General features: G+C 41.0%; 6 protein-coding genes and 4 long non-coding RNA genes across 13 annotated transcripts; 5 read left to right on the top strand and 5 right to left on the bottom strand.

Annotated features, from left to right (window-relative positions):
* The first annotated feature begins 23,540 nt into the window (after window positions 1-23,540).
* Window positions 23,541-32,520, top strand: LOC117524243 (serine/threonine-protein kinase Nek2-like). Its single transcript, XM_034186017.1, has 8 exons — window positions 23,541-23,719; window positions 23,835-24,072; window positions 25,903-25,985; window positions 26,075-26,201; window positions 28,625-28,832; window positions 30,194-30,212; window positions 31,714-31,912; window positions 32,479-32,520. Exons 1-8 carry the CDS (start codon window positions 23,541-23,543, stop codon window positions 32,518-32,520), a joined length of 1,095 nt encoding a protein of 364 aa, XP_034041908.1.
* An 8,154-nt stretch (window positions 32,521-40,674) lies between these two features.
* LOC117524242 (bile salt export pump-like) lies at window positions 40,675-46,791 on the bottom strand (the record flags this gene model as incomplete). The annotated part of the gene is made up of 10 exons (XM_034186016.1): window positions 40,675-40,932; window positions 42,495-42,641; window positions 44,648-44,854; window positions 44,937-45,134; window positions 45,222-45,378; window positions 45,473-45,714; window positions 45,826-46,029; window positions 46,125-46,286; window positions 46,398-46,502; window positions 46,606-46,791. Coding segments are annotated over 10 exons (1,809 nt in total), but the record flags the coding sequence as incomplete, so codon positions are not given.
* A 101-nt stretch (window positions 46,792-46,892) lies between these two features.
* On the bottom strand, window positions 46,893-64,880 carry LOC117524891 (bile salt export pump-like). The gene is made up of 15 exons (XM_034186712.1): window positions 64,872-64,880; window positions 64,731-64,776; window positions 64,377-64,618; window positions 57,017-57,101; window positions 56,745-56,878; window positions 56,486-56,657; window positions 55,254-55,378; window positions 53,884-54,058; window positions 53,679-53,792; window positions 51,373-51,483; window positions 51,168-51,293; window positions 48,455-48,658; window positions 48,188-48,358; window positions 47,878-48,067; window positions 46,893-47,144 (listed from the first exon to the last, which is right to left on the bottom strand). The coding sequence occupies exons 3-15, from the start codon at window positions 64,586-64,588 to the stop codon at window positions 47,059-47,061; spliced, it is 1,905 nt and encodes a 634-aa protein (XP_034042603.1). The 5' UTR covers window positions 64,589-64,618; window positions 64,731-64,776; window positions 64,872-64,880; the 3' UTR covers window positions 46,893-47,058.
* Window positions 64,881-81,174: 16,294 nt separating this feature from the next.
* On the top strand, window positions 81,175-141,232 carry LOC117524512 (retinol dehydrogenase 7-like). The gene is made up of 5 exons (XM_034186316.1): window positions 81,175-81,407; window positions 89,841-90,153; window positions 138,947-139,205; window positions 139,294-139,457; window positions 140,874-141,232. Exons 2-5 carry the CDS (start codon window positions 89,844-89,846, stop codon window positions 141,095-141,097), a joined length of 957 nt encoding a protein of 318 aa, XP_034042207.1. The 5' UTR covers window positions 81,175-81,407; window positions 89,841-89,843; the 3' UTR covers window positions 141,098-141,232.
* LOC117524513 lies at window positions 102,435-104,339 on the top strand. The gene is made up of 2 exons (XR_004564785.1): window positions 102,435-102,576; window positions 103,981-104,339. It is a non-coding gene; the product is annotated as an uncharacterized LOC117524513 (long non-coding RNA).
* Window positions 125,065-126,546, bottom strand: LOC117524514. The gene is made up of 3 exons (XR_004564786.1): window positions 126,388-126,546; window positions 125,840-125,911; window positions 125,065-125,095 (listed from the first exon to the last, which is right to left on the bottom strand). It is a non-coding gene; the product is annotated as an uncharacterized LOC117524514 (long non-coding RNA).
* Window positions 141,233-156,507: 15,275 nt separating the features above from the next.
* LOC117524241 (retinol dehydrogenase 7-like) lies at window positions 156,508-160,732 on the top strand. The gene is made up of 4 exons (XM_034186014.1): window positions 156,508-156,564; window positions 157,575-157,828; window positions 160,392-160,555; window positions 160,644-160,732. Exons 1-4 carry the CDS (start codon window positions 156,508-156,510, stop codon window positions 160,730-160,732), a joined length of 564 nt encoding a protein of 187 aa, XP_034041905.1.
* A 175-nt stretch (window positions 160,733-160,907) lies between these two features.
* Window positions 160,908-161,145, bottom strand: LOC117525422. Its single transcript, XR_004565044.1, has 2 exons — window positions 161,021-161,145; window positions 160,908-160,967 (listed from the first exon to the last, which is right to left on the bottom strand). It is a non-coding gene; the product is annotated as an uncharacterized LOC117525422 (long non-coding RNA).
* A 185-nt stretch (window positions 161,146-161,330) lies between these two features.
* Window positions 161,331-272,541, bottom strand: lrp2a (low density lipoprotein receptor-related protein 2a). Of its 4 annotated transcripts, XM_034187279.1 has the most exons (81): window positions 272,415-272,541; window positions 258,135-258,242; window positions 257,878-258,000; window positions 248,483-248,599; window positions 247,947-248,057; window positions 247,718-247,831; window positions 247,520-247,636; window positions 246,212-246,355; window positions 242,314-242,433; window positions 240,666-240,794; window positions 240,123-240,292; window positions 233,414-233,637; window positions 232,824-233,030; window positions 232,482-232,684; window positions 231,460-231,600; window positions 231,036-231,239; window positions 228,930-229,122; window positions 227,989-228,114; window positions 227,673-227,803; window positions 226,197-226,334; window positions 225,815-226,096; window positions 225,467-225,706; window positions 222,994-223,113; window positions 222,771-222,887; window positions 221,908-222,288; window positions 221,534-221,548; window positions 220,106-220,354; window positions 219,297-219,508; window positions 218,063-218,247; window positions 216,996-217,224; window positions 216,690-216,867; window positions 216,403-216,531; window positions 215,512-215,678; window positions 215,223-215,366; window positions 212,599-212,708; window positions 210,442-210,619; window positions 210,108-210,321; window positions 209,777-210,016; window positions 209,018-209,206; window positions 206,733-207,659; window positions 206,481-206,646; window positions 206,249-206,407; window positions 205,861-206,150; window positions 205,559-205,759; window positions 205,412-205,438; window positions 205,272-205,307; window positions 204,945-205,187; window positions 204,729-204,854; window positions 203,434-203,553; window positions 202,780-202,911; window positions 200,642-200,843; window positions 200,246-200,541; window positions 197,039-197,705; window positions 193,221-193,391; window positions 192,911-193,134; window positions 192,572-192,749; window positions 191,006-191,202; window positions 190,678-190,923; window positions 186,983-187,111; window positions 184,616-184,735; window positions 183,053-183,169; window positions 182,601-182,717; window positions 182,345-182,482; window positions 180,577-180,699; window positions 180,334-180,462; window positions 180,089-180,220; window positions 177,422-177,553; window positions 175,263-175,406; window positions 175,016-175,181; window positions 174,810-174,938; window positions 173,988-174,208; window positions 173,714-173,893; window positions 172,214-172,333; window positions 171,953-172,043; window positions 168,301-168,368; window positions 165,054-165,171; window positions 164,849-164,969; window positions 164,509-164,619; window positions 163,328-163,444; window positions 162,780-162,851; window positions 161,331-162,037 (listed from the first exon to the last, which is right to left on the bottom strand). In XM_034187279.1, exons 1-81 carry the CDS (start codon window positions 272,482-272,484, stop codon window positions 161,867-161,869), a joined length of 14,043 nt encoding a protein of 4,680 aa, XP_034043170.1. In that variant the 5' UTR covers window positions 272,485-272,541; the 3' UTR covers window positions 161,331-161,866. The 4 variants fall into 4 exon arrangements, with proteins under 4 accessions (XP_034043170.1, XP_034043171.1, XP_034043172.1 ...); XM_034187280.1 differs by lacking the exon at window positions 205,272-205,307; XM_034187281.1 differs by lacking the exons at window positions 205,272-205,307; window positions 205,412-205,438.
* LOC117525423 lies at window positions 188,200-193,897 on the top strand. The gene is made up of 3 exons (XR_004565045.1): window positions 188,200-188,781; window positions 191,441-191,453; window positions 193,887-193,897. It is a non-coding gene; the product is annotated as an uncharacterized LOC117525423 (long non-coding RNA).
* Window positions 272,542-288,358: the final 15,817 nt, after the last annotated feature.

Here is a 288,358-nt window from a genome sequence, read left to right as displayed (position 1 = left end):
TGGACAACTTTCATCTTACCAAAGGAAAATTCTAAGAAATGTCTAAGAATTCGAGGATTCTAAGATTTTTTTTTTTTTTTTTTTTAAGAATAAAGTCACTAGCAGCTAGTTTTAGCCTTAGGCTGCTTTGTAGATACGGGTCCAGTTTGTCAGTTCTCTGCATTACTCACTTTTCAGTCTCCACAAAACCTGCTCAAATCATATTATCTAGTTGATTTTGAGAAAAATTATTCTCCCATCCCTGTTATTACCCAAAAAAACACAGTATAACTGCAGTTTTCCACACTGTGCACCTTGTAAATCTTTGACATTTTATTGCAAAATCTGATGTGTTTCAGTCTGCTGCAGTCTGTCATTTAAAGTGAGTCATGATGAAATAACTGACAGACAGTTGTCACATTTGTCTCATAAAGAATGAAACAGACAACTTGATAAATGTCTGAGTAACTTTTTTGTCTTTGTCACCCACAGGATCATGTGACATGGATTGGTGTGCACCTGTGACTGCATCGACCTTCACTTCCCAAACATGATTCTGCTTCTATCTTCTTAATTTAAAATGGTTATCATAGAATTAAATATGTATTGTTGTAATAAAATGTATTTTGTGAATCATGAAAGTTTTCAAACATGTTGTCTCCTCCCATAATAACATAATGATCAGCATCGACATGAAACTGTCACAGTGGTGAAGTCATAATGAAATATTTATTAATTTTCTCTACCCACTTATTCCAAGATGAGAAGTTAAAATAATATTATTCTGATGATTATGATAGAGATTATATCTACCATGTTGGTTGGGAATGCCTTGTAATGCCGAAAGAAGAGTTACAGGACTTGGCTGAGGATAGTGAAATGTGGGATGAGCTGCTTTGTCTGCAGACACCATGACACAGATACAGTAATAGGCAGAACATTTTCTGCCTATTACTGTATCTGTGTCCGTCTCACGGTGTTGTGTTGTAGTTAGATAATAATTATTGTTATTGTTCCTTTACTGTCATAATTAAAACAACATAATTTATGTTATGATGTGTAGTTAGTTTGTCATTTACAAGACAACAAATGGTGATGTCATCTGGGTTTCCAGCTGGAAGTTCTGAGGTTTCTTCATTGTATGAGCTAAAATATTTGTTTTTAAAACAGACTAGTTTCATTCACTGGAAATACAACACCCGATGGATTATCAATACAGGTGCTGGTGATATAATTAGAATATGAAAAAGTTTATTTCAGTAATTCCATGTGACGTTCACAGGGATTGATCAGTTTACTGCTCTGATTATATTCAATCATTCTTATACTTATATTTGTTTCCTCTTTTGACAGTTCTGTGTCAATATATACATGGTTTAGTCATGTAATACAGTGATACAGCAGCCACCACAGTGCACCAGCGGTTTTTTTTTTTTGTTTGTTTTTTTTTGTTTTGTTTTTTGTCCTGCACACTCCTGTGAAATTTTAGCCTTTGTGCCAGCGAACAGTTTGTGCCAGCACTTTTTCCCAGTGAACTTTTGGCATTTAATTGTAGCAGGTTACTGAGAGAAGTCCATGCATTCAAAAATGAATCCATTGGGAGATTTTGTTCCATCTGCCTCAGGTAGCATTTTTGAAGCATTCAACGTCAACATGGACTTCCTCATCAAGTACCCCTAATAAGAGTGGGAGGATGACACATCATTCCAGTTATCACAGCAGGTCCTGGATAACATTGCTGCTGTCAATGAATCTACTGAGCAAGGAGTTGCACTTATCCAGGATTACAATCAGATTCTAACGAAGGATGAAGCAGCGACAAAAGCTGCTGCAAGTTGTGAAATGCGGGTGTCCCGTTGGCCTCTCCACTTGCTGGGGTCCTCAACACTGAAGCACCTGTGCCGGATCATGCTCCAAAAAACACTGCACCAGGTCAAAATCTCATAATTTAAGTTCCTTCACAATATAAGTGGTATTCCTCCTGGGGTTGAGGGTGCACACAGATCACAGCCAACAGGGACCCACCTATACACCTATGTCAGCCTGCATGGGAAGTGACCCAAACCACAAAGAGGAAGCTCTGGACAGTGCTGTGGCACACCCAGCCCTACCAGCACCCCCAGGCAACCATCAGCCACCCTCCAATGAGAGTGTCCCAAGCACTGAAGCATGATCATAAAAGCACAGCTCAGATGGGTGGGTCATGTGATGTGCATGGATGACCAGTGGAGGCCCAAAATGGTATTTTATAATCAACTGAAGTGGCATCGCAAACAGAGGGACACACATGTTGAGATACAAGCATAACAGGAACTCGAAAAAGTGCTGACTGGAACCACGAAACATGCAAACTGTGGCATCAGATCAATCTGAGCAGAGGTTTATATGCCTCAGTGCAGCTGAATCCTTCGAGGAACAGAGATGCAAGGATGCCAAGGAAAGTGCGAACACTGAAAAGTTGTAATTACCAACCCAGTCTCACGGGAGTTTGTGGCGCCATTACAAAAAGTACATTAATCTATGGGGCACAAATTCATTTTGTGACAGGAGCACAAAATGTGGGGTGATTGGGGGGGGGGGGGGGTAGACACTTTTGCTAGGGTTAGAGTTAGAGTTAGGAGAAGGGTAGGATTATAATAGCAAATTAATAAAACATTGTCAATAAGAATCAGGCGCTTTCATGACAGGGGCACGAATAGAAAGTGAGACTGGGCAGGAATTACCCACAAGCTCAAAATTGCGAAAGGCCAGTCACTGGGGACAAGGGATATTTCTGTCTGATTGTTGGCTTTTTTCTTTCCAGGTCCTTCTGCTGATTTATGCCAACTATGTCAGTGAAAGTTGACCTAAAACTGCTGTTAGGGAATTAATTTTAGCAAAGATAAGGGATTTGATTTTCAACCCAATTTCAACCAAATATGGCACACACACTTAGGTGGATCCCAGACTTGCCCCAACAAGGTGAGGAAAGCCAAGATCATTTGGGTGAAGGTCAATGTCACTGGGGTCAATGTCCCATTGCTATAATCATGACTGTCTTCATGCCCATGGGTACTATTATATTAATATGGCAAAAGTTACTACAATGTACTTTTATTCTGATTTGTTTATTGAACATCTTTCTGAAAACTTATATTTAGAACATGACCAGTTGATGAAATGATAACAGACGTGGCCAAACAAAAGAAGGATTTAGGCATAAATGAAGCACATGTGATCTTTATTCTTTCGGCTTTTCATTGACGAGTAAAGCAGTAGCTTTGCATGCAGTTCATTTACACACGACAAGCATTTATTCATATGAATGATGGGAGCTGTTAAATTCTATGTATCAAAACATTCTTTGTTGTATGTATAAAGTACAGTGTATGCACTGAACGTTTTAATTACATGCAAAAATATACTTGATGTAATTATACTTTTACAACTTGGAACAACAGATAGTTGTGAAAGGTACCGATAAAATGTAAACAGAAAACAGGCAGTGTGTGCTGCCACCGTCTTGAGAATAGTCAATAAGCTTTTATCCAGCTGTGATATTTATTGAGATACAATCTGAGCAGTAAACTGACCACAGTTTGCAAAGCATATGAATATAGAAAAGAGAGAAATCAATGATCATCTTTTTATCCAAATAACTTGCTGGAAGAAAAATTAATAATGTGCCATTAAAAGCATCATGAAAATGTTTGTGGTGTAGATAGTATGATTTTGGAACATCATCAAAAATTCAACACAGGGCTTTGTCTCATTTAGAAAAATTACACTGAACGTGTGATAAGGCTATTAAAAACAGATTTAAAATCCTACAAGGGACAATGCCTGGTCATTGTGTAAAAAGCATTAAAGATGAAAGCCTGGAATCAACATTGTCTAGTTGTGACAAAAACTACAACTGTGTGTGCTGCACTTGTTAATCTTGGAGGTAACATATTTTTCAGAGTAGTTCAGCTGCAATCTAATATTCACAATGTTACATTTACCATTTGATCTTGACTTTTGCATGCCATGTGCTTCTGTGAGTTTTCTGTTTCTTAACATATGTACAACTATACGCATGCGTTGTCTGTCATATATGACCATAAATGGAATAAAAGGAAAACATCCATCTTGGATTCTTTGTTTTGGGATGATTGTCATATTGTAACACTCTAAGTGGAGATATTACGTGAACAGCACATTGCATTCACAGGATATCTACAGAGTTATCTAAGACAGAGACTTAATAAGACCAGCCCATAAATTGTGACTGCAACAAATCAAGCAATTAGCCCATTTCAAGACAAATTTTCACAATACCACACTTTATTATTGTAATGGCACATTGGTGAAATGCAAAAAAGGACTGTAGAAAATATAGTAATAGCCATATACGTACATATATATATGTATGTGTATACACACACACACACACACACACCATGGTGGATTAGTGGTTAACACTGTTGCCTCACAGTAACAAGCTCATTTGATTGATTCCCACTTGTGGCCTTTCTGGGTGGAGTTTGCATCTTCTTCCTGTGTTTATGTGGATTTCCTCCGCTTGCTCCCGCTTCAGCCACATCCGAGACATGCAGGTTACGTCTCTCTAATTCTTAGTTTTTTTTTCTTTTTACATGCTGGGCAATACCACTTTTTAGATGTGGGTAGACGTTTCAACTCTAAACATTTAGGATGGAACCACTGATCACAACCAACCTTACATCACCATCTGTGGAATTACAAATACAGTATGTTGCAGAGGTTACAGAAGTTGTTGGTTCTGGTACATCAGTGCTGAGAGATCGATCAATTTGTCTTGTTAAAAGCTCAGGAACTACATTTCTCTTCCAAAAGAGTGACAACAACTCAACCATTTTGGTAATGTAATTGTCATCCCTGTTATCTCTTGTTATGACACAGTCAACAGGGGTCCACACTATAAAGTCAGCAAATGCAGCATCACAAATGAAAATCTGTAACTGTACTGGTCATTCAGGCAGAAATCACAATCACTAAGCATCTCACCAACTGAGTGTTCATGGTGCTTGAACGGGCACTTGATCTCTAGAACGCCCGTGCCACAGCACTGACAGTTTACAAGGCCATCTGGAGAGGCACCAAGGAACGGATGTTGCTTGGAAATAACCAGACCCGATTTCCTAACCAAACCTTGAGAGTGCTTACCTGGCATTTTCAAATGCACCTGCCCACTTGGTACTGTGCTTGGGGTCTGTTTTGAGCCAGTATAGAGCTAAGAATAGAGTCTGAAGGCATCTTCTTTGTGTTTACTTCCCCATTGTACTGCTTCCGTTTTCAATTGACTGAACTGTGGAATGCAAATTCTCTTCAACAGAGAAACAGAAGGACTCATCAAATCAGTCTTGCAGCACTGTCCTGCTACAGATGCGGTTATGCAACTGGCTCTCTGTTCGTGCCATGTTGCTGAGGATGATTGATGGCGTGTCACTTCTTCCACATATGCCAATTCAGCATCAGTTACTTTCAAATTAGTGGACATGGAATCACAAAGATTCAGTAACTTCCATCCACAGAAATTGTCGTATGAAGGCTCATATAGTTGTCGTAAAGGTTGTGGCAAGCAACCAAGGGACAGAGTTGGACCAACATCCGCATACTCACTGAACGCACACAAAACAAGAACATTTTCATCTAAGCTGGCCAGGGACTGTACAAATGCGTACTGCTTTTGGCCATCTGCAGGTTCCATGACTGTTGTACTTTGCCTTGTGGACTTCTGTAGTCTCATTTCTGCCTCCGCTTTATAAAATTTGACATCGCTTATCTCTGCTGCCGTCACATTTTTGACAAAACACTGATTCCACTCACATGGCAAATCAGTGCATGCCAACCTGGTGTACCCCAGATGCTCAACAGCTTCAAGCTTGAAGAGCAAGACTCCAACATGACAGCAGGTTTCTCCCAGCCCAGCCATGCAGTCACAATGGGCAGTTACAATTTGGCCACTTCTCTCTGTTATCACTTAGGGCTGGTGTGGGTCCTCAGTGACGTGCCAGGAAGGCTTGATGTTGGCCTTGAACAAAACGTTGCTGTTCCATAAGACAACATGATACACCGTCTGTACCCACCAGCAACAAAGAATATATGCACTTCCAGTGCTCTGTAATTTTCCATTGCTTCTTGTGAGTACAGCCCTGCAAACACAAGAGAAATCAGCTGTGAGCATAATGAAAGACATTTCTAACATATATGCAAACTGAAGTACAGTAGTGTTCAGAATAATAGTAGTGCTAGTGACTAAAAAGATTAATCCAGGTTTTGAGTATATTTCTTATTGTTACATGGGAAACAAGGTACCAGTAGATTCAGTAGATTCTCACAAATCCAACAAGACCAAGCATTCATGATATGCACACTCTTAAGGCTATGAAATTGGGCTATTAGTAAAAAAAAAAAAAGTAGAAAAGGGGTGTTCACAATAATAGTAGCATCTGCTGTTGATGCTACAAACTCAAAACTATTATGTTCAAACTGCTTTTTTAGCAATCCTGTGAATCACTAAACTAGTATTTAGTTGTATAACCAGAGTTTTTTATGATTTCTTCACATCTGCGAGGCATTAATTTTGTTGGTTTGGAACCAAGATTTTGCTCATTTACTAGTGTGCTTGGGTTCATTGCCTTGTTGAAACACCCATTTCAAGGGCATGTCCTCTTCAGCATAAGGCAACATGATCTCTTCAAGTATTTTGACATATCCAAACTGATCAATGATACCTGGTATGCGATATATAGGCCCAACACCATAGTAGGAGAAACATGCCCATATCATGATGCTTGCACCACCATGCTTCACTGTCTTCACTGTGACCTGTGGCTCACAAACTGTCTACGGCCCTTCTTGGACCCAAACAATTTACTCTCATCAGTCCACAAAATATTCCTCCATTTCTCTTTAGGCCAGTTGATGTGTTCTTTGGCAAATTGTAACCTCTTCTGCACGTCTTTTATTTAACAGAGGGACTTTGCGGAGATTCTTGCAAATAAATTAGCTTCACACAAGCATCTTCTAACTGTCACAGCACTTACAGGTAACTCCAGACTGTCTTTGATCATCCTGGAGCTGATCAATGGATGAGCCTTTGCCATTCTGGTTATTCTTCTATCCATTTTGATGGTTGTTTTCTGTTTTCTTCCACACGTCTCTGTTTTTTTTTGTCCATTTTAAAGCACTGGAGATCATTGTAGATGAACAGCCTCTAATTTTTTGCACCTGCGTATAAGTTTTCCCCTCTCCAATCACTTTTTAATCAAAGTACGCTGTTCTTCTGAACAATGTCTTGAACGTCCCATTTTCCTCAGGCTTTCAAAGAGAAAAGCATGTTCAACAGGTGCTGGCTTCATCCTTAAAAGGGGAGACCTGATTCACACCTGTTTGTTCCACAAAATTGACGAACTCACTGACTGAATGTCACACTACTATTATTGTGAACACCCCCTTTTCTACTTTTTTTACTAATAGCCCAATTTCATAGCCTTAAGAGTGTGCATATCATGAATGCTTGGGCTTGTTAGATTTGTGAGAATCTACTGAATCTACTGGCACCTTGTTTCCCATGTAACAATAAGAAATAAACTCAAAACCTGGATTAATCTTTTTAGTCACATAGCACTACTATTATTCTGAACACTACTGTATATGAGCAAGTTTTGAATCCCTCCAATTTTTTCAGGAATTACATTTGGAAAATAACATTTGACAAGAGTTCATATAATTTTCATATATTTTAAATGATCTTTTATGGTGTGTGTGAAGTTAATGAACATACTGCCTATTTTATGAATTTTGAAAATACATGCAAAAAAGTGCCATTCTTTTCAGACATTATGAACTGTATTTTCATGGATTGTAGGAGTTATGCAAACTGACGAAAAAAAAATTGGCCCTATCACCGGTAAAGGTCCTAATCTGCAAAAATCAATTCTCTCAACTTCCTTCTATATCAAACTGAATAATAGACCAAAAAAAAAAAAACCTGTTATACAAATAATGGATGGTAAGGAGTCCAATAACTTTTCTTCATCCAATATTTCTTTATGTGGATGACTTGCCATCCATCATTATGTTCTCCACCCCCTCCCAAATTAAGCAAACAAAAGAGTCAAGTAAATTAGATCAATTTATTTTGTTGTGAACAGCATACGATTGATTCTGATGTGATGAATGCTTCTAAAATGTCAGTAGCGTGCTTGTCTACCTTCTTCATCTTCAAGCGCTTCTGGGATCGGGTCACTGGGGCAACAGCTCCAGTAGCGGAGCCCAAACGTCCCTTTCCCTTGAAAGGGCAGTTAAGTTTGAAGTGTTCATTTGTTTCTTTCTTTCTGAAGACATCTTCTGTGATTTGGAAATGTTCATGTACCCATCCCTTGACTTGTCAAAAAAAAAAAAAAAATGCTACATGATGATAAAGAGTCCAATTAGTTGTGCAACCTATTACTTTAGGTTGGATTTTTATTTCATTTACAGTGTATCCAGAAAGTATTCACAGTGAGTCAGTTTTTCCACATTTTGTCATGTTACAGCCTTATTCCAAAATGGGGTAAATTCATTTTTTCACCTCAAAATTCTACTCACAACACCCCAAACTGGACTCCAATTAAGCTGTAGAAACATCTCAGGGATGATCAGTGGAAACAGGATGTGCCTGAGCTCAATTTTGAGCTTCATGGCAAAGGCTGTGAATACTTATGTACACGTGGTTTCTTAGAGTTTTAATTTTTAATAAATTTGCAAAAATCTCAAACAAACATTTTTCACATTGTCATTATGGGGTTCTGTGTGTAGAATTTTGAGGAAAAACTTAATTTCCTCCATTCTGGAATAAGACTGTAACATAACAAAATGTGGAAAAAGTGCAGTGCTGTGAATACTTTCCAGGTGCACTGTATACTCATGTTGTTCGGATTTGTTTTAGTTTGATTTTAAATGGGATTGCTTTAAAAAAAAAAATAACCTAGAAAAATTCAGAAAAATTTAAAATTTAAATGTGTACATGCCACAGTGTGTGTCAGCTTTCTATATTCACTATCATTTTTTTTATTATTTTTAGTAATTGGTATTTCATGTTTATTGCTTTTATCAAACTTGTCTTTCAATGGCTGCATATTTCATTGTGTTTTTTGTCTTTAGTAGTGATTGTCCTTAACTCTTAAACACATGCTGCATCTCCTGTCTGTGGGAGCTGAATAACTGCTTTTAGGAGGTGAGGATGGACCGGTGGTCTCCATCACTGGTTGTCAATCAGGCATCTTAGCGGTTCTGTACTGTGATGGATGCAGCGACACATGGCAGCGTGACCTGACTTTACAGTGAGGTTAACATACGTTGAATAAATGACTTCCAGCAGCTCAGTGTGTTGGATTACATTCAGTGGACTACTGCAGTCAGGGATTGTTGACCATCTGCTTGACACACTTGTAGATTTTACCATTCCCAATTTAGACAATGCCAATAACACAAATAAAACTTGTTCTTGGTCTGTCTGGTCCTGTGGCCTCCAGAAGACACAAGAGTGTGTTAAGCAGATTCAAACACCGTTTTCTAGGAATTCTAACTTGCTTTTCAGTTGGGAAACAAACAGCTTTGTCCAGGCACACTGAGGAGTGACGGTCCGTTGACTGTTAGGTTCAAACTCTTCATGTTGACAGTGCAGAGTAGTGCCCAGTCCACATCAGGAGCAGCCAGTGTCCATGCACAGTCACAACTTTTCCAGAGAGACTTTTCCGTGGATTGTCAGATACAGTTTAGAACAAACTGCGGCACATAATCATTACTCTCTGCAGCACACATCAGTGGAACAGTAAATCAGGTTGGTATTGAGCTCCGAGCGTGCAGCAGTGAGAAATGTCTGCACATCGTACGAGGTCTGTCAATAAAGTATAGGCCCTTTTTATTTTTTTCAAAAACTATATGGATTTCATTCATATGTTTTTACGTCAGACATGCTTGAACCCTCGTGCGCATGCGTGAGTTTTTCCACGCCTGTCGGTGACGTCATTCGCCTGTGAGCACTCCTTGTGGGAGGAGTCGTCCAGCCCCTCGTCGGAATTCCTTTGTCTGAGAAGTTGCTGAGAGACTGGCGCTTTGTTTGATCAAAATTTTTTCTAAACCTGTGAGACACATCGAAGTGGACACGGTTCGAAAAATTAAGCTGGTTTTCGGTGAAAATTTTAACGGCTGATGAGAGATTTTGAGGTGATACTGTCGCTTTAAGGACTTCCCACGGAGCGAGACGTCGTGCAGCGGTCCCAGGCGCTGTCGTCAGCCTGTTTCAAGCTGAAAACCTCCACATTTCAGGCTCTATTGATCCAGGACGTCGTGAGAGAACAGAGAAGTTTCAGAAGAAGTCGGTTTCAGCATTTTATCCGGATATTCCACTGTTAAAGGAGATTTTTTTTAATGAAAGCATGTCTGACGTAAAAACATATGAATGAAATCCATATAGATTTTGAAAAAAATAAAAAGGACCTATACTTTATTGACAGCCCTCATATACCACAAAACTGAACTCATCATTTTTAAACCAAACAAAAATCAGTTTGAAACAATATTCACTAACTCAAATGAACTGTTTGGTGATCATTAAGTTCTTATTAGTGAATAGTTTCTAAAATTTAAATTAAAACAGCTTTTTAAAATGAACACTCAGTGGTTACATGACATGTAATGACATGTGTTGTACTGAGCAAAATGCAATAAATATTGCATGTTTTTGCACTTTCAGAAAAATGCAGCTGAAAACCTATTAGAGAAAAGACTGTGGAACACGTACCTTCAGGGATTTACTGCTGTAATGCTGATTTCCACTGTGGTTGTGCAGATCATTACTGATCAAAGTAAGGTTCAATACTGCAAGTGGCTCATTTATTGATCATCTTTTTTATTTCCCATTTTTTAAAGGTTGCATAAAAAGGCTGATCTGAATTTATATACCTGCCTTACTTTGTTGGCACAGTTTTGTTTGGGGGAAATTATACACGTGAACAGATGAATGCTATATTCAATTTGTGCTCTTTATCACATCTAAATCCTACACACTATAGCTTTAAATCTCTCTCTCTAAAATTATTGTCATTATGCTGAATGATATATTCTTATGTATTTATTGAGTTACTTAGTTTAAGGGTTTGTGTCATTAGCCATCTTTTTGGGACCAGAGCAAAGATGCCCATCCCATTTTTAAAAATTGCTCATCAGCCCATATGGCTCCAACTTCTGATGACTTGTGAACATACAGACAATGAGGCACGCTGTAGTTCTCTGTGTGATGGAATAAGACAGTTCAGCATCTAAATATGCGCGGTGCATGTCGTGCATATTGGGTAGTCAAAATTCACGACTACCCAAAACACACAATAATGCGTGAGAGCAAGTAAATTTGACGTTTTTAAAAGATTTTTGCCCAAAACGGGTTACAACATAGGTGGGAAGTGGAAGAAAGAACTTGCAGCCCTAGCTTATGCACTCACACTAGAAAATGCCCCGTCGTACAAGGGTGATTCTTTAGCTACGGGCACTATTGGCCTTGTAAATGTAATTTCCACCACACCATTGCCTTACAATATAAAGCACCTTGGGGCAACTGTTTGTTGTGATTGGCGCTATATACATGTGCTCTGATGTCACTGTTTATCTCCATAGAAACTACCCAAACAATCTTTCATACAAACTGTTTTAAGGGACATTAGAGTGTTGTGGTGGAAATTACGGCAATAGTGTGGGACAACTACATTTTGTTTAAAAAATCACAGTTGTACGACATTGAATACCCCAATTATGTTTTGATTATTTTACTGATATTTTATTCAGAGATATTTTAAAACATTAGAAAAAACATTTCTTTACCATTCATTTTTATCATTGAAGATCAAAAGTCTGGGTGTGGGACAAGCACAAAACGGCAATATTTGCATATAATGATGCTGAAAAAAGGTGAAAAAGTCACCATAGACTACTAGAACAAATTTCTTAACACACTTTCATTGTAAGATAACTATAAAAGTGTGAAATTTGCCCTTTTTTCTGTTTTTCATACAATATGATCAAAGGACATAATAAGTGCCTGTAGTCTAAGAATCACCCACAAACTAAAGAAGACAAACAGAAAGCCATTAAGAAAGACTGAAAATCTTTCCTGACATGTGAAGTTGACAGTTGGCAATTCCCGATCTGTTATGACTATCAGATGGTTGGGAAAAGGAGATACTGGCAGCAACCCAGTGGCCCTCTTCATGTATGTAGACATTAATGTGTATCTCAGATGGAAAGACGGCCAAAACTTGCACAACCATGCAGCACACAGGGTATACAGACAGAGACCTGTCTCTTTCTATATATAAAATATAATAATTAGAACTTACTAATTTAGTTCACTCAGCACATCTTTTGGGATCTTGCAACTCTGTTATAAAAGTGTGTAGGACATACGGAGAATCAGAAATACAATGCGCGGTGCCTTGTTTGCACTCATGGACTGTACAAATTTGTTTAATTCCATTTTTTCAGCCCACAGATACCGACAACTGGCCATGGAACAATGTGGACATTGTTGTAAAGCTTGCTGCTTTAAAACTTTACTTTAAAATGCTACTTTATCTTTAAGGACAAAATATCAATGGGTCACACATGCAAGTAACACAATTTTGTTTACTAAACCGGGTAATAGCAAACTTTGACCAAGGAGTTCACAAGGTCAAAGCACATAAGTGTTGATAATACTGATTTGGGTTATTATTGTTGGCACCCACTTAGAAACCCACTTAGAAATCTAATTTTCATCTTAGGTGCATGTCCACTCTGAGAGACATAATCTAAAAAAAAAAAAAAAAAAAAATCCGGAAATCACAATGTATGATTTTTTAATAATTTATTTGTATGTTACTGCTGCAAATAAGTATTTGAACACCTGCCAACCAGCAAGAATTCTGGCTCACACAGACCTGTTAATTTTTCTTTAAGAAGCCCTCTTATTCTGCACTCTTACCTGTATTAATTGCACCTGTTTGAACTTGTTACCTGTATAAAAGACACCTGTTCACACACTCAATCAATCACACTCCGACCTGTCCACCATAGCCAAGACCAAAGAGCTGTCTAAGGACACCATGGACAAAACTGTAGACCTGCACAAGGCTGGGATGGACTACAGGACAACAGGCAAGCAGCTTGGTAGAAGACAACAACTGTTATGATTATTTATTAGAAAGTGGAAGAAACACAAGATGACTGTCAGTCTCCCTCGGTCTGGGATTCCATGCAAATCTCACTTTGTGGGGTAAGGATGATTCTGAGAAAGCTCAGAACTACACAGGAGGACCTGGTCAATGACCTGAAGAGAGCTGGGACCACAGTCACAAAGATTCAAATCAAATCAAATCAAATCAATTTTATTTATATAGTGCCAAATCACAACAAACAGTCACCCCAAGGCACTTTATATTGTAAGGCAAAAGCCATACAATAATTACAGAAAAACCCCAATGGTCAAAACGACCCCCTATGAGCAAGCACTTGGCGACAGTGGGAATGAAAACTCCCTTTTAACAGGAAGAAACCTCCAGCAGAACCAGGCTCAGGGAGGGGCAGTCTTCTGCTGGGACTGGTTGGGGCTGAGGGGAGAGAATCAGGAAAAAGACATGCTGTGGAAGAGAGCAGAGATCAATCACCAATGATTAAAAGCAGAGAGGTGCATACAGAGCAAAAGGCTCTGCCTCCCATTCTACTCTTACAAACCCTAGGAACTACAAGTAAGCCTGCAGTCTGAGAGTGAAGCGCTCTATTGGGGTGATATGGTACTATGAGGTCCCTAAGATAAGCTGGGACCTGATTATTCAAAACCTTATAAGTAAGAAGAAAAATTTTAAATTCTATTCTGGAATTAACAGGGAGCCAGTTAAGAGAAGCCAATATAGGTGAAATATGCTCTCTCCTTCTAGTCCCTGTCAGTACTCTAACTGCAGCATTTTGAATTAACTGAAGGCTTTTCAGGGAACTTTTAGGACAACCTGATAATAATGAATTACAATAGTCCAGCTGAGAAGAAATAAATGCATGAATTAGCTTTTCAGCATCACTCTGAGACAAGACCTTTCTAATTTTAGAGATATTGCGCAAATGCAAAAAAGCAGTCCTACATATTTGCTTAATATGCACATTGAAGGACATATCCTGATCAAAATGACTCCAAGATTTCTCACAGTATTACTGGAGGTCAGGGTAATCAAATCAAATCAAATCAATTTTATTTATATAGCGCCAAATCACAACAAACAGTTGCCCCAAGGCGCTTTAAATTGTAAGGCAAAAGCCATACAATAATTACGGAAAAACCCCAACGGTCAAAACGACCCCCCTATGAGCAAGCACTTGGAAACAGTGGGAAGGAAACCTCCCTTTTAACAGGAAGAAACCTCCAGCAGAACCAGGCTCAGGGAGGGGCAGTCTTCTGGTGGGACTGGTTGGGGCTGAGGGGAGAGAATCAGGAAAAAGACATGCTGTGGAAGACAGCAGAGATCAATCACCAATGATTAAAAGCAGAGTGGTGCATACAGAGCAAAAAGGGGTGAATAAAAAGAAACACTGGGTGCATCATGGGAAACCATGCCATCCAGAGTAAGGATCTGGTTAGACACCATGTTTCTAAGATTTGTGGGGCCAAGTACAATAACTTCAGTTTTATCTGAATTTAAAAGCAGGAAATTAGAGGTCATCCATGTCTTTATGTCTGAAAGACATTCCTGCAGTTTAACTAATTTGTGTGATTACATTAGTAACACATGATGCTGTCATGGTTTAAAATCCTGCAGGGCAGCAAGGTCCCCCCTGCTCAAGCCAGCACATGTCCAGGCCCGTTTGAAGTTCACCAGTGACCATCTGGATGATGCAGAGCAGGCATGGGAGAAGGTCATGTGGTCAGATGAGACCAGAATAGAGCTTTTTGGAATCAGCTCCACTTACCATGTTTTGAGGATGAGAACAACCCCAAGAAAACCATCCCAACCGTGAAGCATGGGGGTGGAAACATCATACTCTGGGGGTGTTGTTCTGCAAAGGGGACAGGACAACTGCACCGTATTGAAGGGAGGATGGATGGGAACATGTATTGCAAGATTTTGGCAAACAACCTCCTTTACTCAGTAAGTGCATTGAAGATGGGTCATGGCTGGGTCTTCCAGCATGACAATGACCCCAAACACACAGCCAGGGCAACTAAGGAGGGGCTCCGTAAGAAGCATTTCAAGGTCCTGGAGTGGCCTGGCCAGTCTGCAGACCTGAACTCACTAGAAAATCTTTGGAAGGAGCTGAAACTCCAAACCTGAAAGATTTGGAGAAGATCTGTATGGAGGAGTGGACCAAAATCCCTGCTGCAGTGTGTGCAAACCTGGTGGAAAAACTACAGGAAACGTTTGGCCTCTGTAACTGCAAACAAAGGCTACTGTACCAAATATTAACATTGATTTTCACAGGTGTTGAAATACTTATTTGCAGCAGTAATATACAAATAAATTATTTAAAAAATCATACATTATGATTTCCGGATTTTTTTATTTTTTTTTTTAGATTATGTCTCTCACAGTGGACATGCACCTAAGATGAAAATTTCAGACCCCTCCATGATTTCTAAGTGGGAGAACTTGCAAAATCATAGGGTGTTCAAATACTTATTTTCCACACTGTATATACACCAGGGCTCTCCCTAGAAATTTAGAGCATGATGATGCCATTGGTCAGGCACGCACTGGGGGCTACCCACCCACCCACCACCACCTTTCTTAAGGGAGAAACGTGAGCATTATGCCTTTTTCAAGTACTAGTGGAAGCCATTTCCTGCGACTTTAATTTTACATCTTATCTAAAAATACAAACTAAGGCCTTGTCCACACAAAATCAGATCAGATATGTTGTGGCACTACATCGTTCCCACCGAAAACTGAGAAGAAAACGTGGAGCGTGCACATAACCGGTGTAAGGAGCTAATCATAGCAGCAGAAGGTAGAACTTTACAAAGCGGCACACTGAGTAAAATGAAGAAAAAAGGGTCCAGACTGATCATCTGAAATAATCCTGTTGTGTATTTAAAGAGAAGCAGTGTGTTTGTGTATTTTTAAAAACACACGGCACTGTGTTGATCCACTGGCTGTTGTCCATCTCACAGATGAAGCTAAAGGATCCACACTTTAACTGAAACAAGTTTAACTATTCAAAAAATACCTTTATTTGGATTTGATTGAGTTTTCATCTGTTCATCAACAGAGTTCACTGCAAGTTTATTTGCAGCTTTTGTAGAAAAGCTGAACTCCACAACACAGCCCATGCTGCCTTCACGTGCATGCACAAGCTGACTGAGGATGTCACTGACCGCCGGCGCATACGGTCCCGAAAAGCTCCAAAACTCGTAACAAGACCAAGAAATAATTACCTGGGAAAACACTAAATTTGAAAATCTGCATGACAGCACTAAAACCCAACATGACGGGCCAGCACCATTGTGCCATTGCTTAGGGAACCCTGTACATGCACGGGACATCAACCATGCTGAAGGAGGCATTGTGATCAGATCTGTGTGTGACTGCTTGCTTTCAGGGTTTTTTTTTTTAAAGAAACATTAAATACAACATGGAAATTTGAAACAAATTAGGATGTTTCCAGGCCTTTAAAGGTTTGGCATCCCAGCAGCCCATGAAGACATCCTTTTACATGTATGGCCAAACCCTGTGTGGGTGGAGACAGCACAGCAGCATCGGACCGTCCACCCTAATGCAGTTAACAAAGCTGTTAATTGTTCTGCTGCTGGGAAACTATCATACAGAATGTGCAGCATCACTCATGATTTACTGGACATTAAAATAACTGATCTGTCGTCCCACTTGTTGCTGTCAAAGGGCTGCGCTGCTTTCAGTCTTCAGCTGTATGCTGTATCATTACATTAACTTGCTAGCATTATATGGAAAATTAAAGCATGTATTTTACACACACACACACACACATATATATATGTTAATTGTTAATATGTTAATATGTTAATTATATATATATATATATATATATATATATATATATATATATATATATATATATATATATATATATATATATATATATATATATATATATATATATATATATAAAGTAAAGGCTGTTATGGCTTTCACCTTGGATTTCCAACATTTCAACCTTGAGAAAATAACTTTTCACTTTCTTGACTCTGATTAATTGTGGGTTAACTTTGAGGTATACAGTTAACTAATAACAGCACCTTTCTTTATTTAAGGATTCATAACCATTATTACAAATTTCAAGAAGGATTGAATGCACACTTTTTAAAGTAATAGACAGTTACAAATATCTGGATCTTATTAATAAGGAAAAGGCACCCACATGGATCCAGTTCCGATGTCCCATAAGTCATTGACATCAGCTACGTGCAAAATCCCAAAAAATCCAAAATGCCTCACGCACTATTACTATTCATCGGCTTCAGTAATTTGTAATTAGTATCTCTGGATCCTTGCCCTGCAAAATTATTATTTAATAACTTCAAACGTGATCCTATAGGTTAACCAGAAGTCCAAAAGGTGAAAAGGTTTTCCAAGGTTTCCATTTTTAGAAATCCAAGATGGCCACCATAACAACCTTTGGAAAATAAATGGAAACATTATTTATTTATTTATTTATTTATTTGGATTCCTCTAAGCTTACTAAATATGAATGGTTACCAAATCTCCAAAAAGCTTTAACAAAATAACACAAGGAACAACCTGACTATTTCTTCAGTAAGTATCTTCTTTCTTCTTTTCTCCTTCTTTTGCCTGGTTCCATTCAGGGTGGTGCAGCAGCTCATACATCTCCATCTCACCCTGATTTCTACATCTTCCTCTGTACCACCATGTCCTCCCTCACTACATCATAAATCGCCTCCAAAACCTTCATCTTCATCTGCTGTCTTCCAGCTTCATCCTCAGCATCCTTGTCTACCCAACATCCTTCCTCTGCACATCACAAAATCTTCCTAGTCTTGGCTCTCTCACCTTGTCTATGAAACGGTTCCAGCTGCACTTTTTCTTTGCTATGCTCATTCCTAACCCTGTGATCCTCATCACTAGCACGAAAAGCTGCAACAACTTCAGCTCTGCCCCTGCAGCTCTGACTCATGAATTATGGAAGGGGAAGCAAGTATAATGAGAACAAATGAGGTCCCAGGACAGAAACTTGGGGTACGCTACTGGACAAAATAACAGACTTAAATGTACACAGTAAAATCACCAGTGTAAAACTAACACTGGCAGTGTTGAATTAACACTGCCTGTGTACATAGGTCCTGTTCTAGTCAGCAGGACCTATGTAGGACCATATGTATGCTGGAAGTGTTAATTTAACACTGTCAGTGTTAGTTTTACACTGGTGAATTTACTGTATGGGTGCCTTGGACCCAGTTTTGGCTCCCAAGCTCAAGTAACATACAGTCTCAATCATGATTTTGCATCCACTGACTCCAGAACCTAATTAATATGCAAATCAGATCAGTGCTGCCATGGTAATCTTCCTCCCTGCTCGGACTACATGTGCAATTTTTGGTTAGTTTGAGCACAAGAAGTTTATGATATAATTGCAAATGTTCAGATAGATGGATGGACGGCACATTTTTCCCCCTGCCAATATTTTGTTCTGGTGTCCAGGAATAATAAACTGGATTACAGCCAGAAACCAAAGAGCTGTTGTTTTTTTATTTATTTTTTTTCAAGTGAATGCATAATTTTTTTTATTTTATTCTTTTATTCCCATATTTACTTGTTTTGTGTCACACTTGCTTTGGTAAATGTAAACGTATATTTCCCATGCTAATAGGTCATTTGTTAAAATTGAATTGAATGAGAATCGTATTGATTTGGGGTTTTTTTTAAGTGAACGCATAATTTTTATTTTATTGTTTTAATCCCATGTTTACTTGTTTTGTGTCACACTTGCTTTGGTAAATGCCAATAGGCCAATAGGCCATTTTTTTAATTGAATTGAATTGAATTAAATGAGAATCGTATTGATTTGAGGAGGTTTTGGTGTTGTGGAGCTGTCCACGGTGCTGACCTGCTGTTTCTGCCCTCGTGCACAGAAGCGCACAGAGGTCCTCCAGTCTCACGGTTGGATTCACTAACATCTCAAAAAACTAGTGCAAAAGTGCGTGGACAGGAAACCGTTTTGTGCTTTGGGGTGCAGACAGATTTGCGGGTGATTTACTGAGAGTAAATGTGCAGCTCGTGACGGCTGGAATGTGACGTAGAAAGCATCATGTGAATGAATGAAATGAAATAAGCTCGTATGTTAAGTTACTGCGCGCAGGTGCCGCGCACCTCTTCATCCACATGTATACTATAGATGGAACACAACTCAGTCCTTGAACAGCAGTAATATAATATATTTACGATCACGCAGGGGCGTGATCCAAACCAAGGGCGCTTGGTTTTAGTGCGCCCTGCCACATTTCTCCACGCTGTGTGGAGCTGCGTCAGGAAGGACATGCAGGCATGCAGATCCACGCTGGATCCGCTGTGGCAACCCCGAGTGGGGGATAAAACAAAATAAAGGAGCTCTTGGCACGGTGGATTAGTGGTTAGCACCGTTTCCTCATAGCATGGGTTCGAGTCCCACCTGTGGCCTTTCTGTGTGGAGTTTGTGTGGGCTTCCTCCCACATTTAAAGACACACTCTAAGAAATAAAATGTTGAATTTAATTGATAAAGTTAAGGTAACTTTTTCCACATAACTTTGTCAATTAAGTGCAACACAATATTGGGATTTAAGTAATAATGTTTCATTTGATTTAATTAATGTCAATGACAATGTTGTTTTGCACTTAATTAACAATGTTATGTGGAAAAAGTTACCTTAACTTTATCAATTAAATTCAACATTTTATGCCTAAGAGTGTATGTTTCATTTCTAAGAGTGCATGCAGGTTTGGTGAACTGGAAACTTTATAACTGTCCAGGTCTCCCTTGCAAAAGAGGTATCGATCTGGGAATAACCTGGTTAAATAAATATTTAATTATTTGTCCGATGTTTGATGTATTTTAAAAACTGATCACACTTGGTGCTGTTCCGCGTGCTGCAGGTTCCTGTAATCCGGACAAAACCTTCTTTCAACTAATTTCTTAGAGCAGGAGTTGACTTGCAGTATGTGTCATGCGCTTCATTACGCACGACCTGTGAGACAAAACTGTGTTCACACGCTGGCAAAGAAAGACAGACAGACAAAGAGACAGACAGAAAATCAGCTGCTGATGGCGTCTCTCGTTTGCGAGTTTGAAACTTTGGCCTTCACTGACTACCCTTGACCCCAGCCCGGCTAAAATAGGGCGAAATGGGGGTAAATAATCACGAAATGGGGTCAATAAACGTTAATGTCATGAAATGTATACTTTAAAATAGCCCACCCGAACCCTCGAAAGGCCATAAAAATCTATCACGCTATAATACTCCTTTAAGTACACAAGAAAGTGCTAATTAACAGGGTGCCCGATGATCCAGAGTTCATTTTATCATAACTGAGTGCGTTAGGAAATGTACCGTTATTTTAGGCCCCATTTCGCTCCATTTCGTTACATTTGTCCATTTCCTGTTAAATGTCTAAAAGGTGGACCCCCCCCCCCCCACCCCCTGAAGAAAGAAAAAAGACCGCCGCCCCCCCCCCCCCCCCCCCTCCCCGCGCGCGCATATCAGAGCGTGTGTGGCACATCATGACTGTGCGTAAAGGACGCAGAGTTTGAACATGCTCATCACTGGCTATTAAAACAAACAAAAAAACATATACTCGTAAAACATATTGTTTGTTGTAAAAACTGTTATTGTGTTCTCAATTTTTTTGGTAAAACATTTTTACACTTCCAAATGAGTCATTTAAAAAGCTGTGAAATCACTTAAAAAATACTTGATGATCTTGGTTAATATAAGTAAAAATGTTAAATATATGAGTCTTTTCCAAATATTCTGAATGAAATTTACCAAACAAATTAAGTATATTTTTAAAAATATAATTTGTTAAGCAAATGCTAATTTATTTAAATGAAATAAACTCAAATAATAAATTTAAGATAAAATTAACTGTTAAATTTTTAGGCATTTCATTTGATATATTCAACTCAAACTATCATTTGAATGTGTTTCAGAGATTTTATTAAGTCACTATAACTGTTTCTTACTGTGATAAATACAAAGTCACTGAATTACTTTTTAGAATATAATAGCCATGTTTACACCAGGTTTAATCCATATTAAATCAGGACACAGGTCATGAGAACTTGATGTCGAATAACTGCAACGTTAGAACGCAGGCCACGTGACCTTGACTTAGAACACCTCAAACGTCATCAGTGGTCAGTTGGTGGAAAGAGCACTTAAAGCTTCTGATCAGAGCAAAGAGCTGGTCACAACTTCTGATCAGAGCAAAGAGCTGGTCACAACTTCAGGACAGAGCAAAGAGCTGGTCACAACTTCTGATCAGAGCAAAGAGCTGGTCACAACTTCTGATCAGAGCAAAGAGCTGGTCACAACTTCAGGACAGAACAAAGAGCTGGTCACAACTTCTGATCAGAGCAAAGAGCTGGTCACAACTTCAGGACAGAGCAAAGAGCTGGTCGCAACTTCAGGACAGAGCAAAGAGCTGGTCACAACTTCTGATCAAAGCAAAGAGCTGGTCACAACTTCTGATCAGAGCAAAGAGCTGGTCACAACTTCAGGACAGAGCAAAGAGCTGGTCACAACTTCTGATCAGAGCAAAGAGCTGGTCACAACTTCAGGACAGAGCAAAGAGCTGGTCACAACTTCTGATCAGAGCAAAGAGCTGGTCACAACTTCAGGACAGAAGTCAGCAAGCAGAAGCAAGTCAGAACTTCTGGTCAGAGTCACAGGATGTCTTCAGTCAAAGACTTTAAAGTGTTGTCTACAGTTGGATCAGGTGCTTTTGGAACATGCCAGAAAATTCGGAGAAAGTCTGATGGAAAAGTAAGTAAATCTAAGTAAATTCAATCTAAGTAAATCTAATGATTTTCTACTAAGGGCTTTCACTAACGGTTTTCAACTGAAACATATCTGTGATAACAATCAGAAAACTGCTAAAATACTGTTTTTTCTAGTCTTAATACAGATCAAACTATCTTCACATGAAAGTGTGAAAATGTTTATGGTCAAACTTGAGTGATCATGTTGATTTTGGGACGTTTTATTGGAGGTGGAGCTGTTCACGGTGCTGAGCTGCTGTTTCAGCCCCAAAGACATGCAGGTTAGGTGGAATGGAAACTTTAAAAATTGTCCAAGTCTCCCTTGTAAAAAAAAAAAAAAAAAAAAAGATCTCGATCTCAGTGGAACTAACCTGGTTAAATAAACAAAATGCAATGAAATCAGCACATAAGTAAAGTTACTGGACACAGGTGCAAAGCACCTCTTTGTCCAGATCTAATATACAAGAAAGACAACCTGAACTGCAGTTTGCACAAGTTTTTAAAGACATAAACCTTTAGTACATCAGGCCCAGAATGTGTGGTTTCAAGCATTTTTGTTCGTGCCCCTGTCACGAGAAGCGCCCCATTTTCGTGAGGGTATAACAAACTAATATATTAATTTACTTTTCGTGATGCCTTCACAGACTGCTGTGAGAATGAGTTGTAAAAATGCCACTTTATATAAATGTTTAATGATGGTGTTTTCTATGTATTCTGTGTTCCATGATTAGAGAAAGCAGGTATAGAAAATGAATGAATGAATAAATGTGGTGGTTTGCATGTTCTTCTACGAGTATTTGGCACACTAAGTTGGTTCCACTCCTCCAGCCAATGCAAAGGAGTCGGTATCGGGTTATTTGGTCATGTGACTTTTCGTCAGGATTCTGACATTTTGCTGAATGGCTGAGACACGCCGCTCTCTGATTGGCTGCAGCCTTTGTTTAGAACGTAGCACTGGTACCACAGTCTCTGGAGGAGTGGAACCAACTTACATTTTCAGCGGTTACGCCACAGCCAATCACAGAGCATGGCGTGATAGCCAATAGCGGTCGACGTATCAGATGGACCAATCACAGCCATGTTTTCAAAAACACGCTACCAGTCTCTTTGTATAAGAGGCTGTGGTACCAGTGTTGTTGGCAGACATGCATAGACACACACCAAATTGCATACATTAAGGAAATCTATTAAATGGACATTACATGCTATTTTGTACATTTGAAAAATGAAATCCTTAGTGTGCAATGTGAGTAGATCAGGTTGCACATTTGTTTGCAGGTGGTATGGAGTTTGCATACATTTGTAAGCACTCAAACCTTGAGTACATCATGCCCGATGTGGTCACCTGTAAACATATGAAGCTATGACAAGATTTTCCCTTTCTAATATTTTATACTAAAGTTTAATCATTCATCAAAATTAACAATGAAATAGTTGATTGTGGGAACTGACGCATATGGTTGTGACAAATTCTATGTATTTAAGATTTGTTTTTAATGAAGCCCATTGGTATGTGCAGATCCTGGCATGGAAGGTGGTGGACACCAAGAACATGAGCAAGCATCTCAAGGACAGGCTCATCCAGGAAATCAGCCTCCTGAAGGAGCTCGACCACCCAAATATAGTAAAGTACGTTGATCACTTCATAAAGAAGAAGAAGGTTTACGTTGTGATGGAGTATTGTGAGGGTGGTGATCTGGCCCACGCCATCAAGCGCTGCATCAAAAAAAGGTAAAAACATCATCCTTAATTCGTCTTCACTTTGCAGTATTTCTGCATGTAGTTTTATGTCTGTGCTTTGTAGAAATCTCTGTTGTATTAACTGGTTGTCTGTTCATCCCAACAGTCTTCTCCTCCCTGAGAAATTCATTCGTCAGGTTTTGAGACAGCTCACCTCAGCCCTGGAACACTGCCACAGACGCCCCGATGGCAGTGTCATTCTCCATCAGGACATTAAGCCAGCTAACGTTTTTGTCGACTCCGATTTAAACGTGAAGCTGGGTGATTTTGGACTAGCGGACATCCTCTCCAGTAGGAACGAGTACTTGAAAATACAGTCTGGGACGCCTCTCTACATGTGTCCAGTAAGTCCAGTTTCTTGTTCGTTTCTTTTTGAAGTACCTTCTTGTCAGGAGAAATTTCAGAGAATTACAAGTACGGGTCAGTGCAGAGCACAAAGAGATCGTCCTCAGTAACAGCAGTCGTTTCTGTACCATCACAGGTTTTTTCACACCCCTGTCATGAAAAGTGCCCCATTTTCGTGACGTTTTTTTTTTCATTTTGCTATTTATAATCCCCCCTTCTCTTAACTCTAATGATAGCGTTAATGCCATCCCTCCCCTAAACCTAACCATAACCCCCCCATACCCCACTGCCACCCCACATTTCATGCCCCGTCACAAAATGAAATCATGCCCATCGTGAAAAACGCCCCACACTTTTTGCCACCATGAACTGCCAAGAGACTGGTTTGATGATCTACACTTTTAAGTGTGGTTGTAGGTGGGGAAGCTTCAGGTTGAGTCCCCTAATTGAGAGAGTACCAACATGACGAGTCAAAAAAAAAAAATCAGTCACATGACTCATGGTGCCATCTTGGGGCCAAAATAGTGCTCGCTGTTAATACGTCTGCAGGAAATCCAGCCTTTTTTTTTTCTTTTTTTTTAATTTGATGAAAATGTCGGGCTGTTGCGCATTTGGAGGCACAAATAGACACAACAAGGGCTTCAAGATGTACAGATTCCCTTCAGATCCAAACAGAAGAAAAATTTGGGAAAATAAAGTCAGCCGTGTGGGATGGAAGCGACTTTATTGTTAAAATTTTGCAAGGTAAATTTATTGTTCAGTCCCATGTACAGTAAAACTCACCTAAACCATCATCATATAAACCGGAGCTTTGCAGTCACCAGACCAAAAAAGTTCCAAAGTTTTTGTATTGTTTTCCATGTAATAAACACTGTATATATTGGATTTTGTAGAACAGATTTTTCACTCACATCGGATAAAATTTCCCGTCTGATCGCAATGTATTTACATTAAAAACCCTGAGTAGTCTGGATGTGCAAAGTAACAGGTACAAATTAAATTTCAGTGTGCTGACACTCACCGATTTGAGGAAAACGGCACTGGAATCATTTTCGTGATTTAAAGCTTGACCATTTATTTATTTCACACCGTGCTGAGACTCAGACCAACAGCCTGACCTGTTAAATCAGACACAAAAGGCTGTGCTTCGTATGCCATCATATTTTAATAGTTTTTTGCAGTGCACACATTGATTATATTTCAGAATCACGTACATTTGGCAGAAAAATCCGCATATTTACAAAACAAAGCTGGAAAATGATGAAATTGTACAACTTACCTTTGAATTGGAGGTGATGATTGTAGAAGGAAAAGCTTGTTGAGGATCAAATTAATTCATAATAAAGCATAATCCAGCAACAGAGAACTTTAAAACTGTCACACACGTCATTACATGACACATAGTTACAGAGCTGCAGCTGCATAAATCAGGCATTAAATTAATTAAATAAATCATCATTAATTGTATATTTATGTAAATTTGATAGCTTAACTATTTTTATATTTATTTTCATAGTACCTGTACTTGGATGTGTTGTAGTATGTGGTTAAATGAATAAAATAAATCTTGAGAACATAAAAGGTTCATTCAGTAGTTCAGCGCAGTTGGAACTGAAATGTTCTGAGTTGATGCTATTCTCTCACTTAAGGGAGTCTTTCTTCAGGTTCTTTCCCCACTCGAGTTAGTGAGGTCTGGCCAAGAGGTCAGGCTGAGTGCTCCTAATTTCTGGGATTACTCTTTCCAAAATGACAAAATTCTATGAAGCATAACAACACAAACTGTCATGTTATAAATGCAGAATATAAACTTCTTTCCTTTGTTTTTACAGGAAAAACTCAACAAGACCTTTTATCATGAAAAGTCTGATATCTGGGCACTGGGATGTCTCCTTTATGAGCTGTGTGCTTTAAAGTAAGTATTGAAACTCATAACTAAGCTGATTGTATCAAATTTGTTTCCAGCAAAATGAAATACTTTTTTGTTGAATTTCTCCTCTTCAGGCCTCTGTTTGCTGGTAAAGGAGGAAAACGTCTTATCAAGAGAGTCAACCGCGGGAAGGTCAAAAGAATTCCATCCCAGTATTCAGATGAGCTGAACTCTCTGATTGGAGACATGCTGCAAGTATTGGTAAGATACACTGTTATTTAGTGTGCTGTCATTCAAAACATTCACTTCTGCCAATTTTACACGAGGCTGCAACGGCATGTTCTATCTTGATCTTGTGGATTTGACGAGGGGTTCAAATGCTGATTCATCAAACTTAGTCCATGAGCCAAGCAGGTTTTCGGTACCACTTAAGGAGATGAAACGACACTTAGAATCCAGCCTCAGTGTACCATGGCCTACACAAAAATGTATAACCATCCCAGAGTGGTAGTTATAGCCAGTTAGAGGTCAATGAAGAATGACACAGAGGTCAAAATGTAAAAATACTCATCTTGTTAAAAACTATACTACATTATTTGTCTGATCATAATGATTCCAAAAAGGTAATGTTTGAACTATCTATGACTGAATGTTCTGGAGTTATGGGGTAAAAACAGCACAAATTTTGAGTTTGTACAGGGGTCAAAAGTTATTGTTGCTCCAATTTCAGTAAAAAAAAAAAAAAAAAATGCAAATTATTGTTTGGGTTAATAGGGTTTTAAAAAGCAATAGTTTGCACCATGTGGACTATCTTGCTTAGTTATCAAGTTCCAGGGTAACATACGAGGTCTGTCCATAAAGTATAGGTCCTTTTTATTTTTTCAAAAACTATATGGATTTCATTCATATGTTTTTACGTCAGACATGCTTGAACCCTCGTGTGCATGCGTGAGTTTTTCCACGCCTGTCGGTGACGTCATTCGCCTGTGAGCACTCCTTGTGGGAGGAGTCGTCCAGCCCCTAGTCAGAATTCCTTTGTCTGAGAAGTTGCTTAGAGACTGGCGCTTTGTTTGATCAAAATTTTTTCTAAAGAGATTTTGAGGTGATACTGTCGCTTTAAGAACTTCCAACGGTGCGAGACGTCGTGCAGCGCTCTCAGGCGCCGTCGTCAGCCTGTTTCAAGCTGAAAACCTCCATATTTCAGGCTCTATTGAACCAGGACGTCGTGAGAGAACAGAGAAGTTTCAGAAGAAGTCGGTTTCAGCATTTTATCTGGATATTCCACTGTTAAAGGAGATTTTTTTAATGAAAGACGTGCGGACGGATTGCAGCGTCGGCTCGCAGCTGCTGCGATGCTCCGCCACAGGAAAAACACCTCCGTTGGAAGCCTTAAGGACAAGTTGGAACATGTCCAGCTGTTAAACAATTTCTCATTTGCTCACTCCACTGAAAGCCATCAAAAGCCGCCTGGATTTTACAAATGGTTATCAACACGGAGGTGTTTTTCCTGTGCCGCCGCACCGCGCCGGCTGCGTCCCGACGCGCGGACCCGTGCGCACGTCTTTCATTAAAAAAATCGAACCGTGTCCACTTCGATGTGCCTCACAGGTTTAGAAAAAATTTTGATCAAATAAAGCGCCAGTCTCTCAGTAACTTCTCAGACAAAGGAATTCCGACGAGGGGTTGGACGACTCCTCCCACAAGGAGTGCTCACAGGCGAATGACATCACCGACAGGCGTGGAAAAACTCACGCATGCGCACGAGGGTTCAAGCATGTCTGACGTAAAAACATATGAATGAAATCCATATAGTTTTTGAAAAAAATAAAAAGGACCGTTACTTTGACAGACCTCGTATGTCACATGTCATCGAATCCAATGGACGTCGACCTTGTTTGACATTTTCTTTAGAGACTAAAACATTCAACACAATCAAAACTACTTCATGTATTAATCCTTTTATTTCAACCAATAACCTGCTTCATTTTTTTTTACTGAAATTGGAGCAACTTTAACTTTTGACCCCTTTACAAACTGAAAATTACCTTTGTCACCGTTTGAGTTGTTTTTACCCCATAACTCCAGAACATTCAGTCATAGATAGTTCAAACTATACCTTTCTGGAATAATTTTGATCAGATAAATAATGTAGTATAGTTTTCAACAGGATTAAAACATTTTTACATTTTGACCTCTGTGTAATTCTTCATTGACCCCCAGCTGGCTACAGCTATCACCCTGGGATGGTTATCATACATTTTTGTGTAAGACACGGTACACTAAGACTGGATTCTAAGAGTTGTTTTGGCACCTTACATGGTACCGATTAGGTCAAAATTGATGACTAGCTCATAGACTAACTGTAACAATGTTTGTGGTTGGGAAAAAATTCAGACATTCTCAGTCCATAAGGGAAGCTCATCGCAATTATGTGGCTGAATCAAAGACGTCATCATTCAGTCAACATCTTGGCAAGATCCATATTAAAATCTGTGCACTTTAGTAGTGCGCTCTGATCTGGTTTATTTTAACCTGCGACATGTGATCAAGGTGACCTTTGAGATCTGGAGAACTCATGCTGCTTTAAAAATTCAAGCTTCCACCCATTAAAAGTATTGTTCTGACTTATCTGTGATGTGTTGTTCGATCATATTCCTCATGAAAAAAAAAATGTCTCTTTCTAGGACTTTCTGAGGCCGTCCACTGAAGAGATCCTCCACAGCAGCCTGCTCACTCAGCAGAAGAAGAGAGCTGGTGACTCTGCTCATCATCTCCCTGCACCTACAACAGCTGCAGACGTCAGTCCCAGGGAGCCACAAGACACTCCAAAAAAAGCACAGAAGCGGAGACTGGACGTTGAGCAGCATCAGCCAAGAAAGAAGAAGCGAAAAAGTAGGTGTTCTCCCTAAAAACCAGGGCTCATATCCACAAAGCATCTCAAAGCTCTCTCAAAGAGCTCTTAACTTAGCCTAAAGTTTCCCAGCAAAGAATCGTAGCCTAAGAGTGAGCCAGCAGGTGTCTGAGAGCAAGTCTGAGCAAAGAGGGGACAGAAACTCCTGTCTTTGTGAGGAGGTGGGGTTGACCCCGTTGCTAGATACGATGCAGTCCTCTAAGAGCTGTGATTGGTTGTCAGGGAAAGGAGAAATAAAAACAGAAATGCCCTCCTAGTCATGAATGAACAGTAAAATCAACCGATCAGTTTATCTGAACTGGATGAAGACGTGTAATTGTGAGAATTATGAATTGTTACACAGCTTGAAAATGTTTGAATGTATGTCATCCACATGCCAAATATTTATATATTAAAAGCCTGCATAAGTGCAAGAGTTTATTTAGTAAGTCCTTTGTAAGTACAGAATATAATTCGAAATATGTTAAAAATACATGCATGACACAAGAAGGTGAAAACACTTATTTCATTCAGGTCCATTTAAGAATCAAATGACAAAACAGAAGTAATAATAAAAGAAAATAATATTAATAATACCGATAATAGTAATAATAAAAGTAATGATATTAGCAGTGTGTATATGATAACAAAAACCTAAACAATTCATAAATACATTAAGACAGTAAATTAACATAAAATAATTATGTAGATCAAGCCGGTTGCATGTTACTGACACACTGTGATCCTTCATATGGAGAATATCTCTCCTTCCTCTGTCTTTTCTGCCATCTCTTCTGCTTCAGACACTCTTAGCCTTCTTAAAAGTCCTCCTCCCTCCTCTTAGCAGTTTGGCGCCTCAGGAGCTCTCTTAAGGCCTAAGGTGCTTTGTGGACAACTTTCATCTTACCAAAGGAAAATTCTAAGAAATGTCTAAGAATTCGAGGAATTCTAAGATTTTTTTTTTTTTTTTTTTTTTAAGAATAAAGTCACTAGCAGCTAGTTTTAGCCTTAGGCTGCTTTGTAGATACGGGTCCAGTTTGTCAGTTCTCTGCATTACTCACTTTTTCAGTCTCCACAAAACCTGCTCAAATCATATTATCTAGTTGATTTTGAGAAAAATTATTCTCCCATCCCTGTTTATTACCCAAAAAACACAGTATAACTGCAGTTTTCCACACTGTGCACCTTGTAAATCTTTGACATTTTATTGCAAAATCTGATGTGTTTCAGTCTGCTGCAGTCTGTCATTTAAAGTGAGTCATGATGAAATAACTGACAGACAGTTGTCACATTTGTCTCATAAAGAATGAAACAGACAACTTGATAAATGTCTGAGTAACTTTTTTGTCTTTGTCACCCACAGGATCATGTGACATGGATTGGTGTGCACCTGTGACCGCATCGACCTTCACTTCCCAAACATGATTCTGCTTCTATCTTCTTAATTTAAAATGGTTATCATAGAATTAAATATGTATTGTTGTAATAAAATGTATTTTGTGAATCATGAAAGTTTTCAAACATGTTGTCTCCTCCCATAATAACATAATGATCAGCATCGACATGAAACTGTCACAGTGGTGAAGTCATAATGAAATATTTATTAATTTTCTCTACCCACTTATTCCAAGATGAGAAGTTAAAATAATATTATTCTGATGATTATGATAGAGATTATATCTACCATGTTGGTTGGGAATGCCTTGTAATGCCGAAAGAAGAGTTACAGGACTTGGCTGAGGATAGTGAAATGTGGGATGAGCTGCTTTGTCTGCAGACACCATGACACAGATACTGTATCTGTGTCCGTCTCACGGTGTTGTGTTGTAGTTAGATAATAATTATTGTTATTGTTCCTTTACTGTCATAATTAAAACAACATAATTTATGTTATGATGTGTAGTTAGTTTGTCATTTACAAGACAACAAATGGTGATGTCATCTGGGTTTCCAGCTGGAAGTTCTGAGGTTTCTTCATTGTATGAGCTAAAATATTTGTTTTTAAAACAGACTAGTTTCATTCACTGGAAATACAACACCCGATGGATTATCAATACAGGTGCTGGTGATATAATTAGAATATGAAAAAGTTTATTTCAGTAATTCCATGTGACGTTCACAGGGATTGATCAGTTTACTGCTCTGATTATATATTCAATCATTCTTATACTTATATTTGTTTCCTCTTTTGACAGTTCTGTGTCAATATATACATGGTTTAGTCATGTAATACAGTGATACAGCAGCCACCACAGTGCACCAGCGGTTTTTTTTTTTGTTTGTTTTTTTTTGTTTTGTTTTTTGTCCTGCACACTCCTGTGAAATTTTAGCCTTTGTGCCAGCGAACAGTTTGTGCCAGCACTTTTTCCCAGTGAACTTTTGGCATTTAATTGTAGCAGGTTACTGAGAGAAGTCCATGCATTCAAAAATGAATCCATTGGGAGATTTTGTTCCATCTGCCTCAGGTAGCATTTTTGAAGCATTCAACGTCAACATGGACTTCCTCATCAAGTACCCCTAATAAGAGTGGGAGGATGACACATCATTCCAGTTATCACAGCAGGTCCTGGATAACATTGCTGCTGTCAATGAATCTACTGAGCAAGGAGTTGCACTTATCCAGGATTACAATCAGATTCTAACGAAGGATGAAGCAGCGACAAAAGCTGCTGCAAGTTGTGAAATGCGGGTGTCCCGTTGGACCTCTCCACTTGCTGGGGTCCTCAACACTGAAGCACCTGTGCCGGATCATGCTCCAAAAAACACTGCACCAGGTCAAAATCTCATAATTTAAGTTCCTTCACAATATAAGTGGTATTCCTCCTGGGGTTGAGGTGCACACAGATCACAGCCAACAGGGACCCACCTATACACCTATGTCAGCTGCATGGGAAGTGACCCAAACCACAAAGAGGAAGCTCTGGACAGTGCTGTGGCACACCAGCCCTACCAGCACCCCCAGCCAACCATCAGCCAACCCTCCAATGAGAGTGTCCCAAGCACTGAAAGCATGATCATAAAAGCACAGCTCAGATGGGTGGGTCATGTGATGTGCATGGATGACCAGTGGAGGCCCAAAATGGTATTTTATAATCAACTGAAGTGGCATCGCAAACAGAGGGACACACATGTTGAGATACAAGCATAACAGGAACTCGAAAAAGTGCTGACTGGAACCACGAAACATGCAAACTGTGGCATCAGATCAATCTGAGCAGAGGTTTATATGCCTCAGTGCAGCTGAATCCTTCGAGGAACAGAGATGCAAGGATGCCAAGGAAAAGTGCGAACACTGAAAAGTTGTAATTACCAACCCAGTCTCACGGGAGTTTGTGGCGCCATTACAAAAAGTACATTAATCTATGGGGGCACAAATTCATTTTGTGACAGGAGCACAAAATGTGGGGTGATTGGGGGGGGGGGGGGGTAGACACTTTTGCTATGGTTAGAGTTAGAGTTAGGAGAAGGGTAGGATTATAATAGCAAAATTAATAAAACATTGTCAATAAGAATCAGGCGCTTTTCATGACAGGGGCACGAATAGAAAAGTGAGACTGGGCAGGAATTACCCAACAAGCTCAAAATTGCGAAAGGCCAGTCACTGGGGACAAGGATATTTCTGTCTGATTGTTGGCTTTTTCTTTCCAGGTCCTTCTGCTGATTTATGCCAACTATGTCAGTGAAAGTTGACCTAAAACTGCTGTTAGGGAATTAATTTTAGCAAAGATCAAGGGATTTGATTTTCAACCCAATTTCAACCAAATATGGCACACACACTTAGGTGGATCCCAGACTTGCCCCAACAAGGTGAGGAAAAGCCAAGATCATTTGGGTGAAGGTCAAAGTCACTGGGGTCAAATGTCCCATTGCTATAATCATGACTGTCTTCATGCCCATGGGTACTATTATATTAATATGGCAAAAGTTACTACAATGTACTTTTATTCTGATTTGTTTATTGAACATCTTTCTGAAAACTTATATTTAGAACATGACCAGTTGATGAAATGATAACAGACGTGGCCAAACAAAAGAAGGATTTAGGCATAAATGAAGCACATGTGATCTTTATTCTTTCGGCTTTTCATTGACGAGTTAAAGCAGTAGCTTTGCATGCAGTTCATTTACACACGACAAGCATTTATTCATATGAATGATGGGAGCTGTTAAATTCTATGTAATCAAAACATTCTTTGTTGTATGTATAAAGTACAGTGTATGCACTGAACGTTTTAATTACATGCAAAAATATACTTGATGTAATTATACTTTTACAACTTGGAACAACAGATAGTTGTGAAAGGTACCGATAAAATGTAAACAGAAAACAGGCAGTGTGTGCTGCCACCGTCTTGAGAATAGTCAATAAGCTTTTATCCAGCTGTGATATTTATTGAGATACAATCTGAGCAGTAAACTGACCACAGTTTGCAAAGCATATGAATATAGAAAAGAGAGAAATCAATGATCATCTTTTTATCCAAATAACTTGCTGGAAGAAAAATTAATAATGTGCCATTAAAAGCATCATGAAAATGTTTGTGGTGTAGATAGTATGATTTTGGAACATCATCAAAAATTCAACACAGGGCTTTGTCTCATTTAGAAAAATTACACTGAACGTGTGATAAGGCTATTAAAAACAGATTTAAAATCCTACAAGGGACAATGCCTGGTCATTGTGTAAAAAGCATTAAAGATGAAAGCCTGGAATCAACATTGTCTAGTTGTGACAAAACTACAACTGTGTGTGCTGCACTTGTTAATCTTGGAGGTAACATATTTTTCAGAGTAGTTCAGCTGCATCTAATATTCACAATGTTACATTTACCATTTGATCTTGACTTTTTGCATGCCATGTGCTTCTGTGAGTTTTCTGTTTCTTAACATATGTACAACTATACGCATGCGTTGTCTGTCATATATGACCATAAATGGAATAAAAGGAAAACATCCATCTTGGATTCTTTGTTTTGGGATGATTGTCATATTGTAACACTCTAAGTGGAGATATTACGTGAACAGCACATTGCATTCACAGGATATCTACAGAGTTATCTAAGACAGAGACTTAATAAGACCAGCCCATAAATTGTGACTGCAACAAATCAAGCAATTAGCCCATTTCAAGACAAATTTTCACAATACCACACTTTATTATTGTAATGGCACATTGGTGAAATGCAAAAAAGGACTGTAGAAAATATAGTAATAGCCATATACGTACATATATATATGTATGTGTATACACACACACACACACACACACACACCATGGTGGATTAGTGGTTAACACTGTTGCCTCACAGTAACAAGCTCATTTGATTGATTCCCACTTGTGGCCTTTCTGGGTGGAGTTTGCATCTTCTTCCTGTGTTTATGTGGATTTCCTCCGCTTGCTCCCGCTTCAGCCACATCCGAGACATGCAGGTTACGTCTCTCTAATTCTTAGTTTTTTTTTCTTTTTACATGCTGGGCAATACCACTTTTTAGATGTGGGTAGACGTTTCAACTCTAAACATTTAGGATGGAACCACTGATCACAACCAACCTTACATCACCATCTGTGGAATTACAAATACAGTATGTTGCAGAGGTTACAGAAGTTGTTGGTTCTGGTACATCAGTGCTGAGAGATCGATCAATTTGTCTTGTTAAAAGCTCAGGGACTACATTTCTCTTCCAAAAGAGTGACAACAACTCAACCATTTTGGTAATGTAATTGTCATCCCTGTTATCTCTTGTTATGACACAGTCAACAGGGGTCCACACTATAAAGTCAGCAAATGCAGCATCACAAATGAAAATCTGTAACTGTACTGGTCATTCAGGCAGAAATCACAATCACTAAGCATCTCACCAACTGAGTGTTCATGGTGCTTGAACGGGCACTTGATCTCTAGAACGCCCGTGCCACAGCACTGACAGTTTACAAGGCCATCTGGAGAGGCACCAAGGAACGGATGTTGCTTGGAAATAACCAGACCCGATTTCCTAACCAAACCTTGAGAGTGCTTACCTGGCATTTTCAAATGCACCTGCCCACTTGGTACTGTGCTTGGGGTCTGTTTTGAGCCAGTATAGAGCTAAGAATAGAGTCTGAAGGCATCTTCTTTGTGTTTACTTCCCCATTGTACTGCTTCCGTTTTCAATTGACTGAACTGTGGAATGCAAATTCTCTTCAACAGAGAAACAGAAGGACTCATCAAATCAGTCTTGCAGCACTGTCCTGCTACAGATGCGGTTATGCAACTGGCTCTCTGTTCGTGCCATGTTGCTGAGGATGATTGATGGCGTGTCACTTCTTCCACATATGCCAATTCAGCATCAGTTACTTTCAAATTAGTGGACATGGAATCACAAAGATCCAGTAACTTCCATCCACAGAAATTGTCGTATGAAGGCTCATATAGTTGTCGTAAAGGTTGTGGCAAGCAACCAAGGGACAGAGTTGGACCAACATCCGCATACTCACTGAACGCACACAAAACAAGAACATTTTCATCTAAGCTGGCCAGGGACTGTACAAATGCGTACTGCTTTTGGCCATCTGCAGGTTCCATGACTGTTGTACTTTGCCTTGTGGACTTCTGTAGTCTCATTTCTGCCTCCGCTTTATAAAATTTGACATCGCTTATCTCTGCTGCCGTCACATTTTTGACAAAACACTGATTCCACTCACATGGCAAATCAGTGCATGCCAACCTGGTGTACCCCAGATGCTCAACAGCTTCAAGCTTGAAGAGCAAGACTCCAACATGACAGCAGGTTTCTCCCAGCCCAGCCATGCAGTCACAATGGGCAGTTACAATTTGGCCACTTCTCTCTGTTATCACTTAGGGCTGGTGTGGGTCCTCAGTGACGTGCCAGGAAGGCTTGATGTTGGCCTTGAACAAAACGTTGCTGTTCCATAAGACAACATGATACACCGTCTGTACCCAACCAGCAACAAAGAATATATGCACTTCCAGTGCTCTGTAATTTTCCATTGCTTCTTGTGAGTACAGCCCTGCAAACACAAGAGAAATCAGCTGTGAGCATAATGAAAGACATTTCTAACATATATGCAAACTGAAGTACAGTAGTGTTCAGAATAATAGTAGTGCTATGTGACTAAAAAGATTAATCCAGGTTTTGAGTATATTTCTTATTGTTACATGGGAAACAAGGTACCAGTAGATTCAGTAGATTCTCACAAATCCAACAAGACCAAGCATTCATGATATGCACACTCTTAAGGCTATGAAATTGGGCTATTAGTAAAAAAAAAAAAAGTAGAAAAGGGGGTGTTCACAATAATAGTAGCATCTGCTGTTGATGCTACAAACTCAAAACTATTATGTTCAAACTGCTTTTTTAGCAATCCTGTGAATCACTAAACTAGTATTTAGTTGTATAACCAGAGTTTTTTATGATTTCTTCACATCTGCGAGGCATTAATTTTGTTGGTTTGGAACCAAGATTTTGCTCATTTACTAGTGTGCTTGGGTTCATTGCCTTGTTGAAACACCCATTTCAAGGGCATGTCCTCTTCAGCATAAGGCAACATGATCTCTTCAAGTATTTTGACATATCCAAACTGATCAATGATACCTGGTATGCGATATATAGGCCCAACACCATAGTAGGAGAAACATGCCCATATCATGATGCTTGCACCACCATGCTTCACTGTCTTCACTGTGACCTGTGGCTCACAAACTGTCTACGGCCCTTCTTGGACCCAAACAATTTTACTCTCATCAGTCCACAAAATATTCCTCCATTTCTCTTTAGGCCAGTTGATGTGTTCTTTGGCAAATTGTAACCTCTTCTGCACGTCTTTTATTTAACAGAGGGACTTTGCGGAGATTCTTGCAAATAAATTAGCTTCACACAAGCATCTTCTAACTGTCACAGCACTTACAGGTAACTCCAGACTGTCTTTGATCATCCTGGAGCTGATCAATGGATGAGCCTTTGCCATTCTGGTTATTCTTCTATCCATTTTGATGGTTGTTTTCTGTTTTCTTCCACACGTCTCTGTTTTTTTTTGTCCATTTTAAAGCACTGGAGATCATTGTAGATGAACAGCCTCTAATTTTTTGCACCTGCGTATAAGTTTTCCCCTCTCCAATCAACTTTTTAATCAAAGTACGCTGTTCTTCTGAACAATGTCTTGAACGTCCCATTTTCCTCAGGCTTTCAAAGAGAAAAGCATGTTCAACAGGTGCTGGCTTCATCCTTAAATAGGGGAGACCTGATTCACACCTGTTTGTTCCACAAAATTGACGAACTCACTGACTGAATGTCACACTACTATTATTGTGAACACCCCCTTTTCTACTTTTTTTACTAATAGCCCAATTTCATAGCCTTAAGAGTGTGCATATCATGAATGCTTGGGCTTGTTAGATTTGTGAGAATCTACTGAATCTACTGGCACCTTGTTTCCCATGTAACAATAAGAAATAAACTCAAAACCTGGATTAATCTTTTTAGTCACATAGCACTACTATTATTCTGAACACTACTGTATATGAGCAAGTTTTTGAATCCCTCCAATTTTTTCAGGAATTACATTTGGAAAATAACATTTGACAAGAGTTCATATAATTTTCATATATTTTAAATGATCTTTTATGGTGTGTGTGAAGTTAATGAACATACTGCCTATTTTATGAATTTTGAAAATAAACATGCAAAAAAGTGCCATTCTTTTCAGACATTATGAACTGTATTTTCATGGATTGTAGAGAGTTATGCAAACTGACGAAAAAAAAAATTGGCCCTATCACCGGTAAAGGTCCTAAATCTGCAAAAATCAAATTCTCTCAACTTCCTTCTATATCAAACTGAATAATAGACCAAAAAAAAAAAAACCTGTTATACAAATAATGGATGGTAAGGAGTCCAATATAACTTTTCTTCATCCAATATTTCTTTATGTTGGATGACTTGCCATCCATCAATTATGTTCTCCACCCCCCTCCCAAATTAAGCAAACAACAAAGAGTCAAGTAAATTAGATCAATTTATTTTGTTGTGAACAGCATACGATTGATTCTGATGTGATGAATGCTTCTAAAATGTCAGTAGCGTGCTTGTCTACCTTCTTAATGTTTTTGGTATCCTTGGAGTTCAATACGAGTATTTCCACCAGTTCCTCCTCTGTGAACTCAGCAAACCTCGCTGGCAGACGATTTTCTGCTGTTGTTGACATGTTTGTTGCCATTTTTTCAACCAGCGTCTGTCAGCTAGTTCTTGACCTTCGTATGCCATGCTCTGATTGGCAAGCTGTTGGCAGTAAGCTCTAACGCTATTGGTCAGTGGGACCCGATCCAATATAACTTTTGGTCCTAGCCTTTTTGGATGGATCCAACATAACTTTCTGGTGTCAAGCACGCCAAAATACAGGTAAATGTTGGACAGAAAGGCTAATCTGTGATTGGCTATTGCAGTCTGAGTGGGGAACATATATGTATATTGTGCAAGGCTTGGATGTGCAACTGGCCTGCATGTAAACAGTCTAGATTCACGGAGTTGTTTCATATTCCTGAACATTCATAAAGCATAGACTAATTCACAAAAATAAGCTAACAATTGATACAATTATTAATAGATTCTTATCTATAAAAAGAATATTCACAAGGACTCTTGATCAAGTACGTGTAGGCGTCTTTGTAATCAATCTCTGGCCCTTGTTTAGGATCATCGAACCAGTCGTCTGCAATGATCTTGTATGGACATTTTTGGATTCCTGCCAACTCCAGCTTCTTTCTGTATATCTATTCAGTGCCTCAGATGGCAAATTCTCTTCATACTGATATACGACATTATCAAAAAACAAACTTGGAAGTAGAGAGACAACGAACTTGCAGACTTCTCCATAAGGAACTTTTTTTTCTTCTATATCTCTTTGGCCTTGTGTTTTGTTCGTTTGTTTGTTGACAAAGTTTTGGGGGGAAAAAAACCTGCAGACGTGCTCACGTTCACGTTTCCCCCAAAACAAAGATGGCGTCTAGGAATTACGTCACGTGTGACGTCGCGTCCACCTGAACATGTTGAAGGATGAGGAGTTCAAAACTTCACGAATGGCCCCTTGCAGCAAAGAGAAAGTCCCTTGTCTGAAGATGCAAAGGTAACAAATCACAAGCGACAAAGTCTAACTGATGCAGACGAGGAGATGCGTTTTTTTTTTTCCCCTATCGGCTAATTTGGTGACCACATACGCCAGAAGTCCTGCAAAGTCAAAATCTTCTCTATTTTAAGCACATAATCTAATAAAAACAAATAAAGCTTCTCTTGTCATTGCTGGACTCCATTAGTATCCTTCAAGTTTATCAGTACGTAATTAAGTAAAGAAAGGAGGAAAGAAAGAAAAGCTGAAAATTGCTTGTTTTAATCAGACCTGGCAACATATGAACAACACTGAGCACAATGACTATTCGAATCGTATCACTGCCATCTACAGGATACATGAAGAATTACACCAGCTCATACTTTTAGATGGGCTAGTGGTACGTATTTAGCAAAAACTGCTAACTTTTATATATTTTGTTCGTTTTAAGTAAAGTGATAGTTATATTGCTGACAGAAATAATTTTAAAAGAAAGTCACTCAGTATTTTGTTCTTCCATAACTTTGGACATATATTCTTATATTATCATACAAATTGGTTCATTCACATTTATTCAGAACATATTCTGTAAGAATAATAATCTATATAGCCTGCAATTAAAATTTAGAGGATGAGCAATGATCCACATTTTCTTCTTCTTACTTTCCACTATAATTTTTAATAGTATCTAACTGCAAATCATGGATAACAAATTCTGCGTGTTCTTGGTATTTAGTGTTCAGTCAGAATATGTGGTAGTATTCAAAGAGTAATAAATATGTTTGTGCATAACAAACATTACTACATTGTTAAACATTACAACACGTTAAAAATATGCAATAAAAGACTGTTAATACCTAGATTTTCCAATAATTTTTTTTTATTATTTTAGTGTATGGCAATTATTGTTCAACAATAATAATGACATAGGCACAGAAATGTTCTAAACCATATATTCACAAAAGGAACAAATAATAGTACAGTAAATGTGCATTTAACAATGCTACCAGTTACACAGTGAATAACCTGGTGGAAATTTTTGGATGGCCTCAAGGGTAAACAAGGAGGGCAGCACGGTGGATTAGTGGTTATCACTGTTGCTTCACAGCAAGGTGGTCATGGGATCGATTCCCATCTGTGGCTTTTCTGTGTGGAGATAGGTGAATTGGAAACTTTATAATTGTCCAGGTCTCCCTGGGAAAAGAGATTGCAATCTCAACGGGACTAACCTGGTAAAATAAAGGTTAACTTAAATTAAAGGAGGAGCACAAAGGAATCGGTGAGCAGGTGACACAATATGTGGTCTAGTACAGAGAATTTGAAGCACTCCATTCCTACAAACCTCGTCCCACCCACAACAAATGACAGCACAGTCCTGACAGATGACCTGGTGGACAGGTTACTTTAATAAGCTGTATAAGGCTGATCCTCCTGGAGGAATTCTGGACATCCCCAGTGCTGGTGTCGCCGACTGAACAGTCCCTCCTAAAATCGGTCCGCCCTGCCTTCACTGTGCATGCGTCTGAGACTGACTGACTCTCTACACCCAAAGCGATCAAAGGGAATAATGTGATTATTAACCATCCGATGACAAATTAAATCCTCTTAAATCATTCTACAGACAGTTTTAAAATGTAGAATTTTTGGACAGTCTTGGAGAGCTGCATCAATGCTTCAGTTTTTTTTTTTGTTTTTGTTTTTTTTAAACACCAACAAAGCAAAATTACAGTCAAAATTTCAATGACATCACACTAACAATCAAAAATGTCACTTTTATATGCCACTCAGTGATGTGCAAACACTTAACTAACAGGAGCACCTGTTGTTACCAGTTTATAATAAGCACCTTTTATGGCCATAAGTTCTTCATGTGTGCCTTGTTCTATGACAACACCATTTGACATCACTGCTATAATGTCAGCAGTCTGGATCGTAGAGAGTCTATGAGCAATAACGATGCAGGTTCGTCCTTTTCTTGCTTCATCCAGAGCAGACTGGACAGTCTGGGGGAAGAAAAAAAAACAAAACAAAACATTGACAAGTCTTAATTTTTTAAGGCAGAGATAGATATAGGTAGGGATAGAGTGATAGAGATAGATAGAGAAAGATAACCGTAACCCCCATTACAGGAGATTAAACTGCTACATCACCTTATGTATGTATAATATAACACATTTTATAGGATAGTATATTTCTTCACAGAAATTTTTTTTTTTTACTATTATTTCAATCTGTTTACGCATTTACTGTAGATTATTAACTGTATGTACATCTTAATTTTTATTTTTTGCTTGTGTAACACTTGCTTTAACAATGGAAACATATGTTTCCTATGTCAATAAAGCTTCATTGAAATGAAATATAGCAATCAAGCTAGAGGTAGAGAGAGGTCCAGAAAGGTGGAGGGATTTCGATATAGAGAGGTGCAAAGGGATTTCGAGATGGAGCGGTATAGCGGCATTTCGAGATGGAGAGGTGTAGAGGGATTTCGGGATGAGAGGTATAGGGATTTCAAGATACAGATATAGTGATAGATTGAAGAGAGAGAGAGATCAACATCGAGGTAGAGATAGAGAGAGATCGAGGTAGAGATAGATAGACAGACAGACAGACATAACATAGCTGGAGGTCGGAATCTCTGACTTTCTGAGGGTTTTGGGAGCAGCATTATAGCAACAGAGCAGGGGTCCGTCATAGTGCCATGCAGTTCTGTTATAAATAGTGACATTACGTTAAACCTCTATAAATACACATCCCTACTCTTACTTATGGAAATGGTTTGAAAAAAAATGGAATGAAATAATCCTGAATCAGTTATAAGACCAAATCTGACAGTATAATGTGATTCTCTTAGTTTTTATGTTTATGCTAACAGCTTAGCTAGTGAGTCTCGGATGGGGAGGCATTCACTGTTCCTAGGGTCCACTTGTCCTAACTTCTTTATATTATTTGACAGTGTATATTACAATCCTAAACTGTTTTTAGATAGCTAACAAACCAGATCCAGTTTTGTTCAATTTACAAAAATAAAACACGATTCTATTGACATACACCATTAATTGTACCATTTCTATAAATCTGTTGAATTGAAAATCAACAAATAATGGTAACTCACTGTTTTTTAAGGGTCACACTTCTGTAACATTACTTAACCTACTTTAGTGCAACATATAGGCTACCACACATGTAAGAACAACTTCAACATGCTCTCATTATTGGGACTAGTGTATCCTTGGACTGGTGGGCAGTTCCTGTCTCGGATGTTGTTGGCTCACATATGAAACTGTTCAAAAATGAATGTAAATGACAATGTGTGCTGCTCTACCTTTATTACCGATACCCAGCCAATATTTATTAAAAAGTTTATCCTTGCAGTTATTACTTCAAGTTGTGTATGTTTAATTACATGTTGATAACCTCACATTATAACATTTTACATTCCATTTCACTTTTGTTCAAAAGTATTTCTAGCACCTTATTTTGCATTAAACCACACTGAGGGGTGTAGTTTGATGAGGTTTAGTTTGTGATTATTGTGTAGAAGATTTTGTGCAGAATTTTCTACCTTTTCACTCTCTGTGTCCAGAGCAGATGTAGCCTCATCTAGCAGCAGGATTTTGGGGTTCCTGACAATGGCTCGAGCAATGGCAATGCGTTGTTTTTGCCCTCGTGACAGCTGGGAGCCCTGAGCACCAACCTGAGTCTCATATTTCTGTGAAACATACAGAGCGATTTGGGGGAAAAAAAGGCCAAGATCAGGAAAATTACATTCAAGTGGTTCCTATTTGTATCCATTAGAAGATAAACAGACTATACATCTGTACTGCTTTACCATCTGATGTAGATGCTGAAAGTGCTTCACAAAATGATGTCCAACATTTCTCCATTCACAGACCGATGTCAGTGTGTTGCCATGCAAGGAACTCAACTGCACACCAGGAAAAATTTGAGGATTAAAGACCTTACCCAGGGGGCCTTAGTGATTTTCTGGTCTGACAGGGAATCAAACCGAGGTTTATAAAATCACCTCTCTAATCTCTAGACCAGGGGTGGGCAATGCGGGCAAAGAGACTGCAGGTTTTCCTTGTAACCAATCACCTCAGCAGGTTGGTTTACTGATGAGCTTCTCCCCTGAACTTAAACAACAGATCATCAATGAAATCATCTGCTGAGGTGATCAGTGGGTGGGAAGGAAACCCTGCACTATCTTGGCCCTTCCTGGCACACTATTACCCATCCCTGAGCTAGACCATCACCTCCCCAAGAAAACTGACTGGTGTCGGTGCTCCAGACTCAGCAGGGTGAAGCTGGTAAGATTCTACAACTCCCCTTGTATAAGAAGTCAGTCTGACGCTGGGTTACGTCCCCAGTCAAGACTGGTTGCCATTTACAGCTGAGTGGACTGGGACAATCCACAGTAAGTGTCTTATCCAAGAACACAGAAAGCCATGAGGGGCAATCAAAGGCAGGTTTATGTAGGGTAGCTCAACTTTGACCCCACTGTGTGTCACTGCAACTTGATCCCTCTGTACAGAATCCGTAAGATCTGGGTTTGGATCTAGATTATACAATTCTGTTAATACGTCTTTATCACTGAGGGAAAAGGGCATTCTTCACATTTTAGTCTAGCTCTCTAGTGATATCCGCCATATGATACGATACATAATTATGATTATTTGTACAATGTTCAATCGCTTAGTCCAATCAAGGTTCACAAGCCTATGTGTGTGTTGTACAATGTTAGCACAAGTTTGTCCTCCTACAATGAAATTCAAATATAAATATCCATTCTTGTCCATTTTCAACTTATCTTTTTATTTATTTTCATTTAACGTCCGATGATTAACTTGAAAAATTTACACTGCATAAAATGTTATGGCTCAGTCCTAGATCAGCTAGATCTGGACTTTTTCTCTAAAGGATATTTTACCAGTCAGAGATGGTGCCACCTTAAACAACTTGGCCTTGATCTCTGGAGATAGGCTAACTCTTCTACTGTCTTGCATACCGTTGTGATTCCACCACACCACCACATCTGGACCAGAGTCTGTATTGGAGAATGTTCTAGAGGTTTCTTTACCACAGAGAGAAATGGCTATGGGTGGCATGCTGGATTAGTGGTTAGCACTGGTGCCTCACAGCAAGAAGGTCGTGGATCGATTCCCGGCCTTTCTGTGTGGGTTTCCTCCGGGCACTCCGGTTTCCTCCCACAATCAAAGACATGCTTAGTTAGGGTCTGCTCCTTTCTCTGTCCCTGACCAAATCAGCGTCTACATCTGGATTGGGTCCCCGGGCGCTGGGCTCTGGCTGCCCACTGCCCCTAGTGGTTAGATTGTGTCTGACTGTAATTAGGATGGGTTAAATGCAGGGGACACATTTTGTTGTATGTATGACAAAGACTATTCTTTATCATCATGTGACAGCTTGATTTATAGCCACAGATCTATACCAAAAAAAAAAAAGTCTGAAAAACCTAAAATTAAAATTGTGGTGAAAAGATGCAGTTCAGGTCATTCACCAAGAACGACACCTTTCCAAAGCTATTGCTACTAATGTACTTGTTTTTAAAATTCAGAGTGACTGGGTGAGTGTCTTAAAACCACATTCATTTGTTTATAACTTATAACTTCAGTTATGTAAGTGCAACAGCTGCATCAGAGAGATAGAGAGATAGATGTACATATTTAAGCCATGTTTCCTTTTTTCCATTGTACTCACATCTGGTAGGGTCATCACAAAGTCGTGCAGGTAGGCTTTCTTGGCAGCCTCAATAATCTCGCCCATGCTGATGACGCGTGTATTATCACCGTACTGTATGTTCTGAGCAATGCTGCAGTCAAACAGAACTGGCTCTTGGAATACGATACCAATCTGAGCTCTCAGAAATGGCACATTGACTGCACAAGATGAGTAGCCATCAATCATCTGAAAATAAAACATCTCATACCTTAAGGCAGGGTTGGTGTATCATTTTAGATTAAGAAGAACATCAAGCTAGCCTCCTCACCACTACTCCTTCATCTGGGTCGTAGAATCTCTCCAACAGCTGCACACTGGTACTTTTACCACAACCGCTGCTACCAACAAAGGCCAAAGTCTGGCCCGGTTTCACAGACACCATCAGGCCTTTCAGCACCTGTGTGTCTGGTCGCGTTGGGTACGTGAATTTGCAGTTGTTGAACTCTATTTCTCCTTTGAAGTTATCCTAAAGATGGATGAATGTAGGACTCAGTAATATTTTATTGTGGACAATGCAATTGTCTTCACTATCTAGATGTTTAATTTTACCAACCCATTTGTCTCCATCTGTGTGGCTTAAGCTAATTTTAGGAATTCTGTCCAACAAATTAAAAAACTGAGCCGCAGCAGTCTTCGCTTTGGCGTAATCTGATGTGAAGGAGGATACTCTTCCAAGTGCCGTTCCACTAATTACAACAGCTGAAATCACTCTAGATGAACACCAAAAGCAGTAAAGTTGAGTTAAAAACAGAAGATGAATACAGGTAAATGGATTTTTTGGTTCCGACAAGGAAAATCGCCTACCTGAAAACCAACATGTATTGTAGCCCCTCAGAGGCGACCAAATAGCCTCCATATTGAAATGAAGCAGCATATGCCATGAAGATTACACACTGGGCAATGCCAAAGCAGATTCCGTATATGTTGGCTGTCTTTTTGGCTGATTTATATGAATGCTCCAGTTTCTCTTCATATAAGTTCACAAATGTACTCTCTTTGACCAACCCTGCGATGGTCCTGATGTTGGTGAGAGCTTCGCTGGACACCTGCAGGAGACAGTAGACTTTGACAGTATAATTAATACATACCATGAGCTTTATGCAAATCCAGACACATTTTGTGGGTTCTTACTCAAACTTGACTGTAGTGGAGCTTACCTGACCTGCTGCCTCCATGGCCTTTGTATCTTCACTTGCAAAACCTGTCAGTTTTTCAGCTTGGAGCATCCCAGCCAGTCCGATGAGCGGCAGGAAACACATAATAACCAGTGTTAACTTCCAACTGAAGTAGAAGGCAATGATGAAAGATACTCCAATGCTGGTCAGCGAGTTGACAATCATGCCGATCTGAGAGCCTGTTGCCTGCAGAAATCAGAAAAGCCCACATGCACCCAAATGAAGTAATGCTCAGATACAATAATGAAGCAATCCTGTAAAGTTCGTAGTCTATTTCTTACCCCCTGGACCATGGATGCATCTGTAGCCAGTCTTGTTGTCAGAGCTCCAGGGCTGTTTCTGGGCTCATCAAACCAGGCCATCTCCTGTCTCAACATGGCCTGGAAGCCCAGTTTCCTCAGACGGCAAGTCAACAGCTCCCCAGACTTGGCAAAAGAATATCCCTGCAACATTAGCTAAGAATTAATATTCACCACATGTACAACATAGCAAATTCTGCCCAGATCAGTGAAATTGACAGAGATTTACATTAAGTTTCTGACGTGGATACAAACCTGAAGGAAGTGCGAAAAGAAACTACACACTGCCAGGAGGCAAAACAGAACACATATCCCATCAATCTGCCTCCTCTGCTCGTTCAGGTCAGGAATGGCAAATGTCTGCAAATGCAAAGATCATTTACTTTCAACAACTTAAATCCTTTTTATAAAACACAGCCTAAATCCTTGAGACAAGACTGGAAAAGATAAAGGTTCATCTCACCCCTAGAATTTGGCTGAAGAGGACTGCATAGATAGGACTGACAGAGCCATTGACGGCAGCTCCCAGTGCGCCCAGGAGCATGTAGGGCCATTCTGGTTGGTTGTACTTAAGGATACGTGCTAATGGGGCAGGCTCTACGTGTTCATCTGGATCATCTTTAGATTTCTTCTGGGAAATGTAACAGCATTAGAGTTCTTTAACAGGATAATTACTGAGTAAACAATGAAACCATTCTGCAGAAAACTGACTACAATACATTTTCTGTCATCATCTCCTGGTCCACCATGACTTTGAGACTGCCAGTTAGAGCATCGGGAACAAAGTCATTTGATAATTCGCTTTGAGATCGCAGTCGACCATAGCTGGGATGTATAATGAGAGTATCAGTTTAGCTTTATGGTGATAATATCATTTTGCAATATCAAACAAAAGCAACATGGCTGCCAGCTGGATTTACCTTTTACTAGATCTGTAGCTTCCACAGCTAAAATCGCTCACTTTAAAATCCTGATCCACTTCCTCAGAGTCACTGAAGGCATCTGGCAGGGAATGCAATATAGATAATAGATGTACTGAATGTGTATGTGTTCCTTTTCATAATCAGTCAAAAACAAACCTAGATTTTAGCTCTCCAGCATTGTCTTTGTTTGAACTGGTGAAGACATAGAAGAAGACATACTTTTTTGGACTTTAGACAAAGTTGTTGCTGGTCTATAACACAAATGTTTTCTGCATCATCACAATCACATCCCACCTGCCGGGCATTTTTAGAAAAATACACCCAAGTACAATTATGTTTGGTATTCACAGAAGGAAGGCACCAGGCATGAAATCCATATCTATGTTGGGTGAAAATTAGGACTGAGCTCCCGTTTGTACAAGATAGAAGATAAGACCTCGTCTATGCATTTTCAGTAAATTCTTTAATCCTTACCATGCCTGTTGACCTATAGATGGGTGACAAATCAAAGGAAAAACCTATCTTCTCATTCATAGGACATAAGGGGGTGGGGGGTTACTGAGCAGTTTGATGATTCTGAAAATTTATATGAATCATTTTCTATTGACTTCACCATCAGATCTCACCCCAGTTGAACACCTACTGAAAATTGTGGACAACTGTGTTAGACAGGATATCCTACCACCATTACAAAAGCACAAAATAGGGGCATATCTATTGGATGGGGCACCAACACCCTACTAAGACAGTTTATGTTGATTTTTCAACAGCTTGCTGAAAAAGATGTGTAAAATTATGCTTTTAAATCCCACCTTTTGCTGCTTTGGATGTGTCCTGGTTCTGAAGAGTAACCAGGGTAAAGTAGACACCTTGCCTTGCCATAAGGTCAGTGTGAGTTCCTTTCTCCACAGCCTGACCATGGTCAAAACCAATGATGACATCTGCATTTCTAATTGTGGAAAGACGGTGCGCTATAGAGATTGTTGTCCTGCCCATGCGTAACTGTAGAGATATTAGTCAGCACAGTGTCATTCCAAAAAGACATTGGGTCAATGAAGTTAATGGTTAAACATATGTTGTGTCATGATTAATCATTCAGTGTACTGATAGAGATTGGCACACCTTGTCTAGTGCTTCCTGCACAACAGCTTCACTCTCATTGTCTAAGGCAGATGTTGCCATATCAAGAAGTAGAATCTTTGGGTTTCGAATCAGAGCTCGTGCAATAGCTATCCTCTGTTTCTGACCTCCACTCATCTGACCTCCACCTTCTCCAACTAGAGTGTCAAATTTCTAAACAAACAAAAATCAGCAAATATTTTTATTTAATGATTATTGATTTGTTTTAGTGTGAAATTGCTTATATTATCATTCAGTACATAAAGGTACCTGTGGCAGATCCATGATAAAATTATAGGCATTAGCCTCTTTTGTTGCCTTGATAACGTCTTCCATGGTTACCCCTGGTCGGCCATAGCGAATGTTCTCTACGATGCTTGTAGCAAACAGCGCTGGCTCCTGCTCCACAACACCAATAAGAGAGCGGAGCCACTGGATGTTCAAACTCCGGATGTCATGGCCATCCAAAGTCACCTAAGGATTATATATGACAAGACACCATGGGTTTGGCTTTCTAACAGTATCACATGTAATGTAGAACGCATCCAGAAAGTATTCACAGCACTGTGCTTTTTCCATAGTTTTATGTTTCAGCCTTATTCCAAAATGGATGAAATCCTCAAAATTCTACACATAATACCCCATAATAACAATGAAAAGAGTTTTGAGATTTTTGCAAATGTATGAAAAATAAAAAACAAAATAAAATAAAACAAGAAATCACATGTACATACGTATTCACAGCCTTTGCCATGAAGCTCAATACTGACCTCAGGTGCATCCTGTTTCTTTCAGGGTCTGACGGTGGGGTTGGGTTTCTGCTTTGTTTTTGGTCAGTTTTGTTATCTTCCTTTTGTTCATGTATTGCTTTTCTTTATGTGCCTTTTCTTGTTAGGGTTTGTCTACTGCTATTTCTCACTCTGTCTCTGGCCATGCCGTGTTTCTGGTCCTTTCCATGCAAACCTGTTCTGGATTTGCTGATTGACTCCTGGGGGTATATATGCTCACTGCTTGTGTTTGTTCCTTGCCAGACTGATGCGCCCTGTGCCTTCTATCCAGCTCTCGGTTTTGTGTTTTCTTGTCCTGCCTGCTTCAGTGTGTTTTCGACCTCCTGCCCATCTGTTCCAACCTCGCCTAAACCTGATGATCATTATACTGCTGCTGTCTATTTTGGACTGCCTTCCCCTGTACCACTGCTTTCCTCACTAAAGCCGTTTTTAAACCAAAGCTGTCTGTGTGAGCCTCGCATTTCTGTCCTACCTTACCAGCCTGTCAGTGTCCACTGATCATCCTTGAGATGTTTCTACAGATTAACTGGAGTCCACCTGGGGTAAATTCAGTTGATTGGACATGATTTGGAAAGGCACACACCTGTCTACATATAAGGTCCCACAGTTGACAGTGCATGTCAGAGCACAAACCAAGCATGAAGTCAAAGGAACTATCTGTAGACCTCCGGGATGGGAGTGTCTCGAGGCACAAATCTGGGGAAGGGTACAGAACATTTCTGCTGCTTTGAAGGTCTCAATGAGCACAGTAGCCTCCATTATCTGTAAATGGAAGCAGTTCCAATCCACCAGAACACTTCCTAGAGCTGGTTACCCGTCTACACTGAGCGACTGGGAAAGAAGGGCCTTAGTTAGGGAGGTGACCAAGAACCCAAGGGTCACTCTATCAGAGCTCCAGCATTCCTCTGTGGAGAGAGGGGAACCTTCCAGAAGAACAACCTTTTCTGCAGCATCAGGCCTGTATGGTAGAGTGGTCAGACGGAAGTCACTCCTTAGTAAAAGGCATATGGTAGCCCACCTGGAGATTGCAAAAAGGCATCTGAAGGACTTTCAGACCATGAGAAACTAAATTCTCTGGTCTGATGAGACAAAGATGGAACTCTTTGTCTCTTTTCCTCATGTTTGGAGGAAGCCAGGCACCATCCCTACAGTGAAGCATGGTGGTGGCAGCATCATGCTGTGGGGAAGTTTTCAGCAGCAGCAACTGGGAGACTAGTCAGGACTGAGGGAAAGATGAATGCAGCAATTTACAGAGACATCCTGGATGAAAACCTGCTGAGTGCTCTTGTCCTCAGAATGGGGCGACGGTTCATCTTTCAGCGGGACAAAGACCCTAAGCACACAGCCAAGATATCAAAGGAGTGGCTTCAGGACAAGTCTGTGAATGTCCTTGAGTGGCCCAGCCAGAGAACAGACCTGAATCCAATTGAACATCTCTGGAAAGATGTGAAAATGGCTGTGCACCGACGCTCCCCATCAAACCTGATGGAGCTTGAGAGGTGCTGGAAAGAGGAATGGACAAAACTGCAGAAAGACAGGTGTGCCAAGCTTGTGGCATCATAGTCAAGATGACTTGAGGCTGTAATTGCTGCCAAAGGTGTATCAAAAAATGTATCGAGCAAAAGGTGTAAATACTTATGTACACTCTAAAAAAAATTAACCATTGGCTCAGTGAGAGAAAGTGATAACAATTTGCACAGATTTTTTTCAAGTTATTTCAACTTAAATTATTTCAACTTAACTAGAGAGGTCTTATAGCATTAACTCAGTTGAAAGTTAAAATAACTTTTAAAAGTCTATTTTTCTCGATGAGACAGCACATGTGATTATGTGCTTATGTATATGTGATTTCTTAGTTTTTTATTTTTAAGAAATTTGTACAAAGGTGTACCGAATGAGGAGGCCAGTCAGAGTAAGTCCTTTGTATAATACAAGATTTTACCCAGTGATTATGATAATGTCATTATGTGCTTATGTATATGTGATTTCTTAGTTTTTTATTTTTAATAAATTTGAAAAAAATTAAATCAAACATTTTTAATGTCATTATGGGGTGTTGTGAGTAGAATTTTGAGGGGAAAAAATTAATTTCTTCCATTTTGGAATAAGGGTGTAACAACAAAATGTGGAAAGAGTGAAGTGTTGTGAATACTTTCTGGGTGCACTGTATCTGTGGTTCTGGTCATGATTGTTACCTTTCCCTCATTGGGGTCATAAAACCTTTGGATGAGCTGGATGGTTGTGCTCTTTCCAGAGCCACTTGGACCAACACAAGCTGTGGTTTCTCCTGCTTTGATCTGCATACTCAGATTATTTAAAATCTGAAAATATAGTTTGATCCATCATAAATATTTTGTAAACTGTGAAACAGATTTAAAGAAGTGATAAATGAAAGGTTACCTTGACTTCACTGCGAGATGGATAGGAGAATGTGACATTGTGGAATTCAATATCGCCTCTTACGCTGTCTAATTTATCACCCTCTTCTGAGAAACAATTGATTTCTGGTTCCTGCACAGATAACAGCAAAAATATCGGCTTTGGTTCAGATCTTTTTTGTTATACCTACTGTATGCACATCATACAGTATCTGCTTAGTTTTGTATTTGTACTTACACCCACTGGTCACTTCATTCAATACAACTACAGTAAAGCAAATTTTTAACTAGCCATTCACATGGTAGACACGATCAAGAGGATTTGCTGAAGCATCAGAAGGGAGAAGAAAAGGATTTAATCAACTTTGAATGAGGCCTAGCTATTCTGACAGTCATGATTGGGGTATGGTCTGGGTCTTACGCATGTATAGTGCCTTGAGGTGACTTATGATTTGATACTGTTTTTAAAAAATTGAATTGAAATTAAAAATCCTTTGTTGGCTGCGTGGTCACCATCCAGGATCCAGGTCGGTTCCATAGTGTAATCGTTGTGACAACACACAGCAGAAATTAGAACGTTATGGAATACAGGGGAAATGGGTGAGTCTGCCTCTAGATGTCTTGACATTGCTTGTGGCGTCCCCCAGGGGTCAGTGTTGGGCCCCACATTATTTAATTTGTATATTATTGATGTTTTTAGTGTTTCTAAACTGGTAAAATGCATATTGTTTGCAGATGAGGCCAACAAATTCTATAGCAAAGACAGTTTTGAACAACTCATAAATACAGTGAACAATGAACTAAGCAAAATTAAAAGATGGAAAGTAACAAATTGTCTTTAAATTTAAATAAAACAAAAGCAATGGTGTTTGGAAATTATAAATTATATGGTTGAGATAGATGGAGTCCAAATTGAAAATGTCTTGGAAATAATATTTTTAGGCTTAACAATAGACCATAAGTTAAGTTGGAAAGCACACAGACATATCAACCAAAGTCTCCAAAAGTCTTGCAATAATTAAACATATTTCTGATCACAATGTACAACATATTTTGTATTGTTCTCTCATTCTTCCATACCTGACCTACTGTGTAGAAGTATGGGGCAATAATTATAAATAATAAATTCAATCAATATTCTTACTACAAAAAAGGGCCATACGAACTATTCACAAGACTGGATATCTTGAACATACAAATCCTCTTTTTCTTGAATCAAAACTATTAAAACTTCATGATCTTGTAAAATTATACAATGTACAATTCATGTTCAAAGTATTTCATCACATATTACCAATCAATATTCAAAACATGTTTTCTCATAGAGATCAGTGGTACAGTTTAAGAGGATTTGGGAACTTCATAGTTCCAAAGGTGACAATGACCAGGAGAAGGTTTTCTATGTCTGTATGCGATGTTAAGTTGTGGAACAGTCTGGGGCTTGAACTAAAGCAATGTCAAAGCATTTATCAGGTTAAAATTTATTTATAAACAAAATATCTGGTCACAATATAGAGACAGTGTGGATTGACTGTATTATGTTGTTTGTGTCAAATTAGATGTCACTTACCCTTATGGTATTCCGTTTATCATTGTTGGTATCAGATCATCACTGTTACTTACCCTAGTGGTATTTCCATTACCATTGTTTGTATTGAGAAAGAAAAAAAAAAACAACAACAACATTTTTACCTGTGGTAAGGTCTGTATATAAGATACAAGTTGTTATGTATGTGTGATTTTGCACATGTGCGTAAGATTCTGACTGGTTGTTTATGACTTAATAAGGAAGTGACTTTTTTTGTGAGTGTATTATTTTCTAACTTGGGGTGGGGTTTAATAAGTTTTACTTCTCCCCACTCCATTTTGAGCATCGATGTAATATTGCTATTGTTGTGTTGTCTGATTTAAGTTCAGATTTAAGTCAATTTTGGACTTAACTCTTTCTGTTACAGTTTTGTCTGGCCTGCACTTGGCACTTGCTTGGAATAAAAGCACTAACTAACTAACTAAATGACTAACTCCCAGAGCTGATCTGACCTGGTGACAGAAGTCTGAGAAGAAATGCTAGACTAGTTAGATCAGGTAGAAAGCCAGCAGGAACGCAAATAACTATTAAAACTAAGTGTATGCAGGACAGCATCTCTAATAACACCTTATGTCAAACCTTGAAGCAGATGGACCAGGTGTTAATCCTGGTGTTAACTGGTGTCTTATTTCCACAAAGAATAATTGCAGTACTGAAGCCAAAACTGGACAAACAGTACTAAGGTGTACCGAATGAGGAGGCCAGTCAGAGTAAGTCCTTTGTATAATACAAGATTTTACCCGGTCAATGGTATCAAAGATCGTCTCTGCTGCAGCACGACCAGAAGCAAAGGCCTCAAGGCATGGCGAGGCCTGACCAAGGTGCATGGCTGCTATGAGCACACCAAAAAATACCTGCCGACAAGCACAACAGTGTCATGGCAAAAATATATGTCAACGCATGTTCAAATATTTAGTGATGTGAAATCAATTTCACTTTGCATACCTGGATAAGACTACCAGGAGACAACTCCTGGCTGTCAATGACCAATTTAGATCCAAACCAAAAGGCCAAAGCATAACAGAGGAAAATAATGCACCAAAGGTATCCTTGAAACACTCCGATTATTGTTCCCTTCTTCACACCCCAGCTCTGAGCTTCCACCAGGTTTCTGTTATACCTATTTCAAGAACAATAACTGAATTATACTCAACAAAAATATAAATGCAACACTTTTGGTTTTGCTCCCATTTTGTATGAGATGAACTCAAAGATCTAAAACTTTTTCCACATACACAATATCACCATTTCCCTCAAATATTGTTCACAAACCAGTCTAAATCTGTGATAGTGAGCACTTCTCCTTTGCTGAGATAATCCATCCCACTTCACAGATGTGCCATATCAAGATGCTGATTAGACACCATGATTAGTGCACAGGTGTGCCTTAGACTGCCCACAATAAAAGGCCACTCTGAAAGGTGCAGTTTTATCACACAGCACAATGCCACAGATGTCGCAAGATTTGAGGGAGCATGCAATTGGCATGCTGACAGCAGGAATGTCAACCAGAGCTGTTGCTCGTGTATTGAATGTTCATGTCTCCACCATAAGCCATCTCCAAAGGCATTTCAGAGAATTTGGCAGTACATCCAACCAGCCTCACAAGCGCAGACCACGTGTAACCACACCAGCCCAGGACCTCCACATCCAGCATGTTCACCTGCAAGATCGTCTGAGACCAGCCACTCGGACAGCTGCTGAAACAATCGGTTTGCATAACCAAAGAATTTCTGCACAAACTGTCAGAAACCGTCTCAGGGAAGCTCATCTGCATGCTCGTCGTCCTCATCGGGGTCTCGACCTGACTCCAGTTCGTCGTCGTAACCGACTTGAGTGGGCAAATGCTCACATTTGCTGGCGTTTGGCACGTTGCAGAGGTGTTCTCTTCACGGATGATGCAAAGGAGATGTGTTGCACTGCATGAGGCAAATGGTAGTCACACCAGATACTGACTGGTATCCCCCCCCCCCCCATGAAACAAAACTGCACCTTTCAGAGTGGCCTTTTATTGTGGACAGTCTAAGGCACACCTGTGCACTAATCATGGTGTCTAATCAGCATCTTGATATGGCACATCTGTGAGGTGGGATGGATTATCTCAGCAAAGGAGAAGTGCTCACTATCACAGATTTAGACTGGTTTGTGAACAATATTTGAGGGAAATGGTGATATTGTGTATGTGGAAAAAGTTTTAGATCTTTGAGTTCATCTCATACAAAATGGGAGCAAAACCAAAAGTGTTGCGTTTATATTTTTGTTGAGTGTATGTTCAGTGGCTGCTCCTTTGCATCTGAAAGAATTTTAAAAAATACCTCTGGACTTCTTTTTCCTCCCCTCCAAATGCTGCTACCGTCCTGATGGCCGACAGGACCTCGTCAGCCACGGCTCCCGCCTTTGCATAGGCCTTCAACTCTTGTCCCGTCAGCCTGGCCACAGCCTTTAGCAACAATGAAGAAAAAAAATACAGTAAAACTTAACTAACAGTACACATTCACTTAAAATCGGCTCATAAAATCCTGTTGTGTGATTCACACACACACACACACACACACACACACACACACACACACACACACACACACACACACACACACACACACACACACACACACACACACACACACACAGTAGTGTGCACAGTTTAGCTAATCAGCTAACGGAGCAATGCTAACTTTAACACAAAAATCATACGTGTGTTCCTGTTGATCCCTTATGCACTAATCAAAAAACTGAAATTGAGACATTGCATGAAGCCAGCAAGCATCAATGTAAGGAGATGGAGAAGCAGCTGGTCAAGTCAGAGTAAACAGTAAAATTAAATTATTAAATATTATTTTCAAGTGTATTTTTATTCTTTAATATTTCTTATTAATGTAATGCTTTCTGTACTGTGAATACTCTTATGTTGAATGTAAACTGCTGTTAAATTAATTTGTACATTTAATTGTTTATGTATATCTCAATCATCATCTGATCTTGGCATTCAAAACCTTCTGGGAACCTTCATGTTTACCATACAAGATATTAAAATTTCATCTCTTTTGGTCAATTTGTCATAGTTTTAGAGCCGGGGGGGTGAAAATCAAGCCAAAGCTAAATTTATATACCAGATTTTTCTGGAGTATAAGTCGCATTTTGGCAGACACTGTGACTTTTACTCCGGGGTGACATATACCAAAATATTCATGCATTTGCTACTACTATGACTAATAATAATAATAATAATAACTACTTATATACAACTTCCCAGGAGTAAAAGAAAATATATTCCAATAATAATAAAAGAATGAATGACAATCATAAAAGTACACTACAGTAATGCAAAAAAAATCCCAAATAAAGGGCTAATAATAAAGAAAAATGGGCAACTTATCATCTGGTGCAACTTATACTTCAGAAAATACTGTAATAAAAGGTAGCAGTTAACCCTTTACTAGTTTAGTACTACCACAGCTAATTTTTCAATCAGCAGATTAGTGCTTATACGAGTACACATTACTTTTTTGTTAGCTGTGCCCATCACTGTTCAAACAGGGTGTCTCACCATAGCCATGAGTGCAGCAGCTATGCCGATCAGCGGGCTTGCACCAATGACCACCAAAGTCAACTTCCACCCACCGATGAATCCAACCATGAAGCCAAACACAAATGTAGAAAGCTTCTCAATAAAGACAGACACCTGATCAGCAATCGCACTGTTGATCTTATTGATGTCACTGTGAAGGAACAGCACATCACAAACATGCTGTAAAACCCTGCATGCACCGATAACAGTCTAATCAAGAGATTAAAATTCAACTCACTCAGATATTCTTGTGTTGAGCTCCCCGACAGAATTGCAGTCAAACCATCCGATCTCCATGCACATTACATTCCGGAAAAAAGTCTTTCGGATCTTCTGAATCTGTATTGCAGCTGCTATGACCCAGCAGACAATCTAGATTTTGAACAGCCAGTGTTTGTATTGCAATATATATATATATATATATATATATATATATATATATATATATATATATATATACATACACACACACACACACACACACACACACACAAATGGATTGATACTTACCTGAAGGTAACTAACGCAGAGAACTCCTAATCCAATTCCAATATAGTAATATGCAAATAGGGTCATCTGAGCTTCAATATTGATCCTGCAAAATTGGGGGGCAGGTGGGGTGGTAAGAATAGTTCCTTGTGATGTAACTACAACCACATGAACAAATAGAACTTTGCCTAAAACAAATCAAGTACGTATATAATATTCTTCTTCTTTGTCTTTCGGCTGTTCCCGTTAGGGGTCGCCACAGCAGATCAATCGTTTCCATCTCACCCTGTCCTCTGTATCTTCCTCTGTCACACCAACCACCTGCATGTCCTCTCTCAGCACATCCATGAACCTCCTCTTTGGTCTCCCTCTTATCCTCCTGCCTGGTGGCTCCATCCTCAGCATCCTTCTCCCTATATACCCTGGGTCCCTCCTCTGCACATGTCCAAACCATCTCAATCTCGCCTCTCTGACTTTGTCTCCAAAGCGTCCCACCAGAGCTGTCCCTCTGATATGTTCATTCCTAATCTTGTCCATTCTTGTCACTCCCAAAGAGAATCTCAACATCTTCAGCTCTGCCACCTCCAGCTCTGCCTCCTGTCTTTTTGTTAGTGCCACTGTCTCTAAACCGTACAACATAGCTGGTCTCACTACTGTTTTGTAAACTTTCCCCTTCACTCTTGCTGATATTCTTCGGTCACAAATCACTCCTGCCACCTTTCTCCACCCACTCCACCCTGCCTGCACTCTCTTCTTCACCTCTCTACCACACTCTCCATTACTTTGAACAGTTGACCCCAAATATTTAAACTCATCTACTTTCACCACTTCTACTCCTTGTAACTGCACTATTCCACTGGGCTCCCTCTCGTTCACACACATGTACTCAGTCTTGCTTCTACTGACTTTCATTCCCCTTCTCTCCAAAGCAGGGGTGGGCAACGAGGGCCGAGACACTGCAGGTTTTCCTTGCAACCAATCACCTCAGCAGGTGGGTTGCTGATGAGCTTCTACCTTGAACATAAACACCTGGTCGTCTTGAAATTACCTGCTGAAACACCTGATCATTAATGAAATCACCTGCTGAGGTGACTGGTAGCAAGGAAAACCTGCAGTGCTTTGGCCCTTCATGGCACATGATTGCCCACCCCTGCTCCAAAGCATATCTCCACTTCTCCAGACTAGACTCAACTTGCTCTCTACTCTCACTACAGATCACAATGTCATCTGCAAACATCATAGTCCATGGGGACTCCTGTCTGATCTCATCTGTCAACCTGTCCATCACCACTGCAAACAAGAAAGGACTCAGAGCTGATCCTTGGTGTAATCCCACCTCCACCTTGAATGAGTCTGTCATTCCGATGCGTATCTCACCGCTGTCACACTGTTCTTGTACATGTCCTGCACTACCCTAACATACTTCTCTGCCACTCCAGACTTCCTCATACAATGCCACAACTCTTCTCTTGGCACCCTATCATAAGCTTTTTCTAAGACCACAAACACACAATGTAACTCTTTCTGTCCTTCTCTGTACTTTTCCAACATTATTCTCAGAGCAAACATTGCATCTGTAGTGCTCTTTCTCGGCATGAAACCATATTGCTGCTCACAGATCTTCACCTGTTTTCTAAGCCTAGCTTCTACTACTCTTTCCCATAACTTCATGCTGTGGCTGATCAGCTTTATGCCTCTGTAGTTACTGCAGCTCTGCACATCACCCTTGTTCTTGAAAATAGGAACCAGCACACTTCGTCTCCACTCCTCAGGCATCCTCTCACTTTCCAAGATTTTATTAAACAATCTGGTTAGAACTGCCATCTCTCCTAGACATTTCCATGCCTCCATTGGAATGTCATCTGGACCAACTGCCTTTCCACTCTTCATCCTCTTCATAGCAGCCCTCACTTCTTCCTTGGTAATCTCTTGTACTTCCTGATTTACTCTCACCACATCATCCAGCCTTTTCTCTCGCTCATTTTCTTTATTCATCAACTCTTCAAAATATTCCCTCCACCTTCTCAGCACACACTCCTCACTTGTCAGCACATTACCGTATGCATCTTTTACCACCTTAACCTGCTGCACATCCTTTCCAGCTCTGTCCCTTTGTCTGGCCAATCGGTACAAGTCCTTTTCTCCTTCCTTACTATTCAACTTCTTGTACAGCTCGCAATATGCCTTTTCCTTTGCTTTTGCCACTTCTCTTCTCGCCTTACGCCACATCTCCTTGTACTCCTATCTACTTTCTTCATCTCTCCAACTATCCCAAAACTTTTTCGCCAACCTCTTTCTCCTTATGCTTTCCTGGACCTCTTCATTCCACCACCAAGTCTCCTTGTCTTCTTTCCACTGTCCAGATGTCATACCCAGTACTGCCCTAGCTGTCTCCCTCACCACATCTGCAGTACTTTTCCAGTTGTCCAAAATTGCTTCCCCTCCAACTAGTGCTTCTCTCACCTGCTCACTAAATTTCACACAACAGTCTTCCTCCTTCAGCTTCCACCATCTGATCCTTTGTTGAGCTCTCACTCTCTTCTTCTTCTTTACCTCTAAAGTCATCCTACAAACAACCATCCTATGCTGTCTAGTGACACTCTCTCCTGCTACCACCTTACAGTCTGTGATTTATTTTAGCTTGCATCTCCTATAAAGAATGTAGTCCACCTGTGTGCACCTTCCTCCACTCTTATGTTACCCTGTGCTCCTCCCTTTTCTTAAAGTAGGTATTCACCACAGCCATTTCCACCCTTTTTGCAAAATCAACTACCATCTGTCCTTCCCCATTCCTATCCTTGATACCATATCTACCCATTACTTCACCTCTGTTCCCTTCACCAACATGCCCATTGAAGTCTGCTCCTATCACCACTCTTTCATGCTTGGGCACACTCTCCACCACCTCATCTAATACACTCCAGAAATCTTCTTTCTCCTTCATCTCACAGCCTACCTGTGGGGCATATGCACTGATGATATTCATCTTCACCCCTTCAATTTCCAACTTCACACTCATCACCCTGTCAGACACTCGCTTAACCTCCAACACACTTTTAACATACTCTTCCTTTAAAATGACCCCAACACCATTTCTCTTCCTGTCCTCACCATGGTACAACAACTTGTACCCACCGCCGATGCTCCTGCTCTTACTTCCCTTCCACTTGGTCTCTTGCACACACAATATGTCTACCTTTCTCCTCTCCATCATATCAGCCAGCTCTCTCCCTTTACCAGTCATACTACCAACATTCAAAGTCCCCACTCTCATTTCCACCCTTCTAGTTTTCCTCTTCTCCTGCTGTTCATGGCAATGTTTTCCTCCTCTTCTTCGTCGTCTTCACCCAGCCACATGGGTTGTGCAGCCAGTACATTCTGAGTGCCGGTCCCAAGCCCGGATAAATGAGGAGGGTTGCGTCAGGAAGGGCATCCGGCGTAAAACAAGCCAACCCAACTATGCAGACTCAAGTACGTATATAATATGGGCACACAAATATTTTTGTTGTAAGTTTTGCTTTGCTGGTAACTCAAGGTATCATTAAGCAAGACCCTTAATATATGTGTACAGCTGAGCGCCATGCACTGCAGCAAGCTGGCATCACTGTGCGAGTGTGTATGTGTCTGAATGGGTGAGTGTGAGGCATCAGTGTAAAGCGCAGTAAACAACTACATCAGATGAACGGCATGATAGAAATGCAGCCCGTGCGTGTGTGTGTATATATATATACATACATACATACACACACACACACGTGTGCATTTTCCAAAGTAATCCCTTGCCCATGTGGTTATATCAGCTATTGATGAGTGATGATTCTCGATCCACTACTGTCTGCGGGATCGGCAGTCGCAAGCTTTTCATCTTAGGCTTGTGCCCTTGCTTTTTATGCACTGAAATTCCACCAGATTCCTTGATTCATTTTAGAATTAGTATTATTAGGCTCCCCGTGACCCCATCCCGGATAAGCAGTTGAAGATGTATGTATTAGTGGGCTCCACCCCTAAATATAATGGCATGCATTCCAGGACAAACCGAGTTTTTTTTTTGTTTGTTTTTTTTTTTTTTTGCTGAAATTGTAAATATTTGTCCTTCACTAAAAAAGTCTGATGGATTTGCATGATTTTACCATGTACATTGGTCACATGTGATCAGAATGTGTGTAAATAATTTTATTATGTTTTTGATTCATGTGAAAAAGAAAGGGACCAACAATTCACTGTTGTAATATTAAAAATTGTACGTATTCTTTATTGTATGAGGCAGTGTTATGGAGATTTTGGACAGAATCTTTGATCACCAGACGAGAGTCTAAGCATTTTAGCTGTGCTCAATTGTTCAAAAATATTTCCTTAAAGGTGTCCAGAAAAGTCAAAGGAAAATCAAAGTCCTAAAGCAACAATTTTTTGTAAGCCAGCAAAGGAAGCAAAATTCAGTCATCAAAAAATACTGGATCATCTTCGATATTTACACTGGTTTGCCGTCATCTTAAGTACTGTGAAAAGGGCCATTTCTCCACCCAAAAGGGCCGTCTTTTCTAAATATAGCAAATGTTACACCAATAAAAACAGCTATAGATGATATCATTTTTGAAAGGTACCCAGGTTTGGTGAGCTCACTCTTCTAGAATGTACCCAGGTCTTGAGAGTTCAAGGCTGGGTCATGGAAATTCACCCTTTTTTAAAAAGCCCACGCTATCATAATTTTCCACTGGTATGCTTTATTTAATTGTTACATCAATGGCAAGCCCAACAATTGCATGACATTTTGAAAAAGCCAATTACTAAAAAAAAAAAACATACCTTGCGTTGTTCAAATATATTAATGGAATATATTCCAGAATAGGGTAAACCTTCTCATCTGAAAATCTGTAGTAGTCCCACGTCCTATCTTACTTCTTTCTTAGATCCTTTTCCTTCCTTTATGATAAGACAGTATCTGGGGCAATGTCTACTAAGATTTATAGTTATGTTCCAATATGTTGCCCAAGGACATTCTGGGGCAACCAGGGATCATCCAAGACCAACTCTACAGTTGTGGCAGCACGATGGCATCACAGCAAGAAAGTTATGGATTTGAGTCCCACCTGCGGCCTTTCTGTGTGGAGTTTGCATGTTTTCCCCATGTTTTCGTGCGTTTCTTCCACATTTAAAGACATGCAGGTCGGCGAGATGAAGAAAGTAGACAGGAGTACAAGGAGATGCGGCATAAAGCGAAAAGAGAAGTGGCAAAAGTGAAGGAAAAGGCATATTGTGAGCTGTACAAGAAGTTGAATAGTAAGGAAGAAGAAAAGGACTTGTACTGATTGGGCAGACAAACGGACAGACCAGGAAAGGATGTACAGCAGGTTAAGGTGGTAAAAGATGCACATGGCAATGTTTTGACAAGTGAGGAGTGTGTGTTGAGAAGGTGGAGGGAATATTTTGAGGAGCTGATGAATGAAGAAAATGAGCGAGAGAAAAGGCTGGAGATGTTGTGAGAGTAAGTCATGAAGTACAAGAGATTAGTAAGGAAGAAGTGAGGGCTCCTATGAAGAGGATGAAGAGTGGAAAGGCAGTTGGTCCAGATGACATTCCAGTGGAGGCATGGAAATGTCTAGAAGAGATGGCGGTGGAGTTTCTAACCAGATTGTTTCATAAAATCTTGGAAAGTGATAGGATGCCTGAGGAGTGGAGATGAAGTGTGCTGTTCCTATTTTCAAGAACAAGGTTGATGTGTAGAGCTGCAGTAACTATAGAGGCATAAAGTTGATCAGCCACAGCATGAAGTTATGGGAAAGAGTAGTAGAAGCTAGGCTTAGAAAACAGGTGAAGATCTGTGAGCAGCAATATGGTTTCATGCCGAGAAAGAGCACTACAGATGCAATGTTTGCTCTGAGAATAGTGTTGGAGAAGTACAGAGAAGGCCAGAAAGAGTTACATTGTGTGTTTGTGGACCTAGAAAAAACTTATGATAGGGTGCCAAGAGAAGAGCTGTGGTATTGTATGAGGAAGTCTGGAGTGTCAGAGAAGTATGTTAGGGTAGTGCAGGACATGTACAAGGATAGTGTGACAGCGGTGAGATGCACAGTAGCAATGACAGACTCATTTAATGTGGAGGTGGGATTACACCAAGGATCAGCTCTGAGTCCTTTCTTGTTCACAATGGTGATGGACAGGTTGACAGATGAGATCAGACAGGAGTCCCCATGGACTATGATGTTTGCAGATGACATTGTGATCTGTAGTAAGAGTAGAGAGCAAGTTGAGTCTAGTCTGGAGAGGTGGAGTTATGCTCTGGAGAGCAGGGGAATGAAAGTCAGTAGGAGCAAGACTGAGTACATGTGTTTGAATGGGAGGGAGCCCAGTGGAATAGTGCAGTTACAAGGAGTAGAAGTGGTGAAAGTAGATGAGTTTAAATACTTGGGGTCAAATGTTCAAAGTAATGGAGAGTGTAGTAAAGAGGTGAAGAAGAGAGTGCAGGCAGGGTGGAGTGGGTGGAGAAAGGTGGCAGGAGTGATTTGTGACCGAAGAATATCAGCAAGAGTGAAGGGGAAAGTTTACAAGACAGTAGTGAGACCAGCTGTGTTGTACGGTTTAGAGACGATGGAACTAACAAAAAGACAGGAGGCAGAGCTGGAGGTGGCAGAGCTGAAGATGCTGAGATTCTCTTTGGGAGTGACAAGAATGGACAAGATTAGGAATGGAATGAACATATCAGAGGGACAGCTCAGGTGGGATAATTTGGAGACAAAGTCAGAGAGGCAAAATTGAGATGGCTTGGACATGTGCAGAGGAGGGACCCAAGGCATATAGGGAGAAGGATGCTGAGGATGGAGCCACCAGGCAGGAGGAGAAGAGGGAGGCCAAAGAGGAGGCTTATGGATGTGCTGAGGGAGGACATGCAGGTGGTTGGTGTGACAGAGGAAGATACAGAGGACAGGGTGAGATGGAAACAATTGATCTGCTGTGGCGACCCCTAACGGGAACAGCTGAGAGAAAAAGAAAAGGTTAGGTGAATTGGAAATTTTATAACTGTCCAAGTCTCCCTTGAAAAAGAGGTCTCGATCTCAATGGGACAAACCTGGTTAAATTAAAAATGCACAACGCATTCCCTCATTGGTGCCGATACTGCCCCAACATAGGCTGTATCTTCATCTTTTTGAACAGCCCTTTTATTAAGCTTTGTGAAAACAGAGTCACTCTTCTTTGTATAATCATGCTAACAATTCAGCAAATGAAACAAAAACTCTTTGGAGACGACAGGTGCAGTCAAAGATCTCAGACCTCCAGGAATAATTTCTTACTTTGAAACATCACAGTACCTCAGATAATCAGATGATCCTCGAAACTATATAATCAGTTGTACCCCAAGAGATTAGTTAGTAACTTCAGGACTCACCCGCAGTTGACGGTCCTGTTTTCAGCGGTTACGTACACAGATCCATTGGCCCAGAAAATGATGTTGTTGGTGCAGTTTTTATTGGGGTCTTTGAGCTCTTGGCTCTGCAGCTCATAAGCCACAAAAGTGTCAGTCATCATGCCGTAAACCAAAAGCATGAGAGGCGACGCTGCACCGTGGATGAGGGCACATAAACTCCCCACCACCATCATCACATTGTCTTTCCAGGTCGCATACCGAAACTGTCAATTAATATACAATTACATTTAATTTAATGGTTGAAAACAACAAAACACAGTGTGTGTTTGTAAATCAATTTATTCTGCATAATAAGAGCAAAACTACGGTATTTACCAGCTGAAAGTATCCAACACTGAGTGTTTTCTCTTTTGTCTTATCTCTGTAAGACATGTAACAAGGCACAAACCAGCAAATCAACTGAGAACACAAAGTCATTATAGATATAAAGAAAAACGTTTTGCGCTACAAACTTACCCATTTTTAATATCTGCAGAAAAAGAGAATATTTAGAACTGTATGTAAATCTTATTTTTCAGTGCAAAAATGCACGTAAGTGTCAGATTTCTACACTGATTTTTCAAAAATCAAGTCACTCACTTCCATCAACTGTATCCGGCATCGTAAATTTGACGGAGCCCTTCATGTTTGTTGGTCTGACTCAAGCTGATCTGTCCTCGCTTAGCACATCTGAATTTAAAAATAAAAACAAAGTTAACATTTGGATAATTACGTCCGCCGAGGACATAATAAAATCATCGATGTTTATTTATTTGTCTGTCTGTCTGTTAGCAGGATTACGTCAAAACTACTGCACGGATTAGGACTAAATTTTCACCACAGATAAATATTAGGCCATGAAAGACTCCATTAAATTTTGGAGGTGATCTGGATATGGATTCTGGATCAAAATTTCACTTTATATAGGCTTTTACAGATTATGTCAAAACTACTTCATGGATTTTTAACAAATTTGCACCACATATACATTTTAGAGCATGGAAGACTCCACTGAATTTTGGAAGTGATCCAGAGTGGGCTTGGTGGATGTCAGAAATCTTGGATTGCTCTTGTTACTTATTTGAGATAGTGTAATGTATTAGGATGTATTTTCCACGTAAGGTCAGCAGAACCTGTATTTTCTGTGATGATTTTGATTTTACAAAAAAAAAAAGATGTTTGATTTAAGATGAGCACATCAAGGTTTAGTCTCACAAAGCTTAATTTGTAACAAAAAGTTTGTATGATACTTTAAAATTTCATTTATTCATCCATTCACCCACTTGTTTGTTTATTCATGGTTACTAAGGCCAGTTAATGGTATTAATTGACCATAAAGGCCTAACATGAAAACGCTATATGCCAAAGTGTTATTTTTATTTCATTTTTCTGGTATAAACTAATTGAAAGAGTAATGGAACTACACCAAAATGACTTGTTCAAGATACACTCATAAGTCCCTTTTGGTCATACTATTTTAGTCTATTCAAAAAGAGGAAATATGCCAGTGACATTCAGATGTAAACAGTTTATCATCTTATACAAAACTTAAAATTAGTCATATAATTAAGTCCTTACACATCAGCTATTAGGGAGAAATTTTAATTACGTTATACTTCAAAAGATTAGAACAATTTAAGCAAAAAGTATAGGCTACCTGAAGTAGGCACTCCACAAACAGCATTGAATCCCAGAGAGAATTCCTATCTGACTCTCAGGTAAACTCTACCTCTCTTTTGGCCTATTAGATGCAGCTGCATTACACGGTTATCAATTCTGTCACTAACGTGACCTTTACTACACTGTTTTTGTGTAACCCAAGATAACATCACTGAAATCAATGGTCATTGTTGCCTCCATAGATCTTTGTGTGGTCAATATAGACCGTGCTATTTGTGCTGCCAACTTTGTCAAAATTCTTTGTTAATATTAAGTCTCTCTCTAGTCGTAAATGTGTTTGTTATCATACGTGATTGTAAAATGGGTTTAATGACCGCAAAGCCGTTGGTCACGACAAGTGTCATTAAATTGATTTCAGCCTAACCTGTTAATCATTAGCGGTGTTTTTTTCACATCGTTATTGTCTCCACATGTTGACAGTTGATGTGCACCATGTTTAGTAGTTTTCATTTTTAAATCATAGATTTTAATGGGAAGCTATTATATACATTTACTGCTGCTAATAGGCAGGACACCCATATCGCTGACAAAAAGTTAGTTTATTACCTATGACCTCTGAACATGGAGGGAGTGTATATAAAGATGGCTGAAATTCCACAATGGTCAATGCAATATTTTTGTTAATCTCCTTGAATTAAACCTAAACATCCACATTACAAGTATATCTTGATTGTTTCATTTCAGTTCCATGGTAGTGGTATACTGAAACAAAATTGCAAAACTGTCTCACTGTCCAACTGCTTATGAAACTGACTGTATTTATAGCCTAAATGATTTTTGCCTACTATTTTTTTTCCACTACACAATGCGATGTGTAGTGCTTATGTGGGCATGTTGGTTGAAAAATGAGGTTGGGTGCTGACCTCGTGCATTGATATCAATAGCTCTAACGTTTGTTCCTATGCAGACTGCACTGCATTCAAAGAGCTCAACACTTGGATATGCCTTACATAAGTGGGTTCACAACACACATGGACCCTGCACACATATTGTCTCTAGTCACCTGAAGTGATATAAAGCAATGCTGTTTATGATAATAAATGATTGTCTACCACCTTTTTTCCATAGTATGGTGGATGCTGCACGCAATGCCAGTAGTCAGGCAGCTTTACACGCCTTGACGTGCACCATGATGGTGATTTGGAAGCAAACACAATGGTGATTTGAAAGCAAACATTAAATGAAATAAGAGTAACCCCTAATGGACAAATACACAAAACCTCACTTTGCTGCTGCACTACTTCACCTCAGGAAGCTTTGGTGGCACTCAGAGGTGGCGTTAATCTATTAATTCAACATAAATCCCTTCAGTACCATAGCACAGTGTGCCGGACACATTTCAGTTTAAAGGGAAGGACAGGTGTAACTGAAGAGGATGATACTATGTTCAGACTACAATATAATAATACAATAAATACAGTAAATCCAACCCCCCATGACTCTTAATTGGAATATCAAGTCCATGAATTAATTAATGGAATTCAACCCCCTTGCATCCACCTTTACACTGGTATTTACTGCTGCTGAAATATCCATGTGTACCACAAAGGAATTTGCACCCCCTGCGAATTGTGTCTGTCATCAAGAAAGACAATAAAACAGGCAGACTGGGACAAATTGTTATAGTGATTGAGTCAATACTTGTGGGGTTAATGCCCGCTGGGACAAATAAATCCCAAAGGAATTTGCTCCTGCTTTACAGCTGCTATTAGTCACAGGCAATTGATAAAGCTATAGGAAGGTGGGGTTCTAGTCTGACACACATTGTGATGAATTCTACCTGCACTGATAACCTGCAAATACAGCTGACTTGACATCAGATATTATATCCATTTTATCTCAAATACACTCATCTTCAACCACTTTCCCACTCATGTTATCTTGAAAAACAAACATTTTATCAGTGTGTCATTTAAGGAAAACGCATCACACAATGATGCAAGTTTATGTTTTGAAAACCTTGAAAAACAAAATAAATATATTACCAGCAATGAAATAAGCTGTAATTTTGTGATATGCTACAGAAATAAATGTACTTTACAACAGCTAGATTTGAACACAGTAAATTTTACGTTTTGTCTGGTTGAAATTGAGAAGGCCTTCAATTTAGAAAACTTTTCTAGACTAATCGAAGGCTCCATAGCTTTGATTCATATTTGTGGCTAAGTGCCACAGTCTAATTGAGCAAGACACCAAACCACTAAAACCCTGCTCAACCTCGAGAACATGACAAACAACAATCTGCACTTTATTGTACATCGAGTCCACATGGTCCTTTGATGGAAACTGATAATCTTTGAACTCTTTTTAAGTATATCAATTCTAAATTGTCAGATGCTCCAAATGTGTTATTTTGTAACATGAAACCTGTGATTGCCCTATCCTGGTTGATAATTACGGTCCATCTCATTTACATCTAAACCAGTTTTGAAAATCATCACTTTTGCAATCAGTTACATACGCTTCCTGTTATGAGCGACAGTTCTCTTATCGTGTTGAGAAAAATTCTCAGAAATCTGACGGGCAGAACCAGGGTTCTGACAACTTCCGACCATCACCTCCCAACTTTCATTGAGAGGTGATGGTCTAGTGGTTAAGCGTTGGGCTTGAGACCAGAGGATCCTCAGTTCAAGCCCCAGCCTGGCCGGAAAATCACTCAGGACCCTTGGGCAAGGTCCTTAATCCCCAAGTTGCTCCCGGTGTGTAGTGACCACCTTGCATGGCAGCACCCTGACATTGATGGGTAAATGTGAGGCATCACTGTAAAGCGCTTTGAGCGTCTGATGCAGATGGAAAAGCGCTACTTTGGCCATGGCAAAAGTCAGCGGTTTGTGTTCGACAAAAGTTGTAATCCAATGCCCCTCCAGTAGCCTATGGACATGTCAGACAGCAAGATGCAGGGTGAGCAACTCCCGGTCGAATGTGTTGTATTTGCACTCGTTGGGACATAACTGCCGACTGAAGAACGCGATTGGCTGCCATGCCCCGTTTACCCACTACTCATGTACTGCGCCCACAGCGTAGTCTGTGTAGCAGAACACGTTTGCATGACCATAATAACACTGGCCAACACAATTTTTCTTGCATGGAGTTTTTCAATGGATTTTGGGTCATTTGGGGGCAATGAATCCGAATCTGGTGTTAGTTTTTGCCAATCACATCACAATTTTTGAGATATGAAAACATATTTCTCAAAATCAAGCACTGAATTAAAAGTTGCAGTCTCGCACACCTCTTCTACACCATAAACGATATTACAACTCGTGTACATTTCGCAAACCTGGTGTAAAAACTATGCTTTTGTGCATGATTCATGGCGTTAAACTTGTGAATGAATGAGTAACTTTTGTGTAATCCATCAATACGGAACATGCAGATTGCAAAGAAACATGATGTGATGGAGGAAACCTGAGCTCAGATTCAGCACCCCAAAATTACCCTAAATCAGTTCTCAAAGTCCATGCATGGAAAAAAAATAAATAAAATTGTTGAGCAGTGTAATCACACAACTGTTCTCTCGAGTTTACATGCACTTTAGTAAACCGATAATCAGAAAAACCTGGTTTACATCATTTCAGTTCATAAAGCCCCTTTCACATCAGGCCAATGTCAAGTTGCGCAATATGGCACACAGACTACGCCGAGTTTATGCAGCCCTACGTGGCAATATGCTGAGGGATGCAAAGGGGTCCGCAAAAAGGACATAAAAAACTAAACATGTTTAATTTTGACATTTACACATTTAATTTTTTTCACATATTTCGGATGCAGTGCTCTACGCAAGTCTACACAACACTCCGCTACTGTATGTAAGTCTATGCAACACTGCATTACTGTACACCATGTCACCGCAATTGTACACAACCCTACGCCAGTCCGGTGAAAAATCCTTTTAGGGTTTTTTTTTTTTTTTTTTTAAATCAGTACATACCTGAATTGCTACATTTTATTCATCCTGCTGAACTTTGCTGGCAGTGAAGCTTCAAAACCATGGAAGAAGAGGCAGGCCGAGCTTCCACGCCCACTATAACTCCTCATGGACGAAGCACCAGCGAGAAGACATGTCCACGTCCACCATAATTCCTCATGGATGGATCGCGCACACGCGATCGCCAGCTGCAGCTCTGCCTTCTCAAGTTCTCTCACAGTTGTGGCATGTTAAATAAAGTCCATAAACTCCTGGAAATAATGTATTCTGACTTTTTCCAAGCATTCTGTAAAGACAGCATCATGGAGCCAAGCTTCTCCCTTCTGCGTGCAACTTATGCAACCATTCCTGTATACTAGAGATACAGCACAATGCAACTCTACGCAGGCCTGGTGTGCAAGTTGGATTTCTTTGGAAGTGGAGAAAAGAGAACGAGCAGCTCATGAAGAAAAAGTACAAACTTTATAGAGAAAAGACTGCTCTCGCTCTCTCTCTCCAAGAAATTAGCTGTTTAGAATGCTGAAACGTGCAAATGTAAAAGAACAAAACTAAATCTGATTCATGGTATACATGCTTAGAGGGCCATTGTTGGGTCAGCGGCTGAAGTTTCATCTCTTGAACACCAGATGGCACACCCACCCCAAGGACATGCACCATTTTGAGGACGGCGCATTTCCACATTTCCAAAAACCACCAATAAATAAATAAAAGCACGTAATTTATTCATATTTGGAGTCAGTGTGGATAAATCGTTGTGGCCTTCTTCCCGGCTCCCTCATTACGGCGCATCTCATTGAGACTTGCCTCTGTTCAGACCCCCCCCCCCGCAGCCAGCAGAGCAGCAAGCAGCACTTGTGGAAATGTTTCAGCACACACACACATCCTGGATCAGGATGTATTGGAAATTTACAATCCGTGAATTATGTAGGTATCAGAACCTGATACCAATATTGGATCGGATTGGCCCCATCTGGAAATTAAATAAGCATGGGGATTTTTTTTATCAAGTCTAAAGGAGCTGGGAGGAAGGGGAGCATGATCGGCTCAGGTTGCCAATTTAGAGATGAACTCAAAGTCATCTAAGAACTCCGAATATGGGCCTGGGGGTGTTATGTGTCGGACGCAGCCCGGAGAACCGACCAGCGTTTGAAGGACCCAGTATAAAATAAGCAGAGCACGGTACAAAGGATAACAGAGTTTAATAAACATAACAGTGATGTGACAAATATAAAAGTGCGCGGTCTGGCGTGGTGGATTGCGGTGCGCTCCCAGCAGCGCCAACGGTCCGGAGCCAGAACCAAGCCGGACCCAAGGACCCCGCCGACACCCCCCAGGTGGCCGCGACAAACCGAGTCTGTGAAAGAAGGAATCATTATGTGAGTCCACACTCAACACACAGAGAGAACGCTCAAAGGTGCACAAACAGCAAACACTTCCTGGCTTAATTACTAATCAGCTTCCCACCCTGCAGGCATAGAACACCCTGTTCACAAAACTCCACTGCAGAGGAAGCTGATTACACGACCAACATACAGCTCAATATAATAAGGTGTGAGGGACACCACATTTACTGACTGTATAAATGTTAGTCACAAAATCTAACGTACCTCAGGAAGTGTGCTGACGAGCGTGAGACCTCACCCCCTCCTCTTTCACAGACCATGCATCAAATCTGGACGTTCTCTGCATCCACTGATGATGAGATGGCTCCCGAGACGACGATCTCACCCGTCTGGTCACAAGGTCGAGTCTCTGGCAAATACACACTGTGTACTCCAGTCTTAAATGCCACCATGTTCCAATCCATGTAGATGCACCACAGCTGTGAGTCCTGATGAGCCGCAGGTGATCAGCCTCAGGTGATCAGGGTGAGGTCCTGATAAACTCAGCTACACAGCCACTCGGTCCCAAATGCAAGCCACCTGGAAGGAAAAACAAAAGGACAAAAGACAAACAAAAAGGCAGCCAGGCCCCCCCAGCCATACAACAGGGGGCTTATATATGGTGACAAAATAATGGTTGATTTTTATTCTTCTGACCTTGACTATACATAGTACCCTGGGCAAAGCAAAGAGTCAAATGTTCAAACTAATTATATTTTAGCCACCCAAGAGCCAGCAAACTAAACCCATATTTGTGAATTAAAGCAACACCACCTAGGTTTCAGCCTGGTTTTACATGAACCAATCATATCTAGATGGTGTGCTATAGTGAAATCATTTATCAACAGTGATTTGGGGGACAGTGACCTTATGTTAATGAAACCCAAATTAAGAACCTCACTAGGGTTGACATTTTGACTGCTGGAATTCGGTTATGGTTCCAAAGTAATATATATTAAGATGCCTAAGATTAGTTTTGGGTTTGTGAAGTTCCACATGGGTTGAAGGTAGTAGACATGGAATATTTGACAATGCAGAAACAGCCAGTGAGGCACCCTCAATTTTACTGTTGTCCAGTGTAGTAACGGCAACTAAATTTGAAAAACATGTCCCTCTATGCTCTTTATGCGTACATCTGCAGACACAGGCCACAGTGTCAACTTGAAAAATTTCCCTTCTTGGAGTATAGACTAGGCTGTCACCATAGTTGATTTCCTGCGCTAATTTCTCCACTAGGCTAATGGATTCTACAGCCACATTAATAGTAGAGCCCACAGGCTCTGTAGTGACATGCTCTGTGGCCTGCTGTAGAGTCCTAATGTTGCCCTCTCTGTAGAACTCTGTGTTCTCAGATAAGATGGTGACGCCTTCCCCAGTAGTGTAAAAGCCATCCGGCATCAGCAAGACATGGCAAACTCAGAAAAAGGGCCAGTTATCAATAAAACCAAAACCTTGCTGTCTACAAAAATGTCCAGCCATCTATTCAACAACATTAGCCTGCTAAACACCTCAGCAATTGCCCTGAGAGGGGAGGGAACCAAAGACTATTAATTGATGCCGACACATCTTTCTGATGAGGTAACAAGCCCTCACTGTGTCCATTGTTGAGACCTCAGATTGTTGCATCCTAATAGCTTTGGCTCCAGCATGAATAACTATGTGGCTATATTTACCCACTAAACAAATTGATTTGAATTGAAAACATCTTAGAAACATTGTGGTTTGGTTGGTAAAATGTTTTGATTTTTGAACACATTAAAATGTAGACTCTTTGAAACATTTTGAGAACTCTTTGGGAAATGTTTTTTTTTTTTGCCAGTGTTTCCTAAATGTTTTGTGGCAACATACCCAGAACATTTTGGAAAAACCTTTTGAACACATTAAAGTGTAAACTCTCTGAAACATTTTGAAGATGCTTTGGAAAATGTTTTGTGGGAATGTTCCCAAAATGTCAAGTGGCCCTCACTGTTGTAAGGTTTGACCAGCAGTTTTCCCCACTTGAACGGACAGCTTGCTTTGGAAGATAGAACTGAAGTCACTCAATGACCAAAATTTTGCTTTTTGTTTTGTTTTGAAAACATCAAGGGCAAGCACAGATGAAAAACCTTTAAATACAAAAACAAATAGAAAGTCAAATAAAATGTAATCCAATGAAACCATAATACTTAATTTTTAAACTACTAAAAATGTATCAAATCAGTTTTATAAATAAAACTGATTTGATAAATCACAACAACAGGCCATACAATAATTACAGAAAAACCCCAACGGTCAAAACGACCCCCTGCGAGCAAGCACTTGGCGACAGTGGGAAGGAAAAACTCCCTTTTAACAGGAAGAATCCTCCAGCAGAACCAGGCTCAGGGAGGGGCAGTCTTCTGCTGGGACTGGTTGGGGCTGAGGGGAGAGAATCAGGAAAAAGACATGCTGTGGAGGGGAGCAGAAATCAATCACTAATGATTAAATGCAGAATGGTGCATACAGAGCAAAAAGAGAAAGAAACAGTGCATCATGGGTACCCCCCCAGCAGTCTAAGTCTATAGCAGCATAACTAAGGGATGGTTCAGGGTCACCTGATCCAGCCCTAACTATAAGCTTTAGCAAAAAGGAAAGTTTTAAGCCTAATCTTAGAAGTAGAGAGGGTGTCTGTCTCCCTGATCCGAATTGGGAGCTGGTTCCACAGGAGAGGAGCCTGAAAGCTGAAGGCTCTGCCTCCCATTCTACTCTTACAAACCCTAGGAACTACAAGTAAGCCTGCAGTCTGAGAGCGAAGCGCTCTATTGGGGTGATATGCTACTATGAAGTCCCTAAGATAAGATGGGACCTGATTATTCAAAACCTTATAAGTAAGAAGAAGAATTTTAAATTCTATTCTGGAATTAACAGGAAGCCAATGAAGAGAGGCCAATATGGGTGAAATATGCTCTCTCCTAGTCCCCGTCAGTACTCTAGCTGCAGCATTTTGATTTAACTGAAGGCTTTTCAGGGAACTTTTAGGACAACCTGATAATAATGAATTACAATAGTCCAGCCTAGAGGAAATAAATGCATGAATTAGTTTTTCAGCATCACTCTGAGACAAGACCTTTCTAATTTTAGAGATATTGCGCAAATGCAAAAAAGCAGTCCTACATATTGGCTTAATATGCGCATTGAAGGACATATCCTGATCAAAAATGACTCCAAGATTTCCCACAGTATTACTAGAGGTCAGGGTAATGCCATCCAGAGTAAGGATCTGGTTAGACACCATGTTTTTAAGATTTGTGGGGCCAAGTACAATAACTTTAGTTTTATCTGAATTTAAAAGCAGGAAATTAGAGGTCATCCATGTCTTTATGTCTGTAAGACATTCCTGCAGTTTAACTAATTGGTGTGTGTCCTCTGGCTTCATGGATAGATAAAGCTGGGTATCATCTGCGTAACAATGAAAATTTAAGCAATGCTTTCTAATAATACTGCCCAAGGGAAGCATGTATAAAGTGAATAAAATTGGTCCTAGCACAGAACCTTGTGGAACTCCATTATTAACCTTAGTCTGTGAAGAAGACTCCCCATTTACATGAACAAATTGTAATCTATTAGATAAATATGATTCAAACCACCGCAGCGCAGTGCCTTTAATACCTACGGCATGCTCTAATCTCTGTAATAAAATTTTATGGTCAACAGTATCAAAAGCAGCACTGAGGTCTAACAGGACAAGCACAGAGATGAGTCCACTGTCTGAGGCCATAAGAAGATCATTTGTAACCTTCACTAATGCTGTTTCTGTACTATGATGAATTCTAAAACCTGACTGAAACTCTTCAAATAGACCATTCCTCTGCAGATGATCAGTTAGCTGTTTTACAACTACCCTTTCAAGAATTTTTGAGAGAAAAGGAAAATTTCTCTTAAAAAGTAAGTCCCTTCAGCTGCTCCCTTGTGTCAGGCTGCGAGGATGCACGGCACAAGAAGTGGGTGGACTCAACATGCAGAATCCCACACCAGGCCTTAGAGTAAAAGAATTAGTAATCTTTCATTCGGGCCAAGGTACGGTACACAGGTAATCAGTCAGCGGAGCAACTGTACAGGCAGGGCTAGGCAAAGACAGTCATGAACAAGCAGGGTCCAAAGGCATGAGCAAACAGTTAACAGGGCTGAGGCAAAAAGAGCACGATCAAAAATACAGAGCAGGATCGAGAAAGACAGCAAGACAAAACAGGACTGAAACGAGCTGATAAGTGCACGGAGGCAACTGGCAAAAGGAGTGTTGGCTGGGAACAGTTTAAATAAGCAGGTGGTGGTTAGGTAGCAAGAAACGTGTTTGAGAACATTGTAGAAAGGGGGTGTGGCCAGAGGACAAAGACAGTGCAAGGTGCAAGATAGTGAGGAAGGGAATACACAAAGTGGAGTGATGAAAGACACAGAGGTGACTAAGTGCAAGAGCATGAGTGGATGAAAACACTAAGCAGACAGAGTGACAAAGACATAAGGGCAGGTGCAGGGGTGTGAAGAGAAAACACAAACAAATGGAATGAAGAATAATGAGGACAAAAATAAATCAAAAACCTAGGACAGAATAAAATACACATGCGAAAAGGAATGAACTAAGCATAACATATGAACAGAAAAGTGAACCATCAGAAAATAAATACTAAAACAAAACTAGGATGGAACTGACCAAGACTAAGGTATGCAACTAAAGAAAACAAAGTGGCTAAACAAACTATAAGTAAAACAGAGACTACAACCCCTGGCAAAAACTATGGAATCACCGGCCTCGGAGGATGTTCATTCAGTTGTTTAATTTTGTAGAAAAAAAGAAGATCACAGACATGACACAAAACTAAAGTCATTTCAAATGGCAACTTTCTTGCTTTAAGAAACACTATAAGAAATCAAGAAAAAAAAGATTGTGGCAGTCAGTAACGGTTACTTTTTTAGACCAAGCAGAGGAAAAAAATATGGAATCACTCAATTCTGAGGAAAGAATTATGGAATCACCCTGTAAATTTTCATCCCCAAAACTAACACCTGCATCATATCAGATCTGCTCGTTAGTGTGCATCTAAAAAGGAGTGAACACACCTTGGAGAGCTGTTGCACCAAGTGGACTGACATGAATCATGGCTCCAACACGAGAGATGTCAATTGAAACAAAGGAGAGGATTATCAAACTCTTAAAAGAGAGTAAATCATCACGCAGTGTTGCAAAAGATGTTGGTTGTTCACAGTCAGCTGTGTCTAAACTCTGGACCAAATACAAACAACATGGGAAGGTTGTTAAAGGCAAACATACTGGAAGACCAAGGAAGACATCAAAGCGTCAAGACAGAAACTTAAGCAATATGTCTCAAAAATCGAAAAAATGTACAACAAAACAAATGAGGAACGAATGGGAGGAAACTGGAGTCAACGTCTGTGACCGAACTGTAAGAAACCGCCTAAAGGAAATGGGATTTACATACAGAAAAGCTAAATGAAAGCCATCATTAACACCTAAACAGAAAAAAACAAGGTTACAATGGGCTAAGGAAAAGCAATTGTGGACTGTGGATGACTGGATGAATCTCGAATCTGCATTGGGCAAGGTGATGATGCTGGAACTTTTGTTTGGTGCCTTTCCAATGAGATTTATAAAGATGACTGCCTGAAGAGAACATGTAAATTTCCACAGTCATTGATGATATGGGGCTGCATGTCAGGTAAAGGCACTGGGGAGATGGCTGTCTTACATCATCATAAATGCACAAGTTTATGTTGATATTTTGGACAATTGAAAGGATGTTTGGGGATGATGAAATCATTTTTCAAGATGATAATGCATCTTGCCATAGAGCAAAAACTGTAAAAACATTCCTTGCAAAAAGACACATAGGGTCAATGTCAATGAGCAGATCTGATTTGATGCAGGTGTTAATTTGGGGGATGAAAATTTACAGGGTGATTCCATAATTTTTTCCTCAGAATTGAGTGATTCCATATTTTTTTTTCCTCTGCTTGGTCTAAAAAAAGAACCGGTTATTGACTGCCACAATCTTTTTTCTTGATTTCTTATAGTGTTTCTTAAAGCCAGAAAGTTGCCATTTGAAATTACTTTAGTTTTGTGTCATGTCTGTGATCTGCTTTTTTTCTACAAAATTAAACAACTGAATGAACATCCTCTGAGGCCGGTGATTCCATAATTTTTGCCAGGGGTTGTAAATGATTAACAGAAAATAAAACCTGATACTACAGTATAACAGATAATACCACATATGAAAAAGAACAAAATAAGCAAGGGATTAAACTAATAATAACACAATGAAAACACAGACTAGCTAAATAATAAGTAATAAAGATACAAAAGTGGCAAAGCAAAACAAAACAGAGAATAAACAAATGACAAAAATAAAACTCTTAAATCAAGGCTGGGGCAGACGGTGGGCAAATGAAGTTGGGGGGGGGGGGGTAATATAACCCAGAACAGGGCTGAAACCTGGCACCTTGTTTTCACTCAGGGTCACCACAGCAGATCCAAGGTGGCCTGCATGTTGATTTGGCACATGTTTTACACCGGATGCCCTTCCTGACGCAACTCCACATGACATGGAGAAATGGACAGGGGTGGGGTTTGACCCAGGGACCTTCCGCACTGAAACCAAATGCATTAACCACTTGGCCACCACCCATTCCTCAAAGATTTATTTTTAAAATAAGTGGAAAATTCCCACATTTAAACTACCCCCCCTCCAAAAAAAAAAAAAAAAAAAAAATAAATAAATAAATCTTAAAGCACTGTTCAATAAGGACTTGTAACTTCGGCAGGTTTGAAGTTCGGTAAATACACAATATCACATTACTTTAACCTTAAACTTTTTTGATAAACTACATTTTCAACTATACTTTAACCCTCATGATATTAAATGTTGCATTTTAAATTGCATTTCAATCACATGATTTTGTAACATCACATTTTAATCTAAATTTAATCAAATTTTCCAAATGCAGCAACAAAGACACATATCACAAATGAACTCTCACCAACTCTTCCTTGCTTGAAACAAGCTTTAATCCTGTAGTCTCCTTTTCCCAAGTCGAGACTCTCCAACCATTTCTCTCACACACAGCTTCCTCCCCTGATCATTCCCACCTGGTGCAATTAACCAGCTGTCTTCAGTCTGGGAGACACACCCACACCTGAAACTCTCAGGCAGAAAGGACGTGGCGTGCAGCTCAGCTCAACACAAAATGTTTTGAGGCAATGTACCAACATTTTGGTGAAATGTTTTGAAAACATTAAAGTGCAGACACTCTGAAACATTTGGAAAATGTTTTGAGGCAATATACACAGAATATTTTGGGGAAACATTTTGAAAACTAGACACTCCAAAACATTTGGAAAATGTTTTGAGGCAATATACACAGAACATTTTGGGGAAACATTTTGAAAACATTAAAGTGTAGACTCTCCAAAAAAACCTTGAAAATGTTTTGTGGCAACGTTTCCAAAATATTTTGTGCCAATACACCCAACATGTTTTGTAAACCTTTCTAGAACCTTCCTAGAGCAATACTTCAATAATAAAATCTCACTGGATTATTGATATATGCCTTTATTACTGCCATTTAGATAAATCTTTACAATAAAATGCCCGATCTGCACTTGCATGCATTGTATTATTTCAGAATCAGACTAGCTTTTATTCACCAAGTATCCACAGAAGGCAAGAATTTGACATCGGTTTGAGCTGCACTCTCTCTGTATTAGCATGTATAAATGTACACTAAATACTGAATAATTCACAGTAATAAAATGTGCAAGAAAATAACATGTGCAATAAGAGAAAAAGAAAAGGATGTGTGAGACAGACAACAGACTGAAGTTAAACTGTACATGAGGTAGATGAATTAAAGAGTTTTTTTGGCAGGTTAAGTTGTTCATCGGTGTAATGGCGTGTGGAAAGAAACTGTTCCTGTGTCTGGTTGTTTTGACATACAGAGCTCCGTAATATCGATCAGAGGGGAGGAGTTTAAACAGTGTGTGTCCAGGGTGTGAGGGGTCTGCAGAGATGTTACCAGCTCTCTTCCTAGTCCTGGACCGGTATAAGTCCTGGGCAGAGGGCAGGATGGGTCCAATGATTTTTTTTTTTCTGCAGATCTGACAGTTCATTGAAGTTTGTGTCAGGGCAGAGGGAAACCAAAGAGATGGAGATGCACAGGACAGACTGGATGATGGATGTGTAGAAGATGATGAGCAACACGGATATTAGTTTGTCTATATATTCTTCCTCAGTACGGTGAGGTTCTGCAGGAGTGAGTGAGGGTGTCATTGCTGCCATGTTATTCAATTTTTACAATAATTTTCCAGCAGCTGGCAACTCTTTGTTGCCATGTACACTAACAAAGTAATAATAATAAAATTTAAAATGAGGCTTATTATAATTAACTGGTTTATTTAATGGAGAAAAAGAATAATTCGAGTTCACTGGTATGGGAATGCTAGTAACATTTCAGTTTAGATTTTCTTTTGATCCACAGATGAAGTACAAAAATTAGGGAGAAAAAAAAGGCAAACACTACATTAACAAATTTCTGACATATCATTAGCTAATCTGCAAAAGATTTAGATAAGTATTTACACATTTAGCCTACTATTTACAAACATAAAACTAAATATGTAACTAAATGTTGAGACAAATATGCACCTTAATAAAAGAGGTAATTGTTCCTTCCTGAAAGACAGATTAATATACCGTCTAATGACAGACATTTAGCATGTAAGGGCATGTTTATTCAAGTTTGCAATTCATGGAGTTTTTGTATAAGAGTTACAGTGTAGCTTGCGGTCTTTTGATGTCATTTTCAATTGCAATTTCAGGGGCACTTCTATACAAGAGCAATCAGAGATATCTGACATCCACCAATCTGGATCACCTCCAAACTTCAGTGGAGTCTTCCATGCCCTAATATCTATCAGTGGTGCAAATTTGGTGAGAATCCATGAAGTAGTTTTGACATAATGGTTCAAAACCTACATAAAGTGAAATCTTGATTCAGAATCCGGATCACCTGCAAAATTTAATGGAGTCTTCCATGCCCTAATATGTATCTGTGGTAAAAACTTCGTCAAAATCCGTGCAGTAGGTTTGATGTAATCTTGCTAGCAGACAGGCAGACGGATAAACACCAATGATTTTATTGCATTCTTGGCGGACGTAAATATTAAAAATAATAGCATTTTTTTAAATGGCTGTTTATGCAAAAAAGAAAAAAATTGGTGGGGGGGGGGCGTACTGAAGTCAGCGTAGAGCCGCCGCTGCCAACTAAAAACGTAGCAGCAGCAGTGATGCAGTTGACGACTTGATTTACAATTACAGGAAAGATAAAAATATGAATGGTTTGACGCCCCCCCCCGCCCAAAAAAAGAGTTTTCATCTTATTTGTATTTTGACTCTTGAGCTGTGACACTTGAAATTTCTCCTGTGGGTGTAAATAAAGTTCATCCCATCTTATCCTGTCATAATCGTAATTAAATTCACATTTATTTAAGAGCATAACTGTCTTGACCAGAAAGAGTTTAGCACTAGATATTTTTTTTCCAAGTTTTGCACCTTTTATGTGTACAGAACACACGCGTATGAAGGGAGTTGTAAGATGGCGACTCCGCGGCTCTATCTCGGTTCAGAAAGGACGGTCTTCGTTTCCTGTTTCTTTGCATCCTTCCGTCCCGTCTTTAGAAGGAGGGATTACGAGAAGGAAGGAAGGACTACGAGAAAAAAAAACAAAAAAAAAAAAAACGGTGAATGGTAATCTTTTGTTGTTGTAATCCAGCCCGCGCCCTCGGCAGTCTCCAGAGTCCATCAGATGGCTCGACTTCACTTTAGTTCTGTTGTCTGTACAAACATCCAGCGTTAGAAAAAAAAATATCCTGGGGGCAGGGCGGAGGACGTTAATGTGTAACTCGACCTTCACCACTTTCTCACATAGTCCTCCTCTTTCTGTAAAATCACCTCGGGAGTCAGACGCAGTCTGCCGTAGTAATCTCAAAAACCGCACGTAAGTAATAATTGTTTGCTTTGTTTTTGCTGTGACGTACGTGGCATTAAGGCTGCGTACCAAACTGGTGATTTACACTAACTTTTCGAACAGTTTAGGAATCACAGCTTGTGTTTGATCACATTATGTCATTCCCGAAAATGTGTCTGTCACTATTAATATTAAAAGTGGCATTTCCATCAGTTTTAACTCATGGCCACTAAAGAAATTATCATAAGCCAAAGTAAACTCAGAGAGCAAATTTTCTCGTCCTCCCACGCACGCGCTTGTTTCGGGGGGGGACGACAAAAAAAGAGGTTCCGCTGACTTGGCAGCAGAAACATCAACGTGTCTCTGAATTATTCATTTTATTTCATCTTCCAGAGCTCAGAATCAGATGTCAGTTGTACAATGGATGAAGAATATTCCTATTTTTCACTTCGTCAGTTAATGTTGATTATGATCAAAGATCTCTTTGATGAATAAGCTTTTCCTTAATTTGCTCATGTGGCAAAGCCTTTGGCCAAACATCGATGTAGGCTGATACAAATATTCTGTATCGGATACATCGGGGCATGATACATAAACAGACATGTAATAAGATATTTATCACCTATTACAACAAAAATAAAGAATAATCAGACACATGAATCATGTAGAATGAATAATGCAGGTAAATCATGTAAATTTTGGAATGTTCTTATGTCTCTCTATGAAGTCACGAGTGTCCTCTTCATTGATGTCTCACAACGTCAGTATGAGACTCAAGTTGTAAAATTCTACCTGCTAGGGAGGATAAAACTCTCTCACCTTGATCAGGCATCTTGGTTGAATGAAATGATCTGGACCCTGTATCAGGATCCTGCACTTGTCACCAGGGTAACACAAAATGGGTGTGTGTCATTGGTGGGGCAGAGAAACGGGTGTGTGTGTGTGTGTGTGTGTGTGTGTGTGTGTGTGTGTGTGTGTGTGTGTGTGTGTGTGTGTGTGTGTGTGTGTGTGTGTGAGATACAAAGCCTGGTATTTTCAAAGTCTTTTTTTGTATCGCCCTGATTTTATTGCCACAGTTTCCAGGGCAGTAAAATTGATAGGAAAAGTGTATGATTGATCAGCCTCTTTTTTTTTTGTATCTCATGAGGGCTGGTTTATGAGTATAGGGCAGATTTTTGTTGTAATATGTGATGAACCGTAATTTAAAATTGCTTGGGTGTATGAATGTCATGAGATGAAGATACTTTAAATAGACTGACACAATTTGTTAATGATAAACTATTGTAGGCTTTAATGGTACATACATGTGGGTTTATTAAAGGTATCCGTGAAAATATCATTGCAATGTAGAATATCAAGAAAAGAAACATGTATTGTCAAGACAGATTTATTGAATGATTAATGTTAATTTACAACAACAGTAAATATGTTTTTGTCGCCTCACCATCTCATTTACATCCTTCAAACTTTTTTTCAGTAAAATAGTTCTGGGGAGCATTAGCATGGCTAATACCGTTCAGCTTCTGGGGGGTTTTGCCCCCATACCTCCACCAGGGCCTTCTTGACCCTCCACCATTTTAAGCATTTTTCTTTATACCAGAATAGCTTTTATTCACCAAGTATCAATAGAATACAAGGAATTTGACTTTGATTTACTTACCTACCATCCCTGGTTCTCAAGACCAGGCACCTAAGTGGCTCTACTCTACTCTTTTCTACTCTCCTATTTTCCTTTTCCTTTTTAGATATACCTTTGTATACTGGCATAGTTCCACCTTAGAATTGGAATATAATATATAAGATATACCTTACTGAATTTTCATGAGGTAGATGAATTATTTTTTTACAGGTTAAATTGTTCATCAGTGTGATTACCTCCCACATGCCTGAAAGCTCCTCACCATGTCATATAGGTCCTTCAGACTTTTTAATTAAAACCCTTTGGCTTCTGTATTGGAATAGGCAGGGACACCGGTGATGGCAACAAAGTCAAATAAATTTGAATCAATCAGAGAAATAAATTGGCAGGAAACATGGCCTAGAATAAAATATTCTTAATTCTGTATGTTATTTTCACACTTGTGCGAATATTCTGCCTGTGATTTAAAGAATATTGCAGATTCTCTATCAATTTTGATGTTGTCACAAACGACAGAAATATGAGTGGTGAGCCAAGTGGCCAATTTCAATCAATCAACATTATCTATCTGTCTATACAGCAAGATGCGTCTGTGTGTATGTGGCTCGCATATCTCTCCGACTGTTTGTCAGATCGGTATCAACTTTCGGATATGGCTTGCACATGGTACGATGATATGCATCCTTTTGTATCAAAATTTTGGGGATTAATTTTCAAAACTTTTATTTTGAAGTCATCATTATTGACACCGCCACCTTTACAAAGATCGTCAATAAAGATGAGATGCCTATCTCTAACCCGTTCATCTGCGACATAAACATTTTATTTACTGTTGTTGTAAATTGCATTGCTCATTCTCAAGAATACAGAAGCCTATATTATACAAATAATGAATGTTTATGAGTTCAATGGTACGAATATTTCATGAGGTGAAAGCTGGAACATACCATTCAACGAGGCGAAGCTGAGTTGAACGATATGTTCCAGCTTTCACCGAATTAAATTTTCATTCCATTGAAAGAATGTAAAAACATTTATTATTTGTTTTATATAACGGCTAAAATAGATCGTTGTTATTTGATATTTTATTAATTTATAAACAACAGAAAAGGGACTTACATTTTGGTGTTTCACTGCTGCTAAAGTCCACATTTTAACATGTAGTCCAGTGATGTTGTGCACTGACTTCAGACTTCCATAAAAAAAAAAAAAAACTTTGTATAATTCCTCAGTCCATCCAAAAATCACATCAGCGTTTCATGTGAACAGCTCTTCATGCATCCAGACGGCTTACAGCAGAGTGGATTTTGTGTGTGTATGTTACAAGAATTAGCAGCGTCAGTTAGTTCAATCAAATCATCATGTCATTGTCCCCCACATGCGCACACACACACGCAACTGGGTCGGTCGACTGTGTACATCCTCAGTGCAGCGAAAAAAAAAAATCACGTCTGAAATGAGTCTAGGTTTTCATTCTTTCTTCCTGTTGACAGCCTCCAGACAGCACAGTGGATTTGTTTTGTGTCTGTGTGTGTGTATATGTCTTACAAGAATTAGCAGCGTCACTTAGCTCAATCAAATTATGTCTCGGGAGAGTCGTTGTCCCCCATGCACGAGCGCACACACGCAACCTGGTCGGCGCTTGTGCATGCGTGTACTACCAAAAAAGACTGTGTACATCCTCAGTGCAGCGAGAAAAAAAAATCACATCAGAACTTAGTCCAGCTTTTCATTCCAACTTCCTGCCAACAGCCTCCAGACAGCACAGCAGATTTGTTTCGTGTGTGCGCGCGTGTTGTGTGGGCACGCATGCATTTGTGTGCATGAGCACATGTGAAAGCACGTACATGCGCGATCACGTGTGCATAGAGTGCAATGGTACCAAACGTATGGAATCAAATTTGCACTCTAAATGCAATGCTACACAATTGGGATGAATTAATCCATGTCATGTGACATAGTGTAGCAGATAACTGAAACAATCCTTCACATGGTGATACAAGCACCAGATTTGGCATGAAGGTTCTTCATAAATCAGTGTTTGAGAAAAAAGTGCTGGCCATGTGAAAATCCAATATGACAGCCAGGTAGGGGTCAATGAAGAATGACACAGGGTCAAAATTTAAAAATGCTCCAATCATATTGAAAGCTATACCAAATTATGTGTCTGATCACAAAGATTCCAAAAAGGTATAGTTTGGACTATCTATGACTGAATGTTATGGCGTTATGGATTCTATGGCATATGACGTATGTTGGCATATGACGTATGTTACCCTGTAACGTGACAACTAAGCATGACACATGGTGCAAACTATTTCTTTTTAAACCCCTATTAACTCAACCAATAATTTGCATCACATTTTACAAAAATTGGAGCAGCTTTAACTTTTGACCCCTGTACAAACTGAAACTGAACTTTGTCACCATTTTTGCTGTTTTTACATCATAACTCCATAACATTCAATCATAGATAGTCCAAACTATACCTTTTTGGAATAGTTATGATCAGACAAATAATGTGTTATACTTTTCAATATAATTGGAGCATTTTTAAATTTTGACCCCTGTGTAATTCTTCATTGGCCCCTACCTGGCCACCATATTGGATTTTCAAGTGGCCAGCACGTTTTTCTCAAACACTGATTTATGAAGAACATTCATGCCAAATCTGATGCTTGTATGACCAAGTGAACAATTCTGTCCAAAAGTCATACTTATCTGCTCCACTAACATACAAAGCACTAATCAAATTACAAGGACCCACTCAGCTGTTATATAAAAAGTGAAATGTTTATCCACAATCTAGATCACCTCCAAAATGTAATGGAGTTTTCTGTGGCCTAATATGTATCTGTGGTGAAAATTTCGTCAAAATCCGTGCAGTAGTTTTAACATAGTCCTGTTAACAGAAGGACAGACAGACAAATAAATAAATGGTAAATGGACTTCATTTATATAGTGCTTTTCCATCTGCATCAGATGCTCAAAGCGCTTTACAATTATGCCTCACATTCACCCAATAGTGCTTTTCCATCTGCATCAGACATGGGGTAAACCGCGTTATAGCGAGGGACCACTGTATCTCCTGTTTAGAGATTTTTACATGAAATTGACACTTGACATGATAGTTTAAACTGAATAGAATACTACATAGTCAAGCCAAAAACATTTTTATATTCATCAGTTTCTTAATTAACTAAATATTAGCATAATAATAGTAAGGCTATATGTTATTTGGTAAGAATGTATATTGATTATCTAATGGAAGTAATGTACATTTTCAACAGAATTAATTACATACAGAGTGATATGCAAAGATCATTGAAAGCATGCCCTTCCACATGGCACATGTCTTCCACGCCACGTGTTTTGACTGAGCACGTCCATTTAGTTGGGGCCTTAAAAACCACCTTGGCATCATTCAGTTTCTTTCAAAATTTGTAAGTTATTAGTTGAAATGATAAAGAAAGATCCTATATACCTTTGTTTGAATCCTATATATGCAAAATAGGTTTGTTTGATCAAAGATGTGCCAGTTCTTCAACCCACTCAGCCATTAGGAAAGCCTTGACAGATTTGGAAAATTTGAAAACAAGGCTGTAGGTTGGGATTTCCCCTATGACATCACCAAAGGGTTTCCTGAAATTCCTATTTATAACATCACCAGACTCGTTTTTGTAAGCACATCTCCCCACGTGACCATTCAGCACTGCACGGTTATCAGAGGAGAAAACAAGCTACCGTGAATGCGAGGTTTGTCTCATACCTAATTTATGTTGTTTAAAAACGCGAAAGTACTTTTTATCCAATTAATCGTACTCAATAACTAAAATAATCGCTAACTGCAGCCCTAGAGTATTGGCATTTGCTCATAATGTGAACATGATGAAGAAACTGTAATTTCTACTTTCGACAGATGCCAAAGAACTTTTTATGATGTTGCAGCTTAATTACTCTCTGTGATGTGGCACAAATTATTCATGTTGACCTAATACAAAAACCATTTTAAATAGCTTATCTTTAAAACATGTTCATGTTGCCATTTGTGGAAAAGATTTAAAGCTCTCACATTTCTCACAGTTGAGAAATTTCTTATCATCCTCTCTTCTAAACAGTAGAACATCTGGGTTACCTTCTGCCACATACTGTATATCCAGTGTGTGAATGCAGCATAAGTTACAAACAGAATAGGCCTGCCCATCCTGTAAAAATGCTTCAAAAGTAGCCTCATTCCACTGGAAAACTGCAAACCTCGCAACACTGTATATCAAGTCTTAAGGGTGGAACAATACATTAGCTGTTGTGATAATCATATTGTGGGGCCTGTATCGAATCATATTGCTTTTTAAAATGTGTATCCTCATACCATGTAAAGTCAACAGCAATGCAATACTGCAGACATGGGGTGATTACATTAAAATTGTCATGATTACATTTAAAAAAAAAAAGTTCAGTTCTACAATTACAGTTGGAAAGATGGATTACAATTAAATTATGATTACTAATTACTAATGAAAGAATAAAGTAAATCTTTACATAAATATGTTTATTGACAGACATGCATCAACTTCTTGTTGTCTTTCCCAAACAGCCTTTCATGCAAACATGCATCCAGTGACACTGAACAGATGCCCCACTGAAGCAGAGGTAGCTGGAACTTGTAAATATCCTAATGCCAGAATAGATTTGAAAAAATTAAACGTTTAATTTTTTTCATGGATTTTTGGCGTAGAGCACTGGATGCAGAAAGGAAGAAGTTTTCACGCAATTTCAAGCAACATTACGGTACTTAACGTGACTGGATGACACACCCACACAATATCACGCTACCCTGTGCCAATTTATGATTCTTGCTGTGCTCCATTGTTGCCGAGCTATAAAACACGCAGGATTGTTGTCACACTTTTTAATACGGTAACTATACCGCTCAAAGAGCACATGTGAACTAAAAGAAAAAAAATGCTCATTACAGCCTGGCTGCAGCTCGTCCGCACTCAGCTATTCAAGTTCTCTCACAATTGTGTTAAATAAAGTCCATTAACTCCTGCTCACAGCCCAATCGCCAGCAAGATGTCCACATCCAGTATAACATCTCCACATCCACTCATGTACGGTTCACACGCTTGTGCATGATTACCGGCTGTAGCTCGGCCGTCACAGGAAGAATGATAAACTATAACAGAAATCAGATTGCACACCTGCAGCGCTGCACAGTAAAAATGATAAACCAGAAGAGAAATCAAATAAGATAAATCAGTAATAAAGTCTATTAACTCCTGGAAATAATGTATTCTGACTTTTTCCAGTTTATCAACTCCATCTGCGTGTCCAGGCGGTCTGCTCTCCAGTCTGCTGTCCCCCCTGCTGCGTGCAACTGACGCAGACATTCCTGCGTCATTAGACAGCATATGCAACTTGAAGCAGGCCCTTCATGTGAAGGGGGCTAACGAAATTCTGTTTGTACACATCTGCCGTTTGTCTTGGCTATTGATAAAACAATTTTAAAAAATGTTCCATCAGTTCATAGTCAAAGCAGTTATGGGGGATACTTGGAGGGGCATTTGTTGCATTCTTCTGGAACAGGTGTTAATGCTCATGAATGTCAGGTGTGGTTGTAAGTTAGAGGCTACATGCATTCCTATTAGGATGATAATAAGCGTTTGCAATTGGACTGCCATACAGTATTGTGTAACCAGTGAAATGTCACACAATCTCCTTGCATATTGTTGGTACTAATGGAAAGGAAATCTTCTGAACAAATTTGTTGTTGAACTATTTAAGAATCAGTTTTATTTCAGAGTAATCTTGACATTATTCTCACAATTACGATTTTTCCTCCAAAGATTACAGTTAAATTATGATTACAATGATCTATTTTTGTTAAAATTACATGAAAAATGTAATGATTATAATAGAGTATAATAACAGATTGTGATTACCCCATGTCTGCATTATGCATCGTAATATGCATCGAATTGTGATAAGTGTACCGTGATATGCGTCATATCATGGAATGAGTTTATCGTTCCACCCCAACAGGCTATATGTGCACAGACAGACAGTGTGTGCTTAGCTTGTACTGGGGTTAAACCATTGCTGCTGTTACACTTTGGATAAGGAAGGAAGGTATTGTCCGTCTAAATTAATCCACTGCCAAATAACTCAAGTTGTTAAAACTTTAAAAAAAAAAGAAAAAAAGATTTTACATGGGTGCAGCAGATCAATACAGGGATGCATCCCCTAATATAAGGAGCCTGGCAGCGTCCATGCCACTAACCCTGGCCTGTGCTATCACACAGCTCAAACCGTTTGACTGAGACATTACGACTCTTACACTTTATTTGCATAGGCATAACCGCTGGGTGTTAACCTGGTTATCCACTGTGTTCCAGATTACAAATAGTATTTGCCTACCAAATGCAGTGGGAGAGTGAAAACAGCCATTGACAATGAAAGCACACACTATGCAAAGCTGCTGTCTGTTGTCACCTCAACAGAAGACCTTTCCTTATAGTCACAAACAGCGAAATGTGCAACCCACAAAAAGTGCTGTCAAAAAACTGCCCGCACCTCTTCTTTCATATACCTGCCCAGTGCTATTTTACCCATACAGCCTGGTCTCTGGTGGCCTATCGACCACTTGGTTTATTTGACCACCCACAATTCTAGAACTGTAGAAAAATGATCAGATACCATTGAAACATATCTAATGATCATTTATATACTTTGAAGCCTGTTTGGCAGCTCCAGTAGGTGTGGATCAGTGTTGTAAAGATGTAGCACAAGTAGAATGTAACATATTGCAATGATTTCTTCTTCAGAAAATGTTCCTGTATATTCTGGGACTGGCTGCTCTTTGGTTTGTGTATCGCTGGTACAAAGAAATCCAGAGAGTGCCCAACAAGCAAGATAAATATGTCTTCATCACGGGCTGTGACACTGGCTTTGGTAATGTCTTGGCAAGACACTTGGACAAGTTGGGCTTCCATGTGATTGCAGGCTGCTACACTGAGAAAGGAGAGGATGAGCTCAAAAAGCTCTCCGACAGCATAAAAACACTTCACGTGGATGTCGCTGACTCTGCAAGTGTCAAAAAAGCAGCAGCTCTCATTAAGACTTTGGTCGGACACAAAGGTGAGTGGTTCTAAACCTCAGCAAGGAGGCACTTTCAGATTGTCTTGTGCCTTATTCTTATCCCAGTTCCATGTCAACTGATGGTCCAGTCCCAATACTCTCCCTTTGCCAGGTCACTTTTCCTATGAAAAGGCAAAGGGAGAGCATTGGGATTACACTGAAATGTCTTTGGGCTTTCACCTTTCAGTCTAGTCTTGCACCTCCTTCCAACTCAACCCTTTTTTCCCCTTCATGTCTTCCTTTACTCTGTCCATACACCTCAGCATCCCCCTATTGCTCTTCCCCCACTTTCATTCTCACCACTTTTTTTACCAACATACAGTATTCATTGTCTTTTTTCAACAAATGACCAAAAAGGACAGTAGGTCCTTTGTAACCAGAAAAGAGCTAAACATTCCTGCAATAAACACGCCCCTCTGAACATCTGTGTCAGCTTTTAAAACTGGCAGTGTGCCCACAAATTGTGTAGTAATTAAATATTAGTGATGTGTGCAAACAACCTCAGAGCAAGCCACTGGCGTCCTCAAAACTCAGGCAGCTGCGTGCTGCATCATGCAGAGTAGTCGGCCACATGGGCGAAATGTTGTAGCCCGGGGTGGGCAGTCATGTGCCATGAAGGGCCGAAACACTGCATGTTTTCCTTTCTAACAATCACTTCAGCAGGTGATTTCATTAAAGATCAGGTGTTTATGTTCAGGGGAGAAGCTCATCAGCAACTCACCTGTTGAGATGAGTGGTTGCAAGGAAAACCTGCACTGTCTCGTCCCTCATTGCCCACGCCTGTTGTAGCCGATACTCCTTCACAATGCAAGTGATACTCCTCATCCTTTCTGTCTTAGTAACCACTCGTTTGATACAAAGTCATTCCAGGAGTATCCAAGGATCCTCCGAAGAGACCTAGTGCCAAAGACATCCAGTCGTCGCCTTAGGTCACTGGTTCGCATCCAAGTCTCATAACAATACAGCAAGACAGGCAGCATTAGGATCCTAAAGACTTAGACCTTCATTCACCTGCATAGATATCAGCATCACAAAACACCTCTGTTTAGTGCCCTCATGACTCCACAAGCTCTTCCCACGCACCTCTTGATCTCAAAGGCCGAGGACCCAGAGACATGTATGTCACTGCTGTGATAAGTAAATGTCTAAGTAAAGTAAAGATAAGTAAAGTTCAGCTCTTTCACCACATACGATCCTAATGGCTAAATACAAGAAGTCATTAAAAGCCTGAATTTTAGTCTTGATCCAGGATCTCAAACCAAGATATTGTGAGACATTACGCAGCTTCTGAAGTGCTGCCATCAGAGTATCCATTCCACAAAGATCACAGCATCGTCTGCAAAGTCAAGGTCTGTAAACTTTTCCTCACCAACAAAAGTGCCCAAGTCTCCACTACACTACCCAACACCAAGTCCTTTCAAGCACTGAACCTTGCAGAAGCCAGAACACACCCCTGACAAATGCCAGCTTTCAATGGGGAAAAACTCAGAGTCTCTGCCTCCAGGCCGCACAGCACTTAAAGTATCTGTGTATAGGCTAGCTCTGATGTCTAGTAACTTCTTGGGAGCCCACAAATGTTCAGGATGTCCCAGAGAGCAGTCTGATCAACAGAATCAAATGCTTTGGGGAAAAAAAAATGACATACAGTGCATCCACAAAGTATACAGCGCTTCACTTTTTTCCACATTTTGTTGTTACAGCCTTATTCCAAAATGGAGTAAATTAATCCCCCCTTAAAAAAAAAAAATTCTAGTCACAACACCCCATAATGACAACATGAAAGAAGTTTGTTTTATTTTTGCAAATTTATCAAAAATAAAAAAGGAACCACATGAACATAAGTATTCACACACTTTGCTCAATGCTTTCTTGATGCACCTTTGGCAGCAATTACAGCCTCAAGACTTCACAAGCTTGGCGCATTTGTCCTTGGGCAGTTTTGCCCATTCCTCTTTGCAGCACCTCTCAAGCTCTATCAGGTTGGATGGGGAGCATCAGTGCACGGCCATTTTCAAACATCTTCAGAGATGTTCAATCAGATTCAGGTCTGAAGCCACTCCTTTGATATCTTGACTGTGTGCTTAGGGTCATTGTCCTGCTGAAGGCTGAACCGTCGCCTCAGTCTGAGGTAAAGAGCAGTCCGGAGCAGGTTTTCATCCAAAATGTCTCTGTACATTGCTGCATTATCTTTCCCTCAATCCTGACTAGTCTCCCAGTTCCTGCCACTGAAAAACATCCCCACAGCATGATGCTGCCACCACTATGCTTCACTGTAGGGATAGTGCCTAGTTTCCTCCAAACATGACGCCTAGCATTCACACCAAAGAGTTCAATGTTTGTCTCAGACCAGAGAGTTTTGTTTTTCATGGTCTGAGAGTCCTGCAAGTGCCTTTTAGCAAATTCCAGGTGGGCTGCCATGTGCCTTTTACTAAGGAGTAGCTTCCGTCTGGCCACTCTACCTTACAGGCCAGATTGGCGGAATGCTGCTGAACCTTCTTCTGGAAGGTTCTCTCTCCACAGAGGAATGCTGCCGCTCTGACAGAGTGACCATCGGGTTCTTGGTCACCTCCCTGACTCTTCTCCCCCGCTCGCTTAGTTTAGATGGGCAGCCAACTCCAGGAAGAGTACTGGGGGATCTGAACTTCTTCCATTTATGGATGATGGAGGACACCTGTGCTCATTGGGACCTTCAAAGCAGCAGAAGTGTTTCTGTACCTGTCAGAGTTGAACCTGCTGAAAGGAGTCAACCCAAATTTATCACAGAAAATGACTACACAGAAACACTGAATTTCTTTCCTGCACAGGAGAGAGTGGACGACGAGCCCTCACTCCGTCACTCACCAGTCAGCTCCACCCCCCGGCTTTTTATTGAAGCAAAAACAAATACAGGCAGATGCAGAAAAATTACACAAACACATCTTGGAGTTACACAGTCTGCACTCACATAGATATGACATTATTATTCTAAAAGACAAAACAGGACCAGCTTGAGCTGGTGTGAACAGGGTGCACCGTTCCTACTCAAGTATACATTACCGTATCCCAGAGCATATTGGTGTAATGGTTAACATCTACCTGGGGGGAATCAAACTTTGCTTTAAGGCAAAGGACTACATCACTCAGTGGCAGCACCTTGGACGAGGGATTGTCACAGGGTGCACAGTCTCTCCAGTCCTGTTTGGCATGGGCATGAACCTCATAATCAAGGCAGGGGAAAAGAAACCAGAGGCCCAATAATGGATTCTGGGATTCGCCCAGCAGCTAGCAGAGATTACATGGATGACCTTACAATCACTACATCTTCCCATGTCCAGGCTCGGTGGGTCTTAGTAAAGCTTGAAGAGCTGGCAACATGGGCCAAAATGACATTCAAGCCAAAGAAATCCAGGAGTTTGATAGTCAGAAAGGGGAAAATCACCTTCAAATACAATCTGGCTATTCAAGGGGAGACCATTCCTACCATCAAAGATAACCCTATCAAGTATCTTGGGAAATGGTATGATAAGTCATTAAAGGACCATAATAATGTCCATACCACTGAGAAGCAAGCACAGTTGTGGCTGGAGAAAAGAGATGCATGTGGACTACCAGGGAAATTTAAAGCATGGCTATATCAACGTGGCCTGCTCCCTAGACTGATGTGGTACCTACCTACCTATGACGCCCTACTAACTGCTGTAGAGGGGGTTGAGCGGAAGATCAACTCCCATCTGAGAAAGTGGTTAGGTATTTCACCTAGCTTTACATCAATGGGGCTGTACATCAGGTCAGGGCAATTGCAATTACCCCTTTCTTCCCTGGTAGAGGAGTTTCAAGTAGCCAAATGCAAAGTGGCCATGATTTACAAAGAATCCAGAGACAGCAAGGTCAGAGAAGCAGGAATAAAAACAAGGATAGGACGTAAGTGGGAGGCCTCTGCCTCTCTGGCCTTAGCGGAAGGAAATCTGATGCTCAAAGATATCATTGGAGCACCTTGCATTGGACAACAGGGTTTGGGAATGTCCCACTTTCAAACTTGGGGGAAAGCCAATCCAGCATAAAAAGAGTCATGATCCAGGCGGAAGTAAGGGACCTGGAAGAGGAGCGAAGGACAGCAAAAGCAGTTGAGCTTGGTTTCCAAGGCGCTTGGACGCGGTGGGATCTCCCCAAGCGGAAAGTGTCATGGAAGGAGCTCTGGAGGCTGGAGCCATACCGAATCTCCTTTATGTTGAGGTCCATTTATGACGCTTCCGTCCCCTGTCAACCTCCATAGGTGGGGGTTGAGACATGACCCACTATGTAAGCTTTGTGGGCAGAAAGGAACAATGGCTCACATTCTGTCAGGGTGTCGTACAGTTCTCACCCAGGGCAGGTATAGATGGCGCCACGACAAAGTGTTAACAGTCCTTGCTGACATTTTGGAGCAGGAGAAAACAAGAAAACGTCAATACAAGGGGAAGGCAGCCCCAGCTATAGCTGTTGTTAAGGAGGGGTCAAAGCTATCAGGGCCTAGTATGTCCAGCTCCAGCTTATTGCAGTCTGCCCAGGCATGGGAGCCTAGGGTAGACTTAAAGAAAAGACTTCAGTTTCCGGATTTTGTCCACACAACCTTGAGACCAGATGCAATCCTTTACTCTGTTACAGGAAAGAAAATCATCCTGGTGGTGCTTACTGTGAAATGGGAGGAGGGGTGTGAAGAGGCATATGAAAGGAAATCTGAACGTTATAGAGAGCTGGTGCAGGATTGCAGGGACAAAGGCTGGCAGACGTGGTTGTACCTTGTTGAGGTGGGATGCAGGGGATTCCCAGCCCAGTCAGTTTGGAAACTGTTGACAGCTGTTGGACTAAGAGGAGCAGAGAGGGGTAAGGCAGTGAGAAGACTCAGAGAGGCAGCAGAGAAAGCCTCCTGTTGGATTTGGAATAGGAGGGAGAAGTTGAGCTGGCAGCCAGGAGGGAGTGAGTAGTGGCTGGCCACCACTGCTGACCTGCCAACAGGAGAGTGTTATGGTTAAGGGTTGAAACACTTGATTATTGGTAACCATCTGATGACACAACCTCCTTGCTGAGAGCTCCGGTCATTGTAAGATGACTCGAAGAGTTGCATCTTTGTTATCGCTGTTATGTGCTTCGTCTTGTGGCCTGTTCTTAATGTTTCACACACACAGGTACGGAACAGGATTTCCTCGTGTTCTGTTCACAAGGAATTAGATGCATCTGCTTCTCTTATTTCAAGCTTGTAGTCCATCTACTTCTCATCCTGGCTTGTGTTGATAGGATTTTCCTCATTTTTAGCTGGTTTCTCGTCTGCTTCAGGACCCTGGATGGGCTTGGGTGTCTTGTCCAACTTTATCTTTGTTCTCTGATCACACTCTGGTCACCCTCTCTTGGGCTGTTGTCTTGACTGTATGGAGGGACAGATGTGCCTCCAGCCATTGCTGGACCTATATAGGCCGTCAGCCGACACCTTTATACATTGTCTCCTTCGTCCGTTTCAGTGTCTTTTAGATATCTTTGCCTTTAGCAGTGGGATAGATGCACCCAAGATGACCTCTCTGCAACTTTTACTGCAGTGGGGGTGGTTAGCAGCACTTTGAATGGACCTTCCCACTTTGGAGATGACCAGTTCTTTCTCTTAATGGCCTTTATCAGCACCCAATCGCCAACCTGGATCGGATTCTCAGCGTCCTGCACAGAAACAGGAGACTCTGGCAGCTTGTTAGAGTGTATAATATTCTTGTGGGACAACACTCGTCTCATATAATCAACTAATCCCTCACTTTCACTCTCAGGCCCCGTTATTACTTGTAAGTTTTGTAACCTGTAGAGCCTGCCGTACAGAATTTCAAATGGCGTAAGCCCAGTTTCTTAGCTGGGCGTTATATGAATGTATCTGTGTAGGCTCTCAGTTGTCCAGGTGGTTTCCATAGTAGAGAAGCTTGAATCTTTGACTGGACTGGGTTGCTTGACGCAAGGCGTTTCGCTTCAAATCGCAGAAGCTTCCTAAGCTAAAATTCTTGCTCCGGTAGTCTGACTTCTGTCTTGACTCTTGTAGAGAAGAATAAAACAGAAGCCACAAAAGCTGGAGTTTTAAACCTAACCAGTCCCCTCCTACCGAGAGGCCGACTGCTATAGGCTGGTGACTAAACAATAGCTCTAATTAGCACCTGTTGTGCTCTAGTAAGCACCCTCCTAATGACAGGGCAGCTGTCCCTCCTAATGATGGGACGGAAGCCTCTCCTGATGGCTCCCTTTACGATTCTCCTGATGACGTGAATGACTCATTACCATGAACAAAAGACTGAAACTGCTTTGACCTGAGTACCCCATTGTAAACAGGGGACAAAGCGTGTCTCAGACCCCCTCCCCGGTTAAGGCTGGGTTTCAACCGGTTCACATAGAATGCCTCTTTGACCCCTCTCTCAAACCATTTCTTCTCTCTGGCTAAGATTTTAACTTCCTTGTCCTCAAACGTGTGGTTAGTGTCTTTAAGGTGGAGATGAACTGCAGACTGAGGTCCATTTGCGCCCTCTCTGCGGTGCTGGTATAGCCTTTTGTGTAAAGGTTGCTTAGTCTCACCTATGTAGTATTCATTACAGTTTTCCTGACATCTGATAGAATACACTACATTGCTCTGTTTGTAACTAGGGATCCTGTCCTTAGGGTGAACTAATTTCTGTCTCAAGGTGTTAACCGGTTTAAAGTAAACTGGGATTTTGTGCTGTCTGAAGATCCTCTGTAGTTTTCCCCTACTCCTGCTAAATAAGGGAGAGACACTCTTCTTGTCTCCGTCTCCTGTCTATCTGGTCTCTGTTTTCTGGGACGTCTGCACTTTGTCCAGGGACCATTGTGGGTACCCACATATTGTGAGGGCTTTCCATACAAGTTGTTGTTCTTTAGCCCTTCCCTCTGCAGTTGTGGGCACCTGTAGGGCTCTGTGTTGAAGAGTCCTGATCACCCCGAGCTTGTGTTCAAGGGGGTGGTTTGAGCCAAAGAGCAGATATTGGTCAGTGTGAGTGGGTTTTCTGTAAACCCCTGTCTGGAGCTGCTGTTTCTCTCAATTGTAATATCACAGTCCAAGAAGGCTAAATGGTTGTTTCTGGCATCCTCACGTGTGAACTTGATATTGGAATCCACCGAGTTGATGTGTTCTGTATAGTCTTCAACCTCCTGTTGCTTGATTTTAACCCATGTGTCATCGACATATCTGAACCAGAGACTGGGAGAAATGCCTGTGAAAGACGTCAGGGTTGTCTTCTCCACTTGCTCCATGTACAGATCGGCCACAATGGGGGATACCGGAGATCCCATCGCACAACCATATGAATGTACAATTTCACCAAATCTAAACAATTTTTTCCCCTCACATTGGTTCAATTCAATGAAGTCCATGTGAATTGTTTGGAATGGGTATTTAGATGTTGGGAATTTCCCTCGTTTTGGCCTCTCATTTCCCTGCGGGTTGTGTTTTGCACAAATTAAGCATGCTCTGCAGTAGTTTTTTTTGCATATGCCTGAAACCCGAACATTAAAAAAAAAAAAAAGATGATTAACCAGTCCTACCATGACTCAAAACAGCAGCCCACTTAAAGACGCAGCGGGGCAGGACTGGTTTGCTCGAGGGTCAGGCATAAACGCCATCTTTATTTTGGTGCACATTGTGACACTTCCAGAGAGCCTTTTCTGATGCTAAAGCATTATTTTCCATGTCTAAGAATTTGCAAAGCTATGCTGTCAGTTGCAGAGAACAGAACCGTCAGTGCCCCTCGTGCTGCAGATTAGCAGTCTCATCGGCAAAGCGATTCAGTGGGTAACTTGGAAAGAAAAAAATCACACAAATATACATGTATATGAAAAATCAGGATAGAGACATCCATCCATCCATCCTCTTCCGCTTTATCCGGAGTCGGGTCGCGGGGGCAGCAGCTCAAGCAAAGCCGCCCAGACCTCCCAATCACCATACACCTCCTCCAGCTCCTCCGGGGGAACCCCAAGGCGTTCCCAAGCCAGCCGAGAGATGTAGTCCCTCCAGCGTGTCCTGGGTCTTCCCGGGGGCCTCCTCCCAATGGGACATGCCCGGAACACCTCTCTGGCGAGGCATCCAGGGGCATCTGGAAAAGATGCCCGAGCCACATCAACTGACCCTTTCGACGTGGAGGAGCAGCGGCTCGACTCCGAGCTCCTCACCCTATCTCTAAGGGAGTGCCCAGCCACCCTGTGGAGGAAACTCATCTCGGCCGCTTGTACTCGCGATCTCGTTCTTTCGGTCATGAGCCAAATCTCATGACCATAGGTGAGGTTCGGAACATAGATCGATCGGTAAATCGAGAGCTTTGCCCCCCTACTCAGCTCTCTTCACCACGACGGTCCAATACAGCGACCGCATCACTGCAGATGCTGCACCAATCCGTCTATTGATCTCACGCTCCATCCGTCCCTCACTCGTGAACAATACCCCGAGATACTTAAACTCCTCCACTTGAGGCAAAGACACTCCACCAACCTGAAGAGGGCAAAGCACCTTTTTCCGGTGAGAACCATGGCCTCAGATTTGGAGGTGCTGATTTTCATCCTGGACGCTTCACACTCGGCTGCAAACCACCCCAGTGCACGCTGAAGGTCCTGATTTGACAAAGCCAACAGAACCACATTGTCTGTAAACAGCAGAGACGAGATTCTGTGGTTCCCAAACCAGACCCCCTCTACACCCTGGCTGCGCCTAGAAATTCTGTCCATAAAAATAATGAACAGAACCGGTGATAAGGGCAGCCCTGGCGGAGGCCAGCTTGCACTGGAAACAGGTTTGACTTACTACCGGCAATGCGAACCAAGCTCCTGCTGCAGTCGTACAGGGACCAGATAGCGCTTAGCAAAGGACCCTGGACCCCGTACTCCCGGAGCACCCCCCACAGGGTGCCCCGAGGAACACGGTTGAATGTCTTCTACAGATCCACAAACACATGTGGACTGGTTGGGCGAACTCCCATGAACCCCCGAGCACCCGATGGAGCGTGTAGAGCTGGTCCAGTGTGCCGCGACCAGGATGAAAACCACACTGCTCCTCCTGAATCCGAGGTTCAACCATCGGTCGAATTCTCCTCTCCAGTACTCTGGAATAGACCTTACCGGGGAGGCTGAGGAGTGTGATCCCCCTATAGTTGGAACACACCCTCCGGTCCCCCTTCTTAAACAGAGGGACCACCACCCCGGTCTGTCAATCCAGAGGCACTGTCCCCGATCGCCACGCGATGTTGCAGAGGCGTGTCAACCAAGACAGTCCCACAACATCCAGAGACTTAAGGTACTCAGGACGGATTTCATCCACCCCAGGAGCCTTGCCACCGAGGAGATTTCTAACCACCTCGGTGACTTCGGCCTGGGTAACGGATGAGTCCGCCTCTGAGTCCCCAGTCTCTGCTTCCTCTTCGGAAGACGTGACGATGGGATTGAGGAGATCCTCGAAGTATTCCTTCGACCGCCCAACAACATCCCCAGTCAGGGTCAACAGCTCCCCACCTGCACCGTAACAGGCTGGTGGAGAGCTGCTTCCACCTCCTGAGGCGTCGGACAGTTTGCCAGAATCTCTTCGAGGCCGACTGATAGTCCTCCTCCGTGGCCCTCCCGAACTCCTCCCAGACCCGAGTTTTTGCCTCTGCGACTGCACGGGCTGCGGCACGCTTGGCCTGCCAGTGCCTGTCAGCTGCCTCCAGGGTCCCACCTACCAACAAAGATAAGTAGGACTCTTCAGCTTGACGGCATCCCTTCCTTCCGGTGTCCACCACCGGGTTCGGGGACTGCCGCCGCGACAGACACCAGAGACCTTGCGACCACAGCTACGAGCAGCCGCATCAACAATGGAGGTGGAGAACATGGTCTCCAACCTCCCCCGGGATCTGGGAGAAGCTCTCCCCGGAGGTGGGAGTTGAAGACCGCGTTGACAGAGGGTTCCGCCAGTCATTCCCCAGCAGACCCTCACGATACGTTTGGGCCTGCCAGGTCTGACCGGCTTCCTCCCCTCCCAGTGGATTCAACTCACCACCAGGTGGTGATCGATCGAGAGCTCTGCCCCTCTCTCACTCGAGTTCCGAGATACGTGGCCGAAGGTCAGATGATCCAACTACAAAGTCGATCATCGACCTCTGACTCAGGGTGTCCTGGTGCCACGTGCACTTATGGACACCCTTGTGCTCGAACATGGTGTTCGTGATGGACAACTGTGACTAGCACAGAAGTCCAACAACTGAACACCACTCGGGTTCAGATCAGGGAGGCCATGCTTTCCAATCACCCCCCTCCAGGTCTCACTGTCGCCGCCCACGTGGGTATAGAGACATTATAATTGGTAACATATTTGAAATTTCTAACAGTACCCTTCCCCAGATTTGTGCCTCGAGACCTGTCTTTCTCTGAGGTTTACAGACAATTCCTTTGACCTCATGCTTGGTTTGTGCTCTGACATGCACTGTCAACTGAGGACCCCAGGTGGACTGCACTTAATCTGTAGAAATATCTCAAGGATTATCAGTGGAACACAGGATGCACTGGAGATCAGTTTTGAGCTTCATTGCAAAGGCTGTGAAGACATATGACCATGTGATCTTAGTTTTTTTTTAATTTATTTATTGATAATAAATTTGCAAAATCTCATAAAAACTTTTTTCCACATTGTCATATTGGGTATTGTATGTAGAATTTTGAGGAAAAATTAATTGAAGCACTGAATACTTTCTGGATACACTGTAGGCTGCAAACAAGCACTGCCGATGCTCACACTTATGTTCTATGAGTAACCGCAGGGCTAAAATGTGGTCAACTGTTGACTTGTTGAGTGTGAAGCCAGACAGTTCCAATTGCCAAGCAGCAAGTAGTTGAAACTGAATCCTTTTGGGAATGACCCTTGCAAGCTCCTTTCCTGGCACAGAGAGCATTGTTATACCCCATAGTTGTTACAGTCCATACAATCACCCTTTCCTTTCCAGATTGGGACAGCAAGTCCTGTCCTTCAATCTGAAGAGATAACATCTGTCTCCCAGATTGGAAGAAAAAAATTTTGCAATTCCAGGAGAACAGCATCTCCACCCACCTGGAAGAGCTCAGCTCCAATGCTACAAATCCCTGGAGCTTTTCACACCCTCAGTTGTTTCACTGCCTCTGGGATATCAATAAGATTTGGTTGTTCAATGACTGAGACCTGAGAGCTTTGATATGTATTTTTATTTAGTTGTTTGATGATAGACAGGTGGCTACTGGCATTCAGCACATTAAAATCAGTAACGAAACACTACATGTAACACTGTCAAGTGTAATCATCTTCATCCTGACAGTGTCTCATATTTACAGATAGAATCCACTCCAGTGGGAAGGAGAATCTGAGGTGTCCTAAACTTGTTAAAATGATAACCTGTCAATTTTTCCAAGGTGAGCATGCTCCCGGACCCACCTAGTCATCTGTTGCTGCTGTCTCCTACTTTGCCTTTTTGTTTCTTTTTTTTTAATGCCTGCTACTTCAGGTACCCTCTGCAAACACTTTTTACCCTAACCCTTTCTTATTAATTTTCAATCCCCTGTCTTCCAAAAGGCTTTCACCTTTCTTCTAGTTTCCTCTTTACTTACACCCTTTAGATCAGAGGTCTCAACTGGTTCCAGAAAGGGCTGAGAGGGTGCAGGTTATCTGTGCAACCACCCACTCCAGCAGGTGATTGCACAGAAAGCCTGCACCCTCTTGGCCCTTTCTGGAACTGGTTTGAGACTTCTGCTTTAGATGCTGCATAGCACAATATCATCTGCAAAAAAGCATGTACCACAGGGACTGTTTTTATTTATCCTAAAAGCCAACACATCCAAAACCAGATTGGAACTATATGAACATAAAGCAGATCCCTGACAGAGATCTCAAAATGTAAGCTTATCTAAATTTGCTATGGTTGTGCTACATCAGGGCTTTGGGCTGTCGGTAAACAACGCCGGAGTTTCTTTTACCGTCTGCTCCCAATGACTGGCTCACATAGATGACTACAAGATCATGCTCAATGTCAACCTGTGCGGGGTCATTGATGTAACACTGGGTGTCCTCCCATTACTCAAGAAGGCCAGAGGCAGGGTGGTGAATGTTGCCAGTGTTTTTGGGAGAATCTCCCCCATTTGGAGGACCATATTGTGTGTCAAGTATGGAGTGGAGGCGTTCAATGATACTCTGAGGTGAGAGAAGAGAAAACTAATAAAATGTTAACACATGAAACTAGCATGAATACTTTTTGATTCATAGCATGCTGTTTTGTGTTTCAGGTTAACATGGCACAATTTGGTGTCAAGTGTTATGCATTGAACCAGGGTTCTTTAAAACAAATGTGACTAACACAAAGCTGATTAAAGATGACCTGAGCAAGATCTGGGACAGATTACCTCAGGATGTGAAGGATGACTATGGGCCTGGTTTTCTGGAGAGGGGTGAGTTACTTTGTGTTTATTGTGTGCTGCTCATTGGAGCTCAGAAAATAAAGTATGTGTTCAATATTTCATTTTTACAATGAGTATGCAAGACAATGTTGACAGAATTTCATCTTTGATTTGAGGGTATTTACATCAGATTGGGTGAAGAATGTGAACGTCATATAAACTCACACCCACTTCCTGTTTTACAGGATGAATAGTAAATGCACAAATGGAATGTGATGTCTGCTATTTCCTCACCATTTGTCAATTACATAAATTTGAACTTGATTTCAGTTGTGGCATTTGCAATATGTTTCTATTAACTGTCAGTATGAACTCTGACAAGCTGCCACTGTCAGTGACAATAAAAATAAAAATCATAGACTTGCTTGGAGGGATTACATCTTCCAGCTGGCTGGGGGACACCAAGGGGTTCCCCAGGAGCAGCCAGAGGGCCTGGCCGGGGATAGGAGAGTATGGGATGAACTGCTGAGTCTGCTGCCTCCACCACCCGGACCAGTTGTATCAGCACAAGTCGGGAAAGGTCGACTAAACGCGTCAGTTTTAACATGTTCAAAATTAGCAGGACCTCAACTGAGACAGTTGGGCGCTGTTTCACTGTACATTTTTCCATGCCAAACTGAAGGAATTATCTCAAGTTATCAAGAGTTGAGGATGGAGTGTTCAACTGTCATAAGTTCAACTGTACTTTATATGGAATTACACTAGGGTGGGAGTCCACCAAGTTGTCGGGAAAATATTTTGTGACTTTTGCCGAGCGGTGTGCCTGAACAGAAGGACACAGCATGGAATGTGGCCAGGCCAGAGCAACTTGGGGGAAAATCTCAAAAGATATGAGGAGTGATTGAGAAGTTTCAAGCCTGACCCAAAAAAGTAGGTCATGGTTCTCCATGTTTTTCATTCTGAGAAACCAGCATTTCTCAAGAATGTGTGACATTTTGACTCATTGGGTACAATGTTGAGAAATGCTTTTTTCCTCAAGTTCTCAATCACCCGTCGTAGCGCAGCTCATGACATCACCAAACTTGATCATGTGTAAAAGATTCGCAACCAGCTATTAAAATTAGCTTTAATGAGGATTCTTCACACACCACACACATACCCCTGCCCAAGAGATTTGCAGAGCACCTGTTAAAGTGCTGTAATTTCTATAATGCCCTATTTGGACAATTCGCTCAAACAAAAAGCTTCCTTTAAAGTCCAATGTTACAGTGGAAATAACTATCAACGTTTAATGCCTTACTTGCTACTGTAGTTTTTTTTTTTTTTGTAAAATTGTGACTATCCCATATGTTTTAAAGCATGTATAAGCAAGTATGACAGTTTGTAATGTTGAAAAAAAATTTGTTGAATCATTTATTTAGATGCCTAAATTAAACTGCATGCATTCATTTTCAGCATTCAGCAAACTAGATGGAAGGTTTAACCAATTGCTGGATGGGGACCTGATGAAGGTGGTCAGCTGTATGGAACATGCCATTTCCGCTGTTCATCCTCGCACTCGGTATTCTGTTGGATGGGATGCAAAGTTCTTGTGGTTGCCTCTGTCGTACCTGCCATCCTGCATTACAGATATTTTTTCCTCAAAGATGCTCCAAGAGATAAATGTGTCTGTACCATAGTCAATTCAACGTGACTGTAATCACACGAACACATCAAGAGCATTATGACCATGTAATCTGAGCTCTGGGTGTTATGTCACTGTGCTATACAATACTAATAAGTAATTGCATTAAGATGTTCAGTATGTGGATGCTATAATCTGGGTTTGGTTATAATCGTCTACAGGTTCAGCACTGACTGATCTTTTGTCGGTCTATTGTTCATTGATTAGTGACGCTAAAGCTTCAGCTTAAATCTTTGGCTTCACCATGTGAAAACTAGTCAAATAAGAGAAATAAGATACAAGTTCATTTTTATTCATAAACCATTTAAATATGTTATCAATGTATTCTGACTTTCCAGTTATTTTGTAAATGTGAGCTCTTTGATTATCCCTTATCGATATAGTTGTGACTGTCTGAACCCCATTTGATGATCTCCGTGCATGCTGGATGTGTGGCACAGATGGAACACATGTTTTAAATAAATCCAGAATCTATTTCATGCTATCAAGTTTTTGTGTAACATCTTAACTGTAATGAAATTAAAACAAGTGTTCTTACTGTTTGTAAGTAGTAAAATAAATAAAACAGAAGTAAAGCAGTTCAGGTTTTGTCTGTGGGTTGGTCACTTTGTTGAGTTCATAATGGCGTCGGCATTTGGTATAAAAGATTTTTTTAAAGAACCTTTGGCCAGAGGAGCTCTGTAGCACCTCCCCGACTTCAGGAGCTCAAACTCTCTGAGCTTTCCTCCTTGTCCTGTCAGTGTAAATGTGGGCCAGAGACTTCTGGGGTTTTCCCACAATTTCCTCGCCATTTTTACAATTCTGTTTAGTTTGTCCTTACAGTTACAACTCAAGTGACTAAACCAAACACAAAGATGAAATGTTAAAATACTCAATATGTGCAGAATACACAAGCTCTAAAATCTGCAGATTGACACCAAGACAGCTTAATCTTCTAAGAAGACTGAGTCGCTGTGAGCATTTCCTAAAAATAAATCGGGGTTTTCAGAGAAGCTCTAACTACTGTCAAGGACTGTACCGCGATAGTTAAAGTTTCCACCGTTTCAACAAGCTGGCCATCGAGTGAAACTGGCTGTACTGTCAGTTCTTGCTTTGTGTAAAAAAAAAAAAAACAAGCTCCTTTGTTTTAGACACATGATTTCTAGCTGATTGAGACACCAAGCTTCAAGAGCCTTAGCGTGGGCAAGATAGGAGGCTTCACCAGAAGAGGCAGATTACTGTAGCAGGCCGATTAGGGCCATGTAATCCGCATATTTAATCAATTTAAAATTTGTGTCATTGAGTGCAAATTCATTTGTAAAAGAGAGAACAGAAGAGTAACAGTGCAAGAATGCTACCCCATGGGCAGCCAGTGCTTATAATGAGCTCTCTTGACACAATATTGTTAGCACAGATCCTTTGAGGGTGATAAGACAGAAAGTCTGATCCAGAGCATCAGGCCCTTTTCCACATTTAAATCAGTCAGCCTTTTCAGAAGAATGTGTAATTCATAGAATAAAAGCTGAACTGATGTCTACAAACAACCTGAGCGTATGCTTTAGCAAGTGAGAGGTGCTTTGAGATCACTAACAAGATCAACAACAGCATCCTCAGTACCTTTGTCCCTGTTATTAGTGCAGCAGATAACAGAATATTTACAGAGGAATCCTTCAACTGGTGATAGAAGCACCAAATTTGGCAAGTACACCTTAGATATTACTCTTTTAGAAAAAACCGACGGGCCACTTAAGTTTCAATAGGCGGCCATGTAGGGTGTCAATTGAATAATTATATAGGGGTCAATATAAAAATGCTCCAGTCATATTGAAAATTATGCCACATTTGTATGATTGTAAATATTACAAAAATGTATAGTTTGGACTATGACTGAATTCTATAGAGTTATGGGGTAAGAAGAACAAGAATGGTGACAAAAGTTCAGTTGTACAGGGGTCAAAAGTTAGAGTTGCTCCAATTTTGTTCAAAGGTGATGCAATTATTGGTTGAGTTAATAGGGTTTCAAAAAGGAATAGTTTGCACCATGTATCATGCTTAGTTATCAGTTACAGGGTAACATATGTCACATGTCCTAGAATTCAATGGAATCAACATTAGTTGACCTTTACTTTAGAGACCAGCATTCAACACAGTCTCAAAACTATTCCATTTATTAATCCAAGTAGATCAATCACCAATTTGCACAATTTTTTTTACTAAAATTGGAGCAACTTTAACTGAAATTGACCTTTGTCACCATTCTTAAGGTTTTTACTCAATAACATTCAGTCTAGTCCAAACTATACCTTTTTGGAATTGTTATGATCAGGCAGATATGTGGTATAGTATTCAATATGATTGGAGCATTTTTATATTTTAACCCCTGGTAATCTTCAATTGACCCCTACGTGGCGCCTATTGAAATTCAAGTGGCCCATCAAGTTTTTTCAAAAGAGCAATGTCTAAGGAGAATTTGTGCTGGATTTGGTGCTTATATCACCATGTGAAGTATTGTTTCAGTTATTGCTGCACTATATAGGTAAACTGTAGAGGGTCTAGTTTACCGGACCACTGGGGTGGTCAGGAGGTCAACTAAAACTATCTCCATAGTTTTGCATAATATGGAGGTTATGGCAATGGGCTGAAAATCTTCAGGTTGCTTGCCCCTGGCTTTTTTTGGTATAGGCCTTATTATGGAGAATTTCCAAGATTTGGGCACTCCTGTGACAGGAGGGAATTAAAAAGTCTGGAGAAAACTTTTAATTGAGGAGCACAGTCTTTGAGTCGACAGGGCTTGTCAGGCATCTGGGCCAGTGGCCTTGTTTGGCTTGCAGTTTAGAAAGACTTTTAGCGACAGCATCCTCAGTGACGGCTGTGGGTCCTCCTGCAGGGGATTTTTACAGACTCACATTTCTGTTATCATCACTTTATTAAATCTACAGAGAACTGGTTTAACTCATCAACAAACATTGATTGATGCTTGTAGGAGTATCACATTTGTTACTGGTTGCCGCAGTATAATTAGATCTTCCCAGGCTGTTTTATGTTGCCATGAAATATTTACTTTATTCTTGTACTCAGTTTTTGCCTTAAAGATATCCCCTTAGACACTGTTGTTTGTGTGTAGAGCTAAACAAATATTAAACCATGTTGAACTAGTTTGAGACGTAGTTCTGCATTTGGGTCAGTTGGATCTGAGCTTATTGCTGGAATATTATCAGTATTTACAGAAATCTGTGCTTCAGTGTTCCAACTGCATCACATTTAACTTCCATTTATTGTCAAATGAAGTATTGAGTTGTCAGTGAATTTTAGGTGAAGGGGGAACTCCATCATAACCAGTGTTGATGTAACATATTGCGAGAGGTTCAAAGACATTCGTAGTTTTCAGTTTATTAGTGCTGAGTTTGGTAGACTTTAATATACTCAAACACTGTAAATAATTGTCAAACTTTATCATGATGTTTGCTTATTATGGCACACACATAGTAATGAATGACATACTTTCACTGCCACTTTATTAGTTACACCTTGTTAGTACTGGATTGGACCCCATTTTGCCAGCAGAACTGCTTTAATTCTTCATGGCAAAGATTCAACAAGGTGTTGGAAACATTCCTCAGATGTTGGTCCATATTGACATATTGGCATCACACAGTCGCCCATTCAACCAGTCTGCCCACTCTTCTCTAACCTGACAAGGCATTTTCATCTACACAACTGCCGCTCACTTGATATCTTCTCTTTTTCGCACCATTCTCTGTAAACCCTAGAGATGGTTGTGTGTGAAAATCCCAGTAGATCAGCAGTTTCTGAAATACTCAGACCAGCCTGTCTGGCACCAACAACCACACTGCTTTCAAAGTCACTTAAATTCTTTATCTTCCCTGTTCTGATGCTCGGTTTGAATTTACTGGTAAGCAAGTTGTCTTCACCACGTGTAGATGTGTGAATGCACTGAGTTGCTACCATGTGACTGCTGCGCAAATACTACTCATGACTGTGCGCGCCAGTTGTTAAGGTTGCACTAAACTAGTTGTACCTTTGCATCAAATAATGTAGAATCTGAAAATTAATTTTGATGATTTAGTCTGTAAATTTGTGTTTTGTGTATATTTTCTTTATTTGCATTCGTGCCATTAAAATTTATAATTATAGATCACTGCTAAAAAATATTATAGCCAGTGCAATTTTGGACATTGATAATTTACTGAAAATTGAAAAATTCAATAACCGATTAGCATTTTAAACTAATTTAGGCACAAAGAAACAAAAGAAAAAAATAGCCATCATGAAGTCATTAACCTTCAGCCCATGGTATATTTCTAGCTTCAGTAGGTTTGCTGGAATAATAGAAATACCAATTTGGGCATAAATCCATTTTGTACAGTATAACACCAGTGAGTATCAATTCCTCACTCAAGTGATTTGAGGGTAACAGATGACAGTTGGCGCTGTAACCCTAAAACCAGTGAAATTCAGCTATGTAACATATATACCAACTATCAGTTATGTACAGCAGCTCTTAATGTTAAAGACATTTGACTTTTAAAAAATGCTTCAACTGACTGACCTTGTGAGACCAAAGCCAATAAGAATAGATGGTAATACCATGTGCCCTAAAATTTGAGAGGTAATCTTAAACTGTCTTCTGGAAAATGTGTAGAAAGAGGGATGGACATATGGAAAATGTGATGACAAACCTGTCCAGAACAGATGGATAAACAGTCCAATAGCAGTAAATAAAAACTGGTCAATCAACCCAACTCAGTCCACTCTGTTTATTCTTATAAGAACAGAATAACACTACAGCTGGACAAAACTAAGCTTTGATTAAAATCTTGTGGTACTTTTTCCCGTCCAACTTTGGCATGCAAACGACGACGACTCCTGGGCAGGATGCTCATGCGACTCAGGTAGACTTCCCCAGATGAGATCGGTACCCATTTGTAGGTGGTTGGACAGACAATGCAGATTAAGGCCCAATCACAATATGCTGCCTTTGCCTTACCACTTCTCCTTTTCTCTTCATTTTGCACATTCACGTGAATGTGCAAAATGCCGTTTTACCGGTTCCGCTAACATGTTACCGGTAAAACTCAAATTTGCGACCGTAAAATCCAGCATTAACGTCTGCAAATTATCAGACACAACAGGGTTATTCCCTAATTCTGCTATAACATTCTTTCTGTTGTCATACGTTTACCAAAATAATTAAGACCATTATCAAAATGCATACAGCTTACTTGGAACTTGTGAAACAACAAAAACCTCTAAGTCATGTCATTTGATTTACAAATTCTCAGTGTTCCAAATAAAGGTATGATGTATTCTGTGGCTTAAACCAACGCTAACATAGCCCAAGGTAGGTCTACAATCTTTGCCTTTCTTAAAAGTCTAGAATAGTTGGAATTATTACAGTGTAATGCAATGTGTTTATTCTGGGGTTTGTTTTCTTCAGTTGAACATTTTTCTAATTCCATCTGGATTTTTTTTTTTTTTTTTACTCATGTTGTCTGTAGGGTTTATCCTCCCAGATGTCACAGAATAGATAAAGTTATTGAAAGAGGTCAATACAATACAAAATGTGAAAAAAAAGGTAAAAAATAAAGAAAACATACAAAAATAAGTTATCAGAAAAAAACAGTAGTTTGGTAGTTTTATCACAGTCATACAAGCCTCCAAAAGACTGGCTTTGTCCAAATTTAATGAACAGTGATGTATGCTGTGACTAACTGATTAGTCCAATTGTGAATATGCAGTGATTAATTACGCATTTTACATTTATAAAACTTTTTCAGATGAAGATAAATTGGTGAAATTTGAACCACTGTCAAATACTTTTATATAAAGAGGCTATTCCATTATTGTGAAAATTGCTTTCTGCGAGGAAATAGCATTCAGTATCAAATATTTAAAGTACAATTTTTTGCAAACTTTTTGTCCCCTAAGTGTAAATGGTCTAGAATATCTACTGTTCTTTATTTCAAGATGATTACTATTTGTTAAGTTAGTTGATGAAATTCTGTACTGATCATTTCGAACATTAAGTACTGCTAAAAGTAAATGTTATTTTTGCATTTTAAAGTGTCATTCCCAAATGGATGCAGCGCCATCTAGCGGCCTCTAATACAGCTCCTAGTTTTGCTTCTGTATTATAGGTAAAACAGTGGCAGGAACTGGGAAACTTTAAGGGTAATAGGCATTAAGAAATGGACATTTTAAGATGTTTCAGCTATAAGATATCAATCAGGGTAGATATACGCACATCACCAGGTGCAAAGCTACTGCAGTGAACATAAAAAAAATAATAAAAGCCTGCAGGCTACTCAGCTTGTTACATTGGACATACAAAATTTGTTCACCAATGTGGATCACATAGGAGGCTTGGAAGCACTTACAAGGTCTCTGAACAAGAGACCTTATGGAACGCTTTCCTCCACTCTGTGTATAAGAGAACTGGCAGAAACTAGAGGTGGGCAGATCGATCCTAATATCGATATTGAATGATCCTTGTGTAAAAAAGTGTTATGTGCAGACGCAGGTTGAGGAGCGGACCAACGTCTGACCGAACCCAGCGCTAAATAACCAGAAAGCGGTTCCACAAACAAAACGATTTTATTTCCCCTCCAGTGCAATAATTAGTGTACAACATAAAATTTGGTTTGTCTGGCGGAGTGAAGGACGGCGCGCTCTCCAGCGCCCAAAAGGATCGAGCCTCGGCGCTTCTGGACTCAGATTCACCGCCAAACACCCCCCAGGTGGACACGACAAACTGACTCTGAAGGATGGAAAAGGTGAGGTAAGTCAGAGCTACAGCAAATATCACTGAGGCCCACACTATCAGCAACACATTCAGGTCTGAATTTAAGCTTTATGTAAATAAGCAGCTTCTCACAACAGGTGGAGGATCATCAGTCCGTACGCCACAGCAGTGAGAAGCAAACTGCACAATTCTCAATGTTCAAATATACTGCGTAACAAAATGCCAAATTACTATTAACGATCATTCAGACAATAATCACCTCTGATGTGTGCTGACAGCATGTGTCCCTCACCCGTCCTTCACAGGCACGATGTGTCAAATCCTGGTGCGGTCCTCAGCGTCTCAAACGAACGTCACAAGGTCGAGTTCCCGGCAATTCTGCTTGAACCACTCATGGCTTAAATGCAGAACGCCATCTCATTATCTGCTTCAGCTGAAAGTCTAAGTTTACACGTGAGCATCATCCACAGGTGCTGCGAGTCAATAGGCCTGCACGTGAACATCCTCCACAGGTGCAGCTAATAATGCTGATGAGGGTGACGGACTCTTCTGCCAGCACCTTCTCCACAGACAAAACCCAGTTTGCATACCACCTGGAGAGCAAAGAAAAGAAAACAAAACAAAAAACATCCAGCCAAACCCCCCAACACACAACAAAAAGGATCGATATTCAAGCTTTTTTCTCTCCTGCACGCACTGACTGCTGCGCATGCAGATTCATCAAAGTCTCCTCTGTAAGAGCAGCGCTGCGTCACACAACATGGAGCAGCGCACCCTTGTATTGTGGTTTGTCAGCCCTCTACCTCAGGAGATTTTGTTTTAAGTTGTGTTGAGTGATTTTTTAAACAAAAGTGTTGATTGTGATAATAAAGTATTTTCCTGTCACATACAAAGTTTTGCGAAATTCTATCTTAGGTCTTTTAGATCTATGAAGCTAAAATATGAAAAAGCATCGGTATTGGCGATACTGGGCCTGTATTTAACTTGGCATCGGATCAATACCAAAATTCCCGGTATCGCCCACCTCTAGCAGAAACCGTGCTTTTCAAAAATATTTTTATGTTTGAGCATATAAACAATGTAAGGGCACAGCCATGGGAAGTAAGATGTCTCCAAACTTCAGCTCATTGTATGTGGCCATGTTTGAAAATGAATTTGTGCTCAGAGTAATCCATTCTAAAGCCACATAAAACTTTGGAAAAGTTATGTTGATGTTTTCATGATTTATGAGGGTTCAGTTCAAAGTCTTATGAACTTTTATGAGTTACTTAATATAACTCAACACTTAAAGTTTGCTTTGAGCCATAGTCAGTCACAGATAAGCTTCTTGGACATTTTAATCAGATGTGAGCAAAATACACTTATCACAGATCTATATAGAAAAGACACTGATAAATAATCTTTTTGCTTGCTGACTCTTTTCATCCCCACACCTGAAGAAAAGTTTACCAATTAGTCAATTCAACTGGGTTAGGAGGATTTGTACAAAACAGACTATATAAATCAAGCAGATGAACTGGAGTGTCGCTTCAAAATTAGAGGCTACAGGGAAAAGTGGATAAGAGGAGGAAGAGACAGATTTGACTCAGTTACACAAGAGGAGCATCTTAAAAACAAAAGATACAGAAGGATGACAAATGTGCCTAGATGATATTTGAAATACTCAGCTCAGGGTAAGGATATTGAAAACATCCTGAGGAGAAGAAGAAAAAAAACAAAAAAACATTGGCACATTGTGAATACAGATCCACAATTGAAAAATATTCTTAATGAAGCTCTGTAGGTGGTCTATAAACGGCCGCCTAACTTGAGACAAATGCTTGTCCACTCAGATCTGGTTCCAACAAGACAGACTAGTTTCCTGGATCCTCCACCAGTACCACATCAGTACTTTTGTATGGTAGCTTAAGTTCACCCATTTCGGCGGCAGTGTGACGTCACCATGCTAACGTCCGCAAAATGTCTTGTAAATCACTTAAGGTGTGATCAGTTTCCAAAAACAGCGTTTTCAGTTTTAGAAGTGTTTATTTCTTGCCCTCTTTTACATAATATGAGAAACATGTTACAACCCCTGGCAAAAATTATGGAATCACCGGCCTCGGAGGATGTTCATTCAGTTGTTTAATTTTGTAGAAAAAAAGCAGATCACAGACATGACAAAACTAAAGTCATTTCAAATGGCAACTTTCTGGCTTTAAGAAACACTAAGAAATCAGGAAAAAAAAATTGTGGCAGTCAGTAACGGTTACTTTTTAGACCAAGCAGAGGGAAAAAAAAAAAAAAAAAAAAATATGGACTCACTCAATTCTGAGGAAAAAATTATGGAATCACCCTGTAAATTTTCATCCCCAAAACTAACACCTGCATCAGATCAGATCATTAGTCTGCATCTAAAAAGGAGTGATCACACCTTGGAGAGCTGTTGCACCAAGTGGACTGACATGAATCATGGCTCCAACACAAGATGTCAATTGAAACAAAGGAGGATTATCAAACTCTTAAGAGGGTAAATCATCACGCAATGTTGCAAAAGATGTTGGTTGTTCACAGTCAGCTGTGTCTAAACTCTGGATCAAATACAAACAACATGGGGAGGTTGTTAGAGGCAAACATACTGGTAGACCAAGGAAGACATCAAAGCGTCAAGACAGAAAACTTAAAGCAATATGTCTCAAAAATCGAGAATGCACAAAAAACAAATGAGGAACAAATGGGAGGAAACTGGAGTCAACGTCTGTGACCGAACTGTAAGAAACCGCCTAAAGGAAATGGGATTTACATACAGAAAAGCTAAATGAAAGCCATCATTAACACCTAAACAGAAAAAAACAAGGTTACAATGGGCTAAGGAAAAGCAATTGTGGACTGTGGATGACTGGATGAAAGTCATATTCAGTGATGAATCTCGAATCTGCATTGGGCAAGGCGATGATGCTGGAACTTTTGTTTGGTGCCGTTCCAATGAGATTTATAAAGATGACTGCCTGAAGAGAACATGTAAATTTCCACAGTCATTGATGATATGGGGCTGCATGTCAGGTAAAGGCACTGGGGAGATGGCTGTCATTACATCATCAATAAATGCACAAGTTTACGTTGATATTTTGGACACTTTTCTTATCCCATCAATTGAAAGGATATTTGGGGATGATGAAATCATTTTTCAAGATGATAATGCATCTTGCCATAGAGCAAAAACATTATTTGCAAAAAGACACATAGGGTCAATGTCATGGCCTGCAAATAGTCTGGATCTTAATCCAATTGAAAATCTTTGGTGGAAGTTGAAGAAAATGGTCCATGACAAGGCTCCAACCTGCAAAGCTGATCTGGCAACAGCAATCAGAGAAAGTTGGAGCCAGATTGATGAAGAGTACTGTTTGTCACTCATTAAGTCCATGCCTCAGAGACTGCAAGCTGTTATAAAAGCCAGAGGTGGTGCAACAAAATACTAGTGATGTGTTGGAGCGTTCTTTTGTTTTTAATGATTCCATCATTTTTTCCTCAGAATTGAGTGATTCCATATTTTTTTCCTCTGCTTGGTCTAAAAAAGTAACCGTTACTAACTGCCACAATTTTTTTTTTCCTGATTTCTTATAGTGTTTCTTAAAGCCAGAAAGTTGCCATTTGAAATGACTTTAGTTTTGTGTCATGTCTGTGATCTGCTTTTTTTCTACAAAATTAAACAACTGAATGAACATCCTCCGAGGCCGGTGATTCCATAATTTTTGCCAGGGGTTGTATATGAAGCGGTTTTGGAGCAGCAGAGAGAATTCTGCCACTGACATCACAGTGCCGCTCTACTCTGATTGGCTGTGATCCCTCGCCCCTCAAAAAACACACCACGAACAGAATGTGACTTTAACCTCTTAAAATAGGTCAAAGTTAGCCATCTTTGAACTTGTCCAAGGTCTGTGTCCCAAGAATGTTCCCTGTGAATTTGAAGACTGGCAGTAACAGGACAGGACTTAGGGACAGACATAAAGCCTTCACAATACCCAATGGCCTTAGGTAATAAATAAAAAAAGAAAGCTTCTCACCAATATTTTGGCTACTTCCTCGTATGTGGTGGCTGGCAGTGTTACAGCAATACAACAATAAATGCGTCAGTGAAATTCCACAGTTGAGCAGCTGTGGCTTCTCACCACCAGCTTTCTCCCAGTGAGAGATTAAAATGCTGCAACATGCATCATACTAGGTCCATACGCAAGCAGCTGTAAAACTCACCAGAAAACATCTGGTGTTAAGAGTCAGTGCTGTGTGGCATTTCTGCTTTGTCAATTCACAGAAATTAGGTGTCATGTAAAGCTTAGAAGTTCGAGGTTCTGTGACTTTTCTAATATTGGTCCCTCCATCTAGTGGCAGTTTGTTGTAATTGCAGGTCCTTTGGCTGATTTTTTTTTCCCCCCAACTCGACATAGTAAGTCCCTTCGGCTGCTCCCTTGTTTGCACTTGGGGTCGCCACAGCAAATCCAAGGTGGATCTGCATGTTGAATTGGCACAAGTTTTACGCCGGATGCCCTTCCTGACAACTCCACATTACATGAAGAAATGTGACAGGGGTGGGATTTGAACCTGGAACCTTCTGAACTGAAACCAAGCGCATTAACCACTTGGCCAACTCGACATGTGGATGAATAATCAGAATTGCCCTTAGAGGGTTTGGTTTGTCTATATGTGGCCCTGTGACAGACTGGCGTCCTGTCCAGGGTGTACCCCGCCTCATGCCATTATTGCTGGGATAGGCGCCAGCTCCCCACGACCCTTAATTGGCGTAAGCAGTTGAAGATGGGTGAGTGATGAGTGGGTTTGTTTTGTCACTTAAAGTAGACCTGCATTGAAATAAATGGTCAGATCTCAGAAAGAAATAGCTGATATGTATTTATAAAACCCTTATGAATTCAGTAAAGTAACTCTGCAAGCACAAATTTGTAATTCAGCGGAGAAATCTTTGTTTAAAAATGACAAATTTGCAGCTAAAATTTGGCCCGCTGCGAAAACTGTACAACCCCTGGCAAAAATTATGGAATCACCGGCCTCGGAGGATGTTCATTCAGTTGTTTAATTTTGTAGAAAAAAAAGCAGATCACAGACATGACACAAAACTAAAGTCATTTCAAATGGCAACTTTCTGGGTTTAAGAAACACTATAAGAAATCAGGGGAAAAAAATTGTGGCAGTCAGTAACGGTTACTTTTTTAGACCAAGCAGAGGGAAAAAAATATGGAATCATACAATTCTGAGGAAAAAATTATGGAATCATGAAAAACAAAAGAACGCTCCAACACATCACTAGTATTTGTTGCACCACCTCTGGCTTTTATAACACTTGCAGTCTCTGAGGCATGGACTTAATGAGTGACTCTTCAATCTGGCTCCAAGTTTCTCTGATTGCTGTTGCCAGATCAGCTTTGCAGGTTGGAGCCTTGTCATGGACCATTTTCTTCAACTTCCAAAGATTTTCAATTGGATTAAGATCCGGACTATTTGCAGGCCATGACATTGACCTTGTGTCTTTTGCAAGGAATGTTTTCAGTTTTTGCTCTATGGCAAGATGCATTATCACCTTGAAAAATGATATCATCCCCAAACATCCTTTCAATTGATGGGATAAGTGTCCAAAATATCAACGTAAACTTGTGCATTTATTGATGATGTAATGACAGCCATCTCCCCAGTGCCTTTACCTGACATGCAGCCCCATATCAATGACTGTGGAAATTTACATGTTCTCTTCAGGCAGTCATCTTTATAAATCTTATTGGAATGGCACCAAACAAAAGTTCCAGCATCATCACCTTGCCCAATGCAGATTCGAGATTCATCACTGAATATGACTTTCATCCAGTCATCCACAGTCCACGATTGCTTTTCCTTAGCCCATTGTAACCTTGTTTTTTTCTGTTTAGGTGTTAATGATGGCTTTCGTTTAGCTTTTCTGTATGTAAATCCCATTTCCTTTAGGCGGTTTCTTACAGTTCGGTCACAGACGTTGACTCCAGTTTCCTCCCATTCGTTCCTCATTTGTTTTGTTGTGCATTTTCAATTTTTGAGACATATTGCTTTAAGTTTTCTGTCTTGACGCTTTGATGTCTTCCTTGGTCTACCAGTATGTTTGCCTTTAACAACCTTCCCATGTTATATTTGGTCCAGAGTTTAGACACAGCTGACTGTGAACAACCAACATCTTTTGCAACACTGCGTGATGATTTACCCTCTTAAGAGTTTGATAATCCTCTCCTTTGTTTCAATTGACATCTCTCATGTTGGAGCCATGATTCATGTCAGTCTACTTGGTGCAACAGCTCTCCAAGGTGTGATCACTCCTTTTTAGATGCAGACTAATGAGCAGATCTAATTTGATGCAGGTGTTAGTTTGGGGGATGAAAATTTACAGGGTGATTCCATAATTTATTCCTCAGAATTGAGTGATTCCATATTTTTTTCCCTCTGCTTGGTCTAAAAAAGTAACCGTTACTGACTGCCACAATTTTTTTTCCTGATTTCTTAGTGTTTCTTAAAGCCAGAAAGTTGCCATTTGAAATGACTAGTTTTGTGTCATGTCTGTGATCTGCTCCGAGGCCGGTGATTCCATAATTTTTGCCAGGGGTTGTACATCTGGGACATTGCCATGACGTGAGGGAGAAGACGGAGTGCTAGCGCCTTCAGTCCAATCCTGCATTGAAATTGATTTTATCTGGTAGTAATGTTACTGTTATACACATACTGGTTTCAACATCCAAAAGTAAGCTGTAATGAATGCGAGATACAGCTCTGCATGCTCAGATCAGTGGCGGCATCGACAGCGGGCGACGTTCTCCCCGACCCTTACGCCTTGCTCTCACTGCCTCCGATGCCCTTACTGAGTCTGCGGGTTCGGTAAACGCCGCAGCGGGCCACTCACACCGCCCCCGTATTTGTTGTGCAGAGCTGCAGCCAACTCTGGCACCACCTCCCTGTCTACTGGATGGAGGTGTGGCCAACTTGGCAACAAGTCCAGAGCCTACGCTCGCTGTTTGATGCGGAGCGCTCCGGCCGCCCGCAAGGACAGACTTCTTGTGGAAAAATCCGCAGCGCCGCACGGTCTCGGTAATCGCAGCCGCAGAGCTCCGTGGCCACTGAGAGAGGTTTGTATCTTTTTAATGACTTGAATTCTTTGCGGGTCCCGCATCCGTACCCCGCAACGGTAACACCGGAGGCTAAAGACAGTAGATTTTCAATGCGACACCACTCAATCAAATGGGCATGTGAAAAAGTCCCCAAAACTTTTCAAGCAAAAATAAAAGAAATGTATACTCAAATGTACCGCAAGACAATATGAAGTTTTTAAAAAAAAAAAATAGATCCTTCCATATAAGACAATAAAAAGGTGGTTTTGTAAGAGATGCAAACTGACGTAAATCCACAAATTACAGTTGGCGCGCGCAATGCATGCTGGGATAGGGTCTTCTGTCTTGCGTCTCGGCAACGTCCCGGATGTGCTGAGTTTTGCGGAGGCCAAATTTTAGACTGTAAATTTGTCATTTTTAACTAAGATTTCTCCGTTGAATGACAATCTGGGCTTGCAGATTTACTTTACTACATTCAGAAGGATCTTATGTGTAATATGTCATTTTTGTCCAAGATCTGACTGCATTTATTTCAATGCAGGTCTACTTTAAGTTTTTTATTTTGATTTGCACACATATGAAGATGGGTTCTGGGATTCCAGAGGCAAGGTCAATCATTGGGATCATGGTCATAGGTTTAAAAGTCAGATTTGCTAATGACCAGTCATTAGGGTCAAAGGGTATGTCTTTCTATTTGATGGCTTATTCTTCCCTGGTACTTTTGCTGTTTTCTGCCAAATTTGGTAGGTCATTGAAGGTGTCCTCAAAATTGCCCTTAATGAAGTAAACAATAAGATAGATTGCCATAACCCTCATTGTCCTCAAATAGCTTGACACTAGTGAAAAGGACTTCATCTTCAACTGCTTATCTGGAAGCAGGGTCACAGGGATAAAAAGGACTTCTTGAAGTTAATCTCTTGAACGTCTTTGCTGTTATGAAAACACAATTACCATGGACCAGATTGGCATAAGTTAAAAAAAAAAGTGGGGTGGGCATTAGTTAGCTGTTAGAACAGACTAATGAACCCTAGAGCAGGACAGCCAAGGCACAGATAGGAATAACAAGAACAGTAGTTTATAAATAATACTCACATTCAACTCAGGAGAAGGCGTCGTAGGAAACTGGAGTTCCACAGGAGTAGTCTTCTTCAACAGGGTGTATAGGACCCAAGTAGTAGCTTTCTTACTGAGGAATCAAGTTTCATTCAAAAAGTGAACAAACAAGGAGTCATCTTAGTAAGGTTTAGACAAACTGAGGAGTAGACTTAATACAAAGAGAGTTCAACACAAATAGTCTTCCTCACAGAAGGCAATCCAACCTAAAAAAACATCCTTTGTCTAAAAAGAAGGGTTAAACTGCTGAGTCGCTTACATAATGAGTGCACCAAGACAGTCTCTTACTCATAATAGAGTTCCAAACAAAATTCTTTCACAACTCAGAAGTGTTCACAGGACAGAGTCCATCTCCAAAAGATTTCAAAACAAAGTGAGATGGGTGACCAGGAAAAAAAGAAGAAATCAGTTTCCTTTCAAAGGGAGGAGCTTCAGGTAAACCACTTAACACAATGGGAAAGTGCTCTAGGAAGTGCATAGAAAAAGCACAGGAGGAGCATCTAAATGCTAAACCTCGCAGCTTGCAAACGCTGGAAGAGCCAAGGACAGGCCACCACAACATAACTCAAACCAGTAGACCCACAACTAAAACCAAGCAGTCTCTTTAAATAACACAATCAGTGACAGCTGCAGATCCAAGCAGGTGTAGACAATTTAACTAAAAATCTGCAGGAACATAACAAAACAGCAGAGGGGGCTAGAAGGTCAGGACAGAGTCTAAAAACATGTAGGAATATAACTAAACACCAGTGGGGGAAAGTGAGTCAGATTTCATATACAAGATGACAGAGGAAAAAGTGAGGAGATAGATGAGACAAAGGCAGTGACAAGAAGAGACATGAGACACCGAAGAGGGTGACAGGTGTGCACAAGAGAAGCACGCTGGACTAACAGAATAAAGCATTAACATATGTAGGATACAAACGGAGAGAGAGAAACAGAGCGGAGCTGAGCGAGAAAAACTCACTCTCACACCAGACCGAACAGGAAGTGCTGAGGGCCCAAAAAGGACGAGAGGGGGACACACAGGGGCCAAATCGCAAAAACAACCCTACCAAAACACAACCCTAACGGTTGTCATTGGATTAATAAAATTCACAACACTGATTTGTAAAAACAAACAAAATAAGGAATACAAAAGTAGGATGATACAAATCAGATCACAGAACATAAATTTTTGTATTTGGAATACTTTTAATAGCTCTGCCAAGATCTAAAACATCTTATCCTACAATGTAATTCCCAGGATCTAAACCTGTCCAACAGTTTTCTCATGAATCCATCTATAACTCTGTGAGTGAAGAGAGGCCGTCACTTTACACTGAAGCTCTGGACCACCCAACCATCAGATCTATCTCCCTGTTTTTCAATTAAACATTTTAAAGCGGCAGAGGCAATCATTCCAAGTGCTTTCCTGCTGTCTCTGCAATCTGCAGGGTAGTGGGGGCTGGTGAACACACTGGGCGGTCTGTACCCAGTGGTTCCACAGACCGGATGCAGTTAGAGAATTTCAATAAGGTTCTGGATGTGAATTTGATGGTGTCATTGAGGGGACCCTCCAGTTCCTCCATTGCTGAAGAAGGCTCGGGGGCATGTGGTGAATGTGGCCAATATTGTTGGCAGGCTTTCTGTCACTGGAGGAGGCTACTGCCTGTCCAAAAGTTGCACAAAATTCTTTCCAACAGCCTCAGGTTGTAAAACCGGTTCTTCAAACGTCTCATTTAGAACACAAAAGACAAAACTGGAAAATCTGTTGGTGCTAAGTGCAAAGCAGGGTTTCCCTGTTTCTTTTATTGCTTATATTGGCATTCATCACTCAAAATTAAGGTTAATCATTAGTTCCTTATTGAAAGTAGATGATGGTCTGGAGGTCAAATTGGTTGGCTTGAGAGGCAAGAGGATCCTCTGTTCAAATTCCTGTCAGACTGGAAAATCATTAGGGACCTTCGGGGGAGATCATTAATCTCCAAGCTGCAGTGCATGGATTGCAGTGTTTGTGTGTGTTTGAGTCATCATTGTAAAGTGCTTTGAGCATCTGCTCAGATGGAAAAGTGCTATAGAAAGTGTAGTTGTTTATGAAAATACACAATTTTCTTTAAATTGTCACACATAGCTTTGATTTTTAATTATGCCTCTAACTGCGAGAGTTCCAATATTATCAACAGCTAACCATTAGTTTGGAGAGTCCCAATATTTGCCACTGCTACCAAAAAAAGTACAAATTATTTTAAGATGGTCACTTTGCATGATGACATGCCACTTACTCCTTTAAATCCACCTTAAAAGCCAGTGAACTTATTAGAGTCTGTCTCTTCAGGAAGAGCCAGTCAGAGTTGGATTGAACAGCGTGCCATTACATCACAACGTGTTTGAAACAAATGTTTTCAAATGTTCTGTTGTTGCACAGCACGGTGGATTAGTGGTTAGCACTGTTGCCTCACAGCAAGAAGGTCATGGGATTGATTCCCACCTGTGGCCTCTCTGTGGGTAGTTTGCATGTTCTCCCCCATGTTCATGTGGGGTCTCTCCGGGTGCTCCGGCTTCCTCCCGCATCCAAAGACATGCAGGCTAGGTGGATTGAAAACTTTAAATTGTCCGTAGGTGTGTGAGTGCACGTGGTGATGTGTTTGTTTGTCCTATATGGCCCTGTGACAGACTGGCATCCTATGCAGGGTGAACTCTGCCTCACACCCTTTGATTGCTGGGATAGGCTCCAGCCCCCCTGTGACCCGATCTTGGGATAAGCACTTGAAGATGAGGGTGTGTGTGTGTTATTTTTGATTTGTACCCTCTAGTGTTCTCAAGCATGATAAAAAACAATTAAGCAAATTTAATAAGTTAACAAATAAACTAGGATCGTTGTGTTTTGATTCATAAATGGTACTTAAAGCGGCAATGTGTATGATTTAGGGATGTGTATTAACTGAAATGGAATACAGCATTCATAACCATCTGTTCATTAGCGTATACTTGCAACAACCATTCAGTGTTTTCATGAGCTTGGAATGAGACCTTCCTATCTATGTGGGAGCGGGCCCCCTCATAGAGGCGGTCATTTTGCTCCACTATGTTGCTACAGTTGCCCAAAGGAACATCGTTACTCTGTCTTTTTCATTTTGCAACATGACTGAAAGACTAAAGAGGTAGAATAATCAGTGGTTGCTCGCCTAACTGGTTGCTTGTACAGGCTAAAGGCACCTTGACACTTGCATGAATTCATCCCCACACTGCCGCGCAATTCGTCGTGCCAATGCATTCCCGCTTTGTCCCGCTGGACACCACCCTGTATAAAAATAATCATTTCGTAGCCGATGTTGCATTGCTCTCAGAACTTGCTAGTGAAATTGTCTTCAGTTGCAGGTCTCCGTGAAAATGGCGTGTGGTGGGAGAAGGCTTTGGGATCTTATAATATATATATATATATCGTAATGGATTGGTGAAACAGTTGCATTTTCATTGCTTCTTATGAGTTAGATAATGTATCTGTATAATTATGTTTTTATTGTAGATGTAACATCTCATCACAATCGTTCGGCTGCACTGCGCACAACGACATACAGTTACAGGCAGTGTTTTCAAAACAGGTTGCGTAATGTTCATGACTAGCTCATGAAATTAATGTATGCCAGAGGTTTTGAACATAATCAACATTTCTTCCCACATGCAGGCACACAGCCGTGCAGTGTACGACACATTTACTCAATGGCACGCAAGATTGTGTGCCAGTGTGAAAGATTACATTCGTGCAAGTGTCAAGGTGCCTTAATAAGTTTGAGAACCCTCATTTTGTGAAATGGAAGATACATATTTTCACGAGAGAAGGCAAAGGACCATAAATCCCCATCACCACAGAAGTGACAACTTGAAACAAAATAGTGACTGGTGATGGCATAATGTAATCTGCAACCTCACCACTAGATGGCATTCAATCTTACACACTGGAACGTTGAGTAACCGTGGGGAACAAATAAGTAAAAGTTGCATTTATGGGATCTTTCTTCATTCCCATTTGAACCTCTGCATTGTTTATTGACTTTGATTTTTGCTTGAAAGGAGCGAAGATAATGACAATTAAATGAGAAGAACAAAGTCAAGTCTGCCACCTGCTGAACACCGCACCTGCTGGAAGGTTCTGGAATATGCATGCATAACAAATAATGAATTTCATATTTAAAAGCTACAGTCAGTTGTGGAGTCTCAACACGCACTACATATGTTGCTTGCAATAAAATCTATTTGTATTAAAAGAAAATCTTTGCATCACCTGTCTAGGAAGAACAGGCAAACCGTTTGGCATCAAAATGACCATTACTGAACCTGGATACTTCAAAACAGGCCCAACTCAGATGGATGTTATTGAAGCCGACCTCAGGAGAGCCGTGGAACTGCTCTCCCACAAGATGTCAAAGACCTTGTATGGAGAGACACACATCAACAACTGTAAGTTTTCCCTGCATTCCAAGCAGATTAATGTAAGTATAAATTAAGCACAGTGTTATTCACTCCTTGCTTCTGTCTCACTTATCAGATGTGAAAGCGTACGAGGTTCACTATTAACATCCTGTGCAGTTCAGATATCTCCAAGGTAACCAGTCATATGGAGCACGGCCTGAATGTAACTATTCCGGAATCCCTCCGTCCTACCTCCCGACATTTACTTCTGACTTTGCTGTAAATCTCCTCACTTCTACACTGAAGTCCAACAAATGAGACACAAGCAAAGAAACAACTAAAGTGAGATCCATAAAAGTAATATGTATCAATGATGAGGGGGAAAAATGCCAAGACTACATTACAAAGTAGGAATTTTATTCATTCACAAGTGAGCAGCATCAATTTGTGATCCAGTTTCTACCTAAAAAAATAAAAATAAAAATGTGCATATTCTGCAAGATCACAGATACAGCTTTTATTTGTCGTCATTTTGCAAAATAAATCACTCTGCATTTAAAATGACCACCTTCATCTGTATGGAGTGATATGGATGTGTCTGTGAGCGCCATAGAAATCAACATTATAAATTCATTTCCATTCAAAAAAAAAAACATGCAACCATTCAAGTAATGTTTCAAACATTAAAAAAAGAGGCTGTCATTCCAGGGTTTTTAGTAAAACATGATTATACTGACTGAGATATCACAAAGCCAGGGAATGAGTTTGATTCTGTTTAAAAGCAATACAATGCACAATGTGCGTACTGCACTTTTTAATGTGTTTTGTGGTATTACACGCATGCAAATGTTTATTTGTAGCAAAATCTTTGAAAAATGAACAGCATCACATGAAATCCAGTGTTTTTTGTCTTTCTTTTACTTTATAGCCTGAAATGAGGTATATAAACGTGAACGAAGAATACGGAAAACATTGCTCTCGATAGCGTAACTACTGTACGTTGACTGCACTGTGTGTATGGATACTGCATTCACTGTATGTAGGACTATTCATAAGATCTGTTTCAGATCTTCAGCTTTTTGACAATCTTGCTGTTCAAATTTACAAATATACAGCTTTTATATCAACATTTCTTTAAGCAGCATCAGTGCAAAGATATACATATGTACATCAGAATAAAGACAAACATCAACACACCAGTTGTGCATTAGAAATGTCAGAAGGCATTGTGACAGAGGACTCTTTTCTTCATTCTACAGAAATGTGTCTCTTTCCTAAACTTATTTGTACACAGGCTACATAAAAAAATAAATTCTGTGCAAAGTGTGTTTCTTTTTCCCCCGTTCAGCGAGAAGCGTTATACGTCGCTGTCCTCTTTAACCAGAGTGGCCGTGTCTTTGAAACTGTCCTCGGTCGGCGAAAAGGTGCTCGGACGTTCCCTCTTCTGAGGTTTGGTGGGGGGACATATGGAGAGGGCTCAGCGGTGGGGAGAAATCCCTGCTGCTTTCCTCCAGGTTTTTCATCCTTCATCTGGGGAAGAAAATGCACAAAAAAGGAAAAGAAACAGTTGTACATATTAAACCGTTTTGGATTCTTATGTGGCAGCATGGTGGTATAGTGGTTAGCACTGTTTGCTTCAACAGCAAGAAGGTTGTGGGTTCGTTTCCCACCTTCCCTTTCTGTGTGGCGTTTGCATGTTCTCCCTGTGTTTGTGTGGGTCCCTCCAAGTGCTCCTGCTTCCTCACACATCCAAAGACATGGAGGTTAGGTGGATTAGTAACTTGTGAAATAATGTACTGCATTTCTATAGCTCTTTTACATCTGCATCAGATGCTCAAAGTGCTTTACAATAATGCCTCACATTCACCTTGATGTCAGGGTGTTGCCATACAAGGCGCTCACTACACACTGGGCGCAACTAGGGGATTAAGGACTTTGCCCAAGGTCCTTAATTCCCTTAGTGATTTTCCAGTCAGACTGGGATTTGAACCGAGGATCCTCTGGTCTCAAGCCCAACACTTAACCACTAGACCATCACCTCCCCTAACTATCTGTAAGTGTGTGTGCAGGTGTGAATGTTTGATTGTCTATATGTGGCCCTGCGACAGACTGGCGTCCTGTCCAGGGTGTACCCCGCCTCTCGTCCTATGACTGCTGGGATAGGCTCCAGCCACCCGGTGTCCCTTTACTGGAGTAAGCGGGTACATCCAGAAAATGGATGGACGGATGGATTCTTCTGTCATCATGAAGAAATGTTTAAAGTTCTACAGTTACCTCTGAGTATGAAGGGTTTTCAAACGTGGTACTTGGGTTTAGTTTCCTTTTCAATAAGCTCCATTTCGACTCCTGCAAATGAGCACAAAGGGTGATGTGGAGTCATGCTGTCAACATAATGGGTAGTTTAAGCAGCGACGGTTTTAAGAGAGCCTCAGCTACGATATTGTTACCATTTGGCGCATTTCTATTGGCATGATCCAGCAGATGGAGACCCAACAGTGGGAGAAGGCCAATGGGATGACCACTTTCACTTGACTGTAGTAGACAGATGGTTGTTTTCAACAGATGGGGATGGACCACTTGTCTGCCTGAATCTTGGTTGCCATCCAAGATTCAAGGTAGTTCCATTTGGTGGATACAGCAATATGCAGCACCAGCACATGGTTGTTTTCCTCGTGTATAAATATATTAATTTTAAAGTGGTAGCAGTCATTGCTGTTAAGTGGCATAGATTCATTACCAGTTACCGTAGCAGACCTTTACAACCTTCGCTGCATAAACTCCAAAACATGTATACGGAGACATACGGAGGACCAGTATCTCACCTGTGAAGGTTTGTCACTTCCAGAAGAGGTATGCACGATGACCACATTGTTGTCTGTATGATACACTGGGTTCACAAAGTTGTTCTCTCTCTGTTCATCGCTGACATTCACAGTCACCTGTTTGAAAGAGAAAACCTAAAGTTGTTCTATCAGTTATAAACTCATGTTGCCATCAATGTCACTTCACCAGCTCCTACTCTGATTTTAAGTGTTCAATGAAATATTTAGTAATGACTGAATTTTTACCGGACAACTAACACTTAAAAACTGTAGAGTTTGATCATGTTTTGTGTTGCTTATGTTTAGTGTTCTGATGTTTCTAAAACCATTTTTTTCTTCATTAGATTTTCAATGAAATAAAATTTAGTTTGACATTTCTTTTTGCAGAACAAAAAAGTTATTCTGTCTATTTAATTCAATAAAAGCAACAGACTATATCAGATAAAATACAAAACCTGATCATTTTGTAATTTTACAGCCCAATACATGCTTCCTCAAACACAACAAGCAGGAGACAATGTTTTCTCTATCGACTGCTTCTGTTTGCTCAGGATCACCACAGCAGACCTAGAACAGATCCACATTTGGATTTGGCACAAGTTTTATGCAGGATTCCCTTACTGATGTAACTTCAGTTTTACTGGAGAAGCAAACATAGGCCCTGGTCTTCGTAAGCGGTCTCTTATCTAAGTACTAACCAACTCCAACCTTACAGAAAAAGAACTCACACAATCCTTCTACACAGTAAAATCACCAGTGTTAAATTAACACTCCGTGGAAAAAAGGCAAAGGGAGAGCATTGGGATTACACTGAAATGTCTTTGGGCTTTCACCTTTCAGTCTAGTCTTGCACCTCCTTCCAACTCAACCCTTTTTCCCCTTCATGTCTTCCTTTACTCTGTCCATACACCTCAGCATCCCCCTATTGCTCTTCCCCCACTTTCATTCTCACCACTTTTTTTACCAACATACAGTATTCATTGTCTTTTTTCAAAATGACCAAAAAGGACAGTAGGTCCTTTGTAACCAGAAAAGAGCTAAACATTCCTGCAATAAACACGCCCCTCTGAACATGTGTCAGCTTTTAAAACTGGCAGTGTGCCCACAAATTGTGTAGTAATTAAATATTAGTGATGTGTGCAAACAACCTCAGAGCAAGCCACTGGCGTCCTCAAAACTCAGGCAGCTGCGTGCTGCATCATGCAGAGTAGTCGGCCACATGGGCGAAATGTTGTAGCCCGGGGTGGGCAGTCATGTGCCATGAAGGGCCGAAACACTGCATGTTTTCCTTTCTACCAATCACTTCAGCAGGTGATTTCATTAAAGATCAGGTGTTTATGTTCAGGGGAGAAGCTCATCAGCAACTCACCTGTTGAGATGAGTGGTTGCAAGGAAAACCTGCACTGTCTCGTCCCTCATTGCCCACGCCTGTTGTAGCCGATACTCCTTCACAATGCAAGTGATACTCCTCATCCTTTCTGTCTTAGTAACCACTCGTTTGATACAAAGTCATTCCAGGAGTATCCAAGGATCCTCCGAAGAGACCTAGTGCCAAAGACATCCAGTCGTCGCCTTAGGTCACTGGTTCGCATCCAAGTCTCATAACAATACAGCAAGACAGGCAGCATTAGGATCCTAAAGACTTAGACCTTCATTCACCTGCATAGATATCAGCATCACAAAACACCTCTGTTTAGTGCCCTCATGACTCCACAAGCTCTTCCCACGCACCTCTTGATCTCAAAGGCCGAGGACCCAGAGACATGTATGTCACTGCTGTGATAAGTAAATGTCTAAGTAAAGTAAAGATAAGTAAAGTTCAGCTCTTTCACCACATACGATCCTAATGGCTAAATACAAGAAGTCATTAAAAGCCTGAATTTTAGTCTTGATCCAGGATCTCAAACCAAGATATTGTGAGACATTACGCAGCTTCTGAAGTGCTGCCATCAGAGTATCCATTCCCAAAGATCACAGCATCGTCTGCAAAGTCAAGGTCTGTAAACTTTTCCTCACCAACAAAAGTGCCCAAGTCTCCACTACACTACCCAACACCAAGTCCTTTCAAGCACTGAACCTTGCAGAAGCCAGAACACACCCCTGACAAATGCCAGCTTTCAATGGGGAAAAACTCAGAGTCTCTGCCTCCAGGCCGCACAGCACTTAAAGTATCTGTGTATAGGCTAGCTCTGATGTCTAGTAACTTCTTGGGAGCCCACAAATGTTCAGGATGTCCCAGAGAGCAGTCTGATCAACAGAATCAAATGCTTTGGGGGAAAAAAAATGACATACAGTGCATCCACAAAGTATACAGCGCTTCACTTTTTTCCACATTTTGTTGTTACAGCCTTATTCCAAAATGGAGTAAATTAATCCCCCCTTAAAAAAAAAAAAATTCTAGTCACAACACCCCATAATGACAACATGAAAGAAGTTTGTTTTATTTTTGCAATTTATCAAAAATAAAAAAGGAACCACATGAACATAAGTATTCACACACTTTGCTCAATGCTTTCTTGATGCACCTTTGGCAGCAATTACAGCCTCAAGACTTCACAAGCTTGGCGCATTTGTCCTTGGGCAGTTTTGCCCATTCCTCTTTGCAGCACCTCTCAAGCTCTATCAGGTTGGATGGGGAGCATCAGTGCACGGCCATTTTCAAACATCTTCAGAGATGTTCAATCAGATTCAGGTCTGAAGCCACTCCTTTGATATCTTGACTGTGTGCTTAGGGTCATTGTCCTGCTGAAGGCTGAACCGTCACCTCAGTCTGAGGTAAAGAGCAGTCCGGAGCAGGTTTTCATCCAAAATGTCTCTGTACATTGCTGCATTATCTTTCCCTCAATCCTGACTAGTCTCCCAGTTCCTGCCACTGAAAAACATCCCCACAGCATGATGCTGCCACCACTATGCTTCACTGTAGGGATAGTGCCTAGTTTCCTCCAAACATGACGCCTAGCATTCACACCAAAGAGTTCAATGTTTGTCTCAGACCAGAGAGTTTTGTTTTTCATGGTCTGAGAGTCCTGCAAGTGCCTTTTAGCAAATTCCAGGTGGGCTGCAATGTGCCTTTTACTAAGGAGTAGCTTCCGTCTGGCCACTCTACCTTACAGGCCAGATTGGCGGAATGCTGCTGAACCTTCTTCTGGAAGGTCCTCTCTCCACAGAGGAATGCTGCCGCTCTGACAGAGTGACCATCGGGTTCTTGGTCACCTCCCTGACTCTTCTCCCCCGCTCGCTTAGTTTAGATGGGCAGCCAACTCCAGGAAGAGTACTGGGGGATCTGAACTTCTTCCATTTATGGATGATGGAGGACACCTGTGCTCATTGGGACCTTCAAAGCAGCAGAAGTGTTTCTGTACCTGTCAGAGTTGAACCTGCTGAAAGGAGTCAACCCAAATGTATCACAGAAAATGACTACACAGAAACACTGAATTTCTTTCCTGCACAGGAGAGAGTGGACGACGAGCCCTCACTCCGTCACTCACCAGTCAGCTCCACCCCCCGGCTTTTTATTGAAGCAAAAACGAATACAGGCAGATGCAGAAAAATTACACAAACACATCTTGGAGTTACACAGTCTGCACTCACATAGATATGACATTATTATTCTAAAAGACAAAACAGGACCAGCTTGAGCTGGTGTGAACAGGGTGCACCGTTCCTACTCAAGTATACATTACCGTATCCCAGAGCATATTGGTGTAATGGTTAACATCTACCTGGGGGGAATCAAACTTTGCTTTAAGGCAAAGGACTACATCACTCAGTGGCAGCACCTTGGACGAGGGATTGTCACAGGGTGCACAGTCTCTCCAGTCCTGTTTGGCATGGGCATGAACCTCATAATCAAGGCAGGGGAAAAGAAACCAGAGGCCCAATAATGGATTCTGGGATTCGCCCAGCAGCTAGCAGAGATTACATGGATGACCTTACAATCACTACATCTTCCCATGTCCAGGCTCGGTGGGTCTTAGTAAAGCTTGAAGAGCTGGCAACATGGGCCAAAATGACATTCAAGCCAAAGAAATCCAGGAGTTTGATAGTCAGAAAGGGGAAAATCACCTTCAAATACAATCTGGCTATTCAAGGGGAGACATTCCTACCATCAAAGATAACCCTATCAAGTATCTTGGGAAATGGTATGATGAGTCATTAAAGGACCATAATAATGTCCATACCACTGAGAAGCAAGCACAGTTGTGGCTGGAGAAAAGAGATGCATGTGGACTACCAGGGAAATTTAAAGCATGGCTATATCAACATGGCCTGCTCCCCAGACTGATGTGGTACCTACTACTATGACGCCCTACTACTGCTGTAGAGGGGGTTGAGCGGAAGATCAACTCCCATCTGAGAAAGTGGTTAGGTATTCACCAAGCTTTACATCAATGGGGCTGTACATCAGGTCAGGGCAATTGCAATTACCCCTTTCTTCCCTGGTAGAGGAGTTTCAAGTAGCCAAATGCAAAGTGGCCATGATTTACAAAGAATCCAGAGACAGCAAGGTCAGAGAAGCAGGAATAAAAACAAGGATAGGACGTAAGTGGGAGGCCTCTGCCTCTCTGGCCTTAGCGGAAGGAAATCTGATGCTCAAAGATATCATTGGAGCACCTTGCATTGGACAACAGGGTTTGGGAATGTCCCACTTTCAAACTTGGGGGAAAGCCAATCCAGCATAAAAAGAGTCATGATCCAGGCGGAAGTAAGGGACCTGGAAGAGGAGCGAAGGACAGCAAAAGCAGTTGAGCTTGGTTTCCAAGGCGCTTGGACGCGGTGGGATCTCCCCAAGCGGAAAGTGTCATGGAAGGAGCTCTGGAGGCTGGAGCCATACCGAATCTCCTTTATGTTGAGGTCCATTTATGACGCTTCCGTCCCCTGTCAACCTCCATAGGTGGGGGTTGAGACATGACCCACTATGTAAGCTTTGTGGGCAGAAAGGAACAATGGCTCACATTCTGTCAGGGTGTCGTACAGTTCTCACCCAGGGCAGGTATAGATGGCGCCACGACAAAGTGTTAACAGTCCTTGCTGACATTTTGGAGCAGGAGAAACAAGGAAACGTCAATACAAGGGGAAGGCAGCCCCAGCTATAGCTGTTGTTAAGGAGGGGTCAAAGCTATCAGGGCCTAGTATGTCCAGCTCCAGCTTATTGCAGTCTGCCCAGGCATGGGAGCCTAGGGTAGACTTAAAGAAAAGACTTCAGTTTCCGGATTTTGTCCACACAACCTTGAGACCAGATGCAATCCTTTACTCTGTTACAGGAAAGAAAATCATCCTGGTGGGCTTACTGTGAATGGGAGGAGGGGTGTGAAGAGGCATATGAAAGGAAATCTGAACGTTATAGAGAGCTGGTGCAGGATTGCAGGGACAAAGGCTGGCAGACGTGGTTGTACCCTGTTGAGGTGGGATGCAGGGGATTCCCAGCCCAGTCAGTTTGGAAACTGTTGACAGCTGTTGGACTAAGAGGAGCAGAGAGGGGTAAGGCAGTGAGAAGACTCAGAGAGGCAGCAGAGAAAGCCTCCTGTTGGATTTGGAATAGGAGGGAGAAGTTGAGCTGGCAGCCAGGAGGGAGTGAGTAGTGGCTGGCCACCACTGCTGACCTGCCAACAGGAGAGTGTTATGGTTAAGGGTTGAAACACTTGATTATTGGTAACCATGATGACACAACCTCCTTGCTGAGAGCTCCGGTCATTGTAAGATGACTCGAAGAGTTGCATCTTTGTTATCGCTGTTATGTGCTTCGTCTTGTGGCCTGTTCTTAATGTTTCACACACACATAGGTACGGAACAGGATTTCCGTGTTCTGTTCACAAGGAATTAGATGCATCTGCTTCTCTTATTTCAAGCTTGTAGTCCATCTACTTCTCATCCTGGCTTGTGTTGATAGGATTTTCCTCATTTTTAGCTGGTTTCTCGTCTGCTTCAGGACCCTGGATGGGCTTGGGTGTCTTGTCCAACTTTATCTTTGTTCTCTGATCACACTTGGTCACCCTCTCTTGGGCTGTTGTCTTGACTGTATGGAGGGACAGATGTGCCTCCAGCCATTGCTGGACCTATATAGGCCGTCAGCCGACACCTTTATACATTGTCTCCTTCGTCCGTTTCAGTGTCTTTTAGATATCTTTGCCTTTAGCAGTGGGATAGATGCACCCAAGATGACCTCTCTGCAACTTTTACTGCAGTGGGGGTGGTTAGCAGCACTTTGAATGGACCTTCCCACTTTGGAGATGACCAGTTCTTTCTCTTAATGGCCTTTATCAGCACCCAATCGCCAACCTGGATCGGATTCTCAGCGTCCTGCACAGAAACAGGAGACTCTGGCAGCTTGTTAGAGTGTATAATATTCTTGTGGGACAACACTCGTCTCATATAATCAACTAATCCCTCACTTTCACTCTCAGGCCCCGTTATTACTTGTAAGTTTTGTACCTGTAGAGCCTGCCGTACAGATTTCAAATGGCGTAAGCCCAGTTTCTTAGCTGGGCGTTATATGAATGTATCTGTGTAGGCTCTCAGTTGTCCAGGTGGTTTCCATAGTAGAGAAGCTTGAATCTTTGACTGGACTGGGTTGCTTGACGCAAGGACGTTTCGCTTCAAATCGCAGAAGCTTCCTAAGCTAAAATTCTTGCTCCGGTAGTCTGACTTCTGTCTTGACTCTTGTAGAGAAGAATAAAACAGAAGCCACAAAAGCTGGAGTTTTAAAACCTAACCAGTCCCCTCCTACCGAGAGGCCGACTGCTATAGGCTGGTGACTAAACAATAGCTCTAATTAGCACCTGTTGTGCTCTAGTAAGCACCCTCCTAATGACAGGGCAGCTGTCCCTCCTAATGATGGGACGGAAGCCTCTCCTGATGGCTCCCTTTACGATTCTCCTGATGACGTGAATGACTCATTACCATGAACAAAAGACTGAAACTGCTTTGACCTGAGTACCCCCATTGTAAACAGGGGACAAGCGTGTCTCAGACCCCCTCCCCGGTTAAGGCTGGGTTTCAACCGGTTCACATAGAATGCCTCTTTGACCCCTCTCTCAAACCATTTCTTCTCTCTGGCTAAGATTTTAACTTCCTTGTCCTCAAACGTGTGGTTAGTGTCTTTAAGGTGGAGATGAACTGCAGACTGAGGTCCATTTGCCGCCTCTCTGCGGTGCTGGTATAGGCCTTTTGTGTAAAGGTTGCTTAGTCTCACCTATGTAGTATTCATTACAGTTTTCCTGACATCTGATAGAATACACTACATTGCTCTGTTTGTAACTAGGGATCCTGTCCTTAGGGTGAACTAATTTCTGTCTCAAGGTGTTAACCGGTTTAAAGTAAACTGGGATTTTGTGCTGTCTGAAGATCCTCTGTAGTTTTCCCCTACTCCTGCTAAATAAGGGAGAGACACTCTTCTTGTCTCCGTCTCCTGTCTATCTGGTCTCTGTTTTCTGGGACGTCTGCACTTTGTCCAGGGACCATTGTGGGTACCCACATATTGTGAGGGCTTTCCATACAAGTTGTTGTTCTTTAGCCCTTCCCTCTGCAGTTGTGGGCACCTGTAGGCTCTGTGTTGAAGAGTCCTGATACACCCGAGCTTGTGTTCAAGGGGTGGTTTGAGCCAAAGAGCAGATATTGGTCGTGGTGAGGTGGGTTTCTGTAAACCCCTGTCTGGAGCTGCCTGTTCTCTCCAATGTAATATCACAGTCCAAGAAGGCTAATGGTTGTTTCTGGGCATCCTCCCGTGTGAACTTGATATTGGAATCCACCGAGTGATGTGTTCTGTATAGTCTTCAACTCCTTTGCTTGATTTTAACCCATGTGTCATCGACATATCTGAACCAGAGGACTGGGAAAAATGCCTGTGAACGACGTCAGGGTTGTCTTCGTCCACTTGCTCCATGTACAGATCGGCCACAATGGGGGATACCGGAGATCCCATCGCACAACCATATGAATGTACAATTTCACCAAATCTAAACAATTTTTTCCCTCACATTGGTTCAATTCAATGAAGTCCATGTGAATTGTTTGGAATGGGTATTTAGATGTTGGGAATTTCCCTCGTTTGGCCTCTCATTTCCCTGCGGGTTGTGTTTGCACAAATTAAGCATGCTCTGCAGTAGTTTTTTTGCATATGCCTGAAACCCGAACATTAAAAAAAAAAAAAAAGATGATTAACCAGTCCTACCATGACTCAAAACAGCAGCCCACTTAAAGACGCAGCGGGGCAGGACTGGTTTGCTCGAGGGTCAGGCATAAACGCCATGCTGTTATTTGTGGTGCACATTGTGACACTTCCAGAGAGCCTTTTCTGATGCTAAAGCATTATTTTCCATGTCTAAGAATTTGCAAAGCTATGCTGTCAGTTTGCAGAGAACAGAACCGTCAGTGCCCCCTCGTGCTGCAGATTAGCAGTCTCATCGGCAAAGCGATTCAGTGGGTAACTTGGAAAGAAAAAAATCACACAAATATACATGTATATGAAAAATCAGGATAGAGACATCCATCCATCCATCCTCTTCCGCTTTATCCGGAGTCGGGTCGCGGGGGCAGCAGCTCAAGCAAAGCCGCCCAGACCTCCCAATCCACATACACCTCCTCCAGCTCCTCCGGGGGAACCCCAAGGCGTTCCCAAGCCAGCCGAGAGATGTAGTCCCTCCAGCGTGTCCTGGGTCTTCCCGGGGGCCTCCTCCCAATGGGACATGCCCGGAACACCTCTCTGGCGAGGCATCCAGGGGCATCTGGAAAAGATGCCCGAGCCACATCAACTGACCCTTTCGACGTGGAGGAGCAGCGGCTCGACTCCGAGCTCCTCACCCTATCTCTAAGGGAGCGCCCAGCCACCCTGTGGAGGAAACTCATCTCGGCCGCTTGTACTCGCGATCTCGTTCTTTCGGTCATGAGCCAAATCTCATGACCATAGGTGAGGTTCGGAACATAGATCGATCGGTAAATCGAGAGCTTTGCCCCCCTACTCAGCTCTCTTCACCACGACGGTCCAATACAGCGACCGCATCACTGCAGATGCTGCACCAATCCGTCTATTGATCTCACGCTCCATCCGTCCCTCACTCGTGAACAATACCCCGAGATACTTAAACTCCTCCACTTGAGGCAAAGACACTCCACCAACCTGAAGAGGGCAAAGCACCTTTTTCCGGTTGAGAACCATGGCCTCAGATTTGGAGGTGCTGATTTTCATCCTGGACGCTTCACACTCGGCTGCAAACCACCCCAGTGCACGCTGAAGGTCCTGATTTGACAAAGCCAACAGAACCACATTGTCTGTAAACAGCAGAGACGAGATTCTGTGGTTCCCAAACCAGACCCCCTCTACACCCTGGCTGCGCCTAGAAATTCTGTCCATAAAAATAATGAACAGAACCGGTGATAAAGGGCAGCCCTGGCGGAGGCCAGCTTGCACTGGAAACAGGTTTGACTTACTACCGGCAATGCGAACCAAGCTCCTGCTGCAGTCGTACAGGGACCAGATAGCGCTTAGCAAAGGACCCTGGACCCCGTACTCCCGGAGCACCCCCCACAGGGTGCCCCGAGGAACACGGTTGAATGTCTTCTACAGATCCACAAAACACATGTGGACTGGTTGGGCGAACTCCCATGAACCCCCGAGCACCCGATGGAGCGTGTAGAGCTGGTCCAGTGTGCCGCGACCAGGATGAAAACCACACTGCTCCTCCTGAATCCGAGGTTCAACCATCGGTCGAATTCTCCTCTCCAGTACTCTGGAATAGACCTTACCGGGGAGGCTGAGGAGTGTGATCCCCCTATAGTTGGAACACACCCTCCGGTCCCCCTTCTTAAACAGAGGGACCACCACCCCGGTCTGTCAATCCAGAGGCACTGTCCCCGATCGCCACGCGATGTTGCAGAGGCGTGTCAACCAAGACAGTCCCACAACATCCAGAGACTTAAGGTACTCAGGACGGATTTCATCCACCCCAGGAGCCTTGCCACCGAGGAGATTTCTAACCACCTCGGTGACTTCGGCCTGGTAACGGATGAGTCCGCCTCTGAGTCCCCAGTCTCTGCTTCCTCTTCGGAAGACGTGACGATGGGATTGAGGAGATCCTCGAAGTATTCCTTCGACCGCCCAACAACATCCCCAGTCAGGGTCAACAGCTCCCCACCTGCACCGTAAACAGTGCTGGTGGAGAGCTGCTTCCACCTCCTGAGGCGTCGGACAGTTTGCCAGAATCTCTTCGAGGCCGACTGATAGTCCTCCTCCGTGGCCTCCCCGAACTCCTCCCAGACCCGAGTTTTTGCCTCTGCGACTGCACGGGCTGCGGCACGCTTGGCCTGCCAGTGCCTGTCAGCTGCCTCCAGGGTCCCACCTACCAACAAAGATAAGTAGGACTCCTTCAGCTTGACGGCATCCCTTCCTTCCGGTGTCCACCACCGGGTTCGGGGACTGCCGCCGCGACAGACACCAGAGACCTTGCGACCACAGCTACGAGCAGCCGCATCAACAATGGAGGTGGAGAACATGGTCTCCAACCTCCCCCGGGATCTGGGAGAAGCTCTCCCGGAGGTGGGAGTTGAAGACCGCGTTGACAGAGGGTTCCGCCAGTCATTCCCAGCAGACCCTCACGATACGTTTGGGCCTGCCAGGTCTGACCGGCTTCCTCCCCTCCCAGTGGATTCAACTCACCACCAGGTGGTGATCGATCGAGAGCTCTGCCCCTCTCTTCACTCGAGTGTCCGAGATACGTGGCCGAAGGTCAGATGATACAACTACAAAGTCGATCATCGACCTCTGACTCAGGGTGTCCTGGTGCCACGTGCACTTATGGACACCCTTGTGCTCGAACATGGTGTTCGTGATGGACAAACTGTGACTAGCACAGAAGTCCAACAACTGAACACCACTCGGGTTCAGATCAGGGAGGCCATGCTTTCCAATCACCCCCCTCCAGGTCTCACTGTCGCCGCCCACGTGGGTATAGAGACATTATAATTGGTAACATATTTGAAATTTCTAACAGTACCCTTCCCCAGATTTGTGCCTCGAGACCTGTCTTTCTCTGAGGTTTACAGACAATTCCTTTGACCTCATGCTTGGTTTGTGCTCTGACATGCACTGTCAACTGAGACCCCAGGTGGACTGCACTTAATCTGTAGAAATATCTCAAGGATTATCAGTGGAAACAGGATGCACTGGAGATCAGTTTTGAGCTTCATTGCAAAGGCTGTGAAGACATATGACCATGTGATCTTAGTTTTTTTTTAAATTTATTTATTGATAATAAATTTGCAAAAATCTCATAAAAACTTTTTTCCACATTGTCATATTGGGGTATTGTATGTAGAATTTTGAGGAAAAATTAATTGAAGCACTGAATACTTTCTGGATACACTGTAGGCTGCAAACAAGCACTGCCGATGCTCACACTTATGTTCTATGAGTAACCGCAGGGCTAAAATGTGGTCAACTGTTGACTTGTTGAGTGTGAAGCCAGACAGTTCCAATTGCCAAGCAGCAAGTAGTTGAAACTGAATCCTTTTGGGAATGACCCTTGCAAGCTCCTTTCCTGGCACAGAGAGCATTGTTATACCCCATAGTTGTTACAGTCCATACAATCACCCTTTCCTTTCCAGATTGGGACAGCAAGTCCTGTCCTTCAATCTGAAGAGATAACATCTGTCTCCCAGATTGGAAGAAAAAAAATTTTGCAATTCCAGGAGAACAGCATCTCCACCCACCTGGAAGAGCTCAGCTCCAATGCTACAAATCCCTGGAGCTTTTCACACCCTCAGTTGTTTCACTGCCTCTGGGATATCAATAAGATTTGGTTGTTCAATTGACTGAGACCTGAGAGCTTTGATATGTATTTTTAATTTAGTTGTTTGATGATAGACAGGTGGCTACTGGCATTCAGCACATTAAAATCAGTAACGAAACACTACATGTAACACTGTCAAGTGTAATCATCTTCATCCTGACAGTGTCTCATATTTACAGATAGAATCCACTCCAGTGGGAAGGAGAATCTGAGGTGTCTAAACTTGTTAAAATGATAACCTGTCAAATTTTTCCAAGGTGAGCATGCTCCCGGACCCACCTAGTCATCTGTTGCTGCTGTCTCCTACTTTGCCTTTTTGTTTCTTTTTTTTAATGCCTGCTACTTCAGGTACCCTCTGCAAACACTTTTTACCCTAACCCTTTCTTATTAATTTTCAATCCCCTGTCTTCCAAAAGGCTTTCACCTTTCTTCTAGTTTCCTCTTTACTTACACCCTTTAGATCAGAGGTCTCAAACTGGTTCCAGAAAGGGCTGAGAGGGTGCAGGTTATCTGTGCAACCACCCACTCCAGCAGGTGATTGCACAGAAAGCCTGCACCCTCTTGGCCCTTTCTGGAACTGGTTTGAGACTTCTGCTTTAGATGCTGCATAGCACAATATCATCTGCAAAAAGCATGTACCACAGGGACTGTTTTTATTTATCCTAAAAGCCAACACATCCAAAACCAGATTGGAAATATATGAACATAAAGCAGATCCCTGACAGAGATCTCAAAATGTAAGCTTATCTAAATTTGCTATGGTTGTGCTACATCAGGGCTTTGGGCTGTCGTAAACAACGCCGGAGTTTCTTTACCGTCTGCTCCCAATGACTGGCTCACCATAGATGACTACAAGATCATGCTCAATGTCAACCTGTGCGGGGTCATTGATGTAACACTGGGTGTCCTCCCATTAATCAAGAAGGCCAGAGGCAGGGTGGTGAATGTTGCCAGTGTTTTTGGGAGAATCTCCCCATTTGGAGGACCATATTGTGTGTCCAAGTATGGAGTGGAGGCGTTCAATGATACTCTGAGGTGAGAGAAGAGAAAACTAATAAAAATGTTAACACATGAAACTAGCATGAATACTTTTTGATTCATAGCATGCTGTTTTGTGTTTCAGGTTAAACATGGCACAATTTGGTGTCAAGGTGTTATGCATTGAACCAGGGTTCTTTAAAACAAATGTGACTAACACAAAGCTGATTAAAGATGACCTGAGCAAGATCTGGGACAGATTACCTCAGGATGTGAAGGATGACTATGGGCCTGGTTTTCTGGAGAGGGGTGAGTTACTTTGTGTTTATTGTGTGCTGCTCATTGGAGCTCAGAAAATAAAGTATGTGTTCAATATTTTCATTTTTACAATGAGTATGCAAGACAATGTTGACAGAATTTCATCTTTGATTTGAGGGTATTTACATCCAGATTGGGTGAAGAATGTGAACAGTCATATAAACTCACACCCACTTCCTGTTTTACAGGATGAATAGTAAATGCACAAATGGAATGTGAATGTCTGCTATTTCCTCACCATTTGTCAATTACATAAATTTGAACTTGATTTCAGTTGTGGCATTTGCAATATGTTTCTATTAACTGTCAGTATGAACTCTGACAAGCTGCCACTGTCAGTGACAATAAAAATAAAAATCATAGACTTGCTTGGAGGGATTACATCTTCCAGCTGGCTGGGGGACACCAAGGGGTTCCCCAGGAGCAGCCAGAGGGCCTGGCCGGGGATAGGAGAGTATGGGATGAACTGCTGAGTCTGCTGCCTCCACCACCCGGACCAGGTTGTATCAGCACAAGTCGGGAAAGGTCGACTAAACGCGTCAGTTTTAAACATGTTCAAAATTAGCAGGACCTCAACTGAGACAGTTGGGCGCTGTTTCACTGTACATTTTTCCATGCCAAACTGAAGGAATTATCTCAAGTTATCAAGAGTTGAGGATGGAGTGTTCAACTGTCATAAGTTCAACTGTACTTATATGGAATTACACTAGGGTGGGAGTCCACCAAGTTGTCGGGAAAATATTTTGTGACTTTTGCCGAGCGGTGTGCCTGAACAGAAGGACACAGCATGGAATGTGGCCAGGCCAGAGCAACTTGGGGGAAAAATCTCAAAAGATATGAGGAGGTGATTGAGAAGTTTCAAGCCTGACCCAAAAAAGTAGGTCATGGTTCTCCATGTTTTTCATTCTGAGAAACCAGCATTTCTCAAGAATGTGTGACATTTTGACTCATTGGGTACAATGTTGAGAAATGCTTTTTTCCTCAAGTTCTCAATCACCCGTCGTAGCGCAGCTCATGACATCACCAAACTTGATCATGTGTAAAAGATTCGCAACCAGCTATTAAAATTAGCTTTTAATGAGGATTCTTCACACACACACACACATACCCCTGCCCAAGAGATTTGCAGAGCACCTGTTAAAAGTGCTGTAATTTCTATAATGCCCTATTTGGACAATTCGCTCAAAACAAAAAGCTTCCTTTAAAGTCCAATGTACAGTGGAAATAACTATCAACGTTTAAATGCCTTACTTGCTACTGTAGTTTTTTTTTTTTTTGTAAAATTGTGACTATCCCATATGTTTTAAAGCATGTATAAGCAAGTATGACAGTTTGTAATGTTGAAAAAAAAATTTGTTGAATCATTTATTTAGATGCCTAAATTAAACTGCATGCATTCATTTTCAGCATTCAGCAAACTAGATGGAAGGTTTAACCAATTGCTGGATGGGGACCTGATGAAGGTGGTCAGCTGTATGGAACATGCCATTTCCGCTGTTCATCCTCGCACTCGGTATTCTGTTGGATGGGATGCAAAGTTCTTGTGGTTGCCTCTGTCGTACCTGCCATCCTGCATTACAGATTATTTTTTCCTCAAAGATGCTCCAGAGATAAATGTGTCTGTACCATAGTCAATTCAACGTGACTGTAATCACACGAACACATCAAGAGCATTATGACCATGTAATCTGAGCTCTGGGTGTTATGTCACTGTGCTATACAATACTAATAAGTAATTGCATTAAGATGTTCAGTATGTGGATGCTATAATCTGGGTTTTGGTTATAATCGTCTACAGGTTCAGCACTGACTGATCTTTTGTCGGTCTATTGTTCATTGATTAGTGACGCTAAAGCTTCAGCTTAAATCTTTTGGCTTCACCATGTGAAAACTAGTCAAATAAGAGAAATAAGATACAAGTTCATTTTTATTCATAAACCATTTAAATATGTTATCAATGTATTCTGACTTTCCAGTTATTTTGTAAATGTGAGCTCTTTGATTATCCCTTATCGATATAGTTGTTGACTGTCTGAACCCCATTTGATGATCTCCGTGCATGCTGGATGTGTGGCACAGATGGAACACATGTTTTAAATAAATCCAGAATCTATTTCATGCTATCAAGTTTTTGTGTAACATCTTAACTGTAATGAAATTAAACAAGTGTTCTTACTGTTTGTAAGTAGTAAAATAAATAAAACAGAAGTAAAGCAGTTCAGGTTTTGTCTGTGGGTTGGTCACTTTGTTGAGTTCATAATGGCGTCGGCATTTGGTATAAAAGATTTTTTTAAAGAACCTTTGGCCAGAGGAGCTCTGTAGCACCTCCCCGACTTCAGGAGCTCAAACTCTCTGAGCTTTCCTCCTTGTCCTGTCAGTGTAAATGTGGGCCAGAGACTTCTGGGGTTTTCCCACAATTTCCTCGCCATTTTTACAATTCTGTTTAGTTTGTCCTTACAGTTACAACTCAAGTGACTAAACCAAACACAAAGATGAAATGTTAAAATACTCAATATGTGCAGAATACACAAGCTCTAAAATCTGCAGATTGACACCAAGACAGCTTAATCTTCTAAGAAGACTGAGTCGCTGTGAGCATTTCCTAAAAATAAAATCGGGGTTTTCAGAGAAGCTCTAACTACTGTCAAGGACTGTACCGCGATAGTTAAAAGTTTCCACCGTTTCAACAAGCTGGCCATCGAGTGAAACTGGCTGTACTGTCAGTTCTTGCTTTGTGTAAAAAAAAAAAAAAAACAAGCTCCTTTGTTTTAGACACATTGATTTCTAGCTGATTGAGACACCAAGCTTCAAGAGCCTTAGCGTGGGCAAGATAGGAGGCTTCACCAGAAGAGGCAGATTACTGTAGCAGGCCGATTAGGGCCATGTAATCCGCATATTTAATCAATTTAAAATTTGTGTCATTGAGTGCAAATTCATTTGTAAAAAGAGAGAACAGAAGAGTAACAGTGCAAGAATGCTACCCCATGGGCAGCCAGTGCTTATAATGAGCTCTCTTGACACAATATTGTTAGCACAGATCCTTTGAGGGTGATAAGACAGAAAGTCTGATCCAGAGCATCAGGCCCTTTTCCACATTTAAATCAGTCAGCCTTTTCAGAAGAATGTGTAATTTCATAGAATTAAAAGCTGAACTGATGTCTACAAACAACCTGAGCGTATGCTTTAGCAAGTGAGAGGTGCTTTGAGATCACTAACAAGATCAACACAGCATCCTCAGTACCTTTGTCCCTGTTATTAGTGCAGCAGATAACAGAATATTTACAGAGGAATCCTTCAAATGGTGATAGAAGCACCAAATTTGGCAAAGTACACCTTAGATATTACTCTTTAGAAAAAACCGACGGGCCACTTAAAGTTTCAATAGGCGGCCATGTAGGGGTCAATTGAATAATTATATAGGGGTCAATATAAAAATGCTCCAGTCATATTGAAAATTATGCCACATTTGTATGATTGTAAATATTACAAAAATGTATAGTTTGGACTATGACTGAATTCTATAGAGTTATGGGGTAAGAAGAACAAGAATGGTGACAAAGTTCAGTTTGTACAGGGGTCAAAAGTTAGAGTTGCTCCAATTTTGTTCAAAGGTGATGCAAATTATTGGTTGAGTTAATAGGGTTTCAAAAGGAATAGTTTTGCACCATGTATCATGCTTAGTTATCACGTTACAGGGTAACATATGTCACATGTCATAGAATTCAATGGACATCAACATTATTTGACCTTTACTTTAGAGACCAAGCATTCAACACAGTCAAAACTATTCCATTTATTAATCCAAGTAGATCAATCAACAATTTGCACAATTTTTTTTACTAAAATTGGAGCAACTTTAACTGAAATTGACCTTTGTCACCATTCTTAAGGTTTTTACTCAATAACATTCAGTCATAGTCCAAACTATACCTTTTTGGAATTGTTATGATCAGGCAGATAATGTGGTATAGTATTCAATATGATTGGAGCATTTTTATATTTTAACCCCTGTGTAATTCTTCAATTGACCCCTACGTGGCCGCCTATTGAAAATTCAAGTGGCCCATCAAGTTTTTTCAAAAGAGCAATGTCTAAGGAGAATTTGTGCTGGATTTGGTGCTTATATCACCATGTGAAGTATTGTTTCAGTTATTTGCTGCACTATATAGGTAAACTGTAGAGGGTCTAGTTTACCGACCACTGGGGTGGTCAGGAGGTCAACTAAAACTATCTCCATAGTTTTGCATAATATGGAGGTTATGGCAATGGGCTGAAAATCTTCAGGTTTGCTTGCCCCTGGCTTTTTTGGTATAGGCCTTATTATGGAGAATTTCCAAGATTTGGGCACTCCTGTGACAAGGAGGGAATTAAAAAGTCTGGAGAAAACTTTTAATTGAGGAGCACAGTCTTTGAGTCGACAGGCTTTCAGGCCATCTGGGCCAGTGGCCTTGTTTGGCTTCAGTTTAGAAAGACTTTTAGCGACAGCATCCTCAGTGACGGCTGTGGGTCCTCCTGCAGGGAGATTTTTACAGATCTCACATTTCTGTTTATCATCCACTTTATTAAATCTACAGAAGAACTGGTTTAACTCATCAACAAAACATTGATTGATGCTTGTAGGAGTATCACATTTGTTACTGGTTTGCCCGTCAGTATAATTAGATCTTCCCAGGCTTGTTTTATGTTGCCATTGAAATATTTACTTTATTCTTGTACTCAGTTTTTGCCTTAAAGATATCCCCTTAGACACTGTTTGTTTTGTGTGTAGAGCTAAAACAAATATTAAACCATGTTGAACTAGTTTGAGACGTAGTTCTGCATTTGGGTCAGTTGGATCTGAGCTTATTGCTGGAATATTATCAGTATTTTACAGAAATCTGTGCTTCAGTGTTCCAACTGCATCACATTTAACTTCCATTTATTGTCAAATGAAGTATTGAGTTGTCAGTGAATTTTAGGTGAAGGGGGAACTCCATCATAACCAGTGTTGATGTAACATATTGCGAGAGGTTCAAAGACATTCGTAGTTTTCAGTTTATTAGTGCTGAGTTTGGTAGACTTTATAATATACTCAAACACTGTAAATAATTGTCAAACTTTATCATGATGTTTGCTTATTATGGCACACACATAGTAATGAATGACATACTTTCACTGCCACTTTATTAGTTACACCTTGTTAGTACTGGATTGGACCCCATTTTGCCAGCAGAACTGCTTTAATTCTTCATGGCAAAGATTCAACAAGGTGTTGGAAACATTCCTCAGATGTTGGTCCATATTGACATATTGGCATCACACAGTCGCCCATTCAACCAGTCTGCCCACTCTTCTCTAACCTGACAAGGCATTTTCATCTACACAACTGCCGCTCACTTGATATCTTCTCTTTTTCGCACCATTCTCTGTAAACCCTAGAGATGGTTGTGTGTGAAAATCCCAGTAGATCAGCAGTTTCTGAAATACTCAGACCAGCCTGTCTGGCACCAACAACCACACTGCTTTCAAAGTCACTTAAATTCTTTATCTTCCCTGTTCTGATGCTCGGTTTGAATTTACTGGTAAGCAAGTTGTCTTCACCACGTGTAGATGTGTGAATGCACTGAGTTGCTACCATGTGACTGCTGCGCAAATACTACTCATGACTGTGCGCGCCAGTTGTTAAGGTTGCACTAAACTAGTTGTACCTTTGCATCAAATAATGTAGAATCTGAAAATTAATTTTGATGATTTAGTCTGTAAATTTGTGTTTTGTGATTATATTTTCTTTATTTGCATTCGTGCCATTAAAATTTATAATTATAGATCACTGCTAAAAAATATTATAGCCAGTGCAATTTTGGACATTGATAATTTACTGAAAATTGAAAAATTCAATAACCGATTAGCATTTTAAACTAATTTAGGCACAAAGAAACAAAAGAAAAAAATAGCCATCATGAAGTCATTAACCTTCAGCCCATGGTATATATTTCTAGCTTCAGTAGGTTTGCTGGAGTAATAGAAATACCAATTTGGGCATAAATCCATTTTGTACAGTATAACACCAGTGAGTATCAATTCCTCACTCAAGTGATTTGAGGGTAACAGATGACAGTTGGCGCTGTAACCCTAAAACCAGTGAAATTCAGCTATGTAACATATATACCAACTATCAGTTATGTACAGCAGCTCTTAATGTTAAAGACATTTGACTTTTAAAAAATGCTTCAACTGACTGACCTTGTGAGACCAAAGCCAATAAGAATAGATGGTAATACCATGTGCCCTAAAATTTGAGAGGTAATCTTAAACTGTCTTCTGGAAAATGTGTAGAAAGAGGGATGGACATATGGAAAATGTGATGACAACACCTGTCCAGAACAGATGGATAAACAGTCCAATAGCAGTAAATAAAAACTGGTCAATCAACCCAACTCAGTCCACTCTGTTTATTCTTATAAGAACAGAATAACACTACAGCTGGACAAAACTAAGCTTTGATTAAAATCTTGTGGTACTTTTTTCCCGTCCAACTTTGGCATGCAAACGACGACGACTCCTGGGCAGGATGCTCATGCGACTCAGGTAGACTTCCCCAGATGAGATCGGTACCCATTTGTAGGTGGTTGGACAGACAATGCAGATTAAGGCCCAATCACAATATGCTGCCTTTGCCTTACCACTTCTTTTCTCTTCATTTTGCACATTCACGTGAATGTGCAAAATGCCGTTTTACCGGTTCCGCTAACATGTTACCGGTAAAACTCAAATTTGCGACCGTAAAATCCAGCATTAACGTCTGCAAATTATCAGACACAACAGGGTTATTCCCTAATTCTGCTATAACATTCTTTCTGTTGTCATACGTTTACCAAAATAATTAAGACCATTATCAAAATGCATACAGCTTACTTGGAACTTGTGAAACAACAAAAACCTCTAAGTCATGTCATTTGATTTACAAATTCTCAGTGTTCCAAATAAAGGTATGATGTATTCTGTGGCTTAAACCAACGCTAACATAGCCCAAGGTAGGTCTACAATCTTTGCCTTTCTTAAAAGTCTAGAATAGTTGGAATTATTACAGTGTAATGCAATGTGTTTATTCTGGGGTTTGTTTTCTTCAGTTGAACATTTTTCTAATTCCATCTGGATTTTTTTTTTTTTTTTTTACTCATGTTGTCTGTAGGGTTTATCCTCCCAGATGTCACAGAATAGATAAAGTTATTGAAAGAGGTCAATACAATACAAAATGTGAAAAAAAAGGTAAAAAATAAAGAAAACATACAAAAATAAGTTATCAGAAAAAAACAGTAGTTTGGTAGTTTTATCACAGTCATACAAGCCTCCAAAAGACTGGCTTTGTCCAAATTTCATGAACAGTGATGTATGCTGTGACTAACTGATTAGTCCAATTGTGAATATGCAGTGATTAATTACGCATTTTACATTTATAAAACTTTTTCAGATGAAGATAAATTGGTGAAATTTGAACCACTGTCAAATACTTTTATATAAAGAGGCTATTCCATTATTGTGAAAATTGCTTTCTGCGAGGAAATAGCATTCAGTATCAAATATTTAAAGTACAATTTTTTGCAAACTTTTTGTCCCCTAAGTGTAAATGGTCTAGAATATCTACTGTTCTTTATTTCAAGATGATTACTATTTGTTAAGTTAGTTGATGAAATTCTGTACTGATCATTTCGAACATTAAGTACTGCTAAAAGTAAATGTTATTTTTGCATTTTAAAGTGTCATTCCCAAATGGATGCAGCGCCATCTAGCGGCCTCTAATACAGCTCCTAGTTTTGCTTCTGTATTATAGGTAAAACAGTGGCAGGAACTGGGAAACTTTAAGGGTAATAGGCATTAAGAAATGGACATTTTAAGATGTTTCAGCTATAAGATATCAATCAGGGTAGATATACACACATCACCAGGTGCAAAGCTACTGCAGTGAACATAAAAAAAATAATAAAAGCCTGCAGGCTACTCAGCTTGTTACATTGGACATACAAAATTTGTTCACCAATGTGGATCACATAGGAGGCTTGGAAGCGCTTACAAGGTCTCTGAACAAGAGACCTTATGGAACGCTTTCCTCCACTCTGTGTATAAGAGAACTGGCAGAAACTAGAGGTGGGCAGATCGATCCTAATATCGATATTGAATGATCCTTGTGTAAAAAAGTGTTATGTGCAGACGCAGGTTGAGGAGCGGACCAACGTCTGACCGAACCCAGCGCTAAATAACCAGAAAGCGGTTCCACAAACAAAACGATTTTATTTCCCCTCCAGTGCAATAATTAGTGTACAACATAAAATTTGGTTTGTCTGGCGGAGTGAAGGACGGCGCGCTCTCCAGCGCCCAAAAGGATCGAGCCTCGGCGCTTCTGGACTCAGATTCACCGCCAAACACCCCCCAGGTGGACACGACAAACTGACTCTGAAGGATGGAAAAGGTGAGGTAAGTCAGAGCTACAGCAAATATCACTGAGGCCCACACTATCAGCAACACATTCAGGTCTGAATTTAAGCTTTATGTAAATAAGCAGCTTCTCACAACAGGTGGAGGATCATCAGTCCGTACGCCACAGCAGTGAGAAGCAAACTGCACAATTCTCAATGTTCAAATATACTGCGTAACAAAATGCCAAATTACTATTAACGATCATTCAGACAATAATCACCTCTGATGTGTGCTGACAGCATGTGTCCCTCACCCGTCCTTCACAGGCACGATGTGTCAAATCCTGGTGCGGTCCTCAGCGTCTCAAACGAACGTCACAAGGTCGAGTTCCCGGCAATTCTGCTTGAACCACTCATGGCTTAAATGCAGAACGCCATCTCATTATCTGCTTCAGCTGAAAGTCTAAGTTTACACGTGAGCATCATCCACAGGTGCTGCGAGTCAATAGGCCTGCACGTGAACATCCTCCACAGGTGCAGCTAATAATGCTGATGAGGGTGACGGACTCTTCTGCCAGCACCTTCTCCACAGACAAAACCCAGTTTGCATACCACCTGGAGAGCAAAGAAAAGAAAACAAAACAAAAAACATCCAGCCAAACCCCCCAACACACAACAAAAAGGATCGATATTCAAGCTTTTTTCTCTCCTGCACGCACTGACTGCTGCGCATGCAGATTCATCAAAGTCTCCTCTGTAAGAGCAGCGCTGCGTCACACAACATGGAGCAGCGCACCCTTGTATTGTGGTTTGTCAGCCCTCTACCTCAGGAGATTTTGTTTTAAGTTGTGTTGAGTGATTTTTTTAAACAAAAGTGTTGATTGTGATAATAAAGTATTTTCCTGTCACATACAAAGTTTTGCGAAATTCTATCTTAGGTCTTTTAGATCTATGAAGCTAAAATATGAAAAAGCATCGGTATTGGCGATACTGGGCCTGTATTTAACTTGGCATCGGATCAATACCAAAATTCCCGGTATCGCCCACCTCTAGCAGAAACCGTGCTTTTCAAAAATATTTTTATGTTTGAGCAAGTGTCCACCATATAAACAATGTAAGGGCACAGCCATGGGAAGTAAGATGTCTCCAAACTTCAGCTCATTGTATGTGGCCATGTTTGAAAATGAATTTGTGCTCAGAGTAATCCATTCTATAAGCCACATAAAACTTTGGAAAAGTTATGTTGATGTTTTCATGATTTATGAGGGTTCAGTTCAAAGTCTTATGAACTTTTATGAGTTACTTAATATAACTCAACACTTAAAGTTTGCTTTGAGCCATAGTCAGTCACAGATAAGCTTCTTGGACATTTTAATCAGATGTGAGCAAAATACACTTATCACAGATCTATATAGAAAAGACACTGATAAATAATCTTTTTGCTTGCTGACTCTTTTCATCCCCCACACCTGAAGAAAAGTTTACCAATTAGTCAATTCAACTGGGTTAGGAGGATTTGTACAAAACAGACTATATAAATCAAGCAGATGAACTGGAGTGTCGCTTCAAAATTAGAGGCTACAGGGAAAAGTGGATAAGAGGAGGAAGAGACAGATTTGACTCAGTTACACAAGAGGAGCATCTTAAAAACAAAAGATACAGAAGGATGACAAATGTGCCTAGATGATATTTGAAATACTCAGCTCAGGGTAAGGATATTGAAAACATCCTGAGGAGAAGAAGAAAAAAAACAAAAAAACATTGGCACATTGTGAATACAGATCCACAATTGAAAAATATTCTTAATGAAGCTCTGTAGGTGGTCTATAAACGGCCGCCTAACTTGAGACAAATGCTTGTCCACTCAGATCTGGTTCCAACAAGACAGACTAGTTTCCTGGATCCTCCACCAGTACCACATCAGTACTTTTGTATGGTAGCTTAAGTTCACCCATTTCGGCGGCAGTGTGACGTCACCATGCTAACGTCCGCAAAATGTCTTGTAAATCACTTAAGGTGTGATCAGTTTCCAAAAACAGCGTTTTCAGTTTTAGAAGTGTTTATTTCTTGCCCTCTTTTACATAATATGAGAAACATGTTACAACCCCTGGCAAAAATTATGGAATCACCGGCCTCGGAGGATGTTCATTCAGTTGTTTAATTTTGTAGAAAAAAAGCAGATCACAGACATGACAAAACTAAAGTCATTTCAAATGGCAACTTTCTGGCTTTAAGAAACACTAAGAAATCAGGAAAAAAAAATTGTGGCAGTCAGTAACGGTTACTTTTTAGACCAAGCAGAGGGAAAAAAAAAAAAAAAAAAAAAAATATGGACTCACTCAATTCTGAGGAAAAAATTATGGAATCACCCTGTAAATTTTCATCCCCAAAACTAACACCTGCATCAGATCAGATCATTAGTCTGCATCTAAAAAGGAGTGATCACACCTTGGAGAGCTGTTGCACCAAGTGGACTGACATGAATCATGGCTCCAACACAAGATGTCAATTGAAACAAAGGAGGATTATCAAACTCTTAAGAGGGTAAATCATCACGCAATGTTGCAAAAGATGTTGGTTGTTCACAGTCAGCTGTGTCTAAACTCTGGATCAAATACAAACAACATGGGGAGGTTGTTAGAGGCAAACATACTGGTAGACCAAGGAAGACATCAAAGCGTCAAGACAGAAAACTTAAAGCAATATGTCTCAAAAATCGAGAATGCACAACAAAACAAATGAGGAACAAATGGGAGGAAACTGGAGTCAACGTCTGTGACCGAACTGTAAGAAACCGCCTAAAGGAAATGGGATTTACATACAGAAAAGCTAAATGAAAGCCATCATTAACACCTAAACAGAAAAAAACAAGGTTACAATGGGCTAAGGAAAAGCAATTGTGGACTGTGGATGAAAGTCATATTCAGTGATGAATCTCGAATCTGCATTGGGCAAGGCGATGATGCTGGAACTTTTGTTTGGTGCCGTTCCAATGAGATTTATAAAGATGACTGCCTGAAGAGAACATGTAAATTTCCACAGTCATTGATGATATGGGGCTGCATGTCAGGTAAAGGCACTGGGGAGATGGCTGTCATTACATCATCAATAAATGCACAAGTTTACGTTGATATTTTGGACACTTTTCTTATCCCATCAATTGAAAGGATATTTGGGGATGATGAAATCATTTTTCAAGATGATAATGCATCTTGCCATAGAGCAAAAACATTATTTGCAAAAAGACACATAGGGTCAATGTCATGGCCTGCAAATAGTCTGGATCTTAATCCAATTGAAAATCTTTGGTGGAAGTTGAAGAAAATGGTCCATGACAAGGCTCCAACCTGCAAAGCTGATCTGGCAACAGCAATCAGAGAAAGTTGGAGCCAGATTGATGAAGAGTACTGTTTGTCACTCATTAAGTCCATGCCTCAGAGACTGCAAGCTGTTATAAAAGCCAGAGGTGGTGCAACAAAATACTAGTGATGTGTTGGAGCGTTCTTTTGTTTTTAATGATTCCATAATTTTTTCCTCAGAATTGAGTGATTCCATATTTTTTTCCTCTGCTTGGTCTAAAAAAGTAACCGTTACTGACTGCCACAATTTTTTTTTTCCTGATTTCTTATAGTGTTTCTTAAAGCCAGAAAGTTGCCATTTGAAATGACTTTAGTTTTGTGTCATGTCTGTGATCTGCTTTTTTTCTACAAAATTAAACAACTGAATGAACATCCTCCGAGGCCGGTGATTCCATAATTTTTGCCAGGGGTTGTATATGAAGCGGTTTTGGAGCAGCAGAGAGAATTCAGCCACTGACATCACAGTGCCGCTCTACTCTGATTGGCTGTGATCCCTCGCCCCTCAAAAAACACACCACGAACAGAATGTGACTTTAACCTCTTAAAATAGGTCAAAGTTAGCCATCTTTGAACTTGTCCAAGGTCTGTGTCCCAAGAATGTTCCCTGTGAATTTGAAGACTGGCAGTAACAGGACAGGACTTAGGGACAGACATAAAGCCTTCACAATACCCAATGGCCTTAGGTAATAAATATAAAAAGAAAGCTTCTCACCAAATATTTTGGCTACTTCCTCGTATGTGGTGGCTGGCAGTGTTACAGCAATACAACAATAAATGCGTCAGTGAAATTCCACAGTTGAGCAGCTGTGGCTTCTCACCACCAGCTTTCTCCCAGTGAGAGATTAAAATGCTGCAACATGCATCATACTAGGTCCAATACGCAAGCAGCTGTAAAACTCACCAGAAAACATCTGGTGTTAAGAGTCAGTGCTGTGTGGCATTTCTGCTTTGTCAATTCACAGAAATTAGGTGTCATGTAAAGCTTAGAAGTTCGAGGTTCTGTGACTTTTCTAATATTGGTCCCTCCATCTAGTGGCAGTTTGTTGTAATTGCAGGTCCTTTGGCTGATTTTTTTTTCCCCCCAACTCGACATAGTAAGTCCCTTCGGCTGCTCCCTTGTTTGCACTTGGGGTCGCCACAGCAAATCCAAGGTGGATCTGCATGTTGAATTGGCACAAGTTTTACGCCGGATGCCCTTCCTGACAACTCCACATTACATGAAGAAATGTGACAGGGGTGGGATTTGAACCTGGAACCTTCTGAACTGAAACCAAGCGCATTAACCACTTGGCCAACTCGACATGTGGATGAATAATCAGAATTGCCCTTAGAGGGTTTGGTTTGTCTATATGTGGCCCTGTGACAGACTGGCGTCCTGTCCAGGGTGTACCCCGCCTCATGCCATTATTGCTGGGATAGGCGCCAGCTCCCCACGACCCTTAATTGGCGTAAGCAGTTGAAGATGGGTGAGTGATGAGTGGGTTTGTTTTGTCACTTAAAGTAGACCTGCATTGAAATAAATGGTCAGATCTCAGAAAGAAATAGCTGATATGTATTTATAAAACCCTTATGAATTCAGTAAAGTAACTCTGCAAGCACAAATTTGTAATTCAGCGGAGAAATCTTTGTTTAAAAATGACAAATTTGCAGCTAAAATTTGGCCCACTGCGAAAACTGTACAACCCCTGGCAAAAATTATGGAATCACCGGCCTCGGAGGATGTTCATTCAGTTGTTTAATTTTGTAGAAAAAAAAGCAGATCACAGACATGACACAAAACTAAAGTCATTTCAAATGGCAACTTTCTGGGTTTAAGAAACACTATAAGAAATCAGGGGAAAAAAATTGTGGCAGTCAGTAACGGTTACTTTTTTAGACCAAGCAGAGGGAAAAAAATATGGAATCATACAATTCTGAGGAAAAAATTATGGAATCATGAAAAACAAAAGAACGCTCCAACACATCACTAGTATTTTGTTGCACCACCTCTGGCTTTTATAACAGCTTGCAGTCTCTGAGGCATGGACTTAATGAGTGACTCTTCAATCTGGCTCCAAGTTTCTCTGATTGCTGTTGCCAGATCAGCTTTGCAGGTTGGAGCCTTGTCATGGACCATTTTCTTCAACTTCCAAAGATTTTCAATTGGATTAAGATCCGGACTATTTGCAGGCCATGACATTGACCTTGTGTCTTTTTGCAAGGAATGTTTTCAGTTTTTGCTCTATGGCAAGATGCATTATCACCTTGAAAAATGATATCATCCCCAAACATCCTTTCAATTGATGGGATAAGTGTCCAAAATATCAACGTAAACTTGTGCATTTATTGATGATGTAATGACAGCCATCTCCCCAGTGCCTTTACCTGACATGCAGCCCCATATCAATGACTGTGGAAATTTACATGTTCTCTTCAGGCAGTCATCTTTATAAATCTTATTGGAATGGCACCAAACAAAAGTTCCAGCATCATCACCTTGCCCAATGCAGATTCGAGATTCATCACTGAATATGACTTTCATCCAGTCATCCACAGTCCACGATTGCTTTTCCTTAGCCCATTGTAACCTTGTTTTTTCTGTTTAGGTGTTAATGATGGCTTTCGTTTAGCTTTTCTGTATGTAAATCCCATTTCCTTTAGGCGGTTTCTTACAGTTCGGTCACAGACGTTGACTCCAGTTTCCTCCCATTCGTTCCTCATTTGTTTTGTTGTGCATTTTCAATTTTTGAGACATATTGCTTTAAGTTTTCTGTCTTGACGCTTTGATGTCTTCCTTGGTCTACCAGTATGTTTGCCTTTAACAACCTTCCCATGTTATATTTGGTCCAGAGTTTAGACACAGCTGACTGTGAACAACCAACATCTTTTGCAACACTGCGTGATGATTTACCCTCTTAAGAGTTTGATAATCCTCTCCTTTGTTTCAATTGACATCTCTCATGTTGGAGCCATGATTCATGTCAGTCTACTTGGTGCAACAGCTCTCCAAGGTGTGATCACTCCTTTTTAGATGCAGACTAATGAGCAGATCTAATTTGATGCAGGTGTTAGTTTGGGGGATGAAAATTTACAGGGTGATTCCATAATTTATTCCTCAGAATTGAGTGATTCCATATTTTTTTCCCTCTGCTTGGTCTAAAAAAGTAACCGTTACTGACTGCCACAATTTTTTTCCTGATTTCTTAGTGTTTCTTAAAGCCAGAAAGTTGCCATTTGAAATGACTAGTTTTGTGTCATGTCTGTGATCTGCTCCGAGGCCGGTGATTCCATAATTTTTGCCAGGGGTTGTACATCTGGGACATTGCCATGACGTGAGGGAGAAGACGGAGTGCTAGCGCCTTCAGTCCAATCCTGCATTGAAATTGATTTTATCTGGTAGTAATGTTACTGTTATACACATACTGGTTTCAACATCCAAAAGTAAGCTGTAATGAATGCGAGATACAGCTCTGCATGCTCAGATCAGTGGCGGCATCGACAGCGGGCGACGTTCTTCCCCGACCCTTACGCCTTGCTCTCACTGCCTCCGATGCCCTTACTGAGTCTGCGGGTTCGGTAAACGCCGCAGCGGGCCACTCACACCGCCCCCGTATTTGTTGTGCAGAGCTGCAGCCAACTCTGGCACCACCTCCCTGTCTACTGGATGGAGGTGTGGCCAACTTGGCAACAAGTCCAGAGCCTACGCTCGCTGTTTTGATGCGGAGCGCTCCGGCCGCCCGCAAGGACAGACTTCTTGTGGAAAAATCCGCAGCGCCGCACGGTCTCGGTAATCGCAGCCGCAGAGCTCCGTGGCCACTGAGAGAGGTTTGTATCTTTTTAATGACTTGAATTCTTTGCGGGTCCCGCATCCGTACCCCGCAACGGTAACACCGGAGGCTAAAGACAGTAGATTTTCAATGCGACACCACTCAATCAAATGGGCATGTGAAAAAGTCCCCAAAACTTTTCAAGCAAAAATAAAAGAAATGTATACTCAAATGTACCGCAAGACAATATGAAGTTTTTAAAAAAAAAAAATAGATCCTTCCATATAAGACAATAAAAAGGTGGTTTTGTAAGAGATGCAAACTGACGTAAATCCACAAATTACAGTTGGCGCGCGCAATGCATGCTGGGATAGGGTCTTCTGTCTTGCGTCTCGGCAACGTCCCGGATGTGCTGAGTTTTGCGGAGGGCCAAATTTTAGCTGTAAATTTGTCATTTTTAAACTAAGATTTCTCCGTTGAATGACAGATCTGGGCTTGCAGATTTACTTTACTACATTCAGAAGGATCTTATGTGTAAATATGTCATTTTTTGGTCCAAAGATCTGACTGCATTTATTTCAATGCAGGTCTACTTTAAGTTTTTTTATTTTGATTTGCACACATATGAAGATGGGTTCTGGGATTCCAGAGGCAAGGTCAATCATTGGGATCATGGTCATAGGTTTAAAAGTCAGATTTGCTAATGACCAGTCATTAGGGTCAAAGGGTATGTCTTTCTATTTGATGGCTTATTCTTCCCTGGTACTTTTGCTGTTTTCTGCCAAATTTGGTAGGTCATTGAAGGTTGTCCTCAAAATTGCCCTTAATGAAGTAAACAATAAGATAGATTGCCATAACCCTCATTGTCCTCAAATAGCTTGACACTATGTGAAAAGGACTTCATCTTCAACTGCTTATCTGGAAGCAGGGTCACAGGATAAAAAGGACTTCTTGAAGTTAATCTCTTTGAACGTCTTTGCTGTTATGAAAACACAATTACCATGGACCAGATTGGCATAAGTTAAAAAAAAAGTGGGGTGGGCATTAGTTAGCTGTTAGAACAGACTAAATGAACCCTAGAGCAGGACAGCCAAGGCACAGATAGGAATAACAAGAACAGTAGTTTATTAAATAATACTCACATTCAACTCAGGAGAAGGCGTCGTAGGAAACTGGAGTTCCACAGGAGTAGTCTTCTTCAACAGGGTGTATAGACCCAAGTAGTAGCTTTCTTACTGAGGAATCAAGTTTCATTCAAAAAGTGAACAAACAAGGAGTCATCTTAGTAAGGGTTTAGACAAACTGAGGAGTAGACTTAATACAAAGAGAGTTCAACACAAATAGTCTTCCTCACAGAAGGCAATCCAACCTAAAAAAACATCCTTTGTCTAAAAAGAAGGGTTTAAACTGCTGAGTCGCTTACATAATGAGTGCACCAAGACAGTCTCTTACTCATAATAGAGTTCCAAACAAAATTCTTTCACAACTCAGAAGTGTTCACAGGACAGAGTCCATCTCCAAAAAGATTTCAAAACAAAGTGAGATGGGTGACCAGGAAAAAAAGAAGAAATCAGTTTCCTTTCAAAAGGGAGAGCTTCAGGTAAACCACTTTAACACAATGGGAAAGTGCTCTAGGAAGTGCATAGAAAAAGCACAGGAGGAGCATCTAAATGCTAAACCTCGCAGCTTGCAAACGCTGGAAGAGCCAAGGACAGGCCACCACAACATAACTCAAACCAGTAGACCCACAACTAAAACCAAGCAGTCTCTTTAAATAACACAATCAGTGACAGCTGCAGATCCAAGCAGGTGTAGACAATTTAACTAAAAATCTGCAGGAACATAACAAAACAGCAGAGGGGGCTAGAAGGTCAGGACAGAGTCTAAAACATGTAGGAATATAACTAAACACCAGTGGGGGAAAGTGAGTCAGATTTCATATACAAGATGACAGAGGAAAAAGTGAGGAGATAGATGAGACAAAGGCAGTGACAAGAAGAGACATGAGACACCGAAGAGGTGACAGGTGTGGCACAAGAGAAGCACGCTGGGACTAACAGAATAAAGCATTAACATATGTAGGATACAAACGGGAGAGAGAGAAACAGAGCGGAGCTGAGCGAGAAAAACTCACTCTCACACCAGACCGAACAGGAAGTGCTGAGGGCCCAAAAAGGACGAGAGGGGGACACACAGGGGCCAAATCGCAAAAACAACCCTACCAAAACACAACCCTAACAGTTGTCATTGGATTAATAAAATTCACAACACTGATTTGTAAAAACAAACAAAATAAGGAATACAAAAGTAGGATGATACAAAATCAGATCACAGAACATAAATTTTTGTATTTGGAATACTTTTAATAGCTCTGCCAAGATCTAAAACATCTTATCCTACAATGTAATTCCCAGGATCTAAACCTGTCCAACAGTTTTCTCATGAATCCATCTATAACTCTGTGAGTGAAGAGAGGCCGTCACTTTACACTGAAGCTCTGGACCACCCAACCATCAGATCTATCTCCCTGTTTTTCAATTAAACATTTTAAAGCGGCGAAGGCAATCATTCCAAGTGCTTTCCTGCTGTTCTCTGCCATCTGCAGGGTAGTGGGGGCTGGTGAACAACACTGGGCGGTCTGTACCCAGTGGTTCCACAGACCGGATGCAGTTAGAGAATTTCAATAAGGTTCTGGATGTGAATTTGATGGGTGTCATTGAGGTGACCCTCCAGTTCCTCCCATTGCTGAAGAAGGCTCGGGGGCATGTGGTGAATGTGGCCAATATTGTTGGCAGGCTTTCTGTCACTGGAGGAGGCTACTGCCTGTCCAAAAGTTGCACAAAATTCTTTTCCAACAGCCTCAGGTTGTAAAACCGGTTCTTCAAACGTCTCATTTAGAACACAAAAGACAAAAACTGGAAAATCTGTTGTGCTAAGTGCAAAGCAGGTTTCCTGTTTCTTTTATTGCTATTATTGGCATTCATCACTCAAAATTAAGTTATCATTAGTTCCTTATTGAAAGTAGATGATGGTCTGGAGGTCAAATTGGTTGGCTTGAGAGGCAAGAGGATCCTCTGTTCAAATTCCTGTCAGACTGGAAAATCATTAGGGACCTTCGGGGGAGATCATTAATCTCCAAGCTGCAGTGCATTGGATTGCAGTGTTTGTGTGTGTTTGAGTCATCATTGTAAAGTGCTTTGAGCATCTGCTTCAGATGGAAAAGTGCTATAGAAATGTAGTTTGTTTATGAAAATACACAATTTTCTTTAAATTGTCACACATAGCTTTGATTTTTAATTATGCCTCTAACTGCGAGAGTTCCAATATTATCACAGCTACCATTAGTTTTGAGAGTCCCAATATTTCCACTGCTACCAAAAAAGTACAAATTATTTTAAGATGGGTCACTTTGCATGATGACATGCCACTTACTCTTAAATCCACCTTAAAAGCCAGTGAACTTATTAGAGTCTGTCTCTTCAGGAAGAGCCAGTCAGAGTTGGATTGAACAGCGTGCCATTACATCACAACGTGTTTTGAAACAAATGTTTTCAAATGTTCTTGTTGTTGCACAGCACGGTGGATTAGTGGTTAGCACTGTTGCCTCACAGCAAGAAGGTCATGGGATTGATTCCCACCTGTGGCCTCTCTGTGGGTAGTTTGCATGTTCTCCCCATGTTCATGTGGGGTCTCTCCGGGTGCTCCGGCTTCCTCCCGCATCCAAAGACATGCAGGCTAGGTGGATTGAAAACTTTAAATTGTCCGTAGGTGTGTGAGTGCACGTGTGAATGTGTTTGTTTGTCTATATGGCCCTGTGACAGACTGGCATCCTATGCAGGGTGAACTCTGCCTCACACCCTTTGATTGCTGGGATAGGCTCCAGCCCCCCTGTGACCCGATCTTGGATAAGCACTTGAAGATGAGGGTGTGTGTGTGTTATTTTTGATTTGTACCCTCTAGTGTTCTCAAGCATGATAAAAAACAATTAAGCAAATTTAATAAGTTAAACAAATAAACTAGGATCGTTGTGTTTTGATTCATAAATGGTACTTAAAGCGGCAATGTGTATGATTTAGGGATGTGTATTAACTGAAATGGAATACAGCATTCATAACCATCTGTTCATTAGCGTATACTTGCAACAACCATTCAGTGTTTTCATGAGCTTGGAATGAGACCTTCCTATCTATGTGGGAGCGGGCCCCCTCATAGAGGCGGTCATTTTGCTCCACTATGTTGCTACAGTTGCCCAAAAGGAACATCGTTACTCTGTCTTTTTCATTTTGCAACATGACTGAAAGACTAAAGAGGTAGAATAATCAGTGGTTGCTCGCCTACTGGTTGCTTGTACAGGCTAAAGGCACCTTGACACTTGCATGAATTTCATCCCCACACTGCCGCGCAATTCGTCGTGCCAATGCATCCCGCTTTGTCCCGCTGGACACCACCCTGTATAAAATAATCATTTCGTAGCCGATGTTGCTCTCAGAACTTGGCTATTGAAATTGTCTTCAGTTGCAGGTCTCGTGAAATGGCGTGTGGTGGAGAAGGCTTTGGGATCTTATAATATATATATATATATCGTAATGGATTGGTGAAACAGTTGCATTTTCATTGCTTCTTATGAGTTAGATAATGTATCTGTATAATTATGTTTTTATTGTAGATGTAACATCTCATCACAATCGTTCGGCTGCACTGCGCACAACGACATACAGTTACAGGCAGTGTTTTCAAACAGGTTGCGTAATGTTCATGACTAGCTCATGAAATTAATGTATGCCAGAGGTTTTGAACATATCAACATTTTCTTCCCACATGCAGGCACACAGCCGTGCAGTGTACGACACATTTACTCAATGGCACGCAAGATTGTGTGCCAGTGTGAAGATTACATTCGTGCAAGTGTCAAGGTGCCTTAATAAGTTTGAGAACCCTCATTTTTGTGAAATGGAAGATACATATTTTCACGAGAGAAGGCAAAGGACCATAAATCCCCATCACCACAGAAGTGACAACTTGAAACAAAATAGTGACTGGTGATGGCATAATGTAATCTGCAACCTCACCACTAGATGGCATTCAATCTTACACACTGGAACGTTGAGTAACCGTGGGGAAAAAATAAGTAAAAGTTGCATTTATGGGATCTTTCTTCATTCCCATTTGAACCTCTGCATTGTTTATTGACTTTGATTTTTGCTTGAAAGGAGCAGATAATGACAATTAAATGAGAAGAACAAAGTCAAGTCTGCCACCTGCTGAACACCGGCACCTGCTGGAAGGTTCTGGAATATGCATGCATAACAAATAATGAATTTCATATTTAAAAGCTACAGTCAGTGTGGAGTCTCAACACGCACTACATATGTTGCTTGCAATAAAATCTATTTGTATTAAAAGAAAATCTTTGCATCACCTGTCTAGGAAGAACAGGCAACCGTTTGGCATCAAAATGACCATTACTGAACCTGGATACTTCAAAACAGGCCCAACTCAGATGGATGTTATTGAAGCCGACCTCAGGAGGCCGTGGAACTGCTTCCCACAAGATGTCAAAGACTTGTATGGAGAGACACACATCAACAACTGTAAGTTTTCCTGCATTCCAAGCAGATTAATGTAAGTTATAAATTAAGCACAGTGTTATTCACTCCTTGCTTCTGTCTCACTTATCAGATGTGAAAGCGTACGAGTTCACTATTAACATCCTGTGCAGTTCAGATATCTCCAAGGTAACCAGTCATATGGAGCACGGCCTGATGTAACTATTCCGGATCCCTCCGTCCTACCTCCCGACATTTACTTCTGACTTTGCTGTAAATCTCCTCACTTCTACACCTGAAGTCCAACAAATGAGACACAAGCAAAGAAACAACTAAAGTGAGATCCATAAAAGTAAATATGTATCAATGATGAGGGGGAAAAAATGCCAAGACTACATTACAAAGTAGGAATTTTATTCATTCACAAGTGAGCAGCATCAATTTGTGATCCAGTTTTCTACCTAAAAAAATAAAAATAAAAATGTGCATATTCTGCAAGATCACAGATACAGCTTTTATTTGTCGTCATTTTGCAAAATAAATCACTCTGCATTTAAAATGACCACCTTCATCTGTATGGAGTGATATGGATGTGTCTGTGAGCGCCATAGAAATCAACATTATAAATTCATTTCCATTCAAAAAAAAAAACATGCAACCATTCAAGTAATGTTTCAAACATTAAAAAAAGAGGCTGTCATTCCAGTGTTTTTAGTAAAACATGATTATACTGACTGAGATATCACAAAGCCAGGGAATGAGTTTGATTCTGTTTAAAAGCAAATACAATGCACAATGTGCGTACTGCACTTTTAATGTGTTTTTGTGGTATTACACGCATGCAAATGTTTATATTGTAGCAAAATCTTTGAAAAATGAACAGCATCACATGAAATCCAGTGTTTTTTGTCTTTCTTTTACTTTATAGCCTTGAAATGAGGTATATAAACGTGAACGAAGAATACGGAAAACATTGCTCTCGATAGCGTAACTACTGTACGTTGACTGCACTGTGTGTATGTGATACTGCATTCACTGTATGTAGGACTATTCATAAGATCTGTTTCAGATCTTCAGCTTTTTGACAATCTTGCTGTTCAAATTTACAAATATACAGCTTTTATATCAACATTTCTTTAAGCAGCATCAGTGCAAAGATATACATATTGTACATCAGAATAAAGACAAACATTACACACCAGTTGGCATTAGAAATGTCAGAAGGCATTGTGACAGAGGACTCTTTTCTTCATTCTACAGAAATGTGTCTCTTTCCTAAACTTATTTGTACACAGGCTACATAAAAAAATAAATTCTGTGCAAAGTGTGTTTCTTTTTCCCGTTCAGCGAGAAGCGTTATACGTCGCTGTCCTCTTTAACCAGAGTGGCCGTGTCTTTGAAACTGTCCTCGGTCGGCGAAAAGGTGCTCGGACGTTCCCTCTTCTGAGGTTTGGTGGGGGGGACATATGGAGAGGGCTCAGCGGTGGGAGAATCCCTGCTGCTTTCTCCAGGTTTTTCATCCTTCATCTGGGGAAGAAAAATGCACAAAAAAGGAAAAGAAACAGTTGTACATATTAACCGTTTTGGATTCTTATGTGGCAGCATGGTGGTATAGTGGTTAGCACTGTTGCTTCACAGCAAGAAGGTTGTGGGTTCGTTTCCCACCTTCCCTTTCTGTGTGGCGTTTGCATGTTCTCCCTGTGTTTGTGTGGGGTCCCTCCAAGTGCTCCTGCTTCCTCACACATCCAAAGACATGGAGGTTAGGTGGATTAGTAACTTTGAAATAATGTACTGCATTTCTATAGCTCTTTTACATCTGCATCAGATGCTCAAAGTGCTTTACAATAATGCCTCACATTCACCTTGATGTCAGGGTGTTGCCATACAAGGCGCTCACTACACACTGGGCGCAACTAGGGGATTAAGGACTTTGCCCAAGGTCCTTAATTCCCTTAGTGATTTTCCAGTCAGACTGGGATTTGAACCGAGGATCCTCTGGTCTCAAGCCCAACACTTAACCACTAGACCATCACCTCCCCTAACTATCTGTAAGTGTGTGTGCAGGTGTGAATGTTTGATTGTCTATATGTGGCCCTGCGACAGACTGGCGTCCTGTCCAGGGTGTACCCCGCCTCTCGTCCTATGACTGCTGGGATAGGCTCCAGCCACCCGGTGTCCCTTTACTGGAGTAAGCGGGTACATCCAGAAAATGGATGGACGGATGGATTCTTCTGTCATCATGAAGAAATGTTTAAAGTTCTACAGTTACCTCTGAGTATGAAGGGTTTTCAAACGTGGTACTTGGGTTTAGTTTCCTTTTCAATAAGCTCCATTTCGACTCCTGCAAATGAGCACAAAGGGTGATGTGGAGTCATGCTGTCAACATAATGGGTAGTTTAAGCAGCGACGGTTTTAAGAGAGCCTCAGCTACGATATTGTTACCATTTGGCGCATTTCTATTGGCATGATCCAGCAGATGGAGACCCAACAGTGGGAGAAGGCCAATGGGATGACCACTTTCACTTGACTGTAGTAGACAGATGGTTGTTTTCAACAGATGGGGATGGACCACTTGTCTGCCTGAATCTTGGTTGCCATCCAAGATTCAAGGTAGTTCCATTTGGTGGATACAGCAATATGCAGCACCAGCACATGGTTGTTTTCCTCGTGTATAAATATATTAATTTTAAAGTGGTAGCAGTCATTGCTGTTAAGTGGCATAGATTCATTACCAGTTACCGTAGCAGACCTTTACAACCTTCGCTGCATAAACTCCAAAACATGTATACGGAGACATACGGAGGACCAGTATCTCACCTGTGAAGGTTTGTCACTTCCAGAAGAGGTATGCACGATGACCACATTGTTGTCTGTATGATACACTGGGTTCACAAAGTTGTTCTCTCTCTGTTCATCGCTGACATTCACAGTCACCTGTTTGAAAGAGAAAACCTAAAGTTGTTCTATCAGTTATAAACTCATGTTGCCATCAATGTCACTTCACCAGCTCCTACTCTGATTTTAAGTGTTCAATGAAATATTTAGTAATGACTGAATTTTTACCGGACAACTAACACTTAAAAACTGTAGAGTTTGATCATGTTTTGTGTTGCTTATGTTTAGTGTTCTGATGTTTCTAAAACCATTTTTTTCTTCATTAGATTTTCAATGAAATAAAATTTAGTTTGACATTTCTTTTTGCAGAACAAAAAAGTTATTCTGTCTATTTAATTCAATAAAAGCAACAGACTATATCAGATAAAATACAAAACCTGATCATTTTGTAATTTTACAGCCCAATACATGCTTCCTCAAACACAACAAGCAGGAGACAATGTTTTCTCTATCGACTGCTTCTGTTTGCTCAGGATCACCACAGCAGACCTAGAACAGATCCACATTTGGATTTGGCACAAGTTTTATGCAGGATTCCCTTACTGATGTAACTTCAGTTTTACCTGGAGAAGCAAACATAGGCCCTGGTCTTCGTAAGCGGTCTCTTATCTAAGTACTAACCAACTCCAACCTTAACAGAAAAAGAACTCACACAATCCTTCTACACAGTAAAATCACCAGTGTTAAATTAACACTCCCGTGGACATATGGTCCTACTGTGGTCAGAGTGCGACCATATGTCCACTGGCAGTGTTAATTCAACACTGGTGATTTTACTGTGCATGAGCAGGCTGTAACTGTTTTTACCTTACTATCAACAGTGCTGCAAGTGATGTGTAATGATGTGGAACTTTCAGCTTTTTACCTGCTCTGTGCGCATCCATATGCCCCCAAAAAAATCCCTCCCTCATTATAGAAACTCGACTGAATCCATTGTATGCCCCCAGTATGCTCCTGAGTAATGCGGAGACTTATTCTATCCTCTTTGTACTCTTCACCCAAGTTTGCATGAGGTTTCGCACCACGTAAAGAGGAAAAATGAGTTGGATGTGCCTCCGGTGGACTTGCAGTTTGCCCCTGATCTATTCGTTGTGAATAAGTACCTGTGTGGCATAAATAACAGCAGGATCAGTGGAAACTCCAGATGCAGAGGCGTAGGTCGGGTTTTCAAATGTTACTGGCTGCCTCCCAGCTTCCATGGTGAAAGTGTCATCCTGTGACAATATTATAGTGATGAGTTTACATCTATCACCAATTAGATAACCCCAAATTGGCATAATTCATTCATTAACCTCCTCTTTCTCAAATGTGGCTGACAAAATGAGTCCAGCATATAAGGTTAAATTGAAAACTCTCAGTAAATACCTCATATAACACAGTGCTGGAATGCTCCAGTGACGTCAGGAACATGTCAGTGCCAAAACTCTTCCACTGGTAACTCACCATGTGCATGGTTGTGTCAATAAATGACACTCCAATGTGTGAAGGTCCAAGATCCACATTACCACCAGAGTGAAACATCACCCCATTCCCATTGTCAGTGGATTTCACCAGACTACTGAGGCTGGAGAAAAACCACAGTTTTCATTTGTCTGCATGCAGCCACATTATTATAGGTGTGTATTTAGATAAATAAGGAGGGTGGTACCTGGGTAACTTTAGTATGGAAGGGATGAATGAGCCGGTTCGCTTGTAGTTGAGGAAAAGTCCAACAGCCAGTCCTCCGGTAATCAAGATGATAATGACCGCCAGCAGAACTGCCACAGCTTAAGACAGAAAATTTAAACTATTCAATTTGCTGTTTGGTCTGATGTTGTGAGAAATCAGGGAGTGAAGTATACCCTGCAATACTGATAGGATGTACAGAACTATAAAGTCTTCTCTTTGAATATGTCAAAACACAAAAGGTAGTCTGATAGACCTTTACTTGCCCTAAATTGTTTGAACTCTCAACCAAATGCTGTATATCATGGGCCTGAGGGCCATGTAAGCTGTCAGAGGAACAGTTTGCAAAAGGCCTAGGCACAGCGAGCCTCCACTGTCACTGATAGCTGCAAGAACACCTTAGGAGGAAGCAAACTTAGAAGTCGCACACACCCTGGATAGTATGAAGGTGTTGATTATACACATTTCTAATACCTTGCTGACAGATTTGTTTGTTATGGACATACTACCATGAACGTGCTAAACCATTCGGGGAGTAAAACCATAATTTATTGTAATATCATTAATTAAAGAGATATTTTGAGTCAACATCTTCACACTTTGCTGAGTGACTGCATGCAAAACTATTTTATCCAGTGTGTGGATCAAAAATGAATGAGCAGTGTTGTATAAAGTACCGGAAAATCACACTTAAGTACAGATACCCATTAAAAAAATGACTTTGGTAGAAGTTCAAGTCACCGATTGAAATGCTACTCAAGTAAAAGTCTTAAAGTATCTAGTATTTATTGTACTTAAGCATGACAAGTTTCAGTTCAGAAGGTTCCGGGTTCAAATCCCACCCCTGCCACATTTCTCCATGTAATGTGGAGTTGCGTCAGGAAGGGCATCCGGCGTAAAACCTGTGCCAAATCAACATGCAGATCCACCTTGGATTTGCTGTGGCGACCCCGAGTGCAAACAAGGGAGCAGCCGAAGGGACTTACTAAGCATGACAAGTAATGTACAACTAAATGTACTCAAGTATTGAAAGTAAAAGTACAAGTAAATGTTAATAATCAAAAACGACTGTTTTTTTTTATTTATATATATATATATAAAAGTTTATCTAGGCTTGTAAATGACTGGTAGTATTAGTCAAAATACTGAAAATTGTGCACATCACACAAAAACACTTCAGAAACAAGGTTTCAAAACCTAAACGAGAGTAGGCTACTCACTAGATGTTCACAGGAAACAGTTATTTATTTCTATATGTATTTATTTATTTTCATTGTTACATGGTTTTATCTTTTCTGGTGTGTTTTGTTTCATTTTGGTTCTTTTTGTCTCTTTCTTTAAAATTGTATTGTAACATTATAGTCTATTATTATTGACTATTATTGTCTATTATTTAGACTATTATTGTTGTTGCTATTATTATTAATATATGAATAAAAATAAATGAAAAAAATTACAATTTGACTGTTTTATGACAACGAACGCTGAGCCATCAATTATACAGAAAATAAATCAACACAAACGTGCTGATGCGAACAGCTTAATGCTAACTTTAACATTGAAAAAGCCATAGACATGCTAATGCGTCCTGTTTTTAAGTTATAAAATACATCTATCAACTGTTTCAGAAGACCATAACAGGTCGGTTTAACATAAAAAATATTAAATATTACTCACAGACATATGCTCTTCAGGGTTTTAGCGGAGAAAAATTAGGATAAAGCAGAATAAAACAATGAATCCACAAATCGTAGCTAGAACCACTGCTTTGATCTGCGAATCACTGCTTCAATTGTTTCAAGGTTCAAAGCAAAGCCGCGCTGCAGAAACGTTGAATACAGACCCACTGCAGGTCTGTAATTAATGTAGAGAAATTATCATTTTCCTGACAAGCCAGTGCGCAACTGCAAAAAAGCCTACCGGACATGCCTCATGAGAAATCGGCCTGACTTCATTGCAGTCACTAGTAATCAGTGGTGTCTCTGGGTGAAAACATGACTTTTTTCGTGTGTGGTTTTTTTTTTTTTTTTTTTTTTTTTTGTAATGAGTAACGGCATGGTGCATAGAAAATGTATCGGAGTAGAAGTATGCAATTAAGGTCGGAAATGTAGTGAAGTAAAAGTGAAAGTAAGCTGAATTTAAAAAAACTCAAGTAAAGTCTTCTAAAACATACTTAGGTACAGTAGTGAAGTATTTTTACTTTGTTACTACAACCCCTGGCAAAAATTATGGAATCATCGGCCTTGGAGGATGTTCATTCAGTTGTTTAATTTTGTAGAAAAAAAGCAGATCACAGACATGACACAAAACTAAAGTCATTTCAAATGGCAACTTTCTGGGTTTAAGAAACACTATAAGAAATCAGGGGAAAAAAATTGTGGCAGTCAGTAACGGTTACTTTTTTAGACCAAGCAGAGGGAAAAAAATATGGAATCACTCAATTCTGAGGAAAAAATTATGGAATCATGAAAAACAAAAGAACGCTCTAACACATCACTAGTATTTTGTTGCACCACCTCTGGCTTTTATAACAGCTTGCAGTCTCTGAGGCATGGACTTAATGAGTGACAAACAGTACTCTTCATCAATGTGGCTCAAACTTTCTCCGATTGCTGTTGCCAGATCAGCTTTGCAGGTTGGAGCCTTGTCATGGACCATTTTCTTCAACTTCCACCAAAGATTTTCAATTGGATTAAGATCCGGACTATTTGCAGGCCATGACATTGATCCTATGTGTCTTTTGCAAGAAATGTTTTCACAGTTTTTGCTCTATGGCAAGATGCATTATCATCTTGAAAAATGATTTCATCATCCCCAAACATCCTTTCAATTGATGGGATAAGAAAAGTGTCCAAAATATCAATGTAAACTTGTGCATTTATTGATGATGTAATGACAGCCATCTCCCCAGTGACTTTACCTGACATGCATGACTTTAGTTTTGTGTCATGTCTGTGATCTGCTTTTTTTTCTACAAAATTAAACAACTGAATGAACATCCTCCAAGGCCGGTGATTCCATAATTATTGCCAGGGGTTGTATACAACACTGTGAACGAGTGTGACTGGTAGATTTTTTTTTTTTTCAGCTACACAGATGAGCAGGTGTATGTAAGACCCACTTGGTTCTTTGCTCATGAGAATGCATCTGGTAAAATTTTACAATTTAAACTCAATGAACTGAATGTTGTAAGTGACTGAAAGAGACTGATTAAAGTTGAATGACAATACCTGTTCCTGGTGGAGCACGCCTGATACTTCCCATCTCGCAGTAAATGCCTTTGTAACCATTCGGACACCTACACAAACACATCATCAGGCATTTTTTTTTTTCCTTTAACACTGATAAACAGTATCTTGAGTGAATGAGGGAGGGAAGGAGATACAATACCAAAAATATCAGAATCTCCACCAAGGCCCAAACAACTCCAAAATCAATACGTGAATCCAAAATTGTTGTATTGCTTTCACTTAGCTTTTTGTTCATGTCTGGTATATATTGTTGGTTTTGATGATTGTTTTTCCTCACCTGTGTGCCTTGTTAATTCACCTTTACTTGCATTGATGTTGTCTGGTTTCCCTCTATATGTATTTCTCTCACTACACATCTGTATCATGTTTATAATCACACAACTGTCTCTTGTTCTTTCATAATCAGTCTGTATATATTTGTCATTGGTTTTTGGCTGGTCTTTGTGTTGTATGGCTGGGGGGCCTGGCTGCCTTTTTGTTTCTGTCTTTTGTTTTTCCTTCCAGGTGGCTTGCATTTGGGACTGAGTGGCTGTGTTGCTGAGGTTATCAGGACCTCACCCTGATCACCTGCGGCTCGTCAGGACTCACAGCTGAGGTGCATCTATATGGATTGGAACATGGTGGCATTTAAGACTGGAGTATACAGTGTGTATTTGCCAGAGACTCGACCTTGTGACCAGACGGGTGAGATCGTCGTCTCGGGAGCCATCTCATCATCAGTGGATGCAGAGAACGTCCAGGGTTTGATGCACGGTCTGTGAAAGAGGAGGGGGTGAGGTCTCACGCTCGTCAGCACACTTCCTGAGGTACATTAGATTTTGTGACTAACATTTATACAGTCAGTAAATGTGGTGTCCCTCACACCTTTATTATATTGAGCTGTATGTTAGTCATGTATCGGCTTCCACTGCAGTGGAGTTTTGTGAACTGGATGTTCCATGCCTGCAGGTTGGGAAGCTGATTAGTAATCAAGCCAGGAAGTGTTTGCTGTTTGTACACCTTTAAGTGTTCTCTCTGTGTGTAGAGTGTGGACTCACATAATGGTTCCTTCTTTCACAGACTCGGTTTGTTGCGGCCACCTGGGGGGTGTCGGCGGGGTCCTTGGGTCCGAACAGCTTCTGGCTCCGGACCGTTAGCGCTGCTGGGAGCGCACCATGCCAGACCGCACTTTCTTTTGTTGTTTTTTATATCACTGTTATGTATTAAATTCAGTTAGCCTTTGTACCGTGCTCTGCTTATTTCATACTGGGTCCTTCAAACGCTGGTCGGTTCTCCGAGCTGCGTCCGACACATAACACTTTGTTAGATCATTGAGTGGGTAGTGTTCCTCGTGTTCATTTGTTCCTGCCTCAAGCCCATCTGTCTATTATGATTTTTTTTTCCCCCGGTTGTCTTCACGTTTCTCTCAGGTCTGTTCATCCCATTTGTATTATCCTTTTCTGCTTATTTTCTGCATTGTAAAATAAATCTTTTCAGTTGCTTAACATCTGTGTCAGCATCCTGTGTCTGGGTTCTAATTCTCAGCAGACTATGATATAAATTTCTGGAAGGCCTTTTAGTAGCCAGGACTGACCTCATCACCATTTGCACAGAGACTGGGTCATTAGTTTGATTAATGCTGATAACAAATCAGCAGGGGCACAGGTGTAGGAGCTAAGAAAACAATCTATAAATCTGAATGAGACTGAGCATGATGCTGTAAAGTCACTTAACTCAAGTGGAATCTTTCAAATGCATTTTTTTTTTAGTATATTCAGACTTGAGTGCAAACCATCAGGGTTCAGTTTGATCCATGTAGTATATGCATTTTCTCCTGTGTGATTATAGTAGGGAGGGGTGTTATTTCAAAAAAATTGAAAATCTATAAATGTTTGCATGGAATATGGAAATATACATGGAATAAATCATAGCAGGATACATTTTGGGTCATTTGGTTCCAAAAACCCATATGGACAGAGCCAGTGAAGCTATCGGGTTCAAAAATCGGCAAAAATATCAACGAAAATGTCATATCTTGAGAACCGCTGTACCTAGAGACTTGAAATTTGGCTCTAAATGTTGCTTGACCCCAAGTTTGTAGTCAACTTCTATATTAACAATAAGTCTATCTGGTGTGTTTTAAGAGTAATTAACAAAAAACCTAATTTCAGTACATATGTTACGATCAATTTTAACAAACAAAATCTATGTAGTTTTTATTTCAGGAACATCAGTTGAGTATAATCATCACATGTAAAGAATGACACAGCCACAATGAACTAATTATAAGCAACAGAGTGGTTCTCTATGTCAACAGCACATATACGACACACGCGTTACTTGAAATTTTCAAACGCTCCGTCCATATGGGTTTTTGGAACCAAATGACCCAAAGATTATACTGTTATGGTTTATTCCATGTATATTTCCATATCCCATGCAAAATTATAGATTTCAAAAAAAATTGAAATAACACCCCTCCCTAATTATAGTTATTGATTAAAGTTATGTGCCGCAGAGCAATGGTTAAGGGTTATGTTCACATGTACAAAATGTATAAATGGAAATTTTTGTTACAACAATGTACAACAGCTTATTGTTGATATGTGACAGTGCCCTGTCTCAGAGTAAGAGGTTTACTTAAATGTGTGAATTTTGTAACATTTAAATAGTGTGTGTCACTTTCTTGGATGTCTTCTTGGTGGCTTGACAGGACACCAACCACAGAACCCCCAACCTAAATTCTTATACCATGGCCAGGGCAGTTCCATAATGTATTGGATGCACTGACATGAAGCACCAGCACATGATTCCAGAGCTAACCTGTGACCTTTTCATTTAATCAGTTTTTAATCAAAGACTAATCATATTGTTCTTGGATGACTCTCAATCATTCCACCGAGTTTGGTGCAAATTGGATCAAAAGTCTTTAAATTATGTTGTTAATATATTTGTTAAGGACTGAAGACAATACCCCTGCATTTGGGAGATGGTGGTATACCTTCATTCATAATTTTCTTTATTAAGCTCTTTTAAAAACCTGTCAAGATGCAGAAAGAAAAGTTTCATTGTCTCATCATTGTCTCATGTTTCATCAAATTTTAAGTCACGTCTGCAACACACTTTACATCACGTCTTTACTTCATGAAGGATTGACCTGCTCTCATACATATAGAGGTGCTACAGCTTCAATTGTGCACATTAACATTATAATTTCAAAGAAATAAAATTGTTGTTATAGCTTCTATGAAAGTTAAACTTCAGATGTGCAGTGCTTCAGCAACAAAATGTGGCGACTCTCTTTGAGAAAGTATCTGCGATAAAGGTGCCAAATTTCAAATATCACCACTTGTATTTTTGATTTCATATCAAAGGCTGTCGCAGCCAAACACTGTAATTGTGAAGCACATTCAGGAGGTTCTTCGCTTGGTATAAACAGAATAATGTCACCTTAAACGTTCAAAATTATTAAATAAATTCTCCAAATGTGATAGTTTGAGCTACAGGTTGAGGCCTACCCTTTTTTCATCAGCCTTATAATAACTGGTTTCTTAGGTTTTCAGTAACATTCCAGCCTTGGTGGAGGTCATTTTAGTTTTGATAAATGTTAGACAATCATGCAGGTGTACATGGCAAATGTAGCTAAACTCACTTGCACTTGGGCAGCCCTTCCTCATCAGTGTAGCACATTCCACCATTCATGCATCTGCATGCAAGGGGCATAGGAACCGGCGGCTCAATGGCTGCAGGAGCAAACACCACGCATATGTACAGAATCAACAACAAGAACACTCGATATCACAGCACGGTGTCAACATAAAGAAATGAATCACACAGGGCAGCCAGGATGCAGCAAAAAAACAAGAACGGCAGCAGCACTTTTAGCAGAAATCGCTGATGGCCCTGGTTATACCTGCATCACATTCACTGGGGTTGAAATCAACTGGAGAGGATCCTTGTGGGCAGGCGCAGGTATAGCCGCCGGGACGGAGGAGACACAAGTGGCTGCACACATTCTTACAGGGGTTTGGAACTAGAAAGGGCAAAACATAAAGAAGAACACTCTATTGTTCAACAAAATACACTTTTTACAGTTTAATTTTAAGAAGATAATGTGATTCATTAAAAATTAATACAGATGTGATGTTCCCAACTTTTTATAGCATTGATTAGGAATTAAAAACACAGGTATCTGAAACACATTTCCAAAGAAAAGCCATACACGCTGTACAGCTTACATCATTACATGATTCACCAGGTTGGTGAGCAAGAACATGTGGCTCTAGTTGCTGTTAATAGCAAATTATTAGTGGCATTTGTCAATATTCTTCAATTTGCTGTTGCATTACGTTGATCTATGATTATGTACGACTGAAGTGACTGAAATGGGCAGATTGGTGCTTGTGCTTTGAGTGAGTAGATCAATCATCTCTTCTGCCCAAAATGGTGGCTTGAGCAGTGAAAATCAAGTGAATACATGGGGTCTATAGCAGGCGTATCTAGTTACATATTTAAAGAAAGTGGCTTTAAAAAATCAATACAAACCACAGATACATATTAAAAACACACTTACTGCCCCGCCCCCTCAAAAAAAGCTTGAGAAGGTGAGCAAAATGCAAGATATTAAGATGATATATAGATAGAAGGACTAGAGACTGGACTCAGACCAATTTTCTGAGATAAATTTATGTACTGCTTTGGGTCGGTATTGCTTTACATCGTCTGTTATCACTTTCAACTCCTCGAGTGTTGGCAGAAAGCTCCACATGGTGGCACACTTGTGATTTGTACATTGTATAGGGCCGTTCAAGGTTCAAGGTTGGCTCATGCAAGCACACGTGAGTCAAATCCATCAGGTTTTTGCAAAAAATAAAAAGGTCAGATACTTTTCTAACAGACCTTGTGTGTATATATATATATATATATATATATATATATAACACATGCACTCCCAGTTCAAAGTTTTATACATTTTTCCATTCAACTGAATGGGGAAATATATATTACATATGATAATGTCTTATCTTCAGTAAGTTGTTAGGTTTAGATCAAAATTAACTGTGACGTTTTATGGAAAAACAACATATTTTTTGTAGTTATATAAATAGGCTGTGGTATGTGTATGTGGATACAACGGACAGCCACACAGATCACTTTTACTAAACAAACCTGATACATCCTGTAATGTTACCACAATGAACTGACAAGTAAGCATTTTCTTGGTGGGAATTCATACGGAATATACAAAGAACCTTCTGTAAATATAATCAGCATGTTTTTCAAAGTATAAGTTGATACACTTCACCATTCTTGGTTGAAGTACATAACTGTATCAGCACAAATGCAGCATCATTTTTTAAAAATGCTGTAAATGTGAACATTGTTGCTCTGATACATCTCGTTGCGTTCTGACCTGACTGGTTGTGTCGGTGCTCCTGGTAAATGCGCACTTGAGTTAGCCAGGGGTTAATAGTTAGCACTTTGACTTTGTTTCCTTTCCCAAACTTATTTATCTTCCACACTTCACCCCTCTCTTTAGTTGTCCAATACACGTGGCCCTCAAAGACATCCAGGCTGTAGGGATTTCCGATGTCTGGAAAATAGAAATGAGCATAGCTGTAATCACAGGATGAAAAGTTTAAGTTGTATCTCAGTTTCCTAATTCTACTTGATGACAGAGTTCTGACCCCCTGATATGATGATCTTCCTGTCAGTGCCATCTGGTTTCATGGACTCAATGATGTTTTCTTTGGAGTCACACCAGTAGAGTCTGTTTCCGTTGAGATAGTCCAGAGCCAAACCAGTAGGCCAGCCCAGATCCTGGTCCAGAAGCACCTGTCTGTGCTGACCATCCATCCAGGCAGACTCTATTCTGGGCTTTCTGCCCCAGTCTGTCCAGTACATCATTCTAACAACACAGAAACACAGAAATTATCTTCACTGTACTGTAAAAAAGTACAAACAAAAAATACCTTGTCTTAATTTTTCCAGTGAAGTGTCTGGGCTGCCTTAAAATTGTAAGTTGATTGAATTTGAGAAGAGACGTTGAGCTAACTCCTGTAATCCATCTAACACAGAATCACTTTTTTTCACAATCAACAATGAATGATGTGTTGGTTCAGGTTGAGAGACATATTTCATGAGAGGGAAAAAAGGTAAAAAAGAAAGCAGAGCAAACTCCACAGTACAAAATACAAAGTAGCTCAAATTGTTTCTCTCTCAAAAAAATATTTTTTTTCACACTGTCATTATGGGGTATTGTGTGTAGAATTTTGGAGAAAACATTATTTTATCCATTTTGGAATAAGGCTGTAACATAACAAAATGTGGAAAAGTGAAGTGCTGTAAATACTTGCACTGTAGGTTAAAACACAAAGTAATTTTCTACAGGTAGGGTTGGCACAAAGGCTTAAAACAAAACGTTTTTTCTACGATGCTGTGAAATGTGATTTAATCAATGAAAGCGTGCACACTAATACTAATCATACTAAACTATTTTGCTCTTTTACCCAAGTGATGGATTGACAACAACAGCAGCAGGCTGGTCAAGGTCAGTGTGGATCAACCACTTCCTGTATCGCCCATCTAGTTTGGCAACTTCAATTCGATTGGTTCCTGAGTCTGTCCAGTAAATGTGCCTGGCAAAGTAGAGACATTCATACTGAGCAACAGGACAACATCTAGGGCAAATCTGGCAAAATCAAATGTTAGTTACCTGCCAACCCAGTCCACAGCAATGCCATCAGGATTAGCAACATATCTCAGGTTTAGATCCACCTCTTTCACTGGGTTGTTACCGTGATCATTAAATGTGGTCATATAGGCTCGTTTGATTGAGCCAAACTGAGATCCCCGACCCAGAACAGTCCAGTACACGATACCTATGAAATACCAAAAGAGAATTTTGTTCATACATTGCAATCTTGTTGTTCATTACTGTCTCCAAGCAAAATTAAACTTACTAAGGCCTTCACCGTCTGGATCCCACAAGTAGTCCAAAGCTTGGACGTGTTCGAGGTTGTCCACATAGTCTGAATAATGCTCAGATGACAGTTCAAAACGGCGGATTCGGACATTGTCTGGCAGGAGTAGCACTGGTGGGTTTCCTGTCCAGAAGAGGAGATGTAGTGAGTGCTGATAGCAACTCTACCAAAGAAGGACCCTTTTCTCTTTTCTCCTTGCCACCCATTTGGTGCTTTGGTTTTGAGGGTTCCATTCTGATTGCAATTACTACAGATTCATCTATTCTACCTGTTCAACATATGGGAGTAATAGGAACGAGCAGGACCCTGGGAGTCTCCCCAGTGCTGTTCAATGCAGGGCCCTGCTGTCCAAAATCTTGTAAAATTTAAGATCATCTTAGAACATAAACCTCAACTCGAACAAAGATCATCTTCAAATGCTTTTAGTAGGTGTGGCCCATGTCTCCAGATGATAGGAAAGTGATCGAGCTTGTTTGCATTATTGATGTATGTCTTAAACAAATCTCAAATAATTAATCTTTAAAGTGAACAACCAAATTTGAGTCTTCTCCAGCAAAGGTTTGTTGGTTTGGTTTACTTCAACAAGCTGTCAATAGGTGCACTAAATAAAATAAATTATTTAAGTCCCTGTTCATTTAATGCAGTACCTAACCATCAGCGGTCTACGTGAAACAAACCATTTGTCTCCCTGTTTGTTTACTGATATACCAAGTTATAGAAAAAGTTGGAATAAATGACTAATGGAATAAACTGAACATTAGAAAAATTTGATGAAACTTACCATTCCTTAAATCAAATCCAAATCTTACAAACTAGAGGAGAGAATGCCTACCTTCATCAGAGAATGCCTACCTCCATCAAAGCTGAGTTTTTTCTCCCACCAATTTATGCCCAATGCAAAAATGGGTCCGTAATTTTTTTCCAAATCAGATATACGTCACTATTTGTATGCCTTATTCAGATTTGTGCCTTATTTTTTGTGTTGAAAAACTAGGGAAAATGTTTGAAAAAATAGTCTTTTTGCACTGTCAAAGAAAATGAAGATCTGTTGTGCTGCCTGGATGCATTCCAACATTGAACATGTTATTCTGTAGCTCCTGCCCAGACCTTCTACCAAGCGTTTTCAAAACCAGTTCTGCAATTTTTGAGAAATTCATCTATCATGCAATATTAGATAAAGGTAAGATAGCTCCATTGCCTGAAGGCCATAGTGGCACTGTCCCACCATTTCTAGGGCACACAGCATACGAACAATTGACTTTCTGCACCACAGTTGGACACTCAAACCACTTGCCCTTGGTGCCTTGCATTATTAGAGAAAGAAATATGTAGAAGTCCTAAACAGGCTCTGAGACCCATCTTCACAGTGCTTATCTTCAGATATGTAGTGGAAACTGATGAGACTCTGCCAGTCCATCACAAGTTACCCTCACAGCCAAGCCTGCTATCCACGTACAGCTGGGTGGACTGGGATGATGTACATGAAGAGTTTTGTCCAAGGACACAGATAAGTAGCCTCAAGCATATACTGGTCTATGTACTGGTAGTCCAGTACCTAACCCACAGAGCCACATGCTCTGTTAGAGAAAGAAAAGAATTACACTCCAAAAAATTAAAGAATTCTTCCTTAGTCTGTGCCCTACACCCCCACCAAGTTTCCTGAAAATCAGTTCAGGAATTTTTACGTAATTCTGATTTTTTAATAAAGACCCATGACTACGTGAAGAGATTATATCTCCACACTGGCCTGGGAACGCCTCGGGATCCCCTGGTCAGAGGTGGTCAATGTGCCCCAGGAAAGGGAAGTCTGGGGTCCCCTGCTGGAGCTGTTGCCCCCGCGACCTGATCCCAGATAAGCAGTTGAAGATGAGTGAGTAAGTGAATGAAAAAAAGACAGAAGAGATGGCTAAATGGTACTGAAAATATTAAATCTTTGGCGGAGATATCAAATGACTTTTCATGGCAAGTTCGCATATTTTGTGATGGTGTTTCAAAATACGCAATATTTCAGACACATTTGTCACTAGTCTATATCTGAAGAATACATAATGTGGCAACACAACAATAGTCTTCGAGTTTACATTGAAATATCCATGAGTCCAGAGTGCATTGACTGGCTTTATTAAAGTCTTCATTACCTTGCGCAGCGCACTCTGCCCCATGTGGTCTGCCAGATGAAACAAAGCCCTGAGCACAGAAACACTCGTAGCTGCCTTTCGAGTTCCTGCACTCCTGAGGACATGTCCCATAGATCTCACACTCATTCACATCTGAGTAAAAAAGTAAAAGCAAGAAGAGCTGAACAAATACTAGATCAAGACATGAAATTAACAAGGAAAAGGAGGGATGTCCCAATCAGACTTTTTAACCCCCGATCCCGATCTGACTCATTTAATATTGAGTATCTGCCGACACTGGGTCCCGATCTGATACTTGTATTTTCCTAGTTATTGCACTTTCACAGTGCACAATGCAAGCACATTAAAGTCAATCTAATGTAGATGCTTAATAACTTAACAGCCTTCCCATGCACGATGAAAAAACTCTCAATCCAAATTGCTCCTTGATGTTTTAATTATTTTCTAAAATTTAAGTAAAAAGATATTTTAGGTATTTCATCAGTTTTACTTAGTGCAGAAAGATATTGACTGAACAACATTTTTGTTGTTAAAAATATATTCATTATTATTATTACTGTTATTACTATGATGATGATGTGCAAAAAAATGTCCTTAAAATGTCTTCAAAAGTTGGCCGTCATGGCTGTTCTAACCCATTGCCCCTTTGGCTACGCACCTGCGCAGTTCCAGTTAGTAGGTGAACAACATACACAACAACAAGAAAATCTCATTTAATTTTGTGGAAAGCAATACCTGATTGAATGCTAAGAAGCGTACAGTAGTGTTCAGAATAATAATAGTGCTATGTGACTAAAAAGATTAATCCAGGTTTTGAGTATTTTTTTATTGTTACATGGGAAACAAGGTACCAGTAGATTCAGTAGATTCTCACAAATACAACAAGACCAAGCATTCATGATATGCACACTCTTAAGGCTATGAAATTGGGTTATTAGTAAAAAAAAAAAAAGTAGAAAAGGGGGTGTTCACAATAATAGTAGTGTGGCATTCAGTCAGTGAGGTCGTCAATTTTGTGGAACGAACAGGTGTGAATCAGGTGTCCCCTATTTAAGGATGAAGCCAGCACCTGTTGAACATGCTTTTCTCTTTGAAAGCCTGAGGAAAATGGAACGTTCAAGACATTGTTCAGAAGAACAGCGTAGTTTGATTAAAAAGTTGATTGGAGAGGGGAAAACTTATACGCAGGTGCAAAAAACTATAGGCTGTTCATCTACAATGATCTCCAATGCTTTAAAATGGACAAAAAAAAAAACAGAGACGCGTGGAAGAAAATGGAAAACAACCATCAAAATGGATAGAAGAATAACCAGAATGGCAAAGGCTCACCCATTGATCAGCTCCAGGATGATCAAAGACAGTCTGGAGTTACCTGTAAGTGCTGTGACAGAAGATGCCTGTGTGAAGCTAATTTATTTGCAAGAATCCCCCGCAAAGTCCCTCTGTTAAATAAAAGACATGTGCAGAAGAGGTTACAATTTGCCAAAGAACACATCAACTGGCCTAAAGAGAAATGGAGGAATATTTTGTGGACTGATGAGAGTAAAATTGTTCTTTTTGGGTCCAAGGGTCGCAGACAGTTTGTGAGACGACCCCCAAACTCTGAATTCAAGCCACAGTTCACAGTGAAGACAGTGAAGCATGGTGGTGCAAGCATCATGATATGGGCATGTTTCTCCTACTATGGTGTTGGGCCTATGTATCACATACCAGGTATCATGGATCAGTTTGGATATGTCAAAATACTTGAATAGGTCATGTTGCCTTATGCTGAAGAGGACATGCCCTTGAAATGGGTGTTTCAACAAGACAATGACCCCAAGCACACTAGTAAACGAGCAAAATCTTGGTTCCAAACCAGCAAAATTAATGCCTCACAGATGTGAAGAAATTATGAAAAACTGTGGTTATACAACTAAATACTAGTCAAGTGATTCACAGGATTGCTAAAAAAGCAGTATGAACATAATAGTTTTGAGTTTGTAGCGTCAACAGCAGATGCTACTATTATTGTGAACACCCCCTTTTCTACTTTTTTCACTAAAAGCCCAATTTCATAGCCTTAAGAGTGTGCATATCATGAATGCTTGGTCTTGTTGGATTTGTGAGAATCTACTGAATCTACTGGTACCTTGTTTCCCATGTAACAATAAGAAATATACTCAAAACCTGGATTAATCTTTTTAGTCACATAGCACTACTATTATTCTGAACACTACTGTATATCACATGTGCCATCCTTCAGAAACAGACTTGGTGCATATTTGAAGCAAAATAATGTATACAATGTATAAATATTCCTGCATGTGTTGGCTGTTATTGCTGCATCATACCGAGCTACAAAACAGAGCTGTTGTGCACTGTTTATGTTCTATGTGAATAAAACAGACTTGCTGTGTATTTAAAGCAAATCAGAGTGTTAATACACTTTTAAAGCATGCACAATGGCTCTGTGATGAACTCAGCAGCAGGGCAGACTGCTTGCATGGTCCACTGGTACTGCATATATAAAAGGAAGTGAGAGGCAATGTGCACTGATTTAGTGAATCGGCTCTAATTTATCTGATACATATCAATCACAAATGCCTTGATCTAGCCAGATTCCGACTGCTTCGACTGGACTGGGGCATCCCTAAGAAAAAGTACTTAAATATTAACAATTAATACCTTCACAGGCCTTCCTGTCTGTTGGCTTTGGCTTGTAGCCAGGTCTACATGAGCAGAGGACACCTCCTGTCGTCAGGTCAACACAACTGTGCTCACAAATGTTATCGCTGCAAGAATGCTCATGCCCGTGATCTGAGAGGGCAACAAAGTCCAATCAAAGCAGACTCTTATGGAGGTCAGGTTCACAAGAACTGCTTCAGACTTATGCTTAGTTACATTATGATATAAGCATTTACTGTACTTACAGCAGCCGAGCTCATCAGACTGATCTGCACAATCTTCATAGTCATCACAGACATACTGCAGAGGAATACAGTGTCCGTCACCACATTTGTGCTCTTCATCCGTACATGGACCCTGTGTCGGGCTTTGGCCTCAAAAGAAAGAAAATACAGACTTAAGGCTGTTGATTTCCTGAGAAGACTGAAATGTTAGTTTGGGACTGCATTTATTATGTGTGTTAAGATCAAAAAACGCAGCACACTTACAGTTTTCCTGTCTCTCGTCACTATCGTCACCACAGTCGTCAACAGAATTGCACAGCTCATGGCTGTAGATGCAACGATTGTTGTCACAACGAAAACGGAACGGTGCCTCACACTGGATTTCCACTACAAACATACAGAAAGCAGAGTCAAGAAAACCTCACAGAAAGTTGACCAGATACAAAGTACCATAAACGGCATAAAAATGTTGTTTTTTGTTTGATTGATGTTGTTTTTCCAGAGATGAGGGCTGTGCAGAGGAGTTTGCATCACAGGAACAGGCCATAGGGTCCATACAGTATTTGTGCTGGACCTATTATAATATTGGTTTTAGAATTGATTACAAGATGTAACAATATAAAAAAGAAAACTAGAAATATCTAAAGCCCCCGTCACACATAGCAAGAATGTGGAGGACCCATTCCGACACAGCAAATACGGCCATAATCCGACGCAGTCGGGAGGAAAAGAGGCATGGCCAGCCAGTGGAGGCATGGCCAGGGTCCAGTGGAGGTGGACAAACGTGGCACAGCATGTCAGCAGGCTTTGCTGTGATCAATCAATCTCAGAGCTCAATCAACCTCGATTAGATTGTTTCAGATGCTGTTTTGATGCCGTCAGAATACGTAAATTGCGGTCAGATGGTCATCAGATTACACATGGATCGCTGTCGGATAGATGTCCCATCTCGAAGGCGCCCGAAGGGTTTTGAACATGTGCGTCACACTCAGGGCCACCGGCCGATTTTGACCAACTGTGTCGACTTCCACAGATGGCTGTCAGAACGTTTTGTAACTGAAATCCGACACCTTTCGAATGTGCGCCAATTCATAAATCCAACGTCACTCTGCTTGATTTGGGCTATGTGTGTCGGGGGTATGAGATTCCTATGAGAAACTGGACATTTGCACACACTTTTTCATTATTCCTACATCAGTTCCTGCACTCAATGCAAAAATCACACATTTAATTAAAACATTTTAATGAAGGAAAAATGTTGCAAAAGTAAGACATTTCTCAATGTCAAAAAATCATTTGTGATAAGGAATAAACCAAATAAATGTTTTGCATGTCTACCCTATAACTTTCAAACGGAAATTATTTTGGGTGAAAGATTGCTTTTTTGTTTTTCAACAACAACAACAAAAAAAGACTATACTGATAAGTTCATGAGTATCATATGTTTGATGTCTGCAGACTCTTGGATTAGGCTCTGAACCCATAAAATAAGCAGGCTTTTATTAATCTGAAAAGGTCTGTTACTTTCTTTATTATACTTTTTTCTTAAGCAAAATAGATTCAATTCTTTCTAAAATGTAAATCTTGGAAATTTCTAATTTGGTATTTTACTGAAAAAACTAATGAAAAAAAGACATTTATACAGGACTAGGGTGCTTATATTTTTTGCATGGTAGTCTAAATAGATAAACATCCCAATCTATATAATTGTTCTAAATATATATGCAGCTAATTCATATTTTAAAATTCATATGAAACTCTGTATGCAGAGTGTATCAGCAGTTACTTTTGGCCACGACCCTCATCATAATTTATCTGAAGACACTTAAAGAAGAGCAGTTTTAAAAGAACATCTTCATTCTTTGAAAAGACGCTGTGTTAACATCATGTCCTGTGACCTCTGGCATTCCAAAAAAATATGTCAAAAACAGCAGCAAGACATTGAGCGTGAAGAGCAGCATTCATCTGCATACACTGAGTTAGCATTATTAGTATGTCTGAGATGTACTTGTGAGTGGTTGTCACATCTTACAGCAAAGGTGAAGCTCTTCATCTGAATTGTCTCCACAGTCGTCGTCTCCATCACATTTCCAGTGAGGCTGGACGCACACGTGATTCTTGCACTCAAACAGGAAGGGAGGGCAGTACGTACCATTGGGGAAACGAGTCGCTGAAAGTTAGAACCATTTCGTTACACTGACATATTCTTAAAAAATAAAATCAGAACCGTGCGGTTACATTATGAACCTCTCTTGGTTATGGACTCCAAATAGAAGCAGAACACTCACGGCACGAAGCTTCATCTGAATAGTCCAGACAGTCGGCGTTGCCATCACATTTGAAGCGTTCAGCGACACAATGTCCACTGCTGCACTGGAAATATCCCGGATGACAAGTACGTAGCTCTGCAACAATCACACAATGCACTTTATCTGATTCAGTTCCATAAATGTAATGACACATTTGGAAAATCGATGCTATTAGGATTTTTTCCATAAATGCATCAAGGCAACACAAACAACTTCTGCACATTTGTTGCACTTGAATCTTCAGCAGCTGTGATTTTGTTCTGTGCTCTGGAGCATCCACTGGAAGAACTTGAGTTAGGTGTGAATAAACTGTGGCGCTCCTGTCTGTCCATGGAGTGCCTTAAATGTTTTATTGCATCTTTGTTCTGTTCAGCCTTCACTTACTCACAAACCAGCCAGACGGTGGGTCAAAACAAAGAGCCTCCACTTACCACAGTCCCTTTCATCCGAGTTATCCTCACAGTCGTTGTCATGGTCACAGACCCAACGGTCGGGAATGCAGTGCAGATTAGTGCAACGAAACTCACTCTCTGTGCACACGCGCGGAGCTGAGAGAAAACGGGAAAATAGGAATTCCAGTGTAAATGCTTTGAAAATGAAAGAAGTGACAAACTAGCTCATTTTAAGTGACGTATTCAAAACAACATGTTGAGAGTAGAGGGGTGTCCAAATTCTTTCCTTTGAACGACAATAAATGAATGTGGTTGGAGGGCCACAAACCTAAAATATTTGTTGTGTTAATTACGTACATACAACTATCACAATTAAATGTTTTATACCTTTATATTCTTGTAAATATCTTGTATCTTGTATATCTTGTAAATCTATAATAAAAATTTTAAATAAATATATACCCTACTGTTTAATCTGCATATGAGTAATTTGTTCATTTGCAAAGAATTTGTCAATGTGGTGGTGGGCCAAAACAAAGGCAGTGTGTGCCAGATGTGACCTGCATGTCCCACATTAGGCAGCCTTGGTTGACAGAGAGAGATTCTTCCCAGGGAGTTGTGTGGATTTGTGACCATGTTATTTGAGAACATAACACCTATTAAACAATTAGAAAATAATGGTTTATTTCTCTGTTTTGTTACATTTCTGTGTATTAACGCGCTCTCTCTCACACACACACACAAACTACATTTGCTGTGTACCTCACTCAACCATCTCCCTTGCTTATGTTGCTGCAAAAGTATACAAAATAATTTCTGCTGGTCTGTGTCTATTTGTTTTAGAATGTAACTACTGTGAAACAATCATAAAATAATGTTTTATTTGTCTGACGAATATATTTCTGAGCACATATTTCATAGGCAAATTAAAGATGTTTTTTTGATTGACTTGGTGCATCAAAGTTCACCTAATGCAAAAAGGCTTGTCATCATCATATGCCCTTATGTTATCGTAAGTTGAAAGATAACAGCATTTGCTGTTTTTAAGTTATTGTGATAACAAACTGGAGAAGAAGGCTCAGTCATTCATTTATCTGTTCACTCAACACATTTTAGAGGGTACAGTGCCTACATACTTTTCCAAAAATGATGAATATTTTTTTTAAATACAGCAACATATTGGTGCGAAAAGCTTTGAACACACTTCTTAATCTTGTGACTGTACTTCAATAAGAAAATTTGATTTCTCTATATTCCTTTTAGGAATTAAAAGCAGTCTGATTATTCCCAAACACATTTCCTCATTTGAGAAGCCATTAACTGGACAGTTCTCAGATGTGTTTAAATTCTCAAGGGCAAGAGGTGACACCTCCCTCACTCCCTCTTTTTTCTGACACATTGAGGACAGCCTGTTTCTCCAGCAACTGATAAGAACACCTCTCAGCACTCCACTGTCCACACAAGTGCTGCTCCTCTTCTAAACCCTCCCCGTTGTCTGATCGAATGATCTGAGCTAAAATCACACATTAAAGATTCTTAACTGACAGATGAAGCTGGAACTTTAAATTAAACAACTGCAATGTTTTTTACGATGGCACTCACTGCAGCCACGTTCATCAGAGTTGTCGCCACAGTCATTGTCACTGTCACACCTCCATCGTAGCGGGATGCACTGATGATTGTCACAGCGGAAATCTCCATTGGGGTCACAGGTCAGTTCATCTGAAAGAAGTGCAGATACAAAAACAGTTATCAACACCAGGAAGTGGTAACAGGTAACAGTATTGCTGCATCCACCAGTCTACAGGACTGCCTTTGGTCCTGATTGGAAAAACTGCACCCGCGCATCCATTTTTCCAGGTGGAAAAAAAAAAGGATCTTATAGAAAATGAAATTACAAAAGAGGCTTAGAACATACAGTAAGAGAGGGATAAGATGCTGTTAAAAACCTGAATAAATGGATGCAAAAAACAATTACAATTTGGCTGTTTGAAAGATAACTAAATTAAATATGTGTGCATTGCTCCATCATATTTACTATAATTAAGCATTTGGCTGACACTTTTACCCAAAACTCGTGAGGTCAATGGACATAAGTGTTTGGTGATGCAGATGTCTTTGAAGAAGAATGAAGGTCCAAGTCTTGAGGGTGCTGGTGCTTCATGTTTTACTGTACAGTTGTGAGACTTTGATGCTATCCAATGACTTGAGGTGATCACAAAATGCCTTTTGTAGTAGGTCTGTTTGGGGAACTCTTGGGTATCATTGGACTGACTTTGTGTCAAAGGAATGGTTATGTACAGAGACATTATGGACATGTGGCACACCTCTCTGTGCATGATTCGGCACAGAGGGACATCAATGTTGAAGACCCCAGCAGCTGGAGAAGACCACAAACATGCCCAAGTGTCACCTGACTACAGCAGATAGATGGTTACTTTCAACAGGACTAACAAGGTTTATTCCCCAAAGTGTTTAATTAATAGTAGGGCTGTAGAATATGATTTTTAAAAAGTCAGGTTATTGTGGGGAAAACACTGGGATTCTGATTTATGACGTCTGCGAAAAAATTAAACATTTAATTTTGCGTCCATTTCCCTGACCCCTTTGTGTCCCTCAGCGTATTGCCACGTAGGGCTGCATGAACTCTGCATAGGTCTACATAAGCTCAGTGTAATCAGTACGTCACATTACGCAACTCTATGTTGGCCCGGTGTGAAAGAGGCTTAAGTAACCGTTCATTTCACACACAGTCATTCCTGCAACAGCCAAAGATCCTCCAAAGAGACCTTGTATTAAAGACAACCAGTCGTCTCCTTTGGTCACTTATGTCAATTAGGGAAAAAGTGTTTGACCACTGCAGTGGTACACAGAGAAAAAACAAAACAAAAACTGTGTCACTGTTCAATTACTTATGGGCCAGACTATAAATCTGGCTGACCTTGAAAGATGACTTAGAAACTTCCTTGTGACATTTTCACTAGAAATAAATGTCAAAAATGTGAGAAAGGCTTAACAGTAAATTTAAATAGTTCAGTTAATGTGAAGATGGTTTGAGCTTCTGTAACACTATTTTTGAAAATTTACAACTCAAAAGTTGAAAAAATGTTTTTTGCACAAATCATTCTAACTGCTGAAGATCTTTCCAACATGAATTTATCTTATATTTTAACCATAACCCGATTATGTCATTAGCTTCTAAAAATCAACAAATGCAAAACTGCTCACTTTGATGAGATTCATGAACTTCTTCCTGTCTTTTTAAGTTATTGGAGACATCTTGCTTTTTAATTAAATGTGCAATTTTCAGACAGGGAGGAAACAGCATGCCTGCAGAGGATAAGACTGCTGGAGATGAGAAGCAAAGATGGGAGCGGAGTGGAGGAGCATTGGTCTGAGCTGTCTCTACCACACGGAGTTGGGGGGGGTGTCGAAAATAGTACTGTGTTAGCTCGTCCTGGCCTCCGAGCCCTCCACCTGGCCTATCTGCTACATTCTTACAGGAAGATTAGCACCGATCTCCCCTCCTGCACGAGCATGGCACTAATGGAGTAACAGCCTCTGATAAGAGATGGGAGGGCTACGGCGAGTGTTTTTGGAAGTACAAAGAGACTTACGTGAACCCTGCCCCCCACGCAAGGACAGAGCAACATCGACACACATACATAGACCGGCACAAGCAGACAGCTCATAAATCTGTAACACTCTCAGGGAGAGGCAAATGGTGGAGGAGGTGAGATGCACTGCATCAGCACCTCCTGCCACTGCAACCTGTCATGTTGCACAGGAGGCTGAGGTGTTAGCTAATTTCCCTTCACTCACTACTAAATCAAACAGCCTTCTTCATTTATTAAGTCGTCTGGGAGCACAAGAATCATCTCACTATCGCCGATTAACATCAAGTGTGCATCTGGAAAGCAGCGTTTGAACATAAGGTGTGATCACAGCCATGATCTAAAGTGGACTTACCACAGCCCTCCTCATCGCTGTTGTCTCTGCAGTCGTCGTGGCCATTGCATACTGACCACAGCGGCACACAGCGGTAGTTGGTCTTGCAGTCAAATTCTGTGTGACTGTCACAACGATATGCTGGCCCCACTGTGGAGAACACGTCACAGATATCAAGCGTTATGATATGTTGTTTTGGATGTAATGGGTCACCTACAAAGACAGGTTGACCTCAGGGTCAAGCTTGATGTCCACAGAGGGATGAATAGAAGAAGCAAAGCTCAAGTTATCTGCAACTGATGTGAAGCACCTGGTCGTCATGATGGCGATTCTCCAGAACATCACTGAGAATTTGTGATAAATCCAATAAAGGCTGCATCTGGGAGGTGGTGTGTGTAGTTACAGGGGCGAGGCGACATGAGCTACAAACCAGGACCACAGTGGGGGGAGTTCAGCTTCTCTTATGTTCTACCAAATTCAGGTGAGGTACCACACTGTGGAATAAAGAAGATGATAACCGAAGTACAGTAGTGTTCAGAATAATAGTAGTGCTATGTGACTAAAAAGATTAATCCAGGTTTTGAGTATATTTCTTATTGTTACATGGGAAACAAGGTACCAGTAGATTCAGTAGATTCTCACAAATCCAACAAGACCAAGCATTCATGATATACACACTCTTAAGGCTATGAAAGTGGGCTATTAGTACAAAAAAAAGTAGAAAAGGGGGTTTTCACAATAATAGTAGTGTGGCATTCAGTCAGTGAGTTTGTCAATTTTGTCGAACAAACAGGTGTGAATCAGTGTCCCCTATTTAAGGATGAAGCCAGCACCTGTTGAACATGCTTTTCTCTTTGAAAGCATGAGGAAAATGGGACGTTTAAGACATTGTTCAGAAGAACAGTGTAGTTTAGAATTTAGAATAGAATTTATTATCATTGTACATGACACCAGAAAAAAATACTGTGCATGACAATGAAATTAAAAACAATCTCTTAAAAGCACATTTAAAATAAATAAATAGAATAATAAATAACCCTAAAAATTCTACATAAAACCTAGTTAAAACACTCAATCACAGTCATAAAATGGCAGGTCCAGCAGCATTCAGTGCACAAATAGCTCTTCCCACAAAGCTATTTTTAAGTCTGTTCATTCTGGCCTTAAGTGCCCTGTATCGTCTGCCTGATGGTAATAATTCAAACAAATAGTATCCAGGATGGGAGGGGACTCTGGTTATAGTCCTTGCCTTCCTGAGACAACAACTTGTATACAGTTCCTCTAATGAAGGCAAGAGACAACCAGTGATCTTCTGGGCTGTGGTGACGACCCACTGGAGAGCTGTCCTGTCTGTGACTGTGCAGCTGAAAAACCACACACAGACAGTAGGTCAAAATGCTCTCTATGGAGCAGCGATAGAAGGACACCAGCAGTCTCTGTGGCAGATGGTTATTCCTGAGAACCCTCAGGAAATAGAGTCTCTGTTATGCCTTCTTGATGGTAGCCATAGTATTTGTGCTCCAAGTCAGGTCATCTCTCAAATACACACCCAGAAAACGAAATTCAGAGACCCACTCCACACAGTCCCCATCCATGACCAGTGGCTGGATGACTGTTTTCCTCCTTCTATAGTCCACCACAATCTCCTTTGTCTTTGAGGTGTTGAGGATCAAATTGTTCTCCCTACACCAGACCGACAACCGCTGCACCTCCTCTCTATAGGCGGACTCATCCTCACCAGAAATGAGTCCCACCACAGTAGTATCATCAGCAAACTTAATAATATTGTTGCTGAAGTGAGAGGGGGTGCAGTCATAGGTGTAGAGGGTGGAGAGCAAAGGACTCAGCACGCAGCCCTGAGGGGAGCCAGTGCTGAGGCTAATGGCCGAAGAGATGTGAGGGCCAACTCTCACCCTCTGAGAGCGGTCTGTGAGGAAGTCCAAGATCCACCGGCAAATGGAGTGGGACACCCCCAGGTCCAACAACTTAATCACCAGCCTGCTTGGAAGGATGGTATTAAATGCTGAGCTAAAGTCCACAAAAAGCAGCCTCACATAGCTCCCCTGCTGTTCCAGATGAGACAGAGCAGCATGTAGAGCCATAATGATGGCATCCTCCGTGGACCTGCTCACACAATAAGCAAACTGGTGAGGGTCAAACCCAGGGGGAAGGCAGGAAATGATGTAGGCCCAGACTAACTTTTCGAAGCACTTCATAATAATCGAAGTTAGTGCCACCGGGCGATAGTCATTCAGATCACTGATCATTTTGAAAAGTTAATTGAAGAGGGGAAAACTTATACGCAGGTGCAAAAAATTATAGGCTGTTCATCTACAATGATCTCTAATGCTTTAAAAAAACCAGAGATGCATGGAAGAAAATGGAAAACAACCATCAAAATGGATAGAAGAATAACCAGAATGGCAAAGGCTCACCCACTGATCAGCTCCAGGATGATCAAAGACAGTCTGGAGTTACCTTTTAAGTGCTGTGACAGTTGGAAGATGCCTGTGTGAAGCTAATTTATTGGCAAGAATCCCCCACAAAGTCCCTCTGTTAAATAAAAGATGTGCAGAAGAGGTTACAATTGGCCAAAGAACACATCAACTGGCCTAAAGAGAAATGGAGGAATATTTTGTGGACTGATGAGAGTAAAATTGTGCTTTTTGGGTCCAAGAGCCGCAGACAGTTTGTGAGACGACCCACAAACTCTGAATTCAAGCCACAGTTCACAGTGAAGACAGTGAAGCATGGTGGTGCAAGCATCATGATATGGGCATGTTTCTCCTACTATGGTGTTGGGCCTATATATCGCATACCAGGTATCATGGATCAGTTTGGATATGTCAAAATACTTGAATAGGTCATGTTGCCTTATGCTGAAGAGGACATGCCCTTGAAATGGGTGTTTCAACAAGACAATGACCCCAAGCACACTAGTAAATGAGCAAAATCTTGGTTCCAAACCAACAAAATTAATGCCTCGCAGATGTGAAGAAATCATGAAAAACTGTGGTTATACAACTAAATAGTAGTTTAGTGATTCACGGGATTGCTAAAAAAGCAGTTTGAACATAATAGTTTTGAGTTTGTAGCATCAACAGCAGATGCTACTATTATTGTGAACACCCCCATTTCTACTTTGTTTTACTAAAATCCCAATTTCATAGCCTTAAGAGTGTGCATATCATGAATGTTTGGTCTTGTTGGATTTGTGAGAATCTACTGAATCTACTGGTACCTTGTTTCCCATGTAACAATAAGAAATATACTCAAAACCTGGATTAATCTTTTTAGTCACATAGCACTACTATTATTCTGAACACTACTGTAGGTATGTAGACACCAAAGGGCCAGAACTCAGGGTACGAGTTCATCAGGTGGTAGATGGGTCTATTATTCTAATGACCACAACCACTTAATTACTACCATACCTGTACATTCCGATACATCAAAAGCCACACATATTCAAGGTGAGCAGAGACACTGTGGATTGCTTTGAAATTTTGAGAGATGGTCCTTGTGGGGTATAGAAGGTGGTGATCTGGAGCTAAGATTGTGAAATATGTTTAATGTTTCATGTCATTTAATAGCCTTTTGCTTTATGATATTTCAAAGATCTGAGGAGGACAGAAGCCAGAGCTTTGACCGCCCTCCTGTGTCGGTTCATTAAGATTGGCTATTATAAGCTCCAAGTGCACCTTCAAGTTACTTACTGCACTCCTCTAATGGTTCATCGGAGTTGTCACCACAGTCATCATCCACATCACATTTCCAGTTTTGGGGAATGCAACGTCCATTGCGGCACTTGAACTGCCCAGGAGGACAGGTCCTGCTGGAGCAGTGCCCAATGTCTTCATCAGAATTATCACCACATTCGTCATCACCATCACATTGCCACGACTCAGGAATACACCGCTTGTTGGTGCACTGAAACTGGTGGCTTTCACACTGGTGTGTAGCTGATGGGAAGATATTAAAAGACATGTAAGCATGTGAAGAACAAGTTAAAGTAAATTAAATGGCAAAAAGAATCCAACCCACCACACAACACTGGGTCTTCATCAGAACCGTCGTAACAGTCTCGGTTATTGTTGCACAGAAACTGAGAACTGGTACAGTTTCCATCATTGCACTGGAACTGGCCAAGCCTGCAGTGATGTATGGGGCAGGTGGAGGGTTCGTCTGAACCGTCCCTGCAGTCCCTCTGGCCATCACATTTCCACCAGATAGGAATGCAACTGTTTCAACAGAGGTAGACCTTTAAAACATTTTAAACGTCTTACAGTTTTGACTAATCTCATGCAGAGAAGAATTCTTTCTTTCATTCTTCTCTACAAGAGTCAAGACAGAAGTCAGACTACCAGAGCAAGAATTTTAGCTGAGGAAGCTTCTGTGATTTGAAGCGAAACGTCCTCACGTCAAGCAACCCAGTCCAGTTGAAGATTCAAGCTTCTCTACTATAGTATTTGGTGGAAGTAAGTTTATATTTGTTTATTGAAAAAGTTCAACAAAAATATTTCAAAATAAACTAATTGGGTTAGAGTGCTTAAATACAGACAAAACTTGAAGCACTATGCCCCCTCCCCCCTTTTTAAAAAAACAAACTGCAATCTACTTTCTCAGAGTCTGAAGGATTTTCTTTCACCAGAACATCAAATTTAGACTTGCATCTCAGATGTACCTTCTGGCAAATTGTAGCTGAACTTTGAGGTCTTCTTATTAAGAAAATCCTCCTCTATATCACTTCATCATGAAGCTGTATAACTGGGATACAAAATGTAAAACACGCACTATGCACAATTTCTCCAATCACAGCCACAGAAGCCTGTAACTTCTTCTGGGTTGTCTGGGTGTCTTTCCTCACTCTTGTCCTTCTTGCACAGTCACTCAGTTTTTGAGAACTGTCTACTCCATACAGATTTACCATAGAGTGTTTGTATTTCTTCATAATGTAAATAAAGTCCAAGACATTTTCAGTGACTTGGAAATGTTCATGTATCCATGTATCATGTCTGAAGAAAATTGGCAATAAAACTGATTATTTACAGATATTATACCAAAGGGGCCCATTACTTACGCAACCCATCATCTTGGCTTTCATATTTTTAATTTACGTATATCAAGTTGTAGAGATTTGCTTTGAGTTTGAGTTTAAGGAAGATAATTTTATAAATTTTTATATTGAGAAGCCTGATTTACTTTTTCTATTTGAAATGGCATAAATTAATTAAAATGAGTGAAATACCAAGGGGCCGAATACTTTGCAAGCCACTGTAGTTTAGATATCAGACTTGGCTATAGAGGCTCAGTCTAGAAAATCATCTATTTTTACTTGTATTGATTCTCACCCAATTATGCATCCAGTGGCACATTTTACCACTGATGCAACTCAACACCTAGTTGGCAAACAGGCAAGCCGAGCACGTAGGCATGTGTTATAGGAAACGTTTGACTGCAGGAGAGTGTGTGAGATGTTGTCCACCTTCTGAACTTCAGCTACACTTTGTCCATTTTTTTAAATCGAAGAAGTAGTAGAAGAAGTCAAGAAATGTAACACATTTCACAAGCTTACAAAATGTATCACACAGAACAAAGAAATCAACATACCGTTCATTGTTAGCACATCTGTACTGGGTGCTGGAGCACATGGCGAGGCATCTGGTCACACCTCCTGTTTGCACAGTCAGGAAATGGTCAGGACACTCACAGGTGTGTTCGCGGCTCCCGTAATGGATCAGGCACAGGTGAGAGCAGCCTCCATTGTTCATGGCACAGGGATTGTTCACTGAGAGAGGAAAAGCCAGTGAGGGTCAAACAGACAAATACTTGCCAACTATTGTTCAGCAGGAACTCATCTCAGTGTAGCAGGACAAGATAACAACCCCAGTTTATTTTAAAGTGACACGAAAGCTCTTTAAACACAGTATTCTAAGATCTTAGACTCACCAAAAGGCTGTCTGTAAGGATGGTATACATGGATGTCAAACGGCCTGTGTGTGGTGTTAACCAGGGCTTGACGACCAGAACCATTGTATTTGTTGCCTTTTTCTACAGTGCGTGTATTCCAGTCAGTCCAGTATATAGTGTCCTCAAACACGGTCAGAGCAAAAGGGTGAGACAGACTTCCATCAAACACTGTGTGTCTGTGATGACCATCCAAATCTGAGTACCTGGGGGGGAATAAGTCAAATTCAAAATGTTTCAAGGCTCACTGTATTTTTCAGAGTGGTAAATGCATTCTGACAAAAGTACTAACTCAATGTAATTTAGATGTGCATCAGACCAGTACAGCTTGTCATTAGTGTAGTCTATTGTGATTCCATTGGGCCACTCGATCTTGGTGGTGATGATGGCTGATTTGTTGGTTCCATCCATTCCAACACGCCCTATAAAGGCTTTGTCTCCCCAGTCTGTCCAGTAAGCGTATCTATCAGGAAACCAAGAAAAAAACATTTAGAGTACATGATATCTATTTATGTGAATAACTCAGATTATATAATACTTTTGAAAAATAAATACTCATTATCTCCACCAACCAAATGAAAATGTTGAGCGTTTTGGAGTCATGCTACCTTTTTGTCTGTTTTTTACTGGATTTGAAAACTCGAAACCTTGTTAAGAGATTATATTTAAATTTTGTGATGAGATCATTCTTAGGTAAAAAAGGCAAATTTTGGTTGTGATCCCAATTAACGTTAAAAAATCCATTTCTCTTTCTTCTTTTTTATGTTGTGAAAAAGATTTTCTTTTGTCTCATTCTATAGTTTGTTCATCTTTTAGTACAGTATCACCAACAGATATAAAATTCAGAATTCTGACTACACTCCTTGCCCAGTTGGTACAGTTAACAAGTGTTAACTATGATGCTAGTGAAGGTAAGTATTCTGATTGTAACATCTAGTTTGCTCTCTGGATGATATAGATTTCCAGTTTTGGAGAACCAACAATTTACTATTTTTCATTCCAAGCTCAACATTCCAGTAGATAGGTGGAATAAAGAAACCCTTTCCCAAACCCAGTTATCTTGATTAGACGCATAAAGATTTGAAGGCTGTTTTCACACTCCTGGTGCTTTGAACTTTGTGGTATAGTTGTGAGTCCTGGAACTGTAACCTATATCCTAAAAGAACAACTGAATGATGCAATATCTTTGGTCACTGGCCTCTCCTAAGAATATTGTACCTTCTGCAAAAGTTGACTAGCATGGTGTCAAATGGATTTCTTAAGGAGAGTTACATGAGGCCGATTACTGTTTATGCAGCATCATCAAATTGTCGCAAATTACGAAAAACCTATCTTGGTACAAAAGGCATGGCCTATATCATTGGAAAGAGCTTAATCCACTGATCAAACAGTATAATGGTTTCAGATGTGTGACTGACGAATCAGAATTCATTAGAAATAGGGTTTTTTTTCAAAGCAGCTGTATTATTTATAACGCCACCTACTATTTATTACTGGTCCTTTTCATATACAGACAGATTGTACTGTGCTCTGCACACCATAAAGAGTATTCTGGTTGAAGCTGGCAAATTTGGCAACATTTGGTCCATCCATTTATGAATGCGCATTTTGAGTTGTTTCAGCTGTTGTACAATGAATTTAAACATATGAAATAATTTTTTTAAGAGGTGATTTATCATCATCTTTGATCTTATAGTAAAAGGGCCCGTTGTATGACTCTCAGGGAAAAAACTACATAAAGTTTTGATCAATTTCTACCTTTGAAATTCAAGGTAAATAGGCTTTACAGCACCATCTAGTGGTGCAGTTCCACCAAATAACACTGCAACTATAACAGAAGCCATGCATGCATGTACTTTCCCGATTTCATGCCAGTCGGTGATCTCAATGAGAAAACGTATCATGAAGTAAGGAGCATCATATATGGTCAAACTCAAAGCCACTAAAATTGCAAACAGAGCAACAAATTTTAAGGTTTCCTGCTCAATTACTGAGATTCGCGAACTAGGGAACATTTTTACACCAATCTGGCTTGTCTAAGTCAAAAATCTAAGACGAGTTCTTTTGGAGCAATTTTTCGCATATTTCGCAATATTGCGAAAAAAAACTATCACAGTGCAAATCATCGTGGCCTATACCATTGGAAAGAGCTCACTCCACCAATTTCAACGGTATAAGGTGTTCCTATGTTTGACCCTATAGATCAAAAGTTATTAAAATTTGTTTTAGTCTAAATGTTTTTATTAATTATAATGCTATCTACCATTCTTCACTGGTGATTTTTTTTGTATACTAGTTTTTCCTGAGATCTACCAACCCTGTAAATTTCACATTTCAGCTCTGTCTGGTTTTTGCTTCTCAAACACTTTTAGTGCCTAGAAAAAAATGTAATAAATAAATAAAAATGAGTACAAAAACAATAGAGTCCTTCAACATTCTTTGCTGGTGCTTGTTCCCTAATAATAAAAAAAGAAATCACATGTACATAAATATTCACATCCTTTGCTCAATACTTTGTTGATGCACCTTTGGCAACAATTACAGTCTCAAGTCTTCTGGAATATGATGCCACAAGCTTGGTGCACCTATCTTTGGGCAGTTTTGTTCATTCCTCTTTTCAGCACCTCTCAAGCTCCATCAGGTTGGATGGGAGTGTCAGTGCACAGCCATTTTCAGATCTCTCCAGAGATGTTCAATCGGATTCAGGTCTGGGCTCTGGCTGGCCCACTCATGGACATTCACAGAGTTGTCCTGAAGTTACTCCTTTGATATCTTGGCTGTGTGCTTAGGGTCATTGTCCTGCTGAAAAATGAACCATCGTCCCAGTCTGAGGTGAAGAGCGCTCTGGAGCAGGTTTTCATCCAGGATGTCTCTGTACATTGCTGCATTCATCTTTCCCTCAATCCTGACTGGTCTCCCAGTTCCTGCCACTGAAAAACATCCCCACAGCATGATGCTGCCACCACCATGCTTCACTCTAGGGATGGTGCCTGGTTTCCTCCAAACATGACACCTGGCATTCACACCAAAGAGTTCAATCTTTGTTTCATCAGACCAGAGAATTTCATTTCTCTTGGTCTGAGAGTCCTTCAGGTGCCTTTAGGCAAAGTCCAGGTGGGCTGCCATGTGTCTTTTACTCAGGAGTGGCTTCTGTCTGGCCACTCTACCATACAGGTTTGATTGGTGGATTACTGCAGAGATGGTTGTCCTTCTGGAAGGTTCTCCTCTCTCCACAGAGGAATGCTGGAGCTCTGATAAAAGTGACCATTGGGTCACCTCCCTGACTAAGGCCCTTCTCCCCCGATCTCTCAGTTTAGACAGGTGGCCAGCTCTAGGAAGAGTCCTGGTGGATCCCAACTTCATTCATTTACAGATGCTGGAGGCCACTGTGTTCAGTGCGACCTTCAAAGCAGCAGAAATGTTTCTGTACCCTTCCCCAGATTTGTGCCTCGAGAAAATCCTGTCTCAGACGTCTACAGACAATTCCTTTGACTTCATGCTTGGTTTGTGCTCTGACATGCACTGTCAACTGTGTGCCTTTCCAGATCATGTTCAGCCAATTAAATTTTCCACAGGTGAACTCCAATTAAGCTGTAGTAACATCTTAAAGATGATCAGTGGAAACAGGATGCACCTGAGTTCAATTTTGAGCTTCATGGTAAAGGCTGTGAATACTTATGTACATCTGATTTATTTTTTGTTGTATTTTGTTTTTAATAAATTTGCAAAAATCTTCTAAAAAAAAACCTTTTTCACATTGTCATTACGGGGTATTGTGTGTAGAATTTTGAGGAAAAAGTTAATTTCATCCATTTTGTAATGAGACTGTAGCATAACAAAATGTGGAAAAAGTAAAGCTCTGTGAATACTTTCTCGATGCACTGTAACTCATTTAAAAGAGATTAAAAAGTCAAGTATGGATGTAGCAGGAGTGTGTTCCTTACTACTGTCTGTAAAGAGGCACAAAAGTTGAATATATTCAAATTATTTTCTTATTGTGTATCTACCAATACATATATGTGCTGTTATGAAACATTTTGCCAATATTGATGGCATACTGACTGGGCTGTGGTGTGAGACATCTATTGTCCCTTCTGTTTGCCTACCCACCCATATTTAGGATGCAGCACAATGGCTCTGGGGTTTTCAAAGCAGTAGGTGTTATTGGCGTCGACACAGTGTTCTGCTAGCTTCTTCTCAAAGCGTCCATCCAGTTCAGACACTTTGAGACAATCCAAGAAACTGTCCACCCAGTACAGTTTCCTGGCTATCCAATCAACTGCAAGCCCCTCTCCATGCCGTACGCCATTGACCACTGCCTCTCTGTTACTGCCGTTGAAGAACATCCTCTCAATGACTCTACGGCTCACATCAATCCAATAAAGGCGCCTGTCGACTCGATCAAAGTCCATGGCCACCACACTGGTTAGGCCCTGCAGGATCAGAGAGTAGGCCTGCCCATCTGTAGAAAGGTTCCTCAGGTAATAGCGGTTGCTGAAGATAAGGTAGGGTGAAATGTTGCTGTTTTGACGGCAGCTGCGCCCATCTGGCTCTCTGAGAAAACCCGGGGCACATTTACACATGTAGGAGCCAATGGTGTTCTCACACACCTGGCTGCAGACACTGGGCGTCTCCACACACTCATTGATATCATCGCAGGTTTTGTTGTCAGACATGAGGCGGTAGCCGGGATGGCAGGTGCAAATAAAGCTAGTGGGTGTGTCAGTGCAGTTATGATCACAATGATGGATGGATGGGTCTGTGCATTCATTGATACCTACAATCGGAGACATATTGAAGGATTATTAGACTCGGCAACCACAATAATGTCACAGAGGTACAAGCCTAAATCTACAGACAATTAAGGTAAAAATATTAATTATGAAATATAATTTTATAAGAATGCACATTTCTGAATGTTCCAGCAGGTGCCAGTGCTGACCAGTTAGCAACACCGCACACAATGCCTTCCTTTTCAAGCAGACAATGTTTAACACGGTTGTTTTCAAAGGTTTTGAAACAGTGCTTTGCAGTTTGCCAGAACAATTTGAATTACCGAAAAAAGATTTATCATCCCATCCATTAACATGTCCTACCCATTGTTTAAATCCAGTGTTACAGACCGAACGGTCCCCCCTAAAAATCGGCCCCCAGTGCCTTCACTGCGCATGTGTCATTTCTGAGCGTCAGCAGTGAGTCATTGATGATCACCTTGTTTCTGCTTAAAACTGCACTCCAGTCATCATCTATCTCAGCAAAAGATACACTATCTAAAGCTTTTGTACAACAATCATTTCCACATAAATTCAGCAATATTTCATAATAAAAGTCAGGGGACTGATCAGAGCATGACAGCAGCATGTCTGAGTCTGACTCTCTACACACCCACAGCAATCAAAGGTAATAATGTGATTATTAACCATCAGATAACAAAGTAAAACCTCTTAAATCATTTTAAAGTCAGTTGTAAGCAGAAACAAGGCAATAATAATTACTGCTGACTCTCCAAAAGGACGCATGCGTAGTGAAGGCGGGGCGGAGACCGTGAAAACTTGTCAAAACAAAATTCCAGATAATCTGTGTCTGCTACGTTTAAGATGCGTGGAATTTAATTAACGCAAACTGAATTTCAGACATCTTATATATATTACTCTGGAACAAAGACAACAAACAGTGTTTGACATAAGCAAGACATTAAAGAGCAAACAGGAATTGATTGCAATGATTGCAATTGAAAATAATGGAGAAGCAATGTGGGCTTCTTCTGGCATTTTTACATAAAACAAATACAATAACAACATCTATAAACCCAGAGAATATATTCACGAGAGTTTAAGGCACAATATACAAAGAGTTTAATGCTGCTGTCCGTGTGGAGCCTGATCAGAGCATCTTAAATGCATTTCTTCTGTCGTGAATGTAGTGAGATTACCCATAATGCACCTAGACATGGCATATCCACACTAAAACCTTCACATTACTTTAAAGCTAAAACATATATCTGATATTTTCACATTATAAAACTTCAGACGTGACGTTAATTTAAATAACTTGTCCGAAATTAGTTTGATTTTAATCATAAGTTAAAACTGTATGCATCTGGATCACTTGGGTAATATTGCCAGTGCATCAGTATGGGGTCTAAAGAAATGAACGTTTTCTTTTCTGTGACCACTTCTCCTTTGTCTGCAGAGGATAGAGCAGTTTCTTCTGGAACCAGCTCTCTTCTCTTTGCAGAGGATAGAACTGCACATCTATTACAAAACATTTAACAGGTAGGTACTCAACTGATTTTAGACTTGATTAATGTTTGTAATTGTTAAGCTTTGTTCACTATGCCTGCAAAAATATGTTAGCGGTCTAAAATGTATCGGGCCAAAATTTCTAGGAAGATAATTAGTCCGATATTGAAAACATTAGCTTCGATAATTAGCGGTTAGCGGATTAGCGGAACTGTGCCCACCACAGTTGGGGTCTTGATGGTGCAGAGGGTTATGGGCTTTTAAATACAGCCAATTTCACAAAATGACCAGACTTTGAGCGCCCCTATATTCAGCGCCATCGATCCCCCAACCAAATATGCATATAAGATGAAAGAGTTTGCCGCCCTATGTCATTTGATAGTTAAACTAGCTTGGGGACTTGATGGCGCTGAATGTTACACCACTTGAAAGATGGGAATTTAATGAAATATCAGTTTTTGCATATTTTGCCTTGAACTTTGATAACCCCTGGCAAAGTCGCTGTTTGGTTTTCGGTCAAGAAATTTTTGGGAAAGTTTGTTTCTTGGTAGGTTCATCTCTGACCCCAGTTTCGTTGACATCAAAGTCGGCTTGAATCACACCCAAATGTAAACCTGCCTGAACTTTAAAAATACTGGCTCTTAAAAATCTTCTAAAGATGGTGGGCTTTTTGTTGTTGTTTTTTTGTTTGTTTGTTTGTTTGTTTTCTGAATCTGAATTTTCACACAAGTAAGGATGATGTAGCTCAAAATTGCAGACCAGTATGGAACATCATTGTCGTACATTAATGGAAATTCTTACAGTACTATAAAGGTACTGCATGTGGTGCCTTTGGTAGAGACAGCAGCACTGACTGAAGAGATTTATCTTCTAACTGTTTCTGAACGACAATTTTTGCTGCAACCCCATTTTTTCCTCACACTGACAACATTTCTTTCACATATCCAACAGAATAAGCAAGTAACAGATGGATAAACCAAAACACTATGGCTATTGAAAACACAGAAGAATATTATTTGTAATAAATTTTTTTCTCAACTTAGTCGGTAAATCATTATTAGATCATCTCACTTACCACATCCCTTCTCATCGCTGCTGTCGGAGCAGTCATCATTTCTGTCACACACCCCGCTGAGGGAGATACAATGTCCACTATCACACATGAACTGTCCAGGGGGGCAGGTGGGTGGTGGTTTGTGACACATGTGTTCCAGCTCATCAGACTTATCCCCACAGTCGTTGTCGCCATCGCAGACAAAGTCGTGGGACACGCAGCGACCATTCTGGCACGTGAACTGGTGCAGGTGGCACGGCTGGTAGCTGCAGCCCTGCTCATCACTACTGTCTCCACAGTCGTTCCGTCGATCACATCTGAAATTCAATGACAAAATAACCACCAACATACTGATGACAGATTTTTTTTTGAGAATTTTAATGCCATATAACTCGTAAGAGCTCATTTTATTTGAACCTGTAAGCGTTGCGTATGCAGAGACCATTGCTGCAGGTAAACTCGTTGATGCCACAGGACCTACGCGTGCAGTTTTGATGCTCATCTAACGCATCTGCACAGTCTGCGTCTCCATCACACACCCAGTCGCGAGGGATACATTTCCGCTGAGGTGGCTGGTTGTTCAAACAAGTGAACTCCACACCTGAACAGGTGCGATTGGCTGCAAAATAAATACAAACTTAAAAATTAGACACAGGAAGTTGCAGTGCATTAAATGATGATGACGATGGTGACCCAGCGACCCCATGCATTCTTGGCAATCCAAACATTCTGAAATGTTCTGACAGGCTTGACTTGAATCTGTGTAAAGCATTGGAGCCTCCTGCAGAGCTTCAGAAGCTGGTGAAATGTTTATCCTCAAGCATCTCATTGTTGGCAATTACTATGATGTAAGAGCCTTCATCCACCAGAGAAAGGAGATGTACACAAAGTATGGAGTGAGGCAGCAGAAATCAGGAATGTTAGCTCTTTAGCTGGAGACCTTCCACTGGAGCATGAGATGCTGTCTCCCCCACAGCACTCCCCAAATAGCATGTATCCTTATCTATCAGCAGGGCAACAGGGAAGCAGAAGGTCACACAATGAAGGAGAGGAGGCAAACAAGAATGTGTTCTCCTGGACCTGGAGATGAAGACGGGGGAAAAAAATCTATAACCCCCAATCAGAAAAAGTTGGTATGATATGGAAAATGTAAATTAAAAACACAACACAGTGATTGTTACATTTACTTTGACTTTTATTTAATTTTAGACACCATGAAGCTCTGAAAATATTTCATGTTTTGTGGGCTCAACTGTGCAGTTATACAGCTTTATGATGAAATGTTCAGAGGAGGATTTTCTTAAAAACAATACTGACATTTCAGCTGAAGTTTGCCAGAAGGCACATGGGAAATCTGAGCCTAGATTTCATCTGTTTTCCTGTTTTGCAAACCTTTTCTACCCCACTCCAACATGAAGCTGTAAACAGGGATGCAACAGGAAAATGTACCAATCCCAGTTTCTCCAGTCACATCCACAGACGTCTATAGTAATTCTTTCAGAGCTGTCATGGTTATCTTGGTGGCTTCCCTAACTAGTCTCCTTCCAGAAAGATCGCTCAATTTTTGAGAACTGCCTACTTGATGCAGATTTACCATACAGTACAATACTGTTTGTAATTCTTAACTGAAGTCCAAGACATATTCAGTGATTTGGAATTGTTCATGTATCCATCCTCTGATTTTTCGCAAGAAAAAGCCCATAAAAGTGATTATTTCATCCTTATTTTTCAGAAAAATTGCCCCCATCCCACTTTTTTTTTTTTTCTTTTTGAAGGTGTTGCAGGCCTTAAATGCTGGATGTCCATTAACAAATGAAATGAAGCTGATCACACAAAACATGGAATTGTTCATGTATCCATCCTCTGATTTTTCGCAAGAAAAAGGCCATAAAAGTGATTATTTCATCCTTATATTTCAGAAAAATTGCCCCCATCCCACTTTTTTTTTTTTTCTTTTTGAAGGTGTTGCAGGCCTTAAATGCTGGATGTCCATTAACAAATGAAATGAAGCTGATCACACAAAACATGGAATTGTTCATGTATCCATCCTCTGATTTTTTGCAAGAAAAAGGCCATAAAAGTGATTATTTCATCCTTATATTTCAGAAAAATTGCCCCCATCCCACTTTTTTTTTTTTTTCTTTTTGAAGGTGTTGCAGGCCTTAAATGCTGGATTTCCATTAACAAATGAAATGAAGCTGATCACACAAAACATGGAATTGTTCATGTATCCATCCTCTGATTTTTCACAAGAAAAAGGCCATAAAAGTGATGATTTCATCCTTATATTTCAGAAAAATTGCCCCCATCCCACCTTTTTTTAAGGTGTTGCAGGCCTTAAATGCAGGAATGGATGTACACTAACAAATGAGATGAAGCTGATCACACAAAACATGGAATATCTTACTGCCATATAACATCATATTGTCTGCAATGAAACAGAAGTCAAATGCAGTGGTTTTTCTCTGGGGGAGGGGGGCATTTTCCATATGGTCCCAACTTTTATTGATTTGGGATTGGAGAAATACAGAGGAGTCAGAGGAAACGTAGCATACCACAATTGTGCCTCTGGTCTTCATCACTCATGTCACCACAGTCATTGTCTCCATCACAGATCCAGGACGAGGCAATGCACCTGCCATCATCGCAGCGGAACTGGTCTGTGTTGCAGGTTCTGACCAGTGTGGCTGAGGAGTACCAACAAAAAGACTTCTGATTTTATAAAAAAAATAGCTCTTTTTCCCCTGTAGTCACATCACTGTGTTTAACGATTACATCATCATTGCATTCCCCCCCATTGATGCTCAACTAATAATAATGGCACAATAAAACAGCAACAACACTTTCAAAATAGCCATGGCAGCTCCACATTCCCATGCGCGGTGAGCAATCTAAACAAAAGCCAAAGAGGGGCTCTGTAACCCTCGTAGGACAAAGGGAGGGGGAGGTGCTGCTTGTCAGGGGACACTGAGGGGGCGTCACCACGGAGGAATGCAGAAGACAATAGGAGGCCTGACTGACCACATCCTCAACAAAGACATACACCACTGACCCGCACTCTCCGCCACATCACTCACGGCGCTCTCTCACACAAGCACACAGATGCACATTGGCAGACAGACAGAAACCTCCGAACCAAGCAGCTGATAATAGGGACACAAAGCCAGCAGCCCCACGCTCTGGGGGTGAGGGAGTTGTGCGGCACTCACTGCAGGAGAGAGGTTCATCAGAGCCGTCGGCGCAGTCGGCACCTCCATCACAGTACCAGTGGGCAGGGATGCAGCGGCCGCTGGAGCAACGAAACTCACTCTGGGAACATGTGGATGATTCTATGTACAGGGTGCAGAAAGGCAGCAGATCATATGCAGGTTATGGGGCCAGTGTGTGCATTAATATGTTGATGAGAAGACGGAGCAAATATCTGTTTTTAATCATCTCTTTTGGTAGAGTTATCATTTTATGTAGATGAACCATACAGGGTTCCCTCATTTGCAACAAGGATCATGTTCTCAAAATGCTCTCACTGGATTACATTTTGCATATTTTGTATTTATCTTGTTGTTCATTCGGCTGCTCCTGGTTTTGTTCGGGGTCGCCACAATGGATACAACCAGATCCACATTAGTAATTGGCACAAGTTTTACGCTGCCCTTCCTGACGCAACTCCAGTTTTACCTGGAGAAACACACACAGCCACTGGTGTTCCAAAGAGATCTCCCATCCAAGTACTAACCAGATCCTGCTCTGCTTAGCTTCTGAGATCTGACGGGATCAGGCTGACACAGAGCAGACCAGCTGCACATAGAGCAGACCTAATTCTTGTATTTCAGAGTTAGCCTTTGATTTCCCAGCAAAACTTCTAAATCAGAGAATAAAAATCAAGTTTTCATTCCATGTTTGATATTTAGCAATCTGAAGCTTATCAGCATTAACATATTGGCTGACATCCACAGCTGTGTGGCACCAGACCCCAAAATATCTCTTTTTAAACAACAACAACAAAAAAAATTGTTGACCTGGAGAACAAATAGCAGGTTTTTCTTGGCCAGTGCTCCTTTCAATCATGATGTGACAAGCTCTGTACCCCCCATTGCATCATTTAGTGACAAGCTATGTTATTTCCCTGAAGTCCTCTATCCTATATAGGCCCATTGATGCCGGTGCTTATCTCCAGACTTCATAGCGTCAAGTGGATGAGAGTCATGACTGCCCCTCTACGGGACGCCAATCCGACACAGGTTACGACCCCGGCTGAGGCCGAACACCATTTACAGCTGGTGGACTGAGATAATGTAGATTAAATGTCTTGTCCAAGGACAAAGGTCAGGTAGCATGAGCGGGATATGAATCCAGGTCTGCATAGTGACAGGCCTGCTCCACTTATCCACTCAGTTACCTGCTCTACCATTCAGGCTGCGATTAAACAAAATAAATTGCACAAAATGGCATAAAAAGGGGAGTTGTTAACATGGTTTTGATCCTCAGGAGTTGTTTCTGGACTCACCACAGTGTGTAGGACTCTCATCACTCATGTCCCCACAGTCATTGTCTCCATCACACAGGTATGAACGTGGGATACAAATGTTTGTAGACTGACACTTTGCGTGTTCTGGCAGACAGGTTCTCTCAGCTGGAAAGGAATGCAAAATGTAATCACTATAAGGAAAATATTATAGCAAACATTTAGCTTCGTGGGATTTCAGCGAAGACAGTGGCTCACGGCAGTTTTGTTCATCAGATGTGCCATTGTCATAGCAGTTGTTGATTCCATTGCAAACGTAGTCCTTAGAAATACATCGCCCATTGTTGCAGGTGAACTCAGTGTTGGAGTCACATGGTCTGAACAGGCAGCCCACTTCATCACTGCTGTCTCCACAGTCGTCGTAGTGATCACAGCGGTAGTGGTAAGGCACACATCGCCCGTTCCCACAAGTAAAAACTGTTGGCTCACAGGTGTGGAAGGCTGCCAATCAGAATGAAGGACAGGTCAGAGCTCTAGCCAATAGAGGGTGGGGACAGGTATACACGCATTGGACAGGCAGTTTACCTGACAATGCAATAAAGGATGACATCAACTGTGGGACTGCATGCAAAGATATAAGCAGATTGATTCAAATGTTAGTGCTAATTTGTGCTACTGCAAGGCATGCAAATGGTAATAGACTCGTGAAGTACAAACATACACACCAAAATAGTCCAAATCAATCTTTGACCCTAAGAAAGAAATAGATTATAGTGAAAAAGAGAAGTTGTTAGTGAAGAAAAGATCATGTTCTGATTCTGGTTCACTCATCTGAGACTGTGAAGTTCACTTTGACTACTAATCAGCCATACCGCAAACTCTCTCCAACTCATCGCTGCCATCACCACAGTCGTTGTCATTATCACATTTCCACTGGGCACGAATACAACGTCCATTCATGCAGGTAAACTGGCCTGCCTGGCATCGCGTCCCGTTGTCAGGGATACAGTGCTTGTTGTCTGCTAGATACCAGCGGCCCTCTGATGGACACTGACACTCAGCACCATTGGGTCCTAATGACATAACAACCATCACATAAACAAATCATATTACTGTTGCTGTGCATTTACTGCATCAATGCAATTTGTTAATGAAAGTATGACGCAGTTTTTACCCAGTGTACATATGTGGCTGCAACCACCATTAAACTGCTGGCAGGGGCTGTCACATTGTTGCTGCTTCCTTCTGGCCAAGACGTGGACATCCATGGGACGAGATGGTAGATTCTGAATCATCACCCTCTGGTCAGAACCATCATGTTTGTTGGCCCGGTAAATGCTGCGTGTGTTCCAGTCAGTCCAGTAGATGAACTGGCCAAACATGGCCATGGCAAAGGGATAGATAGCTGTATTGACAATAATCTCCCGATTGGTCCCCATAAGAGAAGATCGTTCAATCTTCTGTCTGATGACAAAGCAAAAGGATAACAGCAACTGCTTAAGAGAATAACACCGGACAAGAGGCATGTAGAAGTGAGGACAGTTTAGACAGAGTAATCTTACAAGCTTGCATCTGCCCAATATAGCCTCTGTTCTTCATAATCCAGTGTCAGTCCATTGGGCCACACAAGACTGCTGTTCACAATCTCTCTTCGAAAGTTTCCTCCTAAAGTGGCACGTTCAATTTTTGCATTTGTTCCCCAGTCTGTCCAGTACATGTATCTGTGGAACAAGGAAGAAGGTGTTTCTAAATGTGAGTTTAATATAATGAATTAAGACAATGTGCTAGTCTTACCCCCTGCAGGGATCCAGCATGATGGCTCTTGGTCTGGACACATGAGCAATAACAGTCCTCTGAGTGCCATCCACTGACATAGAGCTGACACTCTGGTTAGCATAGTCACTGTAGTAAATTCTTTTGTTTATCCAGTCATAAGCAATTCCATCGGGTGCTCCTAGATCTGTACAAAAACCGACACCAAGATTGGTAAAACCAGCACCTGCACAGAATTATGAAGAGAAGAATATTTTGTATTGCCAAATTTACCTGATGCCACCACCACAGGAGTGGAGGTTGGCAAGGACAGGTTGATGTAGCTGATCTTGCTTGCTCCAGCACCTGAGCTCTGGGTGAAAAAGATCCTCCCATCAGCGATGTCAAAATCCAGTGCCACTGACGTGCGTGGCACATTCACTACAGGGAACGGCAAACCATGGTCCTCGGGATCAAGACGCAAACTGCGCACTGTGCTCTCTGTTGTGTAGATAAGATAATCATCCCTTGATACCACACAGCCCTCATTATCTGCTGCGAGATTCCCAAATGCACAGCTGCATTTCTTATTCTGGGTGCTGGTACTTGGAAGGGCGAAGCAAAAGTGGGCACACCCTCCGTTGCCATCAACACAGGGGTTGTTGTTAAGTTGCTGGGCAGCAGTAGGTTGAGTGTGCTGGTCAAAGATGGTAACATCCCTAAGCATGCTGATATTGTCTCTGATGACAGCAGGCGGCTCAGTACTGCCTGGTTCTTTGCTTGCCTTGAAAACCTTCTTCAAGTTCCTGTCCACCCAAATGATGCTACTCTCAAACACTGTAATCCCATAGGGAGTTGGGTAACGACTGCCATATCTGACAATCTCTGTCTCCCCCCCTTCAGGGCTAACTCGGGCAATCATATCAAGAGAGTCATCAACCCAGTAGATATAGCCTGTTTGCCAATCCAGAGCTAGACCACGAGGAGTAATAATCCCTGATGACACTAAAACTGTGCGGTTTGTTCCATCCAAGAGTGCCCGTTCAATTTTGGGGTTTTGACCATAATCAGCCCAGAACAGGAATCTGTTTCGGGGGTTCACAACAATATGACGTGGCATGTCCACTGCAGTCTTCAGCAGTACCCTCCGGAAAGTGGTGTTCAGGCGGAGCACCTCCACGTATGTCTCCGTCAGGAAGGCATTGGTAAAATACAAGTTTCCTGTGGAGAGAATGCAGCCATCTGTAATTTTTAAGAGTCATCAATCACATACTGATAAGAAGAAAAAATCTACTCTTTTAGTTGTCCATCTTATTAAGACAGAAGATTCCTTAATTAAAAAACCTGCAACTATTAATGAATCAGAAGCAAACTTCGTTCCTGCCTGCCACTGCCTGTTTTCTTATATTCACATGAAATCTTCTTTTCTGTCCTTTGCCTCAGTCTGATCTCCTTTCTCTGAGGTTAACACTATGATAAAGCTTCTTAACTGCAACTCAACCAGGAAGACTTTAGCCTTAGACCTTGAGCTAGACCCCTGAAAATGGTCGTGTCACTACCACCTAGGGTAGTAAAGTATACCACCCATAACTTACCAGGTATATATCCATAGTTAATATTTATGTATCCCATCCCATGGTGATAGCTTTAGCCAGGTTGGGGTCAATGAAGAATTCCACAGGGACCAACATTTAATAATACTCTAATCATATTAAAAAAGTATATCACAATGTATATTTGTCTGATCATCAAGATTCCAAAAGGTTTAATATGGATAATCCAGCAGGGGTGGGGACCAAGCGGTTAAGTGCACTTGATTCCAATGCAGAAGGTTCCCGGTTCAAGGCCACCCCTGCCCATTCTCCATGCAATGTGGAGTTGGTCCAGGAAGGGCAACCGGCATAAAACTTGTGCCAAATCAATATGCAGATCCACCCTGAACCTTCTGTGACGACCCCGGGTGAAACAAGGACGAAGCCGAAGGGAAGTACTATAGTTTGTATAATCTATGGCGGACTGGTTGAGTTCTAAAAAGGAATAGGTTGCACTACTTGTCAAGCGTCGGTATCATGTTATGGGGTAACATATGTCAGAATCCGATAGATGTCGACCTTGTTTGACCATTACTTTAGAGGCCATGCATTCAACACAGACAAAAATATTCCATTTACAGTATTCACCTTGTTAGCTTGAATAATACTTTGGTGACCAAAAGGTCTTATCTAAAGTTTTGCCACCCTGAGCGGTAGTGACCAACCTACGTGGCCCCTATTAAGATGTAGGACTGTTTTAAGCAATTACACAAATACAACAGAACCACTGCAATCAGACCAATTTCATGCATGTAGAGATACTGTACAGGAAATCAAGGCCCAAATAATGATTTAAGGAATGAAGCACAGACTAAAAGTGCAGACTGCAACTATAACTAATTTTCATGAAAATAAGTCATGTTGGGTAAAAGACAACTTGCCATGTCTAACAGGTCAGTTTGCTGCAAACCCATGGTTGCACATCATTTTCTTGACAAAAAACCTCAAATAAACATATTTAGGGCAGACAGTAATAACACACTATACCTGCTGCCCAGTCAACAGCAATGCCTCTGATCCCATTACGTCCTATTCCAGATGTAACAACGCTATGTAGTCCCGAACCATCTGGTTTGATCCGTCTGACTCCGTTCTGTGATGCCACAGCGCTGCTGAAGTCACACCAGTAGATGAAACCAGAAGCCATGTGCACATCAATGTGTAAAGCATTGCGACCTGTAAGAACACAACCAAGTCATAAGGAGTTATTAATGTTATTTGAAGCTAAACCGACAGCTCAGGTTTGTGCGTGTTTGTCTGTAATTGTCTTTGTTTTGCCTTTACTAGATCAAAACCTACTGTTGTGGTTGGATTAAACTTCCAAAGCAATATGATGAGACAGTGAGTTTTATTCACAGAAGGCTCTAGATCCAGAGGTATTGCATTTATCACCACTGAAAGAAATGGTTATTTTTAACATTTTAGGCTGTGACGATATGTAAGCAGGTGACTGAGTTGAAAATATGTATAATGCAGGGTATTGCAGTGACTCTGAAATGACCAGTTGTGGGACTGGACTCAGATAAAAACGTGTTTTCATTGCAGAATTTTTCGTCCAAGAATTCCTTAAGATTGAGATGCACCATTTTCAACATTGTTGCCACTGTATCGACAGGAATATGGTCAGTTGACTTGGAAACTTCACAGAATGTAGGGTGTTAATATGGTTTTGTTACCCTTGAAGAGTTGGATCGAGTCTGGGATTACAGAATTGCAACATTTCAAAACTTAAATGTATTCACTGACCTCTCCCAGCGACAGGCGCCATGGCCTCAGAGTGGTCGTCCCCTTCCAGACTAAAGCCTTTGATAGCAGACAGAGTAGAAATGACAACATAGGACTGGTAAGGGGTGCAGCTCCTGTTGTCAGAATTGAGTTTGAGACCTGTAGCACATGCACACGTGTACAGGCCCTGTGGCCGGGGCAGGCAGAGCTGCTCGCACGCTCCCATGTTGTCAGTACAGCCATTGGTTTTACCTGCGGAGGCTAGATTTAAAGAAAGAACACAATGTAGTAATCGCAAGATGAAAAAGAAACAAACGTGGATGAGAAATGTGTATTTTGTCCTTGTGCTCACATTCTCGATGGTGCACTTTCAAAACTTTGAGTCCAGACACGTTGTCTCGCAGCAGAACCCTGTTGGCACCTGTAGCTTTGTCAACCCGCTCAATGACCTCAAAGTTACGGTCAGTGAAGTACAAGTAGTTTTCATAGACAGCCACACCCCATGGGTGAGACAGATCTGTCACTATGGTGATGCGGTTGCTCCCATCTGTGTCCCCACACTCAATCTGTGGAATGTTAACACCAAAACATACTGTACCAACCTTCATACCGATGCATATTAATTTGCCACATCCTACGGAGGGAAAAATATGATGATGTATGAGGGCTGAAAAGAAAAGACACACCATGCCTGTGCTTGTCACAGCCCAGTAGAGTTTGTTTTCTCGGATGTCCACAGTGAGAAACTCAATATTGTCCAGGTTGTTGATGAACAGGTTGACCGGGTTTAAGCCATCCATGTCTGCTGACGCCACCTTAGCAGGGATGCCGCTCGTTGTTCCCTGGTCCGTCCAGTACAGTTTGCTTAAAAACATTTAACAGTGAAGCAGGTCAACATTCCAGACATGTATAGTTGTGCTCAAAAGTTTATAGAATTTTTGGGGGGGTTGGCCATTTTTCATAGAACATGAATGATAACACAATTTTTTTTTTTTAAACTCATGGTTTGTGGTTGGTTGAAGCCATTTATTGTCAACCAACTGTGTTTACTCTGTTCAAATCATAATGGCAACAGACACTACCCAAATGACCCTGTTTACATACCACTGTTCTTAATACCGTGTATTGCCCCCTTTAACATCAATGACAATTTGGAGTCTTTTTGGTAGTTGTGGACGAGTTACCATGGTACAGGGTAACATATGTCACATGTCATAGAATCCAATGGATGTTGACCTTATTTGACCTTTACTTTGGAAACCAAGCAGGAGAAGAGTGAGGAAAGCCATCAAAACACCCAGACAACCCAGAAGCAGTTATAGGCTTATTTGGCTGTGATTGGAGAAATTGTGCACAGTGCAAATTTTCCATTTTGCATCACCACTCTTAGCTTTATAGTGGAGTAGAGCGGAGAAGCATATCCTTGAATCAAAACAGATCAAATCCAGGCTTGCATCTCAGATGTACCTTCTGGCAATTTGTAGTTAAGCTTTGAGGTCTTCTTTTTAAGAAAATCCTCCTGTATACCACTTCATCATCAAGCTGTATAACTGCTGATACAAAATACAAAACTTTCACAATGGACTAACACTGAAAGAGACTCACGATATTTAGGATATAAGTTCATATCATAAATCACTAACAAAGGTTCAACAAATAAAAATTGGTTGTCTGTGTGTGTGTGTGTGTGTGTGTGTGTGTGTGTGTGTGTGTGTGTGTGTGTGTGTGTGTGTGTGTGTGTGTGTGTGTGTGTGTGTGTGTGTGTGTGTGTGTGTGTGTGTGTGTGTGTCCATGGCCTTCATACAAAACATCCAAAACATGATATTTAAGATATAATGTCAGAAGAGTTTAGACGGCATGTACCTTGACCTATTGTTTTTGGGTCAAATCTCTCTCAAACACGCAAAATAAGCCTTTGCCGCACAATCATGTTATATCAAATAATCACAGACCCAAGACATTTAGGATACAAGATTATCTTAAAACTCTTACTTGGAATTCATAGGGTGCTGACCTTGACCTCCTGTTTGTGGTCAAATTTGGGTCAACACATAAAAACAGGTCTTCGCTGCATGATTACTAAACAGACATCTTGGGTTAATTGATAGGGTACTGACCATGAGGCATTTTTGTCTGATAAAATCCAGTTCAACATTTAAAAATAGGCCTTTGCTGTGTCATTACTCAATAACAAATCATTGCGCGTGCAAGATACAGAGGGCGTAAGTTCATAAGTTCAAAGGATGCTGACCCTGATTTACGTTTTCTGGTCAAATCAGAGTCAGCAGATAAAAAAAATTCCTTTGTCACATGATTACTCAATACCAAGTCATTGCAGACCCAAGATATTTAGATACATATCTTCATCACAATCCTCACACAAATCCAGATGGTAGTGGGTTTGACCTACTTTTTATGGGTCAAATCAGGGAGGATTCAAAGTCAGTGAGTGCTTAAATACCCGTTCCGCTACACTACAGTATCATTTTAGCAGAAGCTACTTGTCATCAGGACAGATCTCTTGTTAAATTGGCTTTTCAGACAGTAAAAAGTCTAATTCCAGAAGTCACAGAGCACCTTGTTATACTTCAGTCAATGTAAGTTAATCATGACTGCAAAGTTTTCAAAATGTAGTGAGATGGATAGTGTGAAAATGTATTTGTCTCTTAACTATAAAAGTGCTGAACATATCTTTGGTTTGGGTTTGGAGTGTGCAATACGGTATCTATCATATGTTGTTGAGTTCTCTCTGGACACAGAACAGATGGCGATGAGGAGACTGTCAGGGTTCAGTAACTGTGGGGATAAGCGCCTGTGCCAGGAGACTATTAAAAGGGGCTTACCCACGTGCAGGGTCCACTGCAATGCCAACAGGTCTGGCAGCGCCAGTTGGAGAACCATTATTTGTGATTAGAGTTTTCCGGTGCTGTACCTCACCTCTCAATGTCAACACCTGGAAAAGCACAAACAAAAAGATCCAAACTATCCATAAGTAATACGGGCCTTACTTGGACTTACAGTTTTTGTCATTGATACATCTCCTGCAAAACCAGTTATGACAATCCTAACCCTAATCCTAAAAACCAAGAACATGAACATTAAGATGAAACTTTTGATTTATTTCAAGCCGACACTGTCAGTAGAAAATAACATCATTGCAGACACTATCAAACAAACATATCTAGCATGCACAAATTATAATTACAGTATCAACCATGTGTATCACCACCACCACCACCGCCGCCATTTCTATAAACTAAACTTCATTTATTCCCCTTTTAAGGTATATGTTTTTGTATAATGCCCATTTGCTGTGTATCAAAATGTTCAGAACAATCTCAGCTTTCAGAATATGTGAGACATACTTGTCTAGAACATTGTATGTAGAAATATTTTTGCTTTAAATGTGAAAAAATGAAATGCATTTATAGTAAATTCTTCAAATCTTGATTGAAAATACACCTTTATTAATGTGGACAGACTGTTTTCTTGCTAGAAATTTGTTTTCCAAAGTCTTTGGTTCACAAAAGTAAAGTAACTTATGAAGGAAATTGTATAAATGTAAATAAAATGAAAAATAAAATCACTTATCATTTACAGCTAGATGATTTCTGTCGTCATGCAGAAATGTCCATAAGTATCCATCACTGGATGAAAAGTGGAAAGTCCCATCATTGGATGAAAAGTGTGTGTGTGTGAAAACAGTCCAGCCATGTATGACAGTATGCTTTGTTTGTAAGGCTAAATAAAAAGTAAAAAGTGTTTTCAGGCTGACAACACTGTTTTTAGTATTTATAAGGGTATGAATGAAGCTGACTCCTGAACAAAGCAATGGTACACTCTGAATGAGCCTGCTGAAGCAATCGGCAGAGAGACAGGTAGACTCATGTGATCTTCTCAGGGCTTTAGGATTGGCTGTGAGGCAAAGATTATCTAGAAAAGGGATTAAAACTAGAAGTGTTTGAAAGAAGTCTGTGACATTCCATCACTGATTTATTAATAGAAATATGATGATCAAACATCATCCTCAGAGGGTAAAAAGTAAGTCAGGATTATGGCCTTGAACATAAATCCAGTTCTATCAATCTAAAAAAAATGCTTAAACATAAGCTATTTCAAATCTTAAGATATTGTGACATTGTGGCCATTCCCTTAGAAAACTCTACAGTTATCTGGCTCCATCATTTCTGTCTTTGACATGTAATAGTAGGGGAAACCGGGGCACAGTGAATCAGTAGGTATATCTGCAAAACTACATATATATTTGCAACAGTTATGCCATATTTTTATGCATAAAGACATCCCCCTTATAAATTAGTGTTTTGTTTTTGGATACATTAAGGGTAAAACTAAGTGGCAAGAGAAGTCAGTTTTTTCTTATCAAAAGTAAATTTTATAGATGTCAGTGTCTGTATTTATGTCTCACAACAGAGGAAACATGGCCCAAAAAATTGTTATTAGTTAGAAGACTACCCCATCCAATTGATGAGCATGTGTTATATCTTCTCCAGACTATCAGCTGTTTGATAACATGACTCATGTGTGTCACATGCACCTGGGGCACAGTGAATCAGTCTAGAAAGTGGTTTACTAAGCCCCAGTATCAAGTGGATGACAAATATTACTTGTTGAAGCTTATACATTTATTTTTCCATCAATTATTTCTATAATTTGTGTATATAAACAACTGTTTTCACATTTGAACAGAAATTATGACAGTTGTATTTATAACAGTTTCTAAAGGACTTATATCACCATATAAGACACTCACACATTACATAGCTGGTTTGCTGAATTATAGTTTGTATATGCATCAGCATATACAAACTGACACTAATTCACGGGGCACAGTGAATCAGTGTCGGGCCACAGTGAATCAAAAACTTTAAAATCGATTTTAAACACCTGTAAATTACACTTGGGGAGAAATAAATAACACAGCCTTATAAACAATAACTTGTTGTATTAAATCCACCATAGAATAACCTAAACCTATGATATAATGTGTTTATGTTGCCACAAAACAACATTTCTGATCCACTGTGCCCCGGTTTCCCCTAATGGCCAAAGCAGATGGCCACCTCACTGAGTCAGGTCTGCTTTAGGTTCTTCCTGTCATCAAAAAAATGCCAGAAGGAGTATTTCCTTACCACTGTTGCCAATGTGCTTGCTCAGCGGGTGGGTATGGATAGACCATAATCTTATGAAGTATTGGGGCAATTTATGTTCTGATTTGACACTGTATAAATAAATTGCTTTGAACAGGAAATGTTTGGCCAAAATGAGAGATCTGATCTTCCTATTAAACAGGTTTTTTATATGTATATATTAAATCTGTAGCCATATCAGTTCAGTGCACACTGGCATTCAATACAGAACAGATAGCTGACAATACCAAGCAATCTACAACCACATGTGGTAGCTAAGGGTAAAAATTTCAATGAATAGAATGAATTACTTGTCAAACCTCAATAGACTGCATAGTTGGATTAGTGTAATACAGGTTCTCTGTTATCCAGTCCAGGGCCAAGCCCACCGGGGATCCTAATACAGCTGCTGGGGCAACCTCAGTCCTGTTGGTACCATCTGATTTTACTCTGTGAATCTCACCCTGAAGAAGGAAGACACAGCAATCTCAGAAACTGTGGAATGTAGACGTGTGAAAGTTTGTATTTTAAGTTTAAATCCCCTGTGCTTGTTGAGAAAACAGATCTCAATGTGGGGGTCTAAACTCCTGATTCGGGGTAGCGACTTACGGGGTATTCCACCCAATAGATGGTTTGATCACTGTCATCAAAATCAACATCATAGCCATTCTGAAGTCCAGCCACTGGGACCATAGCGTCATTACTCTTGTCTTCCGGGTTCAAGGAAATGCCATAGATTATGCTATCTCTCACAACCACCAGGAAGGGATCCTCAACTGTAAGATGGATAAGAAACAGTCAATAAAACAGGTGTTCCCATGGAAGAAAGACCAAATAAAAAGTTAATTTCTTGTGTACACAGTAATCCAGATTATAAACCAAATGTATAAAAGCACAATGATAAAGCAGTGATTTAATATTTGATGCAAAACAGGATCTTGACTTTTATCCTGTCCTGGTAAACAGGCCTTTATCTATGAAAAGGATTGACTGGTGAAAGTTTGTTCTACAATCTGATTTGCTTTGTCATCAGAGATTAGAATTGATGAATGGCTGCTGGGCATTTTCATTCTTGGATAATCAGTAGCCTTTGGGAGAGACTGTGTTCTGCTTTGCTTGAATGAGCCGAAACCTGAGATGAGTTAAGCTGCTGACCTAAAGGAGACTTACTGAACTTTGAATTAAAGGTCCCTTGTCTTCTTAAAACCTTGAAAGATACACCTGATGATTACAAATATTTATAAGTGAATTTTACAAGAAATCCTAAATGGGAGACTGTTGACAGGTTCCTCAGTTTTTCCAAGGTTTTTTGAGATTGGCATAGCTCCAAATATAGGGTGCATAAATCAGCAGTCACATTAGGTTTGATAGGTTGCAATAATGATCACAACTATGAAAAACACATCATTAGTACATCAACTCCTCGGCTGCATCTGGCGTGAATTCCTTTTTCATCAAACGCAGTGATGAGTGTCTTCCAATGTTTGGCAGGATTCATACCTCTAATGCAGGTGATTTCATCAGCTGCCAGAGTCCAACCGGAGGGGCAGGCACACGAGTATAACTTCAGTCCCACAGCCGAAAGCAGGCAGATATGGGTACAGGGAGCCATCAAGCAGTGATTTTCCCCTGCAAAGTTTGATGGCATATACAGACAGAAATGCAGAAATACACATGCAAGGGTTATCTTTGTCATTATTCTCAGAAATTGTCTATATTTTGGCTGAAAATAATGTTTATACATGAAAGAAACGATAATAGCTACAACATAGGTCAGTTTGGCATACCTGCTGGTTGCCTTGCTGGGTGTACTGCCACTAGACCCATAGGCTGAGGAAGGTTGAACAGCATCACCGTCTGGTTCTGTCCATGCCACTTATGGGCCCGAATCACACGATTGATGTATCTGTCGGTCCAATACACAAAATCCTCAAAAATGGTAATTGCGTGGGGGTGTTGCAGTACCTTTTCATAGAGAGTAGCAAAAGAAAAAAGTGTGTCTTACATATACTATTCCATAGCAAAGGGTGTGTGCTCTACTTGTGTTAACAGATCAACATGCACCTCTTCAGTCTGACTTCACAAACACCCACCAGGTCACTGGAGAGAACTTGCTTTCTGTTGTTGCCGTTATAGTCACAGTAGTCAATGAAGTCCAAGTAGGCATCGGCAAAGTACAGCAGGTTGTTTGGATAGTCTATGGTAAGACCGTTGGGCCAGAACAGCTTGTTTCTTATGATGGTGACCCTCTGTTTCCCATCCATACTGGACCTCTCAATGCGAGGGTTCCTCCCCCAGTCAGTCCAGAACATTAGGTGAACACTGCAAAACAAGCTGTCCTTTTAACATCAACTGCTTAGACAGTACAAACCATAATGTAACATTATATTCTAAGACATATCCTAAAACTATGCACTTAATAGAGGGCATACCTACATTCCTGGCGCTGCACCTTTAAGCTCAGTAAAATTCAAAGATATCTCTTCTGTCAAGAACAGTTATTCAAAGATATCTATTCTATCAAGAACAGTTCTCATTGCATGTCCTACTTCTCCACTAAAACGATCAAATTATATATATAAATTCTACATTAAAATGTGGTTTCACCATTTCCATCCCGTTCAATCAATCAGTGCCATTTAAGTTTTTCTTAAAGTTAACTAAAAAAAATTCAGGTTTTTCATCAACCTTGCAAACAAGCCAATGAAATGAGCCTTGAATAAAGAGCCTTGGCCTCTACAAAAGCCACAGGCACTTTTCTATCTTGCAATGTTAAGAAAATATTCTACATTTTTTTTTTCCCTCTCCCTCTCCTGTGGGTTAATTTCTTTTAAAGGTCATAATAAGCCTTTCACCAATGACTATTAATGAAACTAATGAAAACACTGGATCTCAGTCTCGGTCCTCAGGGATCCCTGACCTGCACATTTTCTACCTCCGCCTGCTCTATTCATCGATGATTGGTTCAGTCAATTGTCTGTTAGATCTTGACTGCCTGAGCACACCTGAATGAGTTAATCAGCTTTTGGCAAAACAAGGAGAGAAGAAAAATGTGCAGGTCAGGGATCCCAGAGGACTAGGATTGGAAAGTACTGACTGACGAGTGGGAGCAAAAAACAAACATTAAAACAAAATAGCAATACTAGATTGTATCACTCACCTATCCCTTGGGTCCAGTACCAAGCCTCGAGGGTTGGTGACATTTTCACTAATCAACACGGTCCGATAGGTTCCATCCAGCTTTGACACTTCTATAGTTTCTAGAACATAGTCAGTCCAGTACAGGTTTCTGCCCACCCAGTCCACAGCAAGGCTTTCTGTCACTGTCACGCCACTGTCAAATATCTGTCCAGAGAGATTTACTTCTGTTACATTGAAACTGATCATAAGTACATTCAAAGGTGGGCAATATGGACAAACGCTAACAATGTATCCTGTGTTCAATCTGAGCCTGATGGGCATATGTTGCACACCATCTAATGCTTCTCTCATGAATATCATGAGAGAAGTGTCATCATCAAGCATCATCAATCAAACCAGTGGATAACAGATAAACTCAGCCGTACTTTAACATAGAACATTTTTGTCAACCCAACAATACTGTAAAGAAGTCCTACTCATTGATTTGCATCGTCTCCCACAAGTACCAAATGCAAACAAAGATTTACAAAAGGTGGTCATTTTGCAATGAAGAGTAGAGTAAAATATCAAATAGATGGGATCATTCTTTGATATCACAATGTATACTGTCATATTGCTCAATCCCTTGTGAAATGGAAATAAACTAACCTAAACTAGAAGCTCTTGGAGAGCGCAAACCTCCACCAAGGCCATAGGATCACTGACGTCACATGGAATACCCTTTGGCAAAGAGACTTATTCCATGTCGTTTCACGCATCTATCTTCATGTTTCAGATTCAGTGGTTAAACCCTTAGATCTTCAGCAAATGTATTTATAAAGAGAAATTGCATGAACTACACAAGTTTTTATTTTCTAATAACAAGTTTATTCAATGAGGAGAAACAAATGCTAAATTAATTAATAATTTTTGTTCAGCCTTTGTGACCCGTCTTCATGAAGTTAGATGCAAAAATGTTGAAATTGGCCCTATCCTGCAATGATAAAGAATCCTTAAAAAGAATTACTGGATCCGGATCATGTTCCGGATCATTACCAAAATTTAATGACTTCTAAGTTAGGCCAAGATACACCCCTGGTAAAAATTTCATTGAAATCCGTTGAGGATTTTTTTTTTAGTAATTCTGCTAACAAACCAACCAACCAACCAACAAACAAACGGATGCGACCGAAAGCATAACCTCCTTCGCAGAGGTAATGAATACAATTTTAATGGTACTTCTATATGGACAAACTTAAAGAATTGACGCTTACCACAGATCTGTCACTGCCATTCATGTGAGCGCTCCAGATTCGGTCCTGGCTGGTGTCAGACCAATACACACGGTCAGCAACTGAATCAAAGTCTACTGCCACAATATTGCGTCCATCCCGAACCAGTGAGTGGATTACATTAGGATGAGCGGTTATGTCATCTTGCACAATCTGATTTCGACTGGCGACTAACAAGAACACCTGGCGAGACTCTGTGAAAAGATATAGAATCACTATTAGCCATTTCCATTCCTAGTGTAATAGAAGCACTCATCAACCGAAGTGTGTCGAACAAAACCACACAAAAGCACTTATAAGTAGACATGACTCAGATGGCAATCCTTCGGGAATATGCTTTTGTCCAAACAATGGACTACTGTATTGCAAAGCCTTTCAGTGGGTTATCTGTGTGGAAGAGGAGCTCATGTCAGGCACACTCCCCGTATAAACAGCCCTTTGTTGGCGATTATGCTCTAATTATCCCAGAGATGGGCAGTGAGTGACATATGTTACCTGTCTTATCTAAAGAAATCAGAGCAGCAAGGAGAGACGAGGGAGAATAAAGACAGTGTGTCAGTCTGGGGGGCCAAACTCCCCCTTGATCATACCTCATTTCTACTCGAGAAGAAAATTGCGAAATGCATGATATACTGTTGGTAAATGACAGCGATATCCCAATCACTGTACTGAAAATACTATTATTTTCTAATTAAATCAATTATGCACAGAGGATGCAATAAATAAGGTTGTGCAGAAGTGTAAAAATCACTGTTCTCCAGTCTATGGACAGAAGCCATAGTGCCGCTCACCTGAGACCTTGCAGGTTCGCTGGTCTGCCTCAAGGGTGTACCCATCCTGACAGTGGCATCGAAAAGAGCCTCTCTCATTGAAGCAGTGCTGGCTACAGAGTCCATGGGGTTTGCATTCATCTATATCCTCACAAGTCTTGGAGTCATTGCTCAATTGATAACCCAGAGGACAAGTGCACTGGGCACCAAATGGCCCTTGAATACAACCATGGGTGCAGCCGGCATTGTTGTCTGAACAGCTTTCCTGATCTGGGTTGAGAATGACAAAAGAGGGAAATTCAGTGACGTAAAATGAGATGGGACAAATTTTTTTCTTTCTTTAATTATTAAATCAAAAAACTAAGTGATATGTGCAACAGATTGGATGAGAGTTCCCTCAGAGGCTCACAAGTCAATTTTTCAACTATCCTCTGGTCCATGGTTTTAACAGTAGATGTCACACTGCATTATCATGAAATTGTTAAAAGTGGTCGTAAACAATAGCATTTTCTTTTCCTAGCCTACATAAAATTTGTTCCTACGGTTCTAAAACCCAGGTTTCTCCAGCAAAGAGCCGATACAACAATATGGAGCACATTATATAGTACAACTGCCTTGTCTATGTAAGTCTGACTGAACCTACTAGCTTGTGGCAAGTAACTGAACTTCTTTCTATGGCCCACTCAGTTGTACAGCCATCAGCCTTTACAGAATGATTACTGGTCATGCCCATCCTTGATTAATTCATTGAGGTTATGATAGTAGTTTGTTCTGCCAACTCAGAATACTCTACCTTGTCTGCACTCACACGACCAATTCTGACTTAATACCAAGTTAGTGTTTGTGTTACCTATATTACAGAGTGACTCCTAAGACTACCAGAGTGAGTCTGTCTACCCTGTGGTAGATCAACGAAAACTTATTCAAAAGAATCAAGTGTAATTAAGCAACATATCTTTGTGGCTCCAATGCGGGTTTGAACTACAAAGGGGAACCACAACTAGCCAAGCTAGTAGGAAAATCTTTTCAATCTGAAATGCACCTTGTTGCCCAAGGCTAATCTGCCAAGGCTACTCAAAGCTAATACTAAAACTACTCTAGATAGCAAGACAAATAATCTGAGTTGTTACCACAATTATCAAACTAGGTACAGCTTGCAATGCAGAATTGAACAGTTTTAATCAAGAAACCAGAGTAAACAGAATCTAAGAGGTTTGCTACAGATAAAACCATCTAACAACAAGCAGTCCGCAAGGAACATGTTGAGAATCTTGCAACCCAAATAACACACAAAACTACATTAAGATAGCATATCTAGGGTAAAAACTAGTATTGCTAATGTAAAGCATTTCTACACAAAAAGCAACAAATTCTCTGATTAGGTTTTGAAACTCATCTATAAAATACTATTGAATACTTAAAGACAACTTGTAGCAGTTTTGTTCCTACCTGGCAAAGGTTCATCTGAAAAGATGTGAGAAAGGCAAGAAAGGAAAATCACAGATCATTTTTAGGTTAATACAACTCAAATCACACCCATGCATGATTTGAACACAAGAAATACAATCAAAAAGCACAACAACACATTTGCTGTACAAGAAATAGTGATTACATGAACAAGGCAAAATGCAATAATTTGCAATATGCACCAACCCCCCACCCACCCACCCAATAGCAATGTTTGATTGTGTTTTTATATGTGATGTTTTAACTTGAAGCAACAGGAAAATGTGGGATTATAACAGTTATTACTTTGTGAAAGGAAGGAACATTCTCCAGGCTTAGTAAGGTTAAAACATAAAAAAATTTTAAAAAAAACTTACTGCAGAGAGGAGACTCGTCAGCACTGTTAGGACAATCTGGAGTGTTGTCACACACTTTGGTGAGGTTGATGCACATACTGTGGCCGGGGCATTGCCACTGCCAGCTTGGACACCTGAAAGGTGGCGTGGGACAGTCTTGTTCATCACTCATGTCTCTGCAGTCATTGTCACCATCACAGAGCCAACCACGAAACACACAGTTTCCATTGTCACAGCGGAAAAGTGAGGTGGGGCAGGTGCGAGGGGGGCAGGCGTGGTGTTCATCAGATCCATCCTCACAGTCTGGGTGACCATCACACTCCCAGGTAGATGGAACACAGGTACCGTCAGACTGGCATTGGAACTCACTCTCATGGTGGCACATCCCTGGGGGCCTGGTAGCTGGAATACAGGAGAGGCGTGGTACCAAATGTCTCCAGGTCCAGACTCATGAGGACCACTGTGTCCAGCAATAGATCCATTCCACTATCAGATAACATGCACAGTTTCTATGGTGCGGATAGTTCTTTCCCTGTGTGTCTCAGTTTTCATTATAGCTTCATTATAGAATATATCAACAGATACCAAGTCACTTCTAGAACTAACTGAGTCCAAATCGGTTAGTACCAGAACAACTGCCCTTTCTAATGAGTTTAGTAACTGGGTCTGGTTAAGGAATAGCCACTATATGGTAGATTCAATCCCATGTCGGATTCACTGCATTTGTGCAACCAGAAGTATGAAGAGGTAGAAGTACTGTATGTCTGAACTTATAGCATCAGCCAAAATGTTATCACTCCTCCACTATAATAAATGTTCAACGAAAAGTAAACATTTATAGGAGTGCACCTGTCAAGTAAATATGCAAACTACAAGTTACTCACGACAGCCTCGTTCATCTGAGAGATCATTGCAATCATATACTCCATCACATCGGTAGTAGGAGTTGATGCACTGATGCCCACTGGAACACTTGTATTCATTGACAGTACAGTTGTACACTGAAAATGCCAGAAGATACGTGTTTAATTTGATATGTGACATTTCTGCAACAATGTATGCGTCAGAATCAATCACTGAAAAAGTGTGACAGAAGAAGGTACTCACTGCAGCCTAGTTCATCTTCCCCGTTCACACAGTCCCTGTCTCCATCACAGACATAACTGGGGTCAATACAGCGGTGGTCTGGACACTGAAACTGGCTTGGATGGCACGTGCTCTCTAGATCTGTCAGCATCAAAAACAGTGTGGCTCCATAAGCGTTTTCAGCCAATATATCCGAGTCCAAGTAAACAGGAGGACTTTGAGTGCATACCTCTATTAAGGTTCAACGGCTATCTTTAACTACACCAGCCCCAGGTCTCGCTCTGCTCTCAGCCGCAATCATAGATACATTAAGCTACACATCATGAAAATGCTTTAATAGCTACATACACATTTTTAATCATATTTGGACAATTTTCCTGGTGAAACTGATCGAAATACAAACAAAGATTCAATATTAAAATTATTTTAATCTTTCTTGGCTCTGACTAAATATCTAATGATGAGCGCAACTCAAGTTCCATGAAAATGGATTAATTCGTTTTCAGGAACATAATCTTATTGATGCAATGTAAATAAAATGATCCCAGAAAACCTCAAAACACACTATACAGGCACATCTTTCACATCTAATAAATTCATCTAGTTCCAAGAGAGTACCAAAAGTATTAAGGCACCTTGACACTTGCATGAATTTTGGTTCTGCACACTGCGCAATTCGTCGTGCCAACGCATGCCATTAGATGCTACGCATCTTGACACTTGCACGAATTTGATCCCCACACTTGGCACAGAAACTCATCGTAAACTGTGCATAAACAGTGCGCGTAATGACACGCGCACATGCAGTGACACACAGTGTTTGCGAATAGGTTGAGCACTGTTCACGGCTAGTTCACATATGTGCAAACTCAGCAAACTCCTGTCAATCATGGATAATAAGCGCCACCCCTTACATAGCACACATAACAGGCAGAAAAGCCTGTTCAGCGGTAGACTGCTCTCTCTGTCTTGTTCAACAGACAGGCTGAGGAAAGGTTGTGTTCCCTGGGCCATTCAGCTTTTTAACTTTTCCCTGAAGCGCCGGGGAAATATGGATTAATATGGATTATGGGGTTTGAGGTCTTGACTTTTTAATATTTATTTATTTATTGGTTTTTTTTAATGCATTGGATAGTGTTTTTAAGATTCATAGGACATAAGATTTGTAGTATGGTCACATTGACCCATTTTTTGCACTGCTCCCCCTATTGATGCATTTGCACTTACAGTGACTGAACGTGGAATGTACCCTCATCATGAATATCCACTCTGGTTGTTTTTTGTCCTTGTGTGTGTTGAATGTACTGTATAAATATAAGGATGTGTTTTAAGCTACGGGGTGTTTAAATTTCCTTTTGGATCATTAAAGTATCTATCTATCTATCTATCTGGCACGAAATTTATGCACACAGTTAACAGACAGTTTACAACAGTTTATGACGAGTTTACACATTGGAACGCTAAATTACGTGCCAGTGCGGGAATCAAATTCATGCAAGTGTCAAGGCACGTTAAGTATCAAGTGTCTCCCATGCATTGTCATTGTTTGCTCACAACAAATAAGAATATCATCGTGCTAAATATGCAAATGTATTCCGAAAACGATCTCCACATGTAATTAATGTATTTCCTAGAGATTACCAAGAGTGTAAATACTGTGTTTCTACCATGTACCAATGATGAGTTATCGTATTCTCAAGAAGGTATTCACATGCATACACACGTTTGGGACATTACGTTGACTAATTGTTGGCAAATTGACAGTCATCATGATGTCATACATACTATGCACACAGTGGCAGGACATGAAAACATTCCATTTACGGAGGAGATTTTCCTCTGATTAATGCTTTTAAAAAGATAAACTTGGCAATTAGTGCAGCAGATAACAGAATATATTTACAGAGGAATCGTGCAAATGGTGATAGAAGCACCAAATTCGGCACAAATATACCTTAGCCATTACTCTTTTGAAAAAAAAACAATTGGCCATTTGAATTTTCAGCAGGCAGCCAGGTAGGGGCAATTGAAGAATTACACAGGGGCCAAAATTAAAAGATGTTCCAATCATATTGAAAACTACACCACATTATTTGTCTGATCACAAAGATTCCAAAAAGGTATAGTTTGAACTATCTGTGACTGAATGTTATGAAGTTATGGGGTAAAAACAGCACGAATGGTGACAAAGGTCAATTTCAGTTTGTACAGGGGTCAAAAGATAAAGTTGCTCTAATTTTGGTAAAATGTGATGCAAATTATTGGTTGAGTAAATAGGGTTTTAAAAAGGAATAGTTTGCACCATGGGTCATGCTTAGTTATCATGTTACGGGTTAAGATATGTCACATGTCATACAATCCAGTGGGCGTCGACATTGTTTGACCTTTACTTTGAAAACCAAACGTTCAACACAGTCAAAACTATTCCATTTATTAATCCTATTAGCGCAGCCTTTGTCTGAGCGGTATGTGCGGTTTCTGTGATAATACTCACTGCAGTCAGCTTCGTCAGAACTGTCCCCACAGTCATTATCAGTGTCGCAACGCCATGTTTGTGGGATGCACCTGTGGTTGGTGCAGGTAAACTGACCGACAGGACACGTGCCTGGCACCTGTGTGGGGCAGTTGGACTCATCACTGTTATCAAAACAGTCGTTGTGGCCATCACAGCGCCATCGTGCAGGCACACAGCGCTGATTGGCACAGGTGAAAGCAAAGGGGGAGCAGGTAGTGTCTGCAAAAAAGAGAGAAGCTATTCTCAATTCAACTTTCTAGTGCAGTATTGCCAATCCGTATTGCATAAAATTGCATTCTAGTCTGGTTTACAGAAGAAATGCATTACTATTAATTCCACAGTTGACTTCATCACTGTTGTCATGGCAGTCGTCAACACCATCACATCTGTAGTTGTTTGGGACACATTTGCCGTTGCCACAGGAGAAAGAGTTGGCCCCGCACTGCAATGTGGGGGGCTCATTGGACGGGTCCTCCACACAGATCCGCTGGTTGGCCGACAGCCTCATGCCGTACGGGCAACCGCAAACCCTCTGAGAGTCCGGAGCTGGGAAGCAGAAGTGGCTGCAGTCCCCATTCGGATTGGTTTGTCTGTTGCACAGGTTGGAACCTGAGAGGGCAGGTGCAGGTTAATTAGCAGGAATATGACTGACAAGCTGCAGCCACACATGAACAGTGGAGCAAGACGAGCCGTGAATAAAGCCACTGACCAGTCTGAGAGTTGGAGTTGAAAGATTTAACATGCATGATGTGGCTGATTCCTCGTCTGATGACCACCATCTCCCCGCCGTCGGTTTTGCGGACACGTACAATGCCACCCAGGCGCCAGTCAGTAAAATATGCATAACCTTCATGGGACAGGAGCAACGGTGCACAACCTGAGTTACTTTATCTTTCAGCAAGTCCCATAACAGTAATCGTACTCTTGACAAGGCACCGAGAAAGCTCATTATAAAGCCAAGGCATGTGCAATGAAATCCCTCAAGAGACTTTGTTTCCCTACTTTAATAATAAAGGGGCCATATAATGCACCTTTTTCAGCAAGCTAATAACAAACACATTCTAAAGTCCATCCATCCATTTTCTAAACCTGCTTATTCCAAGTAAGGGTCACAGCTAGCTGTAGTCTATTGCTGCGGTAACTATGTGAGAGGTGTGGTACACCACAGACAGGCCACCAGCCTATTCTACATCTATGATCTATACAGTGTCACAAAGTTACCTAACTTGCATTTCTTTGGATCTGGGAGGAAGCCAGAGCACCCTGAGGGAACCCACACAAACACAGGAAGAACATGCAAACTCCACATTTGAGCATGCAAACCTGCAGGTTAGAAGCAAACCAAGGACCTTCTCACTTTGAGGCAACAGTGCTAATCCCTAAGCCACCATACAGAAAGTCCCCAAAGACAATAGGGTGATCAAGTCAACCTCACCCATCACAATATGGAGGCACCTTGGGTCCTGAATGGCAACCACCCAGGCCAGACACCCAGTCCATCCCCACCTCTTGAAAGTAATCATCTATGCCACATCCAGGTAAAAATCTGTGTGTTCCCTTGGCCTCCTCAGTGTTAAAGACCCCAGCTGGAGTCTTCAACACTGAGGCACCTTAATGTAGCATCATGGCCAGAAAAATGCACCACATGGTCAAAATGCCATAGCTGTTGATCCCTCACAACGCAAGTGTTACTCCTCAAATGAGAAACGTCCATTTGACACAAAGTCTTCTCAGTGGTACCTAAGAATCCTCCTTTGTGATGAGGTGATGTATCATTAAAAAAAATGTTCAGGTCTCAAAAAAAAACAAAAAACTACCCATTTCTATGCCTGTTACTTTCAATGGAAATGGCCATGCCCTCTTTCACTTGTGAGAGGGGACATCAGAGAGACTGTGTCACACAGACCTACACCAACTCAATGAGTGTGCCTCACACAGCTAGCAGGAGTTTACTTACATTGGGACTTCTGTCACATATGTCATAGAAGTTCAAAAAAAAGTCATTTTACATATAAACTTTTCTCATACAAATTTTTTCATGCACAGTCATAGAAATACAGAACTTTCATTATATTTACCCTGAAACCCAAAATATCCCATTGTAAAAGGTAGCAAAAAACAATTTTTGCACAATACAACCCTTTAAGGGCTATCTGTACACTTAACAACAACAAAAGTTTACTACCTTCAAAAATAGTAAGACCAAATGGATGGGAGATCTGCGTGATGCGATCCAGTGAAATCCTGTTCTGTCCGTGGAAATTGCTGTGCTCGATTTTATCAAAGAAAGCATCCACCCAATACAGGCGCATCGAGCTGGGTGTAAGATCAAAGTAGAGAGTCGGGGAATGGGGGGGGGGTCAAAGCAGAGAATGGATAATATCACTGTTACAATAATGAAGATGTTCTGAAGCCATTTTATGAAGCGGCTGTAGTTTTCTCCTGTGTGGCATTTTGCAGGGGTATTCTTTTGGCACGTGGCTGCAGGCTTCTTGGCTCACCTCCAGTCAATAGCGAGGCCGTTTGGCCAACCAAGTGTGGTGTTTACAATAGACAGGGCATGTGACCCATCACCCCAAGCCCTCATTATCTTTGCTGGCCGGTACCAATCAGTCCAGAAAATGTATCTGCCAAGAAAATAAAACCATGTGAACACAACATAATTACTCATTCAAATATGTTACCTGCTTTGAAAGCATAATGACAAAAATTCTAAGAAAACCTTTGATATTTCCATACAGCAAGTTTCCTACATTACCCTGAACTTCATGCTGAATGATTCTCAGCAGTTGTACATAAAGGCCTTATGATTTTGGTGCTGACAGGATTTTACAAGCCTATAATATGATCAACCAATTATGATTCACAGCATGGAAGTAGTTTGTATGCTGTAAAGTATTGTGAGAGAAGATAACCTCTTGTGTAAATGGGTATACTTCCTCAGTGTACTGCTCATTATGAACTACTCAGCAGCAAATGGACTGTATTTTTATAGCGCTTTTCCATCTGCATCAGAAGCTCAAAGCACTTTACAATGATGCCTCACATTCACCCATTCACACAAACACCGATGTCAGGGTGCTGCCATGCAAGGTGCTCACTACACACCGGGAGCAACTTGGGGATCCAGGACCTTGCCCAAGGGCCCTTAGTGATTTTCCAGTCAGGCTGGGGTTTGAATCGAGGATCCTCTGGTCTCAAGACCAGCGCTTAACCACTAGACCATCACCTCCCCTTTTAAACCAGTAAAGGTTTAAAATTCTTATTGTTGAGCATTAATTTTCATCATGATGAAATGCATTAGTTAAATCGGCACTACCAGTATTGTGCTTTTCAAATAAAAATTCAGGAAATTTAATTTGATCTCATGTACTTATATCATTTGATTTTGTTATTTTTCTTTGTCTGATTGGGCAGTTGTTCCAGTAATATGCAGATTTACCCAATGACAGGATGCACCACGATGGATCTGGGGTTGTTGAGGTTACGTATGATGGCTCTCCTGGACTTATCAGCGAGCTTCATAACGGATATGCTCCTGTAGCGTGGGTCAGTCCAGTAGAGGTTTTTAGAAATCCAGTCGTAAGCCAGGTCCTCCACTCCATCCACTCGATTGGCTGCCAGCACCTCCCTGCCTGTGCACATCAAAGCAGTCAGACGACTGTTTAATACAGAGATGAAAGAGGAGCACATTTAAATAAATAAGCTGTCAGTTTGCATTTTCCCCTTGTGGACCTGACAGAAAAAACTAGAGCTGCTGCAAAAGCAAAATCACAGCAGCGGTGTTTCAATTTCTTTATGTGGGTCATCACATTAGTACATTGGTATCTAAAACAAGTTGTTACACCATTCTAGATGAGTGGTTTATGGGTTGTTACTTTGACCTGTTTTATTTTATTTCTCACTGTCCATACTCCTGTCCACTCTCTTCCTCATAGTACCAGTCGGCCCCAACAGTCACTCCCTTAACTCCCTGTCTAAGGCTGCCTGAGTCACATGGCCCAGCTCTCTGCCAAGAAGGAAATAGATGTAAGTACAATAGAAAATACTAAAAACATATCAGCTTTTGATAGACTGTCATGCTCAGCAACATGTCAGTTCTAGCATTATATCTTGCTTCAATGATATAATTAGGTATCATATCCAGATGAGGTCTCAGTAAATCCATCAAGCAAGGCACAAAATCCCTAAAACATACAAGTATTCCATCCATTCAATCTGAACCTATAAAGTGCTCAGTGGGTAGTTTAGGCAGTTTAATGTCATGTCATTAATTGTTCGGTTTAATTGGTTCTTTCTTGGGCGAAGCACAATCTTTCCAACAAACTTCATATAAATCTGTCAACGGGCTTTTGAATTATCCTTATGATACATGTGCAAACCAAATAAGATGAGATGAGAGATGAGATGAGATTTATTGTCATTGTCATTACACGAATACAACAACAATGAAATTCTGTTTACACTCCAGTTACCTCAAACAAAATACAGCAATTAATCCACAATTATTACTAGTTTACCGTAATAATGGCACACATCAGAATTAAAGACAACACATATACATTTGACATTGTTTATGTGCACTAAACTTGAAGCAGTCCGTCATCCGAATTGAGGCAAAGTGGGTGAAGGCCACAGCAGGAGGGGCCCGCGCCGCCCAGCTTGGGGAGTTGAAGGCTGCAGCAGTAAAAAACCGTGCTGCCTTCGAGGTGGCAGGGAGGAAGCCACGGTGAGGGGAGTAGAGAGACATGGGGGGGACGACTAACCAACAGACAAATATTCCCGACTTGGGGGCTGTAATAAACACTTAGAGCTGTACCTCCCCCCAGCGCAATGCAGCGCAAACCGGAACACAAGTGTATTTGGTTGTTCAACCAACTCATCTGTAATTTTCACATCGGGTGGCGATGTCGTGTAAAAACTGAATAACATTACGGACCTGTTGGTCTTAAAATGAGGTGTATTCAGGTGCAGTGCTGGTGCATTAATATAGTACGGCAGCAGAAAGCAATCATGGCACTGATCACCAGAAGTCTGATCTAATGAGTCATTCTGGTAGTTATATTCAGATGTGCGTGACATAAGTGGTTCACAATGTATGTACATTTTGCTATATACACAGTGAAGCTGGACTGAATGCAACTATTAAAAGAAATATAATAAACACTAATAGGTAAATACAAAACCTCATAGCTTCCCTTCATCACTTCAGGAAGCTTTGGTGGAAATTTTCTGGTAGAGCCCTGAACTCATCAGAAAATATCTCACTTGAGTAAATAGCAGTGTGCCTGCTGCCCTCTGCTTTTTAAAGGAGATGACAGGTAACAATATGATTGGTTTATTTCATGTTATGCCTAAAACACTATTCCATGACTATTGAAGCCAATGAAGCCCTCATTGGTTTGCACCCTTCTTTGCACTCAGATCCCACATCCTCTAAATATTAAAATGAAGATGGACATAACTCAAATACAAAGCGTCACATATCCATATGCCATAGATTGTCAAGACTGGACCATTAATCTTAAACAACATGTAAGATTCTCACCAGTTCCATCCACTTTCTGTTTGTAGATAATGTCTTTAGCTGTATCAGAGAAGAAGATGGCATCGTCCGCAGCACTAAAATCTATCCCAACAAAGTAGGAAGGCGTTCCGGTGACAGGGAGGATGACGTCTTCCTGAGAAGAGAGGTTAAAAGGGATTCCTCTCACAGCCAGCTGACTGGAGAAGAGCAGGAACTGCCTCACAGCTAAACACAGGAAACAAGATCAATGTCAAAACATTTCAAGCTACAAAGGATGGAGTGAGACAAGATGAAACCACTGTTGGGTGGCATAAGGGTAAGCCTGGTGACAGAATTCTCTGGATGTTCATAACCATTTTATCCTTTAACATGGACCATAGTTATATCTACTCAAGTAACATATTTCTAGTGTTTGACCATAAAGTGTTTGATTAGATGATCTTACCCAAACATCTTTTACCATCCTGATGGAGGTCGTAGCCCATGCGACACTTGCAACGGTAACCAAGTCCTCCATTGTCACTCCTATGACTCAGAACACAGATCTGCTCACATCCACCCCCATCATAACCACAGGGATTTGACACTATAGAGACGGGAAAAAAAATGAAGCACAGAGAACAGAAATAATGCGCAGACAGTTTCCCTACTATTTTGGGGAAGTGGTCATGTTTGGCATAATGCAGTGCATCATAATATAATACGCCAGTTTTCATTGGGACCAAATTACTGTAGAACCTCTGCACACAGTGCTCACAGTAACTTTGTATAAGCTGGCTATGATGTCCAGCAAGTTCTTAGGGATCCCACAAATTCTCAGGATCTCTCAAACAGCAGCCTGATCAACTGAACCAAAAGCATTGCAAAAATCAACATAAAACAAGCACTGCCCATATTTACTTGCATTCAACCACTGACCAATTCCAACCAATTCTAACCACTAAGCACCATGCTGTCAACAATGAAATTTGTTCTCTGCAATTAACACATCTGAATTACAGTTAGACACAATCCAACTACTACGAGCAGTCGGCAGTCACAGTCTGCCTCCACGTCGTTATGTACGAGGGTGGTGAAAGAAGCATGAAACTAACGTGCATGTTTTTGATGAGAGGAGGAAGTCTGAGTGAAATATTCAAATCAGCCTGCTTGGCAACAGCAACAATGCCAAATTCGAAGTCACTCAATTCCTTTTCTTGCTCATCCTGATGCTTGGTTTTCCCTTACACAAATCCTTTTGACCATGTCTTTCATGCCTAACATTGTGTTTCTGTCATGTGATTTTCTGATTAGATTACTGGTTAATTTATCAACTGATCATCTGTACCAAATTAATTGGCTAGTGAATGCATTATGATATGAATTATACTTGTAGATCTTCCCATAATAGCATTGGTAATTACACTACATGACACGAAGCATGATTGCATCTTTATACACAACACACATACATAATGTGGGTTTTACCGTGTGGCTGTTTCAGTTGATGTATCACTGATACTCCATGTGGAGTCTGGGATGTTCCATAAACCACCTTAGGACTGCTCTCAGTAAACTTGTTGGCTTTCATGACAGCCATTTTGGTCCAGTCAGTGAAATACACATTGTGTTCGAATAAGCTGATGCCAAATGGGTGTGGGATCACCGCTCCTCCATGGACAACTGTTTTTCTAAAACATAAATAAATAAATGGGGAACTTAATACATAATGCACTTAAATGTATATCTTACACTATGAGTATATCTTGCATATATATATATATATATATATATATATATATATATATATATATATATATATAAACTTACCTGTGAAGACCGTCGTATGTTGCAGTTTCAATGTAGTCATATCGACTGTCCACCCAGTAGATACGCTTTGCTTCGATGTCCAGTGTGATACCAGCTGGCCAGCCCAGTTTGTTCCCAATGATTCCATAGCGATTGGAGCCATCCATAAAGGCTCGCTCCAGTCCTGGTTGGCCATTCAGTGCCTCCCAGTCTGAGAAGAACATATACCTGGGAAAGGGGAATAGAAAAATTCAGTCAGTGTTGAGGTGTTGTTTGTTACAACGTAACAGAGGTTTTCTGATTCCACAACATCGCATTATTTCACACAATTCCGTGATAAAACACAAATGTCTTATTATAGAATTGTATGTAAAATTAAACAAAGCAGCTGATGTTTAGACATCTGTTTCTCCTTCCTCCTTAAACTATAATATTGGATTACAATGGGGGGGGGGGGGGGCGGTCATCACTTACATTGCGCCTCACTAATCCAACTGGAACAATCTGCTAATCTTACACACACACTCATTATTTTACACCAATGAAGCATGACATACTGTATGAAGGGATTGGGAATGAGCAGCTAAATGATAATTAAGAGATGTACTTACCCAACAGTGGGGTCCACCGCCAGTCCTCTTGGGTTTCCCAGATTTTCAGTGATGAGTGTGACGCGATTACCTCCATCAAAGTCTGCCATGTCAATCCGGTTGACGCTGGCCTCCACCACATACAGTTTATTGTTCACCCAATCCACGGCCAAGTTCTCAGGATAGTCAACTGATACATTTAAAACCACCTGCATGTTGGAGCCATCCATGTTCACAGAAAACACCTGCCCACAAAAGATAGCATTGTTGTCAAGAAATTAGCTCTTGAGTAGTCGGTTTTTAAAAACAGGCAAACTAAAAGATGGTTTAGGGCCCCTTCACACATAGGACAAATAAATACAAATCAGGGCGAATCATGGTGGAACAGCTTGTATGAGCAAACCACGAAAACATCAAGCCGACAGGCAGGCATGCACGATGCTGCTGCGATGGTTACCACTGAGCTACCATCGTTGTCCTGTAAAAGGTGTGGGAAAATGCACACACCATATGAAAACACCACATTTTATTGAATTCCTCTTATCAAGCAGGCAATACAAGTATCCAAGATCCTTCTGTTCCTCTGTAGATGGCCAATGGTCAGAGACGTACAATCATGAAATGACATGAATGAGAAGCAGGGTGCTCTTATGATGTCCACAGCTGCTGGTGGCATGTCCACCCGGCCCCGTGCGTGTGTCCGGCCCGACACGTGTCTTGTGGACGGCGCGCCCCAGGGCAGACACGTGTCACGTGGAACAGAGCTCACATGGGTGACATGACATTCAGATCGCCCGCTTCGTGTTATGATCTGACGGTCTGTTTCACCTGTTTCCACCTCTCTCATCGTTTTTCATTGCGAGGAAATGGTGGAATGATTTGGGCTTTGTTCCATCAGAAACTGGTAGAGACAGGCAGCCGGAAACCATTCGGAAAATTCACATGGCTTTCGGTGAAAATTTTATGGAGAGAGATTAAGGAGTGTTACTACCGCTTTAAGGACGGCCCACAATGGCGCATGGCGCGCCGCGCTCTGAGCCGCGATCGACAGGCTGAAACGACCATTTCATTTCTAAACGGATGGCTGTATGGATCCGGGACCACTGTGTGCAATTTCTCTGGTTATCACAAGAGCTGGACATCAGCCATTTTCCAGCAGATTTCACTTTTAACAAGAGATTTTGTCATGGAAAGCCACGCGGAGGCTTCGCACGTCATGACGGAGCCGCTGATGGAGCGAGACAAAGAACGCCTCCGTTTTGGAGTGTCAGAGGACAAGTTGGGACATGCCTATCTCGGCTTTCAGTGGCTTACCAGTCGAGTGAGTATAAGAGAAATTGTGGAGAGCTGGGCATGTCCCAACTTGTCCTCTGACACTCAATAAGCAACATTTACAGTAGTCAGACAGTTATAATAATATCTAATATAATGTACAAATGTACAGAATGAACAGATAATGGCAGAAAACTACAGATCATATGGTTTGGGCACAACATTTCAATACAATAAATATAAATTGGCACATGTTGTTGTTGTGTTTTACATGGAGCTGCAGTTCTCAGCAACTCAAACTCATTTGTAACTAGACCCAGATCACTAAAGAGCAGGATTTTCAACTGACCTGTTTAAAGCGAAACCAAAGATGTGGAAATAGCTTGGTAGTTTAACCTTTCTGGTTACATTCACATGCCCTGTTTGCACTCTCCCTAGTTTTAATCTGTTGACATGCTGCCATGGAGGTGGCTGAGATGCCCAGTCAAAGCTACGTGCCAGCATTCAGACCAATGGCTCCTGTTCAAACCACTGAGAAGCCAAGCCATTGCCTGAACAAAGACTTCTCAGCTGGCCAAAGAATTTATATAGATGAACAGTTCCACTGAAAACAAATACGGGCTGATTACTTTGAGGGAGATCGAGTTACAAAAATTGCACACAGGTATGTGAGCATCATACCAGTATATCAGACAGGTTTCAAGATTACCCCAATTGGATAACATTCCTCATCTACTTCCCCTTCATAATGACCTAGCCACAAAGGAGCCCTTCCTTTATTATAGTATCAACATTTCTGATATTTTAAAAGATAGCAAAAACAGTTCTAACTTGGCGAAGCCTTACAGGTCAAATATTCCCTCAAACAAGCACCTGGTCTATTCGCCGTAAAATGTAACTCTGGTGTAACGTCTCAATTACAGATAGATATAAAAGATTAGAAAAACATTTGGTGTGGGAAACTGTAAAATAAGTAAATCAATAATATTTTCCCACAAGGAACACATAACTGTAAGTTAAGTGATCATTGTATGTATTATATGCAATTGTATGTAAATTACCTGACGGTCTCAAACCTCATAGATTTCTTATGTTCGGAATTCAGGACTCACATAGGACATTTTCTCAGCATTTGTCAGGTCTAGCACACATAACAGAAATGTTCTCACAAACTCATGGCAACAAAAAGCACACAGCACACTGCAGTTCAGATTACTGTGTGGACCAGGTTAGGTTAGATTAAATTAGAGTTAGGGTAAAGATTGGGACTTTAACGGTGATAAAATGTTCCAAAGAACTGTTTGGGATATCAGTAAGCAAGCAAGTAACTTCTATTTATATCCCTCATTAGTTACTCTGTCCACAGTGCTGTTTTGGATTTTTGTACAGCAATGTACAAAGGACAAATCAAATCAATTCAAATCAAATCAATTTTATTTATATAGCGCCAAATCACAACAAACAGCTGCCCCAAGGCACTTTATATTGTAAGGCAAGGCCATACAATAATTACGGAAAAACCCCAACGGTCAAAACGACCCCCTGTGAGCAAGCACTTGGCGACAGTGGGAAGGAAAAACTCCCTTTTAACAGGAAGAAACCTCCAGCAGAACCGGGCTTAGGGAGGGGCAGTCTTCTGCTGGGACTGGTTGGGGCTGAGGGAGAGAACCAGGAAAAAGACATGCTGTGGAAGAGAGCAGAGATCAATCACTAATGATTAAATGCAGAGTGGTGCATACAGAGCAAAAAGAGAAAGAAACACTCAGTGCATCATGGGAACCCCCCAGCAGTCTAAGTCTATAGCAGCATAACTAAGGGATGGTTCAGGGTCACCTGATCCAGCCCTAACTATAAGCTTTCGCAAAAAGGAAGGTTTTAAGCCTAATCTTAAAAGTAGAGAGGGTGTCTGTCTCCCTGATCTGAATTGGGAGCTGGTTCCAGAGGAGAGGAGCCTGAAAGCTGAAGGCTCTGCCTCCCGTTCTACTCTTACAAACCCTAGGAACTACAAGTAAGCCTGCAGTCTGAGAGCGAAGCGCTCTATTGGGGTGATATGGTACTAAGAGGTCCCTAAGATAAGATGGGACCTGATTATTCAAAACCTTATAAGTAAGAAGAAGAATTTTAAATTCTATTCTAGAATTAAAAGGAAGCCAATGAAGAGAGGCCAATATGGGTGAGATATGCTCTCTCCTTCTAGTCCCTGTCAGTACTCTAGCTGCAGCATTTTGAATTAACTGAAGGCTTTTCAGGGAACTTTTAGGACAACCTGATAATAATGAATTACAATTGTCCAGCCTAGAGGAAATAAATGCATGAATTAGTTTTTCAGCATCACTCTGAGATAAGACCTTTCTAATTTTAGAGATATTGCTCAAATGCAAAAAAGCAGTCCTACATATTTGTTTAATATGCGCATTGAATGACATATCCTGATCAAAAATGACTCCAAGATTTCTCACAGTATTACTAGAGGTCAGGGTAATGCCATCCAGAGTAAGGATCTTGTTAGACACCATGTTTCTAAGATTTGTGGGGCCAAGTACAATAACTTCAGTTTTATCTGAGTTTAAAAGCAGGAAATTAGAGGTCATCCATGTCTTTATGTCTGTAAGACAATCCTGCAGTTTAGCTAATTGGTGTGTGTCCTCTGGTTTCATGGATAGATAAAGCTGGGTATCATCTGCGTAACAATGAAAATTTAAGCAATGCTGTCTAATAATACTGCCTAAGGGAAACATGTATAATGTGAATAAAATTGGTCCTAGCACAGAACCTTGTGGAACTCCATAATTAACCTTAGTCTGTGAAGAAGATTCCCCATTTACATGAACAAATTGTAATCTATTAGATAAATATAATTCAAACCACTGCAGCACAGTGCCTTTAATACCTATGGCATGCTCTAATCTCTGTAATAAAATTTTATGGTCAACAGTATCAAAAGCAGCACTGAGGTCTAACAGAACAAGCACAGAGATGAGTCCACTGTCTGAGGCCATAAGAAGATCATTTGTAACCTTCACTAATGCTGTTTCTGTACTATGATGGATTCTAAAACCTGACTGAAATTCTTCAAATAGACCATTCCTCTGCAGATGATCAGTTAGCTGTTTTACAACTACCCTTTCAAGAATTTTTGAGAGAAAAGGAAGGTTGGAGATTGGCCTATAATTAGCTAAGATAGCTGGGTCAAGTGATGGCTTTTTAAGTAATGGTTTAATTACTGCCACCTTAAAAGCCTGTGGTACATAGCCAACTAATAAAGATAGATTGATCATATTTAAGATCGAAGCATTAATTAATGGTAGGGCTTCCTTGAGCAGCCTGGTAGGAATGGGGTCTAATAGACATGTTGATGGTTTGGAGGAAGTAACTAATGAAAATAATTGTTACCTTTTTGGCTTATTCATTGTCCGTTGTCCAACAGCTGTCACTTCTTCTGGGTCTGGCGCCCTCTCGTGCTTGGAGCCCGCACTCCAAGCAGGGCGCCCTCTGGTGGTGGTGGGCCAGCAGTACCTCCTCTTCAGCGGCCCACACAACAAATTCAGACAGAACAATCGGAGAGAAAGAGTCTAACCAAATACCGGCATCACTGAAAGCAGCCAAAGATAACGATATGTCTTTGGGATGGTTATGAGTAATTTTTTCTCTAATAGTTAGAATTTTATTAGCAAAGAAAGTCATGAAGTCATTACTAGTTAAAGTTAAAGGAATACTCGGCTCAATAGAGCTCTGACTCTGTCAGCCTGGCTACAGTGCTGAAAAGAAACCTGGGGTTGTTCTTATTTTCTTCAATTAGTGATGAGTAGTAAGATGTCCTAGCTTTACGGAGGGCTTTTTTATAGAGCAACAGACTCTTTTTCCAGGCTAAGTGAAGATCTTCTAAATTAGTGAGACGCCATTTCCTCTCCAACTTATGGGTTATCTGCTTTAAGCTGCGAGTTTGTGAGTTATACCACAGAGTCAGGCACTTCTGATTTAAGGCTCTCTTTTTCAGAGGAGCTACAGCATCCAAAGTTGTCTTCAATGAGGATGTAAAACTATTGACGAGATACTCTATCTCACTCACAGAGTTTAGGTAGCTACTCTGCACTGTGTTGGTATATGGCATTAGAGAACATAAAGAAGGAATCATATCCTTAAACCTAGTTACAGCGCTTTCTGAAAGACTTCTAGTGTAATGAAACTTATTCCACACTGCTGGGTAGTCCATCAGAGTAAATGTAAATGTTATTAAGAAATGATCAGACAGAAGGGAGTTTTCAGGGAATACTGTTAAGTCTTCCATTTCCATACCATAAGTCAGAACAAGATCTAAGATATGATTAAAGTGGTGGGTGGACTCATTTACATTTTGAGGAAAGCCAATTGAGTCTAATAATAGATTAAATGCAGTGTTGAGGCTGTCATTCTCAGCATCTGTGTGGATGTTAAAATCGCCCACTATAATTATCTTATCTGAGCTAAGCACTAAGTCAGACAAAAGGTCTGAAAATTCACAGAGAAACTCACAGTAACGACCAGGTGGACGATAGATAATAACAAATAAAATTGGTTTTTGGGACTTCCAATTTGGATGGACAAGACTAAGAGTCAAGCTTTCAAATGAATTAAAGCTCTGTCTGGGTTTTAGATTAATTAATAAGCTGGAATGGAAGATTGCTGCTAATCCTCCGCCTCGGCCCGTGCTACGAGCGTTCTGGCAGTTAGTGTGACTCGGGGGTGTTGACTCATTTAAACTGGACAGAAGACATTCTGTGTTTTGTTAATACCCAGAGTGTAACATGTCACTATGCAATGGTGCAAGTGCACAACATCTTTGCAACAGTTCCGGTTTACATTTCTCTCTCTGTGGATTCACATTTTCAATGCTAATATTTCAGATCTTTTAGGAACACGGCTATGCTGTGATCACCAAAGCATAGCAGACTGTAAGCAAGACAAATTGCAACTGTTAGCAACGTTTGTTCAGTGTATTTTTGTTCAGATACACATGGAAAGCAAATAAATAATCTGGAATAAAGAGCATGCACCAAACCGTAACTCTTCCAGTGATTTTGCATGCATGCACTGTTGTTTAGCAATATGTTCAAGGGTAATGGCAAAAGAATGAATTAAAAACATCAGTAAAATGTTACTATGTCATTAATACAGATTTGTTTTTATTTTTTACATTTGTCGCCTGCTCTTGAGGCTAAATAATGTTTGTGAACTGATATTTTCTGAGCAAAGAAAAACTCATACTGTAGATTCTGGGTCACAATGCAGCAGTTATATGACTGTCATCGTGACGGCCCTGCACCATCATGGAAAGAGATATCATAAACCAAATCAAACGGTCATTGACAATTATGTTGGTCAGTCCAGCACCAATCGAGATTGACTGAGTATTGAATCAATCAATATCACTGAAAAAGATCTTTCCTACAGTTAAATAACCACCACCAAAAGAAATTACCTTGTTCTGAATGGTGTCAGTCCAGAAGATTTTATGGAGATCATAGTGGAAGTCCACTCCCATCACAACGCCTCTGTTTTGCGAATGGATCAAAGTCTGTAGGCTGTGGCCATGGATGTCACCGATCACCAAGTCTCTACCGTTAGAAAACACCAAGGAAGGGACTCCAGCTGGAAAGTAATGAAATACAATGAGTCTGAAATATTGTGAGATTTGATTTTAGAACCATAGACTGGTCATCTATGAGGCCCTAAATCAATTTTATAGCATTTGAGCAAAGAAAAAAAAAAAAAAAATCAGGAGGAAAAGCTCAACTGAACAAATACAAATATGATACCCAATTCATGTAACCTTATGGAACCTTTTTAAAAACAAAAAAATCATTACTTTACTAAACTATGGGCTCAGGTTAATGGCAAAGAAGTCAAAGGCAGCTAAGTATAAAGTACCATTTGTTGAATGAAAGAAAGGCAGTCAAACTCAAGTGTGAATGTACTGTATGTTAAACTATTTCTTCACATTGGGTAAAAACCTGACACTCACTTGAGACATTAGCTCTGCAGTATCTGTGCTGCTCCAAGATGTAGCCCTCTCGACAGCCGCAGCGATGGCTGCCTATCCGGTCTTCACACAGCTGGTCACAAACGCCCCACATGGAACAGTCATCAAAGTCTTCAGCATGAAATCACATTCAAAGGCAAACAAGGATCAAATTCTGGTTCACTCTCTTTGCGTATACATTCATCATCAAGGATCACATCACCATGTTTTGAATATGGGTGCACATACCTCTTTCAAACGTATATGCATTCAATTGGAAGTTGTGTTTTCATGTTAGATCTTTGATGTGTTTCTCCAACTTGTATCTTTTTTCACTTTGATCAAAGTTATTTGACATTAATTAATTACAATTTTAGATCACGCCCTTCATATCATGAAAGGATCACTTTTAGAGTTAATTTAAGAGTTACTTCATTCTCCCTACAGCATATACAATTTTTTTTTTATCCCAAATGGATTGCTTCATCAACATCCATTCTTTTTTCTGTCAGACGAACTTCTGTTCCCATTCTTTAGTCATTGACAGCCACCTTTTTTATATGTGTCTATGAGAAAGTCGTGCAACTTTATCTGATTCTGCAAGAGCATGACCATGAAGGCTTGGAGAAGAAGTGACGTCAGGTTAGCATTCTCAGCAGGACAGCTGTAGTGTGGTTGTGTTGCAAGGTATGTATTTATTATTTCTTGAGCAGTTTGGTTTGACATATTTTTAACGCTGATTGTGCCAGTTACAGCACAACCGTAAGTACAGCTGACTGTAAATCTCTTCAAAATAAGGAAAATAATAATAATGCACCCCAGACAGTGGCTCAGAGGTAACTATATACCACAGAGACAATTGAGGAAATGATGGTCACTTGTGTTTAGTTAACGGGTTTCAGCTGAATATAGTAGAAAATTATAGTTAAAGTTAAAGTTATAGAAAGTCTGTATCAATACAACGCCTACTCCATCAAGACAAAATATGAGTGAGTCAGGAAATGTATACAAGTAACTAAATATTTCTTTGATTATTTTTCAATTTTGATGAAGAAATGGAAAGATTAGCACAGCTGTAACTCTGTTAAGGTGCCTTGACCCTTGCATGCATTTTTGCTCCGCACTCTCACGCACTTCGTCGTGACAATGTCACCCGCTGTGTTCCCAGCTGGATGGCGCTCTTTGTGCGCTGGACGCTGCGCATATAAAATAATTATTTCATAGCGGATTAATCATTTTCTCTCAGAGTTTGGTTGTTGAAAACACCTCTAATCGCTTTGGGAATCACATACGATCATTCCAGCTGCCACTTTTTTCTCTCTCTCTCATGTGCTTCATGAGGTGGAGAACACATCTGGAACCGTCTAAAAGGTAATGATTTGTAATATTTATATTGCAATAGCCTGGTAAAACAGTTGCATGTTCATTCCTTCTTATGAGTCGCTGTAAAAGTATGTTTATGATAGATTTAACATCTTGTTATAATCGTTCAGTTGAGCTGCGCTGTGATGTGGTGCGCTGACGCAATGACTCACACTCACACGCAGTGTTTTTAAATTGTTTGCTCAATGTTCACATGAAGTTCATGTAATTAATGCGTGACAGAGATTTTGAACATTCTAAATTGTGCAGTAAAGTTGCTGAAATATACCTATGCATGAGCGGCTATTATTGCTGCTGACAATGTATCCAGACGGACACGAGCAGGTTCCTCCCATAGGGGATGCATGACAATGATGTTCACAGCTTAGAGAGGCACATTTCCAGATACCTGACCAAAAAAAGATACATCAATTCATTGACAACATAATTTTTGCATATACCACAGCAGGCTGAAATGTTCATAGCTTGACTATTATTATGGTAGAGCTTTTGGGTTCTTTGGGTGCAAGTGCCCTTTAGGTGATAAGCTGTAGGAGGCATGGTCAGTACTGATGTCACACTGAGAGGATGGTGGCTCTGGCTCATTAAGCTGCTAGAAGAAGCACCTACTGCCAGGAGAAGCACCTGGGTGAGGTCTGAGTTTGATTTGGAGGACACACCATGAGAAAGATGTTGCAAGTGAAACATTATTTTAGACTGCAGGTGATTTTTTTTGCCTGTTGATCACGGTAATTTTATGTGGTGAGCGAACTCAAAGACTCAAAAGACTGACAAGACTAAGCAGACTAATCAGAGTTTTTTGGTTTTAACCTCTGAACTGAACACTACTAACAAATAACAAGGTAGCCAAAATGTCCAATGGCGCAACATCGGAGTCATTATCAGCAAGGTCGCCTGGTCTGCTTGAGCTGAATAACCAAAATGGTGACCTGGTGATACAAGCCCTACAACACGCCTTCATTAAAATTAGGGAAGGTTAAATTCACGCAGGTAAGATTAGGTCACATTTTCAAGTCTAATGCATTGCAAAGATGGAGACAGTAGAACACAGCCCTTGCAGGAGGTCGAAATTTCCCAGTCACCCCCCCCCCCCCCCCCCCACACACACACAGATGATGCTAACAACAACTGACTACACTGTGCTACGAAAGTAAATTAAAACAGTAATTAACTTCTGTGCCATCTGTCCTCTTCCATGAAGTATTTTTGGTGGATCAAATATTTTATAGCACTCTGTACTACAAAAGGCACCTGGAGGCATCTAGCTTATTTTCCAACTTGAGGTGTTTTGTGGAAACTGGAACACATTTATGTTGAGTGTTACATAATTCCCAATGTGACTTCCAACTGCCAAGGTAACTGGAAAGTGGCATAAAATGTTATTTCTGAGCCAGGATAGCATAGCAGTGTAACACTAATGAAACATACAATATCCAGAATTACATCTAATATTTAAAGCTGACCGTGTGTGTGTGTGTGTGTGTGTGTGTGTGTGTGTGTGTGTGTGTGTGTGTGTGTGTGTGTGTGCGTGTGTGCGTGTGTGCGTGTGTGCGTGTGTGTGTGTGTGTGTGTGTGTGTGTGTGTGTGTTCGCTATGAACAGCCACAGCAATTAAGCAATTGACACCAAACTTACTATGGTGACTGGGGGCACCAAGGGGGAGGTCACTGGGGTCCGTAGGTTAAAAGCGTATGTGTGCGAACACACACACACACACACATGCACACACACACGGTCAGCCTTATATATTAAATCATGACCCACTTACTGGAGCCCTTATTTTCGCAGTTCACGTGGTACTCGGGTCAGGTAGCAAGCGTCACACTTTCCTTACTACGTAGTAGTGGCTGGCTAGGGTGCACTTTAATTACAATCCAAACGGGCCAGCATGCGCCGTATGCCAATTATAATGTATCTCTTGTTCACGGGGTGCCAGAGCATTGCAGTGATGTGACATGCTATCTCTTTTTATCATCATTCGAGTCTCATGAATGTCACAAATTGCTCTATGAAAATTAATGATGACAACATACACACAATGCAATGCAACTTACTACACCTTAACTAAAGTGACATGAAATATACAATGACATGGCTAAAATTCTTCTCTTTTGCCTGCTCGTAGAACAGGTAACTCAGGTAGTTGTTAAAATAATAGTATTTATTGTAGTTTACGCTTCAGTTGATTAGAGGTATTGTTTTCTTAATTTACATCTGTATTTAATGTAAGTATTTGCTGAGGAAGCTGACTAAAGAGGTCTTATTTATCCGGAATGTGCCCCACCTCACAAGTCAGTGGTTGCCATGGCAGCTGTCTGTGCATAACTCTGACTTCCAACTGCTTGACCAGCCAACATGTTCTCCTGATTTCACCCCATATACAGTAGTATTCAGAATAATAGTAGTGCAATGTGACTAAAAAGATTAATCCAGGTTTTGAGTATATTTCTTATTGTTACATGCGAAACAAGGTACCAGTAGATTCACTAGATTCTCACAAAACCAACAAGACCAAGCATTCATGATATGCACACTCTTAAGGCTATGAAATTGGGCTTTTAGTAAAAAAAAAAAAAAGTAGAAAAGGGGGTGTTCACAATAATAGTAGCATCTGCTGTTGACGCTACAAACAAAACTACTATGTTCAAATTGCTTTTTTTTAGCAATCCTGTGAATCACTAAACTAGTATTTAGTTGTATAACCACAGTTTTTCATGATTTCTTCACATTTGCGAGGCATTAATTTTGTTGGTTTGGAACCACATTTTGCTCATTTACTAGTGTGCTTGGGATTATTGTCTTGTTGTAACACCCATTTCAAGGGCATATCCTCTTCAGCATAAGGCAACATGACCTCTTCAAGTATTTTGACATATCCAAACTGATCCATGATACCTGGTATGCGATATATAGGCCCAACACCATAGTAGGAGAAACATGCCCATATCATAATGCTTGCACCACCATGCTTCACTGTCTTCACTGTGAACTGTGGCTTGAATTCAGAGTTTGGGGGTCATCTCACAAACTGTCTGCGGCCCTTGGACCCAAAAAGAACAATTTTACTCTCATCAGTCCACAAAATATTCCTCCATTTCTCTTTAGGCCAGTTGATGTGTTCTTTGGCAAATTGTAACCTCTTCTGCACATGTCTTTTATTTAACAGAGGGACTTTGCAGGGGATTCTTGCAAATAAATTAGCTTCGCACAGGCATCTTCTAACTGTCACAGCACTTACAGGTAACTCCAGACTGTCTTTGATCATCCTGGAGCTGATCAATGGGTGAGCCTTTGCCATTCTGGTTATTCTCCTATCCATTTTGATGGTTGTTTTCCGTTTTGTTCCACGCGTCTCTGTTTTTTTTTTTTTTTTTTCCATTTTAAAGCATTGGAGATCATTGTAGATAAACAGCCTATAATTTTTTGCACCTGCGTATAGGTTTTCCCCTCTCCAATCAACTTTTTAATCAAACTACGCTGTTCTTCTGAACAATGTCTTGAACGTCCCATTTTCCTCAGGCTTTCAAAGAGAAAAGCATGTTCAACAGGTGCTGGCTTCATCCTTAAATAGGGGACACCTGATTCACACCTGTTTGTTCCACAAAACCGACAAACTCACTAACTGAATGCCACACTACTATTATTGTGAACACCCCCTTTTCTACTTTTTTTTTACTAATGGCCCAATTTCATAGCCTTAAGAGTGTGCATATCATGAATGCTTGGTCTTGTTGGACTTGTGAGAATCTACTGAATCTACTGGTACCTTGTTTCCTATGTAACAATAAGAAATATACTCAAAACCTGGATTAATTTTTTTAGTCACATAGCACTACTATTATTCTGAACACTACTGTAAGCTCCATCTTAGTCCATACATTAAAAAAGCAAAGCTTTTCAGCAGGAAGACATATCAGAGTGATGATGGTGACAGACCTGCCGCTGAGCACTTTTTTGATCATGATGAAATCTTCTATGCCAACGGGATCAAAGCACTACAGCATAGTTGGAAAAACTCCATGGATTTCAAAGAGGACAATGTTGAAAAATAATCCACACATGCTCTCATCCCATAAGGGCATCGTGGCTAAACTATGAACTTTTCATCCTACTCTTGTATACTCGTATGTCTGACATGCACTTGACACTAGCCGTGTAGGTACTAACTGCAGTTGTGTCCAGTGGTGGTGTTAGTTTCGTCCTCTCCCTCAGGACAATGAGGCGTTCCATCACACAGCTGAGCCATGGGGATGCAGTGGCCAGAAGATGGACATGCCCATTCACCGGGATAACAGTCACGCTGAACATTATCTAGAAAGAAAAAAGTAATCTTAGGAAAACAAGAAACAAACTGAAAAAGGACAACAAACTCATGTCACTTTGGCAGATGTTAAACAATACTTCAGTATGTGAGGTACTGTATGTACCTTTGACAACCTGCCTTATTTCTTCAAGAATCTGGTACTGATCCTAAGAGATCTGTCACTCAGACTGCATTGTGCAGGAAATTACTGTCACTTTAAGTCGATGGAGAAGAGCGGCGCTTTGAGGGGGTCACATAGGGGCTCCTGGAGCCCATCCTATAAAAACACACAACAGCGTGGAGGAATTCTAAAGCCCTTCAGGGGAGCTGCACGATCTTGTGCCACAAAGAGGCATCTGAATAACATACTTAAAGGAGCACAGGCATAGCTCAGTAAAGAACCTCACTTATCACTTCTAGCTTCCTCTTGTACAATTAACTGACACTGCGTGACTATCTTAGACGTTGTCCTCTCCTCTAATTGGTCTTCTGTGCAGCCTTCTTGAGAAGCACTGTTTCCCACCTTCTCTAGCATTACCTAAGAAAGAGTTATGTGTGCACTCAAGATATTCACATGACTCGCGGTTTTATCTGACCTTGCTAACTGAAACCAACAATTCTCTAATCTGCTCTCCCTGACAATTCCTGTTGCAACAGTTTTCTCACCCGTGCTTCAGTTTCACATTCCTGTATCACAAACGTGTTTTGCACAATGAATTGTTCTCTCAACATATCTACTTAGCAACAGCATGGCAACAGCAGTAAAAGTCACAGCACTTCAACAATGGTGACACAGAAAATGAGAAAAACGTGACAAAACTAGTTCAAACAGCATATCATGAAAATAAACCGCTTGCCTTAGCACAAGTAAGTATAATCATAACCATAATATATCTTCAGGCTCAAGCAACATATTTAGCTTTGAGTGAACGTGAGAGCCGGGGGTAGAAAACTGTCGAGGAGGCTGTTTTAAAAGATTGAGTTCATTCCAGAAGCTATAGACAGCGTTTTAGGTCCTGGAGGAAGGGTGAAACATCTTGTTCGTCTAAACCCACCATAGACACTGGAGATGAATCAACCTCACTCCAGCACAATGTCATTTATGTCCTATTATTGACAGTTAACCCAATATGTGACTACCAGTAATTGATGTCCACATATAGTATCTATACCGCATCCTATTTCATCTGCGTTGTCTTCACAGTCGTCCTCTCCATCACAAAGCCAGACTTGGTGGATGCAGCGGCCACTGGGACAGGTGAAGTAGTTCCCTCTACATGAGGGATATGCTACAGAAGATTGAAGATTAACCAGATTAGTGGTGATGCTTATATGTGAGAAGATATAAGCGATAGCATGGAGGTACATACTGCAGTTTAGTTCATCGCTCCTGTCTCCACAGTCATCATCATGGTCACAGACATAGCGCTGAGGAACGCACGCTCCACTGTGACATGTGAATAGGCCTGTATTGCAGTGTTGTGCTGAAGAAAACAGATTTAGCTAAATTTGGTGATGATGCCAATATTCCCCCCCCCCTTCCCCGTAGAGTTGTTTTACATTGGCTACAACTTCTACAAAAATCAAGTGTCTTCTTACTGCAGTTTGCCTCATCAGAGCCGTCGCGGCAGTCCAATATGTGGTCACACCGCTGAGTCCAGTTGTAGCAAGCTCCATTAGCACACCTCAGCTGTGTACACTCAGGGTAATCTAAAAGATTAAATAAACATTACCGTAACATTGTGCAGCCAAACTGGTTTGACAACTGTGCAATTTGTAAGTAAAAAAGCCAGATGAATAGAAGGAACAAGAGACCCGACCTGACCAAGGCAGCAACACCCAAAACGTTCTTTATGCAATTGCATGATTACTAAAATGCGCTTTGCTGAGTCTACCATGTCGGCACAATAATGGCATAGAACCTGAACCTCATCTTGACTAATCCACCAAGGAATCTGCAATCAACTTCTGACAACAAGAAGCATATTGTGGCCCAATCTGTCAATCAGCGAGCCTCTTAATCTTAACAAATTGATTAAAATGCCACAGGAGGCTCAGACTTTTTTTTTTGTAATTTTTGTAAGGTTTTTTTTTTGTTTTTTTTTTTTTAAGGAAGCATTCTAAAGCAGACTTACGGCAGTCTCGCTCATCAGACCCGTCTGAGCAGTCCAATAACCTGTCGCATCGGTATTCTCCGGGGATACAGGCCCCGTTACTGCAGCTGAACTGGGTACTGGTACACATCCGTACAGCTGGGCACAGATTGGAGAGAAAATCATACATATATAAAACTGTCTTATTTATGTGAAATGTGGGTAACAATAGAGACATTCTTCAGCACTGTTATAAGGCATAAAAATATTAATCTACTAGTAATATTTCATCATGCAGATCCATCTCACATCGGCTGTGGCAACCCTGAGTGAAAACAAATGGACAAGCTGCAGGAACTTACTTATTTATTAGAACAAACAATGAATGAGTCTTTTCAATAAACAGATTTTTCAGATCTTGAAAACTGTAGGAATAATAATATATCACAACAAGAGAAAAGGTGCTTTTCAGCAGAGTTGTTCTTCAAGTCTTGAATGTGAATAATAAGGACATATTGGAAAATCTACTGAAAACCATTTTCAACACATTGTAATTAGGGAATAACCCTGTTGTGTCTGATGATTTGCGGAAGTTAATGCTGGATTTTACAGTCGCAAATTACGGTCACCGGTAAAACGGCTATTTGCAATCGTAATCCAGCATTAACATCCGCAAATTATCAGACACAAGGGGGTTACTCCCATTCTAATCCAATTCCAATGTTTGCACGGTTTAAGTAATTCATTCGGCGAATCATTGTGAAAGGGTGTGGTCGACTCTTCAAAGCTTACTGTTGCAACAGCGTCTTCATGCCAAACTGGAAATTCTGTGAGCAGACCCACAGATTTCTTCATCTTGTCAACTGCACTGAGTTAAATCCAAGGTAAATCCATCAATCAATCCAGTTAAATCCATTAAATCTATGCATTTCGGGATCGTCATCGCTGGACTCGTTTCTGTCACTGTGCCATTGTTGACACCTGCGCAGCAATGCAGTCATGGGGCAGAGTAACACATCAAATGTGAAGTGGTATTAATATTTTGCCACTGTCCATGAGATATTTTATGGTATGTAATCTCACAGAATTAACCAATCAGATACGCGGAAAAAAATGTACTTGGATTAGAATTACTATTATTATATGGCTGGAAAGCTACGTGCACTCTGATTGGCTGATTACCGGTCTGATATTTTCCCATATCAGACAGGTTACCATGACAACTGGTCCGGAACGTGTATCACTTTCGTTACAAACCAGAAAGCTAAAAACAAGATTAGAAAACCCAAGTCAGACATGAACATACTCCATAAATATCTAAACAGCATTGGAAAAAAAAAACATACACATTGAAAGCTTACCAGCTAACGACCGGACCATCTGTTAGCAAGTTCTTCACGGAAGTGAAGCAAACTAGTAGGGGCTCTAAGCCTGAAAATCGTTCACTTTCTGATAGAAGCGCCAAATTTTGCACACAGATCTGTTTTGATATAAGAAACAGATTTAGGAATAGTTCCATTGTCACGTATGACTGGAACAGTATATTTCAACAATTTTTTCAAAATGGCCGCCTATAAAGTTATAATAGCTCATTTTAGGAGTTATAGAGGAGCTAGGAAGATGATCTTGGTGTCTTTTTCTAGGTTTTTGGGCTCTGTGGTCATATTTGTGCAATCAAAAATGGTCTACATATGACGGCCATCTTGAAAATCCAAGATGGCTGCCATCAGGCAAAAAAATTACAACACTTTTGCTTCAATAATAAATGTAATGACAATTGTGGTGTCCAAGTTTAGTAAGTTGGTCAATATAATATATAATGACTTAAAATAAGCAAGAATTAGTGATCAATGCCATCTTGAAAATCAAATATGGCTGCCAAAACAATTGCAAAATCAAAATGAGTGTTACTTTGTAAGTAATACAAACACAATTACTACTGACACTTTTGATGTTTAGCACAGTAATGTATCCTTACACTAACTGATGACAATTAAAGGTACATCAAATGTATTGTAAGAAATAGCAGCCACATTCAATATGGCTGCCAATGAACCTTGAAAGCTAATTTCAAGAGTTTTGGTCATTCTAGGGAAATGATACTGGTATCGTTGCCCATGTTGCCGATCATTATGGTAAGCTTAAAAGGTGTCTACATGTGGCTTCAATCCTAGAATTTAAGATGGCTGTAAAACTGTTGTGTGGGCCACCAGAAGAGGAGGTACTGCTGGCCCACCACCAGAGGGCGCCCTGCCTGAAGTGCGGGCTTCAGGCACGAGAGGGCGCTGCCGCCTCAGGAACAAGCCGTGGTGACAGCTGTCACCCATCATCCGTGACAGCTGTCACTAATCATCCAATCCACATCTGGAATAAAAGCAGGAAGACACCTCCACCACACTGTCGAGATATCATCTTCTACCAGAGGTAATATCCTCAGCCTTTTTGTGGTATTTTGTAAATCAGTTTATTGTGAGTGTTTGCAGGAGTACTGGTCCTTTTTGTGGAGGCTGTGCAAGACGGCACTCTTTTTCCTCTGAGGGATTGCTGCAACGTATTGAGTGAGAGGTGGAGGTGGAATTCCCACCAGGATTGTTACTGGGTGTTCACACACCCACCCTTGACTGTCTTTGCTTTCTGCCAGCAGTACCAGATCCGACACGCCGTGAAGGTGGCCACCTGGGGACTTCGGGACTTGGCGGCTCCAGTATTCCTCGGGTTCGGTGGCAGTGGAAATCGTGTGGTTCCGGTTCGTTTCCAGACGGGCGTCTCCTATCGTCGAGCCTGCCCACACGACACCTTTATTGATTGACTTTTGCACATTCTGTAATCTGCTGTGTTTGGTTGTGTCATTCACAACAGGAAAGTGTTATAATTTGACTCCTTCCATTGTCCGTTCATTTACGCCCCCTGTTGTGGGTCCGTGTCACTACACTTTCCCAACAGGATATCTCAGCCAGCGTCATGGACTCCGAGGGGCGTCACCAGGCTGTTGAACAACCAATGGGAGAGCAGGGAGCGCAGGCGTCTGCAGGAGGTGTGATTGGTGAGCTACAGCATATTCTCACCGCCTTTACGGCTCGGATGGATCAAATAGCCGAGCAAAACATCCTCCTGAACCGCAGGGTGGAGGCTCTCTCCGCGCAAGTGGCGGCGAGCGCTCAGGGCGCTGCTGCAGCTCCTCCTCCTGCCGACCCTGTGCTGGATATAAATGTTCCAGTGGTGGTTCAACAACCCCTCCCACCATCCCCTGAAGCATACATAAGCCCTCCTGAGCCGTACGGAGGTTGTGTGGAGACGTGCGCGGACTTTCTTATGCAGTGTTCGCTCGTCTTCGCACAACGTCCCGTCATGTACGCGTCAGACGCAAGCAAAATAGCTTATGTGATCACTCTGCTTCGGGGAGAGGCACGCGCTTGGGCTACGGCGCTTTGGGAGCAAAATTCACGGCTCCTTCACACGTACACTGGGTTTGTGAGGGAGTTCAGAACTGTGTTTGATCACCCTAACAGGGGAGAGACCGCTTCAACTGTGCTGCTGTCGATGAGACAGGGACGCCGAAGCGCAGCTGCTTATGCAGTTGACTTCTGCATCGCGGCTGCGAGGTCCGGCTGGAATAACGCTGCGCTCCGCGCCGCCTTTGTAAACGGACTGTCGTCAGTCCTAAAGGAGCACCTAGTGGCCAAGGATGAACCGCGGGAATTAGATGGGCTTATTGATCTCGTTATACAGTTAGACAATCGGTTGGAGGAACGCCGTCAGGAACGAGACGAAGGACGTGGCCGGGCACGCGCCGTCCCTCTTCCTTCCGGGTCCGAGAAAGGTCCGCCCTTCCCACGCTCCCTGGCCTCTACGTCCCGTGGGGCGACAGCTCCCCCTGCTGACGAAGCTATGGACACGAGCAGGGCCACATTTAGACCACCTAATAGACAGAGGAGGTTTCCACGCGGGGCGTGTTTTGTTTGTGGCTCAATGGAGCATCAATTGAGCAATTGCCCCGAACGGTTAAACACCAACGCCCGCCCCTAGAAACTGGGCTTAGGGTGGGCCAAGAAATTCACGTGGGACACACACATATTGCCGCACGGCTCCCAGTTACAATCCTTAGTGGGGATTTAACCCTTCAGGCCCCAGCACTGGTAGACACAGGGTCAGAAGGGAATCTGCTAGACAGCAGATGGGCCAGGGAGGTAGGGCTCCCTCTGGTGGCGCTACCTACACCATTGCAGGTGCCAGCACTAGATGGCACCCTACTCCCTTTAATCACACACAGGACACCACCAGTAACTCTGGTAGTGTCAGGGAATCATAGGGAGGAGATTGAGTTTTTTGTGACTTCTTCTACCTCCCGTGTGATTCTGGGGTTCCCCTGGATGTTGAAACACAATCCCCGGATTGATTGGCCGTCCGGGGTGGTGGTACAGTGGAGCGAAACCTGCCATCGGAGGTGTTTGGGATCCTCGGTTCCTCCCGGTTCCCAGGCGAAGGAGCAGGTCCAAGTACCCCCCAATCTGTCGGCGGTGCTGGTTGAGTACCACGATCTTGCTGACGTTTTTAGCAAGGATCGGGCACTCACTCTCCCCCCGCATCGTCCGTACGATTGTGCCATCGATTTGTTGCCAGGTGTGGAGTTCCCGTCCAGCAGGCTGTACAACCTCCCCCGACCTAAGCGCGAATCAATGGAGACCTACATCCGGGACTCCTTAGCTGCCGGGCTGATCTGTAACTCCACCTCTCCGATGGGAGCAGGTTTCTTTTTTGTGGGCAAAAAAGATGGCGGTCTTCGTCCATGCATTGATTACCGGGGGCTGAAGGAGATCACGGTTCGCAACCGATACCCGTTGCCTTTGTTGGATTCGGTGTTCACCCCCCTGCATGGAGCCAAAATCTTCACAAAGTTGGATCTTAGGAACGCATACCACCTAGTTCGGATCCGGAAGGGAGACGAATGGAAGACGGCATTCAACACCCCGTTAGGTCATTTTGAGTACCTGGTCATGCCGTTCGGTCTCACTAACGCCCCCGCGACATTCCAAGCTTTGGTTAATGATGTTTTGCGGGACTTCCTGCACCGATTCATCTTCGTATACCTGGATGATATACTCATCTTTTCTCCGGACCCTGAGACCCATGTACGGCATGTACGTCAGGTCCTGCAGCGGTTGTTGGAGAACCGGCTGTTTGTGAAGGGCGAGAAGTGTGAGTTTCACCGCACTTCTTTGTCCTTCCTGGGGTTTATCATCTCCTCCAACTTCGTCGCCCCGGATCCGGCCAAGGTCGCAGCGGTGAGAGACTGGCCCCAACCTACGAGCCGTAGGAAGCTGCAACAGTTCCTTGGCTTCGCAATTTTTTACAGGAGGTTCATTAAGGGGTATAGTCAGGTAGTTAGCCCCCTGACGGCCCTGACCTCACCAAAAGTTCCCTTCACCTGGTCGGATCGGTGCGAAGCCGCGTTTAGGGAGTTGAAACGCTGGTTCTCGACTGCACCGGTCTTGGTGCAGCTTGATCCTAGTCGCCAGTTTGTGGTTGAAGTGGACGCCTCTGACTCAGGGATAGGAGCCATGCTATCCCAGAGCGGAGAAACCGATAAGGTTCTTCACCCGTGTGCCTATTTTTCCCGCAGGTTGACCCCAGCAGAGCGGAACTATGACGTGGGCAATCGAGAGCTCCTTGCAGTGAAAGAGGCTCTTGAGGAGTGGAGACACCTGCTGGAGGGAGCGTCAGTGCCTTTCACAGTTTTCACGGACCACCGGAACCTGGAGTATATCAGGACTGCTAAGCGACTGAACCCCAGGCAAGCCCGCTGGTCACTGTTTTTCGGCCGTTTTGACTTCCGGATCACCAACCGCCCCGGGACCAAGAACCAAAGATCGGATGCCCTGTCCCGGGTGCATGAACGGGAAGTCAAGACCGAGCTGTCGGATCCACCGGAACCCATTCTACCGGAGTCCACTGTCGTGGCTGCCCTAACCTGGGACATGGAGAAGACCGTCCGGGAGGCCCTGGCATGGAGCCCGGATCCCGGAACAGGACCGAAAGACAGATTGTACGTCCCACCAGAGGCCAGAGCTGCCGTTCTGGACTTCTGTCACGGGTCCAAGCTCTCCTGCCACCCAGGGGTGCGTAGGACCGTGGCAGTGGTCCGGCAGCGCTTCTGGTGGGCGTCCCTGGAGACTGATGTCCGGGCTTACATCCAGGCCTGCACCACCTGCGCCAGGGGCAAGGCGGACCACCAGAAGGCACAGGGACTCCTACAGCCACTTCCTGTGCCTCACCGCCCCTGGTCCCACATCAGTCTGGATTTTGTCACGGGCCTCCCGCCGTCCCGGGGACACACCACCATTCTCACGATAGTGGACCGATTCTCCAAGGCGGCCCACTTCGTGGCCCTCCCGAAGCTCCCATCGGCCCAGGAGACGGCGGATCTCCTGGTCCACCATGTCGTCCGGCTGCATGGGATACCAACAGACATCGTGTCGGATCGCGGTCCCCAGTTCTCCTCGCAGGTGTGGAGAAGTTTCTGCCGGGAACTGGGGGCCACCGTAAGCCTCTCGTCTGGGTATCGCCCACAGACTAACGGACAGGTCGAACGGGCCAACCAGGAGTTGGAGCAGGCCCTTAGGTGCACGACCTCCGCACACCCGACGGCTTGGAGTGAACATCTGGCCTGGATCGAGTACGCTCATAACAGCCAAGTGTCCTCTGCCACCGGCCTCTCCCCGTTCGAGGTGTGTCTGGGGTACCAACCCCCTTTGTTTCCTTTGGTGGAGGGAGAGGTCGGTGTGCCCTCGGTCCAGGCCCACCTGCGGAGATGCCGTCGGGTGTGGCGCACCGCCCGTTCGGCCTTGTTGAGGGCCCGGTCGAGGGCTAAAGCCCATGCAGACCGTCGACGGTCCCCGGCCCCCGCATACCAGCCCGGGCAGGAGGTATGGCTTTCCACCAAGGACATTCCACTACAGGTCGAGTCTCCTAAACTAAAAGACCGCTTCATTGGACCCTTTACCATCCTCAAGGTTCTCAGTCCTACCGCAGTGAGGCTCCAACTCCCGGCCTCACTGCGGATCCATCCGGTTTTCCATGTCTCCAGAATCAAGCCGCATCACACCTCACCCCTCTGTGCACCCGGTCCGGCGCCGCCTCCTGCCCGTATTATCAACGGGGAGCCGGCTTGGACAGTTCGCCGGCTCTTGGACGTCCGTCGTTCAGTATTTGGTGGACTGGGAGGGGTATGGACCCGAAGAACGCTCCTGGGTGAAGAGGAGCTTCATCCTGGACCCAGCCCTACTGGCCGATTTCTATCGTCGCCACCCGAACAAGCCAGGAGGCGCCCGTTGACACTGTTGTGTCATTCACAACAGTAAAGTGTTATAATTTGACTCCTTCCATTGTCCGTTCATTTACGCCCCCTGTTGTGGGTCCGTGTCACTACACTTTCCCAACAAAAACAACAGAAAAAAGACCATAATGCCTTCAAAACAAACATGTATCAAACATAAACATGTATCAAAAACACTTTACAAGTAAATAAAGTTCTATTTCTTTTTATGCATCCACTAACTCAATACTAACTAGACGGCCCTGTGAAAAATTTAATTTATTAACATTTTGATTGCAACAAGGGTTTTACCATCAGACTGTTTATCTATCTACTTTTATATCAAAAGTAAATGCATTGTGAACGTCATTGTCTAATGTATTCTAAATGTTGTTGTCTTGTTTGCACTTGGGGTCACCACAGCAAATCCAAGGTGGATCTGCATTTTGAATTGGCACAAGTTTTACGCCGGATGCCCTTCCTGATGCAACTCCACATTACATGGAGAAATGTGGTAGGGGTGGGATTTGAACCTGGAACCTTCTGAACTGAAACCAAGTGCATTAACCACTTGGCTACTTTTAGGTGTTACACAAGAAGAGGGACAATGAAGATTCCTTTACATTATAATGTTATGACAATTGACATTGTGTAGTGTAGTGGCATTTTGTTGTATATAGCTTGCATATATAGCCTTTGTGTAATTTGAAAAAAATGGGTAGGGGCACATTATTGAATATAGCTTGCATACATTGCTTGTGTATATAGTCATTAGGTTGCTTTTATATGACATTGTCAAACTTGTGCTTATATTTGTGTACTTATCAATATGGCATCTCAAGTGAGCGAATCAGAAGCAACTGCAGATGTAACAGATTGGACACTGTGTTTTCTTTGCCAAAAAGTAGAAACATCACATAAACTCATATGCCCAGTAAGTAATTTCAAAGTGACTTGAAACTTCTGTACACCAAGAGTAAAACTGATAAAAACGTCTTTATGTTTCTAGCATTTACTTGTTTAGACAGAAAAACTATTGATGACTATTGCAAAAAAAAGAAAAAAAACCTAATATTTCAGAAATAAAGTATGTCTATTTTATGTTATACTGTAACAGTTATATAAAAGTTACTTTAAAGTCAAAATTTACACCATAAACCATTAGTTAAAAAGAATGATAATACTATAAGTAAAACACAAGTCATACATTCTGAAAAATCATACAAGGGTGTCTTTTTATGAATAAAACAACAATGTTATTACCTATTAGTTTGTCATCACTTTTCTGTGGTTCTGTAACTAATAATGATATAAAATTGGGGGATTAAAAAATAAATGCTTTTTGATCAAACATCTATTTTAAAACAACTATTATAAAATTATGTCTGAACTTACTTGATGCTAGTGAATAATCTATTTTGGCATATGTGTGTGTAAAAAATAAGCATATTACCTTCATTATATTTGACCCCAGTTCTCCTTTTTTGTTGGTGAGATGCAATTACTTATGATTTCCATACACATGTCACAAAAAAATGTCCAAATCTATTTGTAATCTATCTATTCCTAAAATTAAGTTTAGTTGGATGCATTCCAACAAATTCAGGAAAAATCTGTCACTTTTTATATCTTTGGGTATATCAGTTGAGGGTTAGATTTCCCCCAGTTCTCCTTGCGATATTTCATGGAACTGTTACTTTTTTGAAAGGGCATATATATATATATATATATATATATATATATATATATATATATATATATATATATATATATATATATAATTATAATAATTATTATTATTATTATTAACCTCACTTGCTTGGTCTGTATGGGAATATCAGACCTGTGTGTTTTACACCTCTGTTTTAATAGTAAGTCCCTTCGGCTGCTCCCTTGTTTGCACTCGGGGTCGCCACAGCAAATCCAAGGTGGATCTGCATGCTGAACTGGCACAGGTTTTATGCCGGATGCCCTTCCTGACGCAACTCCACATTACTTGGAGAAATGTGGCAGGGGTGGGATTTGAACCCGGAGCCTTCTGAACTGAAACCAAGCGCTTTAACCACTTGGCCACCACCCCTGCACCTCTGTGTTTTAATAATCCTTTAATATGAAATACACTTACAGCAGTGTTGTCTCTCATCTGAACCATCTTCACAGTCTTCCTCATCATCACATACCCACACATCTGGGATACACTCACCGTCACTCAAACACTGGAAGTGATTGTTGCTGCAAGTTGCTTGAGCTGTGAGAACACACACAGACGTTTGTCTTACAGACGCATACTGTATTGAGGCACAGAGTATCCAACAAACACTATGACAAGTCCATCACATGTGCTGTGTTTCTGCAAACAGTGTGATGCAGAGAGTAACATACGGCAGCCTTGTTCATCAGAGTCATCCACACAGTCTGATGTCCCGTCACAGTGCCAGTCTCCTGGGATACATCGACCAGTTACACAGCGGAACTGTCCCTGTTCACATCCTGCACACAATCATTAGGATTGCATTTAACTGTAGTATATAACTGTAGTATAGTATATATAGTGAGACTAGTATTCAGTCCACAATGTGGGGGGATTGTTTGGTACAGTTTCGACAGTCTACATTTGCACAAAATGTGCTTTCTATCAAGGGTTGTTCCAGTTGGAATGCTCTACCAATTATAGTTAGAGAAAGCAACACGTATGTTTTATTTAAGAGGGGACTTAAAGAATGGCTCTTTGGTCAGCAAAACTGTGAACATTAGTTGAGATTTTAGATGAAGAAGAGTATACAGAGGAGAGTGTATTTTTTTTATGATCAGCACTTTAACATTTAGGCACTTTAGCAATAGTGTTGATTTTGTGTTATTTTGTTTGTGTTGTCATGTTAATTTGTTTATTGTAGTGTCTGTCTTGTAATGTGTTATGTTGTGTTGTACTGTATTGTACGAGGGTAGGCTGAAAAGTTCTAAGGCTCACCAAGAAGGAGAAATGCCATTTCAATAAAACTTGGCATGCATTAAGTTCAACTCTTCTGATGACTAACTGTGTTTTTTTTCTTCCAGGTTGTGAGGCAGTTTGTGGTTCATAGCCAAGTTTGAAAGTTTGTGGTAGAGGGAAACGGCAAAAATGGACAAAATCTGGCAGTGCGGTGTGATTAAGTACCTGCATAAGAAGGGGTTAAAGCCCAAGGACATTCATGCGGATATGGTTGCTACATTAGGGGATGAAGCTCCCTCCATATCTACAGTGCAAAAGTGGGCAACTGAATTTAAGAGGGGCAGAGACAGCCTTGAAGATGACCCAAGGTCTGGGTGGCCTGCAACAGCCACAACCCAGAAAAACATTGACCTTGTTCAGGAAATGGTGATGGACGACAGACGATCGACGATTAATCAGCTAGCAGATGCTGTGGGAATATCCCGTGAGAGAATTGAACACATTCTGCATGATGAACTTAGAATGTCAAAGGTGTCAGCTCGGTGGGTGCCACGTCTTCTGACACCTGATCAGAAACGCACCAGGCTAGTCATGTCGAAGGCAAACTTGGCGCAATTTGAAGAGTATTCAGCCAATTACATGGAATGTTTTCTTACCCAGGATGAGTGTTGGGTTCACCACTTTGAATCAGAGACAAAAAAACAATAAATGCAGTGGAAACACAGAAGATCACCACCTCCAAAGAAGGCCAAGATCGTTTCGTCTGCGGGGAAGGTCATGGTTTCAGTTTTCTGGGATGCCAAGGGCATTGTGTTCGTGGACTATCTTGAAAAGGGAGAAACCATAAATGGACAGTACTATTCTAACCTACTGAGACAGTTACGCAAGGCTATCAAAAAGAAGCGACCAGGAAAGCTGATGAAAGGGGTGCTGTTCCATCAAGACAATGCCCCAGCTCACAAGTCAACAGTGGCCATGGCTACTATCCACGAGTGTGGATTTGAACTGGTAGATCACCCGCCATACTCCCCTGACTTGGCACCCTCGGACTTTCATCTGTTCCCAAACCTGAAAAAAAAGTTGGCTGGGAAGCACTATCGGAGCAATGATGAGGTGATGGCTGGCGTTGAGGACTATTTTGACTCTCAAGATGAAAGCTTCTATGCCAAGGGAATTGAAGCACTCAAGCACCGCTGGAAGAAGTGCGTGGAGTTACAGGGAGACGATGTAGAAAAATAACCCTGAATTTGTTCAATTCGACAACTGCATCATAGTCAGCCTTAGAACTTTTCAGCCTACCCTCGTATTATATTGTATTCTTTGTATGGGTCATGTATGTTTTGTGTTGGTGGTAATTTTACCCCATGGGACTGTGGATGGAAAATAGCCTTGAGCTAAATCTGGCATATTTACAGTACTTGTTTTCTGTTCATTAATATGCACTGTCCCATTAAAATAAATTAATAAATGAAATGAAATGAACTGTAGTATATAATGTGTGCTGCAGAAGCCAACGGTCTACAAGTTTTCATTGCAGCCACAAGTCACCTCAGCATATGATTTTCTCCACAAACTTACACCATGACTGAAATCTGGGTGTTGTTTGTTTCTTTGGTGGAACTCCCCAGAAACACTTCACCTTCTCCTCTACAAAACCCGGTGCAATGTTTAGTCATTTCAACATGAAGGACACACTTAATTTTGATGACATCAGCAATCCGGATGAGAATCCCTAATTTTGCACACCAAGATAGGGGCACGGCAGTCTCGTTTAAACCCTGCGTGTTATCGCGGGATTTGACCACTTACGGCAGGGGTGCTCAAGTTCTGTCCTCAAGATCTACCTTCTTGACACTCTTAGTTGTCTCCCTGTTCCAATACACCTGAATTCAATGAAAGGCTCGTTAGCAGGCTTTTAATGAGCCTTTCATTGGATTCAGGTGTGTTTGAACAGGGAGACAACTAGGACCGAACTTGGGCACCCCTGACTTACGGGGCCCGCCGACCCCGTTGTGCAATATATACACAGCATAACTTCACACAGACAAATGGTGTTTTGTTTTTCAGCTGCAATCACCGAAGCAGTCATGAAAAGTACTGTTTTTTTTGGTTCCCAGTGAGAAGGGAAGATGAGGCAAATGGGAGACGTCATGTCAGTAAGTGTTAGCCTACACAGCTAACCAGAGTAGCTGTATTCTCTCGCCTGCAAAACCGCCTTGACATGTTTGTGCTCCGGGTCATAAACAAACCACAACACTTGTCCACTTTTCCACTGCATTGTCACTTTTTCTTTGCATTTTCACTTTGTTTGTGTGTAATTTGCCCGAAAAACTCAAAGAAAATGCTGAGTTTTTTCTCTCAGAAGTAGAGAAAATACATCATATGCGTCATATTTTACCCCTTTAGCGTCCACCCTCAAACGAGACTGCGGTGCCCTATTGACAACGTCAACATTTGTTATGTGGTACATGAGTGTTCATCTAATGTTATAACTGTTTTGGCTTTTTTAAGATTTCCTCAAAATTGATAAATTGTTTTAGATTTCATAAAACATGAGGGTTGGGATGCTTTCCATTGATAAAGCATGTCTTAAAAGCATTGACAAGCCTCGGAGACAAGTCTGCCAGCCATCCCCCAGACAGTTACACAACCTTCACCACACTCATCTCAAGCCTCCTTTTGAAGTTCTCACTGAGTGGCATCTGTGGAGATAAGGTACCACCGCTCTACCTTCCCTGACATTATCCAGGAGAGACTGATTCGGGTGGTGAAGCACTCCATCAGTCCCATCCAAATAGGAATGTGCATTTCTGATTGTCTCACTGACAACCTGATTAATGGTGCATGCTGTTGCTGGTCAGAAATGTAAATGGGATAAATAGTGGTACTGAGTGGTACCGCAACCCTTTCAACCTAAATTCTTTGCTGAGATGTGAGGTGGTTGATGGGAATGCATGCTGGGGGTTGGTGGTATATCTGTCCACTCCTATCCATCAGTTTAAAAACATTCTTCCTTCTTAATCAAATGTCTTCCAACAATTGTAAGACAAATAACCTTTTAAAATACCAGGATTTCAAACTGTAAATAAAACACTGTGCTTCAGCAATCATAGCTACGGAATTATTTATAGCAATTAGAGGCACAAAACTGAAAAAAAAAAAAAAAAAAAAATATATATATATATATATATATATATATATATATATATATATATATATATATATATATATATATATTAATAAACCCTCACATTTCCTCAGCAAGTGCAAAATTTGAAAAGTAATTTTTCTATAGGAAAAAATGTACCAAAAACACACAAATGAATTGCCTTGAAATCGACTATCTTTCAGTAAATGTGATACGTTGATACGAGTGAGACGTTGACTGTATTTGGAGTCAATGGCTTATCTGCGGCTTTATGTAATGTGCTCTTTTAATAGTGGATCACTTCCACTGCAGTTGTGGGGTCAGCTCTAGTGCTACGGCCCTAAAAGCCTCACAAATGCTCAAATCACAGCTTCTTATATCAGTTTAATTAGCCAACAAACCACCAAAGCGCTACCCAGCCAAACAGGCTGCATATTTAACTCCTTCAGCAGATATCCAGGAGGCAACTCTTTTTACCTGCTCAGTTTACTTGCAATACATTGCTTGCAATCTCCTAAAAAGGGACCCTTTGTTATAAGGAAACGACCCCAGAGGTTTTAGCATCATCTCTACCAAGGAAGGAGGAAAAAGTGTGAGATACGGTGCACAAAACAGCTCACAGATGCACTTTTTTCCCCACATAAAACAAAAGGAACATTTTTTCTCAACATGATGAAGGGAGCACACTATAACACATTAAAGTGGCGATAATGTGCTGTTGGAGCTTCAGCCTCAGTCATATAATGCTATCCCTGGGCATGTAGAAACTCTCAAGCAACAGATGCGTGCTACAGACCATCTAGGAAAAAGAAAATTTAAAAAAAATTAATGAATTAAAATAAACTTAAAAATTGCAGAAAAAAATTGAGGTATTAACATATGAAGAGTCTGAAATTTTGAGCTTATTTGGGCCATCAGTTCATATTTTATGAGTTGACAATTTAAAGAATCCCTTTTGATTTGTTACCAAGTGAAGTCTGGGAACATACGCTGGTGTTGCGCTTTGCTGCATCCAAAACACCATGGAATACCTTGGGTCCTGGATGGCAACCACCCAGTCAGACAGCCCAATTTGTTCCCATTTATGTCAGAAAAAAAGGATTTTCTTTGACACCATAATAATTTTCTCCCGTAGTATTCAAATAAAGGATTAACAGTCTTATATGACCAATATAATCAAAAGTCACCTTGTTTGAAAATTTTGAATTTTGACCCATAGTGATAAGAAGCCATGGCACATTTTCTGTGGTATCATCATCAATAACGGGCAGGGGGCAATTGGGGGTTGGATGTCCACCCATTATTGTTAGAATATCTTTGATTGAGCATGCCTGTACTGTTTGCAGATATTATACAATTATAGACTTTTGATTTCTGTGTACCCGTGATGCGCCGAACTTTGAAACAGACGGCTGCTTGGCGGAGTACTCGGTCGATTTTACGCAGAAGCTAGACAGGCGAATGGCGAACTTTATAAGAAAACAAACCCGATGTCTCTTCCTCACGGACTTAACAGGGATCTCCAGTCAATCGATGGGATGTCTTGTTTACCATATAATAAAGCAGTTATAGACTTTTGATTTCTGTGTACTCGTGATTATGCGGCCCTGGTCAGGATGGGGTTCACCGAGGCCTTGGCAAACCCCATCCTGACCAGGGCCGCATAATCCCATCGATTGACTGGAGATGCCTGTTAAGTCCGTGAGGAAGAGACATCGGGCTTGTTTTCTTATAAAGTCTGCCATTCGCCTGTCTAGCTTCCGCGTAAAATCGACCGAGTACTCCGTCAAGCATCCGTTTGTTTCAAAGTTCGGTGCATGTCCCTTTTCAGCGACGTACTTGTGAAACAGGTTGGCTGCTGACTGTGTATTTCTGCGGGTGTTCGCATCTTTTTCGTGTAAAATTTGTTTTAAGTCAGCGTTGCTAACATACGCAAACATGTCTTCTGCCATCTTGTCAACAAACTGACAGCCAAAGTAGGTGTTGTATCGCATTATCTGATTGGTCGTTATCGATAGAAGGCGTAGCTTGATACGAGAGGTGTACTTGTTTTGCACGCGCGGTCTACTTGGCTCCACCAGCGGTCAACTCGGCATGTGGTACAGCTCACAAAGTGGCAAATGGGCCAATCAGAAGTTGGCAGACTCCCATACCATATAATAAACACATTTATTCAATGATCCTGGTTCCATTTAAGCTTAAGTCACGGATTGATTTTCCAGAGGCCGGGACCTGACAAAGAGTTTTAGCTAAGAAGTGGAGGATTCAGCCCGTGATGGCCAACTCAACCATTTAAACCAGTCAGCAAAAGGATTATCAAAAGACCAGTGGTAGAGAGCAGAGACGCTTGGAGTGAGATTTGGACTTACTTCATTTCATGTCAATCAATTTGTTGTGTTTTTCAGCAAGCAGCAGCTATATTTCATTTAAATTCAACACACAGCAAAACAAGTCACAGAACAAAACAGATCGCCTCATTATCTGTGGATATTTTAACTGTAACCTTCAATATCTGTTTTCGAGACAACTGGTACCCGACATTATCTAGATAAAAAAATGTAGCACATGATCCTCTTTAAAGTGTAAAATGTTGAAACTGATATCTGAACACATCAAGGTCTCAAAAGTACAAATATCCTGATAGCAGTGATGACACTGAGCTACTATGTACATGACGTAACATTGTTATATTTGAAAATGAGTAACTGTGTTCATGAAATTGTGTTAATTAGAAAAATGGAGGGAAGAATTAAAATAATAGAAAAAATACTCTCACTGCCTGTGTAGTATAAAATAATTATAGTTTCTGTACGTTTAGTGGTGAACAATTTTTAAAAACCATGTTTGCCAAAGAGAAACTCATCTGCTGGAAGCTTTCAAATGCAACCAGTGTTTCATTGTGTGAAAGGTGACAGTCAGATCTTTCAACAGCTCTGTCTGGTGTAGTGAAGGTTTCTTTTAAATTCCCAAAATAACGTCTTTGTAACTTTTCCTTAATCCTCACATTTTTACGGTTTCATCCTGATAAAGACAAATTTTGACTGTGTCAATCAATATTAAGAGACGCAAAAGGGCAGAGAGGCTTAGAATGGAGGACGAGGAGCAGATGATTTTTTTGGGGGGTGGCATCTTTGTTTTTTCTGTAATTTGATGTTTTCTTTACCCTTTTCTTTGGTCTTCTTGTCTATTCTAATTAGCCAAACTAAACCCGCAGCAGGCGAGACCACCAATCCGTCCACAGTTTAAGATAAAGATGCCTTATTGCTGCCAAAACATAGAAGAGCAGAGGAGTAATTTTCATTAGAATGAAGCCCCCTCCCACACCCACAGCCACCCCCCACGCATTCAATTCTACACAGCAAAATCACAAAAGTACCAAAGAAGAGCCAACGTGCTGAATATGATTTTGCATGGGAAATATTTTAATAATAAACTAAAATGATATTACGCACACAAAATATGTAAAGCGATTAATTTAGAATCTCTGCTTTTATGACAAATTATCAAAATGACCTTTCCAAGAAAGACATCCAAACTTACTGGTATTATGATCACACCCCATGCCCCAACCTCTGGTGCTTGAAGATGAAGTCTACGTAGAAGTACCAAAACTTTCAGTTCCTTGGGCTGACTCCAAAAACAACTCACTCCCCATAGACGTAAAATCTCCAATTTTGTATAATTACATAGCTACTTTCAGTGTTTGTGATAATTGTATGGGGGGGTAAATGTTTATGTAATTCATTAATTTAAGCTATTTTAAGCTTTAAGCCCCTCTCACACAGACATTTAGAGGCACATATGGCAGTTGCCACCCAACTCTCCACTATCTGCCACAAACACGGCACTACTCACCAAAAAGGCATCATACAATGTCGCAAGGTTGACAGCCTCTCTCAACCTCTTTACTAATTTGTAGCTTGGCCAGAAGTTAGGCAGAGTCAGGCACTGCCCAGATAGCATCTTTTGCAACCACCTAATTTGAGACTGAAATCATCCATCCATCCTCTGTATCCACTTAATCCAATTAAGGGTCACGGGGGAGCTGGAGCCAATGCCATCAGTCATAGGGTGTTAGGTGGGGTACACCCTGGACAGGATGGCAGTCAATCACAGTGCCACAAATAGACAGACAAACATATTTACACCTGCACGCACCTATGGTCAATTTAAAGTTTCCACTACACCAACCCTGCATTTCTTCCAAGGAAAAAGGGTTGAAAGGTTTGGGGAATCCCTGACCCAGATGATGGAATTTTTGCTTTTTGCTGGATCAGATGCAAGTCCCATAGTGGACTTTGTTGTTTCTTTACTTGCTTTGGGTGTCAGTCATTGCTGTGACATCCTGTGCAACAGCTCTGCATGGCTTTAGCTGCAAATGATCTCCTCACCCCACCAAACACCTAGAAGGCACCCCTTTGATATTGGCCTAATATAATGCCGAGCCTGTTAAAAATAAAAGCCTCTACAGTCAGGCAGGATTCCAGTCCAGAAGTCAAACAGATGCTGCACTTCTCAGGCGTTTTAAGAAAACACCTGTCCACTCCTTGTGAGACATCTCTTTCTGGTCACGTGGGCCCATGAAAGATGTCTACAGTCTTCCATCAATGTGTTTAGATAAAGCGGCCGCTGGCAGCATGAAAATGCTCACGGATGCCACGCTGTCAGACTGAAGTGCTGCTGCCTATTTCATATGGAAATCAATGCAGCAGAATGCAGTCAACTACCAAACAAGTGACTTTGGCTCTTACTGCTACACACACAAGCTGATAAAAAAAACCAGGAGGGGCTCTGGCAGTAGGCATGAATGGAGTGATGTACGACACACTAGTCTGGTTAGGACTGGTTCTTCAGAGGGGTACTCCATGCTTTTTATTTTGGCGCTCATGCCAACAAAAGCATCATAAATGAAGTCACAACACACTGTAATTGGACAGTCTCATTTTCCCCCCTTCAGCATGCTGACGTTTCACTGAAGGCAAAACTCCATCCGTGGCGTCTGTAACCAAGACTGCAGAGAGCTACTGGGAAAGAAAGGATTTGCTGTGTATTTGTGCCAACTCTGTCCCATTTCTAATGCAGTGTTACTCTTGCACAAGGACTTAGGCTCCAGCACCGGAAAGAAGCCAGCATGCCTGAGGATTTACTGTGCACGTGCAGGTCAAGTTCTTGAATTTACAATGACATTTTCACAGTGTCACTACAGTCTCAGACTAAAAATACATTTAATCAACTTACAGTGCATCTGGAAAGTATTCACAGCATGTCACCTTTTCCACATTTTGTCATGTTACAGCCTTATTCTAACATGCAGTAAATTCATTTTTTACCTCATAATAATGACATGAAAAGGTTTTTTTTTTGTTTTATTTTAGCAAATTTATCAAAAATAAAAAAAACTAAGAACTCACACGTACATGAATATTCACACCCTTTGCTCTATACTTTGTTGACGCACCCTTTCCAACAATTACAGCCTCAAGTCTCCTTGAATATGATGCCACAAGCTTGGTGCACCTATCTTTGGGCAGTTTTGCACATTCTTCTTTGCAGCACCTTTCAAGCTCCATCAGGTTGGATAGGGAGCATCAGTGCACAGCCATTTTCAGGTCTCTCCAGAGATGTTCAATCGGATTCAGGTCTGGGCTCTGGGTGGTCCACTCAAGGACATTAACAGAGTTGTCCCAATGCCAGTCTTGATATCTTGGCTGTGTGCTTAGGGTCACTGTTCTGCTGAAAGATGAACTGTCTGAGGTCATAAGCGCTCTGGAGCAGGTTTTCATCCAGGATGTCTCTGTACATTGCTGAATGCATCTTTCCCTCAATCCTGACTAGTCTCCCAGTTCCTGTTACTGAGAAACATCCCCACAGCATGATGCTGCCACACCATGCTTCACGTAGGGGTGGTGCCTGGTTTTCTCCAAACATGACGCCTGGCATTCATGCCAAAGAGTTCAATCTTTGTCTCATTAGACCAGAGAATTTTGTTTCTCATGGTCTGAGAGTTCTTCAGGTGCTTTTTGGCAAAGTCCAGGTGGGCTGCCATGTGCCTTTTACCAAGGAGTGGCTTCTGTCTGGCCACTCTAATAATACAAGCCTGATTGGTGGATTGCTGCAGAGATGGTTATCCTTCTAGAAGGTTCTCCTCATTCCACAGAGGAATGCTGGAGCTCTGACAGACTGACCATCGGGTTCTTAGTCACCTCCCTGTCTAAGGCCCTTCTACCCCAATCGCTCAGTTTAGACGGGCGACCAGCTCTAGGAAGAGTCCTGGTGGGTCAGAACTTCTTCCATTTACGGATAATGGAGGCCACTGTGCTCATTGGAACCTTCAAAGCAGCAGAAATGTTCATGTACCCTTCCCCAGATTTGTGCCTCGAGACAATCTTGCCTCAGAGGATCTGCAGACAATTCCTTTGACTTCATGCTTGGTTTGTGCTCTGACATGCACTGTCAACTGTGGGACCTCATATGTAGTCAGGTGTGTGCCTTTCCAAATCATGCAGGTGTGTGCCTTTTCCAAATCATGCTCAAGTTTGAGCTTCATGGCAAAAGCTGTGAATTCTTATATACAAGTGATTTTTTTAAGGGGGGGGGGGGGTAATAAATTTGCAAAAATCTAAAAAAAAAAAAAACTTTTTCCATATTGTCAGTATGGGGTATTGTGTGTAGAATTATGAGGGAAAAAAATGTATTTCATCCATTTTGGAAAATGGCTGTAACATAACAAAATGTAGAAAAAGTGAAACGCTGTGAATACTGTCCAGATGCACTGTAAAACAGCCTTTCTTTCAAGTAAGCTGCACAAGACATCTGTAAGGGCCTCTTCACACATAGTACGAATAAGTACAAATCAGGGTGAATCACGGTAGAACAACTAGTATGAGCGAACCACGAAAACATCAAGCCGATGGGCAGGCATGAATGAACCCGCTGCAACGGTTTTGAGCACGCGACAGTGTTGTGCACAAGCACGCACGAAACCGCTGCAGTGGGAAGACAGTGCGAGGGGTTGGTAAGGTTAGATTTTACTTGTGTGAAGCACCTTGAGGCAACTTTGTTGTGATATGGCTGTTGTGTGTTGGGGGGTGTGGCTGGATGTTTTGGTGTTCTTTTCTTTTCTTTGCTCTTCAGGTGGCATGGAAACTGATTTGTCTGTGGAGAAGGTGCTGGCTGAAGAGTCCTCACCCTCATCAACATCATGTGTAGCACCTGTGACTGGTGCTCACATGCAACCTTAAAGACTTTCAGCTGAAGCAGATAATTGGATGGCGTTCTGCATTTAAATCATGTGTGATTCAAGCAGAACTGCTGGGAACTCGACCTTGTGATGTCCGTTTGTGAGACGCTGAGGACCGCGCCTGGGTTTGACACATCGAGCCCGTGAAGCAAGGAAGGGTGAGGACACTTGCTGTCAGCACACATTAAAGGTGATTAAGTGTTCGACTAATTGTTGATAGTAACTTGGTGTTTTGTTACGCAGTATACTGGAATTGTGATGAGAATTGTGCAGTTTGCTTCTCACTGCTGTGGCGTGCAGGATAAGTGATCCTCCACTTGTGAGAAGCTGCTCATTTGCATAAAGTTAAAAAATACAGACCTGAATGTGTTGCTGATAGCGTGTGTCTTTTGAAAGATATTGTTGTAACTGCTGACTTACCTCACCTCTTCTTTGCTTCACAGAGAGTCAGTTTGTCGTGTCCACCTGGGGGGTGTTTGTCTGGTGGTAGTGGGTCCAGGAACGCCTGGCTTCTATCCTTTTGGGCGCTTAAGAGCGTGCCAACAGTCACTCCACCAGAAGGACGTTCTTTTAGTTTTGTACACATTATTATGCACAGGTGAAAAATAAATTGTTTCTGTTGTTGGAACCGCTTTCTGGTTATTTTTAGCGCTGGGTTCTGTCTGACGCAGGTCCGCTCCTCAACTCGCGTCGACACATAACAATGGCGCTATATAAATGAAAATAAATTGAAGTTGACTGAGCAGCTGGAGCATGCGTAACCACATCGTGCAGCTGCTGTTAAAAAAAAACATGTCAACCATGGGATTTGAATGTCCAATTTACAAAAGCTCTCTTGTCAGCCAGAAACTTTACCACTGCGCGACCCTCGCTGTCCTATAAAAGGTGTGTAAAAGTCCTGAAGTCAACAAGGACATTAATGTATTTTTTAACAAAAGAGAAAAAAGCACCATAACTGACCAAATGGCGTTTGTTACGGTGTATTTCTGCTGATATGTGACTGAAAGTGGCATATTTGTGGCACTGTTGGGTTGTCATATAGTCCTGTGGCGCGCCCCCCAGACAGACGTGACATTCAGATTGCCTGCTCCGTGTCCACATGGAGTGACGGTCCATTTCAGCTGGGTCAGCCTGTCAGTGTTTGCGGTCTCCAGCCCGTCGCAAAAGCGATATATGTTTTTATGTATTTCCACATGAGGACAGCAAACACACACACACACGCGCGTGTCCATCAAAACACGGTACGTGTTCTGCAGCTGTGATGTCCAGGACCAGAGTTGTCAACAACACACGTGTTGTGGGGGGAGCCGACACTCTGGCACGCCACGTGTACTCGGCAACGCCACAGTTGTGGGGGCACTTACACAAATTTTACCGCCAGCTCGAAAGTGATCGTCTACTGACTGTTTTCGTGCTAGAAGCACAATTGGCCACACATTTTCTAAGTGCCAAGCGAGCGGTATCCGATGTTCGTGTGTGTCACTTGGAATTTGGCCAACACCTGCCGTGAGAGGGATTGAATGTGCTCTCACAGCGCACACTCTGTCTTTCAGCCGCTGGTGTGCGCAAATAGTTGTAGCAACAGGTGTACGAGGCGTTGGAGGCATCTACGATTTTACAGGTATTGCATACGATTCCTGCTTCATGCACAATTCAACCACATTCATACTATGTGTGAAGGGGCCCTAATGAGTGTCAGTACCCAAGTTCTTACTCTGCACCTCATACTAAGTTTTCCTTGGCTAATAATTAATGGAGGGAACAAATTCTGCATCATAAATAACTACAAAATAAATCATTAGTAATGTTTCTCAGTGTATTATTAAGCCTGCCATGTGTCATTCAGAAAATGAGGGTACAAGCCAAGGCTTTGGGAAGTAAATCGGCAGGTCGATAAGTAGGAAGATAGTTCAACCCCTTCCATCTGTTAACATAATAATGCAAAGATAACTCAAAAACAATCAGAAGGCAACACCTACGCTTTACACATTTAACACTGATTCATGTAAATTATTCATAATTCAGTGACACTATAATAAAATACTTGACATTTTGACATTTTCTGTCTAAAACTGAAGCACTTCATCCTTGACTAACTCACAGCCATTTCACCATGTTTAATCTTGCTGGCCTAAAACTGTTTGAGTAGTTAGGATTTAAAGTTTGACCTGTCAGGGTCAACCAAGGTAAAAGATCAAGCGAGCAATGGAAATGTATATATGACTTCATGATTCCACAAATACAACAAACAGGGCAGTAATCATCCACTAATAAACTGATCAACATGATATTGACCCAGTTCACCCCCCCCCCCCAAAAAAAAAAAAAAATCAGTTTAAAGGAAAACTGTAGCCATGACTTACTGCTCAGCACTCTTTATTGCAAATTGTATGACATACATACATTTTTGCAGCTTTTTGTGTTGTTTTATCAAGTCTAAGGATTTCTCTCTATATCATGAAATCAGTATCCAAACTTCACTTTAAAAATAAATGATCAACAGGTGGAACATTATCAATCTCATGCTGAACATGCTGATAAAACCAAGTCAACATTTTGTTGCTTTTCACTCATCATCAGCAGATTTCTAGCTACTCTGTGACGAGGAATTTAAACGGTTACAGTCTGTGCTTTCCTGGGCATGAACAGTATGTGAATCATTTCTGTTTGGTATGTCCAAGGAAATTAATTCAAAACATCTAATAAATGTATAAGTCAAAAAAATACATAACTGCAGCTTGGATGTTGGTAGGTTAAGTAGAAATGGTTGCATTCTGCAGCAGCTGCAATGTAATTAGTTGCTTGATTCACACTAAGAAGCTTAAATACTAAAGGGTTGTGCAAAAAGAAAGCAGATTACAGTTGGAGATCTTGTTGGGCTGCAACCATAAGACACAAGCAGACTATTTAAACAGCACATCCGAGTGGTTTCTCCTCCTCGTGTTCAAAAGTGATTTTTACTCCTTACATTTGGAGGACTTAAGTTCTAATCACTGTTTTTGCACAACTCAAATCTGCGCTCCTGCATCAGATTTGTACCAGCAGCTCTCAGGGCACCCAGATTGTAAGTCACATGCTCTTTTTCCGTTACCTAGCAACAGGAAAGCTCAGGCAAAAGTTCTTCAAGAGAACTTCCAGCCTGTCTGAGAAGGCTTTGTGCTCCTCTGCGTTAAATGTAACACGACGTAGCCAAACATTTTGCTCCTCGCTGAAACAGACACAGGGATGTTGTGTTCTCTGTCATTCTCATTTCTATGAAACAAAAGCCAGCGTTCCTGCTCATGATGAGCAACAAGTGCACAGTGTGAGTCAGTGCGCAGACTTTAGAAGAATGAAAAAGTTTACCTTCAGTGTGGCAACAGTTCACACAGCATACGAAGACCAGGACGAGTCTCGGGGTCAGTTCTCTCCACATTCTGCTGTGAAGATGGAGGAGCTGGAGTGAGTGGAGCTGGGATGCTGCTCCTTTAACTCTCTCTCTCTCTCTCTCTCTGTCTTTCTTGGGCTACTAGTTGATGAAAAGGGGCGTGCACAAAAGCCAGCAAAGCCACTCCCCCCAACCCAACCCGGGTCCTCTCTAAATCCCTCTGACCCTGGAATCTGGATAATGCTGTGCAGTTTCCGAATAGTGATTTCTAATGTGGGGAAGGGAGTTAATGCCTCTTTGATTTGATCTGCCAAAATTACATAAAAAGTAGAGCACCGTGCTCGTAAAGCGCAAACCTACGCAAAAACTAGTTTCCAATTCCACAAAATTTTACCTTGGAAAAAAAATTCAATAGAAGTGGCTTTTCAAAAGCTAAAATAGATGTGATGAAATGTCGGGAGTATGTATTCAGTTCATGCACTTGAATCAAAGTTTTTTGTGGTGTTGTCAGGTTTTTGTTGTTATAGTTTTTTTATTTCAACTTTTCGGTTTCAGAATTCTTTTTCGGATCATTTTCACAGAACATTGGTTGTCTCTGCTATGCATAATTTGTCATTGCTTTTTGGCATTTGGTTTCTGACTGATAGCACAGCAGAGGACAAAAAAAAGATCTGTCCCAGGTGGTGAAGACAACACAGAGGACTGTAGGAGCTGAGCTCCAGGACTTACAGAGGAAGGCATGGGCCATATGCAAGGACAACAGCCACCCAACAGACATTCAGTAACAGATATCAACATGTGCAATAAATAATACAGTCTGTTTACATATCGAAAACTATCCTACCTCATTAAGCACCTTAAAAATGTATTACTTTTTTGGTATTTTTAGAAGGCCATGCCATCCTATGAAGCTGTTCGTTGTTTTTTTAAAACTGATGCTGTGTTTTTGTGTGGGTATATATATATATATATATATATATATATATATATATATATATATATATATATATATATATATATATATATATATATATGTGTGTGTGTGTGTGTGTGAAAATAATGAATAAAACCTACAATTCTAAATAAAATAAGCAAACGCATTAACAAAGAAAATCGATCAAATTTTCAACTATCGTTAACAAAACTGTTTAATAAAAACTATAGTTTTTGAAACACCATGTTGACCCAGATTAACCTACTGGACGCCTGTTCTGCATCTTAGCACTGATATAAGGCAAACAAAAACACTGGACAGTGGGGACGATAAAAGACATGTTCCTCAATCTAGTTTGGCAGGTGTGATCACTCAGTTTACAATCTGACTTGTGTTCTGGTGCGACGTCATGTACTACATTATAAACGGGATTTCATCTCAGCATGGTTGATCCTTATCTCAACAGGCTGCATATGTACCTTGACAAAATGTTCAGGTTCAGTGTGTAATGTTCCAGGAGTATTTAGCATGTACCAAACTGTTTTTATTATGAAGGCATGATTTGTCAGGATATGCAAGAATAATCAAGATTCCACTGAATCAAAGCTGACATGAACAATTTATTGGGTTTAAGATTAACGTTTTTGGTGTTTCCACATAAAAATGTAAGCTTACATACATTCACCGTTATTCATAGGCTTTCTTAGACAGCTGGGGTTGTGGGTGCTGTGCTTAATGGGGCTGTAGCCCCTATAAGATTTTCATCAGCCCCATCGTAAATTTTCTGACTGATCTGATCATACAGTGGCCCTGTGTCCATGGCATCAATGGGATAGTGTTTATATAATGCACTGAGGCCTTGCGTGTGTGTAAACATGAGCTTTTGACAAGAGCAGAAATTGTGCAAATTAAGGAATATTTGTAGATCACCCTGTGTGCAGTTGCAGGCATTAGCCCTCTGGGGCAGATGCCGTCGTATACGATGGCGAAGACCAAGCTTTACTAAATTATAAATAACTTTTTAATGATATGAGATAGAAATGTACTTTTTTGCTGAAAAGTTAACTCTGCGGACTTTCAAGCCAGCCATCGGCCATCTTTGTACTCCTCATAGAAGCTGTGTGATGACGTGCGCAATGTGAGTGTCCAATCGGATAGACCATTTTGTATATATTGTTCAAAATGTGCATTTGTGTTTACTGTTTGAACCTTTTTGTTGTATAGTCTTTCACAGAAGACCTCAAATTACCTTTATAAAGTGTCAAAACAGTTGTTTATTATAGTTTGCTGTGTCTTTTGAATAAATGTGTGTGGAAAATTATTTTTCTCTTTATTTTTTCCTTGCCTTTTTTTGATTGTAAACCTTTATTACACTTATAAAACACAACAAAAACATATATTTTCTGAAAGCACAGGTTGTCCTGAGAAAAAGAGACATAAAACTTGATTGTGGGATGCAGGGAGAGCTGTTAACAGCAATAATAAAACATTTATGCCAGTGAGTGAACTGTCCAAAAAATGCCCTCGGACCCCAGAGGGTGAGACAAATTTAACTCCACAGGAAGTTAGATTGAGTTAGCGGAAGTTAGCACACTAACGTCACAAAATGTCTTGTAAATGACTCCAGAGGTGTTATTAGGTTATCAGTGTTTTCAGTTTTAGAAGTGTTTATTTCTCACTAGCTTTTACATAATACATGACAAAGAGGATATATTTACACACAAATGAGTTTTGCAGCTAGCTACCAGCCTGTAACATCACCATGCTAATGGCCGCAAAATGTCTTGTAAATACGTTCAGAGGTGTTACATTGTATTAGGTTCCAAAAATGGCATTTTCAGTTTCAGAAATGTTTATTTCTCGCTAGCTTTTACATAATATATGAGAAACATGTATATAAACATACAAACGGAGTTGGTTTTGGAGAGGCCAGCCACTGATGTCACTGCGCAGCTCTACTGTGATTGGCTGTCACCCCCGCTATTCAAAAACAAAACAGAACAGATTGAAACAGAATGTGACTTTTTAACCTCTTAAAATAGGTCAAGGTTAGCCATCTTTGATCTTGTTAGCACAGTGGATTAGTGGTTAGCACTGTTGCCATACAGCAAGAAAGGACTTTCTGCGTGGAGTTTGCATGTTCTCCCCGTGTTTGCGTGGGTTTCCCCCGGGTGCTCCGGTTTCCTCCCACATTTAAAGACATGCAGGTTAGGTGAACTGGAAACTTTATAATTGCCCGGGTCTCCCTTGCAAAAGAGATCTCGATCTCAATGGGACTAACCTGGTTAAATAAAGGTTAAATGTTATGTGTAGGACGCAGGACGGAGAACCGACCAGCGTTTGAAGGACCCAGTATAAAATAAGCAGAGCACGGTACAAAGGATAACTGAATTTAATAACATAACAGTGATGTGCAAAATACAAACAAATAAGTGCGCGGTCTGGCGTGGTGGAAAGACGGTGCGCTCCCAGCAGCACTAACGGTCCGGAGCCAGAAACAGTTCGGACCCAAGGACCCCGCCGACACCCCCCAGGTGGCCGCGACAAACCGAGTCTGTGAAAGAACAAACCATCATGTGAGTCCACACTCCACACACAGAGAGACCACTCAAAGGTGTACATAAACAGCAAACACTTCCTGGCTTAATCACTAATCAGCTTCCCACCCTGCAGGCATGGAACACCCAGTTCACATTATCACTGCAGTGAAAGCTGATTAAACGACTAACATAACAGCTCAATATAATAAGGTGTGAGGGTCACCACATTTACTGACTGTACTAATGTTAGTCACAAAACCTACTGTACCTCAGGAAGTGTGCTGACGAGTGTGAGACCTCACCCCCTCCTCTTTCACAGACCATGGCATCAAACCTGGACGGTCTCTGCATCCATGATGATGAGATGGCTCTCAAGACGACGATCTCACCCGTCTGGTCACAAGGTCGAGTCTCTGGCAAATACACACTGTGTACTCCAGACTTAAATGCAACCATGCTCCAATCCATGTAGATGCACCACAGCTGTGAGTCCTGACGAGCTGCACATGACCAGCCTCAGGTGATCAGGGTGAGGTCCTGATAGCTCAGCCACACAGCCACTCAGTCCTGACGCAAACCACCTGGAAGGAAAAACAAAAGACAGAACAGAAGACAGAAACAAAAGGCAGCCAGGCACCCCCAGCCATACAACATTAAATTTAAGAAAGATTGCCCAAGGTCTGTGACCCAAGAATGTTCCCTGTGAATTTGAAGACTGTGGCAGTAACAGGACTTGACTTATGCTGATCACAGACAGATGGATGGACAGACACAAATCCTCTGCAATACCAGATGGCCATATTTGATGACCTCGGGTAAAAATGGGTGGTGAAAATGAAACATGAGAATGACATTCAAACAACTGAAAAAAGAGAAGAAGAATAGATACACCTAAGGGATGCACCCATCTACCATGAACAACACAATAACAGTAATTATGACACTTCATGAAGCAAAATGCCCTCAGTGTGTTGGGAACCCTGCATGTGTCGGAGCAGTTGGTTTGTCTTCCGGACACATCCACGACCCCCCATGTTGTGTTTCATTGTGGCTGTGGCTGGAGTTTGTTGACATGTTTTCGCCATTTAAAAATAAAAAATCACATGATGCATGTGCCTTTCTATGCCAGTTAGATGTGTGGACAGAGATCATGTGGTGGACGCACAGTTTCAACATGGCTTCTGACCTATTTCAGCATCAGGTTCATCGTGGAACAACGCAGTTTCATTATCTTGGAGTTTGCAGAGATCTTGCTCACACTGATTTTGAGGAGAAGGGCATCAGGAAAAATAGATGGACAGCTCCGGTACTGAAATGTGGAAGTGGTGTGATGAGACAAAACAAAATAAAAACAGCTAATGTTTGGACTGGGGCTTTTCAATCTGCAGAAAGACTCGTGAACTGTTTTATGAACAACACCATAGGTGAGTTAAACATGTACTGTGTTATTCAAATGCATCTTTTTGCACGCATCCATGCCAGACATAAACAGCAGAAAACTGTTTACACAAATGTCTATGTTCACACAATATGAATATAGTATAATTATTGTGTTCAACCATGATTACTATAAACTGGGGTCATTTCTATGGGTCATTTTATAGATAATTAAAGGCACAGACTGCATGGATGCATGCAATCCATGGGGCACTCCAACGTGGCAAAATATTGAGGATTTCTGGCAATAACGACATCACCCCACCTGCCCATATAAAGCTTGACCCAACTGAATAATTTATGCAATAAGGGATTAATCAGTTAGTCATACTGCATGCAAGGTAAGGTTTTCATGTAAGGAGAAGAGGAAATAGGGTAGCACATTGCCTTAGTGGTTGTCACTGGTACCTCACGGCAAGAAGGTCATGGGATCAATTCCCACTTGTGGCCTTTCTGTGTGGAGTTTGCATGTTCTCCCCGTGTTTGTGTGGGTTCCCTCCAGGTGCGTTGGCTTCCTCACCATCCAAAGACTTGCAGGTTAGGTGGATTGGAAACATTACATTGTCTGTAGGTGTGCATGCGGGTGTGAATGTGTTTGTTTGTCTCTATGTGGCCCTGCAACAGACTGACATTCTGTCCTGGATGCACCCTGCCTCATGCCCTGTGACTGCTGCGATAGGCTCCAACACCCCCGTGACCCTTAACTGGAGTAAGTGGTTGAAGATGAGTGAGCAAAAGAGGAAATATTTTGCTGCTTTTGCATGTTGACCATTATTTAGATTTATTAGTATGGTGATATCAGCAGCTTTTGTTGAATTGAACTGTCGTGTCAGTGACATTGGTGCTCCTGCAAGTTTATACTCACATGAGGCCAGAACACCAGGATGAGGCCACGGAAGAACTTCTTTAAAATGATCACTCTGCAGAAAAAAAGGACTCATCAGACTCCCCAAATATCACGAAATATAAATAGGCTTGCTTACCACTCCAACAGTATATTGCAACAGTATATTACCGGTGTCGCAGACCAAACAGTCCCCCTAAAAATCAGTCCCTGGTGATGACGCGGTTCACAGATTAACACCTCCTTTCTGCTTCAAACTGCACACCAGTCATCATCTATCTCAGTGACAGATATCTGAAACTTTTGTACAACAACCATTTCCACATAAATTCAGCATTATTTCATCATAAAAGGCAGTGGAAACGATCAGAGCGCTGCAGCTAAACGAGCTGCTAGCTGATCCATTCACTGCGCGTCGGACATTTCAAAGTGTCAGAGAATTTCGTCTCAATTCTGCTTAAAACAGCCTCATTTCTGCTTAAAACTGACTTTAGAATGATTTAAGAGGTTTTACCTTTATCATTTGATGGTTAATAATCCCATTAATCCATTTGATTACTTTGGTTGAAGAGACTCCGTCTCAGATGTGCTGCTGTTGTCCGAAATGACGCATGCACAGATGCAAAAGGCGGACAGATTTTTTTGGGGCGGACCGTTCGGTCTGCGACACCGGTAATATCCATTAGAATTTGGAGTTGTTTTACAACAGTCTGAGAAGCACTTTCAGCTTAGAATATATTAATTTAACATGTCATATTTTACCAATATTCTCACAGGCCACTAGGTGTCACTCACAGAGTACCAGTGGTCCAAGAGCCACTCTGAGAAAGGCTGCCCTAGGAAAACACGATATACAGTGAGTTCTCCCAAAACAAACAATTCCACTGCTGCCAATTTTACTGTGAAAAAGAAAACTTTTAGAAAACTGCAGTGTGACTGTTGTGAACTCTTGTTGTATATGTGGGCCACTTTTGTTTTGAAGCTGGCGACACCCAAAGTCCTTGCCAACTCAGAAATAAGTAAAGAGATGGAGCATGGGCAAGACCCTGTGTGAGCTGGGCGGGAAAAATGAAGCCCGAACACACCCCCATCTCAGAGTTACAGAACAAGCTAAACCTAAACTTCAGTTTGGTGTTTATTAAAACATTTTTTGTAGACAATGTAAAGGTTTTCATGAAGAATGGGTTGATTGTGGGCATTAAAAATTATGACCAGCTTATTTCCTCAATAATCATGGAGTAACAAAGCTACCAAAACCTGCTAACAACACTGATGGTGCTAACATACAAATTAAGTAATGTGAAAATTTTACTTGTCAGTAATACTGGAGCACAGACTTGTAAGGTGGTCCGTTAGGATAATTATCTGCACAACAAGCTAGATTATCACTGATATTTTTAATAAATACTCAGAAAGGACAGACATAGTCAGTCCACAATAGCTAGTAGCCACTGCTAGCAGTGTCTGCTATTTGCACTCTAGACTCGGCTCACGGCACACACTACCTCCCAGCAGGCAAAATGATACTGATTTAGTGTTGATCCATGTTGAAGTCTGGCATTGAATTGATGTAGAAAATATGTTGGAATTCAAAATTGGATCAACATCAATATTCAATGTACGTAGATATTCAACTTACTATAATAAATGCTAAAACAAGTAACACATCTGCTGCAATGGGTAAATACAGTTCCTATGGGTTTCTGACAGAAAATAAAAATTAATCCAAGTACATGTGAGGAACCTAACCACATTTTGACATATTATCAATGTCATATTAAGATGTTGTTACAACATGGGGAAATTGACATTGGCGTGACATCAAAATGTAATCATAAAAAAAAACTGATACAAAATCATTATGCCCACTGGGCTGTCACCCAAAGTAACCACACCCCTAATTATGTGTAACTTTATGGCTTAAAATATGTTATATTGATGGCTTATTTAAAAAACAATCACCCCTTGTACAGTTGTCATGGAGAGTGAAACTAGTGATAGAGACCAAGATCGTATTTTTGTACCTAGATGCAAAGGTGCTGCTCTAAAGGTGGACATCTTAACATGGGCTTCTATGGGACCTGCAGGTAATCCCCTTTTAGAGCCAGCCTCAAGCAGCCATTCAAGGGACTGCAAGATTTTCCACTTCCAGATTTGCTTTATTTCACATGGCAGAGGCTGGGGCTTGGTTATTTGCTGGGAAACAAAAAAAAAAAGTAGTCAGTGGTTTAAAAAGGAGGTCTGTGAGGCCATTAAATACTTCATGACAAGATTATATCTACAAAATTCTTGGAAAAACATTCTCATGAACGTTTGCCTAGGGTTCTCTCACTTAAACTTTGACTTCACTACCCCCAAGTTTTCTGGTAGTACAGCTGCATTACTTCTGTATCCCTAAGCTTTCAGAAAACAGGCACAAATATGAACAAAATGTTACATTTCCATGAGATCATTTTGCATCCCAGTAATTCACTGTTACCTAACTGGATACTATGTAAACACTGATGTAAAACGAACAAAAATGAGCCAAATAAAACTGCTTGAAATTAATGTGGGTACGAATTACTGCGTAACAGGATTAAAGTGGATTCAAACACATGAGAGACAACATAGAGAGGAAAAACAAATGATGGCACATCCACGACTTCCTGTTTGTTTCGCCACAGCCAACCTTGAGCCGTAGTCCGGTACCGCCACCATGTGGCCAAACACCGGCATTGATAGCATAGGGATTTGCATCTGCACTTAACAGGACACAAGTTACAAATGTTTAATATTACAAACAATGCAAACATGAAATAGCTTCTATTTTTTAAAACAATGGAGTGGAAAAATTGTTAAATTGTTTGTCTCAAAAAACCGAAGACAAATCAGGCTTTTCATGCATTCATTTCTGTATCTGCTTACTCCAATTAAGGGTCATGGGGGCTGGAGCCTATCCCAGCAGTCACAGGCCTCTTGCCCTATGACTGTAAGTGCAGAAAATAACTGACTGTCTGACAGATTAGGCTTTCTGAAGGATTAATAAATGGAAAAGGATTCATAAATGGAATAGTTTTGACTGTGTTGAATACTTGGTCTCCAAAGTAAAGGTCAGACAAGGTCGACATCAATTGGATTCTATGACGTATATGACATATGTTACCCTGTAACATGGTACGGTAACTAAGTATGACAGGTTGTGCAAGCTATTCCTTTTTAAAATGCTATTAACTCAACCAATAATTTGCAGAATTCTTTAGCAAAACTGGAGCAGCTTTAACTTTTGACCCCTGTACAAACTGAAACTGACCTTTATCACCATTTTTGCTGTTTTTACCCCATAACTCCATGGAATTCAGTCACAGATAGTCCAAACTATACCTTTTTGGAATGGTTATGATCAGACAAATAATGTTGTGTAGTTTTCAACATGACTGGAGAATTTTAACATTTTGACCCCTGTGTAATTCTTTATTGACCCCTTGACCCCTGTAACTCATTAGAGGTCAGCTCCAGGATGGCTCTATATCTGAAAATAAACATTAGTGAATTTAGAATATGTGTGCCAAATTCCATGCTTCTATCACAAAATAAATAATTTTTATGGAAATTTTAGCTAAGCTGCACCACTATAATAGGCACGTTTGTCCTTCAACAAGTTCTCTACAGCATTCCCATTTTCCTCAGTCAACACAGTCAATGGCCAAACACTACGTGGATCATCTTCAACAGCCACTCAGACAACCTTGAAGACCTACCCACTGGCACAGGTTGATGTACACTTGAACATTGCCATCCAATGTTGCCATTAGTTCCTCCTTCAGGGATCAACAACCCTGTTGTTGGAGATCACCTGCTGTGTATGTTTTCCAACTCGTGCTCCGCCACCCACTGCTAACTAAGTAAGCCAGGTGTTCTCAGCTAATCAAGAGATCAGAAATACCAGATTTGACTGATCAGATGTGGTTGCAGCAGCTACACATCGAAAATATGGAGAGCAGGTAGTCTCCAGGAGTACGGTTCTTGACCACTGTTCTACAATACTATGAAACAGATAAAAGACTGCAACTCTTTGACTGCCTTGTGTAGTCAACTGCACTCACTTGCATCAGTATTATATAGCAGTGTTCCCTATATTCATCAATCCCAGGAGAAATTTTCTTCCACCTCTTATATGTAAGAGAAAACATAAAGTCTGATGTCCATCTCAGAATCCACATGGTGGCAATGAAGCAAAAAAAAAAAAAAAAAAAAGTGGCTCTTTGTTTCTCTCTCTCTCTTTCAAAGAGTAGTAATTGAGGTTTTCACTTGAACCAAAATTTCTGGTGGTGCTCTTGAGTAATTTCAGGAAATGTGCCTTAGAGGAAAAATTCCTACAGTATTTTGAGGTTGCTCCCCCGCCCCCCAACTGACTCCGAGCCACTTTTCAAAACAAGCGTGATGTCCACATTGGTGTGTGGGGCGCCACCTGCTACCGACCCAGCAATGTGAAACGAACGAATCAAGAAACTGGTTCAAATGTCACCAGTCACATGGTTCTCCCAGAAAGCCTTAGTAACCATGGAGATCACTAGGTAGACAAACTCAGAGCCAACACTGCAGTATCAAATCAGTTCAGGAAGAAATGTCATAATATAACTCCAAATGATTTTTGAGACCAAGATTTATTTATTTAAATTGTGCTTTTAACACCCAGTGACGCTGTGGCATGTTTACGTTTTATGTGCCTTTTTGATTTTATTGTATGATTTTATTTTTTTGCATGTTTGCTTTTATTCCTATGAATTGTATTTCTTGATTTGTATTTCTTGAATACACATTGATTGACTGACTGACTGACTGATTGAAGATAAAAGTAATTAGTAACTAGACGCACTCAGAGAGTGCAAACCTCCGCCAAGGCCATGGGGTCACTGACGCCATAACATCTACACGCCGTGGAATCATTGAACCTAAAAAAGTCTAACAATGATGTTTGTTCAGTAGTAAAAAAAAGTTTCATCTGCTGTGACTGGATAGCATGTATCCTTAGCGCTTGGCATCACAGTTTATTGCAACTTGCACTTTTCCCACAAGCTACTGTCATCTGAGCACTGATATGTGCTTATAGACAAAAACAAATAAGAGACAAAATTCAATTTATTATTCAACTAAACTGCAAATATATGAATTTTTTAACATTTATGAAACACTTCTCTAAACAAGGCCATAGGGTCACTGACCCTAAAGAGATTCCCTCCTTGGCACAGTAATCTATTTCTTTTTGTCTCTTTCTCTAAAATTGTATATAATAATCATTAGATTATTAATATATAAACAAAAATAAATGTAAGAAATATTACAATTTGAAAACAAATGCACCCGAACGTGATGACAGCTGCAACTGCTTAATGCTAACTTTTAACATTGAAAATGCCATAGACATGCTAACGCGTTAGCATCGGGATCCGGATCGTGATCCGGATCACCACTAGAATTTAATCACTTGTTCCTCTTGTCATTTACAACCACTCCACAAAATTTCATCAAAATCCGTTCAAATCTTTTTGAGTTATCCTGCTGACAAACAGACAAACAAACAAACGACCGAAAACATAACCTCCTTGGCGGAGGTAATAATTAGTTGAGCATGTGAAGATCATTGAACACACAACTGATGTGATGATTAAAGATTCAATATATTAACTGCCAGAGACCAAGTAAATATATTTAATTGCGTGACAATCGTAAACTGTTTCAGCCAATGCACTTGTGTAAAACCTCTGGGGCAGTGTTTCTCAAACTTTTTTAGACCAAGACCACTTAACCAAATAAATAAAGAAAGAAATAAAGATCTCACAGACCACATAACTCACACTCCTCCAACACTATATTACTATCAATTAGACTTTTATATAATTTTTTAATCAAATAGATTTTTTTAATATGATTAATTTAAAATTTGATATTTTACCAATATACTCATGGACCCCTAGGGTTTGCTCCCAGACATAGAGCCATATGCTCATAGACCACCAGTGGTCCATGGACCACTGAAAAAAAAATGGCTGCTCTCGGCTATAATAACACTAGATCTGTCTATGTTCCATCAGTGGTCCATTGCATAAATGACAAATATCTGTGGCACAGGAGGAGGGTACAAATAAATCCATATGTTCAAATAACAATATAATAAATAATAGGGCAATATTATTATGTATCCAATCATGTTTCCCAATATTTCTGTAAATTCAGATGGTTTGGACATGTGCAGAGGAGGGACTTCAGGGTATATAGGGAGAAGGATGCTGAGGATGGAGCCACCAGGCAGGAGGAATAAAGGAGGCCAAAGAGCAGGTTTATGGATATGGTGAGGGAGGACATGCAGGTGGTTGGTGTGATAGAGGAAGATACAATGGACAGGATGAAATGGAAACGACTGATCTGCTGTGGCGACCCCTATTATGGGAGTAGCCAGAAGAAGAAGAAAACGAAAAAGAAAAATTTAAATAAATTACGTCAGTGCAGACTGAAATAGATAAACGTTTGTTTGAACATTAAAGAATAAGTATTATAAGGGGGTGCGGTGGTGGGGGTAACATTTTCCTTGTTGCATTGTCTCACACTCAGCTGAAAGAGCGATCATGTTGGGTGTAGTAAAATGGCCGCCGCATACTTCCGCCAACAGCGCGACCCGGGGTTCAGATTTATGATCAACAACAAACCGAGTTCGATACAAGCTTCAAACTCTTGTGTCATTGTTTCAGAGGTATGTAAAAACTTTCAAAAATCTATCCAACGTGCCCGAATGTTGTCGAATTCTTGCCTGCTTCAAATTAGTATATATTAACATAATTTCTATTACCCTCAAGAAAAGTTTAGTTTTAATCCATCTTCGTGATGAGTGCATTGTTTTGTCGTTTTATCTGAGTGAATGCCGAAATCATTTGCTGAGTAACGTCCTAACAAGGTAATTTATGGAGTGGTTTTGTGAATAATACCCTTTATTGTTAACGTATTTTTCTTCGTGTAAGAAATACATTTTCAAATTATCTTATTGGGACCATTCATTTTCTAAAGACTCCAGCTATACTGCTTGTGTGAAGGAGAAATCGAATCAGTGATTTAAAATTTGAAGACAAATGATTGATGATTTGTCCAAGTACAATTGAATTTGATTTCTCGCAGTTTGTAGTGCAGGTTTTATATGACCATGCTGTTATTTGTGTGCTGAATCATTGCTTTAATTTTCTGTTAATTTTCTTTAAATTAGCATGTTGGGTTTGGTTTTTAAATCACTTTATAAAATAATTTGATAGGACACTGGGTCTTAGTGACTATTTGGTGAAAGCCCACAACTACTTCTGTATGTAACATTACATTGATTCATTCATTTTCTGTACCCCCTTACTCCAAACAAGGTTCACAGGAAGCCTATCCCATGGATGGCACAGTTACTTAATGGCTAGCACTGTTGCCTCGCAGCAAGAAGGTCGTGGGATAGCTTCCCGCCCTTTCTGTATGGAGTTTGCGTGTTCTCTCCATGTTTGTATGGGTTTCCTTCAGGCACTCCAGTTTCCTCAAACAAACAAAAGCTTATTTAGGGTCTGCTCCTGCCCCTAGGGTTGTCTGCCCCTGACCAAGGCAGTGTCTCTCTGAAGTTGGCCCCCGAGCACCGGACTTTGGCTGCCCACTGTTCCTAGTGGCTGGATTGTGTCTAACTGTAATTAGGATGGGTTAAATGCAGAGGACAAATTTTTTTCATATGTTTGTATATGTATAATGACAACAAAGGCTATATTATTATTATTATTATTATATGGTATGTGATTTTGCCAACTTCTGATTGGCCCATTCTCCACTTTTTGAGCAGTACCACATGCCGAGTTGACCACTGGTGGAGCCGAGTACACTTTGCGTGCAGTGTAGCGCTAGCCAATGGAGCGACGCCTTCTATCGATAACGACCAATCAGATAACGCAATACAACGCCTACTTTGGCTATCAGTTTGTTGACAAGCTTCTACATGATGCCTGTGCATTATTTCACAAAGACTATTCCTTATTAAGCCCCTTTCACACGGGCCCGCTTCGAGTTGCGTCGTGCGGCGTCATGACGACGCCGTGTACACAATGCAGTAAAAACTATGAGCACAGAAAAAAAAAAAAAAACGCTGCTGGCTGCAGCTGCTGCAGCAGCTCCTTGGTCTTCTCTCACAAATGTGCTTAAATACAGTCCATAAAAGTCCTGCTCACAGACTGACTGCCAGAGACAGGACATGTCCACGTTCAGTAAAAAGTCCAGACATCTCCAGTCCACTCACGGACAATTCGTTCATGTGCACACATGTGAACAATTAAAAGAAAAAAAGGCTGCCTGCGCTCCTCGCTCTACGCAAACTCTCTCATCACTGTGTTAAAGAAAGGACACAAGTCCTGCTCACAGACTGATTGCCAGAGACAGGACATGTCCACATCAACTATAACTCCAGACATTTACTCACAGACTGTTCTACGCAAACACGAGGAGAACAGGTAGATGCCACATAGATGGTAAGTGATCCCACGACCTTCTTGCTATGAAGCAACAGTGCTAACCACTAATCTACCGTGCCACCCACAACATTACATCATTATGAAAATACTCAGAGTATGTCAGTCTGACTCATGTACAGGGGGTATTCCTAAATTGGGATAACCTTAACCCTGTGCCCTGATACAACTAAATAACTTGCTAAATAAATCGTTAGGACACAAATACTGTTTGAAGTTCACTTTCACAATGACGGTATTAACATGAGGAAATTACATCATACCTCTTGTTGTCAGATTTAGTGAATACTTATGGAAAGGGACATTCTTTAATTGAGATATAGTCATGTGCTATACGGTGCATCCGGAGAGTATTCATCGTGCTTCACTTTTTCCATTTTTTATTATGTTACAGTCTTATTCCAAAATGGAGTAAATTCATTTTTTCCCTCAAAATTCTACTCACAACACTCTATAATGACAACATAAGAAAAAAATTTTTTTTTGAAATTTTTGCAAATTTATTAAAAATACAAAACTAAGAAATCACATGTAGTATTCACACCCTTTGCTCAATACTTTGTTGATGCACCACAAGTCTTCTTGAATATGATGCCAGAAGCTTGGTGCACCTCTCTTTGGGCCGTTTTGTCCATTCCTCTTCACAGCACCTCTCAAGCTCCATCAGGTTGAATGGGGAGTGTCGGTGCACAGCCATTTTCAGACCTCTCCAGAGATGTTCAGTCAGATTCAGTTCTGGTCTCTGAATGGACCACTCAAGGACATTCACAGAATTGTCCTGAAGCCACTCTTTTGATATCTTTGCTGTGTGCGTAGGGTCACTGTCTTGGTGAAAGATGAACCGTCGCCCTAGTCTGAGGTCAAGAGCACTCTGGAGCAGGTTTTCATCCAGGATGTCTCTGTACTTTGCTGCATTCATCTTTCCCTCAATCCTGACTAGTTCCCCAGTTCCTGCCACTGAAAAACATCCCCACAGCATGATGCTCCCACCACCATGCTTCACTGTAGGGATGGTGCCTGGTTTCCTCCAAACATGACTCCTGTCATTCACACCAAAGAGTTCAATCTTTGTATCATCAGACCAGAAAATTTTGTTTCTCATGGTCTGAGAGTCCTTCAGGTGCCTTTTGGTAAACTCCAGATGGGCTGTCATGTGCCTTTTACTGACACCCCTGTCATGGTGTGACATGGCCCTAAAGAGTGGCTTCCATCTGGCCACTCTACCATACAAGCCTGATTGGTGGATTGTTGCAGAGGTGGCTGTCTTTTTGGAAGATTCGCTTCTCTCCACAGAGGAATGCTGGAGCTCTGAGAGAGTGACCATCAGGTTCTCGGTCACCTCCCTGACTAAGGCTCTTCTCCCCCGATTGCTCAGTTTAGATGGGCAGCCAGATCCAGGAAGGATGGATACAAACTTCTTCCATTTGTGGGTGATGGAGGCCACTGTGTTCGTTGGGATTTTCAGAGCAGCAGAAATGGTTCATCTCGAGACAATCCTGTCTTGGAGGTCTACAGAAAATTGCTTTGACTTCATGCTTGGTTTGTACTCTGACATGCACTGTCAACTGTGGGACCTTATATGTAGACAGGTGTGTGCCTTTCCAAGTTATGTCCAGTCAACTGAATTTACCCCAGGTGGACGCCAGTTAAGCTG

This window comes from Thalassophryne amazonica, chromosome 14 (assembly GCF_902500255.1).
Source record: "Thalassophryne amazonica chromosome 14, fThaAma1.1, whole genome shotgun sequence".
Classification (NCBI taxonomy): domain Eukaryota; kingdom Metazoa; phylum Chordata; class Actinopteri; order Batrachoidiformes; family Batrachoididae; genus Thalassophryne; species Thalassophryne amazonica.
The sequence above is the reverse complement of the archived record's forward strand: the minus strand, read 5'-3'. Positions and strand labels throughout refer to the sequence as shown.

Bases quoted from the DNA above. Each gene is read 5' to 3' on its own strand.
- lrp2a (XM_034187279.1), bottom strand. From the start codon at position 272,484: ATGTGGAGAGAACTGACCCCGAGACTCGTCCTGGTCTTCGTATGCTGT. The intron at 222,289-222,770 runs GTGAGTAACTTG...CCTGTATTCCAG, and splicing joins CTCAGATGAACGAGGCTGTC to CTACCAGGCCCCCAGGGATG. The intron at 205,760-205,860 runs GTAAAAACTGCG...TTATGTCATTAG, and splicing joins CAGCCACATATGTACACTGG to GACCCAATGGTGCTGAGTGT.
- LOC117524243 (XM_034186017.1), top strand. From the start codon at position 23,541: ATGAGCAAGCATCTCAAGGACAGGCTCATCCAGGAAATCAGCCTCCTG. The intron at 25,986-26,074 runs GTAAGTATTGAA...TCTCCTCTTCAG, and splicing joins TATGAGCTGTGTGCTTTAAA to GCCTCTGTTTGCTGGTAAAG. The intron at 31,913-32,478 runs GTATTTTATAAT...TTTTCTTTCCAG, and splicing joins ACCAGTGGAGGCCCAAAATG to GTCCTTCTGCTGATTTATGC.
- LOC117524512 (XM_034186316.1), top strand. From the start codon at position 89,844: ATGTTCCTGTATATTCTGGGACTGGCTGCTCTTTGGTTTGTGTATCGC. The intron at 139,206-139,293 runs GTGAGAGAAGAG...TTTGTGTTTCAG, and splicing joins GCGTTCAATGATACTCTGAG to GTTAAACATGGCACAATTTG. The intron at 139,458-140,873 runs GTGAGTTACTTT...ATTCATTTTCAG, and splicing joins GCCTGGTTTTCTGGAGAGGG to CATTCAGCAAACTAGATGGA.
- LOC117524241 (XM_034186014.1), top strand. From the start codon at position 156,508: ATGGGTGACCAGGAAAAAAAGAAGAAATCAGTTTCCTTTCAAAAGGGA. The intron at 156,565-157,574 runs GTAAACCACTTT...TCTGCAGGGTAG, and splicing joins TTCAAAAGGGAGAGCTTCAG to TGGGGGCTGGTGAACAACAC. The intron at 157,829-160,391 runs GTTGTAAAACCG...TCACCTGTCTAG, and splicing joins TTCTTTTCCAACAGCCTCAG to GAAGAACAGGCAACCGTTTG.
- LOC117524891 (XM_034186712.1), bottom strand. From the start codon at position 64,588: ATGATGGTGGTGGGGAGTTTATGTGCCCTCATCCACGGTGCAGCGTCG. The intron at 55,379-56,485 runs GTGAGACACCCT...TTGTTGCTAAAG, and splicing joins CTGCTGCACTCATGGCTATG to GCTGTGGCCAGGCTGACGGG. The intron at 53,793-53,883 runs GTATGCAAAGTG...GCTTGTCGGCAG, and splicing joins CTCCTGGTAGTCTTATCCAG to GTATTTTTTGGTGTGCTCAT.